The sequence below is a fragment of the Semicossyphus pulcher genome, unplaced genomic scaffold (genome assembly GCF_022749685.1).
Source record: "Semicossyphus pulcher isolate SPU_LCO1_2020_fin unplaced genomic scaffold, fSemPul1.0.p SCAF_8, whole genome shotgun sequence".
Taxonomy (NCBI): domain Eukaryota; kingdom Metazoa; phylum Chordata; class Actinopteri; order Labriformes; family Labridae; genus Semicossyphus; species Semicossyphus pulcher.
In genome coordinates this window covers 13,708,735-13,991,378 of record NW_027211759.1, presented here as the reverse complement: position 1 = coordinate 13,991,378, position 282,644 = coordinate 13,708,735, and the positions used below count along the sequence as shown (strand labels likewise).

The 282,644-nt window shown below is 41.3% G+C and overlaps 21 protein-coding genes across 35 annotated transcripts; 10 read left to right on the top strand and 11 right to left on the bottom strand.

Annotated features, from left to right (window-relative positions):
• The first annotated feature begins 545 nt into the window (after nt 1-545).
• Nucleotides 546-8,223, top strand: sigirr (single immunoglobulin and toll-interleukin 1 receptor (TIR) domain). The gene is made up of 10 exons (XM_069687262.1): nt 546-791; nt 2,570-2,848; nt 3,057-3,264; nt 3,351-3,478; nt 3,907-4,047; nt 4,143-4,286; nt 4,698-4,800; nt 4,949-5,099; nt 5,670-5,847; nt 7,557-8,223. Exons 1-10 carry the CDS (start codon nt 722-724, stop codon nt 7,724-7,726), a joined length of 1,572 nt encoding a protein of 523 aa, XP_069543363.1. The 5' UTR covers nt 546-721; the 3' UTR covers nt 7,727-8,223.
• Nucleotides 8,224-8,469: 246 nt separating this feature from the next.
• pkp3a (plakophilin 3a) lies at nt 8,470-28,083 on the bottom strand. 3 transcript variants are annotated; one of them, XM_069687246.1, is made up of 14 exons: nt 27,980-28,083; nt 24,656-24,833; nt 19,511-19,602; nt 18,175-18,932; nt 17,023-17,146; nt 15,850-16,054; nt 13,773-13,947; nt 13,201-13,318; nt 12,948-13,112; nt 12,668-12,850; nt 12,424-12,577; nt 11,824-12,019; nt 11,619-11,706; nt 8,470-9,698 (listed from the first exon to the last, which is right to left on the bottom strand). In XM_069687246.1, exons 1-14 carry the CDS (start codon nt 27,986-27,988, stop codon nt 9,657-9,659), a joined length of 2,487 nt encoding a protein of 828 aa, XP_069543347.1. In that variant the 5' UTR covers nt 27,989-28,083; the 3' UTR covers nt 8,470-9,656. The 3 variants fall into 3 exon arrangements, with proteins under 3 accessions (XP_069543347.1, XP_069543349.1, XP_069543346.1); XM_069687248.1 differs by having other exon boundaries at nt 27,986-28,083; XM_069687245.1 differs by lacking the exon at nt 27,980-28,083 and having other exon boundaries at nt 24,656-24,938.
• A 3,441-nt stretch (nt 28,084-31,524) lies between these two features.
• LOC138613562 (CD81 antigen-like) lies at nt 31,525-43,782 on the bottom strand. The gene is made up of 8 exons (XM_069687272.1): nt 43,603-43,782; nt 41,841-41,955; nt 35,198-35,295; nt 35,037-35,111; nt 34,782-34,895; nt 34,576-34,674; nt 32,367-32,450; nt 31,525-32,282 (listed from the first exon to the last, which is right to left on the bottom strand). The coding sequence occupies exons 1-8, from the start codon at nt 43,666-43,668 to the stop codon at nt 32,217-32,219; spliced, it is 717 nt and encodes a 238-aa protein (XP_069543373.1). The 5' UTR covers nt 43,669-43,782; the 3' UTR covers nt 31,525-32,216.
• Nucleotides 43,783-44,669: 887 nt separating this feature from the next.
• Nucleotides 44,670-60,502, top strand: kcnc1b (potassium voltage-gated channel, Shaw-related subfamily, member 1b). 5 transcript variants are annotated; one of them, XM_069687255.1, is made up of 5 exons: nt 44,670-46,189; nt 49,719-50,634; nt 51,213-51,386; nt 55,005-55,041; nt 58,893-60,502. In XM_069687255.1, the coding sequence occupies exons 1-5, from the start codon at nt 45,626-45,628 to the stop codon at nt 58,942-58,944; spliced, it is 1,743 nt and encodes a 580-aa protein (XP_069543356.1). In that variant the 5' UTR covers nt 44,670-45,625; the 3' UTR covers nt 58,945-60,502. The 5 variants fall into 5 exon arrangements, with proteins under 5 accessions (XP_069543356.1, XP_069543358.1, XP_069543355.1 ...); XM_069687257.1 differs by lacking the exon at nt 55,005-55,041; XM_069687254.1 differs by having other exon boundaries at nt 55,005-58,966.
• sergef (secretion regulating guanine nucleotide exchange factor) lies at nt 55,918-64,954 on the bottom strand. Its single transcript, XM_069687266.1, has 11 exons — nt 64,902-64,954; nt 64,473-64,611; nt 63,762-63,914; nt 63,097-63,191; nt 62,870-62,930; nt 62,683-62,796; nt 62,531-62,593; nt 61,997-62,149; nt 61,733-61,899; nt 60,319-60,355; nt 55,918-57,832 (listed from the first exon to the last, which is right to left on the bottom strand). Exons 1-11 carry the CDS (start codon nt 64,941-64,943, stop codon nt 57,639-57,641), a joined length of 1,218 nt encoding a protein of 405 aa, XP_069543367.1. The 5' UTR covers nt 64,944-64,954; the 3' UTR covers nt 55,918-57,638.
• Nucleotides 64,955-66,637: 1,683 nt separating this feature from the next.
• Nucleotides 66,638-71,050, bottom strand: tph1a (tryptophan hydroxylase 1 (tryptophan 5-monooxygenase) a). The gene is made up of 11 exons (XM_069687265.1): nt 70,961-71,050; nt 68,895-69,029; nt 68,576-68,759; nt 68,386-68,486; nt 68,216-68,283; nt 67,930-68,126; nt 67,707-67,842; nt 67,487-67,613; nt 67,280-67,375; nt 66,930-67,063; nt 66,638-66,812 (listed from the first exon to the last, which is right to left on the bottom strand). Exons 1-11 carry the CDS (start codon nt 71,048-71,050, stop codon nt 66,638-66,640), a joined length of 1,443 nt encoding a protein of 480 aa, XP_069543366.1.
• Nucleotides 71,051-80,427: 9,377 nt separating this feature from the next.
• Nucleotides 80,428-87,267, bottom strand: saal1 (serum amyloid A-like 1). 2 transcript variants are annotated; one of them, XM_069687263.1, is made up of 13 exons: nt 87,167-87,267; nt 86,556-86,755; nt 86,104-86,205; nt 85,368-85,451; nt 85,180-85,259; nt 85,032-85,091; nt 84,835-84,950; nt 83,661-83,826; nt 83,187-83,269; nt 82,894-83,079; nt 81,964-82,121; nt 81,747-81,839; nt 80,428-80,697 (listed from the first exon to the last, which is right to left on the bottom strand). In XM_069687263.1, the coding sequence occupies exons 1-13, from the start codon at nt 87,168-87,170 to the stop codon at nt 80,620-80,622; spliced, it is 1,410 nt and encodes a 469-aa protein (XP_069543364.1). In that variant the 5' UTR covers nt 87,171-87,267; the 3' UTR covers nt 80,428-80,619. The 2 variants fall into 2 exon arrangements, with proteins under 2 accessions (XP_069543364.1, XP_069543365.1); XM_069687264.1 differs by lacking the exons at nt 86,556-86,755; nt 87,167-87,267 and adding an exon at nt 86,333-86,439.
• Nucleotides 87,268-91,683: 4,416 nt separating this feature from the next.
• On the top strand, nt 91,684-111,866 carry LOC138612684 (mucin-2-like). Its single transcript, XM_069686064.1, has 51 exons — nt 91,684-91,759; nt 91,839-92,094; nt 92,186-92,300; nt 93,029-93,119; nt 93,204-93,337; nt 93,424-93,640; nt 93,896-94,021; nt 94,132-94,246; nt 94,333-94,471; nt 94,584-94,697; nt 94,779-94,848; nt 94,940-95,077; nt 96,140-96,304; nt 96,442-96,536; nt 96,622-96,748; nt 96,854-97,109; nt 97,428-97,494; nt 97,684-97,835; nt 97,954-98,092; nt 98,377-98,487; nt 98,611-98,790; nt 99,123-99,362; nt 99,467-99,623; nt 100,429-100,557; nt 100,770-100,885; nt 101,165-102,403; nt 102,701-104,191; nt 104,384-104,446; nt 104,726-105,226; nt 105,509-105,565; nt 106,298-106,810; nt 106,972-106,975; nt 107,067-107,180; nt 107,286-107,461; nt 107,614-107,788; nt 107,889-108,136; nt 108,297-108,480; nt 108,584-108,794; nt 108,906-109,081; nt 109,200-109,269; nt 109,504-109,604; nt 109,696-109,727; nt 109,819-109,996; nt 110,116-110,220; nt 110,311-110,351; nt 110,484-110,606; nt 110,736-110,834; nt 110,944-111,072; nt 111,161-111,200; nt 111,285-111,408; nt 111,530-111,866. Exons 1-51 carry the CDS (start codon nt 91,684-91,686, stop codon nt 111,738-111,740), a joined length of 9,930 nt encoding a protein of 3,309 aa, XP_069542165.1. The 3' UTR covers nt 111,741-111,866.
• Nucleotides 111,867-119,234: 7,368 nt separating this feature from the next.
• muc5.1 (mucin 5.1, oligomeric mucus/gel-forming) lies at nt 119,235-149,301 on the top strand. Its single transcript, XM_069686063.1, has 40 exons — nt 119,235-119,305; nt 119,479-119,517; nt 119,602-119,863; nt 119,939-120,053; nt 121,644-121,734; nt 121,816-121,922; nt 122,007-122,220; nt 122,345-122,470; nt 123,560-123,677; nt 123,758-123,896; nt 124,007-124,111; nt 124,667-124,736; nt 124,854-124,991; nt 125,094-125,258; nt 125,339-125,433; nt 125,554-125,680; nt 125,801-126,056; nt 126,673-126,722; nt 126,832-126,932; nt 127,029-127,180; nt 127,296-127,434; nt 127,512-127,613; nt 127,702-127,881; nt 127,959-128,198; nt 128,316-128,472; nt 128,611-128,739; nt 128,974-129,124; nt 129,904-129,947; nt 130,041-130,244; nt 130,359-143,096; nt 143,667-143,896; nt 144,462-144,627; nt 145,401-145,505; nt 145,607-145,647; nt 145,813-145,935; nt 146,455-146,556; nt 146,664-146,792; nt 147,717-147,756; nt 148,245-148,368; nt 148,518-149,301. Exons 1-40 carry the CDS (start codon nt 119,242-119,244, stop codon nt 148,690-148,692), a joined length of 17,853 nt encoding a protein of 5,950 aa, XP_069542164.1. The 5' UTR covers nt 119,235-119,241; the 3' UTR covers nt 148,693-149,301.
• Nucleotides 149,302-150,721: 1,420 nt separating this feature from the next.
• gtf2h1 (general transcription factor IIH, polypeptide 1) lies at nt 150,722-157,201 on the top strand. Its single transcript, XM_069687260.1, has 15 exons — nt 150,722-150,869; nt 151,346-151,514; nt 151,608-151,800; nt 152,706-152,871; nt 152,986-153,079; nt 153,373-153,522; nt 153,678-153,757; nt 153,882-154,015; nt 154,090-154,177; nt 154,272-154,360; nt 154,788-154,905; nt 155,339-155,429; nt 155,720-155,835; nt 156,344-156,436; nt 156,522-157,201. The coding sequence occupies exons 2-15, from the start codon at nt 151,361-151,363 to the stop codon at nt 156,606-156,608; spliced, it is 1,653 nt and encodes a 550-aa protein (XP_069543361.1). The 5' UTR covers nt 150,722-150,869; nt 151,346-151,360; the 3' UTR covers nt 156,609-157,201.
• A 271-nt stretch (nt 157,202-157,472) lies between these two features.
• hps5 (HPS5 biogenesis of lysosomal organelles complex 2 subunit 2) lies at nt 157,473-168,580 on the top strand. The gene is made up of 23 exons (XM_069687280.1): nt 157,473-157,619; nt 159,200-159,329; nt 159,516-159,626; nt 159,745-159,809; nt 159,944-160,136; nt 160,879-161,009; nt 161,298-161,516; nt 161,599-161,670; nt 161,836-161,924; nt 162,028-162,206; nt 162,577-162,735; nt 163,188-163,347; nt 164,464-164,581; nt 164,980-165,126; nt 165,210-165,278; nt 165,379-165,965; nt 166,345-166,465; nt 166,558-166,707; nt 166,797-166,916; nt 167,035-167,148; nt 167,225-167,331; nt 167,485-167,776; nt 168,220-168,580. The coding sequence occupies exons 2-23, from the start codon at nt 159,222-159,224 to the stop codon at nt 168,278-168,280; spliced, it is 3,372 nt and encodes a 1,123-aa protein (XP_069543381.1). The 5' UTR covers nt 157,473-157,619; nt 159,200-159,221; the 3' UTR covers nt 168,281-168,580.
• A 1,856-nt stretch (nt 168,581-170,436) lies between these two features.
• epx (eosinophil peroxidase) lies at nt 170,437-176,464 on the top strand. Its single transcript, XM_069686062.1, has 17 exons — nt 170,437-170,454; nt 170,545-170,644; nt 170,717-170,807; nt 170,894-171,069; nt 171,305-171,437; nt 171,653-171,782; nt 171,860-172,066; nt 172,197-172,563; nt 172,663-172,823; nt 172,900-173,158; nt 173,252-173,422; nt 174,767-175,004; nt 175,092-175,303; nt 175,381-175,545; nt 175,950-176,033; nt 176,133-176,229; nt 176,407-176,464. Exons 1-17 carry the CDS (start codon nt 170,437-170,439, stop codon nt 176,462-176,464), a joined length of 2,667 nt encoding a protein of 888 aa, XP_069542163.1.
• A 661-nt stretch (nt 176,465-177,125) lies between these two features.
• rab3il1 (RAB3A interacting protein (rabin3)-like 1) lies at nt 177,126-181,805 on the bottom strand. The gene is made up of 8 exons (XM_069686354.1): nt 181,724-181,805; nt 181,314-181,391; nt 180,937-181,173; nt 179,461-179,589; nt 179,261-179,373; nt 178,643-178,742; nt 178,480-178,546; nt 177,126-178,386 (listed from the first exon to the last, which is right to left on the bottom strand). The coding sequence occupies exons 2-8, from the start codon at nt 181,377-181,379 to the stop codon at nt 178,301-178,303; spliced, it is 798 nt and encodes a 265-aa protein (XP_069542455.1). The 5' UTR covers nt 181,380-181,391; nt 181,724-181,805; the 3' UTR covers nt 177,126-178,300.
• Nucleotides 181,806-187,034: 5,229 nt separating this feature from the next.
• Nucleotides 187,035-190,751, top strand: best1 (bestrophin 1). The gene is made up of 9 exons (XM_069686902.1): nt 187,035-187,186; nt 187,657-187,751; nt 187,899-188,132; nt 188,266-188,420; nt 188,532-188,609; nt 188,951-189,103; nt 189,214-189,294; nt 189,386-189,537; nt 189,615-190,751. Exons 1-9 carry the CDS (start codon nt 187,035-187,037, stop codon nt 190,690-190,692), a joined length of 2,178 nt encoding a protein of 725 aa, XP_069543003.1. The 3' UTR covers nt 190,693-190,751.
• A 1,487-nt stretch (nt 190,752-192,238) lies between these two features.
• On the bottom strand, nt 192,239-194,889 carry fth1b (ferritin, heavy polypeptide 1b). Its single transcript, XM_069686272.1, has 5 exons — nt 194,824-194,889; nt 193,755-193,858; nt 193,525-193,671; nt 193,173-193,298; nt 192,239-192,842 (listed from the first exon to the last, which is right to left on the bottom strand). Exons 2-5 carry the CDS (start codon nt 193,854-193,856, stop codon nt 192,684-192,686), a joined length of 534 nt encoding a protein of 177 aa, XP_069542373.1. The 5' UTR covers nt 193,857-193,858; nt 194,824-194,889; the 3' UTR covers nt 192,239-192,683.
• Nucleotides 194,890-196,766: 1,877 nt separating this feature from the next.
• incenp (inner centromere protein) lies at nt 196,767-206,325 on the bottom strand. Of its 4 annotated transcripts, none has more exons than XM_069686505.1 (21): nt 206,181-206,325; nt 204,796-204,944; nt 204,539-204,649; nt 203,799-204,418; nt 203,656-203,689; nt 203,475-203,535; nt 203,235-203,361; nt 203,068-203,107; nt 202,873-202,960; nt 202,594-202,734; nt 201,944-201,961; nt 200,220-200,329; nt 200,014-200,134; nt 199,809-199,922; nt 199,402-199,553; nt 199,153-199,267; nt 198,692-198,790; nt 198,378-198,407; nt 198,157-198,219; nt 197,892-198,042; nt 196,767-197,266 (listed from the first exon to the last, which is right to left on the bottom strand). In XM_069686505.1, the coding sequence occupies exons 2-21, from the start codon at nt 204,933-204,935 to the stop codon at nt 197,091-197,093; spliced, it is 2,511 nt and encodes an 836-aa protein (XP_069542606.1). In that variant the 5' UTR covers nt 204,936-204,944; nt 206,181-206,325; the 3' UTR covers nt 196,767-197,090. The 4 variants fall into 4 exon arrangements, with proteins under 4 accessions (XP_069542606.1, XP_069542608.1, XP_069542609.1 ...); XM_069686507.1 differs by having other exon boundaries at nt 199,809-199,919; XM_069686508.1 differs by lacking the exon at nt 201,944-201,961.
• Nucleotides 206,326-207,259: 934 nt separating this feature from the next.
• Nucleotides 207,260-212,919, bottom strand: pgghg (protein-glucosylgalactosylhydroxylysine glucosidase). The gene is made up of 14 exons (XM_069686661.1): nt 212,709-212,919; nt 211,899-212,195; nt 211,600-211,810; nt 211,092-211,527; nt 210,893-211,012; nt 209,807-209,938; nt 209,625-209,736; nt 209,269-209,341; nt 209,053-209,189; nt 208,830-208,963; nt 208,335-208,430; nt 208,144-208,241; nt 207,842-208,065; nt 207,260-207,457 (listed from the first exon to the last, which is right to left on the bottom strand). Exons 2-14 carry the CDS (start codon nt 212,140-212,142, stop codon nt 207,381-207,383), a joined length of 2,094 nt encoding a protein of 697 aa, XP_069542762.1. The 5' UTR covers nt 212,143-212,195; nt 212,709-212,919; the 3' UTR covers nt 207,260-207,380.
• Nucleotides 212,920-214,782: 1,863 nt separating this feature from the next.
• LOC138612592 (protein phosphatase 1 regulatory subunit 12A) lies at nt 214,783-231,233 on the bottom strand. Of its 5 annotated transcripts, none has more exons than XM_069685946.1 (26): nt 231,151-231,233; nt 230,033-230,520; nt 226,254-226,384; nt 225,939-226,057; nt 224,694-224,850; nt 224,397-224,541; nt 224,233-224,307; nt 224,049-224,128; nt 222,421-222,626; nt 222,210-222,319; nt 221,938-222,141; nt 221,727-221,809; nt 221,539-221,628; nt 221,290-221,391; nt 221,107-221,208; nt 220,934-221,024; nt 220,712-220,840; nt 220,526-220,628; nt 220,313-220,416; nt 220,158-220,217; nt 220,047-220,069; nt 219,889-219,952; nt 219,676-219,780; nt 218,271-218,321; nt 217,976-218,026; nt 214,783-217,216 (listed from the first exon to the last, which is right to left on the bottom strand). In XM_069685946.1, the coding sequence occupies exons 2-26, from the start codon at nt 230,306-230,308 to the stop codon at nt 217,130-217,132; spliced, it is 2,748 nt and encodes a 915-aa protein (XP_069542047.1). In that variant the 5' UTR covers nt 230,309-230,520; nt 231,151-231,233; the 3' UTR covers nt 214,783-217,129. The 5 variants fall into 5 exon arrangements, with proteins under 5 accessions (XP_069542047.1, XP_069542048.1, XP_069542049.1 ...); XM_069685947.1 differs by having other exon boundaries at nt 221,938-222,138; XM_069685948.1 differs by having other exon boundaries at nt 222,421-222,602.
• Nucleotides 231,234-232,279: 1,046 nt separating this feature from the next.
• pnpla2 (patatin-like phospholipase domain containing 2) lies at nt 232,280-238,969 on the bottom strand. The gene is made up of 9 exons (XM_069686524.1): nt 238,783-238,969; nt 237,663-237,895; nt 237,213-237,278; nt 236,148-236,357; nt 235,966-236,026; nt 235,399-235,596; nt 234,037-234,169; nt 233,691-233,813; nt 232,280-233,181 (listed from the first exon to the last, which is right to left on the bottom strand). The coding sequence occupies exons 1-9, from the start codon at nt 238,967-238,969 to the stop codon at nt 232,989-232,991; spliced, it is 1,404 nt and encodes a 467-aa protein (XP_069542625.1). The 3' UTR covers nt 232,280-232,988.
• A 2,488-nt stretch (nt 238,970-241,457) lies between these two features.
• On the top strand, nt 241,458-250,422 carry pidd1 (p53-induced death domain protein 1). The gene is made up of 15 exons (XM_069686488.1): nt 241,458-242,519; nt 242,645-243,058; nt 243,171-243,323; nt 243,457-243,508; nt 243,620-243,821; nt 244,633-244,782; nt 244,879-245,052; nt 245,136-245,283; nt 245,373-245,508; nt 245,586-245,736; nt 245,831-245,954; nt 246,074-246,189; nt 247,836-247,943; nt 248,155-248,351; nt 249,265-250,422. Exons 1-15 carry the CDS (start codon nt 241,856-241,858, stop codon nt 249,497-249,499), a joined length of 3,024 nt encoding a protein of 1,007 aa, XP_069542589.1. The 5' UTR covers nt 241,458-241,855; the 3' UTR covers nt 249,500-250,422.
• Nucleotides 250,423-250,765: 343 nt separating this feature from the next.
• Nucleotides 250,766-263,892, top strand: slc25a22a (solute carrier family 25 member 22a). Its single transcript, XM_069686495.1, has 11 exons — nt 250,766-250,912; nt 256,726-256,929; nt 257,030-257,155; nt 257,255-257,310; nt 257,634-257,724; nt 258,300-258,354; nt 259,065-259,125; nt 259,368-259,512; nt 259,596-259,750; nt 259,839-259,914; nt 260,086-263,892. The coding sequence occupies exons 2-11, from the start codon at nt 256,910-256,912 to the stop codon at nt 260,237-260,239; spliced, it is 939 nt and encodes a 312-aa protein (XP_069542596.1). The 5' UTR covers nt 250,766-250,912; nt 256,726-256,909; the 3' UTR covers nt 260,240-263,892.
• Nucleotides 263,893-282,644: the final 18,752 nt, after the last annotated feature.

Genomic DNA, 282,644 nt, shown 5'->3' with positions numbered 1-282,644 from the left:
CAGATTTAAGAGTAAAACATTTTCTGCACTTTATACTTTTTTGTGTCTTAACTACAGCAATATCTACAGCAATATACGGCTTCTAATAATCTAGGCAAAAAAAAGTTTATTAACAAATTACACCAGCTGAATTTATAATAAAAACGAATACAAATCATTAATTTATAATTAACATAAACACCTATAATGTGAAACACTAACTAGCCTGCTAATTGATTACGTTACATTTCTAAACGCTAATACTGTACCAAATGGAAAACGAAAATATACAGGATTTTTCCCAAACTGGCAACCCAAAGTTTGTAACTGATTTTCATTCAAAGATTAAGTTGATATGATCAATGCCAAACTTTAAAAAAAAAGTTTAGCCTACTTATGGGGCACACATACTGTATGTGTTGCAGCTGTATTTCATTGAGTAGCCTATCCCTACATCACCTCTTCGCTGGTTTCACTGTAACGCAGGTGAAAGCCTGTGCACGTCACGTGACCCCAGACAGCCAATAGCGAGACGTTTCAGGTCTCTCCAGGTGCTGTCGAGAAAACAGAAGGCTGACGTCTGCCTAGTCTCCTCCGCGGCTCTTCTTAGCGTTACTAAACTGTAGTAAACTAACACGCTAGCTTAAAGTTAGTAATGTCGTTTCGTAAAGAAATATAAACTACAACTATTCACTCGGTTCAATTCTCACCTGAGGAAGGGGGACGAGGAAGACCGCGGCTCATGGCTGTGATTTTAGTCGCTCTCATATTTGTGTGCACTGCTGGATGGAGCAAGACTTTCCACGCAGCCGGTAAGCTTGTTCAAATTAAACTTTATTGTACCTGGATTTACTCAGATATGATAGGTTTACATAATCTATTGTAAATACACTGAATAAGCTGGTAGTTGTACTTTCCTCCTTGTTGTTTGAAATGTTGTCCACTACACACAGACATTGAGTGATGGGTACATAACATGTGGTCAGTGCGTGCGGGGTCACGGTATCCGTCTTGCTGTCACATGCTGTTGCCGGGCAACATGAGAACCAGACCCGGACTTCGGACCCGGATGTGTGTCCCTGCTGTCTTTGAAAAATGAAACAAAAGGAAGTCAAGTAGGAACCAGAGAGAGCAGTTTTGCGGGTTGTGAGTGGTTTTGGTCACAGTCACAATGAGCTAATGCGCTGAATATCCTGAAGAACAGGTCCAGGTTCAACAGGGCACCTGTCATTCATTGTTTTAGATTTGTCCCGAAAGAGGATCGTTTAAGAGTAATATAGGTTTCATTGGGGCTCTGTTGTTTGCATTAAACATGTCCTAAACGGAAGGGTCAGAGTCAGCAAAACAGCACTGTGCTAAGTGCAAAAGAACAAACAAGTTCACCTTCATGCTCCATTAGACATTCAATGTTTGCCAAAAGCTACGCTAAAGCAGCACACAGTCTTCTGAAGCTGCATATGGAGTGTATGCAAACAGACTGCACACAGACCGTATGCAAAGTGTTTTCTCAATTGAAAGCAGAGCCATTGTACGGTACCATATTAGCTTACTGCTTTTATTCGATTACAAAAACTTAAAGTAGAGAATAGGGAGACATTTTCTTTTCATTTATTTTTTTTATAAAGCACATTTAAAAACAGCTGCAGCTGACCAAAGTGCTGTACAAAGCCAAAAACCTTACAGAAGAGTCAAAAACGTCAACACAGGGAATAAACAAAACGTAGAAAACACAAACAAGGTATAGATAACGCATGGTATAAATAGAAAATAGAAAAAACCTTAAAAGACATAAAAACAGTAATAAAGCAGCCTATTCGGAACAGGAAGGCTTGAATGCTAGTCTGTAAAAGTGTGTTTTGAGCTGAGACTGGAAGGAGTCGACAGAGGGGGCGGATTTGATTGAAAAGGGCAGGCTGTTTTACAGTCAGTGTGACTGTGAGAATAGAATGAGGGACGGCCAGGAGCCCCATGTTGGACAATCTGAGGGGCCTGGAGGTCATGTAAGGGCTTTAGAGGTCTGTGACAGACCAAATGATCAAAGTAAAATCACAATATTCAGGTTGCAAAAGCTGTATGTTTTATGCTGAATGTAACATATATGACAAAACAGCATTTGAATATTGTAGTGCTCCAGTCCTTTCCACACATTTTATATTATAGATCACAATTGAAATGATAAAAATTGGATTTCAGTAGAGATGTTCCCAAACCATTTTTCTCTTCACAATATTGATTCTGACACAGACTTATTGGTGTTAGATCGTTGCAGTGACCAATACCTCATTTTAGGCAGTATCGGAGGCTGATACTGATACTGGTATCAGAACAACTCTTATATATAATGAGAAGAGATGCACAACTCCTCTATGCCAGATTAGTACCGGCCTAGATAGACCCTTACTATGAAGACCAATCGTGGCAATCCATGGCCTCATTTGAGCTAACTTGCTCCATGCTAGCTTTTCAGAAGACGAGAGCCTTGGTATGGCATCTATACTTTGTGTCCCTCATTTAATTGAGCAGAGTCATTTGATTGTTGCATCTCTAACACGAAGAAGACTGTATAATCTCCCTCTGTCTCTATTTTTAGCCCAGACTTGTGTGGATGAGAGCAGGTTTAAGGAACAGGTGGTCTTTGTGGGACAGCAGGGGCCCCCTTATCAGCTAAACTGCCCACTGGAGCTTGTTACGACCCAGAACTCGTCCCAACTCAAGCTGAGCTGGCAGAAGGACTGTCAGCAGCTCCTCGCCCAGGAGGGGAAGGCCTACCTGCAGTTTGCCAGCCTCGGAGTGGAAGACCAGGGAAATTACACCTGCATGCAACAGGGCAACAGCACAGCCTCATACACTGTGCATTTAATAGTTAAAGGTAAGTCCCGTAGGTGTGTGTCTCTTGCAGGTATTATGTGTTGCTGCAGTGGAGCTTTAATAGAGGTTGAAGGAGATATTTGAACCCATTTGCTGCACCTGCAGGGAGGCATTTTGTTTCAGCGTGCCTTCCAGCAGCTCACATGAAGGCCTCTATTGTCCAGAGCTCCTGCAGTGAACACAGATAACAGTGGTATGTCTTTACACAGAGTCCCAGTGCTCCAAAGCCCCAGAATTCAAACCTAATGGGGGCCTGAGCAGACTCTGGGGGAATGTGGGATCCTCTGTGAAACTGAACTGCACCGCTCTCCTCCTCTGGGACCCACAAGAGGAGCAATGTGACACCACGCTGCAGTGGAGGAAAGACGGTCAACCCCTAACCAATCACACTATTCACAAGCAGAATACCTCCTCATGGTGATTTGAAGCTTTTGAAACACATGTTTCAATTTTTTTAATTGTGAAAGTGGAGGCAAGTTAGATTTTTCTGTCATATTTATCAGGTATCCTGTTCCTGGACAGCTGATGGTAACCAGTCTGCTGGAGATCACCCTCAGAGAGCTGGATGATTTTGGGCTCTACAGCTGCACAGTGAGGAACGCTTCCTCTGAATTCAGCCTGCAGGACTCAAGTAAGAGAGCTCAGATACCTACCAACACTATATACGCTTTATCTTGTGTTATATTTCTAGAAGGATTACGCACTCAGAGTTAAAAAAAAAAAAGATGCACAATGTATAGGAGTAGTATTTCTACTACTTTGGAGCGACAGTGCAGTGCTGCCGCTCCCCCACATGGGATCGCACACATGGGGGAGGGGCTACGCAGTCACTCCAAATACTGTCAGCCAATCGTGGCTAAGGTCTAACCTTTGGATGCCAAAACGGCTTGTTCATTTCAGGAGGAAGGAGGGGCTCTGAAAAATAATGAAACTGAAATATGTATACAATTTAAGCTAAAATATTCCATCCATATTCTGTAGTTTGCGAGGATCAGTTTGATTAAACTCTCAGTTGATTATTTCGTGCTTATTAAAATACATTTCCCTGTGTGTGTTCAGACAGCCCCAGCCACACAGCAGCCGTTATCGCCGCCATCTTCCTGCTCCTCTTCCTCGCCGTGGCTGCAGTCGTGTACATCAAATGTCACCTGGACATCAAACTCTGGTACAGGAACACCTACGGAGACTACGAACTGAATGGTGAGGCTTCTGTTGAAGTAATATGAGGTCGCTACACTCGTGTATAAGACTGTAGCTTTAACACCGCTGGTATGTTTGTGTGTGTGTTTCCTCAGATGGCAAACTGTACGATGCCTACATCTCCTATGTGAACAACGATTATGACAGGAAGTTTGTCAGCTTCATTCTCAAACCTCACCTAGAGAATAAAAATGCCTACAAGGTGCACCTCAATGAGAACGATATTCTACCAGGCTCAGGTAAGACAACTGTTATTTTCTAAAGGCTTTAGAGGAAGATTTGAATATATTGAATCTATTGTTTATACAGTTTTAGTTTTCTTCAATCCTCACATTCCAAGATTTTCCGATTCTGCCCTCACAGTCCTTATCTGTTATCCCGGTGCCTCAGGAGTTTATTTTTTATTAATTCTGAGAAGTTAAACTTGTGAAACAGCATATTGGAGAATCTTCCTTCAGAATAAGAGCCCTCTTTTGTAAATGTGTCCGAACAACAATGACAGAAGTTTTACATATATGCCGCCATTGCTTGCGACCTGTATGTAACAAGGTTTTGCTTGCAAGTTATGTTTGTAAAACAGGCCCAATGCTTATTAATTTAACATACAAATGTGGGTTCTAAACACTGCACAACTTGTCATGTGTCTCCAGATCCGTCTGCAGAGCTGCTGATGAACATGAGTCGCTCTCGGCGTCTCATCCTGTTGCTCTCTCATGCTTACCTCGAGCAGGACTGGTGCATCAACAACTTCAGGTCAGATGAATTTCAAGTAGACCCCGACGTCAAACAACACTTGGCAAAAGTGATTAAAATCATCATTATAATTCACCACTGGAGGTCAGTGTTGCTGCTGTGTCTAAAGTCTCGTATCATGACGCACCGTCACTGCGTGTGTTTTCAGACAGGGCCTTCTGCACCTGTTGGAGTTAAGTCCGCGGCCCATCCTCATCATGTTGGAGGGTCAGTCCAAACGCATGAGGCCTGAGATTAAGCAGCTGCTCAGTGATCACCAGCACTGCCTCACCATCCTCACCTGGAAGCACAACTCTGTGGTAAGACACACGACATCCTACAACAGCAGCATGGTTCTGTTTTGACAGTAGAGATAGTGTAAGTTAGTGTTACACAGTTTTTGTTACATTATATATTATTATCTGACAGGGTTTAACACTTAGAAACTCCTATTACTGAGTGGGTGTGGTTTGTCTACAAAGTGTGTCTATTATCAGATTTGGATTCAAATGTTGCTTAATCCTGATTGGTGCACAAAAGCATGTGACATCAGATTTCTCCAGCTGAACCCCGCCCACTTCAAACCAGTGAGAGGAGCTCAGAAAAGAAAAGCACAAACAGAAAAGACTTAAACAGAAAGTTTGAGTTCATGTACAATCACATCAGTAAGAGGCTGGTGTCTGTATATGAAACCTAAAACAACAAAAGTTATGCCGTGATAGATGTTACTGAGTGTAGATATGTATTTCAATAAAGCCATGGTAAAAAGATCTACTTTGCATGTCTGAAATGTACAGTGCACACTATATTACGATACATTAAGTAAGACTTCCACAGTCCAGTGCATTGCAGTGTAATGTCTTCAGTCCCTCTGTGTTTGATGTCCACAGACTCCCTCCTCAGTCTTTTGGAAGGAGCTGGCCTTAGTGATGCCCCGCAGGGTCACCTTCCACAGCGAGTCTGCAGGAGACCCTCAGACGATGCTGCAAGACGACAAAGACCCCATGCTGACCCTCAACCCCGACTACCTGGACTGCCGCTCGGACACCGACCCTGCTGGAGATCTGGGTAAGAACAACACGGACAACAGTGGGACGAGATTAAGCTAGGTTCACTCTTTGCATAAAGACAAATATGACATTTGCATGAATATAAAATTGCCATACAATGCAAATATAAAGTTATATTTATTGAAGCAACACTACCTTACAAAAATGAGTTAAGTTAGCGCACAGCAACTGGACTACTGTCTGTTTACATTGTACTCTTTCTCTGTTTTTTATGCTGTAAGCTTCTTGCACAAAATCAGTATCTGTGCATATCTAATAGTGTTTTTTTTTTTCATTTTTAATGTTTAGGAAAAGCTTTGTAGTTTTTTATTCTAATTTAATATTCGTTGTTTCGCACAACTTCCTTGTATGTTTAAACCTACTTGGTAATAAACCTGATTCTGAAAATTACTGTGCAGGGTGACTGCCAGACAACATACTAAGGCAAGCATGCTCTTGTTTAACAACCACCTTGTTCTGACTCTGATCCAGAGTTTTAAATGCTTGTTAACAATTTGACATTTGTTCTACTTTCTGCCACATGAGAAATGGAACATAAAAGTTATAACCTATATTCAAGTCTCAGCCTGATGGAGATTCATCCCTTTTTTAACAGAGTGCATTTCAAACCTGCCGGACTTGACCTACTTTGAATCAACAAACATGGATCCAAGTAGAGTTAATGTTTAGCTTCAGTGCCGGGAAACCGTATCACATGATGAGCTTGCACATATTTTATTATATCAGCTTGTCTGTGAGGTTTAGTGTCTAGACGTACCAAGTAGCCATCAGAGGCAAATGCTTTTATAGTAATAGAATAGTTCCGCAGTGTGCTACTCTGCAGAGGTTGAGATGAATAGATGAGTATGAGCTTGGCTTTGCACAGGCGAGCCCGGCGCTGTCTGAAGGTAACAACATCTGCCGACAAGCAACTCTAATGTTTATGTAATTAACCACAATGTCTCTAATTTGTTCAATCGGTTAAAAAACAAGTATACAGACTCCTGACGAATCCAGCAATTACCACCACATCCTGTCCCTGTTCGGCTTTGGTGGTGGGGGCTTTAAAAGGCTGGGAGAATAAGACAGATTCAGAATTTGGTTTACTGCAGAGTCAGTTTACACATAACACAAGGAATTTGTCATAAAGGCTTGATGCATTTACAAAGGTGAAAGAGTAAAAAATAATAGCAAGTAAACACCAGATCATACACTCCATGTAAAATATGACTTCAGGTTGATGTAACTAACAGTGAGGCAGGATGTGAGACTTGGTCACAGGGAAGGGGGAGCATACCAGATGAGTCGAGCTGAGGATGGACTCAACAATAGCCGTGTAGGAGTGTGCCATAATTGTTTTGCCGGGTTTGGATTTCCTCAGCCGCTGCAGGAAGCACATCCTCTGCTGCATTTTCAGTGACGGAGCAAACGTTTAGCTCCAACCTGAGGTCCTGGTTGATAAGTTTGGTTGTTTTTTGGACTGAGCCAGGCTAGCTGTTTCCCCCTGGTTCTAGTATTTACGCTAAGCTATGCTAACTGGTTTCTGGCTGTTAGTTTACAATGAAAGGACTGAAAGATACGAGAGCAAGAAAGACAATAAGTGTGTTACAAAATGCTAAACTACTCCTTTAATTAATTTAAAAAAAGATTGTATGGCCAAAAATAGAATTCAATTTCAAATGTATTTACATTTGTATCGATTAAGGATCCATTTTTTTGTTGTTGCAGGTCTTCGCCTCCCTGTGTACAAATCTCTGGCCTGTAGAGCCCCCGTCCTCCCGCCTGCTCCCACCAACCCCGCTGAGCCCAAACCCTCGGACATCGACGTGTCCGACCTCGGATCACGCAACTACGGAGCGCGCTCAGACTTCTACTGCCTGGTGACTGAGGAGATTTGATCCACACTCCCCTCACGTCTGCTGATCTCTGAAGATTCATGAGAGATACTTAATATTCATGTTTTGGGGTGTTTTTTGTACAGTGTGTTTTTAAAATCAAGTGTTTTCTCCTACCAAAGACTGATTTTTAATGTTTTGTATTTTTTTAGTGTTTTTATGAAATATTTTATGAGAAATTAAATTAAATGTTTGTGACAATTAGAGAGAGAAGTGCAAATAGAGACATTTTCTATGTCCAAGTCTCCAGCAGAGGGCAGAGTTTTGTCAGATAACATGAAGGAATTTCTCTTTTTAAGCAGTTTGTCTTATTTTGAAAGCTGACAGCTGACAGTTTTTGGAAAGATGAAGATATATCTGAGTCGTTAACATAATCATTCCCAGAATGCGGCTGTTTGTACACCAGCCAACTGAAGAAGGAGGACACCCGCCGTTCTTCACATTTCTGTACCCGTTGGGTTTTTCCTGTGTCTAATAACAACATGACAATCACAATAATAAAGCAGTTTGATGAAATATCTGGCTGTTGCTTTGATCTCTGTCCTCGTGGATCAAAGATTACCTGCCGAGAAATAAGAGGCTACATAAGGGCGCAGCAGGGAAGGTCTGTTGAAGGTATTGTTCCTGTCCGAGCAGGAGCAAATATGTAAACAGGGAGTGGCTGACATTTGCATGTAGTGTCAGTCCATGTCAGCACACACCCACACCCACACACACACACAAGAAAAGCTTTCAATGACATATCATTTCCAAATCTGTCTCTTTATTAGCTGAAATATATCCAGATGATACATCTGCCTGTTTACAACACAAAGCCACTATCAACAGTGTTTTCAAACACCCAAACGTTCCACAGAGCAGAAATATTTACAATTCAAAGAACTAAACTTTTTGTTTGAATACTTACAAGTTACACAAAAGTATCACACTATTATACCTGCAAATCTATGTTTGAATAAGGCCTCAATCTGAAGAGTGATACACTTTGCCATTGGTCCTTTATGAACACATAAAAAGACCTGAAGTACTAAACTAATATTAGGACTGTGTCCTTTCACCCCTGTGTTTTACACTCACACCATTTATTAAGATATACAAACAGCAGTGATAACGGCATGTGAAGAAAAATAATCAGATATAATGGCGGTCCAAGAATTCTGTTAGACAAAGGCATTACAAATATCACACTCAGCATTTTTCTATGACAGTATGGTGAGTTTGAAAAGCGAATACAAAGAGGCACAGTCATTATCCCCACATTACGAATCTAATTTATTAACACGTAGATTTCAGCTTTGTCTAAAAATCTCCTGCGGCTTACATTCAATTACAACTATGTTATAATTTGACTCTTTTATAAACATATATTTATCTTTTCTTTACTACAAATATAAAGTAATAATGCTACAGTAAAAAAAAACATAGAATTTCTGTGTAAAAGAGAAAGCAATATTTACAAAGATGCAGAGTTAGCACCACATTGTTAGCATTCATGCTGTAGATGAGGCGCAGCAAGTGAGAAGATAAGGCACAAGTATCCATCATGTTCATAAACAGCTGTGAACTGTTTTCAGTGAAAGTTGCTGTGACAGATTAGAAATCCCTGATTCCACACTAAAGCTTACAGTGTTCAAACAAAAAGAGTGAATGCTTAAGGTGCACACGCTAGTATCAGAGTCCATCAACCGTCCGCCTCACTGGATCCTCAACGTCCATCGAGTTTCAAAAATATACAGTCCTTTTTCCATCGCTCCGTCCTCCATCACTCGTACGTTCATGTTCTCATCTCAAAGTGTGGCAGATAAAATGTGAACCTACGTTATCTTTGAATAGTATAAAGAGTTCGTTTCATCCCAGACGTCTGAAAGGATTTCTTCCATGGGAGGGGGAGGGGCTGGTAGAGTGCAGGGCTGATCACTGTTGAGCCCTTGTTTTAGATGGTCGTGTCTGCAAAATCCTGTCTCGTAAACCCTTTCTGTAACACAAAGACACAAAGCAGGAAGCAATTTTAACACAAAAAATTATTATGTAAGTCCTATTAATGACATCGCAGTGTCTCCATATTGGAATTTGACCCGGCGTGACCTCAGAGCTCACAATACAATGTAAACTATTTCAGAGTTACGCAATCCAGAGCCTAAAAAGCCTTTTTTTCCACTTGTTTTGTTGCAACATCTACAAAGTGGCTTCAGTTGTCTGAGAATAAAAGATCAAACTGGTTGTAGAGCATGCATTAATGCATTTTTGGTCTGTTGGGACTTGTTCATGAGGAAATAAGCTGCACACCGCACCCTTGGGAGGGGCAAGTTGTGATTTACAAAAAGGCAGTAAAGCTACCTGGTCCTGCCGAAGACATCGGCCCACCTGAACCTGACTGGGTGTGTGTGCATGTGTGTGTGTGTGGAGGAGCAGCGTGATCAGTCAGAGATGTACTGTATGTGTTGTCAACATCTGCCGCCCAACTGACGGAGGACTTGTTGAGAGAGAGAGGAATGTACTCCGTCACACAGACACACACACACTTACACATATCTCTTACACTCTCACTCTTTTTCACACTAAGGCACACACACACAGACACACACACACACATACACACACACACACAGCAGATATCAGAATGAGGGTGGGGCCCCTTAAAGAGAAAGTTTCCACTGAGCTTTGACTTTTGTGTGCTTGTACTTGTTGTTTTAGCCTGTGTCTGTGGCCAGCTGACTCTAGGAAAAGTACATTTTTAAAGTGTTTTATACTCAGTCAGTGGCCTTAAACTCAGTCGGACATGTTTCACTTTGTTGTTTTTTTAATATCTTTTTATAAATGTGAATGAAACAGAACTTAAATGTTTGAGGAATGAGACAAACTAAGTTGGCAGAAGACCAAAAAGGGCTCTGTCTTCTGCCAGACAGAAACTGAAGTAGGTTGTTTCCTGATGAAAATGGAGAGTCTGTCCTTATGTGCTGTACAGCCATATTTTCATGAGTTTGTATGTTTAATGAGGCTTTTTTTTCTCTGTATTTTTACATCAGTGCAACTTGAACTTTCACAAAGTTTCAACGATTTTCAACGTACTTATTCATGTAAAAAAAAACAGCGTCTTTGCAACATTATAAGATGTGATTTTTTGAAAATACACAACGAGCTTTGGACATTCAAATGTTTCTTAAAATGCATCTAAATGGATGTTTTTAACATTTAAAGTAATAATCTTGAAGATTTTCATCTAAATAGATGTCTGTTAAGTCACTATCTATCACCGTACGAGGTAACACAATGGTGACTGAGCCTATGGCCCACTGATGAAAGCCTTTGCATTTACAGTAATACAGACTGCGTGTCGGTGGCGACTTTCACAGAAAAAATCACAAGCGCCGCCCAGTTAGTGACGTGTTTTCCATCAGCCAGCAGTGGTTGGTCTGCCAGAGAGGGTAGGCGGAGCTAAGCAGCTGCTTTTCTGGTCTCTGCAAGTGTTGCGAGTAAACAGTAATCTACTATGGCTGAACAAACAAAGAAAAGATCGATGACTACAGATACAACTTCAAAAATAAGTGAAAATCCAAAGAAAAGGAACAAATTCGACGCTCAGATGAAGGCAAACAGTCTAAAAAGGAAAGCGACCGTCAGCAAGGAAAATCAAGATTTACAACTGGAGCCAACCGTGGACGTCACACATGCAACACTGTCTGGATATTTGGGAAGTGTGCTCCTGCAATTACCGTTTATCAACATAGTTGCCGCCAAAGAGAGCGAAACTGAGATCTTCAGGATTACAACTTTAAAGGATACGCTGCTTTGACTCATAATGAACAGAAAAATACATTTTGTAAACTGAACAGTTTCTTTGATACATTTTTCAACTTCTCCATCATCACTCAGCTTTGCTTCTGCGGTCCCTTACCTGTTTGTATGTGCTGTGCAGTTTCTTGTACTGGAACATGTTGCTGAGGACTGTCGCTGCTGCTTTGGCTGCTTTGATCTTCCCAGTGCTGGAAAAAAAAAAGATGAATCCAAGGTTACAAATATAGTCTGTGAAACACTTGTGAAAATGTGCAGATGTCTGTTTCATGTAATGTGTTAAATAGAGCAGCTTCACAGAATCTCACCTGGAGTCATGTGTGTTCTTGATGGCGACCAGTTTGGCCAGGCCGTCGAAGAAGGCGATGTCTCTGGCAGCTAAAGAGCTGCTGGTCACCAGGTTGTTGAGAACACCGCATATGTTGACCACCACCTCGCTGGAGGGCGCCTTCTGGTTTCCGTCTTCAGGCAGCTTGGTCACCAGGTGTTTAACCACCGAAGTGGCTGGAGAAACCAAATAGTATTATTAGTATTAATATAACATGTTATTTTCACTATCAGATTTTTGCTATTAGCAATGGGATGCTGCTTAAAAGCACAATTTCTGCCAAAGTTTGTGAGAGTTTGATGGATTTTCTGTATTTTATTTGGTTTGATCTAATAACAGTCACAGGGTTGTTTGCTTCTCTTGCTTGTCTCAGTTGTCAGACCTCTTAGGCACAATCCAAGCTACGGTTTGAGTGTTAAATTCTTCATGATAATACCTCATAATGTTGCTCCACGTGAAATTTGGGTGGCAAAATTTTTCCAATCCAGGTTGAGAGCAATTACTAAGGTTTAGCTTCATTTACAGGATTCTCAGAGGCATTAAATCATTAATACCTGGGATTTAATAAACAAAGACTAACCCATGGCTTCCTTATTGGTGGAGTGACGGGACAGGTTTCTGAGGAAGCCTGTGAGAGATCGCAGCTCCTGGTCGCGCTCGGTACGCAGGCGGTCCATCACCACCGGCTGCACGCGGTCCTGCTCCAAAGCCACCCGGCTCAGCACTGACGGCCACTGCGGCACGAAGACGGAGAGACAATGGGACAAAGTTAGATCGTTGTATTTGAATGTATCTACAGGTAAACTGATGAGTAAGCTGCTCACTCTTTTGTCTCCAGCTGTGATGTTCTGCAGCGCTCCAGCAGCCGCCTCGCGGGTGGTGGAGTTGATCTCACAATCACGCAGCATGCGGACGTACAGCCCCACGATCTGCGGGTGCCACAGCCACTCCACACCTTTCGGCACCCGGGCCACCTCGCTGAAAGTGGACAGGCTCTGGTTCTTTTGCTGTCAGGGGGAGGAGGATACAAGAGGGCAGTGATGAGATGGATGGTCTGACGCGAGCACACAAAAAGCTGTTGTAGTTAATCTCACATGTGCTTACATTTTTGGCTTTCCTGCTCTGAGGTGTGAAGCAACCAATGGCTTCACCCTTTCCGGTGTCCTGATCTCTGGTTGGTCCTTCCAGGCGCATCATGGCAGACGGAGGCATCTCATTGTAGAGCTGGTAGGAGAGGTTCCTCAAAACACATGCTGAATTTTCCACGCCCTAGGAAAGCACAAAAAAAGACAAATCAATACTGAAGACTTTAACAGTAACGGCAGCTTCGATTCGGCTCCACGGCCGCCTGTCTCACCTTGTCATCTGTCTTGTTGTCATCGAGGGAGAGCTTGATGTAGCTCACCAAAGAGTCCACCAGGCCGTGTGTTTCTCTCATCTGCTGACGTGTCTTCTCGCTCACAGAGCTCAGATTCCTGAGCGCACACACAAGGAGCGAGAGGTCACAGAGTTATTTCATTTAAAATTTAGTCCGAAGGCATGCGTGTTATTACTCTGACCAGATGGTGCACATTAAGAGGAGAGTGGGATGGTGCTTCCACTCTGGACACAGTGCTGCAGAAATGCACCATTAAATGAATAATTTAGCAATGATTCAAAATACCCTGGGCAATCCAAATATACTCTACATAAGAATGAACTAAGAGATGAACCCCCCAGGGAGCATATAAACAGAGCTGAACCAAAGCAACTGGAGAGAACAGAAAAAAAGTGAGGGGCGTGGCTAAAGCTAAAGTGTTAAGAGTGTCCTGACAGAATAAGTTCTTAATATGCAAATGTGAAGAGAAAAAGCAGAGCCAGGTCTACTGGGAAGAAATACACAAACAAAGGAGCAGCTACAGAGGTGAGCCACAGATGGGCGAGGTATACCTGAGGCATCCTGTGGTGTTGAAGAAGATTTCAGACTCAGACTGGGAGTGATGGATGTATTCTGCGTCTCCGCCGCCTGACAGAGGGATGAGGATCTTATCAGTCAGCTCAGGGAGTGCCTCCCGGGCCAGTTTCTCCTTCAGGTTGTCTTTGGAGGAAAGGTTCCAGAAGATACCTGCACACAAACACATCAGGGGAGAGTCAGCAACACTGACATAAATGTCTTTGTTTTGCATAGTGCTGTAACTGATTTAATGTTTACTGTCTCAACAGGATATCAGGACTTCAATCTTTTCAATTGTCTTTAATTCTAAGAAATAGTTCAACGTTTCGGGAGTGGGCTATTTGCTTTCTTGCAAGAGATGGACGAGAATATTAATTCCTCTCTAATATCTGTCCATTCAGTTTGAAGCTACAACCAGCCGTTTAGCTTAGCTTAGCACACAGACAGGAAATATGAAATACAACTAGCCATAAAGTAATAATCTCAAAGAGTTTCTTTTAAATAAATGTCTGTTAAGTCAGTATCTATCGTTGAATGAGGTAACACAATGGTGATTGAGCCTTTGGCCCACTGATGAAAGCCTTTGCATTTGCATTTTTCCATCACCCAGTGGTTGGTCTGCCAGAGAGGGTAGGCGGAGCTAAGCGGCTGCGTTTCCGGTCTCTGCAAGTGTTGCGAGTAAACAGTAATCTACTATGTCTGAACAAACAAAGAAGAGATCGATGACTACAGATACAACTTCAACAATAAGTGAAAATCCAAAGAAACAAATGTGTTTGTCTAAAAAGGAAAGAGACCGTCAGAGAGGATCTGGGAAGTGTGCTCCCGCAATAACCGTTTATCACCAGAGGTGCCGCCATAGAGAACGAAACTGACGTCATCGAGATTACAACTTTAATATGTTGAAAGGAAGAAGAAAAAAAGAAACAAACAAACAACAGGGTTGGTGTCGTTTTTTGGACAGGACTATTTTTTGCAGTGACTTCACATAGTTTTATAGGTGCTGGGCGTGAGCTTTGGTACTGTTAGACAAAACCAGGCTAACTGTTTCCCCCTGTTTGCAGTCTTTGTGCTAAGTTGAGCTAAGCTAACCGGCAGCCGGCATTAGCTTCATATTTGGCGTACACACGAGAGTGGTATTAATCTTTTCATTAAACTCTCAACAAGAAAACTGTTAACTATTAGCCATTTCAGTTCCATGCCTGTTTGACAAACTTCTAATATCTTGTAAATATGAACTGCTGTAGACTCTGTGAGAGAAACTCAAACGTCAGCGAAGGTAAAAAAAATGAGCTGAAAAATATGACTCCTGTGTCACATTTTGGCAAATTACCCAGAAAAAAAGGCGCACAGGTAGATTTTCTCTGTTATCTTGCTGACACCAGTATTCAGCCATCCAACTGATACAAATCAAGGCGTAACAGCTCAAAGGAAACAGTGACAAGGCCTTCACTCATAAAAGGGAGCGGCATATATACTGTTTCTTTCACAGGCCCAGACAACTCCCAAACACTCCCTTTCCCCCTCTTCCCACACCCTATAGAAAAGTCCTCAGCTCCACCTCTTTACATACTCAGACATGCTAATCTCCACACTGTAACATACACTTGAATTTTCAGTCAGCGTGTATTTTATGAGAAAGTATGACTGCTGACGACAGACAGTTGTGAGCGGTGACAGCAGATGAAGTTATGAGGATGGAAGAGTGCTGCAGGGTGAGGAGGCCGAGTCAGCGGGAAATGAGTCAAATGATTCTCAGAATCTCTTTAATGAAACTTAAAAGTATGATTTTGTTACGGTCAACACTTATCAGCCGGATTCTTGTGAAAGACTTTAGTTACAGCTTGCCTCCGTCTTCCTGTTTGTTTGGTGAGGACTTATACCAAAGCTACTGATTGCACAATACATTTCAAGGACACAACTGCCAAGATCGTGTCGCATCCAAACATTGACAATGACTAATTTGTATCATATTTCCCATCGAGGCAGAAGTCCAAAAGAAGCAGCCTGAGATAAACTCAGCTTGTTGTGTCTTGTTGTTGCTTTAATGACTGCGATCTGGGATTTTCCTACCTGTGATGTTCTTGCGGAGCTCGTCGTCGTTCTCCTTCAGGGCCTCCACCAGCTGTGGGATGCCGCCCTCCTCGATCAGGACCACCTTGTTGTCCATGTTTTCATAGATGAGGTTGCGGGTGGCGCCGGTGGCAAAGCGCTGCACTTCCTGGTTGTCGGAGTTGAACAGCTTCACCAGCTCGCTGATTCCCTTCAGGCGACGCACCTGGAGAAGGATTTAAGACAGGACGAACGTCTGCTTAGGATTTGTTTATTATGTTTTTAATGTTTTGGTGACTCAATTTTCACTTATAGTAAAGTTAATTAAGGTTTTTTCAAGAGGTATTTCATAGATTAAAGCTACTATGAGCAGAATTTATGAGATTGTCACATCTTTTTATATTATCTTAACAAAGTTTTTGTTTGTCAATGTAGGCGCTGAATTCATCCCAAACATTTGAGTGTTTTTTTATTATCACTACAGGTATTCTGAAACATATTCTGCTTTAAAGGAGTAGTTCAACATTTTGGGATGTACACTTTTTCCTCATGACAAAGGATGGAATAGAAGTTTTAGTATCACTTTCATGTCTGTAGGATAAATATTTCTGACGTGCTGAGATCATTTTGTGACCTTTGGAAGGAGCAGGGCCAGCTGTTTCTGTTTCCCTTTATGCTAAGCTAATTATAACTGCTAGCTGTTCATATTTACCCTAGAAAAAGTGGCCTCAATGATTCATCTAAATCTCAGGAAGCAAGCGAAAGTGATAAACTTTTATTCGCAGATATTATTTCTGTACGTTTTCACATTTAATCATCTGGATCACTTTTCATTTAACACCCCTTCTAAAGCAGCTCACATGGCGCTGCATACTCAGAGCTGAAAATAACCTCAACACGCTCCCAGCACAGGGCCAAATCATGCGACTGAGCCTGCAGAAGATAAGAGTTTTAATCTCTACTGCATGTCTGCCATTCAACACCTCTTCAGGGCAGAGTCCACCTACGTTTACAGCGATGGTACATTGCGCAACATGTTGAACATCTGGAGCAGAAGAAAAACCGAAGCTACTTTCCGTCACCAGAAAGACGCCTTCAGTCGCATGAAAACAATTTTCACGAGTTTCTCAATCAGCGACTTCACAGGAGAGACCCAGAGGGATTCTAACCACCGGTTTCAGCTTCATGAAGTACCTCGTTTTTGGCATCGCTGTCATTGTAACACTCGTGCTGAATGTAGGCGGCACCCAGAACCTGCAGATCAGCTTCGGACTCGCTCAGGTGCTGCACTGCCGTTTGCATGTCCAAGGACTGGATCCTGCCGAAAGAGACAAACACGTTCAACCGCAGAATCTTAAACATTTAATTACATAATGAGCCTGCAGTTATGTATGGTAGCACAAATATGTCTGACTGAAACGCAACAGAGTCGCCACAGTCGTTATTCAAAGATGATTTGTGACCGGTCTGTAAAACTCAGCCGGTTGGATTTCTCCCCAATCACACAGTGGTCTACAAATCTGCTCTGCTAACCACACGCTGTGGGATGTGTGAAATGTGAGGCCTGAAACTGAGCTGCCACACCCAAAACCAGTCCTGCCACTATGGAGCCACCTCCCAATCCACAGTTCTGTTGAAAGACACTGCTCCCATTGCACCCAAACCTCCTGACATATGACAGGCTGGTGTATCACATCACTTCGACTAGCTGATAGTCAGGACAAATACAACAAACTGAGAACCAGAATAAGATCATTAAAAGGACTGGCATTGTTTCATATTTTTGTGTTTTTAACAAATCCCATGAAAAGATCAAAACCAACAATATGTCTCACGGCAATCCCATCCTAGACAAAAGCTTCTAACATGCTCACAAACATCATCAAACTGGAGTAAACACATTTGTTTAGGACTATTTTCAGCAGTGGATGAATACGCATTTGGTGGGCTACTGAATATTTACAGTAGCAGGAAAGTGTCTATGAGAGAGACTCAAAATTCACTCATTTGTTTTAAGTAGTTTTTGGACAATGGAGGCACTGAGGATTGTGTTACTGTTTATCAGGCTTTGCTTACGCACACAATACTTGTTTGTGGAATCAGTGAATTCTCAGGTTTGGTCTGTCTCAGGATTTATTGACAATAACATTGTTATTGAAGAACATCATCAATGTTTAGTCTCGTCAAATCATTCAGAGTCAACATGTTCTCGGGTTAGTTCTTGAAGTAAATAAAGTTAACGACTCGTGGTCAGTAATGAACTCAGAGAATAAAGTATACCTAGGGCTGTAAATAAAACGTTGTGAATTATTGTGAACATGAGCAGAAATAATGTGAGCTTCTCACCCGCTGAGGTTGCCCATGCTGGCTCCCATTTCCATCTGCCCGAAGATGTCCGCGCCTCTGCCCACACTCTGCATGCTTTTGACGGACATGGCGCGGGACAGGCTGCCCTGGCGCTGCATGAGGAGGCTCCCCTGGGAAGCAGAGGACAGTCCTTGTGCAATGAACCCTTGATCCACTCTGTCTCCACCATAGCTGCTCCCACCTACGGTCTGCATCGTCCCAGACATGGAGCCCATGCCTGCCCGGTTCCGGTTTGTAATCCTGTTGATGGTGCGGTGGGCGGGGCCTTTGAAGGACTGTTGCTGAACAATCTCCACTTCCCCTCCTGTCAACCCTCCGCCGCGGGAAAGAGTGCCACTAAGAGAGCGACGCATGGATGGCTGTGAGGTCATGGTGCCTCCTCCTTGCCTCATCTGGCCGCTGTAGCCGTTGAAGGCGCTCTGGGTGTACTGGCGGTTGTAGGTGGCATCCCTGTCGGATACCAAGCTGCCGGCATCGCTGCCGTCCATCATCCAGGGATTGACCTGTGCCGTGTGTGCCCGCACTGCGTGCATGGAGAGGGCCTCAGGTTCCATTCGGACGGGGGTCCTGGCACCGCCTTGGTAGCCTCCCAGGCGTACGTCTTCTCGGTAATAAGTGCTCCCACCTCCACCACTATACCCACCGCCTCCACCCCCGACACTGATCCTGTGTAACTGGGCCAGGTCAGGGCCTGCAGACTGGGCGCTGAAGCCCGACCTCGTGGACATACGTGGACCCTGAGGACGAAGAAAGGGCCGACTGTTATAATCAAATGTGTAATCAGAGTGACTTATTATTATGCTCTTATGATCTGTGTGTGTGGGGGGGGGATTGGCTTATGAATGACTGCACATTGACTTAATAGGCTCCTAATTTGATCTCAGGAATGTAACTACCACCTGGGAAACAAAGGCCTTTTTCATTTTCATTTCTCAAACAAAAATACAAATAATGAAGGAAAGGTACGCTTTAGAATCCTTCTAAATACATAACCAGACACATTGGGAAGCATTTAGGTCCCTCTTTAGCTCAGAGCTGAAACATCTGCGGCACAAAGCCAGTGGCTTCCTGATGAATCATTAAACAAAAGGAATCTAGAGGGAGGACTTGAAAACTCTGAGCTGATGACATCACAGCCTCCTGTGAAATACCACGCCTGCTGAGTCCAGGCTGACCCAGCGTGACACCAGCAGAGGGTCAGCGACGGTGTTTTCTTTTTTTAGAACTTCTACTTGAATGACACATTACATGATCGGCTGATTTCCACATAATGTGATAATACATGGTGAAAGAGTGAGGTAATGTATGTGCTCACCATGGTTCTGGAGCCCGAGTACATGTAGGAGGATTTGGAGGTGAAACCTGGGTTAAAGGTGTGGTATTTCATCGTGGAGGAACCTCCGTAGTCTGGAAGGAAACAGATAAACAATGTTAAGTTGTCTGACTCTCATTTTTTCAAAAGAAAACTCATATATGTTTTTGCTCAGGAAGGAATCGAGCGCTGCCTTGTGTGTGGGTGTCCCTTAATGAAATAGAGGAATGATTTCAGCAAATGTTTTTCAGCTCTATTTGGCTCCTGACAGAATTCAAAATATGTGAACCCATCCTTCAATTATTTTCGAAGCTGCCAGACCGACATTTTAAAACCCTGTCAAAATTGCGCAGCGACGCTTCAATGTACAAAACTGAATAGGGATAAACACCTCTGTCACTTCTTGAAAACTTAAAAATTTACCGAACTTTATGGGGATTTTTATCACTTAAAAAACTCATGACACAGTTCATGTGTTCAGTCATTCAGTCAGCTACATCGGTGAGTTACATGCTTCCGAACAGGTTCAGGCAGAAACAACACAAACACACTCTAAGCTCCTCTTGTTGAGTTTAAAACGTGTTGCCCATGTTATGTAAGAGCCGTTTCCTTAAGTCTTTTGTTTTGATTGATTTTAGAGTGTGGAAAAAAAATACTTCCACATCCCAATTGTCTTAAAGTAGACTCAGCTTGACCCGGCTGCTGACTGTGTTCCTGAGCAGACTAATGAAGGGGGCAGGAATGAACAGGAAATGTGACAGACGCCTCTTCCTGGAAAGTTATGAGGTCACTTATCCCCTATGACAAAAGAAGGGGCTTTCCTAACTTAAAGTTTTTAACATTCATTTTTTAATAGTGTTAGTTTTGTAAACTGATCAGCGAGCTCTGCCACATACATAAATAATGCAGCAACAATTCGACCCTGACCAATCACGGAAACAATGAAAATTTAATCCTGTTGACTTTCACAAGCTCATGTTTCCAAATTAAAACATCAGTTTAAGTTGCCTTTATGTCTCATATAAGTTCAGGTAAACATAAGACGTTTTTTGTCTTACAGATCTACTCTTAAATCAGACATATAAAGTAAAACAGATAAAAAAGAAAGAAAGAAAAAGTTCTGAAGAATAGTCTGTTAGAAGTGACACAGTGAAGGTGGATTTAATCTCAGTACGACAGCAATAACTAGGTGTCACACCTCTTTCATTTACAACAATGACCTGCATGAAACACACAAAGTGCTGTTTGAATAGCAGGCGTCACGTTGCACTGAGGACTGAATATTCAATAGCAAACAGCAGGTCCTGACCAGTCACCAGCCCTCAGGCTCTGGTTTCTCTTTAGTCGTAGAGCAGCAGCGCATCTAACACACAAAGACTCACTGGACGTCTCAGCACACACAGTGTGTGAATGTTTTGCTCTAAAAACCAGCAAACAGAGCGACCTCACATTACCGGGAATGTGATGGAAGCCATCAGGCAAAATGTTTACCGAGATTAAAATGTTTGGATCAAGTTATCTTTAGCAGCAATTAGAACGGACCGTTATCTACTTAACTTGTGATTGTTTATGATTTTTAACATATTCCAAAAGATTTTCTAAAGAATCATTGAACACCCTGTCATTTACATAAACAGAGCTGAAACAGTCTTTCAGATAATTATTTTCTTGCTCCGGGTGTGATACAATATCACCATGCTGATAGCTCTGTGAGGCTTAACTGTGCTAACAGCTTAAAGCTAAATGCTAACACGTCTTAGTTCACGCAGGAGACGATTGTCTTCAGCTCTTTCCTCCTTACCCAAGAGACAAATGTTTGTGTCCAGTGTGAAACCAGAAGTCAACACTGACAGTATTTTAGCCCAGCAATGATTCCTTTTCCTTCACCTAACCAAGAAGTTTTCTTGCCAAAACCCAACCAAAGTGCGATTATTTCACAATGAAAATTATGTGTTTGAAACTGTGCAAATCGTCACAGTTCAGTTCAATTAAAGCAACAGCAGTACTTAGTTTGGCTAAGTTTATCAACCTCTACCCGCTCCCTATATGAACTTTGTCTCTCTCTAGAATGGTTGCATAATGACTTACTGCCAGACATGGCCGAGGGCAAACTTCACCCATTAGCCGTCGTGTTCGTTTGTCAGCATGCTAACATTTGCTAACTCGCACTTAACTCAAACTGAAGTTTTGGGAGTTTTTCTTTGCTTACTTTCTTAAAATACATCCATGACACTCCCAATGACAATGCTAACATGCGGATGTTTATCTTATTAGGAGGGGACACCATCTAAATTTAGAGTGTTAGCATGCTAAAATGTGCTAACTGACACTAAACACAACAGGAGGCTAATGGGACTGTCACTAGTTACGGGTGTCACATTAAGGATTGGAGAAACTATAATGCTGATGTGATGATGGTACTTACTGAAAAGTAAAGTAATGACTATACAAATCCTCCTGAGGTGGACAAAGCAGTTAAAACATGTCAGTTAAAGTGGTGGCACTGCAGGAACGGTCAGGGAACCACCATAGTAAGATTAGTCTGGGGATGATTAACATCCGTCACCAAGATCAATTCAATAATTGTTGATATTTCAGTTTGGATAGAGTCAGAGACACTCCCATCAAAGCCACAAAGCACGACCACACAGGTAACCAGCAGTCTGTGTTGAAAGATCTGTAACGTCTTCAGCGCACCTTGAATGAACAGGCGGCTTGAGCCAGTGAACAGTACTGAACCCAGGACACACTGATCATATTTCTAAACTATCACTTTGCCTTGAGGGAGCCCAAACAATAAATGATGTCAGACTGAAACCAAACTTCCACTAAGTCTTAAAGTAAACTGATTGAATTATTTGAATAAACATGATCTAACCCCAGAGGTCTATTTGTACGATTGGGCTGTAACAGTCGCTCTGAATGTGGAGCATGAACAGAAGTAAGGGAGGGGAGTGTTGAACTTCCTCCACATTTCAATTCTATAGAGCACGCACACACACACAAAAACCAGTTGGTGAAGAGTGCCTGACGTGTCTCTTGGCCCGGCCCCGGCCCCACCCCGGCAACACCCAACACACCTTTGCAACACACACAACACACCCTAAAAACTCCTTCAGCGTTAAAGGAGAACATTTTTTTCTCCCTCTGTTGTCTTGTTAAAAAAATAACTGCGACCTTGAAGCCAAGACTTCCCACACAAACTTTTTTCCGCTCTCACTTTCTGCTGAGACTTGTCCACCTGTGAACACCAATAAACTCATCACTATGGAGGCACAGTCGTTTTTTGATACAGAGCAATGAGATACAGAGGAGGAGATAGCGTTCTTTGCAGTCCTCCGGGTGGTTTCCTGTAAACACTCAGCCGTCCATGATGAGCTTCTCTAAAGCCACTAACCACTGAAATGATAGCTGTTGTTTTGTTAGGAATTCTTCTCTCTATTGTGCAGGTTTCAGAAGAAGATGGACACAACGTGGCAACATTTTATGAGCATAAACATTTTCCTCCAGGCGCAGCCCAGGGCAAAGGACGCACAGAGATAACAAAACATCCCACTCAGCCAAGGGGTCATACAGTGTGGCCATGTTTGAAGTGGAGCAAGAATTTGACAAGTAAAATGAAGACCGACAGTCAACCATTTAGAGAAGATGTTTTATGTCCTTCAACATTCCAGTCAGTTAACTGGCACGGTATGTTTTTTTCTGTTCAGGCAGGTATTGTTGGCGCCTCAGGGAGACGCTTAAACTAGAAGAGTGAGAAATAGTTTCTTCTTCCTCTGCTACCACACAGCTCCGACTTCAGAGGTCAAAACAACAAGGGCCTAAAGTGGAGCTTTGGCCGCCTACACTCTGAAGTTTTGGGGGGAACACAATGAATTATGGGACGTGAAGGAATGTCCGCACGCATCATGCAGCCAGGTGCCCAGGTTTTAGTCATCAACCAAAAGAAAAGATGGAAGCTCTACATTTTAACAGCAATTCACACCTTCACTGCTTACATAATGATCACACCTTGACTGATTTTGTCTGAGACAGACATGTCTGACAACATGATATCGTTAAACAGACGACACAACAGCTGGTTCTCACGACGCTGTCATCTCCCAGGTATCTCCTGAACACCTCGCCTCTAAAAGCTGAGTAAGGGCTGAAACCCAACCCCACAGAGGGAGGCTTTCATGTCAGTCTGATATCAGTGAAGCTCATGAAAGCAGCGCTTGTTTGGGCCTGTTACACATTAACCCTTTCTCATGAGCAGGTACACAGGACTGTAGGAGAGCTGCTGCACGAGGATTCAGTACAGGTTCATCTGCTACGAATCTGCAGAGCAGCTGAACAGACAAAATACCAGATGAGCTGATGGGGATTCAGTCCAGAGGAATGCAGCGGGGATGAGCATGCATGCACACACACACACTTACTCACAAACAGAAGGAGTATTAATGCATTCACACTCTTTGTTATGAAAGTGAAAGCTGCTCCACTGCTTTGGGGTTCATTAAAAAAAAGAGAGAGAAAGTAACCTCTAAAGCTGAAAGGAACAAGTTGATTGAGAGAAAACTAATTATGCAAGTTAACATTGGGTTGGTCATTGAAGTCATTTCTTGCTCCAAAGTTGAAAAAAACAGGCCTCTTAAATTTTAATGGGCCTATTTTCTAGTTTCTGGTCATCTAATAACCTGATAACATTTAGGTTATAACTAATAAAACTAACAAGTTATTTCAAAGAATAAACAACAATAAACGTTACTATGTTGTATGTGTAGTTTAAAAAGGAAACACCTGCCTTGGCCGTTTCCATTTTTATACATATAAACAGGAACATAACAATGAAGCTGTAAGGAATGTCCAGTAGCCTATTTGATGTTCAAGTTCCTCACTGGAGCCCCATGAACAAACTTTATTTGGAGCACAGCCAAAGAAAACATGGTTACAGGACTGAGCGGTCAGATAAGGGTTTCAGTTTCACGCCTATAGGACAGATAGGAGGCTAGTTATAAAGCTGTCAACTCTGCAATATAGTTAGACTGTTAGTCACCTGTGTGAGGACTTCAGGTGGCTTTACTTTAAGTTTTAGCGCTTGTAACAAGTAAATACTCTCATGAAGTCCGTGTAGACCCGTGTGAAAGTGAACTTGTTGGCGTTTACCTGACATGGCGTGTGCTGAGGCTGATCCATTCTGACGCGGAAGTGTGGACTTCTCCGCCAGTCTCATCTGGACCTGCTGCTGCACGCGCCGCGCTCTGGACATCTCGTCGGACATGGTGCCCCCATTCCCGAGCTGGACGTCGGACGGGAGCACGTACGAGGTCACCGATGTGTTGGGCTGTAAAGCGGACAAAAACACGGTCTCTGAAGCCACGGTACTCATGTTGCAAGGAGAAGAAAAGAGACGCGAAGAGGGCGTCTGGACAGAGCAGTAGTGCAGACTGTTTGCGAGGCTGGAACTATCTGAGGGATTCAGGGAGGACTCGGAGCGAGCCCAGCTGCTCCACAGCAGGAGGAGGAGCCTCGCGAGCAAAGACTAAACTACCTGACCCCCAGGTGGTGCTTCTTCTTCCTCTTCTCAGAGGTCTTACGGTTTTTACTTTAACTTTAAAACCACTTTTTTTTTTAAAGTCAGGTAGCGGTCATAATAACAAACAGCTATTTACTGCCCTCTGTCTTCACTTTTAAATATACTTTTAAACCTGCCTCAGACGGCCCTGTTTTCTGACTCACACATTACGGTCTTTTTAAAGGTAAGAATCACTGAGCTTATAGTTTAGGCAGATTTCTATCAGCTAAATGTTTTAAAGAAACATTTTAGATTATGTTTAAGCTTACAACATGGGACTCAATTAGCCTACAAAATTATATAATAATATTGTATTGTCCTGTGAGAGATCAAACCCAACATTATATAAAGATGTTAAATATAGCTCAATATAGAGCTGTAAAATGGAACAGAAACGCAGTAATAATATTCCAAATATAACATTTAAATTAACACTGATTAAATTAACACCTACAACAGCTTTCCTGCATCCTTGCTACTTTATGATGCCTACAATTACAGTTACAATAAAATAATATATAATATAAAAATATATTTAATAAAGTTAGTTGAGTTTTTAAATTCAATGTTACATTTGTTTAATCCATCCGAGTTAAATAGTTAAAGTGAGAGTGTGGTGAGAGCAGGTTAAGCAGCTGTTAGTCATCGGCTGTGTGTAACAGCTCTGTTATTGCAGCCATAACAAATTAATAATGAGGTTAAATGTCACAGGAATAAACTTCCGGTCTTAGTCACCCACTCTAATTCATTAACACTATGATGTCACATGTCGTCCAGTGTAAGAACAGTGAGGTCACAGGAGTACATTTAGTGGTACTGCAATTTCAATTTTGAAGTACTTCTACTTGCTCTCAGTATTTTTTTTTATGGTACTTCAAACTTAAACTCCGCTACATTTTGCCTAAAAGTACAAGCGAATAATTTACTTTTTACCCAAATAAATCTATTGTTATTAGTTACTTTGCAGATTAGAGATTATTAATACAAATATGAATAATCAGCTAATAAAATATTATTATTATAAGTAAAGCCTTAGCGGTAAAAGTATTTAAAAATAAGCCTCAACTTTATCAGCTGCAACATTAAAGGGATGTACATGTTCATTCATCACTAATTATATAAAGTGATATATCTATTTATCATATATTTTCATATATTTACAATGTACCATTTTGGATGACTATTTTTACACTCTCTCATCGGTTCTTTTCCTTTAGTTAAACTTGTCAGTACTTTTTTCATCACTAGTTGTCTAGCTTTAAAAAAAAAAGGAGTTGTATTCATGAGTTTATTAATCATGAGCATACACATAGACATAGTTACATATAGGTACGCAATGCAGCACGTAATGTATTCTTGGCACGTAGCTGAAGCTAACATGCAGCCCCCATTCCTGTTTCTTACAGTGAGCTTTGTGAAACAGAGGCTTCGCATTAAAATACACTCAACTGAAATAAATCCAGTGAGGTGTTCATATTACTTTATTATTATAATCATTATAAGTAGTAGCAGTAGTAGGGCTATCACAATATATGACTTTTCATATCTTGATTACAATATTTATCATGATAGATCATGTTTTTATGGTAATTTAACAAATAATCAGTCTATATGAAATAACCACATGGTAAAGCCTATTTTTGGATAATCCTGATTGAATTAAATACTTGACAAATAAGAAGTACTGAGTTTCCGTTTTCACTTGGCCTGAGCCTTTTCTGCATGTTAATGTCCATGTTAATGAACAGCGCCTCCCTTTATGGTCTCACTCCAGGTTCACTCCCATGTGCAAGGCTTAGAATGTAAAGCGTTGTCAAAATGACATACAAATCGCCGTAAAGCAGTTCAGCCGCTGGTTTTGTGACATCAGGATAGAGACGTAGAAAAACCCAGGCACACGATAGACATTTTCTTATTGTTTTAATGATATATATTGTCACACTGCCCAGCCCTAGTAGTAAGTAGTAGTAGCTGTAGTAGCAGTAGCCTAAAAGTAGTAGGTTTAGTAGCTTTAGTAGTACTAGTAGTAGCTTTAGTACTAGTAGTAGTAGGTTGCCTTTTGTTTGCTGGGACACTGCTATCTGTCTAAATCTTTAACGCTGAGGTTAAAACATGTCGAAGCTTCCAGTGCTGTAATGCAGCAGTGAAGTCCTCTGAGCTCGGAGTTGTTACAGAGCTCTGTCCCTGAGGCTTCTACAAATTGGCATGAAATTAAGTCCAATTCCGCAAATGACGCTAAGCTTGAATGAACGGAGGACTGTTACAAGGTGTGGCACAACCGCACTCTATTATTACGTTTGAGCCGCACCTTAGTTTTATCTGCTCTGTTTATTTGAGCTTAGCAACTATGAGTCACTGCAGCAATACGAGAGCGATATGGGAGCAGTACATGCTATAGGTCTGTACCTGTCTGGTCGAAGGTTAAAACATTAACAGTTAGAGCAGAATAAACTTTTCCAGCTACTGGGTCTAATTATAAAAACGTCGCACTTCTAATTGCTTAAAAAAACAGATTTCTGCCTGACTGCCTTCCTTTGTTTGGACGCATTTGAGCAGAAACCATGAGACGAACTTCAGTCCGTCTAAAGGTCATTCCATCGGCCAATCAGGTCTCTTGAGGACAGCAGAGGTTTTTTTTTATTTCCCCGCAGGAGGTTTACAAAGAAGCTAATGGAGTATGAAATATTACCTCCACCTTCCTGTGCTTATGAATCCTGAGAAATCACCTTTTACTCTCTGACACCTTTCAAATCTACTCACACGGACTTTAACCTTCATCGTAACAGCAAATCAATCCCACACAGGTGCTCCATGTCGCCCAGTAAATGAAGCTAATGATCATCCAACCAATAAATATAATAAATTATATTAATCAGGTTTAAATGTCTAAGAAACAGTCATATATTTTGACTCACCATTACCATTGACTCTGGTTGGGTCGTAGATGTCGTATAAAGATCTCCTCTCCGATGTCCTGAACCTGCTCGTCCGTGCAGGTGTATCAGATCTTTGTGGGCTATTACTAAGTATCAAAGGTTATAGCTCCAGACACCGCCCTGAAAATGATGATTGCAGGTACACGCAAGGAACACACCAAACAAAGAGATGACTCAAAGAGAGAGAGTATGACACCACAGGGTGTGTTCAGCAGAGAGGGGCACAGTCTTCACACAAGAAGAGGCAGAAAAGGAGACATTTAGATGTTTAGTTTTCACTGAGGAGGAAAGAGTTCATGAATGAAAGGAGGTTTTATCAATTTACACAATAAAGTTAATGTAGCGTATATGATTCAACATTATTGGTGCTTTTTTTAGTGTATTGCAACATAGGTTTTGTGACTCACTTAGTCAGCAGATCACCAGAGCAGCTGTTTTCCCAGCCTGTTCTGAGATACAGAAGTTAGCCTGAAGGTTATTGACTCAGGGTAATGCGTGCGTGTGTGTGTGTGTGCGTGCATGTGCGTCAGAGAGAGTGACTGCCTGAGAGCGAGAGTGACAACCTTGTTCTGCCTGCTGTCTCATGCGTCAGGCTCCAACTGTCTGTCTGTCTGTCTGTCTGAAGCTACTGAAAATGGCCAAAAGTATGCAGATGCCCCGAAATGTAACAAAAACTTCAGAAGTTTAAGGAATTATTTTGGAAAACGTGACACCCAAAAGACACCTAAAATTTAAGAGGGAAAAAACCAGTCAGAATATGAGAAATTGAACTCGTACACTGGAGACGGAGGGAAGCGTCACACTGACACCTCCTCTGCACACTACACACACAATTGAATGTAACCATCAAATACAGCCGAGGCAGAATGATTGACATTGCATTGCTACTGCTGATGGTTAGTGTGGCCTCAGTATGCCTTGTGTCTGCAATATGAAGGAAAAATGATCCGTTATTAGATTGGATTTGGTTGGCAGAGACTCAGAAGCAAAAACATGTTAACAGGAAATCCTTTTGCCCCAGAGCTCAGTCCTGGTGGGCCTGTTCAGTCATTCGTCCATGAGAACAAAGATTAAATGCCAAAAGACTATTAATCACTCTTTTTAATATCACTACTATCGCTTGAGGGAATATCTTGATCTTCAAATGCTCCTCTATGTTTACCAGGTAGTCGCTAACTGTGTCCGTCTGCAGTTTGGTAATGGGCTGTTCAGCGTGCAGTGTGCCTGCAAATGAGCCAGAGAGCTAAGCAACGGGCTAAAACTCTCTGTAAATGTCTGTATAACAAATGGAAGGAGCAGATTTACTACCACGGGCCCCTTTTACATTGTTGTTTAATACATCTTTAGAGCAACAACATTGGTTACAGCTGCTTTAGGAAGGTTTGCATGTCGTCCTTGATCTCTGGACAGACGGGAGGCTTTGTTTACACGATGTGCAGCAGTGCGACATGAGGACAAAAACAAATCACACATTCAATTTAACATTTAAAAAACTTGAATTTAACGGGAGGAAAAACCCTTTTTTCTTAGATCAGTTATGAATATCTTGTTCAGATGAGGGATGCGTGCACACTGATTAAAAACACTTAACCCAACCAGCTGGTGGACAGAGAGGGAGCCACTTCAACAGGCTGAGGACCAATTTGCTCAAGTGTACAAGGTCACCACTTCTTATGTTTAAATATGCAGCAGAAAGAAAGTGTTTACTGTTCCTTGTGCTTTAAACTAGTTGTGCGCATTTGATGATGGACAACACAGAAATAAAGCTTTGTTATCACACCCAAGAAGCCTTATTTCATGTTTTATATATTATATGGAATACACACGTTTTCTTTTGTTTGCCAAAAGACAAATTGATGTACAGTACGTAAATATGCAAAGTTATATTCTGAGACATTTAGACTCCAGAGAGAAGTTCTGTCAACATCTATTGCATATTCAGAGCATGTACAAATCAGCTCTATTTAACCCAATTTTAAAGCTGCAAATGAAGCAATGCTTCACTTTCTGTAGCAACGTCCTGAAACATGTCATCAGTTTATAATGTAATTTACAACTTTCTTAACTTTCTTCATACAATCAAAAGTTGTCCATATAAAGCTAATGAAACAATGTTCTGTGTAAAGAGGTCTTGAGGACTCTACATGAAGGTAAGAGTAAACACCCAACTGAAGTGTTTCAGATTAGCTGGAGACAGGATGCCAATTGTAAATATGTGCAGTAATGGAAGCAGGTGCATGTGAGGCTTTCTCCAGCTCAGACACACACACATGATCCGAGTTTGGAGCTGTCAGACTCTTGATTTAGTAGTTTGCCAAACTTAAACGCTGAATCAGCCATAACTCCAAGATTTAGAGCCAATGTGTGAGTGATGACTGTTGATAACACCCATGTGTGATTTTTGAGCACCTTATTATAAGCACCGCTTCAGCCTCCATGCTTCTGCACAGGCTGACTGCAGGGCTTCAGTCTGCCACAGGAACTTCAAATGCTTGGCTCTCTGTGGGCGTCGAGTTTATGTCCGAGTGGTTGGATGGAGTTGAGCGGGAGTTTTGTGCAGGCCAGTGAAGCTCCTTCACACCGATCTGAAAGAAAACTACATTTCTATGCACCTGGCTGTGTGAATGGAGGAGGTAACATGTTGAAACAGGAGCGGGGATTCCCATAACTGTTACCACTATTTTGAAAATGAAACACTTTTGTTATGACGATGTAGCATTAAAAGGCAATATATATATGTATAGATAGATATATTTAGATTAACATTTACAACCAAATACGATGTATTCTACTAAGAAACTGGTTTCTTTTAAAGTTTAATGACACTTAGCTAAAACTGTTAAAACTACAAAACCTAGCTTAAACAGTCCTTCAGTAAATACTGGCTTCATGAAAGTTATAATGTTTACTTTTGTTGGAACTTAGATTTTTTGATACAACTCTATGGCCATTTTTTCAAGGCTCTAGACCAGGCTGATGATGACTGAGAAGTGAAAACAAAACGTCTCCTTTAATGTATAGAGTTACCTTTACTGTAATGTTTTGTCGTTTAATTCAACAAAGTTGTGTCCTCAAAACACCTTCCCTCCAATGATGCCTTATTAAAATGTGTTAGATGTCTCGGGGGCACCCTGGATTAAATGTAAACTCTCTCTGATTCAGGCATCACAACATCAGTGCCGAAGCCCTCACGACAGAGTTAAAGCTGTTGGCAAAACAAACACACTGTTTTCAGGGCGTGTCTGCTGCCTCACTACCTGAAATACAAGTCAGATGAGTTTTTTTCATGTATTTCACCGAGATGCAGTGGGAAAGATTGTGCTGACTGAGCAGAAAGGGGGCGTTGATAACACACCGCCCCCCTGTGGTGACACACGGTAAATGCTGTGGATGATCGGTTGGAGCGCTCAGGGGGAGGTGGAAGAGATTGTTGTAAGGATTTGGAAGTTTACTGTGAAAAGCAGATTTTATTTTTACTTGCAGGAGGATTTGGGTGGTGTTTATGGAATTTTTTGGGACTTTGATTCAGGAATGTGCCTTCTTTGATCACGCCTGGGTGCGGGGACTCCTACATGAGGTCACGGGATGATTGTAGGCCCTAGGTTCTAGGGCGTCATGAGATAACTGCAAGTAAAAAAAGATTGAACAACTTCTGAATGAGAAATTGCATCACCTTAAGGAGTAACACACAAAAAAATGAAGCGTTGTGAAACACTGTAGTATTTACTCCACCCAAATCACAAAGAAAGTGGAACATGAGTTATTAGCGTTATTAAAACAGGCTGAGCGAGCAGACGTAACTGTTTTTGTCAAGTTTATACAAAGAGCAAAGAACAGAGGACGGACACACACAGGCTAACTCGTCATGTAGATAATTATTATGGCGAGCGAGTACATTACCTTAAACCACTGACACCCTGCTGCTTAAGTTATATTATAACACTGTAACACTCATCAGGGCAACATGGACTCTCCTAAGTGTTATTAACTATATACACAATTTATACATCCATAGAAACAGCATCATGTTCGAGGACTTCAGAGAATATTTCACAACACAATGTATGTATAAAAGATTCAAAAGCTAGAGCTATGTGTATGAAAGTGTTGATAGATTAGCAATATTAAAAACAAACTTTTTCTACTCTAAAAATAAAGAGGTACATATCCCAAAAGGAAAAGGGGGTTTATGAATGAAAGCTTGTCGGCTGGCCTTCTAGTACACTCCAGGGCTGTTTCGGATCCCGCAGCAGAGCACCATGGTGAAGATCATCTCGAAGATCTAAACAGAGGAAGGACAGAGCAGCTTTCAACAACCTGCATCCTCATCAGTGTGCATTTCACGACTGCTCATTCTGACTCTCACCATGATGACAGCGACCACCAGAGCAGCCAGACCGATCACGTAGAGCTTCTCTGAGAACAGCTCGATCAGCTTGTCGTGGCAGCTCTGAGAGGAGACACAAGCAGAATACACACTGTGATCGTGTCACTGTGATAAAGGTTGTTTTTTTTCTTACAGCTCACACACTGAGGGATGACATGTAATGGAGAGCTGGGAGCGCTGTCCAAACAAGGTGCTGGATTTCAGCTGCTTCTGACTGCGATGATCTGAATAATTAATGATGTAGAATGTAATCAGTAAGTGATATAAATACCTGCGAGGATGATTAAAGTCTTTATATCTGGAATAAGTCATTTGAGTAAGTAAAGCAGAGACACAACACTTGGCTCCTGTTCAGATGAGCAGCCAAGAAAATGTGTTGTTTTGATCCAGTTAGGTTTTATTTCTGACCATTAACCAATGTAAACATAGTTGGCTTTTTGAATTGACATGTCGATATTCATTACAGATGTTTAATAACATTTGACAGTTTTTGGGTTAAATTGATTTTGTTGTGTCTTTAGTTTTAGTTATGGCTCCTGTGAGGAACTCTCAGTTTGTGTTGATTTTGGCGCCCCCTGTGGACAAAGCCGTACCTCTTATCTCTTTGCTGATTTTGTCCTGTACATGCTTAAGCGGTGGTTTCTAACAAAAAATCTCTGCTTTCTTTAACACTCATATGTATCACTCACTTTGAATTTTTGCCCTGGAAAATGTAAACAAAGGCAGTGTGCAGTTAATCGCTTCGTCTGACACCTACCCCCCCATCAGCCGTTTCAGGCATTAAAAATAACTATATAGAAATAATCAATCTTGCTGCTGATGGTCTGGTTTGCTTTTGTAGTTCATACAGAGTCATCAGAATTAATTTCAGTCTGTTTCATAACCAGCGAAAAACTCCTCACAGGAGCTTTAATAATCTCACATTCATCTATAAATAGCATCTCTCAAACTGGTGAAGTGCACAAAGCAATACTGGGCAAAGTGGACACATTTATCCAAACGAGATCATTTTTGAGTGAGGTTTGGTGTGAAGCAAAGTTCCTGGAAAATGAATTGAGAAGTGTAAAAATCAATCAGACAGTAATGTCTGTTTGTAATAAATCCAGTAAATCAAACATCTGATGTTTTGTATGTAAATCCTCACAGAGATCAATTTATGTAAAATAAATAAAAAATATAGTATTGACAAAAAGCAATCCTGGTTTATGATTTTAGACATTGTCTACAACACGCACATTAATGTGATAGTGATATTCATCACACTATAAATGGAAAACAAATGTATATTGTCTCACTGGTCATGAACACCTCTGCACTTAATGATATTGATGCTATTGATTAAGATGACATTGAGGATGTTATTGATGTTGATTGAGATATTCATGATGACGAGGACTATATTGATCTTGTTGATGCTGCTGCTGATTATTAAAAAGAAACGGCCTGTGCTCCGTCTGTCGGCACCAGTGTCTGGTCGCACTTGAAGCTGTTTGTTGCCACTTACTGACTTGTTCCCTCCTGTCTTGATCTTTGCTCGTGTTGTATTAACTCTTAGATGTACGTCGTTTGGACAAAAACGTCTGCTAAATGAAACTGTAACATTGTAACATTGTAACATATACTGTCATAACCTAAAATTAACGTGAAGGGAGGTGCCCACTTGATAACCCTGTTGATGATCTGGCTCTCGCTCCCCATCTAACTACAAGTTTGAGTTGTGGGGGCCACTAGAAGCCATGTGTTAGGGTAGGTAGAATCGGCGTTGACACTACCTGGAGCTCGTGTGATGGAGCCTGGGTCTGTTGAAGATGGCAAAGCTGCTTGGGTTGTGTTTGCTAAGGGTCATGTGGTAGGTTAACAATTATTGGGATGAGGGCACAAGGAGAGGGGTTTCTTCACTGAGTGCTTATCCTTCTCATTAGGGCACAAGTATCTTGTGTTTAATTCAAATTCAAATGTAAGTCTGTTAATGTCTAACTCAATGTAGAGACTGATGAGAGTTGCAATTTTATAAAACCTGAAATTTATGTTAATCCCTCTTTTTCAAAATACAAATCTTTAAGTCATCTTCAGTCTATTCTGCAGCCTCTGAAGGAGAATGAGACAAAGCCAAACATAACTTCTACACCAGGTATTGGACATATACACTATGTGCTTATTGTGTATTTTACTAAGGATTTGTGTGTACCTGAGATTTCAGAAAATCTTCTGGAGACTTCCTGGGACACAAGGTGCTGACGACTTGTTTGAAGAGAGCCGTGTCGTCTCCTTTACCGCAGCAGTCAAGCTGAAAAAAGACCAGCAGCAATAACAGGAGGTCACTCATTTAACAAAATACACGACCAGAATAGATTTATATCGATTAAAACATTACGATTTTTTTATGTGACTTACCGTAGTGTGGAAAACATCCAGCACCTTGATGGCCGAGTCTTTGCTGGCAGACCCTGAGACATCCACAGCCTTGATGTACGCAGAGTCGTAGAAGTTGATCAGTTCTTTGGAGATCTGTGGGAGGTCGGGGAAGATGTATTTAGAGACACAACAACAAACAGAGCTCGTCACCGGAGCAGAGGTGGAAAATCAATGCAAACATGAAACACTCAGAGCTGCGAAGGAATGAAGGCCTCTGTGTGTTTTTTTGCTTACTGTGTCCCTGTTCATGAAACCCCAGATGGCTGCAGCCACTTCACAGGCAAAGAGGATCACCAGAAAGAAGAAGAACTAAAGAAAAAAAGATTATCAGAACATTTAGGTTCTTTCTGATTAAAACTAGTGAATACATTTAAATGCAAAAGAGAGATACTCACCGTCCCCAAGAGGCACTGAGATTCCTGGATGGCACCGTAACATCCGAGGAAACCCACGAGCATCATCAGAGCCCCGACAGCTATCAGTATGTACACACCTGCAGACACAAGAGGAAGCCGAGTGTTATACTGAGTTTAAGAAGCGTAGTTCATCATGGCTCCACTAGAGGGCAGCATTGTCAGCGCAGTGTGTGCCTGCTGCTCATTCATTGATCTGCACATTGTTTGGTAATGGACTTCCTGGATGTTTCCCTTGCCTTCCCAGTAGGATGACATGACACTATTGACATCCTGGAGATAAACAGACCCCAGATCCTGAGAGAGGCGGAGCCAACTCTGTGCAGCTGCACGGCCAGGAAATGCCTTCCAGACAACCCCAACCCCCCACAAACTCCCTCTGCTGACCCCTGACCCCAGGCATTATCCTTCCCTAGGAAACAGGGGGTACCGTGTGAATACAAAGACACCCACCCACAGATATGTATATGTTTTATACAAACACATAGCTTTTACAAAATATTTTCCATGACTTTTCATCGCAGACAGGAGTGTGCAACAGGCTCCAGTGCAGGTAGGCCTGCTGCAGAAACAGGAGTCAATGAATAGCAATAAATCTCCCATTACAGCACAAGTCTGGCTTGTGTTTCATGCAGCCTAAAGGAAAATGGTCTGAAGACAGAGGCAGGGTGAGAAAAATCTATTGAACAAACTGTCCTGGTAATTAGGAGAACAAAAGCATTCATTAAAAGGTCATTAAATATATTGAAAGATTCTGCTGATCTGCTGCAGGCTCCTTTAAATGCATCTGCCCCCTGTGTCACTCCTAAACAGTTTAAAGTTGCTAAAGCTGAGGGAAATGTTCCCATAACACACAGTTGTAATAATAAGCAGGGGAAGAAGAAATATTCAGAGCATTCAAAGTAAAAGAAACAACAACAACAAACGATAAAAACACCCAAAAAGTCCAACATTCAAAGTTAATTTTAAATTGAAGTTTGAGAAATACTACAGAAAAAAATGATTTAAGTATTATTCATTTTATTATCAGGATGGCCCTTTTAAAATATCACAATACAGTTCATACTATTATAATATTGGTCAACTGTTGTGTGATTATGTATAAGCACTAGCAGCAATTTAACATTGTAATAAGTCAATATGAAGCTAGTTCACGTATTTGGCACCGCACTCCTATTACACTGTCAGATTCAAGATGGACGGTACAAAAAATGCCTACATTTCCCACAGTGCAACCCAACTGTCGACAGTTCAGTCAGATATTTAGATGCATTATGTTAGCAGTGGTTCATGTAGCCTTTAGCCGTTAGCTTCAAACAGAGATGAGGAGCTGTCCACAGAGGTCAGATGACCTCACGTCTTTCTAATTCCACATCCCGAGATTCTTTCATTTTCACTCTTGTAGTCTTCAGACCCAAACGACAATTTATACTAATTCCTTGTATGTGTAAATCTTCTTGGCAATAAACCCAATTGTGTTAAATTCATAGAGATGTTCTTTAATCTTCACACATATATCACATCTTGTAAGCTGAGCCATTGTTGTGTATTGATAACCTTTATATGCACAGTAACTATCGCTGTCAAATAAATGCACAGGGATAAAATGTACAATATTAATCTCTGCATTTTAATGGAGCCTAAGTAGAAAGTACTTTCTACTACTGAGTACTCTAAAGCACTTATGCTACTTTCTTATTCATCTTTAATTGACTTTAATTTAACCAAGACGGTCCCTTGAGATCAGGCTCTCTTTTTTGAGATATCCCCAATGGCGGCTAAATTGGAAGCACAATTATGTTAAACAAACCCGCAGTGAGTCAACAACAAGGCGGAGGAGTGTGGTAATGAGGGAGCACATAACAGGGAAGTTTAAGTCATTTACATAAGTAGATTCTCTCATGTAAACTCTTAGTTTGTGTGTGTTAATAATAAGCAGTCGCAAGTGAGAACAACTATTTATAGAAACTGACAAAAAAATCTCACTACGAGGTTTATTTGTAGCTGGAGTTTGCTCAGTTACATTTTCTCAAAGCACTTAAAAAACGTATTTGTGCTCATAAAATATGATTAAAGATGCAGAACAGCTACTAAATGGACTTTAAATTCAACTTCTGTCTGCTCTTGTTTTCAAGGTCAAGAATAAACTTTGACACAGAATTTTCAAGGCTGCTGTTTGAATATGAAACCAATGAAAGGAGACCAAAATACAAATTCATGCAGTTGAGCTGTTTTTGTTTTCATTGCAGTGGTTTGAGGTCGGGTGTCTCCACTTAATCAGGCCACAGTAAACATTAATGGCCTGCACAACTGAATAGCATGGAGGTGATAAAGTATACAAGAGGATGTAGTTTGTTTTAAAATAATAACTTCAATTTACCTCATAACCTTTACAGATCCACAGCAACTTTGACCTTAACAACTCCTAAAATCTAAACCTTCAGCCAGTGGTTCAGCAGAACTGTATTTTTAGGACCAACTTATGTGCGTACAAGAAATACAGATTGACATTAAATCAATTGACGCCAGTATCAGAGCAAATCAAGTATAGAGAGAAAGCAAGAGCGAGACATAATCACCCTGCAGCTGTGACCCTTTTCAAAACTCAACTGCAATATTTCTAATGCGAAATACAAAGCTGGCCAGGGCAACTTGTCTGACCTGAGGAAACACCTGGTCAAAAGCAAATACACCAGGTTTTACAGACAGAAAGTTATGTCCCATCTGCAGCTAATGTTAGCACACCGGCAGCTAGCCCTGAAGGAGTTGAATCCTCCGTGGACGACTTAACTTTAAGTGAGACACAGACAACTCGACATCAACATCTTATTAGTTAATCAACTACTTAGCTAATGAGATAAGTTGTTGTTGGAGATAACTCGGCCTTTTCACTGTCTTGGTTTATGTTAGCGTAACATTTTTACTAGCACCAACATGCATCTTTGGTACCACAGTATGTGAGCTCTCTTACTGGGTCTGAAACCTTTGAACCAATAGTGCAGGGATTGCATGTTTTATTGTTCTATTGTTCTATTGTTTGATTTGCAAGTTCTACCCCTAATTTAAAGGCACATGTATTTAGAGTATTATAAAAAAGATATTCCAAGATGCACTGACTTGTGATTCCCACCTACAATAAAGCTAGTCGGGGCCCCCTGTCATGTTTCAAATATCTTGAAATATTTCCCCGGAAACCCCCTCCCCCACAAAAACCACTATGATAAAAATCCTTACTGTATAAAAAGTAGTGCAGGGGTACTTTTAGTTCAGTGAAGTATGTGAATGACTTTCACACCACTGCGTTTAGTAAGATGGTCTGGGAGTTTCTGAGTTTTCTATTCTTACACACACGCAAACAAAGCTCACACAGCATCTAATGTAGTCTGACAGAGCGACTTAAAGGGGACGGACAGACTCAGTAAGAGAGTCTGATTCTGTTTCCTACCAAGGCCTCAAACGCCTCACACTGTACCTCACATATCACGCACAACTCTTCACCACACTTACACCTACATCTCTCTTTTTTTTCTCTCTCTGCCTGAGATCAACGCCCTCCTCCTTTATCCCCCGCTCTCGCTCTCTCTCTCTTTTTCTCTCTTTCAGGACTGGATGTTTGCAATGCGGCAAAGCAGGCATTATTTCCACTGCCTTCCATTACTATGACAACACCCTTTGAGGTCTGAAGGCCATTGAGACTTTAAGGGCGACAGGCAATTTTATACCACCGGGGAAGTTCATTTATTTTTTGTCTCCCCGTGTAATCTCCAGAGGGGGAGAAGGAGGAGGTGGGAGGGTGAACGCCAGATAAAAGCTCCACTTGGACTTCTCTCTCATCCAGTGTGTTTTAATAACAGAGCTTTTAAGATACGAGACAAACTAAATTACTGTTTGTCAGTGCATGAATTATGAAACGAGGATGAATAATTAAAAAGGCTCCATATAAACATTAACTTCTGATATCTTGTTAACAGAAATAGTTAGTTAAAAAAACAGACAGTGTTTTTTGCAACTGACAAGATAAATTTGCACCATTAGTTAGCTTGAAAGTAGCTTCAAATGTGGTGTTCACTGCCAATTGGTTTGTAAGCAGTGACTGCAGGTTAAAGGAACTGACCAATATTTCTTTGGAGTATGTTAATTGACATTCTTCCCGAAAGTTAGCTGAGAGGATTGATACCACTCTCATATCTGTACGCTAAATATGAAACTGGAGCCTGTAGCGTGTTAGCTTAGCGACATATTTAGAATGTAAAAAGGGAAACAGCTAGATTGGCTCTGTCTAAAAGAATCTACCTAGCAGCAGCTCCAAAGCTTAGTAGTTAACATGTTTTATTTTATCTTTTGATGAGTACAAAAGCAAAAGTGTGAAAACAACATACTGTGAGCACTGAGGGTGTTGGGAGGCAAATACTTTCAGACAGAGCGAGGCTAGCTTGTTCCACATATCCGGTACTTAATGCTAAGCTTAGCTAGATGGCTGATACTGCTGTCTTTTCTGTCTGTTTAATATAAGAATGGAGCCAGAAGCTAGTTAGCTTATCTTAGCATGGCCACTGTAAAGAAAGAAGCAGCTAGCTTGGCAATGTCCAAATGTATAGAGCCCACAACTTGTCATTTTTACACTGTGGATGAGCTCTTAAAGTGCTGGTTGTTTTTGTTAGCTTTGTAAACTTAGCCACACCACCTTTTCCCCTTTGTTTACAGTGTTCATGCTAAGCTAGTGTAAGCTAACTGTCTACTGGCTGTATCTTAATACGTTTAATAAAAAATTAGCACATTTCCAAAAATGTCAAACTGTTCTTTTAAATGTCAGTTAAAGTATTGAAAGTGCTGGTTAGAGGGTAGGTATAAGCAGAGGTTTAAGTACGGATGTAGCGATGACAACAGATAGAAGTGTTACATATATATGAAGTTGTCATTGAAAGCAGCCGTTTCTTGTAAGCACTGATAGAAACATGAGAAAGCAGACACAGAGAACCAGAGCTATGGGAGCCCCAGTGTAAGTCTTTGATTTGTACTAAAACAGTTTTATAACTAAAGCAAACAGAGTTCAAATGAATTTGACTTTAAAACTAAAAATATCTTTGTTTATTTCCATTTTATTTTTGGAGATGTTACACATATCCTGTTTATATAAAGTTTCAACAGAGTTTTAGTTGCTGTGAGGCTCCAGAGGATTCTTCTTTTTGTATTAAATTAAACATCCATAACGCCTTCCTTCACTGCCTATCTATAAACAATAATGTAACAATGTAACCATCGTGAAGAAGAAACTGAAAACATCTTTGGTAATGAATCCTATAACATACTGTATCTTGTACAGTATTGAAGAAGTAGCACTAGCCTGACCAGACGTTAACCAGACTGGATAACGATTTCAGGCTCTGTTTGAGAGGCAGCAGAATGTGTATTTTCAGCCTTACATAAATACCACTTTGGTGTGCCAGCAGGCTAAAAACATCCACTCAGAGCTCTAATTTGAGGGTTAATGTGCAGATGTACAACGTTATTTGAATTATGCAAGGGCGTATGTTCAAGGGAGGGGAGAAAAAAAAAAGAAACATCCCTTGATCTTGCTTGGGTGGGCCTCTCTTGCCGCCCTGCCTTTAAAATCACGAGTGTGCCTTTTTATACTATAAAAAGCATGGGTTTGTATTCGCTCTGTATACTTACTGAGGGGTAAGTATGGGAGAGCATGTAAATTAGTGGGCTCACGAGAGTTCACCACCACAACAAACCCAGAGGATGGACCTTTGAAATGTCATGTATTGCAGGTTGTAGGGCCAATCTGTGGATTGCTGCGGGCAGTGAATGAAACATGATGATGATTTGTGACTTTAGTTCATGCAGTGGACACAGCTCAGGGAACATAGTTTTTAAATTCTTTTTCAGATACTTTTAAGTGCGATCGACAGAAGGAACATGATGTCTGTATTTGTGCACCGTGCTCACGGATCGTTAGTTCCCTCGGAGCCCACTTGTCTCTCAACATCTGCCTGAAGCATCTGGCGTGCGTCTTGAAAGAACCTCCAGGCTGGGACTTTTTGAAATCACTGACATATACGTTTATCTGAGTTTGCTTCAAATCACCTACATTAGTGTCAGAATAACAGCTGAGTAAAAACAAGAGGTGGGGAGGCCGCCTGTGCCAATCTTAAGTAACATGCCGGATTTACGCAGGTCCTGTTTCCTGGTCTTTTCTTGGTGGTCACACCTCTACTACTATTTCAGGATGTTACTCAAATGGTGCCAGCTGAGTGATTGACAGGAATTTCTGTGAAGAAGTTCAGTCTCATCACTTTGTTAACAGGGAGCTTCCTGTCATGTGGAGAACGAGGAATGAGGATACACGGATCTAGAGAAGTGGGAGAGCTATGACGCGAAGGACATTTAGCGACCCGGCCCTGGATAAGCGGAAGATCATGGATGGATGGATTTCGAGCCTGATTGTTGTTTTATTGTGGTTTTTGTTTCATATTATAAGATGAATTATTTGTATGCCCGAAATGATTTTGCAAAAATGTCTAACAAATGTCTGACAAACTCCAAAATACAGATTTGCACCAGTCCTATGTGGGACGCTGGAGTTAAGCCCTTGAAGCCGTTGATGGTGCTTGTTACTCACTGATATAGAAGGTTCCGGGTGCCTGGTGGCCTTCGAACTGCAGTATGAGGAGGTTGCTGGTTTGACTGTCATGGCGGAGAAACAAGGCCACTCCTAAGATCACGCCTCCGGCCAGCTGTCCCAGGGAGAGAAGAAGCTTTCATTATTTTCTGTGTGGTTCAACTTTGGTGAAACCTTGAGGAGGATCAGAGCTGTTTCAAATGTCTGATATTGAAGAGAGATGTTGGCATGAATATTAAAAACAAACCTTTAATGTTTAAGACTTTTTAAAAAATACAAGGTGTTTTCTTAAGAGAGAGCCGACTCTGCTAGGATCTTGTGTCCAAATCTTTCTGCTGATGTTTCTGTGTGTCCAAAGGCTCTGAACTGTCCGCTGTCCTCTAACAGAGGCGTACAAAGGAAATCCTGACACCTCAGTGACCTACGGCACGGACCATGACCTCACATCATTGTTTCGAGAACTTGATTGTTCAACTTTATCTCCCTTGATCTCTCCTCCACTTTGTATCCTTAAAAAAAGAAATATCCTGCCTGATAATGCTGTTTTATAAAGAAGCCGATAAGACGTTACTACTGAAGGTCCACTACAGTCAAACTTAGTGTACACACGCTGACGCTCTTTTCTTTATGCCAGTGTTTATATAAAGATATCTGCACATTTAGTGTCATGACTGCACTCTATTGTTCTCCAAGAAACAGGAAACTGAATCCTCGACATGAAAAATAGCAAAACGAGGAAGAGAGGGCTAAGAGTTTTCACAATGACAGGCACAGCAGCAAAACCAACAGAGGAAACACTCCATCAAGAGTGGCGTGTCCAGGATACGGTGATGTTGTACTTATCTAAAAAAAGACGGCTGTTCCGTAAAGACAAACCAAATGGAAATTCAAAAACAAGTGACAAACTCTGACTGTGCGAGGCCGGGAGCGAACACGGAAAGTGGACAGCACATCTGCAGGAAGTCTGATGTGAGGTGATGAAGTGCGAAAGGCAAGAAGTGAAATAACATATTGGTGGGACAATATTTTTTATAGTTACATGAATTATTAACTCCATCATCAGACGAGGAGTTTCCTGAGGGTTCAAATTCATAAATGTGAGTCTGGTGACCAGGTAGGAACAAAGGAAATGTCAGAGGGGTAACAGCTCTCCCCTCCCCCCAAAACTCTATTAGCTTGTTCAGTCTCCCTCTTTTATGTGTGTTTAACTCAGGGAGGGCTAGACCAGAAATCCTCCAGGAACATGGAACTTGTCCAGTTTTCCATGCAAAACATCCTCAGAAATCCGACCTGGAGTATTCAATTAATGTCAACATGATCTTACTCAGTGTAAGAATGGATCTAAAATAGTAATTGTGAGACATGCAGGAGGGGGGGAAAAGTTCTCACCCTGAAGACTGAAGCCCACCCAGTGTGAAGTGCTCCTTCTCTTTCTGACACCTTGCACTTGTGCTCGCTCATGCAGAAAATAGCTGTTGATGAAGGCTAAGAGCATTTAAACTCCTGTCTGGCCCCGGCTCTGTGTGCTGTGCCTCCCCTCTATTGATGCTGAGCTCCTCTCAAAAGACAGAGCAGCATATTGAATTCGTACAACAGGGCGGGAAACATCTCCAGATTTATCGTAAACTTTAAGTCCTGTACAGAGATGTGTAAATGTGCCGCTTAAGTCAAACATTAAGAAAGGAAAGAGTTTTAAGAAAGTATTCAGCGGAAACATCAAAGGCGCAAAGTTCAAAAGCAAAGTAAAATACGTTCAACTCACCCAGAAAATAAAATTAAAGAAAAATAACATATATTTAATGCATTTCGTGCAGCCAGCCACAGCCATGTTGTCTCGTCCTTTTCGCCCCAAATCAAACACTTAGTGAGGATTGTTACTGTCCGGGATCTCTCAGTCTCTGCCAGAGGACTCAGTTTTAATCAGGCACGTTGTTCTGCAAACTCCTCCTTTATAATCAGGAGTGAAAACCGAGACGGGGAACTGCCCACCGACGGAGGAGGACATGAGGAGAAGAAGAAAGCTGAGGGAACAACAAGCTCCCCATCCGCAAGAGCGAGCAATTTGTGCCTCTCTGTGTAAGTTTGAAAATGTGGTCAGATGAAATGTTGGGGAAAAACGAGGAAAAGGGGGAAAAAAAGTCCTCCATCTTTTCAAAATAAAAGGCGCTTAGAATTTTTAAATTCGCATTAAAATAAAAAAATAAGACTAACTAAGACGACGAAATGATATAGATATGCAGCTTTTTAAATCTTTGTTAAATAAGTCACGTATTTTATGTGAAAAATGTGTAAAATAAACCATAAAAATGACAAATAATAATAAAAACGAACGACCTTCCGTTCCTAAAACGGAAGATTAGAGCTTTACGATGACAAATCTGACATTTTTTTTTAGGCTGAAAAGTTTGTTAAGATCTCACGTCATATAACAGACATAGAAACAACAGGAGACCCAAAATAACCTTATTTGTAGTGAGCAATGTCGCCCCCTGCTGGCACAATAAACACAGGTGGAGGCTAATTATCATACACATCAAGTGCAGCACAAAAGAGTGGCGCACAACATGTAATTATCTGAACCGTTTCTCTCCACAAATCTCCTCTGTCAGCGCAGTGACACACACAAGCAGACTGTAAACAAGACGAGCAGTCTGATCTATCACATCGCGTAAATCATGAAGCTGTGAGAATGATCAGACTCTTCCTGATGTTATGGGCGGATCTGCGCGTTCATGGCTCCAGGGTCACACCTTCTCCAGCCAGCTGTGCGTGAGGAAGATGAGCCCCTGCTGACCGACCAAAAACCCTCCGAGCGATCAGAGAGAGAGAGAGAGGGGGGAGACGAGAAATTGGGCGGCGATGACAAATTCAACAGTCGTAATTGGAGAACTTGACAGCGTGTTTTAACAAATGCAGGCTCCTCCACTGGGCATGCTCCATGTGATGCGAGAGCAGAGCTGGGCACGGTGTGAATAACAGGCAGTTTGGGCGTTTTTTTGGAGGAGGATTGTCGCCCTCTCATCATCATCTAATTTTGTTTGTTACCACGCAGCACAGACAACCAGCATCTCCCTCTCTGCAAATAGACTGGATGTTTTTTCTTCTTAGCAATGTGTGAATGACAGGGTAAAGTCCCTGAGGAGGAGATCATCATCTCTCCGCTGAGACAAAGACCTGCTGCAGCCTACAGCGTCGTTAAACGCAGAGCAGGAGCGGGGCTGCGCGTCGGTGTGAAGGAGGTGAGTCTGTAGGCAGCAACAAACAGAGGAGGCAGAGAAGGAAGCAGAGCCGAGTCTCCACAGGCGCTGTCCGCTCAGCACCACCGCAGTCACCTTGCTTTGAAAGTCACAAACCTGCTCAGGAACTGATCGGATCAATCACAGCAACTTGGGGAGTCCAGTGAGCTGGCTGAGGTGGATCAATGCCAGCTTTTGATCTCGACATCTTGGATGTAGCGATGATGTGACGTCCATTCTTGATGTGATGCCATTGGTTGCCATCCTTTTTGGATTTCGATTCTATACCCTCCAGTAAGTCCGGCAGCTATAAGCGTGTAGGATCCTCCAGTTGCATGGCAGGTGATTGTAGAAAATAGCAGGGTTTATTGGGAATGTAGCCTGATGCGCGTTAAGCTTTTCTTTCATACTTGGTGAGACACGACAGGTTGTTTTTACGCGCTGCTTTCTTTATATAATTGTTGCTCTCCGCTGTGCATGGGGACACGGTGCGCCTAGACTTACCTTTGCGATGAAGGGAACTTATTGGAGAAATGTTTAGGGGACGCAATGGGCCTGAGCGACGACAAGGATCGCATTGTGATAAACGTGGGAGGGATCAGACATCAGACATACCGCAGCACCCTGCGCACCCTACCTGGCACTCGCTTGTCCTGGCTGGCAGAGCCTGATGCTCCCAACCACTTTGACTATGACGCTAAGATCGAGGAGTTTTTCTTCGATCGCCACCCTGGCGTGTTTGCACACATTCTTAACTACTACAGGACAGGTAAGCTGCACTGCCCGGCTGATGTCTGCGGGCCTCTCTACGAGGAGGAGCTGGCCTTCTGGGGCATCGATGAGACAGACGTGGAGCCATGCTGCTGGATGACCTATCGCCAGCACCGGGAGGCTGAGGAGGCCCTTGATAGTTTCGGCGGGGGGGGCTTGTTAGACCTGGCGAACGAGGATCAGGAGCCAGAGCCGGAGCATGCTGAGGATGATGTGGATGAGATGACACGGAGGCTGGCGCAGGGAGACACACATGACGCCCGGAGTGGAAGCCTGTGGAGCCGCTGGCAGAAACATGTTTGGGCTCTGTTTGAGGACCCTTACTCCTCCAAATATGCAAGGGTGAGTTCATTTTAATGTTTTCATGGCTTTGTGAACTTTAGATCTGACACCTCATTAGGAGTTACATCCTGAGCTAGAAGAAAATACTGTAAAATGTTATGAATGAGTGAAAGCTGCATGGGCAGGAGTTTGGCTGTGAATGTGTCTGCCTTTGTCCCCCGAGAGAGAAGCAAAGATTGATGGACCTGGGAGGTTCAGATGGGCTTTTGATGACCTTGAAATTGCCCTCCTAGGGGTCTCCACAGCAGAGAGAATGATGGTGGAGTGGGGGTGGGGGCCGTCAGGCAAAGACCTCATCTTTCAAAATACTTCACACGCTAATCAACTCTCCTTGGGAGAAGATACAAAACCCCAATAGTGACTCTAACAGGTCTTTGGATTGATATTTCCAGCACACAGGAATCCCTGGGACGCCTGGCTCTTTGGTTAAATGGGTCAGCTACAAATTAGAAAACCAGATCTTTGGCACCACTAGAATTTCAGTGGCAGACCTCCAGACAAAAATGAGGTTGCTGTTTGAGTGGACATTTTTGGTCTTTATAATGGGCACTTTTCCATCTGGGCACAATGCCTCTCGTCGGTGAATATGAAATGACTTTACACCTTCAGATCCTTTGTTTTTTTTGACCGCTGCTCCCTACAAAGGCCGCTGTGCTGCCCGCTGCTTTAACAGCTGTAGCAGACTGATCGGTGTAATTACTGATCAGGCTCAGTCCAGCAAGTGTAAACTGTATTGACATGTTCTCACTCCTACAGGAAGCATTAGCGGAAGTCTTTTCACCAGCACATATTTTCAAATGTCACGTTCTGCATGCAGAGAAAACTTCCCGAAGCGGGAAAACTCCTCAGACGTGTCCTACATTTCACAGTGAGCGAGACAAAGCAGAGATAAAGGAGTGACAGCGCTCCACCAAGACTGGAAGGAAGATTAATTAGAAGTGAGCCTCAGAGTTAATCACAGCCTCTATTCACAGTGGATCCATCAGTGGAAAACCCTGTCACTGCATATCACTGCAGGCCTGTGGTTTGCCAGCAACAGTGAGAATTAGCCAATAAGGAGCAAAGAATCATCGCCTGTCACCCCCCGCCCCCCGTACATGCCACACTGTTTCTAACTGTCACAAAGACACAATTTACTGTAAGAGGCGGTCTGATATATGCAGCGTTTGTTTAACTGTTTGATGGGTGGGATGTTTGCAGAGCTGGTGTGTCAGGAGGCATCTGCGGTCGATATGAAAGTAGCTGATAAGAGGCTTTTTAAGTGTGCTGGTACAAGAAAAAGCCCATTATGACTTTCTAATGCCTCCGTTAACTTCCAGTCCAAAACCCAAGATTCAGTTAACGATCAGGAAACTAAGAAAACCGGCCATCATTTTCATTTTAGAGAGACACGCGTCCTCCTGTTCCTCAAACCAATTCACGACACATGTCAGCGCTTTTGACATCAACTTAAAATAAAGAATATCTGTACAGGGCCCTGTTAATTAACTGTGATGCGCACAGGCAACATAAGCTGCTTTGTTTGAGCTCATTTAGTCAAATCTATTCAGGAATATGCGTAATGTGAATTACAAACAGGTCGACGAGACGCTCAAATAAATATCTTCATTAATCAAATCAATATGTGGCTCTTATTGCCCCCCAGACCGTGCCTAGTTGGTTATCCAGCCTTCGCTGTTGATTCCAATCTGTTACTTTCTCAGGTTGTTTACTGTGTGATAGATTTGCTAGTATAATATTGTAGTGTGTACTTGTTATTTTGTACAGTACATACTGTAGAGGGGGTGGACAAAAACAACATTACGCAACCCTCAACACCTCATACACTGTACTAAAGCCTCAAGAATTGACACCAATTCTCTCTTAAGCTGCACAAACAAAAGCTGGAGACGATTGGCTTGGAAAGTAGTGTGTGTTTGATTGCATTAAAATGTCAATGCTCCTTTTGTCAACACTGTATTTATGTCTAAAACAAACAGCTGTAAACATACAATTTGAGTGGGGACACGAACCAGCTCATGAAGATGGAGAATCATTGCAATTAAAACAGCCTGTGAATGGTTCTGTGGGTTTTTAAATCCCTTCACATTTTGTTTGCGCTCAGTAAGATCATAATAATCTTCTTAATCTTCATGAAAACTGGTGATGTGTTCCCATTGTTCAGTCTGATTTGTCTCAATGAACAAAGAGGACAGACTTGCTGAAAGAACAGAAGTCAGCCTGTGTGCTGTAGTCTCTGCTAGCACACTGGTTCCCTCTGGACTACCACACGAGCATGGATTGGAAGCAGACATTCATAAACAGCAGCGATTTCCTCGGCACAATGCGATGAATTGCCAGTGATGAGATGATGAGATGAGGGCCTGTTTTCCATCATGGCTGCATGCTTGCCTTCGTGACACACTGCGAATGGACTTGACTGATTAAGACTCTGGGTTTCCTTTTGCTCGGTGGAATATATGTCAGACCTCACTCATGCCCAGACATGCCTCCCTCCTCCCTGATTCCATTCACTACTCCTCCCAGCTGCTTAACAATGCTGTGCATTACTTTGAGACGCACTACAGAGCATCACTCACTTTCTTAAAGACGTCTTCGTGCGCGAACAAGCTGCTATTGATCCAACTTTTGTGTTTCGTAGGATGATTAAGTAGCTATCTCCTCTTCCTGTCTGCCTCTCCAACAACCCTGATCTGCTGACTTCAGACTCCCATTGAAGATGCAGCTGTTTACTCCAAGCTACAGTAAAGTGCATGAGCGGTGACACACACTGTACACCAGTGCAGTACGATCGGAGAAAGATAACATGAGCTCGGGGTTGTAATCAATACCCAGGAGAGCATGCTGTATCTGTTACATCAATGTAGTATGCATCAGAATAATCAGCGCCCAAATGTGATGAAATGTGATCATCTAATCAATACATAACGAAGGCTAAAGTACACTTTTGCCATTAAGGGAAATATGTTTCTCATAAAAGTCTCGGCAAGCCTCTCAGCTCAATGAGATTCCCAAGAGTTGATCATCTGGACGGTATGACCTTGTGTAGGGAAGGCCTACTGTGGTGGCGGTGATGAAGGGAAGAGCCTCGGCTAAATTTAGTCATGGGGGTTTGCACTAATGTCCTGTCTCCTGCTGCTGCTGGTGGTGGCTCTTTGTAATTCTGCATGGAGCATACCCTTGAAGTGCCATGACCTTGAGATGCAGCTGAGGGAGGAGATGCAAGATCGGTGTGCTTGCATTGATTGTCCCTTTTACAATGACACTTCTGAATCAACACATGTAGAGAGCGGAGAGGGAGAGCAGGGGGGAGTGAGAGAGGGAGTGAATGCCCCCGTCACTGTCAAACCAGAAGCCACTGTCTCAGAGCTTAGATTGGATTGCATTGTGTCTTGCTAAGAATTGCCATTGGGTCGTTGAGCTTGATTACACTGCATGAATTACTGTGCCCTTTCTCCTCTCTGTCCTTCTCCCTCCTCCCCATCTTCCCCTGTCCCCTTCCTGGATCCTCCATGTACTCCCTGCTCAGTGGGTGGCTCTGGCTTCGCTCTTCTTCATTCTGGTGTCCATCACTACCTTCTGCCTGGAGACCCACGAGGCCTTCAACCCCATCATCAACCGCACTGAGCTTGAGTTCGTGGACAACGTCACAGTGGAGCACACCTACCAGGAGACTGAGACTGCGGCCTACCTCACCTACATCGAAGGCGTTTGTGTGGTGTGGTTCACTTTTGAATTTCTAATGCGAATAACTTTCTGTCCAAATAAGTTTGACTTCATACGGAATGCCCTAAACATCATCGACTTCGTGGCCATCCTGCCCTTCTACCTGGAGGTCGGCCTCAGCGGACTCTCGTCCAAGGCAGCTAAGGACGTGCTGGGTTTCCTGAGAGTCGTCCGCTTTGTGCGAATCCTGCGTATCTTCAAGCTGACCCGTCACTTTGTTGGGCTGAGGGTGCTGGGCCACACGCTGAGGGCCAGCACCAACGAGTTCCTTCTCCTGATCATTTTCCTTGCTCTCGGTGTCCTCATCTTTGCTACTATGATCTACTACGCTGAACGGATTGGAGCTAACCCTAACGACCCTCGAGCCAGCGACCACACACACTTCAAGAACATCCCGATCGGATTCTGGTGGGCTGTGGTGACCATGACCACCCTCGGCTATGGAGACATGTACCCTCAGACGACCTCCGGCATGCTGGTCGGAGCTCTGTGCGCCCTGGCAGGTGTGCTGACCATCGCCATGCCTGTCCCTGTGATTGTCAACAACTTTGGAATGTATTACTCGCTGGCCATGGCAAAACAGAAACTACCAAAGAAAAAAAATAGGCATATCCCTCGGGCACCCCAACCAGGTTCTCCAAACTTCTGTAAGTCAAGCATCAGCTCCCAGCCTCAGAGCCCCATCGCACATGACGACGTTTTCGAGATAAAGTTTCAAGGTAAGAAACAAAGACGACAAGTCCTCTGATGTATCGTTGTCTCATCATGTATCGCTGTTCGGCTCTTTCATTGTTTGTTCATTCCCACGATTCAATTGGCTGATGATTCAGACATTTTCCACCAAAAACGATCAATAAAATATGAGATGAAAAGCATATTTTTTTGGATAGGAGAATAGAAGGATTGAGACAGACCGTGAGTAATCTGGTTATTGATTTTGTAAGTCTTAATGCAGTGATTCAGTCTCTTAAGACCAACAGAGAGTTTGTGATTATACAATTAAGGAAATGTAAGCAGAAGCCAGAGTTACTTGACTTCGTCTTGAAATCCTCTGGTGCTAATGATGCCAAGACATATTGACCTTTGATGCAGTTTGTTCTCAAGAAATAGAGTACACAACAAACAGGACAGAAGCTATACAGTAAATATGGTATTATTGTATCGAGTTAATCCCTGTGGCCATTCAAGTAGAATAACGTGAAAACTGAAGATGTATTGAAGAATTTCAGAAAAAAGCTGGTATGTGAAACCAGATTTTTTTCGTTTGTTTTTCTTTTCTTTATGATTTTCTTATAAGATTCCAAGCTGAACGGTGAGGCAGCTAACGCAGCTCTGGCCAACGAAGATTGCCCTCATATAGACCAGGCCATATCGCCGGAGGAAATCTTCAGCCCCAGCGAGAGAGAGCGGCCCTGCTTCCTGGTCACCACTGCTGAACGCCCCAACCACACAGGGGGCAGAGTGAGGAGGGGTACGTACAGTAACAGCCAATCACAGGCCCCTGTAAGACACTGACACCCTGTAGACCGTAGACAGGATATGTGTTTTTTCTCTCTTTGCTGAGTGTTACACCTCAGTCTTTCAAAGGCACACACGCACACACACACACACACACACACACACACACACAAACGCACACAAATACACAACTGCAAACCTCTTTTTACAACCTTCACACACTCACAGCAACTGCTTCTCCTCAATCATCCCTTTGGGAAATGTATATATACCAAGTCACAATAGCATCTGTTCAGGCCAAGCACAATCACCACAAATGTCAATATTTGTCCACATCTACATAATATATTTTTTGATACCATGCATAATGTAATATCACTATCTATTTAAGAGTAAGAAAGCTATTTTCGAGATTTCTATGATCTAGAACGTGTTGTCTTACATGCCTAAGAAAGTGTTTTATGTGCTATGTGTGTACCATGTATGTATATGTGTTTAATGATAAATACCATGCAGGATCCGGACTTATGAGTACATTGCTCTTGACCATAACGATGCATGAAGTGTCTTGCTGATGGGTGCTATCAGTATGGTGAAGGAGCACAACACAAATGGAGGAAGGCTAATTTCAAATATACCGATTTGTACACTTTAATACCAGATTTTAATCCTTTTTATTTGTTTTATCTCTTTATAAAATCTATAAAACATTCCTCTTAGTCTCCAGCTGTGTGTGCAGCCAGCACAACAGTATAAATTCTACCTGTAGCTGAGAACACATCCCCTGCCTGAGAGTGCCTACCTTTTCAAGTATTTTATAGTGTTATACTCCAAACCATTCCAGTACCACCCGGTGCATGCTGTTGTACTCCTGATGCACTCAATGCATGGAGAATAATAATCTGTTTCAAGTCTGTGTTGACCTGTTTCTTTGGAGACAAAAACAAGAAAGCAACAGGTGTAGTATAACCAGTGAGGAACACCAAAACTAGGTTTGTCGTGGATTCAGTGCTGCAGTGTACTCAGAACGTTCTCTGTTTTTCAACTGAAGGTTATGAAAAGCCTTGGAGCCTTAACAGCATGTCTGGCATGAGCGGGGATGCCTCTGGAGTGTCCTCAGTGTCCGCCCTGCCCTGCAGCCCACCCTGTCTAATGCAGCACTCACATTCTCCCATCCCATCCATTATGTAGCATGGTTGAGTAGCAGACACAATGCCATTGGAAGGCCAGTCCACACTCCTCCTTCTTATCCTTCCTGTCAGATTTTTGCTTTTACACTTCGCTCCTGCTTTTCTCATTTTTATTTCTTTATTTTTCTGGAAAACTGTATCTCAACTGTGCTGATACTCAAGCTTCCCAAGTGTTCTCCTTGGGTGTGTCATCATATCCTAGACTAGAAAACATCGGCACATGCCACTCTGCATGGGTCACCTCAGTTGCCCACAAAGCACTGTTCTACTTCTACCACAGGCTAACCCCCCTCTTTTCCTGTGTTTACATCATTGCCTGTTGCTCTGTTGCTTTTGATCTCGCACACTCTTCTGCCAATAACTTCTATCTCATCTGCTTTTTACAATTTTGTGAAAGAAATTTTCATAAGATGTAACCCCTGCGAACAAATGCTGGACATTAACAACACATGGCTTTTAAACATATCCAAAAGGTATCATTGCCAGCTGTTAAGGGAACTCCTATTAAGTGCTTTGTACGTTGCAAAGTAGAGACGTTATCATTCTGAAAGTGCAATCAGACCAGGCTCAATGTTACCCGAGTGGCCATCGAAAAATTATTGAACCTGATGTTCATGATGTCCAATGTAATAGGGAGATGATGACAATTCCTATGATACTAATAATGGATACATCTAATGTCGACAAATCTAAAACTGTTTGTTTATTTGCATGAAGTGCATGAGAAATTATGTTCAACAAGAAGCTAACTGTAACGCAGTACCTGTAAGAAAAAAAAGAAAACATTTTTTCTTTCAAAAGCTTCTAAAGCTTTGTCATGTTTTATGCATTTTGAGAGAGCTTTACAAGAGACTCAGTCATAGCAGAGATTTTTATGTAGCTGCCATTCTTTGCCTTTCCCCAAAATTCATTATTTTCTTGTACTTATTTGACTGGGGCCTCCGACTAAAATAGCGTGATTTAACTTGAACAATTTGTTATAAAGCCAACTAATGCTGTTATGAGCATAAATAGTTTTATACAAATATATTTACAAGTAGTGACGAGTTTTTAAACAGTATCAAAAGCCTGCAGCGACGTATAAGTGCTGTGATGCCTAAAGTAAGGCCATAAGTGTAAAACAACGGTGCCTTCATACCTGGTGAGGCAAAGTTAGTGAGAAACAAATTAACATGATTTTACATAAGTTCTCCTAGTGTAGCATCTACACACTTTATACCATGCTCATAACAGTGTGACGAAAGCTTTATTTTGTAGGGTGCATCTTATACTTATTGCACCACCCTCGTAACCTTAATGACAGTAAAAATACCCATTTGGTTATTAACACACTATCCAACACATACATTTAACCTGTAGGAGGATACATAGCTCCAAACCAGCTAAGAACAGACTTTATAGTATAAATATGATAAAGCACAAAATCCTATTAAAGGGGACCAGGCAACTCTACAGAGCCAAAACAAATGAAGCTACGATCAGCCAGAGACGTCACGATGACTCCTGCTGTATGAATGTCTTTTATTTTTAACACATCAATACTGTTACTGGTACATGTATTGATACTGTCCCAATAATTATGCACAATTCTTTCAGGGCACTTTAACAAATTCTATGTTGACCAATCAGAAAATGTTAACTTCTAGAAGAAGATATAAGTATAGCAAGTCATCAGAGTTTTGTTTTTATTCTGAAAGAGCAGATTTTCACATTTCGAGTCATGTCTCTTGTGGTAATTGATGGACGTTATATATTAAAAAAAAAAAAAACCTTGTGATAATTTGATGTGAACAGATGCAGGTGAATTATATGCTCATGCAATTCAAGTGAAAAAAAAAAATCATTACGACACAGTTTGGGATGTGGGGTTACTTGGGGAAAGGTAAATGCATGTATTTTACATTTATGCAACAGAAAAGTATTCAAATAAAATATGTAAATATAAGTCCTTGCATGAAATAAATTTTATACTCAATGAGCATTTAGACTCCGTTTTTATTCAACTGCACATGCATACATACAACTTCCCTTCTTCCTACTGCTGTTTGACCCTCGACCTGTGCCGGGTCAAAGAGAGCATAAAAAAAACGAGGTGACTGTGAGAGCATGACGCAGAGTATACAAACGCATGACAATGACTGACTACTGTACATCAACGTGTAAAAACGCAGCATGATCGGGCATGTTTATTAACCGACTCAGAGTCCAACCTCTGCACACAGACAGTACATCGTTGTCTGATGCCTTGGCTAAGCATGGGATATACATGGTAAACTATGGGTTTACCATGAGGAACTAACGGAGCACATTTTCTTTACTCTCCAAGCTAGTGTCATGTCCCACCTCTCCCTGCACCTCAGAGGTGTCCATCATCGCCATCATCTCCACCAGTATACATAATTTGTGTAGTAATTTATTTGTTGTTTTTTATATGTTTATAGAGACCCAGCGACAGCACCGGAGCAGACCACCAACAGAGTCAGTTTGTGTTATGAACCATGGTGTACCAACCACTATGTGTATGACCCATAACGGCCCATCACCCACCTGATAGCGCTGTAGCATTGTTGTGTGTATTACTTAGTATTTTTAAATGGGTGTGACAGTGACAACCTGTGCATCACAAACTCAGCATAGATGTAGCACTGAGGAAGTTTTGTTGTCAAGCCTTATGTAGCTCAGTATCTGTGACTGGTTACTGTGTTGTAATTTGTGTGCCTATTTTTGGTGTGTGCCAGTGCTGTAAATACGCTTTTTTGTGTGCTGAAGTTGTGTGTACCAATGTTTTTTGAGTGATCATCAAATATCTGTGTGCTTCTTCTGTTGAAAGAAAAAAAAAATGTTGCTCCGATCTTAATCACCAACGCCCCCCTTCCCCCCCCTCCCCCCGCCCCGCCCGGCTCCTCAAGCAAAAACCTGTCACTTGTCATGTCAGCCAGACGAAACAGTTAAAAAAAAAAAAAAAAAAAGTACTTGTTAACTTTGCACTGTCATGGTCACATCTTTGTAGACTTTTACACTGTTTTGCACCGGTGAACTTTTTACATTCCTTTGATATGTTTTCAGGCATCAAAGAGATAACATCCACAAAAAAGAAAAGGTCATACTTAAATAAAAAACACCACCTCTACCTTGTATTGATGAGGCATTAAAACGGTGTGCAGTTAGGAATTAGCTAACAATGTAAATGGTTTAGCAAATCTTATTTAAGGGTTATTTATAAAGGAACAATGAACACTAATTGAATGTTTACATATATTCATATGTAGCCAAACTTTGATTCACATTAACAGCTTATATATTAAATACACAAACTCATGTAACATTTACATTTTTATTGACAATCATGTAGATTCTTTTTTGCACACATGCTTATTTATATATTATTGTATAATAATTACCAATGCCAAATCATTGCACTCATTATACTGGACAAGTGCCTCAGTTATGCAAATTGTTCTCACCATTCATCATGTTAGTATAGCTACACAGACATGATGAATGAATGTATGCTTATTTAAATGAGTCATCAGTCACCAGCATAAGTTCAGTTTTCAGAAAGCACACAGATACAAAAAGGACCCCCATACGCTCCTACGGGCGAGCAATGAGCGAACCTACTTAAATACAAACAGGAGAGCCATTGAGTGCAGAGTACATCTTCACTGTTTGTGTAGAAAAGTTTGTGAAAAGGGACCAACTTTTTTACCAAACAACTGCAAACACACTGCCAACAGCCCACTGAGATCTGTGTGCAGTCAGGAACAGCAGGTCTGACTCTGCCAACAGAGCTGAGCACAAATGGGGGGGGGACAGTGTGCTGGTCATTGTCCGACACACACACACACACACACACACACACACAGATATTATCATTGAACAATTCAATTACACAACAAAAAGGCAACTACTGTGTGCCGTTTAGTGAGACTTCAGAGTGTGTGTTTTGAACACTGTATTTTGTGGTTAGTTATCTCAATAAGGTGTTCGGTGATCGTTTTGATTGGTTTGTTGTTTAGGGATTTTTTTGTGTCTTTTTTGACGAGAACAGTTCAGGCTTGTACAATAAATAGTGATAAATAAAAAAAACACAGAAATTATCATTTTTCAACGAGTGTTGATTTATTTTTTCAAAGTAATCCAGGTAAAAGCACATTAATCAAACGTCCATTATTGCATTACTTCAGATGATTTATATTGAATTTGCATAAATAAAACGTTTTAAATAAAAAAGTGAAATAAATTGCATAAATACCACCCATGAGCCGCTCTTGGTCTTGCCATTACCCTTGACCACAGCAATGACTTCAGACCTGCAGTTGGTCCCCGTTTGCTGCAGTGCGGGCGCCCACAGCTTATAAATATGTAAGTTGGGTCAAACGCAGCGGACGAACTTCCCCCAAGAGGGATTAACGTCGTATACAGTGTGAAAGTGGTGCAAATGAGAGCAACAGGACGTCAAAGAATATGACACAGACTGACAAGAACACAAACAAGTGATGGACAGTGGCCAGGAATAAAAATACAGTGTTAGTGGTAAATCATACGATTGCAGAGAGATTTTCAGTATGAAGCGCAGAGATTGACGGCCTCCCGACACTCAGGATCACAGCAATAAAACCGCTGACACAGGGAAGATGGAGCTATAGCACCGGTCTAGCCCATTCCTCACATGATCCATAACGGCCTCAGTCAGGAGGACGCACATGGCAGGTGGACCAGGAGCCATAGGCATTGGCCATGTCCTGCAAAGCCATCGGCCCCGATCATGTCCATCAAAGTGACGGGCTGGTCAGAGAAATGATGGCCTCCGTCCTCCTGTGATATAACTCAGCCTGTGTCCAACCACACGGCTACATTTACGACTGCAGTTTGAAGTCTGACCCTTTCAAGGAGCTCAGGTAGCCCATTAGAAGATGAAAGTAACTGTATAATCAAAGGCACTTAATGTAACTGTATGCAGACTTTGCCACCGAACAGGCACAAATCAAGTACATAAATAAGTACATTCTCAAATTCATTGTTTCTCATGTATCAGAGTGCAACATGCTGAATTTAATAGTCCTGCTTTAATGTTACTGAAGTGGAATTGTTGCAGAGTTTTGTCTTGAGTCAGTCGTCTCAGCACACACGGCCATAGAGTGTCCAGCTCCGCAGCCAATGAGAAAAGGTCTGAGCCCAGAAACGAGCTGTGGCTGAAGGACGTCGGTCTGTGAACCGTCTCCACACATCCCGTGTTCGTTCCAGCCCCAGGAGAGGAGGCTCCCCCCTGAAAAGGAGAGGGGTCGGGGGTCAGTGCAGCTGACAGGAGAGAGACTGGGCTGTAGCACCGTACCATGCAGGCTAAAATTAGCAGCATGGAGAGAAAAAAAAAAGTCTGGGAGCAAAAAACAAAAAAAACAAAAGGCATGCAAGCACACACACACACACACATACACGCACGCACACACACACACGCGCAGCCTCTCTTTTCCCAACGCTGACACGCAGCCAGTAATAAAGACTCCCTGCTCTTCACAGCTGGTGAGGTGTTGGTGGGTGTGGTCAGGTCTGCATCACCGCGGAGACACGTGCCATGGCAACACAGTTACCTAATAGGCTCCATTGCCATGGCAACAGAAGCGAGCTTGCTTTCTCAAGGGTAACACATCCTCAAGCTTTCCCCGTCCTGCAGTTGTGTGTGTGTCTCTCGTGCTTTTGTTTCATGTGTTTCACATCGTGGGGCTTCTTTTGTCTGTGTTCGTGACTGGCTCGTCTCGGTGACATCAAAAGATTCGGATTTGTCGTGTGACACATATGCTTTCGTCGGTTAATGACAAAGATATCACCCAGCAGATTATGTCAGTGTGAGATTCTGCAGGATATGGCTTAAGCATTAAAAACACACATAGCCAGATTTTTAACACACTGCATGTTTTTATAACTCTGTCTTTGATTAAGTAAACATCCTGGTTACATCATTTAATGTGTTGAATCGTTCTGTTCTTTGGGTGAAAAAGCCTTATTTTGAGCTTAATTCATGGACTCACTGACTGGAGTACAGCACATCAGTGTTTCCATGGCAACAAAGTGCCTGCAGAATATTCTGCACAAAAAACGGCTAAAAAATCAAGACACCCAAAGCCATTTCTTGGTGAACAAATTGTTACAATTTTGACACTTGAAAATGTAAAATCTCACACTACATTAACAACACCACAGTGATGCAGTCTGCAGCAGGCGTCTTTTTGTTCCAGCATGACTCACATCTCAATACGACTTAAAGCAGCATCTTATCTTTACAAGCCTGTAGAGTTTAAAATGTTCACATTAACAAAATCTTTCCTCAGATTGGATGAGCTGTGCCCACAGCGTCTTTGGCCCCACCTTGACCACCGATGATGAATTTCATACTTGAGGAGAACTCCTCAAGTGCAAATGGGCAAAAGCTGAGCAGGCAACAGATATCATGAGTAGCAGCATGCAATGCTCTCCGTTCCTTTCTGCCTGACCTACTTCAGCACCAGAAATAGCAGCACTCAGGTCTCTGCTTCCAATCCTGTTTTGCTATTTCATTGCTCCTGCCACTGTGCTCCAGACAGGAGGAGGAAAAGAGGAGAGCATGGCACAGGAGGGAGGTGCACCAGGTTCAACTGAGCTCTCCCTTTACTGGTTATGCTTTCTCATCATATAACTGAACTTTTGAAAGCACAGAGCAGGGCTCTGTGAGAGTCATTATGATGGACAGCCTGCATTAACAATTTCCTAATTATAATGGCATATCCAGTTAACTGTAAATTGGTCAGAACATTCAAAGTTGAAGGCCATTTGCATGTAGAAATACCAGCGATGTCAAGCGTTTCCTGTCTAATGGAGCCGCTGAGCTCGTGTTTCAATGTTCATGTGCGGTATTTTTATTCATGCTGCTGTAAAAAACTGGGCCAGTGTTCAAAATTTAATGCAAAAGATTTTACTTCCAAAATGTTTTAAAGTGCAAGCGGGTCACTACGGGAAAGCAGGAGACTGCTGGCAAGCCTGCAAAGAATCTAAGCAAATGTAATATCTTCGTTCTTCTGACGAGGAAATTACAAACACTCAGATATTTTTTTGTTTGTTAAGTTTTCTTTAGGGATGTTACTGTGATGTCTTTGTTTTGTTCTTATGTGCACAAAGAGAGACTCCAAACACACTGCAACTGGAGAAACATGAATGTGAATGTGTGTGTGCTTAATTCAGCTCTTTTACAGGCTTGTTCAAGTAATTGCTTCTGTCAGTGATACCCATCTAACTGTGCTGTAATTACTTCCTGATGCAAAGGCCACAGAGCAGTGAGCTGACCTCAGAAATCCTCTGCAGCATTACCAGAAGGATTAATATTTCACACTGATGTTTAACTGTAATGTATTAGACCGCTGCCTCACTAACTCTTTAGTACAGGGAGGAGGATAACTTGAAACAGTTGAGCTGTGCCTCTGTGTATTCCCTTCTTTTATGCAGTTAGTGCCACGTTCATGCCAGGTCAAAAGTTGAGTCTCTTGTTTCAGATGCTTGCACGCACTTAAACCAATAAGTTCAGACTATTTTTGCTTAATTTGCTCAGAAACCTCTTTTCCTCGTTGTGCATTTCCAGTGCTTTGTGTAAAACCTTCCAAATCTATGCTTACCTATTTTCCTGCATCATTACATTTTCTGATATTGGCATATTATTAATAGTTTTTGAGCATGAGAAGAAAAGCGTAAGAAAATATAAGGAGACTTTTGAGAGAATACACTCACCTACAATGGCGAGGTTATGTTCTGATCCACAGGCGATCTGTCGAGAAAAGGATTTAAAAAGTGTTTAAAATGCATGTTTAGAGCAGACGGACAATTTTAAGAATGTCATATCCAAGAATTGTTATGCCAACATGGATACTGAGATATTTTGTAACCGAAGCTGCTCTGAAATAAAATGCCATGTGTCAAGATGTAGTCATCTAACTTTTATTCAAAACTGCATGCAACATGAGTGCACCAAAAGCAAAAACATTAGGGGTGATCTTTTTTTTCTGTAAATACATGAGATGCTGTAACACCCTCGCTCCATGGTGCATCACCAGGAAGCAGAGAACTGAAGGGAAGTGTTCATAAAAGCTAGAACACACTGCTGTGCTGTCCTGAGCAGTTAGTGCAACTGTCTCAGGAGTGCCTGCTTTTGCTGACTCAAATCCTTTTACAAATTAATGGCCTTTTTTCTGCAGTATCGCCCCTTAAAACCTGCGACAGGAGCTGAGGGGACAATTTAAGTTCTGATCCTGATGTCTGCAAAGATCAGAGTGCTCTCTAAATGCTAGATTAGCTTGTTAGCGCTTCATCAGTTTTAGTCCGATAAAAGTTATTGAAATGTAAATAAATCCTTGATAATACAGTTTGAACTGCTCTGATAAAACAACATTTTTAAATAAAGTATACAGCTGTGGCAAACCATGAACACAAACACAGCGACTGAACCACAAACAGGTCATAATTTATCACACTGTTAATGTTCATTGGCCTCATAAAAATGTGACAGTTTACTAAATATTGACTCTGTGGGTGTAAATGTACTCTGTGAGGAGGTGTAACGTGGTAGGGTTGGCTGGGAGATTCATAGTCCACTCAGCTAATCCATCTTGCCTCTAGCTTTACACACACAAGATGACTACGCCTTGACATACGCCAGCGCTGCTGCAATGATCTGTGCTCAGCGGAGGAGTGATCCAGAGCTTGCCCTTGCCCGTCCCTGACATCTACTTTATTGGCAACGATCTCCGACCATACCGCTGCCATTTAGACTCCAGGTTAACTGCTGCAATCACGTCATGCTCACACGTAATTGCCCTTATGGGAGAAGAGACGTCCGCCTTCACTGAACGTAAGTGGACCTCTGGGAGTGTGTGTGTGTGTGTGTGTGTGTGTGTGTGTGTGTGTGTGTGTGCTGTACGCGCAAGCTCTAGTGATTCTAATCCTTGAGAACCTTCTCTTAGTGGGCCTGCTGCTCACTCAGTGGCAGTGTCTCATCTCATACAACACAACCCTCAGCTGTTGGTTTTATTATTGTAAGTGGTTATCTGCTGCCCCCTGCTGGACTAACAAACATTGCACCTGCTAAAACATGATGACGACGGCAACAATGACAACACTTCCTGTAAAACACAATATTTAGTCTTACCTGTGTTGCTCCGTAAAGTGCTTTAACCTCTGCAGGTGGGCAAGCCCTCTGGCTTCCATCTTGTGCTGAAGGACCTGCTGACTTCCGCTCCGGGTTCTGACTAGTTGATGGTAGTCTGCCTAGCTGTCCATAATCTCCTCTGCCCCATGTGAACACTCTCCCAGACTCTGAAAAATGACTATATTTAGATACTGCAACTGCCTTTTAAGTCATTTTACAACTGGTAAACATTACAGACAAAATATGTGTTTTTAAGTTTTTCACCTGTTCGAGCAACAATGTGTGTCCAGCCGCTCCACACACGGACAACTTTCTCTCCACCGAGACGCTTCACAAGCATGGGAGAGGACAGGAAAGGCTCTGCAGTGGTCAGCTGGCCATGCTTGTTGCTTCCCCACAGAAACAAATCTCCGTCTCCTGCACACAACAAGAGTGACACTACTATTTATCCAGCAAAGGCAACAACAGATAGGTAGAGCAGTAACTAGTAGGTGTCACTTATTAAAAAAGGTTAATTAAAAGGTGTCACTATTGTTTGTCTTCTATTTCTTTAACCTTTAAGTGTAGCATAAATAAAACTGTTAAGAGATTAAAAAGGGACTGAAGCTCAGCACTTTTTAAAGGCTGATCTGTTTGCACTATTCTAGGAAGTAAATCAGATACATTTAACATTATCAAAAACAATGAATGAAGTGCTGCCTTGTTTGTTGCCTGTGTCAACGACATTCTTTATATTTATCCCCCCCAAAAAACTGCATGAACACAGCACACTGGTTGTCAAATATGCCAGTGTCATACCTGTGAGGCACACACAGTGCACTGAGCCTGCAGTTACCATGTGTGAGGTCTTCTGATCTAGACCTGCAACATAGGCACAAAAATGTGGTCACATTTATCAGTCATTAGAGGCATTGTAAATCAGGTAAGGCCCAACAGCTTTGTGGTCTGACCTGGTACCAGACAGGGCACTGTGGAGTTGAGGTGTGATGGAACAGCTTGCTGACCGACTGCTCTCTTAGCGTGACTGAAAAGACCCCGTCCCCACTGATATACACAGCCTGAGTCTGAAGGCAGAACAGGGATAGGAATTTATGGTTTGACAGGTTAATGAAAATACAGTTTTTGTTGCATACTCACCAGAAGCAGCCAGCGAATGTCTGAGACCTGCTGCTACACTCACCACTGGCTCCTTCAGACTCTGAGGATAAACAGCAAAGTTACATCTGCTTCAATGAAAGTGAGGAGAAGTTGGATTGTAGCAGCTTTGATCAGTAAGGATTAATTAAAAAAAAGGAACACCAATGTAAAAGTAGCTATTTTGTATTCCTTAAAGTAAGTAAAATACAACCCACTCATGTGCTCACCTCAACAACAAGTGGATCTGAAGAATGTGTGACTTTCTGTCCAACACCCAGTTGTCCAAATGCATTAGAGCCAAATGCCAGTACTCGACCACAATCTGTAAGTGAGAAAGAAAGAAAAAAGAAACGTCTCTATAAATAAAAGACACTAAAATATTTGGATGGGGGAAGGTAGTTTAAATCTTCCTCTGTCATTTACTTTTTTAACATTAGCAAGTTCTGCAGAAGGCCCTCAAGTCTGCAAGATTACAGAATAAAAGGAGGGTGTTTCCTCAGGGAGAAATTGTCTGCATGAGCGCCCTCCAGCTGTTGCTGAATTGAGGACAACCCTGACCATCTGGTTTGTGAGTCTAATGCTGCATTGACGTCATGTATGCAGATATTGGAAAGGTTTTCATGTTATCACAAGCAGGCATTTGTTTTATCAGACAACTAAACTCAGTTGTATCAATGCAGGGTTGAATGTATCAAAGTAAGAAAAAAAACACAATGTATTGACCATACAGCCTTAGAGTTACTGCCTTCTGTACTGCCTAAAAAAAGTAAATAGTATCAGCAAGTAAGCGTGGTGCTAGAAGAGAGTATACTGTTAGTTTAAGGTAGCAAAATGTCAACAATCAATGATATTTATATATTCTAAATCCCACTAGTATTTGAGGGGTACCCACCAGTGAGGAGAAGAGTAAAATCCCAACCACAGGCTACTTTTGCGACCCTTTGGTTCAGGCTGTGGCAGAGCTGAAAAGTTGGAATGTCTGCATTGTGTCCGAGTCCCAGCTGGCCTCTGTCATTTTGTCCGCACACAAACACCTCTGCATTCTCTGTCCAGCACAACATACACCACACACATTTGGAAACAAAGACATTTATGTTAGTATGCATTTAAAAAAAACCACAAGAAAAATAGATGTTTTCAACAGTGACATTACAATGAAAAAGTAGCTTGGAGTCAGAAGGAGATGAGGAAGTTTTGCCTTCATGCTGTGTGCAACTGATTATACCCTTCTAAGATGAGAAAATCGGTATTTTATGAGGAAAGAAATAAGTACATTCAGTTTCTATCTTTTACTATTTGCGGCACAATTTATAATACATTTGAAATAAAGTCTTAAAACACCATTAATGTGTTGTATGTTTCTTTCGGCTGTATATGTTTGTTTGTTTTTTAGAAAAACACATTTTTCTTGCTTCTTGACACATAAGTGTAATAGTCAGCATCATCAACAATAAGCCTATTTAGCCATGAGGGGGCGCCACATGATCTGTTTTGGTCAGACTTGACTCACATTGCTGAAAACATGTAATAAGGCGAACAGGGGCTTATGTATGTGTGTGAATTTCGGACGAAACGTGCATTGTAGAAACAAATAGTATCTTACCGGAGATAACCACGGTGTGACCTCCGCCACCGCAGACAGCCCGTACCGCCTGGTTTTGTAAAGGAGTAATGTCAGAGAGCCGGGGACATGACTGGTCCTCCACATGTCCCTGTCCGAGCTGCCCGTAGCTGTTAGCTCCCTGACGGACATGATAGCAGTCTCAGTTACAAAGCTTTCCTGAACACACTAAACCATGCTGACTTTGCCGTTAAATGTTACACAAATCTCAACGGCTGTTTTTGGTTCGCTGCACTTGTAGCTTGTATGTTAGCTAGAGTTTGCTAGCAGTTAAGCTAACGTTATCAAAAGTGCTACGTTAGCAGTCCGCACTCTGCTGTCACTCTGCAGGTGGTGAGTATTAGAGATAATTAAAGTACACGGCCATACATACACAAGTTACACATTAAACGGTGAAGATAATAAACTTACCCAAGAGTGTACACAAAACTCAATCTGCGTGCTAGTTTCCATGGAGTACTCTGAGTGGAATACAACTTGATTTGCGACACTGTCGTAAAACACTACTCATTTTATAACTAATACATTAATACGTTTTGTATTACGTTTTGTGAGGATAATGGTTACATTAATGGAATAAGGTTCCAAAAAGCAAAAAAATGAAGATGTAATACGGCTCTCGTGTATGCATTTATAGCCTGTTGTGAGAACTTCTTTTCGTTTTTCAGACAGACAGTTGCCAAATTTGCTTGCCAAATGTTTTTATAGGCCTACTTTGTGTACTCTCAATTTTAAGAGTAGCATGTACAACATGTAAGCGTAATCTCCTCATTATAACGAAACACAGGTGAAAAACATTACAAACTCCCAAATTGCCATAATGTTGAGTTAGTAGAATTTGGACCTGCATATTTGGACTTTAAAGACTGCATTCATTTTAGTTGTAGCTAGTAGCTAGTTGTAACAATTACCTATAAACAGGCAACTTGGGGTATAATAAGTTGAAGTTATATCAGTCACACACAATCCTATATGCTACCTGTTTTAATGTGTTGTGACATTCATAAGTTTCTATTTCAGGTTCCTTTATATTCCAAATAACATCTTTACACGCCTATAAAACCAATCTTTGATTAAGTGTTCAAGGAATAAACTTTAAAAATGTAATTAATGCTCTGATTTCCATCTTGGATAAACACTTGCTCATGTCTGTTGTATTAAATTATGGATTTTTTTTTACTTTGATGTGATGTGGCAGACGGATCAAAAGGATAATTATTCTTGTAACACTTCACAACTTGAACAAAATTATAATCATCTCTTTCAGGGTCCTTGTTGTTATCATTGATGGGCATCTTCTTCTGCGTTCAGTATCCACCACCAAATCACCATGACGCCATCAAAAGCTAACAGGTAATACACCATTTGACACACTGTGTAGACACAATAAACATTTTATTTTTATTTTTAAATATTTTGATACATGGCCTACACATGATGTCTATATTTCTTTACAGTAGAAAAATAATGTTTTGATTTCAGGAGTACTACAATTATAAGTAGGTAATCAAAATCATCACTGAAAAATAAAATAGTTCAGGGTACATGGGCCAAATCTGTCGTAGTCAGCCATCAAAACATTCTTATAACACCAGTTCATACTTTCATAATTTCCCTCAACAGCACACAAAAAGGAACATGATACACACACCAAAAGAATACAAACAAGATACATTTTATACATATCACTGAAGTGAGGAAGAATAAATGTGAAAGATAGGAATAAGATGAAATACAAAAGAATTCACATGATAATATAAAACAGCAGTGTTAACAATACAATGATGAAACCACATCTGTGTTTGTTATAGCTGGGGATGACTTAAAAGGGTTTTAAAGTAAGCGCACTGACTGTTTGCAATAAAGACACCAATTGTGCTAAGTACCACTGAGGCTAAACAGTGAGTCAGGTAAAGCAGCTCTTTGGGTTTGTGCAATTTACTGATTTCAGAGTCTAATGCGCCTCTGTACATTTTATAAGACATTTACCATGCAGTGGAAACAACAGAGCGTTTAACCAAAAGCAGTGCACATTCATTGTACTGACGAAGGGCCACACACGGGCAATTTCTCTACAGCGGTGCATCAGGGTGAATGACAAGCGTTGACGGACAGTAGGTAGATATCTTTTCCTGCAGCGTGGGCAGTCAGACGCCCAGCTGCTTGTTCAGTCGGCTGAGGGCGTCGCCGACGATGTCGAGCTCGTGTCGGAGCTCCTCCACCACGCTGTTGATGCTGGGAGTGTCTTTTAGCACGTCCACGCTCTGGGTGTAAGGGTTGTATCGGACTGTGAAGGGACGCTTGATGGTCTTGGCAAACTCCCTGAAATGCACATTATGTTATCATTAGAATAATATGTTTTAGATCTTTAATTGAATATGAAAAACAGTGTAGTTTGCTGATCATTTTTTATTTGATGTTATGAGTGTCCGTGCTCACCTCATCTTGACTTTGGCTTCCTCAAAGCTGTCTGACACAAAGTAGACATCCTGAAAAGTTGTGATGATGCATTCTTGCTTGGATGTAACTTTGGGGTCGAAAGGCATTATCCTTGCATTGCCAGAGAGTGCATGCTGTAAGGGAGAAACATAGTACACAGATGTTGCAACCATTGTATGAAACAATAGCACACATTCAGGTCATTTCAGGTGTCAGTGCACAACCCTCTTTAAGGGACTACTTTTCCATTTGCGTAATACAATATTTTAAAGGGTTTGTCTGGTTTGAAAGTGGATTTATAGGTGATATAATGCTCTTCAGCCACTCTAGGTCCTGTTAAAATCTTTTACCTTCAGCTCACTGATAGACGACAACAGTCCCGCTCCGTACGCTCGCAGCTGCCCTTCTTGTTTGCATAGGCCAAACTCCACCGTGAAGAAATAGCACTGGAAAAAAGGAAACAGACCCAATGAAGAAAAAGCATTCAAGATTTTACTTTTGTGATTATCTTTATTGAATGTGATCTGATTAAATGTGCCTGTATAAGTGCAACTCACTGTGGCCAGTTTCTGAACGGCGTCGTCTGAGGCTCCAAGGGAAGCAAGTCCGATCTCCTGAGAGAACTGGGCGAAGCTGGGCTCTGCCAGCAGCGGGACGTGACCCAGCAGCTCATGGCATGTGTCCCTAGATAACAAATGATAATAGAATATAAGAACAAAAAAGCTCTGTTTCAATGTTGACATCCCTTTTGTGAATAGAGTACTGTATGTTACTCACGGCTCTGGGGTGTATAAGGGGTCGGAGCTGTGCCGCACGTACTGGGTACAGTGGAAAACACGGAAGGCCAAACCGGCAAGGAAGTCCCGCGGGGACAGGTAACCAGCCACGGGCCGGATTGTAAATCCTGTGCGTTCTGAGAAGATTAAAAACATTTTTCATGATTAAAATAAATTGCGTTTCCTATTTTTTATTTAAAGATTTTATTGAAATGAAAACCTACCCCTGAGGAAGCGCGAGACATCTTCCAGCTGAGGGATGTTGTCCTCCCGAAATTCACAGTATTTGGACAGCAGAGGCAGGTTCTTCAAGTATTCCCGGCAGGCGTGGGTGGGGTACAACTTGTTGAGCTCCCTGTACACAACTCCCCAAGTCTTCACTTCCTCCTCTGTGAACTCAATTCGAGGAATGGGATCCCCACTGCAACAATGCAAAATAATTCTCTTAATATCACATTAAAACTTTACTGATTTCAAAACAAACCATCTAAATATATAAGAAAAACTCACTGTTTGTATGACATGGCAATATCAGCAAAGTACTTTCGCCTTTTCCGGTAAACATTGTCCTTGAAACCCTGATGAAGAGCAAGACAGAAGGCCATAAGAGAACTTCAAATTGAAGAAGTTTGCAGTATTTTTTATGAACTCAACCAATGGGCTGATTGGAGCCAACATACCGGATGATCTGCATCCAAGTCGGAGCCGTACATGAGGACACGGTTTGCACACTTGTCCAAGTCTGAGATCTTCTTTGGGAACCAAGGGACGTTATACATATCTGCGAGGAGAGAAAAAAGATGTGTTCTTTTCTATTGTATGGTCCAATATAAAATATTTGTACTATAGTATCAGCAGGATTTAACTTACCTTCCTCTTGTAGACACGAGTTATCTGGCGGCTCCATATCCACCACGCTCACATGCTTCCGAAGCAGCTGGATGATTTCATTCAGTTGTTCGTGGTCGCTGTCGCAGTCCACAAATATTTCAAACTCAGAGTTGCGTCTCTTGGATTTTCTGGACTCTATGTGGATGAGGTTGACGTGGTTTTCCTGCAAGAAACGTAGAGAGTTAGTGTTAAGTTGCACACATTGGTTTTTATCATCAGTTTGATAATAGATTGTAAAGGTGATATCCAAATTGAAACTGAAATACATGAAGCATAAGTATAATAACGTTGTCCTTACTTGGAAGAGTTTGAGTGCCTTCACTAGTCCTCCCACTTCATTCTTGAGGGAAAAGATGATTGTCGCTCTCTCTTTCTCTGATGTATTCTTCTTTTCTGAGTTTTCTTCGATTTTTGTGAAGGTTGATTTGTTTATCTGAGAACAGTAATGAAAAAAAGGTTAGATTTTAATCCAACAGTTTCAACATCGACTAACCAACTGTGGCTTGTCCTGATGGTAAATGTGAGGAGATATTTAACTATTATCAACTTTCTTGGAATAAAATTTATGATCATTTCACAGCAGAACTTTACACTTTTGTACATTATCGTTGAATGTAAAACCAGAAAGTAAAGAACTAATTTCAAAACAAGATGTAAAATTATTTGAAAATGTGCCACCAATAATTATAGTTATGTGAAAACAGCACCTCCTAGCCCTGCACTACACAGTCTCAGTACCCTTCACCTAAATGCAGTGTTAAAGCTACATATATGTATATACCTGATTTGAATTAGACCCAACTTCAAGTCAAGCTCACAAAATGCATTTCCTTTGTGACTGAACCACAGCACAGCAAATACATCAGGCTACATGAAAGCTATCGACAACCGGGTTAACTTCCCACCCAAAACTGTCTACCAATACTGCTTCTGTAGCTAATATTCCCGTCACCCTGGAGAGGAAACGTGGCCTGTTTCTTCACTTTCATACAGATAAAAGAAGGAATATTAATGCAGAAACACATGTGGAAGCGAACCAGCCCTGCTTTCCATTCAGCACCCTGGACAGCGCTCTCACATGCGCGCTGCACACGCGAGGGGGAAATTCATGTAATCCGGCATCAGATTGTAGAAGTAAGACTACAACGTGCTAACAGCACAGAAACACTAATCTGCTGAGATTGACTGCGGCGTTTTCTCGTTCTCTTTAGTTTTACAGACATCTGATTGAGACGCTTTATGTTATCAATGTCATCGCGATTTAAAAACAACGTTTAACGTGTCGTTCTACATTTTAGAAGAGTGGTAAAAAGGTCACAAAAATCAGTTAAATTCTGTTCAGTTGTTGCCTACCATATTTCGCCCATCGAGCACTGCGTAGACAGCGCGGCACACCAGTTTTCGGTGGAGCCTGCTCAGTAGTATCCCTGAAAGCATGAGTGTATGGAGACTGGATCAGGACGCTCACCGGGGTCAACTCTTTGCGTCTCGGTTTAACGAAGATGAACTTGTCTCTGTCTCAAAGAATCGCCTTACTCTAATCTCATTTAGATAGACGGGAAGCCTATTATTAGCTCCTCGCATGCTGAGATCTTAGGCAGCGTTTAATCACTAAGCACGTTTTACGATGATTTTACGCACAGCTTCTACTCATTTAAGTTTCCTTTAAGCTTTACATTTATTTTCAATACATGCATTGCATAATTAATTTGATAATTTAAAAGATATAATGTATTATATTCGATAATTTAGTATTGATTTTGGCTTACATTTGTGCTTCTGATAAATTACGCAAAGCAGCGCGTGTCGAGGTGCCAAAGTAGTTTCAATTCGAGGTAATAGAAACATAATCGGAACGCCTGCAGAAGCTCCAAAATGGAGTCACAACTTAAACATTTTTTTGTCTTTGATTTATTTAATAACTTTTTGGTGCAGACTTTCTCTTGACGCGGATTTGGCACGCGTCGTACGCTGCATTGATTAACTTATCTATTTGTCCTTTGCATGTGCCCACAGGAGACATCACACACACTGGTCGCTTTACCTTTTATCTTTTCTCTTTTTACGATGGAAATCAGCGAAGGATGCGCAGACTGGGCAATAATGAGTCTTTTATGACATGAAATTGAAAGGTATCCAACTTTAAACCTATTAACCCTTTGACGTAAATTACTCTATAACAATACGGCTTAAATTAATCTGCGCTGACGACAACGTGAAGGCTTATTCATTAAGACGAGCCGGACCGATCTCCTCAGCAACACGGTCTTCAAATATCACATACAAGAAAACACCTTCTTGGGTTGTAACCTCGCTTAAGCTCTTATTACAGAGCACTTAAAAAAACAAAAGTGCTTATCTTACCTCATTGTTGAGCAGTTTTTCTTCAAAGCCAATGTTCATGGAGTCAAAAGATCGTCCTCTACGTGGTCCTTCGTTTTTGTTTGAGTACATGTTAAAGTGCAGTTGGGTTATTCGCCTTTTTATGTAGTTCTTCCAGGTGGATTATCTAAATAGCCTCCGCTATGTTAAGTGGATTGTCTACCCCGAGAAGCAGCGCGCCTCGCTATTTAACAACAGGGTGAAAGAGGAGGGGGCAATAATCTCACCCACAGCAGCAAATGGAAAAAGAGCAGCTCTGCTGGCGTCATAGGGGAACGAAAGGGGGATCTTTTATTTCAGCTAAAGGCCTGAAACAGCTTCAATGAGATCAATCACAATGTCTGAGAGAATGAAATACCAGATTAAACTGCTTTCTATGAAATATTTAGCTTTTACTTTGAATGTACCTGCAGCTTCTGTCATAAAAAGATATAAAACAGGACATTAATTATTGTTAGGTTTAGTTATGACTAAACGACTAAAACCAAACATGAAAAATGTGCCACAGATTGAACACATGTAGTTTGGATTCAGGCCTTGCAGTGTTGATACAAGCAGTTAATTCTTCTTGTTTGTTGACACCTTGAGACTAAGAAGAGGTCAAGGTTTAAGAGGATTCAAGCGTAGCCCACCTGCCTTCATTGTGCAGTGATCCAAACATGCCCCCTTTTTCAAATCCAGCCCTCTGCACTGTAAGCACCGCCGGCTTCTCGTGCACATAACACAAATAATCTGCGTGTTTTCTTGCCTTTAACACTGTGAGCCTTTTAATACGATCCAGACAATCAGCGGAGAAAGCCTCAGGGGGCACTGAACTTTAAGACACCTCATTACTTACAACAGATAACACCACTGTTCTCTAAGCTGTAGTCACCTCACAATTAGGCCAGGTGAGACGTCTTCGTCTGTGAGGCTGTGTGATACATGTGGCTGATGCACATGCTTCTTGTCTCAGGTGGTCCCGGCCTGTGTCACTCGTGACATGGACGGATGCTTTACACAACACAGGAGCCATTGAAGGGAACTTCCTCTTTGTCAGATCTGCTCTCAGATCAGATCAAATCGGAGCCATTTAAAGGTACAATTCACCACTTTGTAATGTGAGGGTATCGTGTCTGTTCTGGTGCTCAGTGTAGTCCATTAATATTAACACCATTCATATTAACATAGGAATGAAAGAGCCCCTCCAAAAGTAACTGCATGTTCCAGTGTGCATTGCACAAAGTTTGCAGCAACAGAACCTTCCCATAAGATCAGCAAGGCATGAGTGAACATGTTTGCCTGACTGTTTGCTTAAGCTCCTTATCAACACCACCTACATAAAGCAAGCGGTTCTGCATCAGTGTGCAAACAGTATATACACTAGCTGAGCCGCAACACACAACAAATGAACAAATTTCACCTGTTGAAAGCTCCGCTGAAACACATTACGTCTCCATTTTACCCCTGCTTAGAGTAAGCAGTGTTAATAACTTTAAGCAATAATACCAGAGCAAACAGACGATATATAATCTATATTATCATATAGGGAGACATATACTGTGTATGGGAAAAGTCAGCTTCTTTTTTGTTTCTGTGCACATGGTAGAAATGTGTACATAGTTTGATAGTCCTCAATTTGCCTTGTAAGAATTAATTAAACTTCACACTTGATTCATCGCTTGATTTTAGGTTGTTGGTCAAACAAATCAAGCAACTTGAAAACATCACCACTGAGAAATTGAAATGTTAATGTTTTTTTTAACTTTTCTGACGTGTAGACTAAATGTTTGAAATAAAAAAAAAATTGATTTGATTCGATGGAAAGGGTTCTTTCTTGGGCATGTAGTAATAATGACAATATTTAAACTGTATTTGTTCAGCTCATTTGAAGCGCTACAGAAAAAAAAAGCATAATATCATAATATTAATTGTACAAATGTATAATTAGTAAACTTGGAATGGTATAAAACTGTAGAATCATTTTTTCTAAATAAAGCTCACTTGCATCCACCAGCTGGTCCAAAATGCTCTGGTTGTGGTGCTACCTGCATGCTGATTCTCTTTGTCACAATTTCTCTGCAAAGGTTGAAACAAATCTCCAAAATGTAGTTTATACCACAGACCAAAATCGTTTCAGTCTTTTGTTAGTGTTTTTATGTTGTAATGATCTTTACTTTAAAAAAAAAAACACAGCCTTATTATAAGAATGTGATGAAAGAACACGCATGACATTTTGCTAGCTCTGGCTAACATAACTCCATGAGCTCTGGCAATGCACTTTTGTTTGCTATCGTCAAATGATAAATGACCTGGAATCAATTCTTATGTTGCGATACGTCACGTTGCGGTGCGTTACGTTGCGGTGCTTTACGTTGCGGTACGTCACCTTGTGGTACGTTGCGATATGTTGCGATATGTTGCGGTACGTTACGTTACGATGCGATACGATACGATACGTTGCGATACGTTGCGATACGTTGCAATATGTTGCCATATGTTGCCAAATGTTGCGATATGTTGCGATATGTTGCAATATGTTGCCATATGTTGCGATATGTTGCAATATGTTGCCATATGTTGCGATATGTTGCGATATGTTGCGATATGTTGCGGTACGTTACGTTACGATGCGATACGATACGCTACGCTACGTTACATCACGATACGATACAATATACTAATAATACATAATAGTATTGGATTAGTGCATTGACTTGCATACTTGAGAATACCCAGTATGCTATTTCAGGCAGTATCAGAGGCATATCTGACACTGGTTTCTCTATTAAAATAACTGTAAGTTGTCCCCCTGTAGTCCAGCGCCTGTTCATTAATATCAGAATACATCAGGGACATCACATGTAATTCACGAAACTGTTGCAGCCTGACAGGCATTGTAGACCTTATAGTCTATCATAGATTATAAACATATGACTAATACATGGAAAAAGGTTGAAGTCCTGTCCCTAGAATAGCTATTGTGGCTTCCTTATTCATCAAGAGGAGAGAAAGGCAAGGACACACAAAGCCTACTGAATGGTACGTCCGTGTTACTGTTCATGATTCAGTAATGAACTATTCCTTTCATGAAGCCCCAAACGCTGACGTGAGCACTTTGTGAGCACGTAAGCAAATCTCGTTATTAAAACGTTTTAACAGACAAGAACACTTTTATGCTGCAGATGCTCTGCTGAGGTGTTTGATCTCCGCATGTCTTGACAGCTCCTGGATCAGATCTCCGTAATTTAATCTCAGCGCTCAAAGCTGAATCCAGTTTATAAATCACACTTTTTTCTTCAGTAAACATGACTACACTGCTTTTATAACCGGCCCTTAATAAAATTAAGTTGTAATATTAATATTAAGGTATGTTTTAACACATAGTTCTGACTGGTTTTAATAATGTGATTCTGTGCGTGCAGTCTCCGCTCTGCCATTCAGAGGGTAATTGACACAGGTGCTTTGAGATGCTTTAAGCCTACAAGTACTTTGACAAGGGTCAGAGAGGGTAGCATGAATAGGATGGGTCATTGTGGTTTGCTGTTGTGGTGACCTCCACATAAGGTTATGTGGAGAGTTGTCTCTGGGTAATTAGCCTCAAGGATAACATAATGTCACTCAGTAATTCAGCCATTAATACACAGTTTGCAAGGTAAAGATTTAACTCTCACCACCAGCAATCCTTCTACTCTGTAACATGAATACTATTTCACATTGTGTACATTGTATTTTTGCTTTAAATTCTATGTATATATATTAAATAAAATGTGCATGTGCTCTTCCCTAGTTATAGCTTATGAACTGATTCACCTTTACTCACTATTGATTTATGTGTCTCATGATGGAGCTCTTCATGCACCACTGCTGTCAGATAATGAAGAGTGCTCAATACATTCGCACGTCTCCTCCATGACGACTTTTGAAGGAGCCGGCCATGGAAAGACTGCTGAACAACTGCTGGTTATCTCTGCAACCAAAGTGTGTTCACTGCTCAAAGGATTTTGCAGGTATATGTGAAACGTGTTCATATGTTTATTTTGCAAAAACGATTGCAGCAGCCCTTAATTCTGATCCCTCTGGAGGTTATTGAAGGGGAGATGCCATGTTGTCTGAGCGTGTGAGAGCTGCACCCCGGCCAGTCTGTCCCAGTTCTGTTCACTTCAATCAGAGGGATTTACTGGCAGTGTCTGAGCGTCAAGCTGCAAGACACCTCTCTGGCTAATCTCACCCCTGGTACAAATGCCCAACAGGAGCATTAGACTGTATTAGAACATAAGCCATACATCTTACTGGGCAGTTGGAAAATAAATCATTACAAAATATGACAAAATATCTTCTATGCTTGTTGCATTGTCCACGAGGATGTCAGAGGTCCCAGTGTTTTTTAATGGGGTTCACTGTCAAAGAAGGGTGATGCCAGGTTGATGCAGATGCCACCTGCCTTGCAGTTTTCTAACTGGTCACAATTATACTTGTTACTTAGCAACATAGTTTTATTTACCTTATACATAAGTTACACATCCCTCTGGAGTAAACTAGCAGCAGTACAGGAAACACACCAAAGAAATTGAGTGTAATACAGATTATTAACCCATTAAAACACACTGAAAGTATAAGTTTATTATTAGCTACTATCTCCTTTTTTTACAGGAATACTTTATTTAATAAGACTAAATAGAGAAATTGATTTGATAAATATGAAATATGCACAAAGACTGAGTTGGCTGCTTTTCCATTAGGATAATTCAAATGAGCCAAAACTAAACTAATAAAGTAGCAACACACAAATTTATATTGTCTTTTTAAATATGTTGCAAAGCAAGTGTCGTAATTTAAATTGTTAGCTTGATTAAACAAAAAACATAATTTGCTGGTTAATAATTGAAGTAATTGTTTCGACTTATAACAGTTCTCTTTTTTTCAGTTTAACCTAAATATATAAATATGTAAAATGTACTTGTTACAACAGCTCAAAGTAAAGGACAGGGTAAAACAAGTGATAGATAAAAAATGCAAGGACAAAAGACAATAATAATATTAATACTAAATATATACACTATATACACCTTTGACTTAATGTGGATGGTTAAGTTTTTGTGCAAAAAAAAAAGCACAAAGCCAAAACACACACGGTGTGTGTCATGTCACGTTAAGTGAAATATTGCATAATAAATAATATTGCATGAATTCATCTCTCTAATGCTGTAGGGTAAAGATTTTACAGAGCTGGAAATCAAAGTAAAAACAAAGGAATGATAGTAATTTTGACGACCTCTGTCCGGTTGAGGTGTTTTGTGACTGATGTTCTTGCAATAGGAGTTTAAAAGTCTTTCAAAGACAAAATGTATATCCTTCTGTAAGGATGTTTTCTAAAATATTGTATTTGTACTTAACTTTTGTAAGTTTATGTTCAGTCTCTTTCCACTCCTCACTGTAACACTGGTGTTATTTGAATTTCCAGGGAATTCAAGGTCTCCTAATAGCACTTCATCAATAGCATTCCAGCCTTTCACCTGATCTCGAGCTTTGTTTGAACAACTAACTAATCAGAACAGTGAATGGCCTGCTTACGCACACTTCCTGTGGCAGGACTACACCTCTTTAATTAGCTCCAATTCTTTCAATGCAGAGCAAACAGCGGCATATGCCGGTTGGTGACAGGCGTCAGCGCTCACAAGGACAGGACAGGACGGAGTTGCACCCGTAAACACCTGCCGCCTTTAAAATAGGTAAGGCAAAATAAGGATAGCAATTAAAGAAAGGGTCACTTGAAGTATCATGCAATTGATCACGATGTGTTTATATTTTATTTGGAAATGTTATTTCCTTATACAAATTTATTTGATCAAAATATGATTTAAAAATTAAGGCAGTTATTTTACATATAAGTTCTATTTAAGAAAGAAAAAAATATTATTCATTAAGATTATTATTACATTTTATATTCTATTTTCATTTAACTTAAAATCCCTCTTTATATATAACATATTCATTTTACATATAACGTCCATTGACACTCATTAAAGCACACTGTATAGAAATTAATTAACTGTTCCTTTTCATTATTTATATATAGTCACAAATAAAATGTCCTTTTCATACGTCTGCTTGCCATTTATCGGAGACAATGTCAGATAAATATTGGACTGCCGTTGCAAAGGCTGTTAAATTGTTCACATCCCTGCTGTCTAGTTACTCAACACAATATCCTACCAGATAAGCTAGTTTAGGAAGCAGAACAGGCAGTTAAGGCAAAAGCAAACATCAACGTCACAGCATCACTTCTTTGCAAGCAGGAAACGTCAGAGTCTTTGATATTCAGGGATCACCAAGGGGGAAAGTTTCATTGTGAGGCTGTTGACAAGAGATAGAAAGCCAGGGAACTCAGGAAATGAGCTGAAGGGGGCTTTGATTGCACCCAATGGCATCGTGTGTCTTTATTAACACGCCTTGAACAGGTGGTTGTGAATAGGCTGGGCCTTGGAATCAAAGGAGAGGGAACGTGACACTGTACATGCATTCTTCATCCCTTCATTATCCCTCCTCCGTGCCCAGCAACGGGTACGACACCAGCGTCAGCCGTTTTACACACTCAAGACGGCTTATTTAGAAGATCTTGCCTTTAGTAAATTATATATTTTCCATAAATGTGTTGTTTTTTATCAGCCTTGTGGTGTATGTCCACATCTGGGTGTTCTCGGAAATACTTTCACTGGAATATCCACAGAAAATTCCCATTTTTCCCACTTAATCACAGCATTATGCCTTTTTTTAAACCGATATTTATCACCCCCAAATCATTTGATGACAATGAAAAATTACTAAATCATTTATTTTTCATATTCATGTGTATATTGTCTGAAAAATAGTGTTGCATTCTTTCCAAGTTACATAAGGACAGATGTGAATTTTCCCACATATTCGAGACAAAAATAGAAAAACATTTCACTGTAAGGCAAAATGTCAGGTCATCTAAAAGAACAGCGAGTTGTGTGGGCCGAGGTAAACAGAAAAAGAAGTAGCTGACATCCAGCATCAGCATCAGGCAGGCCTGACATGCCTGAGCGTCACTGACGTGTATGAAGCACCAGGCACACGAGGCGCGGCCGGCCGTGCCGTGTGCATGGAGTCAGATCATATCAAGCCGCTGTGAAAACTGGCAGACTGACAATGAGGTTTGGCAGGGCAGCAGGAACCGTGTGGGCTCCATCCTGATCTCTGTGACATGACATGCCTGGGAGCGAGGCCTGAAGACGCAGCGCCCAGCAAGTCACTGGCCACAAGCAATCTTGAAAGGCCAAGCATGATTATGTCGACATCATTCTAGCCATTTACAACACAAACAGGACATGACTCGCAGATCAAGGCGCCAGCCACCTATGTGCATCACGCGTCTAGTCAAGGTTCACGTGTGTCTCACAGAAAGCAGGGTTAAAAAGAGAGTGTTTTTTTCCCATAGGGTGATCTCTGTCTTGCATTCACTCGGACCATCTCGGGATTTCCATTAGAAAGAGTGTTCTACATATCAATCCAAGCTTTAATTAAAAAGCTGCTATATTCACAGAGCCTCCGTAAGCTCACTGGAAATGCGCAGGTTGTCCTCCTCTTCTCCATGAGTGGGCGAAATGGTGCATTTGGAAACCAAATGAGATCATTGTTGCCAGGCTCGAGCCTTTCATCTAATTTCATTGTCGTTACCGAGTGACTGTCACCCTCTGGTAAACACTTGATGTTGTCATCAGCATTAGTACCATTACTCATATGCTTGGAGGTAACTCAATACACACTCAATAAATCTTTCATTTAAAAAAAGAACAAATAGTAATTATTGTAAAATGTAATCATTAAAAGATGATTAAAGCAGTATATGTTTAATAAGATAAAACACACATTACCACAGAGGTGGAAAGAGTACTAAAATATTCTACTCAAGTTAAAGTACTATTACGTTGATTAAATTTTACTTACGTACAAGTAAAATTAACAGTCAAGTAAAAGTTACTTTTTTAACAGCAGGAGGGGGGTCTCTCCTGTGTAGTGCAAAAAGGACAAGGGGATATAAATCTCAAACTAGTTGTTAGGTATTGAAGGAAAATCTTTACAAATTAGAAGGTGGCTGAAATTGTCCATCCTTCTTTTCTTCACCAATAAACACCAAACAGTCAAACTGCAAATCTATTAATCAAAACGGGTCAAGGTCAGAAGTGTATCTAATATCAAGTATCAGAATTCAACATTTCACCTTCAGCCGGGTCTGCACCACTGTGGTCTGACTTGTCCGTCTCCATCTTCCTTGTGATATAGCGGCAGTTTGTTCTCCTGCCCATCATTCACTGCAGTTGTTTACGGGCAGTGATTTTTTCCCCTTTCGCTTTTTATTTAGGCCTACATTTTTTTTACTCTGTAACAGATGTGATTTAAAATGTTGTGAAGTACAATACTTCAAATAAAACCTACTTAAGTAAAGTAAAATTACAGATTTTAAAAACAACTTAAAGTACAAGTGCACAAACAAACTACTCGATTACAGTAACGCGAGTAAATGTAATGAGTTACTTTCCACCTCTGCAGAACTGCGTTGAGGAATGTTTTATTTCTACCAGTGTTTTATAATTAGGTTTTTAATTAGGAAAAAATGGCTACATCAAAATAATTTTTAGACACCAACCTGCCGCCTTCATACATATTCCTTTAAAAATGTAGTGAGTGAAATCCCACGTTTATCTATGCTAACATCCAGGGTCAAAACATTCCTACTGCACAGTTTGGTTTTTACGCCGATGACACTGTCATTAACTGCAGCAGCGCTATCTCTGCTAAAAAGTATTTGTATTCTGTCTTTAGGATTGTTCAGTCACTGTTGTTTGAACTGAAACTTGTGTAAATGTGTTAAAGAGATTGACTTTTCTTACGAACATTGTCACCCTGAGGGGTTGCCAGGTTTAATTGGTGTCACAGTTTAAATATTTATCTCTTACTAACCCTCCCCAAGGTTCACATTGTTTCACAAACAGGCCTTCTAGTAATACAATGCACTAAGCTAATTGTTTAATTCATTGCACTTCAAATTTCTTAATATGTATTTTAATTTATATTGCATTTGTAATATTTGGGAATACCTAACTATGACTGTTGTCATGTTCATCTATGTCTGGGTCATATGTTTCCTGCAAGGATCCCTATTTTATTTTGAAGGGTTTGATTACAGTGCAGAGTGCTTAATTAAGAAATAGTTCCAGATGTAAAAGACTTGGTGGATGTAGGAGTAGAGAGGTTGTCCGTTTACATTTCAAGCATTGCCAAGATTCAGGTGACTGACACTTCCTCTCATGTTATTGTGGACTGAATCTCTCACTTTTTTTTTTTTCCTTTAAATTTCCCTGAAAGTCTCTAAGCATAAATAATCGGACGAAATAAACAGTTTATTAAAAGTCTAATTATTTAATACAAAAATAAAATTACCATGATAAAGAAAAAAATAAGACAGTCTTTGTCAAACCATCCGCAGCTCGTGACAGTGTGGCATCCTTGTCAAGTCTTTCCAATGGAAATCCAAACAGAGCGACTTGAAGCAGGATCTTTGGAGAGGAAATAGAGGCGACTATAAAAAGCAGAGGTGAGGCTCTGGATGAGACCTCGACACTGATCCGCCGAGCATCTCACACAGGAAACTGTTCCCTCACCATGTCTGCCAGTCGGGGATCAGTCTCTGACAGCATGGACTGCAGGTGCTGAAACTGAACAAGGGGAAGAAAGGCAGGATGGAAATACAATGTTTATTTTCCACAGGAGATTGTGGTGTGTGGCAGCAGTTGCGTCTTCAACATGACACAGGCGCTAAAATTAATCCTGAACACTTAAGTGACTGCACACATGAGGATTAGGCGTTCAGGAAATATGTCGACTTGAATCAATAAATGCATTTGTGATCGAGTCTATAAAATGTGACACTTTAAGGTGCTTATTTTATCCAACATGTTTTTAAATGTGCAGAAGTTGAGAAGCCGTAACCGACCATTTGATATCAATACCTAATACAGAACTTTAACTGTAGTCATACCAGTTTAATTAATTAATTTAATCGCGATATATAATTAGTTACTATTTCATACGTGTTAAATTGTAAAGTGGGACCTCTAAATCTTCAAACTGTCATCAGAGTTTGGTTGCATCACATTTCATACTGACCCAAATATAACACAGATATAAAGATATAACACTTCTAGACTTGTGCTGTTGGAAATGTTCCTCCACATACTATCAGAGTCGTCACTCATGAAGCCTTTTCTATCCATCAGTCAGCACGCGTGTCGGGATGACATGTGATTTGATCCCCTATTCATCTCTGTAGTTATGGCGACAACAGATGCTTTGGACCATCAAAAGCTCCCGTAGTTAAAACTGGGCCTCCTACAAACTGGACCCTTGCAATGTGTGAAAGCCCTCCCTATAATATATATGTATATATATATATATATATATATATATATATATATATATATTTTTTTTTTTTTCAAAGACAAACACAGAATCACCTGACCTAAAACAGCATACACTTTATTTTATATTCCTCACTAATTTGCCCCAGGCCTAATATGTTCTGTTCCAATCACAGTAGATGTGCCTTAGCAGCGCAGTACTGCTCACTGAAAAGAAAAAGATCATCTGTCTGATCAGGGCGTGAAGCCTCACTCCTCATGCTTATGTAAAAAAATATCTTTAATTCTAGCAACTCCATGATTGAATGTAATAGATATCTTGTTATTTTATCAGAACCAGCACTTACTGAAGTCTTATAGTTGTGAGCTAAACTGCCCGCAGCCGTGAGAGAAGTCTTCTCTGTAAGATAACCTTCCTTTATCAAATCTGCCACAGTTTCCTAAAAACACAAAACAGGCATTTCAGTTCAAGAAGAAAGCTCCTGTTTCATTTTTCTTTATTTAAATAAGTCGCATTTAAGAAACTCTGTAAACAATCTGATCCTAAAGTAGGCCACCAAATACCTTGGGAATCTGAGAGCAGATGTCAGCTAGAAACTCAGCTGTGATCTCTGTTAGAGTCTGGAGCTGCTCGTCTTTTGTGTCGTCCTTTCTGGTTTCAGCATTTTTGCGATCACTGTTGTACTGAAGAACTCGCAAAACTGTTCCAATAAGGGGAAGACCTGAGGGCAAAAGACAAGGGATGGGCCAAAATGAGGTTATTAATAAGAAATTGTCAGATTTAATTTATGTACGGGATATCCTAATAAGTCTGAGCTCAAACTCTACGGCAGACTTCAGAATCTAGTCTCTACTCCTGTTGGTCTCTTTTCTGCTGCGTCACCGTCTGACGTCACAAACGTGCCGGAGACAGGGTTAGATGTTACTGTGGTTAGGTCTATATTGTATTGTATTACTCATTCAGTTTATTTATCAAACTCGGCGCTGACAAATTTGGAACAATGTTCGAGCGCTGCTTGGATGGAGATAGCATCGTGCTAGAAAGAGGGCAGAGATTAGCGTGTCGACTCGGGTTTTGTGTTTCCATTATTGCCGGTCGGAGCAGAGGCGATACCTACCTGGGTATACTGCTGAGTCTTTTGACCCGGGTCTGAATGCCAATTTTAACCTTTCCCACTAAGCTAAAAAAAGCCAGGTGTTAGCGGGTGTAAGTGGGTGTTTTGACCGGTGGGAAAGGGGCTTTAGACCCTCTGGCTTTAAGTCACTTGCAACCGTGCACATGAGTAAATTGTTCCAAAATGTAACTACTTTGATTTCAGAGATGCTGTGCATTGGGATTTAACTGATAACAGGTGTGACCTGACAACACAAGGGGTGACAAAAAATGATTTGTAAAGTAATAAGGTTTAATACATCAATTTTCAATTGTGACCACAGCTCAATCTGTGGTAAATTGTTCAACTAAATAACAATAGAAGCTGTTACAAAACTTACTTGCATCACTTCTGTAGCGCCACTGATCCTGGCATCTGTAAAGCGCCTGCAGCACAGCAAACGCCTGAACCAAACTGCTCTTCTGCTCCTGCACGACGACTGGAAGATCGTCTGACTGGCAGAGGTCCTCACATACTACGTCACAGACAAAGTCCCACACTGCTCTGCCGGGTCCATCAGGGGCAGCTAGAAGAAAACAATTACACAACATCCTATTTGTTGTGGAGCACTTCAGTGTTGTGTTGAATTTAATGTCAACAACTGAACTCAATAAATGTGTCGACGGTTCTTACCAAAAGTCTGAATGCCCTCATCTATGGTGGTGAGGAGTTGGAAGGCATGAAGGTAAACCTCTAAGCCATTCGGACTCTCTGATCTGTGGAAACAGTTCAATAATAATCGTATACGTTCAGTACTTGCAGGTTTCTGGTCTCTTATTCTACATGATGGTGCCTTTTAAGCCTGTTCTGGGCTTTTATTTATCTATGCATGACAAATCAAAATCAAATCAATCAAGTTCAGGCAGAAAATACACATTTACTGTGTTAAAGCCTGTGAAATGCATCAGAGAACTTCTCATGTCTTCAGTATGTAAACATAAAAACAAATAACTCCCAGTTTATAATCTATATCTTTATGTGGAAACTGATTACACAAATTAACCAACAACTGAAGGTGCTTTCTATCCATAACATTTTTCTTCTCATCAAAATTGAATCATTTCTTGGAAATGCTACAAAAACTCAACAAACTTTTCAGATTCCTACCTAAGCTGCTTGGCTGCTTCGAGAAGACATGACGCCACGTCCTGACAGCTTTTACCATCCTCCTCCTCCCCGTCACTTGGCTGATCTCTGATCCAACTCTTCATCAGCTCTTCATCGAGATCAAAGAGTTTGTCAACCAGCTCTCCAACCTTCTCAAGCAGGTCAGCTGTGAAACACACAGGGTATTACTTACAATAACCACTTCAGAGAGCAGACCATGGTTAGAAACCATGAAACAAACAGAAGTTATGTTTAAATTCAGTTGTGTGTACTCTTGTGGTGTAGCATTTGCATACTAAACGATCCTTTTCAAAGCATATTGTTTTAGTTTATTAGTGCAAGTATTGAAATCCATCATTGTTTAAATCAATGTATAATTGCTAGCAGACTTCTTCTTCCCTGTCTCTGTTGCAGCATTGCAGCTTAGCTTGCTCTGTTACTGGAATAGTAAGAAACTATAGGCAGGGCTGACGGTGAATGTAAATGGGGACACTCACAAAACAAAAAGGACTGAAGCGCTACAAGAGAGTCAAAACCTGTAAGCAGGGTTCCTACGAACTTTCCATTTCAAAATTCCATACTTTTCCAGACTCAAATTTCCATACTTCTCGGGATAATTTTTCAGACCATATTTGTGGTCAGAGTGCAAATACCTACATATTTATGTAAATAAAGGGTTTTTAAATCGATCTGTTAACATGTATGTTACATTCTGACTATGTATGCTATTATGCTGCCAAATAATTGCCAGTGGATTGTTCCTGTAGCTCATACAAATTATACATATGGGATTATCAAGCCAGTATTAGGAAAACTTGCAATTCCCCATAGCGGCCGTTCAGTCCACCGAGTAGTGCCTTCCTTTAGACATTAAGCTCGCTCTGGCCCATGCTCTCCCACACAGTACACATTTTGGTTGCGCTTGCTGTCTGCTCCAAACGCAATGCGTGTATGATTGATTCATATTTAGAATTTCTCAATTTTATATTATAAAACAGAATAGGGTTAATGGCAGTTAATAGTTCTTTCATAATTATCCAGACCTGGAAATGACTAAAATAAAATTCCACTTCCATTTTTTCCTCTTCCTATGTCTATCAGTTATTATTTGTATATAAAAGTAACATTTTTTTGCTTATTATAGTGGAAGGAAGTAAAAAAAAAAGCACAGTACTGTTGGTGGAACTGCACATGATGAAACAGAGGTTGGAGAGCACAGATGTCTGCAGTCGTATTCGTTGCAGCCACAGGGAACAGACATCTTTCTGAGACACACAGGTCAGCAGCAATCTGCAAACAACATCAGAAAGGATGAAGACTACCATCTCCGTCTCTCTCGGTCTCACATGTCTACTGAAAAGCAATTTTCACCTGCTTGTTTCCAGAAGGGTAGGCGGATCTGTATCTCCAAGAAGAAGCAACAGTACAGCACTGTGGACACACGGGGAGTAGCATTAGGAATAATTAATCACAGCACGGGCCAAAAACTGCTCCAGGGAAATTGTAGATGATGACTTACCCTAAGTCTTCATTTTGGCTAAGAGTCAGACAAGTTTCAGGGAAGCAAGCAATGTTCCCAAGAATTCCTACACAGATTTCCTTAAGAGGCAAGAGAAAAATCTGTCTGTAATTCTCAAAGCCCAGAAATACAGCACAAAACATAGGAGTTTATTTTGACACATAATGAATGAACTTGATTTTACTCACTGTGAGACGTGGACAGCGAGATTTGGCTATCACCCCAAGAAGGATGTCGGTTGCTTTGAATTCCTGCAGAAAACCAGCCACGTCCTGCAAAAATGTTGGCAAACCTTTACACAATTCAATGGTAACTGCAGCACACGCTGAACTGCCAGTGTCATAGGTACATCTAGCTATAAATAATAACAGTCCTGCAATAAATGTTACTTTCATGAGGGTTATACTGTTCTTTTCTAATTGATTATTTTACAGAGATATTGATTTACACTTAATGATCATTTTGGAGAATATGGTTTGAATTTCATTGCATTGAAAATTGCTTAAACAAAACCATTATAGACCATTATAACCTTCAAGAGAGTACAATTTATTGCAGGGCTCTTGTGTTATAAAGCATCAGCTTCAATAGCTTCACCAAATAAAGTGGTAAATGAGAGTATGGTTTAATATTTGTATTAGTGCTGTATCTATCAGACACAAAGACATCATGATAATATTTCATTTTGTGGTTCAATATCCTGAATCCTAGTACCAATTTAGTTTCCATAATCATGTTTAATATTGTATTGTAAAGACTCAACAATAAATATACAACAAAACAGGACATTATTCACTGTTTAAACATTTTGTTTTAGTAATCATCCATTTTACTACCCAGTACCAATCCAAATTAGGATATTTTGCTGCCAAATAAAATCCTGTTTTTCTAGGAAAGGGAGCCTGTTAGAAACACATACTCTACCTTATCCATAGCCATATCCCAGACTCTACATAAGTCTTCCTCATCCTCATAAGGGAGCTGCATCTGACCCTCAGAGTCCACCTCCAAATGCTCTGTGACCATCTAGAATACATGATCATTTCACAAATATTAATTAATGCCTGCTGGGTAAAAGACCATCATTAAACAGTCGGCATCAGGAAAAATAATGCATGCAAATTGTGTTGACAGTGTCTCATCTCCAGTTCACCTGTGTCTATTTCACTGTATCAAAGCTGGATGGATCCACAAGTTACACTGGCAAAAATGTTGTCCCTTTTTGGAATTTGTACACTCCATCAACTTTGTGAAACTACTTCAGATTATACTTTGTTGCTTTTTTCAACTGAAAAACACAAGCTATCTACTTTAATATCCAAGCTTCTTATGAAACTTTATGCCCCAAACTAAGTTAGCAATTACAGTGTGCCTACATTAATGAGCCGAGTCAGGGTGCTGAAAAGCCAGTGCTTGCTATAAACAGTGTCTCCAATGGCATCCAAATCTTCCTCCTCCTCTCCATCAGCTGTGTCTCGGGGTGGTGATGGGTTACGGTCCATTACAGGAGACTGTATTCCGTTTGGAGATGGGGATCGCTCCGTTTCCACCTCTGCAGCACCATCAACACCACTGTCTGGCAAAGGAAAAGAAAAAACATTGGATTGCAGCTGAGTGATAAGAGTACCCCCTGTAGCAATTATAGAGATTTTCTCATGTTGATTCTACAAAGGTAGTATTGTGGGTAGGACATGGCATAGCTTGATTTAGGCGTTAGGTATGTAAATTCCGTCCAGTTAATTTAACTTAAATAAAGGTCAACCAAATATATGAAATATAGTAACACTTTAAGCTAGGTGTACCTATGAAATGGCAACTCGGTGTATGTCGCAAAGAGACAAACTTTATGCACATTTGTTGTCGATATGCTAGTTGTTTTAACGTTTAACAGATTAGCAATTTAGCTAGCAGGGTATTAAAGGTTGGTTGCTATCTATGCTAGCTGTCATGCTCACATTAAACAGTACTTATACCTTACTTAACTCACCCATTGTGACCGCTCTCTTTAACGTATCTAGTTGGTAAATATGGAATGCAATATCATTGCATGTTTTCAGCTTGTCTCAGTCATGGATGTATTATATACACTTCGTACACTTAGTGTATTTTACTATAATCTCGATGCGCATGCGTTAACAGGGTACGTAAGGCGTACTCTTCCTCTTGTGGTCGACCACTTCATCTTAAAGTGAATACCGCCATCTGCAGTGCGCAGAGGGAAGAACAGGCTGTTCAGGCGCTCCTGTTGAGATGACGGAGCAGCAAATGTATAACCGGTGAATGTACCGGTTTTTACTTGCAATAGTGCATGGCAAGAAGTGATGTGACTGATCGAGGAAAACTTCAAAGTAAGGCGTTTATAAAGTAACAAAAGAGAGCACTTTATTCCAGTTGAGTGCGACTAGTTTGCGTTAAAGGCTTCACCGAAATAACTCACCCACAAGTGCACTGGAAACCTCTAGAAAAAGACAACATTTTAGAAATTGTTTAAAATGTCCTTTTTAAGTTTTAAAAAAATATTTTATGTTTATAGTAAGGTTGTACATATTAGCTCATTTTTAACATGTAATGTTTAAGTGTACAAAAAGAGAATAGTTAAACCGTAGTTAAATACCTTGTTCATACCTGGTGTTTTTTGGTCGATGGCAATCAAAAAAATGTTGGTTCACTCTCTCTCTCTGGTGAGCTATTTTCAACTTCCGACCGTTAAAGAAATCAAGAAGCACAAAACACCTAAAAAGAGCATTTACAGATAAAGTTGTTACCATTATATCAAACAAGATAGCGTGTGAGCTTCCCACCTATGACAGTAATCTTCTCCAGTTAGCTTTTCTAGCTAGCTTTTCCTCCTTTTAAAAATTTAACTGTAAAAATATTCACATTTTGTCATAGACTAATCCTCACCTAACGTATTGTACAGGTTTGATCTGCTTTTTACCTGTTACTTAAATTCAAAATATGACGAATATTAACATGTCTGTTTTGGATTCTGGCACACTGCCTTGTTTAGAGTGACAGTGTACAGTTCACTATCAGTCAATATCAGTTTGTTTTAAAGGGAAATGATGACAAGGAAATGAAAAGGTATAATGTCAACATGGATTACAATATCTACCTGTAATCAAAACTATCTTGAAGTAATTTGTTGAGTGTATCGTCCTCCCTTAATCAACACAGTTAAACCTGTCAGACAGGAACAACCATACACCTTCCCCATCATACAGCTGTCCCCCTGTGGGAGTAGTCCAAAGCCTTGTTTGCACTTACAGGAGCAGCTAGGAGTGGCTGTATGAAAACGTGTGACATAACATTTTATTTGTTTCCAAGATACGTCCACACACAGACCACAAAATTAACTTTTTTGTCCATATTACTGTTGTTTTTTGCTTGGTCAGAAAGCAAGCAAATCTACCAGCCTTTGTGCATATTATAACATATGGCTGGTGGCTGGTGCTTATATTGCGCCCTGACTACACATTAAATAACCAAACAGCTTTTGTAAGTCTGAATGTATGTGATGGGATGTTAAATGTCAACCAGCCAGCTGAAGTAAGCTGGTTTGCACAAGTACCTCTGTCCAAGCATTAGTGACCATTATCACCGGGGTCATTTTGGTGTTAAATTAACTGCTCTTGAACTTGGAAAAATATTTTGACATCAAAGTTTTCTCTGTCCCTAACAGAGTTTTTAACTATCAAAAGGGGTTTAAACGCGGCTACTGTAGCTACACCACAAAACTATTGTCATATCAGGTCTGAGGGTTGGAAAGTTTGCAGCTTGATATGACTCCAAGTCTTTTGTGTACTGACTAAACACTGCAGGTAGAGTTTGATCATAATCAAGGATGTAGCACAGTCATTTCGGTACAACATCCTGTGCTATTCAAAATCCAGATGCAATTAAGATAATAATGTTGTCTTACCACCTAAATCAAATATTAACTCAAGGTTATAAAGATATGGATATGTTTTTAAGCTTCATCACTGGCCAATTATTATTAACTGTACAGCATTTTTATAGATGAATCAATTTTTCTAAATTTTAGTTCCCTAGTACACAACTATCAATCAATGAATGTAATCTTACATTTAACAAGCTCTTTTCACTGTTTTATGTTAAATTTACTCCAAATTGTTTGTTAAATCCAACATCACTACTTCTTAAAGTAACACATTTCTACAAGAGCCTTGAAACGCTATACCAGTTAATATTATGGTCAAAAAGTACAAAACAGATGAGATGCCTTTTTGATAGATTATGTAAAGTATGGTTTAACTAGGCAGCCAAGCAAAGGATACGATTATTAGAAGGAGGCCTTGTGTATACATTCTGTTATTGCAGATTATATTTTCTGTATATTTGAAGTTTAACTAAAATATATAATGCAATATCTCTCCCATGAACATTTTTTGAGGAGGAAAGTGTTTGCTCGTTGGCAGTCTTCTTTTTTGCTGTTGCGTGTTTTTTTGGAAGTATTGTGTAAATACATGTGTGCATACATGTGCCTTACATGAATTACAAACAAAGGAGGCTCTTCTCAAAAGACATAGCTCCAAAGTCCTACTAGAGGTCACAGGTAATCTTTAATACGATTAAGAGAAGCAAAATACAAAAACGGTAAACCAGTACTGTGATCTTTCTGAGAAATGTGGCTTAAATTACATCTGGATACCTCATGTTAAGTGGGTTAAGACTGGAATAGTAGAACTAGTGTCCATAAGTGTACAGGTCTGTCAGTCAAGTCCCTCATATCTCTCCTGTTAACATTAGGTCAATCATTTTTCTTTTCTTTTTTTTAAAGATTATTTTTTTGGCCTTTGGCTTTATTTATTTGACAGCTGAAGATAGACAGGAAATGATGGGAGTAGAGAGTGGGGGATGACATGCACCAAATGATCGGCAGATCGGGAGTCAAACTTGCGATTAGTGCGACGAGGACTGTAGCCTCTGTACATGGGGCGCCTGCTCTACCGACTGAGCTAAACAGCGCCCAAGTCAATCATTTTTCTTATGGACCCTGCAGCATTACAGAATCTGACAAGTCACAGATTTCGATTAACACCAGGGGCCAGTTTTACAACTATAGACTTTGACTATGGCTTAGATATAACAAATAATCAGACGTGAGATTGACATCTAAATTCATCCGTCTCATAAAGCAGTTTAGTACTTGACTATCTTAAACGGGACTATGGTGCACTGAATTCTGGGTAAATTAAGACTTTTTTTCAAAACAAAAAAATTGGACGACCGAGTAATCGCATCAAACCGCTCAAATCCGTTTACTCCAGCAGAATATTTTTGTCTATTGGACGAATTTAACAGTTATTAAGGGCATTTTACTTGGAAAATTCAGCGACGACTGTAACAAAAACAAAAAAACTTGCAAATTGCAGCAACCAACCGCTGAAAGGACCATCAGACGTTCAAATTTTGGTTCTACTGGTCAGCAGGTGTCACTGATTGTTACCATGGTAACATGGGACTTAGAGCTGAGTTAGTCTGGGGGTAAGGTGTCTAATTTTTTGTGTCTTTATTTTTGGGTAACATTCTAACTTGCATTAGACTAATGAGCTAAATTAAGACTGGCCTAACTCTATAGACCAGTCTAAAACTTCTTTGTGAAACCAGCCCCAGAGATCAACAGGTTTAACATTGTAGGATGTTTAGGTTTTGTTAATCATCTACCTGCCAATCAGATGTGAAGCAGATGGCAGGTAGGATGACGCAGGCTCGCTGTAAAACATACTTCTAGCATGCAGAGTCAAGGTTTGAGGTCACTGTAGGTTGACGCCCAGTCATACTCACTCGAGAGATCCCTACTTTATTTACAATTTTGTTACCGTGACAGTGCTCCTAGTTCATTATTTTATTCATTTATGTTCATTAAAATGTCACATTTCTGGTAGAGCAGGTGCTCCATATACAGAGGCTACAGCCCTCGACGCACAGATCGCAGGTTCGACTTGGTGCATGTCATCCCTGCATATCCTGTCTCTCTTCAGCTGTCCTATCTAATAAAGCCAAAATAAATAATACAATTTCACATAATCTGGATTTTATTTTATGTTCTTTCTTTTTTACATTATTTTTTAGTTGTTACATCCGCTGCAGTGTAAAATACAATTGTGTAATTTTAATTAATGGATGTTCAAACTTAGAGAAAACTTTAAAAGACAATATTTAAAACAGGAGCACACTTTCAGCAAACAGTTTTATTGATGCTAATTCCTCAGAAAAAGAACTCTTACGTGAAGAGCAAACATGTTTGTTCAATCAAAGGATAAGGAGTAAGTAGGAACATTTATATTGGACTTGATTCAATATAATCCAAGTCCATCACGCGTCTGCACATGTGATTGACATGTGTTTCCCATCCATTGTCAGTTCCCACTTGAAGAAAGTGGGAGGGAGCAAAATGAATGTGCGATCTCAATATAAAGGGCTGTCAAGTCCAGTCTGACTATTACCTGCTTCGGTGACCATAAGACCACAGCGGCAACCATGAGGGGGAGCTGTGTGTGGTTGTGTTTCCTTGCTTTGTCTGTCTCCAGTGTCATCGATGTCCAAGCCAGACAGGGTAAGACACAGGTTGTTTTGGAAATTTTTCAGGGCTGTTTTAACTCAACGTGTTTTCTAAACTTTCAAATCTTCCCCAGTTCACAACCATGTCAGCAGCATCTGCAGCACATGGGGCAGAGAGCACTTCAAGACGTTTGATGGGGACATGTTCCAGTTCCCTGGTATGTGTGAATACAACCTGGCCTCTGACTGCCACTCCTCCTACCAGGAGTTCTCAGTCCACATGAAGAGAAGAGAGCATGATGGAAACCCTACAGTCAGCTATGTGGTGGTCTCCATCAATGACCTGTCATTCCACCTCAGTAAGCACCTGGTCACTGTCAACGGCCTTCCGTAAGTGAAGAATCCTTGTACCTGTGAAAGCAGCTGTGCTTTTCTCTTCTATGATATTTGTGGTATTATGGTTAAATGCTCTTTTTCACAGTGTCCACCTGCCGTACCACAATGGAGGGGTTCAAGTGGAAAAAAACGCTATTTACATCAAGCTCCAATCCAAAGTTGGCCTCGTTGTGATGTGGAATGGTGATGATGCAGTCATGGTAAAAACTTCACATTTTTAGTTTCTAGAGCACTCATGTTATGATTCATGTATCAATGAAAAGACTAGTAATGAGAACGTTTTGATTCTGCCTGGGTCTTCATCAGGCCAGAAGGTCCAAATAGAATCAAAACGTCATTATTAAAAATATCCTCTGATAGCCTTGCACCTACAGTAAGTGATGCGCATGTAACTACCTTCTTACAACATGATACACCAGACAGAATCATATCTACAAAACCTTTCCTATACTATTTTTTATGAGTTGGACAATGGACTTTAAGGTGTGCGTTGTAATACATAACAATTTAGTTGAGACTCCTTTATGATGACTTGTTTTTGAGTCTGAAATAGCAGCAAATTTTTAACACGGTCAGACCAACCCCATAAAGATAGTCATGTTTTATTCTTTTGTGGATGCTATTTGAACACTTTCTTACATTTTCTTAGAAGAGATAAATTACACTGACCGCCTTTTAATCAATTACCTGATTTGAATATGTGGTATAGTGGACTAAGACCAGAAAAACAGTTGTGTTACTTTAGCTAAAACTATGATAGAAATCATATCACAATCCAGATAGTTATTCCGTTAATGTCAGTTTATAAGTTTACTGCAATTCACTGATAATTTGTTTGCTTTTCACCTTTTTAAAAATACAATATGAGGAATAAAACAGTTTAAAAAATGTGTTATAACCCCTGTATAACCCCCCTGCTGTGTTGTAGGTGGAACTGGATCGTAGTTATGCTAATCGTACTTGTGGACTTTGTGGAGACTTCAATGGTGTTCCTGTCTATGATGAGTTCATTCATAATGGTAGATATGATTATGATACTTAATGTATTTTAACAAGAATCCACTGTATCTTTTAACATTTGACATAATTACCATTATACGCAGGTCGTAAAATAAGCCCCATTGAGTTTGGCAACAATCAGAGAGTCCATCGTCCAAACGATGAATGTGAGGACCCCTATGAAGAGGAAGATGAATCACAGGAGGCTGTGACTGTGCCGGACTCATGCAAAGAGTTTGTGAGTTTATTCTCCATTAGGTAGTAGAAATATTGTTTTTTAGTGATATATACGCCATTTGCAACTTTTCTTTCTTTCCCATTTAGCAAACTGAATGTGACAGGATGCTGCGTTTAGAGTCCTGGAGCTCCTGCACCAACCAGATTAACCCTGAACCTTACATCCAGGCCTGTGTGCAGGACATGTGTGGCTGCAACAACCAATCAAAAGACTTCTGTGTCTGCAGCACACTGTCCGAGTTCTCTCGTCAGTGTTCCCATGCTGGAGGGCAGCCCCCCAAGTGGAGGACACCTCAGTTCTGTGGTAATATTTACTCTTCATGTTTTATTATCATATTCATATTCTATAATATGGGGATGGAAATCAGCTCAGTGGAAAGCAGCTAATTTTACTTGCTCTTTGGATAAAAGGTACAAAGTTTCTGTCTAAACATGATAACATTTCCCCATGCGGCTCTATGATAAGAGGGATATTATATTCATTAAGAAATAGATCATTTTGCCACTGATAAACGATTGGATAACTCACATTTACTTCATTTGTACCATACCCTCACAGCTAAACAGTGCCCATTCAACATGGTTTATGAAGAGAGTGGCTCCCCTTGCATGGATACATGCACACATCAAGACACCAGCTCACTGTGTGAGGACCACAAGATGGACGGCTGCTTCTGTCCTCCTGGTTAGTGCTGCTAATATATGCACGCTAAAGTTATAATGTCCCATTTTACTTTTTAAACTCTTCTTCCTACTTGGTGAATGTTCATGTTTATATGAAATGTTTCTCTTCAGGAACTGTGCTTGATAATTTGTCCATGAGAGGGTGTATTGCTCAATCTGAATGTCAGTGCAAACACGACAGAATCTATAACTCCAGCGAGGTTTACCGACAGGAAAGAGAGGAATGGTATGTCAAATGTTTCATAATGTTAACATGGTTCTTCATTGTGTTTTCAAATTGTTTTATTAACGTTAATTACTGGGTTATTACAGTACATGTTTTGAGGGTAGATGGGCTTGTAGGAGCCTTCAGGCACCTTCTACGTGTGCAATTGAAGAGGGTTCATACGTAACTTCCTTTGATGGGCAAACCTACACCTTCCACGGAGACTGTTACTACACCCTAGCCAAGGTGGACAGAAAGGTGAATGAGTCATACTTCTGCATAATCAAATAATATTATGAGCTGCTGTAAAGAAGATAATTTGTTTAATTTTACTCACAAACTTTTTTTTTTTTTCCAGGATGATTCAAGTCCAAAGTTTACCATCCTGGTCCAGTTGGTCCCATGTGCAAATCAGAAGTTGGACACTTGTCTCAAGACTCTTAAAATCCTGCTGAACAATGACAAAAACAATGTAAGTTACAGGCGCCTGTCAGCGAAGACGATTCACATTAATATCTACAGCATTCAAATAATTAATTGTGTTTTTATTTAGGTTTTAATGTTCACTTCCGATGGCACAGTAAAGCAGAACATGCAGACTGTCAGTTTACCGTACAACTCAGGTGCGTCAAACACTCAGAAACTCTGGATGAAACTTTTGTTTAATTTGATGTGACTGTAATGTGACTGTTTTTGTTTTTTATTTACTCAAAGGTGACATCAACATATTCCGCGCTTCATCCTTTCACATCTTGCTCCAGACCAGTTTTGGGTTGCAAATTCAAGTCCAGCATGTGCCTCTCATGCAAGTCTACATCAGCCTGGATCAGAGCTACAGAGCAAAGACACGTGGCAAGTTTGACATTTCTCTTCACTTCAAGAATTGGCATTATCAAGACATACACCAAGAAGAGCACTAGGATTAGTGTGAAACCAGTAATGTTCTATCTACCTACTGGTGTGTTATGAAAAAAGGGTTGTCAAACTTAGTTGTTATAGATGTAACAAAACAACAGGTTCAAAGATTCTTAAATTTAGTTGTTTGTGACAAAACTGTCCTTTACATTTAACAACGAAACACCCAAACGCTTGCTGGGCATGCAGTGCTGAATTGGTTGACACAAATAGGCATGGTAGTATTTGGCATTTACTCTATACCCTATGTATGTATATGTATACCCATTTGCTTCCACTTATGTGTGGTTGAGTCACAATAGCAGCAGGCTAAGCATGATAGTTTAGTTTCCAGCTCCGCCTATAGGGCTTTATGAGGTGTTCCCATGGCACGACGTGATACATTATCCCTCCAGCAAGCTCTGGGTCCCACCTCTGTAAGAATTTCTCTTGCATCTCTGTGGAGACAGACTTAAACACTTCGCCCCAGTGGGCCATACTCAAAGCCTGTCTTGGTGTCAGCCTAGGAATCTGTTGATGGATGGTTGTGGGAGGCTTTGCAGAAGGACTTTTGGTTGACCTCTAAGGTAGTTATGGCAACCTGTTAGATGACTCAGAAGAGGAAAGGAGGGCTTGGCTTAACTCGCTCTCAGCTGGGGAGGAGAACTGCTGACCAGGACAGGGTATACCATCGTTGATAGGAAGGAAACTTTGAGGGCTTCAGGAACCGAAGCTATTCGTCCTCAGATAGGTGTTCAAAGGTCCAGGGGAAGCCTCACCTATATCCTTTGCAGAGGGTTGCTGAGGTAGTCAAGGACTTTTCAGTTGCAAGACACCAGATTTATGTGTTATGCTCTGAGATGCTGAAGGTTCTAAACAATAATTGGCTGTATGAGCGGACACGGTTTCTCAGTGTCACATGGCGGTCAAGCACATTTGGTTGATATGTAAGCTTTTTGATGATACCTGTGCTAAAGGGCTGATGAAATTGTTTAATTCAGAAATATTGTGTTTGCTCAGGTTTATGTGGAAACTACAACATGGTCCTGGCTGATGACATGAAGACTCCTCAGGGGATCGTTGAGGGAACAGCAGCCACTTTTATTAACTCCTGGAAGGCTAACCTCATGTGTCGAGACAGAGAAGAAAGACTCGATGACCCCTGTTCCCTCAGTGTTGAAAATGGTATAAACAACTGGTTGTTTATTCTTCTGTTTCTTTATTTATTTGTAGTCTGCAAGTATGTTATGTTGAAGGCAAGTAGACAGCTCAACAGATTTGTAGACATGCAAATAAAAAGGTTATTATTTTTCAATTCTTAGAGAATTATGCCAAACACTGGTGCGCCTTGCTTCAAAGTCCAAGTAGTGCCTTTGCTCAGTGCCATTCAGCGGTGGATGCTGAGATGTTCTATAAGGTACAGCAAAAACTTTATTTGTTTCTCATTTCATTTCCTTTTTATGGTACGGCAATCCTCTAAAAGTGTTTGCTGTCTTCTGCAGCGATGTATTTATGCTGGTTGCAACTGTGAGAAGAGTGAGGACTGCCTGTGTGCCGTCTTCTCCTCCTATGCACGAGCTTGTGCATCAAAGGGAGTGTTTATGAAAGACTGGAGAGAGAACGTGTGTGGTAAGGATTTCTTTCATTGTGGGAGTTTTATAAAAATCTTCTCTTTAATTTGTGAGTCATTAACTTAAGTGGTAAGTAACTATCCTAACACTGTGCAAAAAACAGATAAATACACAAGGAACTGCCCCGCATCTCAGACCTTCTCTTACAAGCACCAGAGATGCCAGTTGACTTGCAGATCACTGGGCTCGACACAGCAGAGCTGCACCTCTGATTTCTTGCCTGTTGATGGCTGCTCCTGCTCTGATGGTCTCTACCTTAATGATAATGGCATTTGCGTTCCCATGGAAAAGTGTCCCTGCTACCATAATGAAGTGTACATCAAGCCAGGAAAGTCCATCAGCATCAAAGACGAGCACTGGTGAGTCTGCTGTTTGTCATTTGGTGACACTGGTCTTCGAATACATTACAACTGCAGAACAAAATGTACAGAAATCCGTGTGTGATACCTTTTTGTTGTATATTGTATCTTTGGTGTCTCTTTGTAGTGTTTGTACCAATGGAGTGCTTCATTGCCATTCTTGGAGAGCCCATTCATCTGGTAAGTTTTTGTGTTATTTGCTTTGCAAGACAAGCATCCGATAGAAGAATATAAATTAAATGATAGGATGTAAATTAAATCTGCATCTACATCTGTTACAGCGTGCCCTTTTCCAAAAATATTCTTCAACTGCTCTAGTGCGGTCACAGGAGAGCTGGGAATGCAGTGTGCTCGGACTTGTTTAAATCTCGACAGCGATGATTGTGTAAGTTTTATTTCTGCTTTTTCCAAATGACAACTGGATTGGATTTTTCTTTTACTAAATTTCATGGTGGACAGCCATTAAGGATGTCATACACTGTATAGTTTTACAACTTAAGAAAGCACTTACTTTAGAAAGTGGAGACAGTAATGTTTACTGTTTTCGTTCACTGTGACCCTTCAATCTTTCCAGGACTCCACAGAATGTGAATCTGGCTGTCAGTGTCCAGCTGGTCTTCTTGAAGATGGCAAAGGTTCCTGTGTGAAAGAAAAAGAATGTCCATGTCAGCATAGTGGCCGTTTCTTTGTCCCTGGAACAACTATTCCTAACCAGTGCAACACATGGTATGTTGGTATTATTAAACATACAATATAGCATGGTGAGCCAATATCATCTTGTTTGTCTGATTGTAACACCATATTGCCGTATTTAAAAGACTGTTACTGTTTCTGACATGTCTAGTACCTGCAAAAGTGGAAACTGGGAGTGCACAAACAATAAATGTCCAGGAACTTGCATTATTTATGGGAGTGGCCACTTCAATACATTTGATCAGCGGACCTATGGCTTTCAAGGACATTGTGCCTATGTTGCTGTTAAGGTAAACAGAGCATGTCAACATCATCTTAATGACAGGATGTGTCCAAATGTCTCCACTGTTGCTTATTCACTTTCCCCCATGGACACCAAATAATGAGCAGAGAAATTACATTTTGGTTAATAACTTTTCTGCATCATTTTGGGTCATCAGTGACAAAGAATTATTTTTGTGCAAATGTAATTTTTCTATCTAGTAATGGCCAAGCTGAAAGTTTATTTGATTAGGGATCTCTGTCAACTATGAGGCAAGCAGGTCAAATGTTTAACAAATCTCTCTCTTTTAAGAACAAATGTGGAAATAAAAATGTCCAGGACAGCTTTGGAGTTATCACAGAAAATGTACCATGTGGATCTACCGGCACCACATGCTCCAAAACTGTCAGAATCCAACTAGGGGTAAGACCACATACAAAGACCTGGAAATTTGTTTTGTGCCATAGATATTGAACACATTTTAAAAGCAAATAAAATGAATGACACATGAAGATGAGAGCAACAGAAATCTCCTTCACATTACAGCGTATGGAAGTCAAACTGTCAAATGGTAAATATGAAGAGGTGGACCTGGGAAATGGCACCAAGATTCAGTACAAAATCAGGACGGTTGGAATGTATTTGGTCGTAGAATCTGCCATAGGTCTGACAGTAATATGGGATCGCAAAACCACTGTTCGCACCCTCCTGGACCCAAAGCACAGCGTGAGTAACAGATGTCTTAGTGGTTATGACCGAAATCTATTACATTAAAAGTTTAGTGTTAAAGATTTGACATGTTGTTTCTCATCTGTAGTTATTGCTGATTTTTTTTTTAATATCTTTTAGATCTTTGGGACAAAAATGTTATTGATAAATATACAATATTACATATTTATTATACTTTTTTTTGATTGTGTACAACATTAATAACATGGTTCACGAATATTAATGCCTGGGATATTCTTGTTTCTTGTAATGCCAGAGGCTATTGATGTTGAACATTGTCATCATGTAAAAGTAAGTAAGTAATTGATTCTGTTTGTGTGGCTGTACAGGGAGAAGTGTGTGGCCTGTGTGGAGATTTTGACGGTGATGGACAGAATGACTTTACCACCCAGGGTCAGCTCACAGTGAGCAATGTGTTAGAATTTGCAAACAGCTGGAAAGTGTCAAGCAGCTGCCCAGACATAGATACAAGTGTTGATGCTTGCGGAGCAAGACCAAATCGACACCACTGGGCAAAAATGATGTGCAGCATTATAACTGGAGAAACATTCAAAAACTGCCACAAGAAGGTAATGACAGATTTGTTTCTACATTATAACTATTTCAAGTTCCATGGTTGAAAACAAGGAATTCATTTTTTTTTAAATCGATCATATTTTGCATCACTGAACAGGTAGCTCCCCTTCCATTTTATGAAAACTGTGTGAAAGACTCATGTGCTTGTGACTCTGGAGGAGACTGTGAGTGCTTCTGCACAGCAGTTGCAGCTTATGCTCAGGCTTGTAATGAGGCTGATGTTTGTGTTGCATGGAGAACTCCAGAAATCTGTCGTAAGCAAACAATATTTTTTACACTCAGATTAAATAAGGGGCCTAAGGTTGTTTTTTTCCCTTTAAATCAAAACAATCTGTCTAAATCATGAAATAAAAATGTAGAGATTTATTAAAATGTGTTGGATCTGTATAGAGCAGGGTTGGCCAACCCTGCTCCTGGGGAGCTACCTTCCTGCATGTTTTAGGTTTCTCCATACTCTAACACACCTGAATTATCTGCTTGTTATCAACCAACTGAAGCTTCTCAGGGGATTGATAATGAACAAAACATTCAAATCAGGTGTGTCAGAGTATGGAGAAACCTAAAACATGCAGGAAGGTAACTCTCCAGGAGCAGGGTTGGCCACCCCTGGTATAGAGAATAGTTTGCTGTTGCCTTTCTGTGTAAACATAAAAGCTAATGTCATTTCTTGTTTGTTTTTTAGCTTTTTAAAATAAAACCCACATGTAATTAAAATGACTACTCCAAAGCTGACACCCACCTAATGGGAATATTTGGTGCATGCTTAAACTAGTATAAAGTATATTTTTAAAGACATTTTCTGCACATCTTTAAATCAATATTTACACAAACTAGTCATAATTTAGTCAAACAAAGTGTTATTTTTTTCATTGTCAAGCTTTAATTGGCTTGAAGCCTGTTGTCATTTGGTGTGGGTAATAAACTCATGAGTTTACCAAAACAAATTGCGATCCTTAGGCTTTTAAATATAAAATCTTTAAATGAGATTCCTTTCACTGACTGTAACATGAACTTTTTCTATCTTTAAAACACAACGTATTATGTATCTGTTGTTCCCAGCTGTCTTTTGTGATTACTACAACAGCCCTGAGGAATGCAAGTGGCACTACAACCCTTGTCACACACCATGCTACAAGACATGTTTGAATCCACAAGGACATTGTAGCAACCCTATACCCAACCTGGAAGGTAAGGGCTTACACTGTCTCAACTTCTCTGTGATTATTGTGCATGGTAATATCTTATATATTGAATTGATTTAATCTGTGTTACATTTTGTTAGAAATGAAAAAAGAGATTCCCAGACAACCTCTCTCTCCTCATTGTCAAGGACATAAAAACAATCTTAATAACATCTATTGACTTACAGAAAATTATATTTTTTATTGTCATTTTTCCAGGCTGTTACCCTGTGTGCCCCGAAGATAAGCCTATATTTGACGAGGAGACCCAGATGTGTGTTGAAGACTGTCCGACGTTTTGTTTTTACAATGGGACTAGATATGAGGAGGAGGAAGTTATTTACAATGTCACCGACAATTTGGGAATGTGCTACTATGCAATATGCAGGAATTCAACAGTTATATATGGAAATGAAACCTGCTCTACTACAACTACAACTTCTCCAGCACCACCAACTACACCTTTGACCCCTACTCCAACTGCAATACAAACCACAACAACAAAATCTCCAACCCCACCCCCTGAAACAACTACAACTGTAGAGCCAACCACAACCACAAAAGCTACAACTACACCAACTGAACCAACAACTACAACTGTAGAGCCAACCACAACCACAAAAGCTACAACTACACCAACTGAACCAACAACTACAACTGTAGAGCCAACCACAACCACAAAAGCTACAACTACACCAACTGAACCAACAACTACAACTGTAGAGCCAACCACAAAAGCTACAACTACACCAACTGAACCAACAACTACAACTGTAGAGCCAACCACAACCACAAAAGCTACAACCACACCAACTGAACCAACAACTACAACTGTAGAGCCAACCACAACCACAAAAGCTACAACTACACCAACTGAACCAACAACTACAACTGTAGAGCCAACCACAACCACAAAAGCTACAACTACACCAACTGAACCAACAACTACAACTGTAGAGCCAACCACAAAAGCTACAACTACACCAACTGAACCAACAACTACAACTGTAGAGCCAACCACAACCACAAAAGCTACAACCACACCAACTGAACCAACAACTACAACTGTAGAGCCAACCACAACCACAAAAGCTACAACTACACCAACTGAACCAACAACTACTCCGTGTATTCCAACTTGTGAGTGGTCTGAGTGGTATGATGTGCATAACCCACTAGTAGACAAAAGTGACTGGGAAACATATGAGAACATAATGAATAGTGGTAAAGACATTTGCAAAAATCCCCAAGAAATTGATTGTAGAGCAACAGATTATCCTGACACAGACTTTAATGACTTTGTGACTCAAACTGGCCAAGTTGTTACTTGTGATGTGGCATCTGGTTTAACATGTAGAGGAGAGGACCAGTTAAGACCTCCACGAAAGTGCTTCAATTATAAGATCAGAGTATGTTGTAGGGTATGTGGAACTACAACCCCGTCAACTACACTGTCCACTACAACTAAGGAGCCAACCACACCTACAGAAACTCCCTTTACAACTTCAAGGCCAACCACAGTATCTACAACTACACCAACTGAAACTCCCACTACAACGTCAAGGCCAACCACAGAATCTACAACTACACCAACTGAACCAACAACTACAACTGTAGAGCCAACCACAACCACAAAAGCTACAACCACACCAACTGAACCACCAACTACAACTGTAGAGCCAACCACAACCACAAAAGCTACAACTACACCAACTGAACCAACAACTACAACTGTAGAGCCAACCACAACCACAAAAGCTACAACTACACCAACTGAACCAACAACTACAACTGTAGAGCCAACCACAACCACAAAAGCTACAACCACACCAACTGAACCACCAACTACAACTGTAGAGCCAACCACAACCACAAAAGCTACAACTACACCAACTGAACCAACAACTACAACTGTAGAGCCAACCACAACCACAAAAGCTACAACTACACCAACTGAACCAACAACTACAACTGTAGAGCCAACCACAACCACAAAAGCTACAACTACACCAACTGAACCAACAACTACAACTGTAGAGCCAACCACAACTACAAAAGCTACAACTACACCAACTGAACCAACAACTACAACTGTAGAGCCAACCACAACCACAAAAGCTACAACCACACCAACTGAACCAACGACTACAACTGTAGAGCCAACCACAACCACAAAAGCTACAACTACACCAACTGAACCAACAACTACAACTGTAGAGCCAACCACAACCACAAAAGCTACAACTACACCAACTGAACCAACAACTACAACTGTAGAGCCAACCACAAAAGCTACAACTACACCAACTGAACCAACAACTACAACTGTAGAGCCAACCACAACCACAAAAGCTACAACTACACCAACTGAACCAACAACTACAACTGTAGAGCCAACCACAACCACAAAAGCTACAACTACACCAACTGAAACAACAACTACAACTGTAGAGCCAACCACAACCACAAAAGCTACAACTACACCAACTGAAACAACAACTACAACTGTAGAGCCAACCACAACGACAAAAGCTACAACTACACCAACTGAACCAACAACTACAACTGTAGAGCCAACCACAACCACAAAAGCTACAACTACACCAACTGAACCAACAACTACAACTGTAGAGCCAACCACAAAAGCTACAACTACACCAACTGAACCAACAACTACAACTGTAGAGCCAACCACAACCACAAAAGCTACAACTACACCAACTGAACCAACAACTACAACTGTAGAGCCAACCACAAAAGCTACAACTACACCAACTGAACCAACAACTACAACTGTAGAGCCAACCACAACCACAAAAGCTACAACTACACCAACTGAACCAACAACTACAACTGTAGAGCCAACCACAAAAGCTACAACTACACCAACTGAACCAACAACTACAACTGTAGAGCCAACCACAACCACAAAAGCTACAACCACACCAACTGAACCAACAACTACAACTGTAGAGCCAACCACAACCACAAAAGCTACAACTACACCAACTGAACCAACAACTACTCCGTGTATTCCAACTTGTGAGTGGTCTGAGTGGTATGATGTGCATAACCCACTAGTAGACAAAAGTGACTGGGAAACATATGAGAACATAATGAATAGTGGTAAAGACATTTGCAAAAATCCCCAAGAAATTGATTGTAGAGCAACAGATTATCCTGACACAGACTTTAATGACTTTGTGACTCAAACTGGCCAAGTTGTTACTTGTGATGTGGCATCTGGTTTAACATGTAGAGGAGAGGACCAGTTAAGACCTCCACGAAAGTGCTTCAATTATAAGATCAGAGTATGTTGTAGGGTAGTGATATGTGGAACTACAACCCCGTCAACTACACTGTCCACTACAACTAAGGAGCCAACCACACCTACAGAAACTCCCTTTACAACTTCAAGGCCAACCACAGTATCTACAACTACACCAACTGAAACTCCCACTACAACGTCAAGGCCAACCACAGAATCTACAACTACACCAACTGAACCAACAACTACAACTGTAGAGCCAACCACAACCACAAAAGCTACAACCACACCAACTGAACCACCAACTACAACTGTAGAGCCAACCACAACCACAAAAGCTACAACTACACCAACTGAACCAACAACTACAACTGTAGAGCCAACCACAACCACAAAAGCAACAACTACACCAACTGAACCAACAACTACAACTGTAGAGCCAACCACAACCACAAAAGCTACAACCACACCAACTGAACCACCAACTACAACTGTAGAGCCAACCACAACCACAAAAGCTACAACTACACCAACTGAACCAACAACTACAACTGTAGAGCCAACCACAACCACAAAAGCTACAACTACACCAACTGAACCAACAACTACAACTGTAGAGCCAACCACAACTACAAAAGCTACAACTACACCAACTGAACCAACAACTACAACTGTAGAGCCAACCACAACCACAAAAGCTACAACTACACCAACTGAACCAACAACTACAACTGTAGAGCCAACCACAACCACAAAAGCTACAACTACACCAACTGAACCAACAACTACAACTGTAGAGCCAACCACAACCACAAAAGCTACAACTACACCAACTGAACCAACAACTACAACTGTAGAGCCAACCACAACCACAAAAGCTACAACTACACCAACTGAACCAACAACTACAACTGTAGAGCCAACCACAACCACAAAAGCTACAACTACACCAACTGAACCAACGACTACAACTGTAGAGCCAACCACAACCACAAAAGCTACAACTACACCAACTGAACCAACAACTACAACTGTAGAGCCAACCACAACTACAAAAGCTACAACTACACCAACTGAACCAACGACTACAACTGCAGAGCCAACCACAACCACAAAAGCTACAACTACACCAACTGAACCAACGACTACAACTGTAGAGCCAACCACAACCACAAAAGCTACAACTACACCAACTGAACCAACAACTACAACTGTAGAGCCAACCACAACCACAAAATCTACAACTACACCAACTGAACCAACAACTACAACTGTAGAGCCAACCACAACCACAAAAGCTACAACTACACCAACTGAACCAACAACTACAACTGTAGAGCCAACCACAACCACAAAAGCTACAACTACACCAACTGAACCAACGACTACAACTGTAGAGCCAACCACAACCACAAAAGCTACAACTACACCAACTGAACCAACGACTACAACTGTAGAGCCAACCACAACCACAAAAGCTACAACTACACCAACTGAACCAACAACTACAACTGTAGAGCCAACCACAACCACAAAAGCTACAACTACACCAACTGAACCAACAACTACAACTGTAGAGCCAACCACAACTACAAAAGCTACAACTACACCAACTGAACCAACAACTACAACTGTAGAGCCAACCACAACCACAAAAGCTACAACTACACCAACTGAACCAACGACTACAACTGTAGAGCCAACCACAACCACAAAAGCTACAACTACACCAACTGAACCAACAACTACAACTGTAGAGCCAACCACAACCACAAAAGCTACAACTACACCAACTGAACCAACAACTACAACTGTAGAGCCAACCACAACTACAAAAGCTACAACTACACCAACTGAACCAACGACTACAACTGTAGAGCCAACCACAACCACAAAAGCTACAACTACACCAACTGAACCAACGACTACAACTGTAGAGCCAACCACAACCACAAAAGCTACAACTACACCAACTGAACCAACAACTACAACTGTAGAGCCAACCACAACCACAAAAGCTACAACTACACCAACTGAACCAACAACTACAACTGTAGAGCCAACCACAACCACAAAAGCTACAACTACACCAACTGAACCAACGACTACAACTGTAGAGCCAACCACAACTACAAAAGCTACAACTACACCAACTGAACCAACGACTACAACTGTAGAGCCAACCACAACCACAAAAGCTACAACTACACCAACTGAACCAACGACTACAACTGTAGAGCCAACCACAACCACAAAAGCTACAACTACACCAACTGAACCAACAACTACAACTGTAGAGCCAACCACAACCACAAAAGCTACAACTACACCAACTGAACCAACAACTACAACTGTAGAGCCAACCACAACCACAAAAGCTACAACTACACCAACTGAACCAACAACTACAACTGTAGAGCCAACCACAACCACAAAAGCTACAACTACACCAACTGAACCAACAACTACAACTGTAGAGCCAACCACAACCACAAAAGCTACAACCACACCAACTGAACCAACAACTACAACTGTAGAGCCAACCACAACCACAAAAGCTACAACTACACCAACTGAACCAACAACTACAACTGTAGAGCCAACCACAAAAGCTACAACTACACCAGCTGAACCAACAACTACTACTGTAGAGCCAACCACAACCACAAAAGCTACAACTATACCAACTAAACCAACAACTACAACTGTAGAGCCAACCACAAAAGCTACAACCACACCAACTGAACCAACAACTACAACTGTAGAGCCAACCACAACCACAAAAGCTACAACCACTTCAACTGAACCAACAACTACAACTGTAGAGCCAACCACAACCACAAAAGCTACAACTACACCAACTGAACCAACAACTACAACTGCAGAGCCAACCACAAAAGCTACAACTACACCAACTGAACCAACAACTACAACTGTAGAGCCAACCACAACCACAAAAGCTACAACTACACCAACTGAACCAACAACTACAACTGTAGAGCCAACCACAACCACAAAAGCTACAACTACACCAACTGAACCAACAACTACAACTGTAGAGCCAACCACAAAAGCCACAACTACACCAACTAAACCAACAACTACAGCTGCAGAGCCAACCACAACCACAGCCATCAGTCCTGTCACTAATAGATCAGCAACAACAATAAGGCCATCAACTGCCCCCCAATTCCAAAATACAACCCTGACATCTACAACCACATCAACTGAACCTCCTACAACTACAGCTGAACATACAGCACCTCCCACTACAACTCAGGAGCCAACCCCAACTTCTACGCAATCAACAACAACCACAACTGTATGCTTCTGTATAGTAAATGGCAAACATTATATGCCAGGTAAGAATATAAATAAATAACAGAGACAATTTATACAAGTTCTAAGGTTTTTATGGGCCGCCAGTATTTTATCTACTGTTTTTGTATTTTTTTTCCTATCTATAGGCGATGTCATATTCGACATGGTGCACATTGGATCAGGAGTGTGTCTCACAATGATATGTTCTGATATTTGTGAGATTCACAATAAGACAGATATTTGTACAACCACGTCAATACCTACAACAACATACCATACAACAAAACCTCCTGGGCCTTTCTGCCCTGAATGGGATGTAGCAGTAAGAATCTTTTACATAATTCTGTTTTACCTTAATTGCATATAAATGTTTAGAGCATGTTTAATAACACCGCTCATTTTCAGATGAAACTACATTTTCTTCCATTTTTCTGTAAAACAATAATTGTTTACAATTTTTCTCTTTACCATCAGCAAAATGAGACGTTCTTATTGTGCAACTGCACAATGGCTAGATGCATTGAGAACAACACAATTGAAATAATTCCATATGAATGCCCACCCCTTAAGAATATCACTTGTACCAATGGAAAGAAACCAGTTCTTGTGTACGATGAGTACCACTGCTGCCAGCATTATGCTTGTGACTGTAAGTCATTCTCCTGTCAACAGGATAAATGATATTTTGTGAGTCATGTTTCCCTTAGATACACTTCAGCATTTTTTTAAATTCTTTTTTTGTTTCTCAGGCGTATGTGAAGGCTGGGGAGATCCTCATTACATCACATTTGATGGATTCTACTACAGTTATCAAGGAAACTGTACCTATGTCTTGATGGAAGAGATTCTACCAAGACATAACTTAAAGATTTATATTGACAATGTTTTTTGTGATCCAACTGAAGATGTTTCTTGTCCACGATCGATAATTGTATCATATGGAACACAAGTGATCACACTCATGAATCATAACCTTATTGGAGCAGCACAGTTAGAGGTATACATGGTCTTATGAAACCACGGTTGAACATTCTGAAAAGACAAATTAAAGCAGAATTTTACTGTAGTTTAAAATGTAATATAAGTGATGGCTCATTTTTTTCACTGCATAATTATGTAATTTCTTCATGAAATGTGTTTATCTTTTTTCCTTGTAGGCACTCAAAGATAATGTAGTGTTAAAACTACCTTATTCACAACTAGGTGTTAAGGTCCTGAATTCTGGTATTAACTTGATTTTGGAGATCCCTCGTCTAGATGTTGTCTTGACATTTGGAATAACTGGCTTTAGTGTCACCCTTCCATTTAAATACTTTGGCAGTAACACACAGGGACATTGTGGTAAGGACATCTTTCTTCATCTTTCTAGTGGCCATATAGGGAAATAATTTATTTTTGATTAATTGTAAAATCAACTGTTTTTCCTCTTTAATTCCGTTGTCAGGAACATGCAATAACAACCAGGGTGATGACTGTATGTTGCCTGGAGGCCAGCTGGTTGAAAGTTGTGCAGTGATGGCTGACTATTGGCCTGCAAAACACATTTACCAACCCAACTGCCATATACCATCTGTACTGCCTACCAATATACCCGAACCTCCCCCAACATTAACTCCATGCCACCCAGACTCCATATGTGAGCTGATTAAGAGCAGGTAGACATGATCTAATCCATTGTAGTTGTTCATGTTAATCCTAACTACCTTGACATTGTGCAGTTAAAACTACTTTTTAATCTGTTTTTTATTTGTGGTTTACTTTCACAGTCTCTTTGCAGAGTGCCATCGCTTTGTCTCTCCTGACAATTTCTACCAAGGTTGTGTTTTTGATAGCTGCCATGTTTCCAACCCAGCAGTGGAATGCACAAGTTTGCAGACTTATGCTGCTGCCTGTGCTCAGGCTGGAGTTTGCCTACACTGGAGAAACCACACTAAACTGTGTGGTGAGTAACCCCTCATTTTTTTTACCCAAAACGTTTGGATTAGTGCAATGCACAGCCACCTGTTTAGTCTTATTGAAAACTTATGATAAGTATATTCATGTCTTTTCTTTACTTACAGCCAGTGACTGCCCATCAGACAAAGTTTACAAGCCATGTGGTCCTGCAGAACAGCCAACCTGTGAAGACAAGTAAGTGTAAACAAAAACAGAGTGTAATCACTTTAGCCATGTATTGTTTATTGTGCTTTCTTAAGACTAGGATCGTAATGGTTAGAGGCAAAAAATATAAAAAAAATTATTTAAAAAAATACTAGAATTAATTAGATTAGAACAAAGTTATTACATTCGCAGTGTTTGAAAAAAGAAAAATAAAGAAATAAAACCATAAACTATGTATTCTTTCTTGATGATTGAATATTACAGTCCTAATGAATCCACCATGAACTACACAACTGAGGGTTGCTTTTGTCCTGATGGAATGAAACTCTTCAACAAAGAGTCTGGCATATGTGTCGATAAGTGTGGTAAGTGTAGCATATATATTCAAGTCTTTTCATTGAGCTTAATGTATCATTTCAATCATCAAGTTCAACAGGAATTCTCATTTTCCAACAGGATGCCTTGATCCTGAGGGTATTCCTCGTGAGGTGAGTAAAGTCTTCTATTCATTTTGAGTTTAAACCAGTGCCGTTTTCAAGCAAGCTACAATTATGTGACTAATGTGGTTCATTTTTCCAGTTCAATGAGAAATTTGAGTACAATTGCCAAAACTGCATCTGTGACGAGTCCACAAAGACTGTGATATGCAAGCCTAAGGTGTGCCCACCACCACCTATTAAAAACTGCACCCTCCCCGGGTTTGTCCTTGTTAACCAAACTAATCCGTCAGACCGCTGCTGCTCAGCCTTCGTCTGTGGTAAGCCATTTTGCATCAGTGCCCACATATGTGTTTTGTTGTTTTCATAATGCCGGACTGATAACATCAACAAAGGATGTTTGTTTACTATCTACCATAACTCTTTATGATCTCAACAGAATGTCGCAGCAACACTTGCCCAGTCAGCAACAGGAACTGTCCAATTGGATACATACCAATTGTCAATGTTCCTGAAGGAAAATGCTGTCCAGAACATACGTGTGGTGAGCTCATAAATGTATAGTTTGAATGTATATAAAACAAAATGATGGCTTGGACTTCCTTGTAACTTCCATTGTCTTTCTCCTTTTTAGAGCCAAAAAGAGTTTGTGTCCACAAAGAAGCTGAATACCAGGTAATTAAGAAATGGCAATGTGAGGATCATTTGACACACAATTTTTCAATAAATAACTTTTTTATTTGGTGTTGCTACTGTTTTGTATGTCTTATCATCCAGGTATTGATTAATTTCTTCTTTATTTACCAGCCTGGTTCCTCAGTTCCTGCGCCCTTATGTCAGGAATGTACCTGTACGAATGAGGTTGACCCCAAATCTGGTCTATTCAAGATATCCTGTCAGTTTCAGCAATGTCAAAAGAACTGTGGCGTGGTAAGAGAAGTTACACATATTACACACAATATATAGAATCCAACCCTTTTCCTCTTTAATATGTTTACAATACGGGTGAACTTGAACAAGTGGATTTAGCAACTTAATCTTCCTCCCCCTTTCTCTCAGGGATATCAATATGTTGAAACTGATTCAGATGAATGCTGTGGGAAATGTGTACAGACACATTGTATCCTAAATCTTAACGGTACCAAGAAGCTCTTGGAGGTAAGTTGGATAATCTTTTTGGGCTAAATAGACTGAAGTACCTCAGTTTTCTACCTCAGAACCTCAGGGTGTAAATATATTTATTTTTACATACCTCCCTGATCTCCAGCAAGGACAAACCTGGTCACAACCTGAGGATAAGTGCGAGCATTATACCTGTGTAAGGAGCGATGAGGGTTTAACAACAATCAGCTCACACATTGTCTGTCCACCATTCCAGCAGAGCAACTGCCAACCTGTAAGTAACACTTGTAACGATTGAGTCTTGATAAACTGTATTTGTGAGAACATAAGTTAGTGTTGAGGCTCTGTGTTTTTCTTCTCAGGACACAATTCAGACCACAGCAAATGGCTGTTGTAAAATATGTGAGTATGCCATTATCTTTACTTTTGGGTAGAAGGTGCTGAAATGAAATGAAAACAAACTAAATATGAGTCTCTTTTGAAAAGGTGTGGAAAAGGAGAAGGCCTGCAAGATTGGATCTATTAAAACACATATTATGCATAAGGGCTGTCAGTCTTACCAGGAGGTAGATATCCCATTCTGTGAAGGATCCTGCAACACATTCACAAAGTAAGGATGAAACTTTTCATAGCTCTCATTTCATTAAAAAGTCACAGACTCATTACAATTTTGAATTTTTTAAATGTGTACTCCTAGAATAATGAATAAATCCCGCCTCTTCTTTCATCAGATACTCTGAGGCAGCAGCTGCTATGCTGCATTCTTGCTCCTGCTGTAAAGAGACACGCTCCAGCAATCGCACCGTTGACTTGCACTGCCTGAATGGAGAAGTGGTTCCTTACTCCTACATGCACGTGGAGGAGTGTGGCTGCAGTTTCACGGACTGCACCAGAGCTGCTGGACAACATGGTCGCCGGAAGCGAAGCTTCACACTGGTGTAATAAACAGACATCAACTCAAATTCATTGATCTGGGATGAAAGAATTTCTACCCATCTTGTGTAATCAAATATTATGTCACTTACAAAGTCATAACCATTGTAGAGAAATATTAATCATAGCATGAAATAAAAAAAGCATCTCTATTTACATCTCATCTCTTCTATGCAGTTGATTTATACGACTTTATTTGTTTCCATATTGTTTTAATTTGAGAATGAGGATTTGACATCATTATTATCAATTAAAGTTATATAAAAAAAAAAGGTTTTAAACAGAGCCCAAAAATGTATCTTCTTTGGTCCTTCACAATAAACAGAAAGTTTACTACCGTTTTGTATCAAATAAAACATAGCCTACATTCATAACCTGACATAAGGCGTAACATACCATGGATAATAGAACATAATACAGCAGGGTCATGCATGTTGACTGATTTTGGGGGAGTAGATTTGAACACAGGCAAAGTGAGACTGGTGGAGTTTTTGAAAGAGAACACCTGGCCTGCACTGCCCTTGTGTCAACATGAGAGCTGTCCATGGTGCTGAAATTTGAATGGGTTACCTTTTGCAACAGCAATGTAAACCCACTGTACCTGTGCGTGTTTGCTGCAGTTACATTAACATTACATACGTTTTTATGTGTAAGAATACTGCTTCTAGCAGAATTTAAAAAGTAATAGGAAGAACCAATCCCCGCTCATAGACAGATAAATGAACACTAATATTTACTTGAAAAACTTAAAATCCAAATACATTTCACTTATGAGAAAATTAGGGTGATCGGGGGGGCAACGGAAGCAAAAAGTGATGGTTTGAGCTATCAGCAGTCATCATGAGAAGTGTCAGGTGAGCTTGAAGATGATTGGATGTTGGAAGTGTCTGATTTATGTAGCCTGATTAGCAAAACAGCACATAGATGACCAGCATACAATCAGAAACCGGAGTGGTGGTTACAACCAACACAGAATACTTCAGAGGATTATACATTTTACTAAAAAAAGGAAGGCAATTTATATCGGCTCTAAATCCTTCTGCGCCTCACACTTGTCAGACAGCAAGTTTTACTCAATTTGTTAGGATTTTTTATGTAGGAAAATTTATTTTAGAATAACAGTAGCCTACATTTTCAGTGTTGTTTTCACTGAAGTTATAAATGAAGTAAATACTCTTAATATTTATTCACACTAACAGTTTTGGTATCTTTGGAAACTTTAGGATTTTCATTGGAATGTTAAATGAGGTTCTTTGGACCTGCTCAATATTTTGCTGCATGGCCTTAGTTTTTATTGGCTAATCAGCGAGTTAACTTAAAAATTCGAAAAGTGTACATATTTTAGTATGACAACTGATGTGATATAGGCTTTTCTTTTGGGGGTTGAGTAACCGACTACTGCCCAAGCAAATGTAACCAAATTAGGAAAACAGGAAGAGCGGCCTTGAGTAGTAGCCCAAGAAACACATGCTTCCCTCTGTCAGCTTAATAAAGCTTTGAAGTAGACTTTATACGCTGTTTGTCCGTAGGTCCAACATAGCTTCATAATTTTTAATTTATCTGTTTTCTGTGTGTATATATTTTTTCTTCTCTGTATCATATTTTCTAATAGATTTTTGTGCTGCTGTAATGCTAATTACTCCTCTGGTGGATAATAGTTTTGTTTTGTCCATCTTATTTTACTAAACATTACAATTTCCTGTAAGAAATAGAAAAAGGTCAGAAAATACAGAAAATTGGGTCAACATTATCTGCTTTTGCAGTGCCGCCTGTCTTACCCACATTTGACAGAAGGGGGTGGGATTTTTCCCTGAACAGGAACTACCGGAAGCTTAATTCACACTCGCAGCATGATGGTGAGTAAACTTGATGAGTAATGTTTTTATAGGTAGATTGGAAATAATTCAACAAACTATCCCCGAAGGCCTACCCCCACTTTGTAAATGGCATGTTTTATCACCATTCAGTTTGGTTTTCTAAAATATAAATTCTTGGCGATCTTTCAGGGTAATTTGCACACGGATATTGCTAGCTGTGAACGTTCACACAATGTAAACTAGCAACTCTCGCAGCCGGAAGTGACGCCTCTGTTTTCTTGCTGCGTAAGAACTAACTACTAAATTAAAGAAGGTATATTAACATACATCTATATATATTATTGATCTTTTCCCGTTATTATATTGTAATGGATTTTATACTTAATAGGTTGCTTTTAATTTTGTACAAAATAAACAAGGAGATATGTCACCTCTGGCTGTGTATGTGTACATGTAGTTCCAGCTTGTGGAATGATCATATGGCTTATTCCTTTTCCAGCATGTAAAGCTTTATAAAAGCAGTTTGCTGTAGTCTTAGTTTTATCTGAGGTTCTTTGAAAGCAGCATATAATTTTATTTTGCATGTACTCAAACAGTTAATCATAGAGTGAGCTCCACCAAGGGCAAACATGGCTTTGGACCACTCCTACAGGTGGACAGCAGCATGTCGATGTATATGTCCGTGACAGCAAACATTGTGTTGATTCAAGCAGGACAGTCAATTAACCAAATTATACTTAACCAGTTTTGATTGGAGATAGAAGCTGTTCAACATGTTGTAATAACTATTGACATAATACTATTTAACTTCCCACACTTGTAATGACACCACAAACAGACTTGAGTCACAATGTCACCAGGGCAGGTAAAACAAGGAAGGGTGTCAAATGCACAGGCTTTAACTGAGAAATGTTAAGGCCTGTAAATATGTAAAATACCCGATAACAGAAATGTTGCAAATTTAATTTAATTAAGTACAAGCCCCATAAAAGATTTCACACTCAATTGTTAAACAAATGATGAAATAATCTCACGAAGACATAAAATAAGTCATTTTATTTCCATATGCACTTCAATAAGCATTATTTAATATAAAGTAGCTTGCATTGACTGGCTGAATGTTTTGTAGTACATGTTTTACTGTTTCCATGATAGACTCATTAGGCTTAATTGCTTTAATTTTGTAAGTAAAACAAACTGAAAACTGAAATAACATTTCAAAATTCAAGACAGAGTTTATAACATACAGTATAGGATATGAGGTCACAGACAGCCTGACATGATGTTATCTTACCACAGGACCAGTTAGCACAACATACTTTCAAATGTGTTAGGGACGTTGTTCATGTTTTATCTCTATTCATTAACACTTTTTTCCATCTCAACTCAGTTGTTGCCTTTTTTTGAAACTCATTTGTAATTGTTCAAACTCAAAAATTAACTGAATGCCAGAGGAATACACTTTGAAATGTTTTTGGTTTCTCCGTAGACCGCCTCCTTCGAAGGCTGCAGCCCCTGGATTAGGACACCTCTGTACTCTACACATTGCACCTAACAGGGAAGGGCTAGAAGTCTGAGAGCGGCAGCCATTGGTGTCCATCTTTCCTAGAGTACTAATCCACCTGGCAAATTAAATAAATATCAGCATAATATATATTTTATTTAATGTATTATTTATTATTATTAATTATTTAATTTTGCAACAGTGATGTTTTGTTGTATAGTTTGATGATGATTATAACAATATTAATTTTACCAGCCAACTACAAACCCTGTATTGATTTACTCATAAGCCTAATAAGGAACATTCAACCAGCATGACACCCTCATTCTTAGACCCTCGATCAACAAACAGGACAAACTCGGCCACATGAATCGTAAAAATGTAAGAATCCTCAACCCCAAGAAATAGTGACCAAATAAACTCAGAGGGAAAACACTCCCCATGAGGAAATGTTAATGTAGGCGTTGCCTGGGATTTAATTAACTGTCATTTCTGAGTATATGGGTGATTTTTACAGGTTTTCTTTGCCTGTGCTCTGTATGGCGTAGGTGGTTGAGCGGGTCAACCTCCAGCACCTTACGTAACAGCTATGTGTTCACCAGTTCTTGTGTGGCTGTATGAGTGAATGAGAGGCATTGTGAACTGCTTTGTTCCGCAAGAAAAGCTACTATTTGAACACTTGTCCCCATAAGCGTAGCACAAACAGTTGTGTCATTATCATGTAAGTCTGTCAATATGAGTCTTTCTCTCATATATTTAACTTGACACTGCAGGCAGAGGATGACGGTCATCAAGGATGCAGTGTTTCTACATCCTGTGCTACTCGTAGTCCAGTTACAGGTAAAACCATGAAGCATGTTATCTCTCCACATTTATGCCAACAGAAACTTGAAAGACAACATAATATAATTCCTCATAAGATGTATTGATATCATTGATTGCATGAGATACTATGGGTTATAGCGTGTTATTTAACCCCAAACTTTAATACTGCAAAACAACAGTATTGCTTTTAATACCATTAATATTAATAACATTAAAAAATAAAATGTTAAAAAATATGACTCAACAAATTTACTTGACCAAAACATTTAAGTATTTGAATTATTTAGAATAATGTGGCAGCAGATATGGCTTGTTTGAGTGGTAATCTCAAAGATCTCAGTTTCGTTCTCTTTGGCGGCACCTACAGTGAGAAACGGTAATTGCAGGAGCACACTTCCACAGATATCCAGGCGGTGTTGCATGAGTGACGTCCACGCCATAGTAGATTACTGTTTACTCGCAACACTTGCAGAGACCGGAAAAGCAGCCGCTTAGCTCCGCCTACCCTCTCTGGCAGACCAACCACTGCTGGCTGATGGAGAACACGTCACTAACTGGGCGCCGATTGTGATTTTTCCACCACAGACACCCAGTCCATAATACTTTGCAGGGGGTCATAGGCTCAATAACTCAATGTGTTACCTCATTGGGCGATATATAGTGACTTAATAGACGTTTATTTACATGAAAATCTTTGAGATTATTACTTTATATTACTTGAGATGTGTTGCTTGGCCACATCCACAATCTGAATACAGCGGGACTGGTCAAGCTCAGCCTGTTCATCTTCATTGTCCTGTCTAGTACAGAAATACAGAAAATCTTGCATGTGACTGTTCCAAAACAGGATCCTGCAACACTTTCAGCAAGTAAGGAATAAAACAATTAATACCTCCTTTTCCTGTGGAAAGTCAGACTTTTGATTTGTATTTGTAAAGGGACCGTGTCCAACAATATGTTGCCATTTGATGCATTGTACCAGAGTCCCCATTAAAATAGTACACAATAAAACAGCACTGAGCTAACTAGACTACAACACAAGACACAGAGTCACACAGAGCAGTACTTTACAAACACACAGACACACACATCAACAACAGAAATATGTTAGTCAAGTTAAAAGCAGGGACATCAAATCAGTGGTTAAAGAGTGAAGTCGTTTTTTTATGTATGTTTTGTGTTGACGTTGAGTTCTAATCAAGGTTTCAATCAATCTCACCTCTGCTTTCATCAGATACTCTGAAGCAGCAGCTGCTGCTCCTGCTGACAAGAGACACGCTTCAGCAATCACACTGTTGACTTGCACAGCCTGAATGGAGACGTGGTCCCCTACTCATACATGCATGTGGAGGAGTGTGGCTGCAGTCACACAGACTGCTCCAGAGCTGCTGGACAACATGCTCGCAGGAAGCTTCACACTGCTGCAATAAAACAGACACCAAGACATTAGCAAGTGTGGGAGGAAACAGGTTTCCCAAGTATTGTCTAAACTATCATTTCCTCTAAAATAACTCCAGATGTAAAGAAAGTTTAATCAGTAATGAAATAAAAATATTTTTGTCTCATCTCTTGTAGTGTCTCGTATTTGCCACTTTATTATGTATTGTGGTGTTTGTTGGTTTTTGTATTACCGTCTTTATTCATAGTTATGGTTGTGAATTGTAAAACAACATATATATCGATTAATATTTTAATAACGTCTGTTATTTCATATTCTAAATAGCCTTTACTAAGGCGTTGCCATGTTGCACTTTTGAAGCCAGAGTTTGTGCAGTAGAGATCGGCTGGTTGAGCTGTGACATTGACGTCCCGCTAGCTCTGCTTCCCTGAACACACATTTAACTTACAGAGAAAACGGCAAAAATCTGTTAGGTCAGCACAACCAGCAGCAGAACGGCTTCTTGCGTTTGTATGGAGATATGAAGATATTCACGGTTATGGAAAGTTCAATAACTGTAGTGTTAGTGTCAGTCACGTCTCCTCTCACCGTTCCTCCTCCACTCTGCTAATCCAGAACAGATCGTCTGCAGGAGTCGTATTTGTCAACAGAGCTGTCAATCATCCTTTTGACAGCATCAAATAACTAATTAAAACTAAACTTGTCAGCAAAATGGACATAAATCAGCATGATGTGTGTATTTTGATTTTATAGTTTGACTCATGTCCTATCTATTAACATGGAGGAGGCAGGCTTTATGACCTATACTGCAGCCAGTACTCAACACCTCATCCATCTCACAGTCTATGGTCACAACCCAAAGCTCATGACCACAGGTTTCAGTAGGAACGTATATCGAGTATTAAATGAAAAGCTTTTCCTTCTGGCTTCACTCCCTCTTTGCCAAGACCGTTGTGTGAGTCTAGTATGGTACATTTTTGCCCTACTTGTGAACTTGTGATCTCCGTAGGTTAGGCAGCACCTTACTGAAAACAAGGAGGGCAATCTACCTTTTTAATGGCAGAGAACGCTGGACTCCTGGTTGCTTCAAAGCTAGCTGAAAACTCCCCTTGTGTGCTAAAAGTCACAGTTTGATGAAGCCAACAGAATGACATCATCTGGAAAAACAGATGCACATTTGTGAGGTCCCCTACCTGGACACTCCATCCACTGGCTGCGCCTGAAGTTCTGTCCATGAATAGAACAAGAAAAATGGAGGGTGAACTTAAATAAAGACCCAAAGACCAGTTTTGTCAGTCTAAAATTATGTTTGATGATCAGTAAACATCTGTCAGAACATGGTTTCTGCAAGCTTTTGACAAATGTTTAGTCAATGTATAGTCCAGTGATATATGGATTAACTTTAAGATTTTACTTCATCGTAGTCATCTATGTCCTCTCTAAATATGTCGGCAAAATCCACAGCTTACAACGCTCTGGATCGTTGGCAAAAGTACACAGTTCTTGTGTACTTACAATAAATATACACTCATTTACCTGTCATAACAACCAGAACCAGAATAAAAGCGTTCCTTTATTAAAGCACGCTGAACTGCTCTGTAATAAAAGCAAACTGAACTTTATAGTAAGATATCTCATCCTAAATAGGGTATATATATATATATATATATATATTTTTTTTTTACCAAAGATGAACCTAAAAAGAGTCTGAGAGTGATTAACAGGATGCTTCTTGACGCAGAGAGATGGAGTGCGAGGGATCGTTTTCATAAGCCGCATCTTAATGGGTGTGATGCTAATACAGTCAGAAACCGCAAGGGTTGACACCCAATATGTCCTTTGTGCTCCTCCTAATCTGCAAACACCTAATGCGCTATAATACAAGACATAAGTTGTGTCTGGACCATTTGGTTCAACCGACCCTGTCAGAGCAGCATTTACTCAGGGATCATGAGAGCTACCAACATGCTACTTGAATGGGTGATACCGTGGTTCGGCCTGTGCCTGGGACTGACTGCAGCAGGCGGTGGTATGTACACTCAATGGGATACAACGAGTAATGTATCAAGTATAATGAACCAGATCCTAGGATATTTTTTTAATACTATGAATGTATTTTTGATGTGCATACTGGATAAAAGTCTGCTTTGTCTAACTTTATTAAAAATGTGCATTGACTGTATGAATGTCTTTATCTTTAAGAGGTGGACCAGGTGATGAAGAGGACACCAGTTATCAAAGGTAATTTTTTTGAAGGGTAAAAAATATCAAACAATTATCATGTAGAATTTTGAATTAATGTGTTTTTTTTCCTCCACAAACTAGAAGTAAAAACCATCCACACCGACCAATTCTGCAGCACATGGGGAAACTACCACTACAAGACTTTCGATGGAGATTTCTTCCACCTTCACTCCTCGTGCAACTACGTCCTGGTTTCTGATTGCAAGAGCGACTATGAGAGCTTCAACATTCAGGTCCAACGACAGGAGGGCAACAACGTCACCTCCATTAAAAAGGTCACAATGAGACTGGACGGGGTCGTCGTGGAGTTGGACAACACTGGTATCAAAGTCAGCGATAAAGTGTGAGTCTTTTTTCTAGAATGACTTATCTTTTGTACTAATTACAGTGAAGAATAATGCCTTTTTGTGCCTTGTAGTGTCACTCTACCGTACAGCCAGCACGGCATTTATATCGGAAAATCTATGTCTTATGTCAAAATCGAGGCAAAGCTGGGTTTGGAGGTCATATGGAACGAAGAGGACTCCATCTGGGTATGTATATTCATTGTGCTGCTTCGTCATCTAGTTGTGTCAACATACATCATGTTTAATATTCATTTAAATGTTATTTGAGTACAGACACAGAGCTCAGTAAATATACACACTACATTTAGTTTAACCACTGTTTGAGAGGGTAAAGGATTGACTCAGGTGGCATGACGATGAAACCTTATTAAATAAAAGGAAACAAACTGTGAGGGTTCAGTTTCCCAGTAAAAAAAAAAGAACTTTAAACTTAATCTTGGATAAAAAACTAAAACAGCCTCCCATTTAAGTCGTACCCTTGATGCTTTTCATGCATGGAAAAAGATCACCGACTCTAAACAAGAACAGAAAAACAACAAACAATGGCCAACTTTTTCATCACTTAATGAATCATGAATTCACAAACAAGTCATTATTATTTCATAATTTCTTGAAACTGAAAAGAAGAAATTACTTCAGTATATGACTTTCAATCTCTGTGTCTTCATTTCCACCTCAGTAACTTGTATTTGTAGCAGTAAATAGGTTTTATCTTGTACTTTATCCATTAATTATAATGGATACACGTCATTTTTGATACTGCGCGCTTTGATGTAGAGGTGTTTTCATTTCAAATGTCCCACTGTAACCAAAGACATTCAGGCAGCGATATTAATTAATATATATTAAGGCTGCTGTGAGGAACTTTAAGTTTGTGTTGATTTTGGCGCCCCCTGTGGACAAAGCCCTACCCCTGTCTCTTTGCTGACTTTGTCCTGTACATGCTTAAGTGGTGCTTTTTAACAAAAAATCTCATCCTGCATATGTCACTCATCACTCACTTTAAATGTAAAACTTTTGCCCTGGAAAATGTAAACAAAGGCAGCGTGCAGTTAATCTCTTTGTCTGACACTTACCCCACCGGCCGGCAGTTTCAGTCATTAAAAATAACTATATAGAAATAATCAATGTTGTCGCTGATGGTCTGGTTTGCTCTTGTAGGTCATATAGAGTCATCAGAATTAATTTCAGTCTGTTTCATAGCCAGTGAAAAACTCCTCACAGGAGCTTTAATAAATATTAGTACGTATAATAGAGAGGAGGACAGAGGCGGCGAAGTGGTAATTTGAGCATGAGATGTTCCGCTGTATAAATTTCAGTTTAGTGAAGTGTATGAACTGTAGACTGGAGTCCTTGTTTACAGTGACAGACAGAAAGCAACAGCTACGTGTATCATTTATAAATTATGGGGACAATAGGAACAGTTCATTTATTTCTGCATATTGGTACGCTACCATCCCTACCCAATTCTACGCCCTTGCTTACAGAGACAATATTCAAGTAACAAATGCAACCAGCAAGGAAGGAGGGTAACTCCTGCAAACAGGAGCACAAACATCAGGATCAGGGATCACATTTTAATTATTTCAACTTTCAGCACAATCTCTACATAAGTCTACCCTCTCATGGTGGAATCATCCTACTTCTTAAAAAGTCCTCACCATTAGACAACCTGCAAAACTGTCATGGGAAGAATTTCACATCTTTATTTTTAGTTAAGAGCTTTCCTCTTCATTTCTACATGTCAATCAATTCTACTTTTCACCTGGTTTTAAGGTTGAGCTGGATTCAAAACACCAGAATCAGACCTGTGGCCTGTGTGGTGATTTCAACGGCGTCCAGATTTATGATGAGTTTATCAAAGCAGGTAAGTACTAAATAATAAAGCTCCACACAATCCTCACAAAATATGCATATTTGCTAAATAGACTTTCTCGTCGGGAAACAGGGTCGTCTGTAGATCTTGAAGAATTTGGGGAGACCTGGAAAGTCAACAATCCTGATGAAAGCTGTGATGAAATCTCTGATACTGAAGGTCAAACCTGTGAAAAGCAGGTATGTGATAAAAGATTTCCCTCAAATAATTCCACATACAACATCAAGATGCGATTTAAATAGATTATGTTCAATGACCCGCAGAAAGACCTCTGTGAGAACTTGCTGTCAGGACCTGCTTTCGTCAGCTGTCAGGACCTGATTGATACCGACTCCTTCATCAAAGCCTGTGTGAAGGACCTGTGCCACTGCAACAGCAACAGCACCTCGTGCTTGTGTTCGACTGTGTCCGAGTTCTCCCGTCAGTGCGCTCATGCAGGCGGGAAACCACAGAAATGGAAGACCACACAGCTGTGTTGTAAGAGCAGCTATCAAATCATCTACATGTTTCAGCTTGGATGTTTTCACTGTATCATCAAATCATATCAAAATGACTGTTTCTAAATCTTGTGCGTGCGTGCTTGTGTGTGTGTGTTAAATAGCAAAAACATGCCCTTTCAACATGGAGTATCAGGAGTGTGGCAGTCCCTGCACTGACACCTGCAGGAACCCCCAGAGAAGCCAAGTGTGTGATGATCATTGTGTCGATGGATGCTTCTGTCCTTCTGGTAAGTCTCCAGATTTTTGTACACAGACTTTAGTGCGTTTCCCCCCCCCCAATTTAAATAAGTGATTATTTAATTAATTGTTTGTTTTTTCATCATTAATTTCTGCTCATGTCTTTGGCGACTAATGTGCAGAATTAGCAGGCCTACTTCATGCTGTTAAATTACTTTGAAGTTGGTGTAAAAACAGAAGCTGACAGTGTGGCTTTAGCGGCAGGCCAACACCTGTGTTTGGTTTTACTTGCTGCCTGCAAATACTGTACTAATGTTGACATGTGAAGATTGTTAGGTTAGCACATTCATTACATTAGCCCTTGTTCTTTAAACACTCTCCTACAATGATGATGCTACATTGGACGTAACTTCAGCTAACGTCAGTGTATCAATGTGCTTCAACCCGACCGTGCAGGCTGAACTGCAAATTAAAGTGACATATGTCAGGCCATTAACAGTCAAATCTAAATAAGGTGCTTGGATGTATCACAGTTTTTGGATGAAGATATGTGGATAGACTTAATTTAGACCTTCCTTACAAGAGTAAAATAACAAAAAACTGTTGTTGTTTTTTTACATTGGCAGTACATATATATATTTATGATTAGGGATGTTCATAATTGACTGTTCAATTGATAACCGACAAAACAAATAGACTACACTTTAGTGGGACGCCCAGGTACAGTTTGTTGGGAGAAGGGGGCAAATGAAGCGTAGCAAGGTGAGCACATATTTGTCGTTTGTGAATCAAAAACTAAAGTAAGGGTTAGCACAGTTAGAATGATGAAATACTGTATTGACTTTTATAATTGTTGTGCCTCGATTGTACATGTAAAAATACAGAAAAACATTTATAACATAATTAATTAAAGGGGTCACAGACATAAACTCATTATAAAAAGTAAGTTTGTAGTCTAACTGTCAGATGTACGTCTCTTCGGACAAAAGCGTCTGCTAAATGAAACTGTAACATTGTAACACTCTCAAATCTTACCATCCCTATTTAGGACCCTTACTGGGTTTGCGTTGTGTAGAGCAGATTATTTTTGAGTTACTTTAGTTCATTTTAACCACTCATATCATTCTGTTTCTCCAAAGGGACTGTCTTCGATGACATCACACAGAGCGGGTGTGTTGCTGTTGGCCAGTGCTCCTGCTTACACAATGGCAAGCCGTACAAACCAGGAGAATCATACTCAACGGCATGTAAAAAATGGTAATCCCTTTACTTTCTTCACTGTAATGTTTACATGATGTGTACTTAAGCCGTCAGAACTGACTGAACTCTGTTGGCAGCACCTGTACCCAGGGTCAGTGGAGCTGTAAGGATGAGGATTGTCCTGGTACCTGCTCCGTGCTGGCTGGCTCCCACATCTCCACCTACGATGATAAAACATACACTTTCCATGGAGACTGCTCTTATGTTCTCACAAAGGTGAGGCATGCAAACTTAGATTATTTCATCCTTTAATTCACAAACAAAACCAGAATACCTGCTGGTAAGCAAACAGTGATTAAGTGTATTTTTTATCTTCTTAACTTTAGGAAACTAAAGGGACTTTTAGCGTCCTTGGTGACCTGGCCGGATGTGACAAATCTCCTAAATCAACCTGCCTGACTGCAGTCACTCTTCTACTGCCCGACCAAGTGGTAAGATTACAGTGATAATGGTTCTTTCCTAATAAATTGTAATTTACTTATAGGAATTTCTTCTTTTTATATCTGCCTTAGATGTATATATTTAGCACCACATTATTATATCATATTTTATATATATTATATGTCTTATACATTCATTTTTCACCCTTTTTAAATGGAGCCCCATCGCAAAATAATTTGACACAATTGTACTTATATAACTGGAGCAATGTTAATTTGGTTAACAACAATAATAATGTTCGTAAACGAGACGTTGACGAGCTAAAAATAGATCGTTGATGATAAAAACTCTATTTTCTCAAGAGAGAAAACATTTTGACTAAAATGCAAAGACATTTTATTGACTAAAACTGAACTAAAATATTTTGAGTTTTCGTCGACTAAAACTATGTGATGTGATAAATACGTATTTTCGTCTGAAGACTAAGACCATGACTAAAGCTAAAATAGCTGCCAAAATTAACACTGAACCGGACTGACAATAAACATCTTGAATCTTGAATCTGAGTGTTTAACACTGATATTGTCATTTCCTCCCCGCTGCAGATGGTTGTAGTTGAAGCCAGCGGACAGGTTTTTTATAACAAACAGACCTCTAAACTGCCGTTTGTCAGGGGTGAGCAGTTTGACCTTTAAAGTTTTTCTTCCTCTTTAAAATCACATCATAGAACTGCGTTTGCTCAAGGGAAGAAGTCTCTTTTTTAAGTGTGAAAACATTGTTTTGCCCCTGCAGATGACGTAACCATCTTCAGCCCATCAACATTCTTCATCGTAATCAGCACCTCCTATGGGCTTCTTCTTGAGGTTCAGCTAACACCCATTATGCAGGTCTACATCAAAGCCAGTTTGTCCAATAAAGGAAAACTCAAGGGTGTGTTGTACTTCTTGAACGCTCTAGACTGTTACATCAAATATCTTCCTTTTAAGTCAATATTTTATTAGGTATTAATTCAAAGTCATTTTCTTCATCCAGGCCTTTGTGGAGATTTTAATGATGTGGAAGCTGATGACTTTAAAACGACAAACGGATTGATCGAAGGAACGGCTGGGATGTTTGCCAACTCATGGAAGACCAAAACAAGCTGCCCTGATGTGACAAATAGACTCAGTGATCCATGTACTTCAAGTGTAACCAAGGGTAGGTGAAAGACATCCTGCTCTATATCGTGTCATTCTTCACAACAGCCTGCCATTTAACATGTCGTTCTGTTTCTGTAGAGAAATATGCCAAACACTGGTGCTCCATGCTGTCAGACCCGAACGGGATTTTCTCTAAGTGCCATTCTGAAATAAACCCAGACGACTATGAAGCTGTAAGCAGTGATTCATTTTTATGTGCAGTAGAATGTGTGTAAAATATGTGTAATGTCTGTGTGTTTATTTACCTGCACATTTCAACTATTAATATAACCAATGGCTGCTTTTCTCTACAGTCTTGTATTTATGACACTTGCGCCTGTGAGAACAGTGAGGAGTGCATGTGTGCTGCTTTATCCTCCTATGTCCATGCATGTGCCGCTGTGGGTGTCTTACTGAGCGGATGGAGGGACACCACATGCAGTAAGTTAAAGCCAAACCATCTAATGTGAAGTGAATGAAAGTGAACAGATATCTGTTTATAATTTATAACCCTAACACGTTTATAACACTAAATGAACTTTTTTTTTTTTTATCCGAAAGAGAAATACACGACTAGATGCCCCTCTAACCTTGTGTATGGCTACCAAATGGAAAGCTGTGGACGCACCTGTCGCTCTCTAAGTCAGTCAGACTTAACATGTGGGGTTGAATTCACCCCTCTTGATGGCTGCGGCTGTGCTAAAGGAACTTACCTAAACGAGAAGGGAGAGTGTGTGCCAGCCTCAAAATGCCCCTGTTATATGGAAGACAAATTGGTACGGCCCGGCCATGTCACGAGGGTCCAAGGACGAACCTGGTGAGGATTTAAACATTTCCATTGACACTGACATTTTCTTTAAATAGATCATTTTGAGTATATCTCATGCTTTTATTTCTCAGCTGCGGCCAGCATTGAGAGGTGAGAAGGCAGGAGAATAACTTGGCCTGTTGAGATTCACGTTCGGTTCTTAAACACCCAAGAAATCAGGGTCTACCATGGCTTTTATTTTTAGAGCAGAAATCATCGTAGATTAGTCAGAATCACAGTTCCAGGTGCAAATGTATGGGTCCATTTGGTTAACTTTTGAGATAAATATCCAGCACAGTGTATTATTTTTCCTAACATATGTAGGATTTGGTTTCCCATTGTGAAATAAACAGCAGAATTAAGGTTCTAAGCTGTACAAAACTGTTCAATGGCAGTAGCCTCCATTACTGCTCATAAACAAGCAAGGACAGTTGTGCTGCACTTTCATGTACTTTGCTACGGATGTAACATGGGGCCCAATAACTTAATGACTTTACCAGTTGGTAACCACAGTTGTAGATTGTTTTTGCTTGATTAATACATGTAGAAAAAAAACGAGCAAGACATAATGAGAAAATGTATTTCTCCTCTTGTTTCATCTTTCCTGTCTTTCGATGCATTTCAGCTCATGTCATAGTGGAAAACTAAGCTGTACAGGAAGCAGCATCAGTGAATGTAAGTACAAAGCATTCAGATGTCATAGTAACCCTTCATATCGAAGCAAAGTGTGAGCATAACCATAAATACAGTGGTGTCCTTTGTAACACATTATAATTTTCATCAGCATGCACCAGTCCAATGTTTTTCTTCAACTGCTCAAGCGCAAAGCCAGGTTCAAAGGGATCCGAGTGTCAACAAAGCTGCCAGACGCTGGAAACAGAATGTGTAAGATAAAAACCCTGGTTCATGACTGTTGTTGAATTCATACAAAAGTAAACTAAATAAGCAGAATCTTTAATATGTTGAATTTATGCTGTATAGGTCAGCAAACTGTGTATCTCAGGCTGTGTATGTCCTGCTGGCCTGCTGTCAGATGGTAAAGGAGGCTGTATTGCAGAGGAGAACTGTCCCTGCACATATCATGGAGAATCCTATAAATCTGGACAGACTGTCACTGTGGACTGCAATACTTGGTGAGCTCTTGAATGGTTTCCACACAAATATATAGCATTTCCAGTTTACTGTTGTGTTTTGTTTTTTAATTGGACAAATATATGTTCACATTACCCCATGTGTTTAAAATCACAGCACTTGCAAAAGCAGAAAATGGAAATGTACTGAGCGTCAGTGTGATGGAACCTGTACCATATACGGAGAGGGGCATTACATCACTTTCGATGAAAAGAAATTCTCTTTCAATGGGGACTGTGGCTACGTTTTCACTCAGGTACAGAACAAACTCATGTTCAGGCTTTGATATTTGTCAAAAGTCAGTTTTGTGAAGCTGACATCAATGTCTTGCAGGATCACTGTGGGGACGATGGCACCTTCAGGGTCCTTACTGAGAGTATCCCGTGTGGAACAACTGAGAGCATCTGCTCCACTGCTATCAAGCTCTACTTAGGGGTACATAAAACTATTACAAGCATTTTAAATCATTTTGAAGGACTGAAAATGTGTGCAGTTACAAATGAGCATGTTTTGTTTCTTTTAGAACAATGAAATTGTTCTTTCAGAGGAAGATGTCAAAGTTATGAAGCAAAGCAAAGGGGAGGACATACCCTATCAAGTCCACACTATCGGTATATATCTTGTCATTGAGGCAAAGAATGGCCTTGTTCTCATTTGGAATAAGAAGACGACACTCATGATCAAACTCAGCTCTACATTCAAGGTTGGTGAACAAATATACAGGCATTTAGCTAAATATTAATAAGTTTAAACCATTAACTAGATGCTCTTCTATTCCAGGGAAAAGTCTGCGGTCTGTGTGGGAATTACGATGGAAATATCAAGAATGATTTCACCACCAGAAACAAAGAAGTTGTGGTTGAAGCCCATGAGTTCGGAAACAGCTGGAAAGTGTCACCTACCTGCCCTGATGCAAACGCACTAAAAAATCCATGCATTCTGTACTCACACAGGCAGGCATGGGCATTAAAACACTGCAGCATTATCAGCAGTAAAGTATTTGCTGCTTGCCATTCAAAGGTATAAATAAAACCACTGTAATTACAAATTCATTATGATCAGTTTAGTGTTTACACAATGACTTTCTGTATAATTGGCCAGCAGAACATTGCATTAACAACAATTTATTTCATAAAGGTGGATCCACACAACTATTATGAGGCCTGTGTGAGAGACACATGTGCCTGCAATACAGGAGGAGATTGTGAGTGTTTCTGCTCAGCTGTTGCAGCCTATGCAGCAGCCTGTAATAAGGCGGGGGCCTGTGTGAAATGGAGAACTCCCACTATCTGCCGTGAGTGTTTGTTGTTGTGTCAATTTTATAATTACATTTGTCACTTTTATTGAAACCAGAGTATAATTTATAAGACATTAATCATGATTAAGTAATCATTTCTTGTATCTAATAAATGGCTTTCTTTTGTTTCTTTAGCTCTTTTCTGTGATTTCTACAACCCTGATGGAGAGTGTGAATGGCACTATGAACCATGTGGAAAACCATGCATGAAGACTTGCAAGAATCCATCTGGAAAGTGTTACAATCAGATTCCTGCATTAGAAGGTACAAATGACATAAAAGTGGTAGTGTACGTAATCCATGGGCTATAATTATTTAGGAAGTTGATGTGCAAGGCATGGTCTTTTGTAGTAAAGCCCATCAGTTAAGGGTTATTGAGCTCACTGTCCTGAAATTGAAGTCTCATTCATTTTTACTGGCTGGTTTACTGGTTTGGACAAGACTTCCTGTACCTATGTGTGAGTTTTGCACTTAACTGTACCATTAAACTTCTTTAAGGCTGTTATCCAAGTTGCCCACCTGAACGGTCCTATTTGGAAGAAGTTACAATGAAATGTGTGCAGAAAGAGGAATGTGGCTGCTATGATAACGACGGCAAGCATTATAAAGAAGGAGAGCTCCTGCCTCCAAATGAAAACTGTTACAAATGGTAGGAAACTTTTCAATTACATACTGCTGCTGTTGGTGTAAAAGTGAATGAAGACTTTTATATTGTTTTTGTAAAAGCTGACATAATGAAACAAGCTTATCAGATTAAATAAGTCTGTGAATTAACACTTAATAATAATGTAAAGAATAGAATACAGTTAAAATGGAGAAGTAAGAAATAACTTCAAACATGGTGATTCATAATTAGTAAGTCATGTAATGCAATTCTTACAAAACAAATATTGATATCTATATGATTAATTTCAGGTAGGTAGGTAGGTAGATAGGTATGTGGGTGGATGGATAGATTGATGGTCAAAATGGTATTGTAATTAAAAAAGTTGAGGACCAGGCAGTATTTTGTGCAGACACCACAACAATTATTTATAAGCACAGAGAGAGGTTTAAATTGATAGAAAGAAAACAGTCTATCAGCCATGAATAACTGTCTCTTGACTGTGTGCAGTGTTATATTTAGATTATACAGATTGATCACATGTCAGCTCTTTGGAGATTGTAGAATTATAGTGGAAAATTTTGCAAAACAAAGGGGGTTTATCTCAGTTAACGTGCTCTGGGCTGGCAAGCAGCTGACCACACAAAAGACAAAAGACACTTATTCTCTCCACCAAAATAAGGCACACCACACCCATTAATATGCCACAGGAAAAAAATTGCTTGCTGCTTGGATACTATATTCATTGCCTTGCGCCAACAACAAAATACTAACCCAAATGTTCATAAATTGTTAAAACTATGCTTCTTCCATTTACATTTCAGTTATTGTTCTTCAACAAAGGCAGAGTGTGACTATGATGTCCAAGGTGAGCATAGTTATGACTATTCTGTTATTTATCATACCACACAAATTAGTTAAAAAAGACAGTACTAAGAATCTATATATTTCTTGTTTTCAGCGTGCACTTGCTCATACAAAGGACATATATATGAATATGGAGATACAGTATATAACACACATGATGGAGATGGCAGCTGTATCACTGCTGTTTGTGCAGAAAATGGAAATATAAACAAAACCATTGAGACTTGCTCTACAACTGCATCCACAACCCCCCTTCGACCAACAACACCACACTTTGTTTTTGACACTACAACTACTGGTAAGAATGAAAGGTTAACAATTAGCATCCAAGATTTGGAACATTTCTTATGAGTGGATTTTGATTCTTTTAAGACTAGATGACTTAACCAGCTTTGTTTTTTAAAAATCACAGAAAAGTCAACTACATCAACGAGCCACATTTCCACAACCCCTTTCCCTCCTCCAAGTACCACAGAACAACCCACCACAACCACTACAATCACAGAAAAGCCAAGCACAACAACCAGAGAAAAGCCCACCACAACAACAGCAACAACCACAGAAAGTCCCACCACCATAGCCACGGAGAGGCCCAGCACCACTGCTGGCCCAACTGCAACAACGACAGCGGTCACAGAAAAATCAACCACAACACCAACTGAAAAGCCCAGTACCCCAACAGAACAGTCCACCACCACAACTACACCAAAATCCACCACTGCCACAGAACAGCCCACCACAACAACAACAACCACAGTGAAGTCCAGCACTAGTGCCGGCCCAATTATAACAACTACAGCGGTCACAGAAAAATCAACCACAACACCAACTGAAAAGCCCAGTCCCCCAACAGAACAGTCCACCACCACAACTACACCAAAATCCACCATTGCCACAGAACAGCCCACCACAACCACTACAGTCACAGGAAAACTAACCACAACAACCAGAGAAAAGCCCGTCACAACAACAGCAACAACCACAGAAAGTCCCACCACCATAGCCACGGAGAGGCCCAGCACCACTGCTGGCCCAACTGCAACAACTACAGCGGTCACAGAGAAATCAACCACAACACCAACTGAAAAGCCCAGTCCCCCAACAGAACAGTCCACCACCACAACTACACCAAAATCCACCACTGCCACAGAACAGCCCACCACAACCACTACAGTCACAGAAAAACCAACCACAACAATTAAAGGCTGCTTTGTTTGTACGTGGTCGTCTTGGAACAACAATGATTACCCTGGATTTGATGGAGATGATGGAGATTATGAACCTATTGAAAAAATTACTAATATAGATCTGAGCGTTTGCAGTAAACCTCTAGAAATAGAGTGTAGAGCAAAAGAATTTAAATCAACGCCTTTGAATGAACTTAATCAAAAAGTAACATGCAATTCAACAGTTGGACTACGCTGTAATAACAAAGATCAAGTGCTGCCTCCCATTTGTCATGACTATGAAATACGGGTCAAATGTTGCATCAACACTTGTGGGACTTCAACCGCAGAGACACCCTCTACAACACCAAGCAAAGAAACAATCGCCCCAACCACTACAAAATCAGTGACAACCACAGAAAAGATCGGCACTACCTCAGCTGCAGTTACAGAAAAACCCTCCACAACCACAGTCACAGAAAAACCCACCACAACAACAACCACAGAGAAGGCCAGCACTAGTGCCGGCCCAATTATAACAACTACAGCTGTCACAGAAAAATCAACCACAACACCAACTGAAAAGCCCAGTCCCCCAACAGAACAGCCCACGACCACAACAGTACAGCCCTCCACCACAACTACATCAAAATCCACCACTGCCACAGAACAGCCCACCACAACAACTACAGTCACAGAAAAACCCACCACAACAACAACCACAGAGAAGGCCAGCACTAGTGCCGGCCCAATTATAACAACTACAGCTGTCACAGAAAAATCAACCACAACACCAACTGAAAAGCCCAGTCCCCCAACAGAACAGTCCACCACCACAACTACACCAAAATCCACCATTGCCACAGAACAGCCCACCACAACCACTACAGTCACAGAAAAACCAACCACAACAACCAGAGAAAAGCCCACCACAACAACAGCAACAACCACAGAAAGTCCCACCACCATAGCCACGGAGAGTCCCAGCACCACTGCTGGTCCAACTGCAACAACTACAGCGGTCACAGAGAAATCAACCACAACACCAACTGAAAAGCCCAGTACCCCAACAGAACAGTCCACCACCACAACTACACCAAAATCCACCACTGCCACAGAACAGCCCACCACAACCACTACAGTCACAGAAAAACCAACCACAACAACCAGAGAAAAGCCCACCACAACAACAGCAACAACCACAGAAAGTCCCACCACCATAGCCACGGAGAGTCCCAGCACCACTGCTGGCCCAACTGCAACAACTACAGCGGTCACAGAGAAATCAACCACAACACCAACTGAAAAGCCCAGTACCCCAACAGAACAGTCCACCACCACAACTACACCAAAATCCACCACTGCCACAGAACAGCCCACCACAACAACAACAACCACAGGAAAACCAACCACAACAACCAGAGAAAAGCCCACCACAACAACAGCAACAACCACAGAAAGTCCCACCACCATAGCCACGGAGAGGCCCAGCACCACTGCTGGCCCAACTGCAACAACTACAGCGGTCACAGAGAAATCAACCACAACACCGACTGAAAAGCCCAGTACCCCAACAGAACAGTCCACCACCACAACTACACCAAAATCCACCACTGCCACAGAACAGCCCACCACAACAACAACCACAGAGAAGGCCAGCACCAGTGCCGGCCCAACTATAACAACTACAGCTGTCACAGAAAAATCAACAACAACACCAACTGAAAAGCCCAGTCCCCCAACAGAACAGTCCACCACCACAACTACACCAAAATCCACCATTGCCACAGAACAGCCCACCACAACCACTACAGTCACAGGAAAACTAACCACAACAACCAGAGAAAAGCCCACCACAACAACAGCAACAACCACAGAAAGTCCCACCACCATAGCCACGGAGAGGCCCAGCACCACTGCTGGCCCAACTGCAACAACTACAGCGGTCACAGAGAAATCAACCACAACACCGACTGAAAAGCCCAGTACCCCAACAGAACAGTCCACCACCACAACTACACCAAAATCCACCACTGCCACAGAACAGCCCACCACAACAACAACCACAGAGAAGGCCAGCACCAGTGCCGGCCCAACTATAACAACTACAGCTGTCACAGAAAAATCAACAACAACACCAACTGAAAAGCCCAGTCCCCCAACAGAACAGCCCACGACCACAACAGTACAGCCCTCCACCACAACTACATCAAAATCCACCACTGCCACAGAACAGCCCACCACAACAACTACAGTCACAGAAAAACCCACCACAACAACAACCACAGAGAAGGCCAGCACTAGTGCTGGCCCAATTATAACAACTACAGCTGTCACAGAAAAATCAACCACAACACCAACTGAAAAGCCCAGTCCCCCAACAGAACAGTCCACCACCACAACTACACCAAAATCCACCATTGCCACAGAACAGCCCACCACAACCACTACAGTCACAGAAAAACCAACCACAACAACCAGAGAAAAGCCCACCACAACAACAGCAACAACCACAGAAAGTCCCACCACCATAGCCACGGAGAGTCCCAGCACCACTGCTGGCCCAACTGCAACAACTACAGCGGTCACAGAAAAATCAACCACAACACCAACTGAAAAGCCCAGTCCCCCAACAGAACAGTCCACCACCACAACTACACCAAAATCCACCATTGCCACAGAACAGCCCACCACAACCACTACAGTCACAGGAAAACTAACCACAACAACCAGAGAAAAGCCCGTCACAACAACAGCAACAACCACAGAAAGTCCCACCACCATAGCCACGGAGAGGCCCAGCACCACTGCTGGCCCAACTGCAACAACTACAGCGGTCACAGAGAAATCAACCACAACACCAACTGAAAAGCCCAGTCCCCCAACAGAACAGTCCACCACCACAACTAAGCCAAAATCCACCACTGCCACAGAACAGCCCACCACAACCACTACAGTCACAGAAAAACCAACCACAACAATTAAAGGCTGCTTTGTTTGTACGTGGTCGTCTTGGAACAACAATGATTACCCTGGATTTGATGGAGATGATGGAGATTATGAACCTATTGAAAAAATTACTAATATAGATCTGAGCGTTTGCAGTAAACCTCTAGAAATAGAGTGTAGAGCAAAAGAATTTAAATCAACGCCTTTGAATGAACTTAATCAAAAAGTAACATGCAATTCAACAGTTGGACTACGCTGTAATAACAAAGATCAAGTGCTGCCTCCCATTTGTCATGACTATGAAATACGGGTCAAATGTTGCGTCAACACTTGTGGGACTTCAACCGCAGAGACACCCTCTACAACACCAAGCAAAGAAACAATCGCCCCAACCACTACAAAATCAGTGACAACCACAGAAAAGATCGGCACTACCTCAGCTGCAGTTACAGAAAAACCCTCCACAACCACAGTCACAGAAAAACCCACCACAACAACAACCACAGAGAAGGCCCGCACTAGTGCCGGCCCAATTATAACAGAGAAATCAACCACAACACCGACTGAAAAGCCCAGTACCCCAACAGAACAGTCCACCACCACAACTACACCAAAATCCACCACTGCCACAGAACAGTCCACCACAACAACAACAACCACAGGAAAACCAACCACAACAACCAGAGAAAAGCCCACCACAACAACAGCAACAACCACAGAAAGTCCCACCACCATAGCCACGGAGAGGCCCAGCACCACTGCTGGCCCAACTGCAACAACTACAGCGGTCACAGAGAAATCAACCACAACACCGACTGAAAAGCCCAGTACCCCAACAGAACAGTCCACCACCACAACTACACCAAAATCCACCACTGCCACAGAACAGCCCACCACAACCACTACAGTCACAGAAAAACCCACCACAACAACAACCACAGAAAAGGCCAGCACTAGTGCCGGCCCAATTATAACAACTACAGCGGTCACAGAAAAATCAACCACAACACCAACTAAAAAGCCCAGTACCCCAACAGAACAGTCCACCACCACAACTACACCAAAATCCACCACTGCCACAGAACAGCCCACCACAACAACAACAACCACAGGAAAACCAACCACAACAACCAGAGAAAAGCCCACCACAACAACAGCAACAACCACAGAAAGTCCCACCACCATAGCCACGGAGAGGCCCAGCACCACTGCTGGCTCAACTGCAACAACTACAGCGGTCACAGAGAAATCAACCACAACACCGACTGAAAAGCCCAGTACCCCAACAGAACAGTCCACCACCACAACTACACCAAAATCCACCACTGCCACAGAACAGCCCACCACAACCACTACAGTCACAGAAAAACCCACCACAACAACAACCACAGAAAAGGCCAGCACTAGTGCTGGCCCAATTATAACAACTACAGCTGTCACAGAAAAATCAACAACAACACCAACTGAAAAGCCCAGTCCCCCAACAGAACAGTCCACCACTACAACTACACCAAAATCCACCATTGCCACAGAACAGCCCACCACAACCACTACAGTCACAGGAAAACTAACCACAACAACCAGAGAAAAGCCCACCACAACAACAGCAACAACCACAGAAAGTCCACCCACCATAGCCACGGAGAGGCCCAGCACTAGTTCCGGCCCAATTATAACAACTACAGCTGTCACAGAAAAATCAACCACAACACCAACTGAAAAGCCCAGTACCCCAACAGAACAGTCCACCACCACAACTACACCAAAATCCACCACTGCCACAGAACAGCCCACCACAACAACAACAACCACAGGAAAACCAACCACAACAACCAGAGAAAAGCCCACCACAACAACAGCAACAACCACAGAAAGTCCCATCACCATAGCCACGGAGAGGCCCAGCACCACTGCTGGCCCAACTGCAACAACTACAGCTGTCACAGAGAAATCAACCACAACACCGACTGAAAAGCCCAGTACCCCAACAGAACAGTCCACCACCACAACTACACCAAAATCCACCACTGCCACAGAACAGCCCACCACAACAACAACCACAGAGAAGGCCAGCACTAGTGCCGGCCCAATTATAACAACTACAGCTGTCACAGAAAAATCAACCACAACACCAACTGAAAAGCCCAGTCCCCCAACAGAACAGTCCACCACCACAACTACACCAAAATCCACCATTGCCACAGAACAGCCCACCACAACCACTACAGTCACAGAAAAACCAACCACAACAACCAGAGAAAAGCCCACCACAACAACAGCAACAACCACAGAAAGTCCCACCACCATAGCCACGGAGAGTCCCAGCACCACTGCTGGTCCAACTGCAACAACTACAGCGGTCACAGAGAAATCAACCACAACACCAACTGAAAAGCCCAGTCCCACAACAGAACAGCCCTCCACCACAACTACATCAAAATCCACCACTTCCACAGAACAGCCCACCATAACAACAACAACCACAGAAAAGCCCACCACAACAGCCACAGAAAAGCCCACCACAACAACAGCAACAACCACAGAAAATCCTACCACCATAGCCACAGAGAGTCTAAGCACTAGTGCAGCCCCAAGAACAGGACAACAGAAAGGGACAGAAAACCCCACAACAACAACAACAACCACAGAAAGTCCAACCACAACAGCCACAGAGAGGCCCAGCAGTACTGCTGGCCCAACTGCAACAACTACAGCGGTCACAGAGAAATCAACCACAACACCAACTGAAAAGCCCAGTACCCCAACAGAACAGTCCACCACCACAACTACACCAAAATCCACCACTGCCACAGAACAGCCCACCACAACCACGACAGTCACAGGAAAACCAACCACAACAACAACCACAGTGAAGGCCAGCACTAGTGCCGGCCCAATTATAACAACTACAGCGGTCACAGAAAAATCAACCACAACACCAACTGAAAAGCCCAGTCCCCCAACAGAACAGTCCACCACCACAACTACACCAAAATCCACCATTGCCACAGAACAGCCCACCACAACCACTACAGTCACAGGAAAACTAACCACAACAACCAGAGAAAAGCCCACCACAACAACAGCAACAACCACAGAAAGTCCCACCACCATAGCCACGGAGAGGCCCAGCACCACTGCTGGCCCAACTGCAACAACTACAGCGGTCACAGAGAAATCAACCACAACACCAACTGAAAAGCCCAGTACCCCAACAGAACAGTCCACCACCACAACTACACCAAAATCCACCATTGCCACAGAACAGCCCACCACAACCACTACAGTCACAGGAATACTAACCACAACAACCAGAGGAAAGCCCACCACAACAACAGCAACAACCACAGAAAGTCCCACCACCATAGCCACGGAGAGGCCCAGCACCACTGCTGGCCCAACTGCAACAACTACAGCGGTCACAGAGAAATCAACCACAACACCGACTGAAAAGCCCAGTACCCCAACAGAACAGTCCACCACCACAACTACACCAAAATCCACCACTGCCACAGAACAGCCCACCACAACAACAACCACAGAGAAGGCCAGCACCAGTGCCGGCCCAACTATAACAACTACAGCTGTCACAGAAAAATCAACAACAACACCAACTGAAAAGCCCAGTCCCCCAACAGAACAGCCCACGACCACAACAGTACAGCCCTCCACCACAACTACATCAAAATCCACCACTGCCACAGAACAGCCCACCACAACAACTACAGTCACAGAAAAACCCACCACAACAACAACCACAGAGAAGGCCAGCACTAGTGCCGGCCCAATTATAACAACTACAGCTGTCACAGAAAAATCAACCACAACACCAACTGAAAAGCCCAGTCCCCCAACAGAACAGTCCACCACCACAACTACACCAAAATCCACCATTGCCACAGAACAGCCCACCACAACCACTACAGTCACAGAAAAACCAACCACAACAACCAGAGGAAAGCCCACCACAACAACAGCAACAACCACAGAAAGTCCCACCACCATAGCCACGGAGAGTCCCAGCACCACTGCTGGCCCAACTGCAACAACTACAGCGGTCACAGAGAAATCAACCACAACACCAACTGAAAAGCCCAGTACCCCAACAGAACAGTCCACCACCACAACTACACCAAAATCCACCACTGCCACAGAACAGCCCACCACAACAACAACAACCACAGGAAAACCAACCACAACAACCAGAGAAAAGCCCACCACAACAACAGCAACAACCACAGAAAGTCCCACCACCATAGCCACGGAGAGGCCCAGCACCACTGCTGGCCCAACTGCAACAACTACAGCGGTCACAGAGAAATCAACCACAACACCGACTGAAAAGCCCAGTACCCCAACAGAACAGTCCACCACCACAACTACACCAAAATCCACCACTGCCACAGAACAGCCCACCACAACAACAACCACAGAGAAGGCCAGCACCAGTGCCGGCCCAACTATAACAACTACAGCTGTCACAGAAAAATCAACAACAACACCAACTGAAAAGCCCAGTACCCCAACAGAACAGTCCACCACCACAACTACACCAAAATCCACCACTGCCACAGAACAGTCCACCACAACAACAACAACCACAGGAAAACCAACCACAACAACCAGAGAAAAGCCCACCACAACAACAGCAACAACCACAGAAAGTCCCACCACCATAGCCACGGAGAGGCCCAGCACCACTGCTGGCCCAACTGCAACAACTACAGCGGTCACAGAGAAATCAACCACAACACCAACTGAAAAGCCCAGTACCCCAACAGAACAGTCCACCACCACAACTACACCAAAATCCACCACTGCCACAGAACAGCCCACCACAACAACAACAACCACAGGAAAACCAACCACAACAACCAGAGAAAAGCCCACCACAACAACAGCAACAACCACAGAAAGTCCCACCACCATAGCCACGGAGAGGCCCAGCACCACTGCTGGCCCAACTGCAACAACTACAGCGGTCACAGAGAAATCAACCACAACACCGACTGAAAAGCCCAGTACCCCAACAGAACAGTCCACCACCACAACTACACCAAAATCCACCACTGCCACAGAACAGCCCACCAAAACCACTACAGTCACAGAAAAACCCACCACAACAACAACCACAGAAAAGGCCAGCACTAGTGCCGGCCCAATTATAACAACTACAGCGGTCACAGAAAAATCAACCACAACACCAACTAAAAAGCCCAGTACCCCAACAGAACAGTCCACCACCACAACTACACCAAAATCCACCACTGCCACAGAACAGCCCACCACAACAACAACAACCACAGGAAAACCAACCACAACAACCAGAGAAAAGCCCACCACAACAACAGCAACAACCACAGAAAGTCCCACCACCATAGCCACGGAGAGGCCCAGCACCACTGCTGGCTCAACTGCAACAACTACAGCGGTCACAGAGAAATCAACCACAACACCGACTGAAAAGCCCAGTACCCCAACAGAACAGTCCACCACCACAACTACACCAAAATCCACCACTGCCACAGAACAGCCCACCACAACCACTACAGTCACAGAAAAACCCACCACAACAACAACCACAGAAAAGGCCAGCACTAGTGCCGGCCCAATTATAACAACTACAGCTGTCACAGAAAAATCAACAACAACACCAACTGAAAAGCCCAGTCCCCCAACAGAACAGTCCACCACTACAACTACACCAAAATCCACCATTGCCACAGAACAGCCCACCACAACCACTACAGTCACAGGAAAACCAACCACAACAACCAGAGAAAAGCCCACCACAACAACAGCAACAACCACAGAAAGTCCACCCACCATAGCCACGGAGAGGCCCAGCACTAGTGCCGGCCCAATTATAACAACTACAGCTGTCACAGAAAAATCAACCACAACACCAACTGAAAAGCCCAGTACCCCAACAGAACAGTCCACCACCACAACTACACCAAAATCCACCACTGCCACAGAACAGCCCACCACAACAACAACAACCACAGGAAAACCAACCACAACAACCAGAGAAAAGCCCACCACAACAACAGCAACAACCACAGAAAGTCCCATCACCATAGCCACGGAGAGGCCCAGCACCACTGCTGGCCCAACTGCAACAACTACAGCGGTCACAGAGAAATCAACCACAACACCGACTGAAAAGCCCAGTACCCCAACAGAACAGTCCACCACCACAACTACACCAAAATCCACCACTGCCACAGAACAGCCCACCACAACAACAACCACAGAGAAGGCCAGCACTAGTGCCGGCCCAATTATAACAACTACAGCTGTCACAGAAAAATCAACCACAACACCAACTGAAAAGCCCAGTCCCCCAACAGAACAGTCCACCACCACAACTACACCAAAATCCACCATTGCCACAGAACAGCCCACCACAACCACTACAGTCACAGAAAAACCAACGACAACAACCAGAGAAAAGCCCACCACAACAACAGCAACAACCACAGAAAGTCCCACCACCATAGCCACGGAGAGTCCCAGCACCACTGCTGGTCCAACTGCAACAACTACAGCGGTCACAGAGAAATCAACCACAACACCAACTGAAAAGCCCAGTCCCCCAACAGAACAGTCCACCACCACAACTACACCAAAATCCACCATTGCCACAGAACAGCCCACCACAACCACTACAGTCACAGGAAAACTAACCACAACAACCAGAGGAAAGCCCACCACAACAACAGCAACAACCACAGAAAGTCCCACCACCATAGCCACGGAGAGGCCCAGCACCACTGCTGGCCCAACTGCAACAACTACAGCTGTCACAGAGAAATCAACCACAACACCGACTGAAAAGCCCAGTACCCCAACAGAACAGTCCACCACCACAACTACACCAAAATCCACCACTGCCACAGAACAGCCCACCACAACCACTACAGTCACAGAAAAACCCACCACAACAACAACCACAGAAAAGGCCAGCACTAGTGCCGGCACAATTATAACAACTACAGCGGTCACAGAAAAATCAACCACAACACCAACTAAAAAGCCCAGTACCCCAACAGAACAGTCCACCACCACAACTACACCAAAATCCACCACTGCCACAGAACAGCCCACCACAACAACAACAACCACAGGAAAACCAACCACAACAACCAGAGAAAAGCCCACCACAACAACAGCAACAACCACAGAAAGTCCCACCACCATAGCCACGGAGAGGCCCAGCACCACTGCTGGCTCAACTGCAACAACTACAGCGGTCACAGAGAAATCAACCACAACACCGACTGAAAAGCCCAGTACCCCAACAGAACAGTCCACCACCACAACTACACCAAAATCCACCACTGCCACAGAACAGCCCACCACAACCACGACAGTCACAGAAAAACCCACCACAACAACAACCACAGAAAAGGCCAGCACTAGTGCCGGCCCAATTATAACAACTACAGCGGTCACAGAAAAATCAACCACAACACCAACTAAAAAGCCCAGTACCCCAACAGAACAGTCCACCACCACAACTACACCAAAATCCACCACTGCCACAGAACAGCCCACCACAACAACAACAACCACAGGAAAACCAACCACAACAACCAGAGAAAAGCCCACCACAACAACAGCAACAACCACAGAAAGTCCCACCACCATAGCCACGGAGAGGCCCAGCACCACTGCTGGCTCAACTGCAACAACTACAGCGGTCACAGAGAAATCAACCACAACACCGACTGAAAAGCCCAGTACCCCAACAGAACAGTCCACCACCACAACTACACCAAAATCCACCACTGCCACAGAACAGCCCACCACAACCACTACAGTCACAGAAAAACCCACCACAACAACAACCACAGAAAAGGCCAGCACTAGTGCCGGCCCAATTATAACAACTACAGCTGTCACAGAAAAATCAACAACAACACCAACTGAAAAGCCCAGTCCCCCAACAGAACAGTCCACCACTACAACTACACCAAAATCCACCATTGCCACAGAACAGCCCACCACAACCACTACAGTCACAGGAAAACTAACCACAACAACCAGAGAAAAGCCCACCACAACAACAGCAACAACCACAGAAAGTCCCACCACCATAGCCACGGAGAGGCCCAGCACCACTGCTGGCCCAACTGCAACAACTACAGCGGTCACAGAGAAATCAACCACAACACCAACTGAAAAGCCCAGTACCCCAACAGAACAGTCCACCACCACAACTACACCAAAATCCACCACTGCCACAGAACAGCCCACCACAACAACAACCACAGAGAAGGCCAGCACCAGTGCCGGCCCAACTATAACAACTACAGCTGTCACAGAAAAATCAACCACAACACCAACTGAAAAGCCCAGTCCCCCAACAGAACAGTCCACCACCACAACTACACCAAAATCCACCACTGCCACAGAACAGCCCACCACAACCACTACAGTCACAGAAAAACCAACCACAACAGTTAAAGGCTGCTTTGTTTGTACGTGGTCGTCTTGGAACAACAATGATTACCCTGGATTTGATGGAGATGATGGAGATTATGAACCTATTGAAAAAATTACTAATATAGATCTGAGCGTTTGCAGTAAACCTCTAGAAATAGAGTGTAGAGCAAAAGAATTTAAATCAACGCCTTTGAATGAACTTAATCAAAAAGTAACATGCAATTCAACAGTTGGACTACGCTGTAATAACAAAGATCAAGTGCTGCCTCCCATTTGTCATGACTATGAAATACGGGTCAAATGTTGCGTCAACACTTGTGGGACTTCAACCGCAGAGACACCCTCTACAACACCAAGCAAAGAAACAATCGCCCCAACCACTACAAAATCAGTGACAACCACAGAAAAGATCGGCACTACCTCAGCTGCAGTTACAGAAAAATCAACCACAACACCAACTGGAAAGCCCAGTACCCCAACAGGACTATCTAGTACCACAATTTCCCCCTCAACTTCCCAGCCTCCCCTACCAGGCAGAACAACCTTATGTTTCTGCACGTACAGGGATCAAGTTTTCTCACCTGGTAAGCAGTGGACTATTGTCATAAAGTATTGTTCTAATCATTATAATCATTTTTTTGTCAAATCAACACCCGTCTTAACAACGTAGCCTAGCAAGCCTGATCACAACAGGTCACCTCTAATCGAAGTTGTTTATGCTCTGAGATCAATTGAATGTCTGACTGAATTTTGCAACCTTAATCAGAATCTACAATTTGAGTAGGCCCTCATTCTTTTTGGATCATGGACTTAACTCTTTTTTAACAACAAAACTGATGTGCATATCAGTAGTAATATGTCGTCCAAGAAAGCTTTATTCTCTTCTCAACAAAGCCAAGTTAACAGATAAGATACCTAAACTGGTTTAGTTTAGTAAGTTTAGTTACTATTTCCCAAACACTGTCGGTATTGGAAACAAAGTCATCCAAGAACTGTGTGATTATAAAGTTAATTTAGTTCTTGTCACAGATTTTGACAAAGACTTTAATTTAAATGTCAGTTTGATGTAAAAATGTGTGGGCAGACTTGTTTTAATGTTTTTGTCACATCTTTAATCATTGTGATCTAACTGGCCTGTTTTTGTTTTGATAAAGGAAGCTTAATCTACAATAAGACTGATGGCGAAGGCTGGTGTTTCACTGCATATTGCAATAAGTCATGCAATGTTGAGAAGCTTTCTGTACCATGTCACGCTACTACTCCTCCAAGTCCTACCACCACCACGAGCTCTGGCACTACAACAACAAGTGGCTCAACAGCAACCAGTACAATAACCACAGTGAAACCTTTAACAAACTGTTCACATCTCAAGCCTCCTAGACAGGTATTTGAATTAAGTCACACTAACATGTCTGATAAAGCAACACATCCTACTCAAAAATACTGCTGTTTTATACTGAACCTTAAATCAGTTCAGACTGCTCAAGTTATATCTTGACTGGCTTAGTGTCCAGGGACTCTATTATAACCTATTACAATATTCCTGGAACAAGGAATTTGAGTTGCCATGTAACATAAAAGAAAAGTGCCATAACCCTTGATAAATTCAACATGCAATAACAGATTCCTTTAAAATGCCTCCAGTACATCCAGATTTTTATGGGTACTTGTTTGTTGATATATATGTACCTTAGTATACCTTATTTCTTCTCTGAAGAAGACTAGAGTAGTGCAGGGAGCAAAATAAATCTCCTATATGAAGGATGGCCAACCCTGCTCCTGGAGAGCTACCTTCCTGCATGTTTTAGGTTTCTCCTTAATCTAACACACCTGATTTGAATGATTTGCTTGTTTTCAACCAACTAAAGTTTCTCAGGGGATTGATAATGAGCAAAACATTCAAATCAGGTGTGTGTATTTACATTTACATTGTTCTATCATTTACACAGATTGGTGAGACTTGGCAGAGTGACTGTGAGCAGTGTGTTTGTAATGCTGACGCAAGTGTTCAGTGTCAGCCAGTCACCTGTCCCACAGAGGAACCAGTTCACTGTACCGAAGAAGGTGGGGTGTTGGTGTATCGCATAGTGGACTGCTGTCGGAGACAGATTTGTGGTGAGTGATTCAAAGTATCACTGCAATTCATGACATAATGTTTTAACAGAGATATTTATGATCATTTCCACCATTTCCACACAAATCAGTTAACCTCTTGGGGAGTATTAGTCAGTCAGCTTTTTAAAACAGATGTATTACACTCTCTTGCTTTCCCTTATCATAGTTTTTAGAGCTAGAGAACAAACTTTTCAGTTTATGAGGTGCATGAAGCTTAAACTAATGCTCTATGATGAAACTGCAATAAATTCATTAATCTTTGATTATTCAGTTTTTAATGGAAACTGCTGTTAAATTGCAAAGCATCATACAGACAGGCATCTCTGTTATTATGCACACTGGCAGTGTTTTATATAGGATGGATATAACAAAATATGATTATACAGCACCAAGCAAGCAAGCGAGCAAAGTTGATCAATATAGCACCATTCACACTTAAATGCTTTACATTACATCACATAAAATCAAAAGGAATTAGATAAAATATACAAATCTATACAAAACTCGGAATACAAGCACTAACCTTTAACAAGGTAAGGTTTATTGCAGGACTGTTGTACTATACTTTGTGAAATGCTTTAAGTGATTTTAAAATATCGTGTATGATTATAGAAGTGTTGTGTCTTCTCTGAAAAATGTGTCTCTTCAGTTTTCACAATAAACTAACCCTTCTTTCCAGGAGTACTTATATCAAATTATTATTTTTTTAAACTTGGTGTCATTTTTATGTAAATCTCACAAACACGGGAAACATCTTACATTTCAATCCGCAGAATGTGATAAGAGCCGCTGCACATTGTCAGCACAGAAATGCAAACTGGGATTTGAGTTGAAGATCGAAATGTCAAACAACAGTTGCTGCCCCTCTTACGAGTGTGGTAAGCTTTCCAAATAACTAACAGTATTAATGTCTGAAAGACTTTAAACTAATCTAAGAATAAGGCTTTAATGTCATCTTAATTGTTGTTTTTTTATCTAGTTCCTAAAGGTGTCTGTGTCCACAATAATACTGAGTACAGGGTAAGAAATTACATAATGTACATGTTAAAATATGCTGAGGGTGTATGTGCTGGTTAAAGTGTTACTTTAACCCTGCAATCATTAAATTGACAATACTATGAGTGATATTAAGACACATATTTGGATTTAATTTAAATATAGCTCACTTTTCTTCTGCATTTTCAGCCCGGGAAGGAATTCTCCACAAACTCTTGTGACTCCTGCACCTGTACTGACAAACAGGATCAGAACACCATGCTGAACTCCATCGAGTGTTACATGAAGTCTTGTATAACGAACTGTTCAGTGGTACTTGGCAAATATTTCTGTGTACATGATGAAGTTGGGAATGCAGTCTTAAATGAGGGTGTTAACTCCTGACACCAAGACATGAAAATATTTTTGTTTTATTTGCTCAGGTGTGAGACATCTTTCTCTGAGATTAACGCCTTCATATACAATACAGCTGAATGGAACATATTTGCTGTATTTCTAATGAAGTAATGTAAATTACCCAGAGTAACAAGGACCGCGTCTCCAGAAATCAGTGTAGCTGCTGAATCTTTTTAACAAATACTTTAATTGTTTAAAGCACCAAAAACTGAACACAATTCACCAAACGTTGTCCGGCAGCAGAAATCTCAGAGATAGTTATCTTAAACCTTTGCACATCAGAATGGTTTTTAACACTTGAGCTGGAGGTGACAATCTTTTAGTAATTAAGATAAATATATCCTAAGGGGTGAAAATATTCTGTAAATTATAATCATTTTAATTTCTCTTCATGTTTGAACTTGTTTTGACATCTTGATTTTTGCATTTTTTCAGGGGCATGAGCTGGAAAAGATACCCGGGCAGTGTTGTCCATCATGCAAAAAGACACACTGTGTATTGAAGATCCCAGGCGTCCCCTCTCCCATACTTATTGAAGTAAGTACAGTGTAGTGAAAACACCTTCATATTCAGTGTCTGTAACCTTTAATCGTGGTATTTAAATGTTTTTCTTCATGTACTGACCAATTTTACACTTTTGACAGCCTTCTAAGTCTTGGTCTCCACCAAAAGACAACTGCACCAAGTACGATTGCCAAAAGGTGGAGGATGAATTTGTAACCTCAGTAAACCACACCGAATGTCCTCTATTTGATCCAGAGAACTGCATACCTGTGAGTATCATGCCATCTCGAAATGGTACTTGTGATGCTGGCTTATCTTACAGTCTACTTTGCATCCAAAATGTTAAAAGACTCAAAATGCAAATGGACTGTACTTATATAGCGATTTTCTAGTCTTTGCAGCTACTCAGAGCTGCTTTTACACTACATGTCACATTCATCCATTCATACACACATTCCCACACTGATGGCAGAGGCTACTACCTACTAACTGTCAATCAGTCAACAAATTCATACCTGTTGGCTATGGGCTATGGGTTCAGTGTCTTGCCCAGGTACACTTTGACATGTAGACTTGGGGAACTGGGTATCGAACCTCTGACCTTCCGATTGAAAGACGACCGACTCTACCACTGAGCCACAGCCGCCCCTGTCATGTGTTAATTACAAGGATATGGGGCTAGTTAAGCTATTCATGCTGATGTAATGTGTAAACATTTGGTTTTAAATATACTGACATTGTACAGAAGGCGGCATTCATATGAATATATGACTGAAGGTAAAGAAATATGACATATGGCATAAATACAAGGGGTTAAGATAACAAAAAAATGCAAAAAAGTTGTATTTCAGACCTCAAATAATGCAAATAAAACAAGTTAATGTTCAACAGAATATTAATGTTTTAACTTAGGAAGAGTTCACAAATCAGTATTTTGTGGAATGATTTTTAATTATAGCATTCATGCATCTTGGAAGACTTTCACATTGCTGTTGGGTGTTGGGCAGCGTTCAGATCTGGATTGGGCTGGCGTTGACATGTAGACAGAGATGCTGATTTAAGGAACATTTGGAGTGGTCTCTAAATTTTCTTTCCAGTTGTATATTTCCTTGTGCAGAAGCAGCGCATGTGTGACTTCCTATCTGTCAGTGGTGTCTCTGCATATTTCACAATCCATATTGTCCATATTACAGGGTACTGAAACAACTGACATGAACGGCTGTTGCAAAACTTGTAAGTATGAGTTGTTATGATAAGTTACACGCCAGAACATAAAATAATGTATATTTATTTCAATGTCAAAAAAAAGTAGTAAAAAGTCACAGATTATGTCTTCATATTCTACCAATAAATCCAGAAGTATTCTTTTAAATTGACATAAAACACAGACAGGAAGCAGATCCACACATTTGAGAAGCTGGTGCCAGTAAATGTTTGGCATTTTTGTTAGAAATTATGACTGATAATAGTTGATTATTATTTTTCTGTCAACAAACCAATCAAAAGCTTAACCAATTGATTCTATACTAAATCATTTTGAGTTAAAAGTTTTCTGAGTTAATACTAATGGACTCGTTTTGCAAACTTCTGCGGCCCATGAAAAACAATAGCCTGAACAGAACACATTTGTAACTATTCAAAAGGCTAAAATTCCACATTTAGATGCTATATTTTATACTGCCTGAGTATGTGTGTTTAAAGGTGTTATGTGTCTTTCACAGGTACCCCTCGTCACGAATGTAAAATGCAGACGAACACCACCTACCTGCAGACAAAGGACTGCAAGTCTGTTGAGCCAGTGAAAATTGCAGCCTGTCGCGGAACCTGTGGAGCGTCCTCATCAATGTGAGTATCTGAGGCATACACAGTACAAACTTCTCATTCTCATTCATGCTTAAACCGCTTGTTCAGTTTTCAAGTGGAGTATTATATTTTACAAAATAATTTTACATCAAACAGCTGGGCATCCTTTCTGAAACTGTCTCTCTTCACAGGTACTCTGCGGAGAGCAACAGTATGGTTCACTCATGCTCATGCTGTCGAGAGCTGGCCACCAGTAAGAAGGAAGTGGAGATGATCTGCTCCGATGGCAGCAAGAAGAAGCACTCCTATATTGTAGTAGACAAGTGCGGTTGCAAGGCTGCTGAATGTCTGGACACCAAAGGCTAATACAAACATTTAAGGCTAAGCTAAACTGAAGGGAAACTGACTAATATTCTTCTTAAACTGTAACATTTCCTCTCCAAAAACTATCTGAGAATGAACAGACACGTCTGTGTATCCAGCAAAATAAATATTGAAAAAATATAAATATCTTACAGCTTTTAAAAGGCAGAGATGTTGTGGTCTGAATTTTCCTACACACCTGGAAATTGGCTCTTTGTACCCTGACAACACTGTCATCACTTTCTCATTTATTGTCAGGGGGGCAGATCTGCATAAAGCCCCGTGATGACAGCACACATTTGTGTCATGGTGTCTCTGTTAGGTTTTGAAGAGGATTTATCTGTATTCTAACTGTATAATGCAGTGTTCTCAATCTTGGAGGGTGTTTCATTCTTTTACTATAAATAACTTAAGAGCTAAAAGACACATGTACGGCTTCAGATAGACAGCATGATGTAGAAATTGTACAACATAAATCAAAATAAATGACCTCACAATAGATCAGATATATTAATAAAGGAGTGCAAAGATTATCCAAACTACCGTTGTCGAACATCTGATGTGTGAAAGTTCTGCATTTCTGAATGTCTCAGTGTCATTAAAAACTCACAGTTTTTCTGATAATCTTGTGTCCCTGTTTTTATTACATTTTAATGTGCAATGTGTTTTTAGTGCAGAATGTTTATTAAATTCACCAATAATAATATTTATTTTGCTTGTAGCAGGGCACCATCATGTTTATTTAGATAAATTTATATTTATATATATACATTTATATATAGATCATACTTAATTTTATTTGTGATTATTTCTAAAGTAGACACACAATTAATCAGCTATAAGTGCATACATTGTCTAATTCCACAATAGTCCAAAAAAAATGAGTGATATCTTTTCTAAACATTTGTACTAGTAAGTATAAAATATAAAGAGAAATGAAAAAAGTACTGCAAGTCAAGAATGAAGTTCTGCAAGTCAAGACTGAGTATAAAATAAAAAACGGATAAAATCTGAAAACATCAAAAACAAATATTTAGGTAAAATACAGTATATTTAAATTAAGGGGTTTTTATTCTTTATTTTAGAAGATGTGCTATTAAAGCTCCTGTGAGGAGGTTAAGAAACAGACTGAAATTAAATCTGAAGACTCTATATGACCTACAAAAACAAAACAAACCATCAGCGACAAGATTGATTATTTCTATATAGTTATTTTGAATGCCTGAAACTGTTGGGGGGGGTGTCAGATGAAGCAATTAACTGCATGCTGCCTTTGTTTACATTTTCCAGGGCAATTGTTTAAAGTGTGTGATGTGACTGTTAAAGAAAGCACGATGAGATTTTTTTCTTAAAAAACATCACTTAAACATGTACAGGACAAACTCAGCTGAGATAAGAGGTACGGCTTTGTCCACAGGGGCGCCAAAATCAACACAAACCGAAAGTTCCTCACAGGAGCTTTAAATTGATATTGAAATTATTTGAATCTGAGAATGTTTATTTTACAGGGACCATGCAATATGACCTAGGTTGAAATATAAGAAATTAGACTGATGTGCTGCATAGATAGTACAAAATAATAATACACCTGGGAGTTTAGCATCATGAAATGAATTATAATAATTAGAACAATAATGTTAACAACTTTGTTTGTACAGCATCTCCTTTAAACAAAGTTTACAAAGTGCTTTCCATAACACAACAATAAAAGAAAATAAACAAATTAAAGAAATGATGGGTGCTTCACACAGTTAATAACAGAGCATTAAAACAATTAAAAGTAATGTGACACAAAGCAAAAAATAGATACAAAAACCAAAATATATTAAAATATTATAATGAATAATAATATTGAATAATATTTGGATCAGTAAAATGGATTTAGAGTGGGTTTACACTTTCCTTTTATTATTATCCTGAATCTTCGCAATATAAAAAAAAAAATCCGCGGGCTCCATAGCCTGGAACCATTTTTCTTTTCGCATTATCCGACCGGAACGTTTTTAGTGTAACACAACTTGGCAGTCATGTCGGCGCTGAAGTCAGAGCACTCACTGTTAGACTAGTCAAATTTCTACCTGAAATAACTAGTTACTTAATTTTGTATTCAATAATAAATAAGTTAGAGACTATGTGTTAAATGAAAGCGGGGGGTTTGTTTCAGTATCGATTTTTCGAAGGTAAAGTAAGTTTATTACCGACTTCTCCCTCAGGCTTTTCTCTTCTTGACTGTTAACGTTAGCTAACGTAACACAGGCTAGCTAAGTTGATATCATCAAAAGCGTCAACACAATAGTCGCTTCCTTGTGTGTAGGTCGTATTACCAAACAAAGAATAAGTGCGTTGTAGGGCGCATGCCATTTATTGAGGAAGTTGTAGCTCAAACAGCTGACATAGTTAATGCTTGTATGTCACACAGAGAGCTTAACATCTTAGTGTTACTCGCTTCTCGCTCTGGTCTTGCTTCCGTTAATGTCGGTTATGTTAATTGAGCAGCAGATCAAGTAACGACTATTGGTTTAAGTCACATCGTTAAATTGATGTTTATGTGGTCAACACATTCATTTCTAATGTTGTGTCTATTATTTTATCTGTCAGATCGTATCAATACTGCTGTGAGTCGTTGTCAATGATGCCATCCTATATGCTTTCCCAGTTTTTTGTTTGAGCCATGGCATCACTCTCAGAGGAGGTGCTGCTGGTGGTGAAAAAGGTTCGCCAGAGGAAGCAGGATGGCACACTGTATCTGATGGCTGAACGTATAGCCTGGGGCCCAGAGGGCAAAGACCGTTTCACAGTCAGCCACTTGTATGCAGATATTCGCTGTGAGTACTCAACATCGTCAAATTACAAGTAGTGCTGTAAGAATCATGTGTTAGTGGTGTTCACAAGCTATTCCTAATTTGGTTTCTGAATAGGTCAGAAGATAAGCCCAGATGGTAAAGCCAAAATTCAGCTCCAGCTGGTCCTTCACACCGGCGATAGTACCACATTCCACTTTGCCAATGAGAGCACTGCACTGAAAGACAGAGAGGCTGCTAAGGAGCTGCTGCAGCAGCTACTGCCCAAGTTCAAGAAAAAAGCCAACAAAGAACTTGAGGAGAAAAACAGGCGAGTCTCCAGCTGTTATTGCACGGTTTTTCTTAAAGATGAACCCTTCTATGCTAAGCTTATTCACATTCAAAACATACTTTTCTCCTGTTTGAGTAATGTAAATCATGAAAAATCTATTTTTAAAAGTAAGTTTTATTTGTTGTTTTTATTAAGTTTTTGAAGGATTGAGATTGAGACCATCTTTATATTAATTAAACCAAGACCAGTTTGACTAATATTCCCTGAAGTGCACACACACACTAACAGGATTTAGGAAGATAAATAAAGATAGATATCTGCTTTTTGCACCTGAACCATTGGAACCCATTTGAATAGATTCTCTGTATAAATAAATTGCTTTTTAACTTGAGCATGAAAGTTCACGCATGATTTAAATACTTGAAATAAAAGATCCACAGCACCAGAAATATAACTTCATGATCTCACAAATTATTTTTAAATTTCTCGAAAACAATTTCAACAAAAACTTACTAGTAAATATTGTATGACAGGACTATTCGATTGCAATAGTTTTAAGACAGCTGTACTTAAGAGACTTGGTCTATGTGGACGTAATATAATTTTTATTAGAGCTGCAACCACTGCTTAATTAGTTTAGCTATTTAATTAATCACCGATGGTCGTATGAGTATTTTTTAAGAACAAAAAGTCCAAATTGTCTTGTTGCAGCTTCTCAAACATGAATATATTCTGGTTTCTTTACTCCTCTATGACAGTAAACTGAATATCTGATGGTTATTGACAAAACAAGACATTTGAGGATGTTGTTTTGGATTTTGGAAAAATAAATCAAACATTTTTGTAGTTGACTAATAAGAAAGTAATTGAAAATTTATATAATAGTGAGTTGCAGCACGACTGATAATGTCATTCTTAAAATGTTGTTTCATTTCTTCTTGTAGGATGCTTCAAGAAGATCCAGTGCTTTTTCAGTTATATAAAGATCTCGTCGTGAGCCAAGTGATCAGTGCTGATGAATTCTGGGCCAACCGATTAGGAGACATAAACAACACAGACCCCGCACTATACAACAACAAACAGGAAGTCGGTATATCTGGAGCCTTTCTGGTGAGTACAAGCATGACACAGTTAGATGTTTTTTTTAAAACAAGCTAGCATTGACAACTTGAGCATTAACAGCATCTGTAAAACGTGAACAGACTTTTTTTTCATGCTTTACAGGCAGACATTAGACCTCAGACAGATGGCTGCAATGGCTTGAGATATAATCTGACAGCAGACATTATTGAATCCATCTTCAGAACGTACCCTGCAGGTAATCACTTCCATCTCAAGTTTGACGTTAGCTTATCAGTTGCAACAGTGATGACAGACCAGAACAAGCCTTCTGCAAGCTCAGATTTTCAATTCAACAAAAGACTACAACTGTGATTTTACTGATCCTCACACTGTCAGCCACAGAGGAAGAACTGCTTTATGAAATCAGCTTGACAGTGTGCATTCCTGCTCACCTCTGTGACAGATATTAAATGTGCAGCTGGTGTTTCTCATCGTTTACAAAAAAGCTATGACTTAATATATTTATACCAACTAACGTTGTACTTGCAGTCAAGCAGAAGTACAGTGAAAATGTGCCTCATGAGCTGACGGAGAAGGAATTCTGGACAAGATTTTTCCAGTCCCATTATTTCCACAGAGACCGCATCAACACAGGGACGCAGGATATCTTCTCAGAGTGTGCCAAGCAGGATGAAAAGGGTAGGGCTTTTAAAACATTTTCCAGCTTTATACATCACAAATAAATGCAAGGATTTTCACATCATGTATTATATCAACATTCATTTCATCATTGCATACGAGCAAAACCTCAAATGTGCTACCCTATTCAAAGCTAAAAAATCTGTCTCATGCAGGGTTAAAGTCTATGGTGGTTCAAGGGGTAAAGAATCCTTTGGTTGACCTCCTCTCCTTAGAGGATAAAACATTGGATGAGGTGAGATGTAATGGCTTCATCGTCCAATCAGTTTCACATTTTACCACTCAAAACACAATTACTTGTATAGCTTTCATTCCTCTCTCCGTCCTTTGACCTCAAGATTTGTTGTTTTATATCACAGGGTTACGGCATTGCCATAGCACCTGCCTCAACTTCTAACATGAACAGGACAGTAAAGGAGAGCAGCAACGCTGCCATCATAAAACGGTTCAACCATCACAGTGCCATGGTGCTGGCAGCAGGCTCACGCAAGGGGTAACTACTTTCTGAATGAAATATCACTTGGTCAGTGTTTTTAAGTTTTTGCTAACTGAATCTTATTTTTAAAGGGAAACACCAACTGACCAAGCAAGTGAGACGAGCAGTACAGATGGAAACTCGAGAGATTCTGACTTCTTTCAGCCTCCAGTGAAGAAGGTGTGGTGGCCCTGTAGCTTTCTTAGTTTAGATTTTCTGATATATAGTTGTTGTTCTGTAACTGACTGAGTCAACTTTTCTGCCACTTTTTTAGGTTAAATTACAAGAAGCCATTGAATATGAAGATCTGCAAAGGGAAAACAGACCAAAAACAGTTGCGTTAAACCTCAAGAAGTCTGACAGGTACACTAAGTCTGCATTTTTAACATTCCAATTTTTAAAAAACTTTTTTGTTCGTAACGGGTCCCCCAGCCCCTAATGTAGATATTAGGATGGCAAAGTCTATCTCTTCATTTAAATTTCGAGTTCTCCAGTTAATCCTCCTTATAGTAGAAAGTATCCTTTCTACTGTTTGGTAAAGTATTTTGTATTTCATTTTATGTCTAATTCATTGCTTTTACTGTGTAAAGTTCCAGCCCCTGGTCATAATCAGAATGTCACTTCAGAATGTAAATGTATCATTGTATGAAAACATGGGTAAAGGGGGAATGATGCTTTTCTATTTGCTTCCAAGAATGAAATATTTCATGTTTTGTTGATGTATTCTGGTTTGAATTCATAGTAACATGGTGTAATATAATGCTACCCAAACTTTATCTTTATTCATTAGGTATGCTCACGGCCCCGTGCCCCTTCAGTCCCAACAGTATTCAACAAGCCAGGATATTATCAACTCCGTCAACTACATCCAGCACGAGATGGTCAATTACAAGCCCAACCTCACTCAGGTTCGATCATACACTACATTACTCTTTCTTCGTCATGTATGATGAAAACCAATGCCAGATCTTGACCAGGTGCACACATACTCAGCAGTTTCTAAACGGGTTGGCTACTAATGAACTCAAAGCTCAGAAGTCAGATAACAGCACATTCTAAGATTTAGATGATGACACTAGATAATTCAATAACTGAATAATTTATTCTTTGGTCAGGTGAAACATTTTAAGATTGAGAAATTAGAATCTGCTGATTCTCACTCCAGTCTTTGACAAATATATTCAAGTATAATGAACATGTGATTTATGATCACGTACACCTGGTTGTAATGTTGAAATATTTTCACGTTACACAAGAAATAATAGTTTTCCTGACACATCATGGATATTTAATTGCCTTAAATATGAATGATGCCTTTAAAGTGTTAAATACTCTGTGCAGGTGTTGTCCAGCACTACAGCTACTTCTGCCATTGCAGCACTTTCTCCAGGTGGTGTCCTAATGCTGGCAGGAGCGCAGCAAGCCATAAGTCGTAAGTGTGTTGCACAATCACTGAATGGCTTTGATATGACTTGTTGTGAACGTTTGTTGCCTAAAGCATATCTGTAGAGAGGAGGGAGGGATGACCTATATATGTGGAAAAAATCCTTTCTGGTTTGTTCAGTCATAACCCACAGTTTCACTCGTGCTTGAACCTGAATCCAACATGAACTTGAAATGCAAAGGTCAATGGTCACGTCTTTTATGAAATGCATCACTGATAGTGGCATTGTGTCATCCATTTAAAGTGGCAGCACTTGACTATCTTTGTTTTTCTTTCAGAGATGGTACCTACTGACGTTCAAGGAGAGTTGAAGCATCTTTATGCAGCAGCTGGAGAGTTGTTGAGACATTTCTGGTCCTGTTTTCCTGTAAACACACCATTTTTAGAGGAGAAGGTGACTAACATTCACTGCAACGAAAGAAGGACAAATTATTTTTGTCACACAGTAACATATTTCCTGTCTTGACACAAATTATTTTGGCAGCAAAATAGGGGCCAGTTTGCATTTCTGATATGTGTCTAACAGTACATAAACAAACAATCAGCATTTCTAGTGTGGTTTGAAAAAACAAATGCCACTCTTGTACATAACAGTAAAGAACAGGATATCCCAGCATTTTGTAAAATCTTGACTCTGATTTATTTGTAGATAATCTTTCTCACTAGGATATTAACATGTTTTCATTTAGATTAATGCAATAAACCCTTATTACATCTACTTAAAAAAAACTTAAATTGGCTGTCCATATTTCAGAAACCTTTCCCATCAGTGTATGCCATTAAAAAGTTAACATTTAGCATATAGCATAGCTTAATCTCTATCAATAACAACACCATGTTTTCATTTTTCCTTATGATTTTTTTTGTTATCGTGTTAAATATTATCATATTTTTTCATTTAGGTGACGAAGATGAAGTCAAACCTTGAAAGATTTCAGATGACCAAGCTTCGTCCTTTTCAGGAGAAGATTCAGCGTCAGTACTTAAGTACAAATGTAAGTCTCTAAGCTGTTAATAATGACACAGTGGCTTATACCAAGTGGCACTGACTGGTACTAAACCTCTTTGACATTCCCACAGCTCACAGGGCATTTGGAGGAGATGCTGCAGACAGCTTATAACAAGTTCCACATCTGGCAGACACGACGCATGTTGAGGAAAACTTGAGGTCTGAAGCTTTGTCATAGAGAGGACAAGGAAGACATTTAAGTATACGGACAAACAGCCTGTGAAGGCTCTCCAGACTGCTGTGAAAGACAGCAGATCACAGCCTGATGAGACGTGGTTTACACGGGGGCTCAACAGGGATATCAATGGATGCTGCTACATCCCCAACTGTTAAACAGAGACTTAACTGCATCTGAGTCACAAATAACTGTAATTAGTTTCTTTTTCATTTCTTTTCTCAATGGTTGAGAGATCGCTGCCGTAAAATGGGACTTTTAAAGTGTTGTAATATGACCAAAATTCAGATGGAAGATCAGAAAAAACACTCAGGACAAGAGGCTGGGATGCAAGCAGAGAGCTGCCAACACATGTTTAATGGTTGCACAGAGCACAGGAAGAGAGCTTGGACATACAAGAAGCCCCCTCTGAGCACTGGGTCCATTTGTGGAACAAAGGCGAAGTGAATATAGCAATACTGTAAAGACATTTCACATTCGAGTGCATTAGTGTGTGTGGCTCTAATCACACTGTCACTGGTTTGTAATGTCTGTACCCTCTGTCTGCACTGAAGACAAATGTTATTCTGACTTAAAGTGAGGAATAAAGCTTTTGTTCATGTCTAATGAAACTGCAGTATTTCATGAAGTCAATTTAGCTCAACTAACCCGCGATTATCCATTTTAATGCCGCAATTCTAACACAGCATCGCGTAGAGCTGTAGAAGTTTGCTGCCTCTCTGAATAGCTTAGTAGCTGCTTAGGATAATATAGTTTCACTTTTTCTAATGGCATCCAGGGAAGCGGCTGTTTGGGGAAACTGTCACGCTGCCTCCAGGAAGTGTCCTCACATCAGCTGAGTGAAGCGGTGACAAGACGGCTGGTTGCCCAAGCTTTGGTGTGACATACCGCTGACTTTCTCTCCCGTTAAACAGTGCAAAACATCACCGATGTAAGACAGCGGGTTGGAGTAGATTTGTAAGCGGTGACACTGGAGAGTCAGTCGGACAATTTGGTGAGTGTAACTGACAAACGGATCACTGAATGGCAACATCACTGTCTTGCTAGCTAGCATGCTTGCTAACTTGTTATTGCAAATACGCCGACTCTAAAGCGAGTGGGCACTCTGAACAGAGTCCCCAGATTTATCATAATTTCAGTTAGCCGGCGTACATGTCAAACAAAGCCATAGGGAACTTGTATTTTAATTTTTAAAGCTTGTCGGCATTTAATAAGTTCGTTTTGATAGAAACGTTAGCATCAGTGTCAGGAGACGGGTCTCGTGATACAGAGTGCCACAGCGGTCGATCGGCTCGACCCTCTTAGTTGAATGTAGGGCAGTGACTTATTAATTATTAAGCACTTAACTGCGTATAATAAATGAAAACCTTAACCCACACTAAAAGTTTAGTTGTTTAAGCTGGTCCATTGACTGAGTCACAGTAATTGACATACTGGTAAGTAAAAAAAATAAATAAAAAAAAGCACGAAAGCTTGAAATGTCTGTGTTTGTTGACTTTAACGTGTGACCGTTACTGTTAACGTTTGGACTGTTAACGTTCCACTGCCCTGTTTAGCTGGTAAGTTTACACAAGCACTGTACTTCTGTGAGCTAGCTACCAGTTAGATACTTCTCTTGGGTATTTCCATTTCATGCCACTTTACTTCTGCCTCATTATAATTCCTGAAGAGATACTATTGTTCATTATAACCCACCTCATGTAATTTGACACCTCATGTGGCTTAAACGCTTCAAAGCAAAACATTAGCTTTAACAATTTGATGCATTGTCATGTTTAAATTTTCCAATATGATGTAGTTAGTAATAATTGTGTCACATTGACCAGCGGTTGTTTTAATATCATTGCGCCTCTAGTTATAATCTTTTAATGTAATATAAAAGTTTAAATCTCACAGAGGTAAAATTCCACCGAATACTGACTTCACTGCACAAAGCAGACATCCAAATATAATAATATTCTGTAAAAAATAACCTGCTAATACGTCCATGCTGTCTGTAACATGCGAGCCAAATCATTTGCAGGAGGGGCCTCATAAATGCATCTGGATTGTCAGAAGTGTTGCTTCTGCTTTCAACTAAAACCACAAGTTATGAAAGTGAAACTACAGTTTGATGTGTTGCATTTTGTGCTAAATGGTATCCTCAAGTCCTGTAAAAACAGCCTTTTGGGCCTCAAACTGCATTTAAATTATTCTTATAATAGCATTGTTTTCTTTCCCCAGAATCCCTAGCCATAAACTGAATTTTAGTACAGAAAATTCCAACCATTTACATGACGTTTCGTTTTAACTCATGTCCAAATAGCTTCTTCCTCATGTTTATTACTACAAAAGTTCAATAAAACTGTCTTAAAGTAGAAAATATCCTATAAGTGGAGCTTGTGGAGTGTGTTACAAGAGTAACACTCTGAACACTCTAATAAGAGTTTTTACCAGGCTGGAAATTGATTAAGTGGAGTCATGAATGGTCAATTTGCGAGGGCACTGAAAAAATGCAAAGAAGCAGAGTAGTGACTTTGAAAGTCCCTTGCCTTTTTTCTTTTATGCTGTGCTGAATGTCTCACTCACTGCCAGTTTTAGAGGATCACCAGTGAAGATGCCTGTGGTACCCGTGGTGCCAGAGAACTACAGTCATGTACTGGCAGAGTTTGACTGCCTCGATCCACTTCTGTCTGCTCTCCGGTTAGACTCTGGTCGACTGAAGGTAGGTTTCACAATGTGTCAGTTAATTTTCTTATAAAATCACCAATTAACTGTTTATTGTATATTATTATTATTAAAATAGTATATAGTAAAACATGTGCTTGCTATACCTTATTGGGCATGTACCTCATATACTTTGTAATAACCAAACTACAGTTTAAAACCTTAAAAATGTCTTGTGTTACAGTGTACCTGTTTGGCAGTTTCACGGAAGTGGCTCGCATTAGGAACATCAGCAGGAGGGTTGCACCTGATTCAAAGGGAGGGCTGGAAGCAAAGACTGATCCTTACTCACAAGGTAATATCTTATTTAATATCTATGTGCAAAAACAGCCTGCACTATAGTCGTGGTGTGCAGGTCTGTGATAATTTCCATTAAGGTTTTTGAGAGTCTAACCTGTCTTTGCTTGTTTCAGGAGGGATGGATCACTCAGGTAGCATGTTGCCCTCATGATGAAGACTTTATCGCTGTTGCAACAAGGTAGGAGTCTCTGTATAAAATATATAAATATTTCATACTCATCTACGCTCAAACAGAATGCAACCCTTGTTATCTAGTGCCACATTCCTCGGTTGTGTTTTGTGTATTGTTTATTCTGTTTGTCTCTGCTCTAGTCAGGGTCTGGTGGTGGTGTGGGAGCTGCAGCTGGAGCGAAGGGGTCCTCCAGAGAGGGTCAGTGTGTCCTGGGAGCACAGAGGTCAGGCCGTCACTGCGCTCTGCTGGGACACCAACGCGCTTAGAGTTTTTGTGGGGGACGCAGGAGGCAAGGTGTCCTTTCTCCGTGCAGGATCCTCCAAGCTGGGAAAGGTAGTGACTGCTGACATGGAAATCAATGATAATGTAACTTTCTATTCAATATCCTGGTGGTTTTTTAAGCTCTCTGTTCATAATCGCATCAGCAGGCCTTAATTCAAGCCTGGTGATGATCTGATGAATTCTCTGACTCATCACTTGTCTTTGGGTGTTGTGCATACAGTCCACAATCACAGAGACACTCAAGCTGACCAGGTTACTAATAATAACAACAGCTTACTTTTACTTGGCCAGTTAAACAAAGTAAGGTCGTCCTCTTAAGAGTCCCAAGTCTTAAATACAAAATGTACACTGATGAACCAATTATGCTGTGATTTCTGACTAATAGTTTATCCAAACATTGGAACATCATGCCAATTTGGTACTTGTCTCTGTTTGAAATTGATTTTAATCTTAAACTGACCTAATTGTTTGCTTTGGAAAATTTCATAAAGCAATGTAAACATGAACAGGTTGTAGTAAATATGGGAAAATGTGCACACCACTAGCACAATAAATTTGGTGATTTTTTAACTTTTAGTGACATAGATGTGACATATATGTCTTGGATATAGACATATATGAACAATTACATGTGAATAAGGGACAGATATTATTTTTGAAGGATAATCCCTGTGATAACTATTTTTGTTCCTAAAATTAAATGTATCTTGCTTATTTTTCACATCCTCATTTATATCCATGCCATCAATGATTATGTTTGATTATGTTTTGATATGATTTTATATGTGTGAAGGGGTCGGCATTCGTCATCTTCCCTGTTCAGACCGTCACCACAGTTGACTCCAGAGTGGTTCAGCTAGGGTACCAAGATGGCCGCCTGACCGTGTCTTCCCTGAGCCGTTGTTACCTCTGTGACACAGAGAGGTGAGAACCAGCAAGGCTCTGACAGATTGTTTGTAGGGAGATATATCGACCCATATGTCGATAAATATTTTCCCTTATTCAGTGTCTTTTAGGAAGATGATGAAGCTATATTTCAGTAACTGTTGTAAAAACTGATCTTGGCATTTGGTCTGTCTCTTTTTGGATTTTGCCCTGTACAGTATAAGCAGATAATAAAAGAAGATGAAAGAAGAATAGTTTATTTTCTTTTTCAACCATTTTTTGTGTTGTGATAAATAAATAAATCTGTCCGTCTTTATCTGTCCTCAGGGAGAAGTTCTGGCGTGTTGGAAACAAGGAGCGTGATGGGGAGTATGGAGCTTGTTTTTTCCCTCAGAACAGGGGCTTGTTGGTCGGTCAGCCCCCCCTGCTGTACTGTGCTCGGCCGGGATCTCGAGTATGGGAGGCCAATTTTAATGGCGATGTTCAGAGCACCCACCAGTTCAAACAGCTGCTGGCCTGTCCTCCTCTGCCTCTCATCACTTACAGGTGCTGATTGTTCCTGTTTTTAAGTTGACTTCTTTTAACGACCAAACTCCTCATTTGTCCTCTGTTTCTCTTTTACCTTCAGAAATGAGCCACAATACAACCCCCTGCAGAAGACCCCCCAGTCCATCGCCTTCCCTAAACTGCTGTATTTGGGGTAATGTTATTTTAATTTATATATTTTATTATCAGAGTTTTTAGGTCCCTACTTGTGTCAAATGCACAGTTCTGAAAACATGGAAAATATTTAATTACAAAACACAACTTCCGTCAATAGTCATTGTATCATTGTGAAATATTAACACTTTATTTATTTGTGTAGAGACCAAAACTTGCTGACTTGGACTGATTCAGCTATTTATGTCTTCACACCTCAGAATGGACAAGTGCTTCTGTGGACTGAAGCCAAAGGTGCTGCTTTCTGCTTTCCAAAAATCCTTCATCTAGTCCTTTAGTTTTGTTCTAATTTAATGTAAATTGATTGCAACCTATTCCCTGTTTTTTTTTTTTTTAGACTTGGTTGATATCGCAGTCTACCGCAATGAGCTCTTCTGTCTCCACGGTAGCGGACGTCTCTCCCACCTCTCCCTGTTATCTGCTGAACGATGTGTTGAGCGTCTGCTACGGAGGGAGTCCTGGCCTCTAGCTGCTGTAGTCTGCTGTATGTTCCAGCACACAATCACCACCGGCAGGGTAAGATGGCTGCTTCCCATGTGATAAGTCTGTGTTCAGTGCTAAGATTCCAGTTTTATCTGGACTTTCTTTGTTCCTTAGATTAAGATTCAGAATATACCTCAGGTGTTGCTCCTTGAATGCCTGAGCATAAAAACACATAAATATGCAGGTGTTGGATATGGCTCCTGCTATTGCTAAGAAATATGTAGGTAACTTTAAAGCACAAAGTAGTTATTCAAAATATAAGAAACATATTACAAATAGTTCATCTTGTTTTGTGCACATGGTTAAACCAAACATTACATTTTCAGTCTACAGGTTAAAGTTTGTATAGCACTGTTAGTAAAGTATTAATGAAAGTATTTGACATCATTCATGTTTGATTCAGGCCAGGAAATCCATCCCCATCGACCGCCTTGAACATCTCAGGTCCCAGCTCAGTTCCAGCACACACCAGGAGCTGATTGGCCAGCTGGAGGAAGTCATCTCTAAACTAGAGCCTCTGGACTCCGCCTCCAGCAGCCGCAGAAGCAGCATCTCCTCACATGTAAATAACTTAAACTTTATTTAGATGATTTCTCTGTATAAACATTTTAGCAGGTTTTAACATTAGAACTAAACTTGTTTGTGTGAAGTCAGCAAACATTTTTGTTAACTTCTTTCGTAACTGTCGTTAACATAGAAGCACAGCACTGCTCAATCAGTCAATCAGTTTTATTTATAAAGTGGCAAATCATAGCCATGGTTATCTCAGGACACTTTACAGAAAGAGCATGTCTAGACCATACTCTGTTATATTGTTTAGAGAGAAAGCCAACATGAATCCACCATGAGCAGCACATAGCAACATTTGGCAACAGTGGCAATGAAAAAAGTCCTTTTAACAGGCAGAAACTTTGAGCAGAACCAGGCTCATGTTGAACAGCCATCTCTATTGGATGGACCAAAGAGTGAACACCAACGTCCCTAAAATACATTTTCTAACACTCCATTATGCAGGAGAGCTTCAATGTCCTGGACTGTGGAATCTATCGTGTGATCAGCCGCAGAGGAAGCCAGTCAGATGAGGAGACGAGCTCCCTCATCAATCCGTCCACGTCAGAGGAGGAGCGGCTCAAAGAGTTCAGTTTTGTGCAGGAGGACGATCAGGCGGATCATGGTAAGAGATCACCGGCTGCCAAGTAAACATCAGTAAAAACAACTGCTGTGTCAATACCGCCTCCTTAGGATGGACTGATTTCAATATTATAAAGAGGTAGTTTTTAAATGTTAACAAACTAACTACTAACAATTACTATTATTACTGCTATAAATTAACAGATATAATTAAGTTGAACAGAAGGATAATTGTCTATTTGTTCATTAATTTATAAAGAAATCATACAAAAAGAACAATTTGTAATAATATAGTTTGAATACGGGCTAATTTAAAATAACTATTTAATACTAATAATAATCAACACTTCCTTTCTACTATCTTTTTAAAACCTCTTTTTTATATACTAACTCAGAAACACTGGGCAGGCTAACGCTAATACAACCACAGGAAACCAGAAACCTACAAAGTATTAATACAAAAGTATTCATACACACTTTTGTCTCTTGCATCGCTCTTTCTTTTTCTTTATTTCTGACTGTGTGTGTGTGTGTGTGTGTGTGTGTGTGTGTGTGTGTGTGTGTGTGTGTGTGTAGCAGTACCAAAATCCTTTTCTGACTTTACTGATTTCAATGTGAAAAGAGAGTGAAATTATTTGTTCTAGTCTTGTAACAAACCAAAATAATAAATAAAACATGAAGGAAAAATGCCCATTTACACATTTGTATTTTGAGCCCTTCAGAAGTTTTCAAAATAAACAAGTAATAATAATTTTACTCTTTGACTTCATCTCCAACTCTTATAATCATATCTTTACATGTTTTTACTGCCCTCTCATGTTTGCCACATAAATAAACGTGTTTCTGATGTTACTTGAATCAAAGTGTTGCTGCGCCTGGATTTGCTATGAGATACACATTGATGGCTGACATGCTTAGCAAATGTAATCAAACTTTTAATATCCAGTTTCCTGTCTGTTCCATTGCACATGTATCACACATGTTTCACCATTTTGTTAATTTTTTGCATTGTGCAGTGTTTAATTTACATTCTCTCTATAGTGGTGTCTGGCACCTTTGCACCATCTGCTTGCACTTTGTCCTCTGCCTTTCATCATTCGCCCTCAGTGCTCCATCCATCTGTGTTTTTCCTCTGGCTCTTGCCTCCATCTTTACCCAGATCCACAGAGCAGTGAGCGTTTGGAGGCTGAGCGATCTGAGCAAGGCCTGCCGTTCCACCTCCCCCTCTCATTCCGCCCCAAACCCCCTCGCATCGCGCTGCAGGCTGTCAAAGACAGGTGAACATCCAGAGAAATAACGAACAGACATGCTAACAGCTTTTAAATAGAAGAATGAGCTGTGAAGCTTTAGATTTAAGACTTATCAAAAGATGTGGATTGTACTTCTTTAACTTCTTTTTCTCATGAGGATGGAAACTCCTATTAATAACCAATCAATCAAGCGCAGCTGTGCCTTTTCACAGCTCACTTCCCCTTTACACCGAAGACCCATCTTATTTTTAAGATTTACAGTCATTTGTGCAGACGCATGTGGCAGGTTTCATTTCCAAACATCACATTGTCCACTGTTTGAAGTTCTGTCTGCCTCCCTGGTTGTCAGATAGTAAACCTATCTGATGTGATCTCACCGCTGAGAGTGATTAGTTTCAATATTGTTTTGATTTTCTTTTTCTCAGCGTTTCTAGTTTTGTTAAGAAGACAACAGAGAAGATCAACACCCTCCAGATGAACTCTGAGCTCTGGCAAAGACCTGATTTCAGAGAGGGCGGACAGGCTGAAATGTCAGCTACCACAGCTCCGTACTCAGAGGAAATAGACAATGAGTGAGTACAGACCTATGTAAAAACAATTCTACAGAGTGCATATGTGTTTATGTGTTGGTAAAGTATTGAATTTATTGATGCAGATCTTATGATGAAATGCCAAATACAGAAGCCGACATGCAGGAACTTCGAGCTGCAACAGAGCGAGCTATGTAAGTTCTGCGCCTGATATTTTAGGTTTTCTGACTGCTATATTTCAAAACATTTTGGAAACTAAAATCACATTTACATATCACATTTTTCCAACCTCAGCTCTCAAATCCAGGATCCTTGGGTGCTGCTGGATCCAGTCTGCCTGGGAGAAACTCTGCTGGAGTGGCTGCCAGTGTTGGAGCGAATACTCGGACCTGTGGAGTTCGGGTTAGCTGCTGTGGGTGACTCAATCGTGGATGAACCGGGTGAGGAGAGGTGGGAGAGGGATTATCTGAACTTCAGCTCTGAGCAACAAGAGGAGGCGTCCTGCCCATCAGAAGCACCAACAGAGAGCACAAAAGAGGAGAAGGAGGAGGAGTCTCCTGAGCTGGGAGAAAGAGAGGACCAGTGTGACTCCGCTGAGAAGGAGCCTGAGGTTTTAAACGGGAACATTCTTCCAGAGCCTTTGCGAGTGGTGGCTCCCGAGCCTTTACCGTCAGATCTCCTGGCTAATCTCACACAGCTGGCAACGCTGTACACAGAGCTCAGCTGCTTTAGAAAACACGAGAACCAACAAGGGTTAAGATGCACGACTTTTCTGCGGCGCTACTTCTTTCTGCTGGACGACGAGCGAGTGAGGAGAATGTGTTTGCTGTGTTACCAGGAGCAGCCGGAGGTGCACAGCTCCTTCACTGAGGCCATGCTAGGTCAGAAGCGTCTCCTTTAGTCTCTCTTCAGACTTACTGTGGTTAAATTATTTTTATTCTACATGTTCCAGAATAGAAAGAGAAAAATATGCCTAATTACAAAAAGAAACACTATTTCCTGTTTTAAAATTAAATCGGTGCTTTTCAATTACTTTACATCTTTTAACCATTTTTAAAACAGAAAATCAGATAATTTCCAGTCTAGGAGTCGATATATTTTTACTGAAACCATGCCCATCATTAATGTTTAATCTCCACATCTGTAATCCAATCCTTCATTTCAGACCTCATCTAGTACCTTCGAGGTCCATGCATCTCTGATATTCAAGTAGTTTAATCTCAGACACTTTAAAAATGACCTTTTTGTCTTTCTCTGTAGATCTCACTCAGTCCAGTAAGGTGGTTGAGGTTATTCAGAGAGGTGATTTGCTGAGGTCACTGCGCAGTCTGAGAGAGCTGCAGCCCTGGAGTGCACCACCTCTCCTCGCTCACTTACACAGGTCAGTACATTTACTTCTCTCTAACACGGTCAGCTCGACCACAGTTCTAATTGACCTCGTGAAGTAAATTTGCTCTAATCTTGGTTATCTAGGCTCTATGAGAAGCATGGGGAGGCGGCCGTGCGCTCCTTTTCCCAGTTCTATCCTACAATAACTCCTGCTGACGTGATGACCATGGCTCAGCAAAGCCACTTCCTGGCATATCTGGATAACCTGGTCCAATCTCGAACTGAGGAGCACAGGTACATCTTCAAGTTCATATTTTTTTTATCAAAGATAAAAAAGATATCAAACTCTCCTTGATCAGTTTTACTTACATTTCTTCCTCTAGGTTGTCATTTTTGCAGTCCCTCCTTGAACCAGAATCACTGAGACAGGATTGGCTGGAGCTGGCACTCACTCATGATGCCCCTCAACACTGTGACACCATGACTCCTGATGGACAGCCCAGGTCTGGTTCTGTTGGTGTTAACAAATGCAAAATAACTTAAATGTTCTGTATCGATCGCTCATTTAAAAGCACAATACGTTTTCGGTCAAATGTAAATATTTGTGTGACTCTGCTGCAGGTGGCGTTCTCATTGTTTCAGTTGGGGTTATGGACGCCTCCTGTCTCTTCTCATCCGTCTCCCTGCTGACGTGGCCTCCAAGCAGAAGATGGCAGAGACTTGCCGCACTCACGGGTACTTCTAATTTTGTTCACTCAACAGGAATTGTAAGTTTACATCATATTTAAACCATTATATGATTTGTGTGCAGATACTGGATGGGCTACCTGTACCTCTGCCGTGAGCTGCAGCGTCGCACAGAAGCTTTCTCCACTATCTGTCAGCTGGATGACATCAGCCTGCTGGAGGGACCCGAAGGTAAAACTTCACACAGAAGCAGAATTATAATCTGTAACAGGCTGAGAGGAGAGGAGACACTCTATGTCTAAAGCGCACTGGCTCACAAAATATTTACAAAAAGAGGAAAAAACACCATCATAGTCTAATGTCTCTATCTCTGTCATCTTCCAGGTGTTGAGCCCCAGACTTTGGAGGAGTGGAAGCTCCTGATCCAGTTATGTCAGCAGTGCAGCACTGCGGCCGACTCAGAGCAGCAGGCGGGTGTGAATGGGAGCAGCTGGTCCAACGGCTCCGCAGACTGTGGTGGGAAGATCAGCCCAGAGAGCCTGACCCTGATGCTGGCTCAGGCAGCCGGGCCCGACCGCGCCATGGCCGTCCTGGAGGAGTGTGGAGTGCCGCTGGTCCTCTCGCCGCACTCCAAACTGGTCTGTGAGCTGCTGAGAGTCGCTGAGAAAAGGCAGAGGTGGGTCAGAGTGTCAAACTATTAAACTTTTATGAGTTCAAGAACAGGAAGCAGTTCTGGCACTATTTTCTAACGTCAAAAAGAAGCCGTGTAATTTCAATAGACCCATTTGACCATGGTTCATACAAAGCTGTGAACGGCTTTCTGCATTTTTCTGTCCCTAGAATGCATGTGCCATTTGACCTTTGACCTTGTTAATTTCTAATTCCTCATCAGCTAATAAAGAACAGTTGTTTTTTTTTATTGATTTAGCAGCATATCAGGCTGTCGTTCTAAAGACCACTTTATGGCTAACAGAAGATATAAAGAATAGCTTCAGAGATGAGACGCAGGATTAGGTACCCTGAAAGTGCTTGAATTTTACTTTTAAAGTGAGTATGAACCTCTTTTGTGATAAGTATAACAGTAATTTATATATACTATACTTTTGCTTCCTGTTTCAGAGCGATGATCCAGACGATGCTTGAGCGCTGCGATCGCTTCCTGTGGTCTCAGCATGCCTGACTAAAGATCTCTGCTGTGTGTGAAGCCTCTTTACGCCAAACTAACACTGTATGTACGTCTCCTACTGCTGCTGAAACTGTGACCTAATTTATGGACTGTAACCTTTATCGAAGCTTCCAAAGGGAGGCTCTTATCGCCACAGTGAAAACTTTGGTTTTGCACAAATGTCTCCTTATTTTTCCCTCATTCCATTTATTTGCCAATTTGATTAATATTCAGGTGAAGTTTTTTTTATTGATTCAGCTTCAAAGTTTAAGTCTAAAAATGTTAAATCTTAATCATAACATTGGACTGTCCTTGCCAGGTATTATCATGTGAATAAAAGCTTTCTGTAATTAAAAGGTTTGTTTGTTTATTTTTAAGAGCAAAAACTCGCAGTCATCATACAGAAAGTCACGCCTGGGGAACGCGTCTTTGTTCCCTATGTTTGCATGTTATTAACATTGGTCAGTATAAAGAGCAGAACACAAATACAAGAGTGGCTCTTATCCAACCTGCTGTTGTTTTTATCTGGGGACCTTAAAGATATAATCTCGAAGATTTTCATGGAAATAAATGTCTGTTAAGTCACTATCAAGCGCTGAATGAGGTAACAAAATGGTGATTGAGCCTATGGCTCACTGATGAAAGCCTTTACATTTGCAGGATATAGTATTATTATGGACTGGGTGTCTGTGGCGACATTCATGGAAAAAATCCCAAGCGGTGGCCAGTTAGTGACATGTTTTCCATCACCCAGCAGTGGTTGGTCTGCCAGAGAGGGTAGGCGGAGCTAAGCGGCTGCGTTTCCAGTCTCTGCAAGTGTTGCGAGTAAACAGTAATCTACTATGGCTGAACAAACAAAGAAAAGATCGATGACTACAGATACAACTTCAAAAATAAGTGAAAATCCAAAGAAAAAGAAACACATTCGCCGCTCAGATGAAGGCAAACAGTCTGAAAAGGAAAGCGACCGTCAGCGAGGAAAATCAAGAGTTACAACCGTGCACGTCTGGTTATCTGGATGTGCCCGTAATTGCCTTTTATCGCCATTAGGTGCCGCCAAATAGAACGAAACTGAGAACTACTAAAATAAAAATCATCAAAACATGAAGTCTTTTTCTTTTCTTAAAGCGTATTTATCTAAAATATGAATAAAATCCACTTATCCCTGGACTTCAGCCCTATTAGATAGTTGTTATGAAATGAGGTCAAACCATGTAATAAGAGACCTTTATGGACGACTGACCCACCATGTACCAGTAAATCCAGCAAATGCTCGTATATTCTTCAGCTTAACATTTTTGAGAACAAAAGATTTCTACATTTGGGCTCTTGAGCATCAGCAGCTCGTACAGTCGGCGATGTGTAATGTGGGACAACAGAGATAATATTAATAACAACGTAGTGAAATGGGACTGAAGACTCACTTGATGCTATCACACACCTGGAGCATCAAAGGGAATGAGCGGGCAGGGGGAATTTTAAAGGCTTATGCTGGACACGACCCCGCTTTATGAGTCACATCACAAACGTCACAGTGATTTAATTGAGACCTTTTTCTCGGATCCTGTCCTATTTTCATCATTTCCCAGAATCCTCTATGCCTCACCTGTCTGTTTCACTGGCACAGGGACGATCAGATTAAAGATGTAGCATCTTCTAATGAAGATGATCCACATAAAACAAACTGTAGACATTATTGTGAAATCTGTCTTGGCTGCTAAATGTTTACAAATCAACGTTTTCTATCTGCTACTAAAGTTTCTAAAGCTTTGATGTACGCTCTCTGCTCTCTGCAGGGATGGGTAGAATAGTTTAATTGAAATGATCCAAATATGACAGCCGGTTTTCATCACGGGTGAGAGCACAGAATTAAATTTGATTTGAAAGGTTATTAGGTCGAGGCCATGAGTCCAGTGTTTGATGTCTCGCTCTGTCACCAGCAGGACAGATAAGGGGATTCTGCACATACCTGTTGGCCCTGCTGCCACTGTATAAATGGCAAACTCACCGCTCTGAGCCGAACACACATCGATGCAAACACACACACATGCGCAGGTTGGGTCTCAAGATGAGTCGGGTTCAGCACAGCGGTAAGATGCCACGAGCGTGATTCTTCTTCTGAACTTGGAGTGAATCCTTTCTGCGCGGATTGAACAGTCTTAGTGTTCTCGATGGACACAGCACTCATGGTGAGTTTTCTCTCTTTAATTCTTAATCAGTGTGATTGACAGAAGGACCACATTTCTTGAGATATTCATTCAGATGTGTTCCGGTCTCAGGTGTTCGTCTCTCTGCTTAGACTGGCTCTCGTCCTACTCTCCTTCCCTGAGCATGCTTCACTTCACAGAGTATTTGACAACACCTCAGGTAGGACTTCTTGTTTATCAATGACTGATTAGACCAGGTACTGAGGAGACTTTCTAATTCTGTTTTCCTTTGTGGTTATTTCAGGTGCTGTGTATCCAGGATCTGTGTTTGTGAAGGAGGCTCTTCAGAGGGCGATCAAGCTGACTGATGCTGCTTATGCGCGCACAACTGAAAGGTACAAATGACCTATGTGCAATGGAATATTTAAGACAAGATTAAGTCATAATCTTAAGAAAAAGATAAAGCTATTGCTGTTTCCAGGGTGAAGAAGTCTCTGTCCGAAGGTGCTCTGAGACCCAGTGACCTGCTGGCTCAGTTCAAACAGACTGAAGCCAGAACCAGGACTCAGATCTGGGCTGCAGAACTGCTGGACAACACAGTGGAGCTGATCAGAGAGATGGTCTACACTCACACTATGGTGCAGCCCAGCCCTCATGGTACTGAACGGCAGCACACAACACATAGAGATGCTTCTCTCTCTGTATGTTTCAGGCCACAGATTAACATTGTTACACTCTTTTATTGATCCAATTTGAACTAAACAAAACCAAAGGTTTTATGAAGGTTGAGGCTCTGAACTACTTTTAACAACATGGACTCACTTATATATCCAGAGGAGCCACAAAACACATCCAAACTCCACTTTCTTTTTCTTATATACAAATACTGAAGAGCTTCTGAGCGAAGGAGATGTGGAGAATCTGCTGCAGGCGACGGGCTGCTCCACCGAGCTGCAAAGACCCAGCTGTGACTCTGACTGCCTGTCTGAGCGCTACAGATCCATCACAGGAGAGTGCAACAACAGGTTGGTGCCAAACACACACACATGCAAGGATTGTTACATGTAGACAGGATGTAGACTGACTTTAAATCCTCCTATATCACACTGGTATCATTTTTATTTATATTTTTGAAAAAGTTTCAACAAAGTTTAAGGACAAAAAACACACAAAAAGCACGTCTTTACAAAGAAGTGTAAGTGACGTAATTGTGTGTCTTTTCTTTTCTTGTCATGTTCAGACGGCATCCCAGATGGGGGGCTGCAAACATCCCATACTCCCGCTGGCTGCCTCCAGAGTACGAGGATGCTTGGGGAATGCCCAGAGGCTGGGATCCAGAGCACACCTACAATAACACCACTCTGCCTCCAGTAAGAGTCCTGCAGCAGCACTCGGTCCTCCTCTGTCCTCAGCTGCTGTAACTCCAACACGTTTGTTTGCTGTCCAGGTGCGGCTGGTGTCTCAGGAGGTGCTGTTCACTCACAATGACAACATCTCTCTGGACTCGACTCTGTCCCACCTGCTGGTGGAGTGGGGTCAGTGGATAGACCACGACATGGTGCTGACGCCTCAGAGCCCCAGCACAGCTGCCTTCAGGACCGGAGCTGACTGTACGCGCACCTGCAGCCGGGACACGCCCTGCTTCCCCATACAGGTGCGCATTATCACCAGCTGCTTGTAGAAACATACTTCGAAAATGTGTCCACGTATTTTTTTAATAGGAGAGTTATTATAAGTAGTTAGAAACCCACTTCCACTCATCATCGACTCCCTTCTGTTCCCAGATCCCTCTGTCTGATCCTCGTAATGGCCTCCAGAGCTGTATGCCTTTCTTCCGCTCTGCTCCCAGCTGTGTCTCTGGAGTCTTGTCTCACCGCCAGCGAGAGCAGCTCAACGCCATCACCTCGTTTGTAGATGCCAGCATGGTGTACGGCAGCTCCACCAGCCTGGCCTCGGCTCTGAGAAACCACTCCTCCCCTCTGGGTGAGATGGCCCTCAACTCCCATAATTCGGACCAGGAGCTGGCCTACATGCCATTCCTGCCACGCCTGCAGCCTCATCTGGACCCCTGCGGCCCTCGAAACTCCACCGCCTCAGGGGCGTGGGACAGATCCATGCGGCAGAGGAACATCACATCCTGCTTTCACGCTGGTGAGCGAGTAAACAAAGTGTTCTCTGTCTGTTCTCGGTCAGTCTGTTCTCTGTAAGCGTCACTGGAGTCAGCTGTGGTTCATGATTAATGTTCCACAGGTGATTCAAGAGCTAATGAGCATCTGGGAATGATCGCCCTGCACACGCTGTTTCTGAGAGAGCACAACCGGATGGTCAAAGAGCTGCACCTGCTTAACCCTCACTGGAGCCCTGACACGCTCTATCAGGAGGCTCGCAAGATCATGGGAGCCATTCATCAGGTACCAACAGCAGCCTCAGCTGGTCATTCATATCTACCTATGAGAGCATTCCCACCTGATTCCTTTATCATTCCAGATCCTAACATGGGAGCATTACCTGCCGCGGGTCCTTGGTGATAGCACCACGTCTCGTCTGATGCCTCCCTACGAGGGTTACGACCCTGAGGTGGATCCCAGCATCGCTAACACCTTTGCAGCGGCTGCGTTTCGTTTTGCCCACGTCACAGTGCAGCCTGTGGTGACCAGGCTGGGAACAGGATACACCACTGACTCCCAGCATCCGCCGCTGCCTCTGCACCACTCACTGTTTGCCTCTTGGAGGATTGTTCAGGAAGGTAAAGACTGATGCTGTCATGCACTAAACTAAATTTGCCTATGAATAACTCATCTTTTCTTATTCTGTGGCTCTTCTTCTCCTGGTGTTTTAGGTGGAATCGACCCTGTGCTGCGCGGCCTGTTGCTGTCTCCTGCCAAGCTGCAGACTCCAGGTCAGATGATGGTGGAGGAGCTGACGGAGAGGCTGTTTCAGGCACAGGGTGGGATGCCTCTTGATCTCGGGGCCCTTAACCTCCAGAGGGGCCGGGATCACGGCCTGCCAGGTACCAACTTCTTACCTTTGATACAGTAACGTTTTACAGTGACACTTTACACTGAAGATCTTCTGCTGTCAACAAGACAGATTACATTTATTTCCTCATTTAATCATATGATGAAGATAATCTCTAATATCTCAGTTTTGTTCTATTTGGCGGCACCTTATGGCGATAAACAGCATTTACAGGAAAACCCTTCCCAGATAACCAGACGTGCACGGTTGGCTCCCTTTGTTACAGTTGTTACTCTTGATTTTCCTCGCTGATGGTCGCTTTCCTTGTTAGACTGTTTGCCTTCATCTGAGCGTCAAATTTGTTTCTTTTTCTTTGGATTTTCACTTATTTTTGAAGTTGTATCTGTAGTCATCGATCTTTGTTTGTTCAGCCATAGTAGATTACTGTTTACTCGCAACACTTGCAGAGATCGGAAAAGCAGCCGCTTAGCTCCGCCTACCCTCTCTGGCAGACCAACCACTGCTGGCTGATGGAAAACGCGTCACTAACTGGGCGCTGCTTGTGATTTTTTCCACGAATGTCGCCACAGACACCCAGTCTGTAATAATACTATATACTGCAAATGCAGGGCCTTTCATGAGTGGGCCATGGGCTCAATCACCATTGTGTTACCTAATTTGGGGATAGATAGTAACTTAACTTGAAAATCTTAAAGATTATTACTTTTAAATGACTAATAAATATGCTTAACATTATCTTTTTGCATCTAAAAGAAATTACTAAGACCCTGGTACATAAAACTTATCAATAAAAGTAAAGGGTAAATTTATCTTAAAATGCACTATATTCATCTTGTGAATGGGTAACTGCATGGGTGGAAAAATGAGCTTAATCAATGTGTTAAATGCAGTTGTCCAAAAAGCAATCCAAGGAACTCCGTAGCATTTGTGTAGAATACATCAGCAAAACAGCAAAACCAGAAGACCTAAGGTACATTTTTCCATGTGAAATTAAGGCTTTTTAAACTCTTCTACTCCTTTATCTAACAAGGTACTATATATACAATGTAAGAGAAAAATAATAAAGGTTATAAGGGTTATAAAATAGAAAAGTTAGGCTTTATCAAAAGTAGATTTAAGTTACTTTTTAAGTTGATTTAAGTTACCTGTTCTTGTTTTTGGCCTTGAAACAGAGGAGAGAAATCCTGATATAGAACGTTTTAAGGGAGACAGGTGTATGCTGTAATCCATCAAAGATCCTAAACAAGATATCAGCGTGGTGCACAAAATGATTTGTTGCAAAAGTAACTGGAACTTCGTATTGAATGCCCTCCCTTCAGTACCTCGCTTAATTCACCTTTAACCTGTATGCATCTCTCCAATCTCATCCCAACAGGATACGGCTCGTGGAGAAAGTTTTGCAGCCTCTCTGTTCCCAACACGACATCTGAACTGGCCGAAATTTTGAGTAATTTCACTTTAGCTCACAAACTCCAGCTCCTGTACAGGACACCGCACAACATCGATGTGTGGGTGGGGGCTATCTCTGAGCCCGCTCTGCCGGGAGGTCGAGTCGGACCGCTCCTGTCCTGCCTGCTGGCGAGACAATTCAGAGCGCTGAGAGACGGGGACAGGTAACTAAATCCTCTGTGAGACTGCTGGTGTAAAAATGTGACGATTATGATGCAGGTAGAGAAATTTAAATCTGTCTGTCTCTGGAGGTTTTGGTGGGAGAGAGAAGGAGTGTTCACCATCGCCCAGAGGAGACATCTCCACACCGTGTCTCTGTCCCGCATCATTTGTGACAACAGCCACATCACTCGCGTCCCCGCTAACCCGTTCTCACGCACCGAGAGGCCGGAGGACATGCTGGATTGTTCACACCCGCTCATCTCCCACCTGGACCTCGGCCCGTGGAAAGAACCCGACACAGGTGAGGAGCTGGAAAATAAGACACCTGTGATTTTTTGGTTGTGCGTCACGTCACCCTTCCTGTCCTCTCTCTTCCAGATCCGAGATGTGGGCCGATACCCAGGATTCAATCCGGCTACTCGCAGCTCTGTGACTCTGTGGTTTTGTATCACTGTCACGCTGGCTTCAAGCTGCTGGGATCTTCATCTGTCAAGTGTGATCCGAACAGCCAGCAGTGGAGCCCCGCACCCCCAACATGTCAAGGTAGGGAGGCTGAACTAGGGCCTGGTGACATGGGTGGAATACATGTATGATATTTCTTTTGCGAGACTCTTGAGATTTAAGCCAAGCTTTTCTTGTTTTGATAGAGAGCTGCTGTTTTAGAATTAACATCCTGAATATTTAGAGTCCAAATGAGATTTTTAAAACGGCACATAAAAAATACGAATGTGAACTTCTACTTTTGACAAGCGGGAAATCTGATGCAACCAAAAAATCAGGGACATCTGCAGAATTAATTTGCTGTCAACAAGTTTTTCTCAGCGATAGCAAAAAAGTTTTTCACCGATAAGATCCATTCATAATTCACAATTCTAAAATATCTTTATATCTTGATTATTTTGAAACTTCTGAATCTCAGTGATGCCTGTTTTGACCTATTGTCGCAGATATTAATGAATGTGAAGAACAAAGTTCTCTCTGCCCACAAAACCTGGAGTGCCTCAACATCCCAGGCTCCTTTGTTTGCTCAGGTTGGTTCACATCATTTCTGGTCTGTTGTTTATGATTCAGTTTGTTGAGAAGCTCTTTTGTTTTAAAAAGTTTCTTTACATTTCTGTGCACTTCTCCAGAACCCTCCTCGCTGTCAGCCGTGTCTGTGGTCACTGCAGTGATAGTAGTGATCGGTGGTGTGGCCGTGCTGCTGATGATCATGCTCTGTTATCGAAGGTGAGCCACTGAAGAAGGAAATTAATTTGATGGATGCCGTTAGGTTAGAGAATCAACGATTACCAAAGCTGTAAATATGTAGAAAATTCCCAAGTAAATTAAAGGTATTTATCTGTTTTTTAACAAAAAAAAAAAGTTTTAAAATGATGCCTGAATAACAAAATTTCTCTTTTTCAGATATTTCCCCAAGAAAGAAGAGTTAATAAATGCAGCATGCTGCCCGGGGAAAAGTTAAAGAGTTTTGTACACTTTTGTATGAAAATGATCTCACTGTCTTCAGTTTATTTGCCACCTAAAGTGATTATATGTGCACCTGTTTTTGAATGTCTGTATTGGTAGGATATTTTGTCTTGTTAATTTATAATAGGCCAAAGACATCAATGTTTTCCAGCATTGTAACACAGCACAACATTTGTCCTCTGACTTCACATTGTGTCACTGACCACTCAGAAACAGCTCATTCATCAAGTCAAACTGTATAACACGGTGGTAATCTGTATGATGAGGCCATTAAAACAGAATAACAAGCTTACATAAGTCTTTTCTATCCGGAAACTAAACTCTTACTGGAATGTCTGAACCAAAAACAGATTTTCATACCATAAAGCCCCTCTGAGCAGGATATGATCTCAGTGTTCCTCAGTGCCACCCTGCCTGATTCCTGCTAACAAACCTGTGAGGCAGCTGTGAGTGAGTGTGGGTTTTGTGTTGGGGTAGCCAGTCACTTCCTGCTGATTACCTTAAATAATCTTAAGCCAACTCAGTATTTTCCCTGAGAAAAGTAGGTCTCTGTGTCATTGCACAGGGTTAAAATCGACTACACTTATGAGTCATGGTTTGTGAATGCCAGGCTGAACTTTACAAAAAGACACAAAGATCCGACAACAAAGTGAAACCAGGGGATCATTTTATCTCCCATCAGATATGGACCAATAAATCACACACAGAACAAAGGTGACACAGTCGTGCTACACTGCCTTGTCTTTAATGGAGCGAGAAAGGTAATTACTGGTACACTGAGGTCAGGAACCCCGACGCCCTCAGAGGGCTAAGAAGCAGATATTATTGCACTTTCTGAAACAATATTCTTCTTTTTTACCTTCAAGAGACGTTTTCTGTAAAAATTGTCCAATAATAACTCCATACTATTAGGTACAATCAAAATACATTGCATAATTATGGCTATTTACTGCATTCATGCAAAGTCATGTATGGCTTTTACTGTATGTACATACTGTTCTGCAGACGTGCAAAACTACAGTGACAACAGTTGTGCATATTGCAATATGTGCTTATTGTATTAAAGCTTGTTCACTTTCTGACTCTACTGTAAGACTGTCACTATGTTGAGCGTGGAGGTGTCATGACTTATTCATTAACAATACATCTGATTAAGTATGGACCAGGCCACAGTCTAAAGCGGTTTCATTGGTGTGTTTATAGGAGGCATCTAGAACAGTGCATAGACAAAGTTAAGGCCATGCTGTCAACAAATTACTACGTAATGCTCGGGAGCATTGATGTAAAAATAAAAGAAAACAACCAAATAATTGTCTGTGTAAAGAACATGGATATTGGCAATCTTGCAGAACTACTGCATTATATAGTTACATAAGTACGTAATACTTGAGGTAAGAAACTCTAGACTGCTTCAATGTGCTCATCTTTTTTCAACAGACTAATGCCTGACACATGATACTTACAATCTATTGTTTTTAACCATAACAAGTTGTGGGAACTCCTCCAGGGAGGTTCAGAGTTCACAAAACAGAAACAATTCTCCTCTCATTACCCGAGAATTACTGAAGGCCTGCACTATAATGGAAAAATACATTTCCAAATCAGTGGATAACACTCCCACTTTGAAGTCAGGTTTTTTATCCGTCTGTGCTGGTTTAATTCTTTGACTAATTGCATGAAAGGGTGCACCAACATTTTCTGCTTCCCTTGTTGGTTGGTCTCTGCTGCAGCACTGGTCCCGCACAGAAACTCCTCCAAGACCTGCCTGTTACCACACTTTCACCCTGACTCATGCAGTCGTGCCTGGTGTGTCAGTGGACGGTCAGGTGCTCTAGCCCTGGTCTGTGGGGTAGAAACCTAACTTGGCCACAGTCATCTCTCTGCGGAGACGCATCACCTCCCAGAACATCTGCTCCGCTGCACAAGAACAAGAAACAACGCATCGGTGGTAAAACAGACCAACGCTAAGAGAAATGTAAAAGCATTTCAAATATTTCAGTGTTAACTTACCGTTGTGTCTCACCAGGCCCTGCTGGATGTAGCGGATATAAGTAAAGAAATTGCAAACAGCTGTGATCTAGAAAGTAGAAATAAGGACAAGGTCGCATGAAGCAACACTACAGAGCAGCTGAAGCAGTGTATCTAATGAAGGTTAAAGAGATAAAGTGGTTACCCGCGCTCGACTGGAAGGAGAAATGTAATAGTAGCTCCCCTTGTCTCCAAGTTTAATGCGATGTCGGCAGAGGCGCGACATGCCGCTTAACGCACATTTTCTACAAATAAGAGAAAAGATTGGCTGTCAGACAAAACATCTGCAAGACACTCATTGATTTACTGCATTAAAAATCAGGTATCAACAATGAAACGTAGGTATCCAGACGTGAACAAAGACTACGTGAGAACACACACAAAGGGGAGTGAACGATCAGAGAATGTTAGTCACTGGAAAACGAGGAAAGGTTTCATTCAAATTCACCCAGACACATGCAGAGCCCAGTCTGGATCATTCATTTAAAGATTGTTTACAGACGCCTGGATAGGCAGACGTCATTTCATGCCTTAGTCATTTGTGTTAGTGAAAAGCTCAGCAGGTGATCAGTTCCAGAAAGGACTTACGTCTCTATTGCTGCCCTAAAGCCACTGGAAGAAAAATATTTTGAAATCAGACAGTGATTAGAAATGTGCCCACTGATTGAACCCCTCTCAGATTTGTGGTAAGACAGTGAAAAAAAAAACTTAGCTAGTGAGAGAGAAACAGGATCAAAGTTAATATGTAGACGTGATAACTCACTTGGGGCCTCCACACTCTACAGCCGAGGCTTTCACCATCGGTAACGCTGACATGGCTACCGGCTCGATTGTCAAAGAGTTGTTTTCCACTGCACTCTGCACCAGCTGAGACAGCTGTGAACAACGATAATCGGTCATGTTAACGCAGCTTCAAACTGTGTAATATAAACACATGATGCAGGGGTGAAGCGAGATCCTGACCTCAGATCTGGTGAAGGAGAGGCAGGGCGCGATGTCTTCTCTGTAGATGCGACTCAGGAAGGCAGAGGAGCGGTCTACACTTGGCTTTTCCTTCCACATTAAAAACTCAGCATACAGAATGGAGTCCATCTGTGAACAAGAAAATAGCTTATTTATAAACCTTTAAGCATCAGCTGACAGTTTTAACTTTGTCTGTTATCACTCAGGCTTCAACAAACAATGTATTCTTTAAAAACAAAAACAGCTAAATTCAAGTAAAGACGTCAAGTAAACACTCGAGAACCTCCTGCCATGCTAGCAGCTCTGTGGGGCCAAACAAGGCTAAGTGACATCATCTGCAATCTAGCCATACAAACTGATGCCTGTATAATGTACCAAATGTACTTTTCATTAATATGTGCTAATTAGCAATTCACACAAGGTACGCCTCCGACTGATGGGAATGTCTTTAGTTATATAGGTAAGTGTAACATATCAAAGCTTTGACCTGATGGTGGTTCCAAAGGAAATATTAGGAGGATGTCTACATTATTTTTATGGGACATTTATGTCTAGACCAAATGTATGGGGGGAAAAAAGATGGTAAAATATATATTACAGGTCAAGTACAAACTTTTACCTGTTGGTGGTATTTTGAAGTATCTATTACAAAAACTGGAAATGGTTAAATTCCACAAAACTGCCTTTGCAAAAAAGAGTTTTTGTGCTAAATGGGATAAGGAAACACTTTCCTTTTCACACATCAAACATTTAACTTACTTAGCTGATCAGCTGTTTTCCTGATCCACACACTGGGCCATTAAACAATAACACAAGAAGAAGAAGCTGTTTTTGAGACTTATTTCTAGTTCACAAGCTCAACTTCTTCTACTCTATAAATTGGTGATTAAAGCTATGCATAAAGCGTAGCATATACCGCTACCTGCTGAATAACTACGCTTTACCACAAGCCTGGTTTATTCATTCCACACCATTAGATGACACAAACCTTCTTCACATTTCTTTTCTGTGACATTTCAAATGTTTGGTTAAATTTAGTTTGACAATTGAACGGTGACAGTTAACTCAGGAAGGAAAACTTGTTCTATGTCCTATTTAAGCTCAAAGCAACAGAAAACAGGAAAGACATGTCATGCCAGGCTGAAGGGATGCAGTTACCTGGCGGCGGTCAGTACCTAGCCCCTCTCCCTGCTGCTCCCAGTAAGGGTCAAAGGTCACATTGACAGATTGGCCAGGAACCAGGCAGAGTATCAGAGAGAGAAGAGCAGGAACAGCAGGCTGATAGATGAAGAGACATCAGGGACAGAGAGGAGGAACAAGTCAGGTAGAAGTTAGTACTGAGGGGAAAGAAAATGCAAAGAGTCAAGACTGGAAACAGGAATGAAAAGTAGAAACAGAAGAAATGCACAAGTCCAAAGTGGCTGAAACGTACTTTAAGGAGAAGAGAGGCACGAGTACAAGCTTCATTCAAGTTACCTCCCGGTCCTCTTTGGTCGCAGGCTGAATGGAAACTGAGGAAGGTTCAGGTTTTCCATGCGAAGGTGGAAAGGCGCCGCTCGCGCTCTTGTTACGGATGTGGCCCCCGACATGTTTGTGCGCTCCCCTGGTTCCTGGAGACTGCAGCTGTGGGTGCAGCTGGCGGTTTGGTGAAGAAGGCGTTGATGTCAACACCAAAGTCTTGAGCGCCGTCACCTCTGCTTGTAGAACATCGATCTGGAAGCCAAACACAGAAAGAGTACAGAGGAAATAAAGAGAAGATCAAATCAAGGCTTTTTATTTTAATGGGAGAAAGGGTCATTCAAATCTCTGAGCTAAAGTGGAATACAGAAAAAGAGAAACAAATTCACACACACCTTTCCCTGAGCCTCCTTCAGTTGCTTCTCTGCCACTGCTTGTTTGACGTTAGCTTCATTCACCATCTTGTGAGCTTCCTGTGTGATGAAGATTGAAAAGTTAATACATTTTTAGACAATCAAAATTGAAGATATTCCTTTTTTAAGGGGAATCTAAAACCTCTGATCAGATGTTGTTCTTGATAAATATTGTGCATATTGATTTGCATAGATTTATACAAGTTAGGCTGCAAGTTTTGTTCTGAATAAGCTAAAATATTGTAGTGTTTAGCTTGCAGTAATTGTTTCCACTGCGCTGTGTAAACTGAGTGAAAAGTCTTGTAATGAATCACAGCATTCCCTCACCATCAGGGCTTCAGGCATGTGTCAAAATTACAGAGCATCATCAGAAAGCAATGATTACTGCTTACCTCAAACAGACTGGCTGTGAGCTCCTCCAGCTCCTGCTCCAGCTGATTCCTGACCTGAGACAGACGCTCGCACTCTTTGTCCTTCAGTTTCAGTTCCTGAAATGTTTAGGAGACAATGTCACAATCACTTTTACCAAGGAAGGACTATTGCTTTGTCAACTCTATTTTTCAGAACACACATTTCTTTGTCAGCATAAAGGAGGTTACAACACCTTTTTTGCAGCGTCCAGCTGTTCCCTCAGGATCTCTGAGCCCTTTTCTCTGATTTCTTTCTCTTTGATCTCCAGCGAGGAGCTACGGAGCCGGGAGAGGCTGCCATGGTCTCTGCCTGAGGTGGGCCTCGGTTGGCCTCCTCCCTCCACCCTGGGTTTTGGCTCTGGATCCAGATCTACCAAACTTCACACAAGCATAAAATACAATCAGTGCTCATTAGGTTGCTATGAAGACAGTTTAATATATATAATTGAAGTAATGATAATGACAGACCTCACAATTTACACAATCCTGTTTGCTATACTTTGTCTTTCTGTGTGTGTCTTAACAGTGCTGCAGAAGTAAATATGCTTTAAGAATAACTCTGATGCAAATCCTAAATTATTATATAACCACATTTAGGTTTTACATGTTGAGGAATCAGGAAGTCACTTAATGAGGAGCATGCAACCAGTAAGTCATCATTTTCATGTGAACTGGGTGATTTCTATAAAATAGATGCGATTATCTTAGGTCCATTTAGAAGTTGGACTATTAAATCCTACAAACAATGACTTCATATTGTTAATTTTATATTTATACTGTTTTAGAGAGGCTGTAGGTCTGTGTAAAATGTTTTGGATTCATTATATTTTTTTAACCCTATTCATAGTCAGTGTATCAACAAAAACTAATATCTGCAATAAGATGTTGTTCAGTAGCCCAGACAATTCATTGGTCAAGAAAGTAAGATTTACAGCTGGACTGTTGAGACAGCATACATGTCAGCCTGCTAACTTTATACCAAATACACAGGAACTTCATGTACAAGGATATGGCAAGGATAAGGGTGCATAATATAATATTGTATTATTTTTTGTTTCCCACCTCACTTTCCAAACAATATTCGCTTATCATCCATTTGTGCTACATAAAAGGAAGAAATAGTCCTTCACAGCTCTTTCATATTCGTACATCTAAGTTACACATAGTTAAAATAGTTGACAATTTATCATCGTATAAGCAACATTAAATGAATATTTAATGCTGCGACTTTTTCCCACAGCGGTATGAAGTTCAGCCTCACTCTAGACACAAACAATAATAAACACTTTCCGCTAACATAGCTAGCTTGTTGTCGTTAGCTAATAGTTATAACTTTTTAATACGAGGAGGTTTCCTCCCCACAGTAACCGCCCTTACCCTGTCAGTGTCCAGGACAGCAGATAAACCTCTCTCCCTGTAGGTGTCTGTCAGCTTTTCACCTCCAGTGTCCTTCAGTTGTTGTTTTTAAATTAGTAAATGTTGTACTAACTGAGCTAACGTTAGCTCGTTTCTGTTAACTAATCTCAGCCGTTTTAAATCACAGCGGAGGAATGCGGACGCTGACGTAGGCAACCTACAACAGCAGCAGCAGCAGCAACGGCTGTGTCAATAGTGACAAAACACGATGAAGTTTAAAATGAACGACGATCGTTTTAGTACTTATCCAGCAATGTCCTTCAACTTTTTTTCTTCTAAACCCGGTATTTTATATTCAGTCCAAGAAAACGAGTGTGTCTGCTCTCATTCTGCCTCCTTCTCACCGGTCACATGACAGCACATCCACACCCACCCAACGCCCTGACCGAGACACGCTGTCCGGAGCCGAACGACACATTTAAGCAAATATCCACCAACAGGGTCATATTTTTATTCACTGACGTTGCCACTTCCCTGGGTAAACTGTTATCAATGAGTGGGTGTATGTGAGGCTCTATACACCTAATTTTAAGCCCTATCATTATTGTCGGAACTAAAAATAGTTATACCAACAGATCATCCTGGCCGGATTGGAGGCAACAAATTAAGCACTGAGAACTTACTTCTCCCCAAATTTACTTGGGGGTTGTTTTATCAAACACATTAAGAATTATGATTTGTACTAAAAAGCAAATTATCAAAATTACATTGTATTTTAAAACTGAATTTAACCACTATGGAAATCTCATCAAGATCAAAAATCTTTTTCCTAGCGAGTTTCCGGAGTGTCCTGGCAAGCACAATTACAGTTTCAGACTTAAAGCATATAAGATAACATATGACAATGCAAAACATAATCCCTGAACATATTATTATAATCTGCAGGCAGATGTACTTGCATCCAGCCTTAAAACGGCATCTTACAGACGCAAAACAGGACGAAAACAAGCACATTTCCTCCACAGTGGTCAATAAAATAGGGGAGCCAGGGAATGGTTGTAACAGTTACAGCACCACTTTCAATTATAAGGGGTGATTTAAGGGTCATGTGACCTGTTTCATGTATGACCACTGTCTTCCTGACCATTCATTTAAAAATGTCATCGCTGTGTGAAAAAGAATGCAGCCTTTACTGCAAATAAATTTGACTAATTTTCAGTTAAGAAAACTAAAACTGTAACCAAAACAACACATATTTCTTTCGTGTTTTTTTAGCGTACCATACAGTGGGAGAGGTTGGGCGGGTGTGGTTGTAACAATAGAACTCATATTCCAGTATCAGTCAGGCTCATGTAACCACCCTCTAGCTAAACAAATAATATTAATTGCCATAAAAAAGCACATCTGTGAGCCCCATTGGAAAGGCACACGTGTTGCACATCTTTCCTTGTCTCTTTCTTTTCCCTAATTTTCTCTAAGCTCTCTAACTTAGTCTTAAAAAACTCTGAGCCTGCAGTTGGCCCACAGACTGAAAACATGCCTGTTCCTGTCTTTTAATAGATGAACATGACTAAGATAACTCAATGCAGTTTACCCAGTGGGTGTTTGTTGGCCAGTTTACAACGTGACCCCCTGGCTGTGAGCATGACCATCACAGATGAAAACAATATCCCCAAGGGAACATGATTTTGTTGTCCATGCACATGCCAAATCAGGCCCTCAGTTTGCTCCCTTAATAAAAAAATAATTTTAAATATGAAAACAGAATTTGATAATAATATATATTTATAAAAAATATATTTTTGGGATGTTACCTTTCATGCTGTTAATGCAGAATGAGAGGCAAAGCAAACGTCAGTGTATTCATCCGAATATTGTTTGATGATTAGAAGATCATTATTTTATTAGTTGGCTACTTAGTCCATTCATTAATTCTGTCTGTTGTTAAGCATAGACTTACATATTCTATTTAAAAGATAAACTAATTTTGTTGAAGCAAAGGGACATAAGAGTCAAACTGAATAAAAAAAGTTGTTGAGTGCAATAATGTGTTAATTGAAACAACAATCTACTCTCATTTCACTTCCTAGCTTTTCAGGTCTGACAGGATTTAAATAATCCGGCACCTTGGCACTGCATTGTTTTTCTAATCTGGCCCTTGTAAACAAGTAATTAAATAGGCCAGCTATGGGGACTCCTTGAGCAAGGGAAGTCTAAACTGAAACTAAACTTTGGGAGAAAGCTTAAAGATAAACTTTTTAACATATAAAAAACATACAAAGAACTCATCTTTTGTGCCCCAGGTGCTTCAGGTTTTGACTCTTACCGTCCAACAACACAGCCTTCAGTCTCCCTGCTGGACTTTTGTCTGGCGGCATGCTTTCCATGGACCTCAGGTGTACCATAAAAGACTGCAGAGGAATAAACTGCTATTCCAGATCTCCCCGCTCTGAGGACTTCATAACCTGGGCTGACTTTTGCTGAAGACGGAGGAGAAGAGGAAATCTGGACGCTGTGAATTCCTTCAAAAGCATCCATGAGCCTCTCATCTGAAACAGCTCCGATGTCTCCTCTGAAGTCAGTTTGTTAAATGTTTTTATATGTCTACGACGATCCTGGTGCCCTATGGGTGCAGAGAAGAAGGAGTTACAACTTAAAATCATATAAAAACTAAAGGGCTCATTAAAGTTTAACCAAAAAAAAAAAGAGTCAGTCTTCCAGTAGTTAGCGGACGTCCACAGAGTTTAAACTATAACTTACACTCTTCTTCTTCCCTCTCTGAAAGCTGCAGAGCTGGAGGAGGTCACACTCATGCTAAAGGAATTTGCTTCTTTGAGATATACAGTGTCAACATAACTTAATCATGCAAGTATAACACACACATGTAAAGTGAACATGTAAAAAAATGCACAGAACATACTCACCAAAGTGGTAAAGACTAATCCATGGTTGTGTCTGGTGCATCAAAATGATTAAAAGCAGCAGAAATCGTGCTTTGATAGTGTGAAGCAGGTTGTCAGCACTTTGCACTGTTGGTCTCCTGGTTAGACAGGAAGGGTTAATCGCTAACCCCTACTGGCCAGTTAGAGCCAAGCTGTGCACATATCTTCCAGCAGAGGGGGTGTCGCACAGTCTCACCTGATCAAGAGTTTTTCATGACTGAACACTCAGTGATCCTTCAAAGGGCAAATAAACAGTTTTCCCTCTTGAAGTTGACTGAAATGAGAATAGGTTTAAAGGTGTGTGTTTGTGAAGTTTTGGTTGCATAAGAGTCCAAAAATCTGATCACAATACTCAGCACTTAACAAACTATTTGTGGCTGTGTGGGCGCTCTGCTGTCCTCAGATTTGTTCAGATTAACAGGACCCGGCCTCACAATGCAGCTTTGTTACAGAAACAGATTAACACATCAAGTGACCGGAGGTGTAGGACTCCCTTGCTCTCTCTCTCTCTCTTTTACTTCCCTGCTTCCCCCGTTTCTCCAACATTTTCCACACATCTCCAGGCGCAGCGACGACGATGCCACGATAGTTCACAATGTGAGGTAAGTGACCACAACCGCAGCCTTGTGTTGGAGTCAGTAAAATTGACCGTTCGGGAGCCTCAGATATTGTTTTTGCTTGCTTTCATCAGGTGTGGTGGAGACATTTAAGACCATAAATTGTATACAGTGTATAAAAAGAATCTGTTTTCGTTGATTCATGGGATAATTCAACAAAGATTACATAATGTACAGGAAGTAGAGAACACATAAGAACTGACTAACCCTGTTGCTTTGTTTTGCTTTGTTATTTTAGATCTGTGACCACATTGGCCTTATGAAATCCACATTGAATGCTGACTTTGACTTTAGGAGAAGCACAGAGAAAAGAAAACACCACTTTGCTCTCCTTCATGTCACGCCACAGTCAGTCAGCAAGTCGGCCAGCAAGCAGCAATGACCGTAACGTACTCCCGCAGGGTCGCCGATGCAGGTCTGGGGACCTTCTTTCATCTGCTTCTGCGATGGAAGGGCAGCATCTATAAACTTCTCTACAGAGAGCTCATCATCTTCACACTTCTCTACTACTTCTTCAGTGTTGTTTACAGGTGCTTTCTCAGGGAAAACAATATGAATCCCTCAGCTATCTTTTATGTCCTCCAGTCTGCAGATAGAGTGAATACAGCCTGATACATCCTGGATTTTTAAGGCTGATTGACACATTTGAGAGTTAAATCTGTTTATGATGTTTTCTGATGTCCTGTTCTGACATGAATCACTTACATTTGGTTGAATTGAATCTTGAAAGATTGTGACAAGATGTATACTTAGTGAGACATTTAAAGCTGGAGACAATATTTTACGTATAAATTAAAGTATGTTACACCCAAGCCCTTGCCAAATGAGTTCACACAAAGCTGATTAACCTCATCATTGCCGGGTAAAGCTCTTTTTATTTCAATTTTCCGGAAACAGTTTAGCGGCAACATCCCCACGCTGGCACACTGGATGCGTTTTACATCATCTAGCAAGCTATTTTTAAAATTGTAATTGACTCAATGGAAGTTTTCTTCACCAGGTTTGTGTTAAATGATGAGCAGAGGAGGCTGTTTGAGAAGCTGTCTATATACTGTGACCGCTACGCAGAGCTCATCCCTGTGTCGTTTGTGCTGGGTGAGCATTGGCAACTTTTACACTTCATGACTTATCCAAATATTGACAATAAATGTCTAATAATTTATCTCAAATCTCAGACCATGTTCCTGGAATCCATTCCAGGAGGAAGGCATCCAATTTCTTTACTTGCTGATTGTTTGCCAGGTTTCTATGTCACCTTGGTCGTTTCTCGGTGGTGGGGACAGTTTGAGAACGTCCCCTGGCCGGACCGGTTGGCGGCGTTAGTGGGCGGTCATGTTCGTGGAGCTGACGAGCCCTCCAGGCTGACCCGACGGACGCTGATGCGATACGCCAACCTCTCCGGTGTGCTTATCTACCGCTCCGTCAGCACCGCCGTCTACAAGAGGTTTCCCACCATGGAGCATCTGGTGCAGGCAGGTAAGATGTAGTCAGTGGAGTCTCGTTTGCAGTATTTAAAAGTATCTTGGTGTGCTTGGTGCTCTTGGACACAACTGCCATCTCTCTTTGAGGTTTCCTGCTTCCCTTTCCATGCTGTGTTTGTGCCTCTCAGGTTTGATGACCTCAGAGGAGCTGAGGAACCTGGAGGACCTGCCTTCTCCTCACAACAAGTTCTGGGTTCCTTGCATGTGGTTTGTCAGTCTGGCTATGAGAGCTCGGACGGAGGGTCGCATCAACAACGACGTGGCACTCACAGCCATTCTCACAGTAGGTCTAATGAGCAAGAGTCTGAACGTCTCTGTCACTTTGTGGCCATATAAGCTCTCAAACATTGTTCTAAATTGGTTGTCCCTGTCCTGCTTTTTTTTCTCTGTTCAGGAGTTGAATAGTTTACGAGCAAAGTGTATGAAGCTGTACGGTTATGACTGGATCAGCCTGCCTCTTGTCTATACTCAGGTTTTGTTGATATACTGTGCTGGATATAAAGTTGATTACTTGTCGGTAGAAGAAAAAGATTCAGTAGATAGAGTCATAAATATGTAATAACTTGGAGTCAACATAAAGGAATTAACACTACTAATTTCAAATGCAGAGCTAATATAAGATTACCAGTTGGCTAACAATAAATGTGATTTTGTGTGGTACAACAATAATCATGTACCTGAAATGATCAACTCCTCAAATTAGCCATCTGATCTTGTTGAGTAAGTAACTCGCAAATCAAACACTGGACAAGAGATTTTCCACTCAGAGGTAGTCTTGAAACATTTCAGACTTGACTTTTCTTCCTCAAGTAGGTGGTGACAGTGGCGGTCTACAGCTTCTTCCTGGCCTGTCTGATTGGTCGCCAGTTCTTGGATCCAGCTCAGGGTTACCCTGGTCATGATGTGGACTTCTACCTGCCGGTTTTCACCCTGTTGCAGTTCTTCTTTTACGTCGGTTGGTTGAAGGTGAGGAATGGACGGTTCATTTTCAGATCAAGGTACACTGATGCTGCACAACAAATGGTAATCATTTGTTGATTTCTGAGCTCGATCATCTTTTGTGTTCACGGCCTCAGGTAGCTGAGCAGCTTATAAATCCTTTTGGTGAAGATGATGACGATTTTGAAACCAACTGGCTCGTCGATCGCAATCTACAGGTTTGGATTTGTGCCGAACTTTTCTGCCACTTTTTCAGAAAATGTAGGCAGAAGCCGTATCGTACTTTTTGTTGGTTCTGTTGTTTTCCAGGTGTCTTTGCTGTCAGTGGATGAGATGTACGACACACTGCCGTTGGTTGAGAGAGATATGTACTGGAACGAGGCTGAACCTCAGCCTCCTTACACAGCTGCCAGCGCAGAACACCGCAAACCCTCCTTCATGGGCTCAGCCCTGGATATCAGGTTCAGTAATGCTTTTGTTTTCTAGCACACAGTTCTTTAATACTTCTTTACATAATCATCTATTTGATCCGAACTAGTGTTCCTAAGGAGGAGATGGAGTTTCAGTCCAATCTGGAGCAAATCAAAGAAAACGAGGAAGCAAACTACTCCACCCCGCTGCTTGGAGGGCTGGGTCGTCTTCTCGGTGTCCAGTCCCCTAACTTTCCTCGCTCCTCCCGGGTCTCTCTGCTGCGCCGCCGCCCTGGAGCTCCGCTTAGCCGCTTCCCTCTGTTCCTGCACCCAGAAGCGACATCAACTCAGAGTCAAGCCCGCCAGCCTTCAAACCAAGAGCGAGATCAGGACTATGCCTTCTCTACCATTCCACTGTATGAGAGACCGGGTTTCTACAGCTGCCCACAAACACCCATCCATTGTGTCCCCCCTACAGTGCCCCGCCCTCGACCTGCCCGCCGACCTCAGAATGAGTGGGACCGCAGCTGCACCTCCCTCGCTCATCCAATGGTAGCCTCACAGATGCTGCCTCCCAACAGCCCAAACAACCTCCCTCCACCTCCATCCTCTGCTTTCCCCTGGCTGAGTGAGGATAGCGGGGTGCCATGTGCCCCCACCTTCTCCTTCCCTGACCCCCCACCTCAACTCTGCCCGATATCTAAACTCAGACCTGGACACGGCCTGCTTTCTCGCCGTCCCCCACCTCCCCGCCTCACTCTGGACCCCCTCCCCTCAGCTGACAGCCAGCCTGGACCCCTGAGTGCTCGAACAACAGGAAGCGGAGGAGAAAGGGTGTTCTCATTCACTCCTCCATCTCGCACAGCAGCAGCAAATCCCAGTAATCCCAACAGCAGCTCTAGCAGCATTAATGCAACAAGCACCAACAGCGCTGGCACAACAGGAAGTCTCTGCAACAGTTCAAGTCATGGTAATTTTAGTAACCATGGGAACTTCAGCTCCAACATGAGGGCAAGCAACGGGGGCAACAACGGCGGCCTGAGCAATAACATGAACACAGTTTCCACTGCAGCATCATCCCAACAAGAAACCAATCAGCAACATTCGCCCAATGACTCAGGAATCTCATTGGCCGAAGGAGACCTTCTGGGTGTCTTGGTGGACGGTGCAGTGAACAAGGCGGCAGGAGAGAGGGAGCAGGACTGAGTAAAGAAGCTGTCGTGGTGTTTGTGTGTCACATGTGGAATTCAGAATATTTCACACTAACTGGGACAATCAGAAATGCATTACAGTTATTTGTAGCCCTACACATACCTTAAAAGTATTTGTAGCAAACACCAAGTTAATCTCTACTTCCTGTTAAGCTCTTACAGAACATTTAACCTACTTTTGATTCAAAAGGAGCCAAGTGAGATTTAACCGTCAACATGTGAAGGAGAAAAATAAGAAAAGCTCTCCAGTTTCCTCTGAAACTCAGGGGCAAGAAGCAAAAATGTTTTTTCTGAAACAATCTCCTCTTCTTAGCATTGTTTCGATTTCCTTTTTAATAAAATTAAAGCACCGTGTTGTTTCTTTTTTTGTCTTTTTGTGGCAGTTTTTCAATAAAAATGAAAAGTTTAAAGTAATTGTTTGTAACCATTGTAATTTATTATACAATGAAACTGCATATGCACCATAAATACACAACTACAAATATTCATAGATCATATTATATGAAGTATTTGTAGAGAGAAGCAATGTGTGCAACTAAGTAATAATTGAGGACACATTTTCAGCGGTTTTCACCACAATAATGTTTTAATATTTCCTCAGCAGTTGTCATGGATTAGTACTAGGGATGCACGATATTATCAGCACGTTATCGGTATCGGCCAACACGCCGATATACGCTGATATAATTAACTGATAAAATAATGGGCTGCTGCATACTTGATTAAATGCCCGAACTCGGCACAATGTCCCCGGCGCGAAGAAGACCTGCGTGGCGCAGCGTGATGACGTCACGTGTGTCTACCTGCAGCATGAGAGAGTTAGAAGCCAAAATGTCCGGCAAATAAATAGACAGCAAAACTGCTATTTGCAATGACTGCTCATCTTCGGTGATGCGAGGAGGAGCCAAGGCAAAGTCTTTCAACACTACAAACTTGATTAACCATCTCAAGACCCGTCACCCTGACCGTTGTAACATATGTGATAAGAGTATCATCATTACACTGTACGCTTCCAATAGAGAGTTGGTGATCTCTGCAATTAGGTGTGCGGGAAAAAAATATTGGTATCGGTATCGGTAATCGGCTAAATGAGTTGTAAAATATTGGCATATCGGATATCAGCAAAAAATCCAATATTGTGCATCCCTAATTAGTACAAATTTGTTGCAAAGTTTAAATGTAAGTATTGTATATCAAAATGAGGTATCAAATAATTTAAGCCTAAAACAAAGACACATTTTGAAAATTATAAACAAGGAGACAAATGTTGATTATATCCTAAAGATGTGGAATGCAGTATCATGAGACTCATAGTGAGGGTTGCAGGGGTAAATCCTCTCATGGTATGAAAACTGATGGCTTTCACACCATGTAGGCTACATTTGCTTATCTAAAGACAGTACAGTATTGAATCATACCATATTAGTATCCCACTACCAAAACAAAAAGGTTTTGACAGTATTGAGACATATTTTTTGATTATATATTTTTTAATTTATATCTTGAAAATAAAGATACAAAAAAAACTACAGTAACAGGAACATTGGGAAAGTTTGATACAAAGTATAATGTTTTATAATTTTAAAATATTTTTTTAAATAACCACACTATATAAAGACTTTAAAAACTGAATCATTACTTTCCATGTCATTGTGCATGTTTCCATGTCACTTATTGCTCATAGAGAAGTATTTTGACTACTTTTAATACACTGAAACAGTTAATATCAAGTTATATAAACACATATACGGCATTAATTAAAGTTCAGTCTTTAATTCTACAAAAAATCCCCCTGATTGTAATCGGGAATGTAAAGTGAAGTTGGTGTAAAGAGATATCTATGTCTATTGCAACTGCTGCAGTTATATGACAGCTAGCAAACACATATTAAGCAGTGTTATCTGTATTATAAGCAGTACATGTCAGGGACAGAGACAAGCTGACATGCAGCAGAGACCAGGATGATCATCAGCATCACAGCTTAGTTTAACTGCCCTCTTCAGCCACAGTGTGTTTGTCAAAGAGGTACTCAGCCATGCCGCTCTGAGGGGCTCCCATGCAGCGCAGGTTGGATATCCAGTCAGCGAGCTGTTTGATAGATTTGACCTGCTCATCCAGAAAATGTGATTCTATGAAGTCACACAACTGCAGATAAAAAAAGAGAGAATGAAGAAATAATTAGTCTCTTATGACAAATGCACACAGACTCTGTGGCTCAGCCAAGGCTTCATTGCAATGAAGAGTTTCTGATCTTAAGCTGCCATTTTTCTCCATAGCTTGTAGAGTTTTCTAGTAGCCATTTGTTTTTCTTCTTTTACAAGCATAAATTGATAACGCATAATTTGAATGAAATTTCAAGATACAGTAAATGCAAATAAAAACAGTCATTCAGTTACGATGTCAGCGGATCGTCTCATGATCATGAAGAAGAATCAGGCAGATGCTCTATGTACTGGCCCTTCGTCTGCTGCTTACATGAGGATCATTGTGTTCAGTTGCCATTTTCTGCAGGTCCAGCAGGGATTGGTTTACACTTTTCTCAAGCTGCAAGGCACACTCCAGAGCCTCCAGGCCGCTGCCCCACTCATCTCGATCAGGTTTCTAAGATGGGCATTAATGATTCATGGAAATATAATACATATGTTATACTGATTTTACAAAAATAACCAACACGTGTATTAATGACTGCTTCATAAAATGGCACTTGCACGCCAACTGGCTAAACTAAATAGGTTCACCAAAATAACTTCTGTCTAGTTTGTGAATCAACATAGGCACAGTAAACGACTGAAAGTGTTACTTGAGTAGAAAAAGCATCATTACATACTTTGATGTCCTGCAGAAAAATTCTGCCTCCTCGCTTGTTCTGCAGACTCATCAGCTTCTCTGCATGCTCGCGCTCCTCTTTAGACTGTGCTTGAAAGAACTTTGAGAAATGTGGTAGAGATTTGTCCTCCCTATCAAAATAGTATGCCTAAAACAAAAATAAAGATTTTTATGTCAAATAGTACTGAGCTACGACCATTTGAAGAAAAGACGCACGTTCCATTTTCTTACCATAGAGAGATAAACATAAGACGCATAGAGCTCCAGGTTTATCTGTCTGTTTATGGCAGCCTCGCAGTCCTGGTGGAAGTTTTGTCGGATTTGAGAAGTCATTTCTGTATTCATTAAAACAAAGAATTAACTAATTTAAATGACACTGTTTTGCAGGTAAAATATAAGGCAGAATAACAGTGGATAGGCACGTTTTGCAGGCATAACAAGGAAAGGTTGAATTGAGCTAATACAGATTTGTGTCTGTGACTTCTGTTTCACGAAATGCAAGGATTTTAAGGACAGCGCTTTAAAGCAAACAGAACAATTAGGATGTGTAATATTTACCCCACATTAACTCAGGTTTTTGATTTCTTTTTTTATATTGCACAATATTTGACTTACTTTATTTGAGTAAAAGCTTGGATGTAGGGCTTACACTTATACAAAGTATTCTTACAGTGTGGTAATGCTACGTCTACTCAAGTAAAGATTATAATACTTCTTTCACCACTGCTGCCAGGCGTAGTGTCACTCTAAGCACATAACTGCATTCATATGGATCCAGACAAATGACCTTCATGCCACAATAACAAACTGTAACTGTAATCAAATTAACCACTGCCACCAAATTAAATACTTTAAACTTTGTCGTCCATTTTCTTGCTTACTACTAATACACGTTTAAATACACAGCCATCATTATAGTTAAATAAACTAAGTTGTGTTTTAACACTGACATTACTATAGCCATGACTGCAAAGACACAGTTTACCTGCGTGTGAAAAGAAACGTTACGTCGAGGTGGGCTGGCATGCTAGCATTGTGGCTGAACATTTACTTAAAGGGAAAATAAGCCTTATCTGGAGTTGTTACCGTCTGATTTAAGAAACGTGTGATGATAGCTACCGTTAGCATTAACTAACTAACTAGCTAACATGTAAACGTTACATTTCACAAGAGCCCTTATGTTGCTAGGCACCGGCAGAGATCAAATCTCCATCACTTCATCACAGGCACTAAGACAGTAGCAGGTGACAATTTACAAGGTAGCTAGGAGAAGACGTAGAAAGCTGTTTAGTAAGCCTACCTTGTTTTTTGACCGAGGACTTTCCTCTAAAAACAATTGTTCATCAATTCGATAGAAGACTGCCAGCGTCACTTACAGCAGTGAAGTTAGTTTTAAGTTGGATATTCGACAGATAATTACTCGGGAGCCAGCGACGCTTTCTCACTCTGCTTAGCCCAGGACGGTTATCTGAACTCCAAGCCCTCGCGCTTATCAGGCAGAGCCTGGCTTAGGGACCGTCATAAAATTCAATGGACTTAACTGACGTTTTTTATAAGGGTCTATGACTTGCCCATATAAAAATTAGGATTAAAAAATACAACTACATGGGTACATGTTGCCCAATTTTTACATTACTATCTATCTGAGATTGATTTGAGGACTTCTGAGTCACATGCATAGACTGTATAAAAAGATGGAACACATGACAGCTCCCTAAAAGTGAAGCCAAAACATTTCGAGCGACCCCTGCTGACTGGCTGCAGTATAGGTCATAAAGCCCGCCTCCTGCATGTTAACAGATGGGACATGAGTCAAACCATAAAATCAAAATACATGCCACATTAATTTTTCTCAAACATGGTTTCTGTAATTATAGTTTGTTATTATCATGCTGATTATGTCCAAGTGTTCATTTTTCTGACAAGTTTATTTTTAAGTAGTTATTTGATGCTGTAAAAATTATGATTTACAGCTCTGGACAAATGGGACATGCATCATTATATTAGATTCTATTGCTGCAATTTTTTTATATTAATACTTTATGGAAAAATTTATGTTTTTTTATTTAAATTAAAATTTAATGAGGTGTGTCTTATTTGTACAAGTGAGCATTAACATCTGACAGGACACTGGGTCACGTGACATGGAAGCAACACAACATTTCCATTTTCATTAAAAATGTCATAATAAAATATTAGCAGCAATATAATCCAATATAATGAGGTGTGTCTTTTTTGTACAAGTGAATATTGACATTTGACATTGATTTAAGGACACTAGATTACATGACATTGACACTATTCGCAAAAAAGCCCTTATTCTTCATAAAAAAAACAAATGTGAAATAAATGAATAACACTTAACCATTTTAAATGAGAGGGTAACATGAAGCCAGTTTAGTTGTACCATTTAATCAGGATTTTTTATAAGGGCACATCATGGATGTATTATAAAAAACATCAGTTTTGTGTCCATTTAACAGTAATTTATTGATAGTTCCCAAGTCAGGCTTTGCCTCTTAAGTGCGATGGCTCGGAATTCAGGTAACTGTCCTCCCTCTACCAACTCTGGGGGAAGCAGTGAGAAAGCGTCGCTGGCTCCCGAGTGAATGTCTGTCGAATATCCAACATAAAACTAACTTCAGACGCGGTGCGTCTCTTGCTACTGCCACCGCCCGAGTACCGATCCTTACCTGGAAGCGATGTGACACGTTAGGTCACTGCCTCCGAAAATAACGTTGACTGTTAAAGTGGCGGGATGGTTTCATAATAATCATTACTATTAAATGGTCATGTGCACGCTGGACGTCAGAAGCTTTCAGTGGTGAGCGCGTGTACTTTATTATACTGACATCATAGCTCATCAAGAGTGAAAGGGGCTTTAACTTTACAATTATAAACTTACTTTTGTTCCAGTTTTTTGGTGTGAGACATTTCCTGCTATGGCATCTCAAAAAACACAAGGGTAAATGAAATTAGAAATGTTGTTAGGTGTTGAGGATTTAAATGGGACTGAAAAAAATGACATATCAGCAATGCTTTTGGTTCCATCGAGTTCCCACCTGATGGCTGGGACCTTGTCTATACATACAGTCATTGGCTGGGACAAGTTATACTTTTTTTGTTATCAGTGCATGGAGTGCAGTGACTTAATCCCCATAATTACACCAAACTTGAGCAGAGGTGTAATCAGGCAAAACTAAGCTGAAAACTACACAATATTTTGGCATATTCAACCACTTTAATAAATCCCATGGGAAACATGGGAATTCTATCATTTACAGTCAGTACATACATTATACAAAGCAAAGACTTTTCATCCCACTGGGTTATAATACACACCCATTTTCAAGTACAAGTACAAAAATGAAGCATCAATTTCTTTGCTTGCGTATCACTAAAACCCATTTACATACAAGTAACATTTCTAAAAAGCCTAAGACCTAAACACAGACTAAACATTTAAAAAACCAGAGGGGAAAAAAGTGGGAACTTTATTCAGCACAGATTTTAAAACCAAACATAAAAATTTGTACAGCAATGTATATCTCTATCAGTGTACAGACATTACTTGGTTCCAACTGGAGGTGAGTGCCACACAGCAGAGCTGGTACGCTTAAAGTATCGTGGCTTGCTCTTGTAAAAGATGTTTTCCAGTTTTGGTGGTTCAATAGTTCCGAAGAAAGAGTCCAAATCAGGAGGGTTGAAGTACTGCTTCATAATAATCTGCTGCAGGTTTTGACCTAGAAGGAAAAATTATTTAAATGTTATGTTTTCATTTAAGACTTTACAACATGAGACCGATATACTGAGATGCTGATGCCTGATCGGATCATTTTCATTTAGTTACTATATTAAAGCCTGTCGGGCTTTCTGTTCTGCACAGTAAATAATGTAATCGACAACTGGCAGATTTAACAGTCAGTTCTTAATAATTTTCAAAACACTAGGTCCTTGATTTCAGAACCAGGCAGATAAAAGCTTCTTGTTTGTTGTTTAAAACTGCTGTTTGCCGATTTTATCAGCTAGCAATATCATCCTCACTAGGTAGTATTTCTCCCCAGTTAATTGCAAGATGAAACTGGCTTTCAGTATAAAGGCTAACATGAGTTTGCCTGACATTCTTACAAAGGCAGCTTACACTGAGAGATAAGCAAAATGTTTCATTCCTGCCTTACACCTTTTTCCACTGTGGAGAAATAAAAATCTGGACATACTCGTGCTTAAATTAAATTACAGAGGAGTCATTTTCAACCTTATGTAGTAACACATTAAACTGAATTTGACTCATAAACACTACAGTAGTGCAAGCACAGCGAAAAGACAACTTCATGTTACTAAATTATATTTCTAGTAACTCATGTCTACCTTCTGCCCAGGATGGAATAGGTTTCTTTGGAGCAGACTCGTCATCAGTAGAGTCGTCACTGTTTTGGTCCATCCCATAATCTTCTGCACTTTTGGACATAAAAGGTTTGTTGCCCCCTTTTGGAGTGAGAGCGTAGGACTGTGGTGATTGCTGCAGGAGGGGAAAAAAACTTAATGAGGCTTCAGTCTGATGATTTTTCTAGAATGTTTTTAAGATTGAAGTAGATAACATACATGCGTCAAAAATGGACTATTAAAATTTTACCTCAATATCCACTGTCACATTAAGGCCACCAGCTTTTCCTACAGGAGTGCTCATCACAGAGCGCTGCAAAGACAACGAGAGGTAAAGACAACTGTCAATACTGCTTAGGAAACTGCATGTGAAATGACATTTATGTTTACATTTAAAGGTTATTCAACTATTAAACTACCAAAAGTAAAAAATAAAATAAACAACAACATTTTGACTGCTCTGATTCTTACCTCGATATCCACAGTGACATTCAGGGCAGCCTTCATAACAGAGGAGGACAAAGAGGGAAAGGGGACATTTAGATTTAAAAAATGCTACATTATGCACTTAAAAGAGCCAATTCACCTAAATAACTTAATCCACAGCGAGGGGACTAATTCAAACATTTTTCAAGAGCACAGTGTCAATTATAAAGCTTAATAAACAAAAACCCCATCTGGTTGCGTGGCTTGATGATCTTTAATGGAGAATAATGTCAACCTTTGCTTATGTAAAACTACGCATGTGTATGTAAACAAAGTGTCATTTCCCCCTGCTGGTTTACCTGTGCCTCAGCAGCCTTTTTAGCAGCAGCTTCTCTCTGCTTAGCAGCTTCTCTCTCTTTAGCAGCCTTCTCTTCTGCTGCTTTCCTCTGCTGCTCTTCCTAAAAGCACACGAACAACCAGACAACAGAGAGAGTTGGGTTGCGGAGGTCAACATGGACATTGGGTTTACAGTAATATCCCAAAATGTGAGTCGTCTCCAGGTACTTTCACTGATGATTGCAATTGCCGACTTTTAGGGTATATGAAATTTGGATCAACTCAGCACTTATCCATTATGAAGCAATTGGATTCTAGCTATTGTACAAGCAACAGTTAAGGTAATTTGTGCAGGTCTGACAATTGAACACATATACAACAATATTCTACAACCAACATTACTAAAGTGACATGTGTCTTATGCTCATCAACTTCTTGCGATCACTGTTCAGGTATGTGTAACCTTCTGATCCACATTTCTTACCAGTTTTCTTTTTTCCTCCAGCGCCTTCCTCTTCTCCTCCAGTTCTCTCCTCTCTTTCTCTCTTGCTGCTCTCTCCACTTCCCGAAGCACAGCCTTTTCTTTTTCCACTCGCTCCCTGAGAGACAGACATCAAGTCAGAAACAAGCTTTTTCCAACTGTCTTCATCAATGCATATTTCAGTTAAATGTACTGTGGCCATGTTCAAAATATGATTAGGCTACTTGGTTTTAAACGTTGGCTATAACTGACCTTTCCGCAGCAACTAGTCGTTCTCTCTCCAGCTCTCTCTCTTGCTCTCTCTTCAGCTCCAGCGCTCTGCGAGCTTCAGCCAGCTTACGAGCTTGCAGTTCCTCCTCTGCCTTCTTCTTTGCCAGTAACTCCAGCTGCCGCTTCTCCTCCTCCTTAAGTTATAAAAGAAGACACACAACAAAATAGAAGCCTGATCAGCAAAGATAATAATGTCACAATATTACTCAAATAAAAGCCAGGGCGCCGTTAACACAGACGTATAAAGGTCTGTCGCAGATACAGGCTGGGGGTGAATAGATTTCAGGTGTCCCCAAAACTGTTTGGCACCTATAGATATTCAGTATGTGATGCACCTTAAGCCTGGCTACAGTAATGACAACATTACTAATTAAAGAGCATCGTCTCACTGCTTGCTGAAGCTTCTTCTTTCTAGCCTCCTCTTCCAACTTCTTCTTCTGCTCCATCTCCTCCTGACGTTTAATGGCCACCTTCTTCTTGGCTTTCTCCTCCGCCAGACGCTGCTTAAAAAACAAAATAACATCAAGAATAAAACAAAGGGCTTGAACCTGTTTGTGAACATACAGATTCAGAGACGCCAGATTTGATGCTTACCTTGTCATTTTTCTCATCAATCTGAGCCATTTTTTGCTCAATCTTCTTTTTCTTTTCTTCCTCCCTCTGTTCTTCTTTTACTTTAGCCTCAAACACACGTCTCAGCCTCTCATCCCTCTTCCTGGAACACAAATTTTAACGATTAAGACAAGGAGAAACGATGAAACTGTCCATTCAGAGTTTAATAAAGGAGGTGTAATGTTAACCTTTTGAGTTCGTCCTGTTTCCTTTTCTTCTCCTCCTCCATTTTCTTCATTCTTTCCTCCTCTTGCTCCTGCTTCTTCTTAAGTGCTTCCAGCTTGTGGCGCTCTTTGGTCTGAGAAAAAAAATTAGATGATTAAACAATTAAGTAGTCAGAAATCAGTAGCCCTTTTTACACTGCAGTTCTGTCTCAGCGCCTTAACGAAGCTCCACCGACACACAGCCTTTGCCATTCTACATTGGACCTAGCAACACCAGTGTAAAGCTGCCCTAGTGTGTGTTTTACATAGCATTCTTGTATTGTGGAAGAAAAAAGGTGTGCGAGGTGTAAACAAACAGTGCGTGCTTCAAATACACACACACGGCACTGTTCCACCCTGCTGGCTCCGCTGTTTACACAGACGTTTTTATGCCTCTGTTACTACCTCCGATGCCGGCTCAGAGGCAGAACGACTTCGCCCCACTATTCCGCCTCCGTGCATTTTACAAAGACGAAATGTAACGGATGTGTGACAATCCCACCATGAACTGGCAGTGTATAAGGGGCTAGTGCATTGTAAAAAAAACAAAAAAAACTGTAATAGGTTGACAATGTGAAAAGAATTAAAGTAGCAGGTGGGGTGCATTCACGTGCAAACAGATCACCATGTCATTGCAGCAGACGGATGAAGCAAAATCCACCCTGGTTTTTTTGTAATTTCCACCAAGCTTGTGCTCATGTGCAGAGTTTTTCTTGTACACTGACCTATGACCTTTGGTCTCCAAACTACTCTACAACTATAATTTCAAGTCACTGCTAGATACCAAAACGTTAAAACAATCTTACAACCTGCTTTCATGCCTACACCTAAGAAAGATAAATAAGATAACACTTGTATGTCTTTAAACAAGCCTCCTCAGCCCACAAAAGTGGCTTCTGTCACATGTATGGTTTATCCATTACAAAGCAGAAAAACAGAGACAAGGGCCTGTCCATCACGACTAGTGTCCAAGCGGGTTAGCTGGTAATATAAAGCCCCTTTCCCACTGGTCAAAAAACCTACCGACACCCGCTGACTGACTGACACCCGGCTTTTCATCGGCAATGGGCCAGACAATCAGCATTTAGTAGCATTTTACACTGACACAAAGTGACTACTTATATGAACAGGCTAAAAAGTGACATGGTTTCTGGTTAAGATGGATTTCTACTTCAATTTCTACCACTGATTGAATTGTGTTACAAAGTAAACAAACAGTGAGGTTATCAAAGCCAGCTCAAGCCGTTTTAAGGATAGTCGTATTAAAAGACTGCAAACAATAAGCATTAGTGACCCGTGGGATGAGAGACACCACATTTAACAAGTGCAGTAATACAGGCGCCCCTTTCACTAATGCAGCCTGCAGAATGGCAGGGCTCAATCATCATGATCAATTATCAGTTACATGTTAAAAAAAAAAATAGCCCTGAGTCTGGTTCATTCCTTTTTGAGTGATTTACTTGGGGAAGTTGCAGCTTCTGTTCCTAGTAGAGAAAAAAATTTAAAAGGTATTTTTTCCTAAAGCCATCAAGCTGTCAGAGCTGCAATCGAACCATTACCTAATCATCAACATCTAAATGTTACTGTGTGAAAGGGGCATATGTAAGGTATGTGGGAAATGAGGAGACATTAAATCACAGTGCACGGCGGGATATTAGACGCCACCAAATGCCCACAAACACCACAAGGCGCTTCAACATTACACTTACCACAGTACCAAAGCTCAACTGGGGAGGGGAGGGGGAAAAAAGATCCAAAGCCAGTGTTTAGTTGTTAAATTCAATTTAGACATTTTCGTTTGTGGATTTGTGTCAGTGTCATTTCATCTAAAAAAAGATGCTGGTTCCAGGGATGCACACAAGATATCTGATGAGCAGTAATTCTCACAGATACATTATTAATTACTTTCAATTCACTGCGACACCTCAATTAGTCTGTTCTGTTTTTTCGAACTAGAAGTGACCATATTGGGCGACAGGGTTGTGACACATTGTTGTTAGTTCTTTATCCTGATTGACAGGTCGCTTTGGTGGCGACATGTCAAAGAGCCACGCCCTAAAGAATAAAGAATACCCTGCTAAGTGGACCGGTGAAGTCACCCTCGAATGCAACTCTGTGGCACTTCTGCATTGGCTTCCAATTTGAAACCAGAGGCTATGTCCACGTAATATAAACAGTGCATGGATTGCAGTAAAAGTACAGAAGTCCTCAGCTGATCAGAATCAGTTAAAAAGAAAATACGATCCTTTCTTTATGTTACTCTTCCTCTGTTTAGATCTATTATAGAACACTGCTCTCCCTCACCGCAGTCGGGCTGCATAATGTCGTTGCTATGCACCGAGTTAAGTGTTTAACATACCTTATAATCGGCCTTCAGAGGAGTGGTGTGTTTGATGAAGGATTTGATAACACCAGTCCGGCCGAGGGAGTTTGGAGTCATCATGAGCATCTGGTTCTTCTGTACAGTCTGGAGGAAAGACCTCATGTTGGGTCTAATTGCCTGTTTATTCATAACAAAGGAGAAGAAGTTTCAAACATTAATATTTGATTAAGAAGTCCGTTCATTACTTTTTATACATGTAAATATGCCTTTATTGCATTCTAGACCTTAATAGTCAGCAATATTTTTGCATCTTACACTTTGACTTTTCTTTGGAGGAGAGAACCTCTTTGTGGGACTTTCTTCTACAGTATCTGGTGCTTTGCGTTTGGTACTCAGGCGTGACCTACAGATACAGAAATAGAGTTTTTTCAGTCTCAACATGTTTATTTGTCCTTTAATTTTATTGCAGACATGTGTCATGAAGGGGAAACACAGATAAAGAACACTCACCTACGACCTGCCTTGGAAAGCTGTTGCTTTTCACCGACAACTGAAACACAGACACAAACACATATTCAGCACATAATACATTTTGTTCAAAACTGATTAAACTGGAACTATCAACAAAAAACTTAATATAGACATTAACTAATAAATATAATGGACAGTACTCATACCCGTTTTCCTGGTGGGAGTGCTCACTGTTAGCTCAGCTGTGTACAATGACGGAGGCGCCAGTGTGGGAGAGTTTGCAGCCACCGATCGAGTCACACGTCCAACAGATGGATGCACACGCTGCTTCATCTGTGTGTACATTTGTTTGATACACAAAGAAAAACAAAAACATCGGCTGATTAGTAATCAATGACTTCAATTTTAGTCACACACTTTTGATACGTGAAGACATAAATGCATACCTCTGGAGATTCCTCTGGTGTCGCATTGTCCTCTGTGTCTGCAGGAGCAGCTTCTGACATCCTGAAGCAGTGAAAATAACAATGTAAGTAAGAAACACTTACAGAAAAACTTTTTTCTAGCTCCATAACAAATCTATATACTTATAAATACATGCAAAGAAGGATTTTAAGCATTACTTACGCCTCCCTATCATCTTCCTCCATGCTAGAGTCAGCTACAAACAGAAAAAAATAGCCATTAACAATAAAACAGACTCAAATCAAAGTGGTAATTTGCTACTTTTTTAAAAATCTTAGGTAAGCCAAACACAGCTCATTTCTCACCATCAACGTTGCTGTTACAGGAGGAGTTCTCCATGCGAGCAGCCCTGTTCTTAAGCATGGAACGGCGTGAGGCGCGCCGAATAGACTCCTGAGTCATGCTGTGTCGTAGACCAGCCAGCGAGTGACGTAGCTTAAGAGAGCACCTCACAGAGCTCCGCCGTGAGCTTTGAGCTGCACCAGCTATTGCGATCTTAGCAGCTGTTCGTCCAGGAGAAAGCTCCGGCTTTTTGGCGAGCTCAGCAGACAGACGGTCAGCTGAAGAGATACTGACGACAAGCTCAGGTGAGGGTATCTTAGGTGGAGATAGAGCAAGGCTACATGTGTTGTCTGGCTCCACTTCTGCATTGTTTGACTTGTTAATTTTGTCCACCTCTTCATCCTCTACCAGCTCTGGCTTCTTGTTCTCCACCTCCTCCGTGTTACAGCTGCCAGGAGGTGACTGGCTCACATCCTCGACCACCTCAGACTTTGTTTGTTTGTTTCTGCGGGTGGTGCGTTTAGGCTGTGCGGTGGTGTTAGCTTCAGAGGTTGAAGCTTCAGGAATGGCCTGTTCTTCGGCAATGAAGTTCAGTGATTTAACAGAGGAGCGACGGAGATTACTACGCTTTCCCTTTGAAAACCTTGACATGAAAAGTACATTAAAATAGTGTTAAAAACAATGTGCACATGTTTAAATTTGCTCAGAATTGAAATAATTTGAATTTTAACCAAAACTAAAACCAGTAATGAAAGCAACTAACCTTCGCTTAGCTTGATTGTCTTCCTGACGCCCCAGAGACACCCGCTTCCTGCGACTATTCTTTTTCTGTGATGGTGTTTTAGGCATTAATTCTGGTTCAGCATTAAAATCTCTGAAATAAAAAAAGAAACAGCTTTATTAGCAAAAGAGAGAAAAACAGCACAAAATAACATATTCATTCAGATGAAAAACTCAAGAAAGAAGCAAGGACCCCAAACAATATTTAAGTGTTTTTTTATTGCTTTACTTCAAGCTTACCTTGAGAACATCCGGTTGGCTTCTTGTTGGATCTCCTCAAGCCAAACCATGTCGACATTATCAATGTCACTGATGAATTCCTTTGCTTTGCCATCGAACATCTGCATGAGCGATCGTACAGATGATAGTACGGAGTTCATGTTGACGGCCTGTGGGGAAGATCACACTGTTAGGACAGGCTGACACAGACTTGAGATAGCAAGTAAAAACGTAATAATTAAAGCACTTCCATAGACTGGTTGTTCATGTTTGGTTCACACAATCTTTATTTTTCTTTCAATATATTTTCAACCAACTTTAAAGTCCCTGGAACAGTTTGCTAAAATATCTTGTCTACACAAGCTACTTAAACTTTAGGATGCATCAATAACTACTCACAAAATTACATTAAAGCAGGCAGAGTCAACAAGTGACACTGCAACCACATAACGCATAACACTGACGGCTAAGGGAATTGTTGACTGAATTTATTTTTGAACTGTAAAATGAGCTCAATTAACTCAAAATATAAATTGACAAAGAGACAATGTCTTCTATTATTGTTTTACATAAAGATTGCACATTACATTAAAGCTACACTGTAAATAGGGACCGTGTGTGTGTGTTATATTTCAGGGCAACTTTTTCCACATGTAAACAGAGACAAAGACAAACTTGCCATCTTTAACATCACTCACACAATCAGGCAACCTTATGTTTCCAAACAATCAGATCTAACAGATCTTCTACTAACAACAAATGACTAAAATATTGCCTGCAATTTTTAAACTAATATTTTAAATGTTCCAAAGATGTGTTGTGAAATCACAGTTTTGACAGGCCAATTCTTTATTTACAAAACAGCAACAAAGCTCACGTTGAAAATTATGACAAATTGCACATTTGGTGCAGTAATTTGCGCAAATCAATTATTACAGTCCACATATTTATCGTTTGTTTTTTGTTCGCGTCTTTGTCTTATTTGGGTCTAACATTGCCAGATACATTTTGCATTCACATGTTTTTGCAGTTACCGCGATATATTCTACGCGAACGGATTAGTATGGGCTGTCCAGTAGCCATTAAATAATCATCGTATGTGGTCGACAACAACTTATCGTAAATTGTTATGCACAGAAACGGCTAGTGATCCCCAGGTTAGCCTACATGTTAGCTTAGCTAACATCGACTATTCAAATAAAAAAAGAAACACGCAGTACTAAATATTCAAAGGGCTACAATCAGGGTGACAATAAGTTAATTTACCTGGTTTAGAGACATCCTTTATGATTAAAACAGCCAAGCCTTATCCAGACCTTAGAGTGCTAACGATGTTAGTCCGCTAGCATTAAAGTTAAACTAGCTAACGCTAACAGTGTTTTTGAAGACAAAATAATTATAGTTACCTTTGATATCCGAGTTTCTTAAATGGAAATCCGATGCTCGTTGCTCCGCTTATCTTTAAAGCTAAATTAATCGCATACTGACGTGAAAAAACGTGTGCTAGAATGGATGTATTCCAAATGTCCTTTACAGCTCATGTGTAAACTCTCCACAATCTGAATTTCCCGGACGGTAACTGAAATCCTCCCCGCTGAAACCGTTAGGCTTGTTCAAAACTTCAACGGCCAATCCCAATGCTTAGCTCCATGACGTTCAGGAGGGGCTGTTTGATTTGTTGTTAGTAAGTGTCCGAATGGGCGGATCCCAGCTTTTCGAAGAAGGAAACAATGACGCTAACTGCGTCGAACCGTCGACAAGTGAAGACAAATAGAGCAAACCCAACGAAAGTTCAGGGCGGAGTTACAGCGCTGCTCAGGTTTAAATGATCCAATTGATGTGTGGTAGGTAAGAGTGCTTCTCTCCGCCCACGACACTCGCACACGCGCATGTTTGTTTGGCAGTTGCTTTGTCTTTCCTTTCAGTAATAGTGTCATAAAACACACAGAAAAGTATTTTAAAGTGCTCAGATGTTGAGCCGATTTGGGAGCGACGAACTATTTTTATTTCGTTAGTGAGCTCTTACTGTCTTTCTTTAATCCTCCCCTGCACAATGTAGGACTGTAGCAGCCCCCCCCCTAGGAAACAAAGCTACAAGATATTAGAAGCCATCAATCACACAACAAAGGCTGGGGTTGTCCGGCTCAGGTAAGGTAAGGTGACCGCTTTATAACTGTATTGTTTACAACAAGTCTACATCCAGTTCACAAGAGATAAAGGGAGAAATTACATTTGTGCTTTGCACAAAATGTAAGGTGTTTCATTTGAAAACAAACTATTTGAAGTATGATGTAATTTATTGTTTTGTAACCTTAAAATAAATGATTTTATAAGACATGCTGTAAAATGAAAATAGGAGCAGGCTTTCGATGATAAGCCTTTCTGTAAAATATGTAGTCCTCTATGGTGGCCAGAAGCAAGCCTATTAGGTAAAAAAATGAATATATGTAGGACAAGCACATACAAATTATTCGTTTGCATTTTTCTTTTAATCAAATCAATACAAACAGCCAACTTAAATTTTGCAAATCATGTTATGCTTATTTCTGGTCCATGTTGAATGATTCTGGGTAATTGGGAAAAGGGGGGGGGTCATGGATGCTGTTTCAGAAAGGCCAACAGGAAGACATTGAAGCTTCTTTACAAACACAACCTGGCTCTCGAGGAAAAGTTACTGGCTGCCCTGAAAAACAAATAAATAAAATTATAATCCGTCAATCAATATCACTTTGAAATATGATATATAATCAAATAACGACGGAAGGAAAATATTCACACACCTTAATGGAATGTCATCATGTAGCATGTTAGATTGAGAAATTACACTGTCTTAATGAATATATGCATGTTGTCGAGACTGAAGCTTATGAATTTGGTTATTTCGTCTCTCAAATGCCGTGCTCTAAATATGTGGTGCTGTTATTTATTTTTTCCATAAAATGTAAATGTAAATATGATGGTGAACTTCTATTATTATTAATGTACACATGTTTAAATTCAATGCACAAATAACTTAAGAAAAACAGACATGAGCTGCTCTAGCTGCATGTCTCAGATTGTGTGTTACCTGACGTGAGTGGGATTTTAGTTCCTGATGCCTTCAGGACAACCTGTAGATCACAGGACTTTGCATTGACAGCGCCGCTTGCCTGTTCCCTCAGTATGATACAAATGTCGTCTTTCCTCACCAGCCAGTCCATCTGACGGCCCAGGTAGTTCACACCGCGGACACAGAGCTCAGAAATGTCGTTGGGAAGAAGTGGGGCAAAGGCCAGGCAATCCTTCTGAACTCTAGAAAAAAATATCTTTATATCACTACATGATGTATTCGTATTAATGTTTTTCAATTTTATTTTTTTTTAATCTAACCTGAAGCCTGTGTAACCAAACAGCACAGCTTGCAGGAATCCTCCCATACCAGTGAGAAAGTTAACAGCGCCAGACCCATCCGATGATTCACTCCATACCTAAACAGGAGAGGTAATCTCACACTCACTGGACACTCAGTTAATAGGCATGTTTAAAGTAGGCCATTTTATGCGTGTGAGTCAGACGGATACCTGAAACGGTCCCTGGATGTTGCTGAAGCACTTCTCAAGTAAACCATGAGCTTTCTCAGCTTCCCCCAGCTCCAGCCAACCAATAGCAAACATACCCTTTTAATGGAGAGTAAAAACATTTGTGTCATCAATCCTACAAGGACATCAACAACAGGTTTTTACAGTAAGTGTAAGGAGACATTGTAAGACATGTGTACTACAAGCAAGTCACTAATAAAGGACGGATATTAATCTGACATGTTTTGACTCTGAACACTTTCACAGATTAAGATTTAAAAGCTGCATTCATGGCTTTTTTGGCAACATAGGGCCACTGCAACAAGCTGGAAATTACACTGACATCATTTTATACAGTTATGGATTTGAAGATATGTCAAACAGGACAGGACAACATTAGCATTCATGATAATGGATGTTAGTTCAGTATTCACAGTCTTACAGCTCTGTTTTTGGTTTAACTCCTACCATTAATCCTGACAACATGCTGTGTCTTACCCATGTCATGGCCGGGCCATTAGGGTCTGTTACTGGCTCATACGCTTCAAGGTCATTTTTCCTGACCTCTTTGGACATTGGCAATCCAAGAGGATAGCCCAGCATCACTGCGTCTGCCTGCTTCACTGGATGACCTGAGAGAGGTCAAAAAGACGTTCTGACACCATGACAGACTGTTCTAATTTCTCATCTCCAGGGCAGTTATTAAGGTATAATAATCAACCTTTACTGTAGCCGTCGTACTCAGGATGGTACTGGGATTCTTCGTCAAAAGGTATTTTAAGGTTTTCGGCCACTTCCTGCCACTCCTTTGGTGCAGGATATTGGAGGAGGGCAGCCAGGTCTACAGCGAACTGGAGGCTGACAAACGAGAAAATGTTCCTATTATTGGTAGTCATAAGTTAATATGCACTGAAAATAAATATTCAAATGCTAGTACCTCAGTTTGGCCACTGTATTTGTGTACACTGAGTTGCTGACATTGTAGTAGTACTCATCAGGTGGCATGACACCTACATGGCACAATGGAGAAATGTTTCATAATATATTACAGACATGTATGCTTACAAGTTTGCCAAGAAATTAAAAAAAAAAAAAGATTTTCTTTAAATAAATGTATAAATAAAAACAGCACAATAGAAATGTTAAAAAGGTCTCCACTTAAAACTGATGACATTAAGAGAAGCTGATATGTGAGTTTTTTCAGTGGTAGTTAAGTCAGATGTGTTTAAAAAGATTTACCCTGACAACCATGTTAATGCTGTATCATTCCCGTCTTTCTAATAATGATCTTACCTAAGAGGTGGTATTTCTGGTCCTCTGAGTTCCATGTGACTCTAGAAACCCAGTAATCTGCAACGCCAAATATCACCTCACTGCCACTGCCCTCTGTGAACATGGACAGATCCTGCAACAAAGAGTTAAAACTATCAATAATTAAAAACAATATGATGATAAGTGTGGATGAAACAGCGTACCTCAGTGAGGTAGAGATAGTGTTGGAAGGCCAGGGTGACATCGCCATTGATGTGAATCTCTTGTTGTCCATAGATGTCCTCTGGACACACCTCCCTGCCTGACACAGCGCTCTCCCACGGGAACTTTAGCCCCTGTAAAGATAGAATCTTTTCTTCAGAAGACTCAGACACAGTTTCATTGTTATTGTTAAAATGCAGAACAGGAGTACACACACAAACACTAGCTCTGCCACCAGCTGTTGGTTTCAGGTGACCTCTCTGTTGCTTGGCCACAGTCCTACAGCAGTTTAACTTCCCGTCATTTGTCAGGTCTATAATATAATATCAGTTTTCTTTGGGCACTTTGCTTAAACTATTTTGTGACTGTTTGTAATTTGGGATGTTGAACTAGTTTTCTGTGATTAGATGAGTGCTAACCAAGCTAGTCCTTATGCTAGCTAATACAACTTTCTAGATTAAAGTACTATTGGGCTAACTGTGTCCCTGCTAAACTAAATGCTTAACTTATTTGCAGGCAAATCTAATGTTAACAATCATAGCTATTTTGTCAAAGATTTGCTATTTGCTTTTTTATCTGATCTGTAGATCAACACCACTGCCGTGTGTTTGCTAAACATGGAGATAAAGCAAGAAGACAATAGATTAGCTTAGCATAATGATTTGATGCTGTGGCAAAAAGCTAGCCTAGCTCCATTCGTATTTACATTTCTGACTGTGTGACAGTTGTATAAAGGTGTATTTTTTTTTAACTCTGAAGAGAGATTTTTTTTAATGCTTTCAGTCTTTACATTTAGCATGATAAGCTAATCTCCTCCTTTTCTGATACGAGTATGGTATCTTCTCATTTTGTTGTGTCTTTACTTACTAATAGTTACAAAACCTTTGGTCTAACGTTTCCTTACAGTGTCTATATTTTTGTCACCCCTGTTATTTATTCTGTTGTGTTTGAAATTCTTTCAGCTTCACCATTGTTTCAATAAAAAACTACAGAGACCATCTCGTCTCTTGACCCTTCGTGGGAGGAGTGAAGCTACATGCGTGAAGTGGAATGACGGTGACACCTGAGTTTTCCACAGGCAACTATACCTTGTAGCCCTGCTTTTGGGCGTTGTCTTTTGCACCTTCTATAGTCCCCACCCTGTACTCCAGCACAGCTCGGGCTAGCTTTGGATAGAAAAGGGCTATGCCAGGATACATCCAAATGTCCTGTGACAGGAAAGCAGGGTCATTGTGTGATACATCATAAAACCAAACTACTGTAGCCATCAACGCCTACTGGCCTTACCTGGTCCCAGAAAACATGGCCCCAGTAGTCCTGACCATCCCCACCATTTGACAACCCGCCTGGACTGACTCCACCAAAAGATCTGGAGGTGTCGTGTATGGAGGGGAAGGCGCTGAGGAGGTAGAACAAGCAGCCAATCAGAGCCTTACAGAGGCTCTCTGACCCCATGACCTCCGCCTTGCTCTGCAGCCACAGCTCCTTCCAGGCCTTCTCGTGAGAAGGACGCAGGTTACCAGTGGCCATCAGATTTAGGCCCTCATCAAAACTGGCCGTGGCAATGTCCAAACTGTTGGCCACAATCAGGATGAAGCCCCAGCGAGCCTGGCTCTGCTCTGGATTCAGGGTCAGAGAGGATGGTATGGGTGTCCAGATCAGGTGCACTTCGGGACAGGACCCTCCTGGGACCTCAGCACTGGTTGTCTTTCCTAGAATGTGGCTGAGGGGGAAAGTAATGTAGGCTGCCACTGATGTCAAAAATGTCAATTTACTTCTGATTTTGTTCACCTACCTTCCGCCTTTGTAATCAGGTCCAGATTCAAAAACAATGTCTTTGCTCTGAGGTGTGAAAGAAGTGCCCAGTTGAACGGTGATCGGCTCCTCTGACGTCACCTGACGCACAAGCAGAACCTCCATCACCATCAGGTTGGGGTAGTATCGGTGTGAATACAAAGACTGTGAGACAGTTACACTTGCTGAGCTCAGTGTGTGGGTAAAAATGCCTGAATCAGAAGATGAAATCATTAGCAACGTGAAATGAGATCAACAATAACACAAGTTCTGACAACCAGACTGTTAAAAAAAATCTACCTGTGTGGGTGTCCAGGCTGTAAGTGTGCTGGGCAGGCTCTTCCATCTCAACCTTCACAGCCAGAGGACAGGGGACATCTGCTCTGTGACAACGCCCACCCTCCCCGTTATACACACCACCCATGTGCATGATGTTGTTGTACACCCTCCATCCCAGCAGCCCATTGGCTAGTGGTGGAAGGAAGCGGAGGTCAGTAGGTAAGGTGTCAGTGGAGAAGATGTATGGGTCTGATTCACCGGACATGGCAGGAGTGCTCTGATCCCAAATGCAGTCAGGGTTTGTTGTGAGGGTCCCAGCTTTTGAACAATGACAGATTTTTGCACTTACAACAAATTGGTATTGGTTAAAAACATCTTTATTTTGAACTCAGTTCTCTTTTTACGCTTTCAAAGTCCCTCAATTGCATTATAGCGGTTTTATACTGAATCTGCATGCATGAGTTAAAGACATCATGTGATTTCTGGAAATTTTTTACAGTGGAAACACACACACACTTTTCACAGTTCCCTGGCAGTAAAGGCTATTTGCAGATCATGTACTTTGACACTTTTGTGTCACATGAATGTACTTCGAGGACAACATCATGAAAATAGGGGAACAGACATTTAACATTTTTGAGACTAAACTAACTAAAGCTAAATAGTTTTTCCTCATTCACAGACAAGTCTGAAATTAATTGATAATTACTTTGAAGTTAACATATAATCTCAGGGAAGTTACTCCTGAACATTAGCAGGAGTCGTTGCAGTCTACAGCCGGCATAAACCTCCTTCAGACACTTTACAACAGTGGGAATGTTTTACTCTCACTTGAACAGGAAGCAGCATCTGTTTCTGCAGCAACAAAGAGGAATGCAGGGGGAAAAAGCAAAATGAAGGTAGAAGTTCCCAATCCTCTCGTTCTTAGCACTTTAACTAACTAAAAAACAGTTTATGTGCTGCGATTCCTTTTACAGTTTATATCCAGTGAAAACAAAGAACTCAGATGTTGTTGATTAAGTGGAGCCAAGTTAGTAGTGTCCGTGTCACTAATGTAGGAGGGGGCCATGCAGCTCTGCGCGCTGCACAGAAAACCTGGACCTGGTTCCGAGTCTGCTGGAAAACATGGTGTGGATTTAATGTAGAGGATGAGGCGATGAGACCATGGCTGCTGTTGAATAGTCTGTTGTGAACAGGAGGGTTTCTACTATATATGAGCGATATGACGATACTTCCTGTCTTGTTTCCTTTAGCGTAGGATATAGTGGATCATCACATATGAAAGGGAGGGGCATAAAACAATCAACTGTACTCAGAACTCATTGAAATAATGATTCCACCACCGAAAGTGTGATGAAACGCTCATTTAGGTCGAAAGTAGTTGTAGCTAGGGCAAGATCTTAAACACACCTGAGGTAACAACAATATGGCAGTATCCTATGCCTAATGTCAACTTCAGAGACTTAATTTTTACTTTGCTGCAAGTATTATCACAAGGCAGCCATTTTCCATCTACATTATGATCACGGTTAATGTCCTACTAGTGAATTCCAGGAAGCTGACAAAATGTTATCATTTCACACAATCTTGATTGATCAGCAACTGAAAAGATGTTGGAAAAATAAAATTAGAGGGGACTTCTGGTCATATTTCAAGGTAAAACAACATATTTGATGACCCATTAGCTAGTTGCACAACAGCTAACGTTCCTAGCTAACAACGAGCTAACATCACCATTTGTTGCTGTCATATGATGGCTAGGAATTAGTTGAATTCCTAGCTGGCTGACTATTGTGTTTTTAAACAATTCCTAGCTAACATTACTGTTAACAAGCTACATTAGGATGTTGCACCTCTCCTGTTGTTAAGTATGATACTACCAACAGTGATGTTTGCTAGGAGGTGCCTGAATGCTAACGTCAGCTGTTGTCTCCCTGTAGCTAATGGACCATCAAATTATCTTTTTAAGGTTAAAATATGGCCCTCCATTTTTAATATTTATGGTCATTTTTCAGTGAAATAATATCAATTTGTTTACGTCCCTACATTTATACCATTCTTTTAAACCTGGACCACAGTAGTAGCGTCAGAGGAAAATGGCCACTGTGTAAATATGGCGGGTAGCAGCATGAGATGTGCTTTTGGTTGACCATCTTGGGAACATTGTAGTTTCATTGTCAATAACACTGTCGCCTAATCATGAAGCCTCATGTACTCTAAGTTCCTTGGCCCTAATGAACTCTCCTTCACACATGTTTCCTTGACCTCATGATCCTTAACATTGAGACCAAATATAAGGGCTCAGGAAAGGGCAGAGGACCTAATTTTTTTTTTACTATTAGACCTCAGCCTCATTACCTTTAGCGTAATCACTGTATATGATGTCAACTCCTATCTTAATGGAAAAGGCCTAAAGTTTGTACAGGCTGTAATGGCTGTCACCTTATGCGTACATATTGACAATTAAAACACCAAGAACGTTTGGCTGAGACTGTAAAAATACTCTGCAGGTCACAGTGAGAGTGTTTACATATTCATCCTATCTTTTACAAGAAGCACTGCGTCAGTCTCTCCAAACTAAATCATGTCATCTCTACTCTGCTTACAAGTCTAATTCCCTTTTACCTTTTTGCTGTTAGTTGACTCATAACCACAAACAATAGTTGGGGTCCCAGAGCCTCTGAAACAACCTTCATGAGGAAATAAGGTATGACAAGTCAATCATCTATTCTAGATCTATTTTTTTTAAAATAAACATGTATGGCAAATGTTAGTCCAGGTAAGTTAGGTTTACAAAAAAGGCTCTATATATTTGCATTCTGGGAAATGTAGGATTTTATACAGAACTAAAAGTAAAAATATTTCCACCTCTGAAGATTTAATTCTTTCTTTAATCTGTGTTTTATTTGAGTTCCCCAATTGATGGCAACATGTTACAAAATTACTTGAGTGCTTCTTAAAAGGCAATGCACAGTGTAAGCATAAAATCGGCTGAAATTGTATACATTTTGACGCACACATTTTTTGCTGTGCGGTTGAGCATATTACAAAAACTTGTTTCCAATAGGTAAAATTACAAAAAAAAGTATTTACAACACAAACATCCTGGAGCCGTCTTGGGCAGAGTCTTGCCTGTTTGTTTTGGTGTTCGTAAAGGCAGATTATTTCTAACATATTCAAACAAGCTATTAAAAAAGAAAAACAAAAAAAACTTGACACGATACATTTTTTCAGCCAAACTTTCATCTCAACTTCAGCAATGAATTCCCTTATCCACTTGGTGGCACTGAGGAGCTGTTTGTGCAGCATCTGGCATCATGCCGGGGGTCAGAGCCACAAACCCTGGGAAAAGCAGTGCTTTGTCCATATAAGGCTGCAATCCATCCGCTTCCCTCTTCCTCCCCAGCTCCCTTCCCCAGTCTTTCTCAGACCTGAGGGATATTTACAGAGAGAGAGCCTCGGCCAGCCTGCCCTTCCTTATTAGGAGCTCAGCCTGTTGTCAGTACTTCTCCCCTGCAGAACAGTGGTCCATCTCTGTGCTCTCAGATGAGACAAACAGATGGATGTCTGCTGTTAACTACACGGTCGAGCTCAGACGACAACAGGGCTCTCGCAGCTTTAACCAGACAACCACTGAGCAGAAGTAATGACACTTGTGTCGTGTCAGTAAAGTCGCTCGTTATGTACTGTCCACCTGGGAGCAGCAGATTAATGTAACAGTCCAGACATACTGGAAATACATCTGTGTTGTCTTGTTTCCTCTATTAAACTTGCTGTGTGTGAATGTCGTAGTGTTGCAGCTGTCCTGCTCCTCTTTTTTTCCCCCCTCCTGAGTGATGTAGGACATCTGGCTACCAGAAAACTGAACAACTGTATGCAAGGGATGATAGGAGAGTAGTGTGAGTGAGGCAGCAAAAAGCATACACATTAAAAAGTGAGCAATTTGATGGTACAAAAAAAGTAACATTCAGAGCTTTGTTTGGATACGACGTCAAAGGCTAATGTTACTTAAATCAAAGTGATGTCACTACATAAAAACCAGGCAGCCACTACAAACACACTTTTTTTTATTAGGGTGCAGACATCCATTCAATATATTAGAAAACCAACATGTGAAGAAAGGCTACATGGAATTTTACTTCAAAAAAGGGTATTTTTCAAGGCTAATATTTATACACATATAATATACATGATCCATGCTCCCTTGAAAGAGAGGAATTGACAATGACAAACTATGAAAATAATATCTTTATCAATGGTAATTATTAAAACCATCCATAGCATGATAGGCTTCGACAGAACAGCAATTTCTAGATTCGTGCAATGACCTTTGACCTTCAGCTGTGGGTAACTTCTCCCTCCTTTTACTGAGGGAGAAATAAGTTTGTCTGGAGGACGGACAAAGCCTCGCAGGTCTTTTATTGCTTTGCAAAGAGTAAAGTGCTGCGGTCGACTGACCTGGTTCTGCGGTCATGTTTTTTTTTTTAAGAGCATGGAGTGTGTCTGTGGTCACAAAAATAAAAAAAAGTATGAGGGGAGGTGCATAGGTGGAGAGGTAGGTGGGTTCAAACACTTGCATGTGGAAACAAAACAACCCAACAGAGCTTCATGGACTTCCCTCTGTGGTCAGGACGTTGCTGAATGTAAAGACAGCCTCTAATGTGTTCAGGGCTTTCAGGGCTTGTTTCTACAACAAAACCTGCTTGACGACACGTAGATTTGAATTGTGCACGGGGTTAAATTTGTGAATAATGTGACGTGAGTGTGTTCACATAAAATAAATACGATATAAAGTGGGAGCTTTAAGGCCCAAGCTGCCTTGTGCGCTCGTGGAATGTGCATCGAGGAAGTGTGTGATGCACGCATGGGAATGTGTGTGCATGTAAGTGTCCCCCTGATGCACAGTCGTGGTACGTAGATGTCGTGTTGTGTGTGCTGCACCAGCCGTGGGCATTCTGGCTGTTGTCAAGTCTCATGTTGCTGCTGTGGGAGCCTCGGACCAAACGCCAAAGGTCTTCCTGTGACAAAAAGAGCATTAAGGCACACAAAAGCTGCTCCAGCTGTTCACAGAGAGGCGTCACAATCCAAGTCAAGCTGTGGTGCTCATGTTCGTGAGGGACATTCTGCTGCTTCTCTTTCCCTCTCTCGCTCTTTGGCACTGGGAGGAATGTGTGGAGGGAGGGATGGATGGATGTACGGAGGGAGGGAGGGGAGGGGGGGGTTCCCTGCTCTTCGTGTCTCACTCTCTTCGTCTATTTGGAGAGTTTGCTGATGACACGGATCAGTGCTCCATTTTCATCTTTAAGACGCTGGTTGTCTGTTCTCAGGTCAACCAGAACCTGGTAGGAACATTACAACAAAAACTCGCATTAAAACAAATACAAAACAATGACATGGTTTTATTGTTTTTAAATTACTAGTTTATGAGGTACTGGAAATTTGTCTGCCACAAAAATGAAGAAGGACACATAATATCTTGTGTTGAATACAGCTGAGGGGAACACAGCACAGGGAACACAGCACAGCACGAAACTTTAGAGAAGGGAGCTAAAACTGTCTGCTGTGCAGGGCTTAGTCTTAAGGCTAAATCTTTATTTATCCAAATATGATATTTTTTGCATCCTGTATGTAGGTAGAGAAGATTAATTCCACTTTTATTTTTGCACACTAAAAAATTACACTAGCTAGCTTAGCTTAGCATAAAGTCTGGGGCAACAGCAAGACATTATCATTATTTTCTCTTTTTCAAGAGATTGGTTGCTTGAAAATGTTTCCATTTCAAGTTTTAAAGAATATATTGTCGCACAGTGTTAAAGTATAAACAAAAACACATGAAAACCAGGGTAAAAATCAGAAAGTATTGATGTTACATCTGCATAATTCCCATTCAAGGTAGTTATTAGGTCGCCAAAAAGGAAACCTCCGTCAATGCAAAAAAACCCCAAAGTAATGATCTCATATAAGAGGAGTAAGAACTCGCACTTCCTGAAAACACTGTGCTGTATAAAAGAACTCTACAGCACGCCTCCAAACCACCGCTGGCCAGCACAAGACAAAGCCGAGCTAAACAAGCAGAAGCATGCAAAGTGTCTCCTTACCTTCAACTCCTCCTCCAGCTCTGACATCCGCCTCTCCAACATCCTCCGGTCCTGACGCCAGGGAAACGTGTGGGGGAGCAGGGAAAGGGGGGGGCGGAAGAGAGAAAGTGGTGTAGAGAAAACGAAGGGCCACGAAGGTCGAGTGAAACAGGTGAGAAAGTGGTTCAAGTGGGGAGAAGAGAGGAGAGAGCGTCAACAGACAGCAGAGGTGGCAGAGGTGAGGCAGTTGAAGCCACAAAAACCACAACAATAACAACAACAACAACAGGTTGCATCATCAGCAGGGATGCATTACCTTTCTCTCCAGCTCCAACAAGGCTGAGCAGTCAGTGAAGCGCTCCTGTCTCTGTTGGATACAACAAATCAACAACATCACTACAACAGTTTGTTAAAATGATCACTAGATAAAGACGTGTGCGCACAACTTAAAGCAACAAGCAATTAAACAAGAACCATCTGATAACATAAGCTAGCATTAGCTACTGCTTGTACCAGACCAATTCAGATTTTAAAGGTGATACATTTTGGCTATGCAATCAGTTTTCTATTATTCTGTTTTTGAATCTTGTTGGTAAAGTTTGTTTCATTTCAAAAATTTTATACGTATTTTAATTTAATTATTTTTCAGAGCCTCTCCTTCCTCCTGAAACGAACAAGCTGTTTTGGCATTCAAAGGTTAGACCTTAGCCACGATTGGCTGACAGTATTTGGAGTGACCGCGTAGCCCCTCCCCCATGTGTGCGATCCCGCGTCACTCCGAACTTATATGTACGAGCCAGAATCGCCAGGAGGTATCAGAGCGGTAAGTTGAAATCTTGACAACGACTTGTGCTACTCGCAGGACACAGACTGATGCTAACGCTGTTAGGGGGGTTTGACTAACTTGACTACAAGTTAGTGCAAGGAGGCAGCCTGAGGTGAATGACGGTGAATGATGATTGGTCGTTTTCAGCCAAAGCAAGGTTCTATGTAGAAACCTGCAGCTGTTCTGAACGGCCCATGTCAGAGGCTACCTTTTTAAAAATGTCATTCTGGAAAAACTTGGAATTATGCAGTTATACGTTTTTCACTGTGAACAGTAAACACACAAAAACCCCATGAGAATATCCATTCAAAAGATATGGCCCCTTTAAACACAGCACTGAATTGAAGACATGTTTTCAGCTTCGTATCTATATGTATATATTGTGTGGTAATTAAGGGCATTAATAGGGAATTAAAGTACTCCTTGTTGTATTTCTGCTATAAAACCCCTCAAATGTTTATGCGACTTGCTGAAATGCGGCTTAACAGGAGCACACATACTGACGAGTCATTAACTCGGTGACCTGACTCATGTCAGCTTCACAGCAATATCTCACTAACATTAGATAACTTAAGCTCCCCATAAGCTGCTGGTCATACCAGACCATGTAAGGCTTCAGAGGTAAAACCCTCTGAGTGCATCGATGAGAGCTAGGGTTCATTGTATTGCTTATAAATTAAACTTTTTATTAAATTACATTAATTACATTACATTTACATTAATGTCGCACAATATACATTAAACCCAGATCCAGAGAGGTTTGTTTGGACAGCATGACATGTGATAGCTAGATAGTATGACAGGTCATATTTATAGAACCAGTACATTACCGGTTCATTAAGAGGCTTTTTTTTGTCTGCATGGGAAAGGTTTAAATAAAGTTTGTGTTTGTCACCTGTGTGGCCTTTTCCAGGTCCAACCTGGTCTGACTGACAATCCTCTGTGTGTCCTGCAGCTGAGACTGGAGCTGACTGTTTTCTCTGGAGACTTCCTCGAACAACTGAAACACACAAACACACACAGACACACACAGACAGAACAGTAAACAACTGGGGGGAAATAAACAAACTGATTTCTGACCTCTATAATATCATCGTTGTCTGCTGACCTTCTTAAAGTCCTTGCTGTTAGAGCTCCCTCCCTGGGTGCAGTCGTTACAAGATGTGTCCAACCTGTGCAAACGAGCAGAGCAAAGGTTAAAGGTGAGTGATAATGATCGTAAAAATTGTGCTGACATAATGAAGGAAGAGGGCGAATCAAACCTACCTGGAACTCAAGTGTTGGTTTGTCTGTAGACAAAAAAGACAAGCAAACAAGTTATGGCTGGTGTCTGAGGTTAAAGTCCACTGACACAAACAAAAACACACAAACACACACCTGATGATCCAGCCCACTGCCTGAGAACTCTTCCTCTCCACTGGGGTCATTGTCATCACTCTGCAGATGATACAGACAGCACATTATCTTGTTATATACTGGTGAATAAGTCTCTTGTTCCTAGCATGCCATAAATCCTGTTCGCAGCGATGTACCTCCCCGGTCCTTTGTGCCTTTCTTATGGCCCGAGCTTGCCTCCTCTCCTTGTGCTCCCTGGCCCATCGCTCCGTCTCGCTCTCCCCCGTGCTGGCCTCAACATCTGGAACAAAGCCAGACAACAGCAGTTGTTCAAGAGCGAAATGTTTCAACTAGATACCACACTGTAAAGCTGTATGTTCGCATTACAGAAGTGAAGCGGTGGTGCGTACCTCTCCTGTCAGACGTCTGAGGCCGTGCAGTGCCAGTGGGCTGCGTGAGGCCCAGCAGGTCCGACTTCTGCAGGCTGGCGATACGAGACCTCCAGCTCACTTCCTGTAAACACAGTATCCCCTGCTATGTGATGTCACGTGACATAATATAAGAGCATGCCTATAACTCTGAAATACAGCTCTCACCCCCTCCTCTCCCCTCTTCGGTTTTGCCTCCTTCTCTTTCTCTTTCTCTTCCTCCTCCTTCTTCTCTCTCACTTTGTTGTCCGTCTTCATCGTCTTCTCGGCCTCCTGCAGATCTGTCAGCGTCACCCCCTCGATATGACAAAGAGATAGCGCTTTCTCGTTAACCTTTCTGACACAGTGATTCTGAAGTTAAAAAGTAAGAGCAGCTGGTGAGGTCTGTACCTGGGTTGAGCGGCGGGACTGCCGTGCATGTCGGGAGCGAGCCTTCCTCTGTGCCTCTGCCTCCTCATCCCGCACTGGAGTCAGATATGACCTGCAGAAGTCAGACACACAGCACCGTGAGACCCACAATTCAGCCCTTTGCCATTCACGCACACACAAAAGCCTCGACTTACTTGCGCCTCTGCTTGGTCTCCTGATCGCCTGTGGTCGAGCTCCTCGAGTTGGAAGTGGTTATGGCAGACTGATCCCTCTTCTCCGTCTGTTCCTGAGGAAGTCTAAGGGAAGGAGATAAGAGGTGGCTTTCAGATCGTTCAGATAAGCGAGGAAAATAAACTGAAAGTATAAAAGTGAAATACCTCTGGGCCAAGACGCTGTTAAGGCGGCTGAGTCCAGTAGAGCTTGTTCCTGTGCTGGCTGAGGTCATGGTGGGATCATCCAGTCTTCTTCCATAAGATGAGCTAAGACAAATCCCATTGGAAACACAAAGGCATCTTTCACAGCCACACACCCATTAGTAATCACTGCTGGGGGGACACGACAACAACAATCCCACACAAACAGAAAAGCGAACATTTACAAGACGGGCAGGGAGCAGCATGACTGACCTGTGAAGCAAAGAGGGGGTGGAACTAGTGAGATCATTCCCTGACTGACTGTGAAGGCGCCGGGTGTAAGAGGAGCTACGGCTCAGCCAGCTGAGAGACACACAGGGTGACAAGGGCACATATGCAGTGACTCAGAAAAACAGATTCTGGTTTCACAAGCAAAGGAGCACATGAGAGCACAGGCCCACCTGTTGGAGTTGTCAGGGCTGCTGTCGGGAATACTGAAGAGCCTCCTTGTCGGGATGGGCGGTACCCGAGCGAGCCTGGGCTCCTGAGGACGAGAGGATCGTCAGTGTTATTTTACATGAAGCAGCGAGAGAAGCTTTTATTTGGCCTGTCACTTTAAATTTATACATTAATAAGTGTTTTTAAGAGTGTATAAATCCTGGAGGTGCAGACCTTGTTGTCGGCCTCAGAGCTGAGGCGGGGGCTGGAGGCGGAGCGGGTCATGCCCAGGCTGGTGTCTGCAGGTCTGCCGGGGTCCTGGGTAGAGTCGGACAGCCCAGCTGAGCCAAGAGTCACTGAGCTGCCTGCTTTCCTCAGGGATGTTCTCCAGGAGCCCGGAGCGGGGGCCTCGGTGGCTGGGGGCTTGTTCGGGTCCTGCTACAAAGCCGGAAAATAAGCATCATTCTTATATTTCACTATGGCTGTCGTGTTTATTTATCCATTACCTTTTTCACTTGGCTTGCAGCAGTACTCGTTGACATGGAGGTAGGAAGCAGGCTGGTGGCATTGCGTTTGTTGTTCAAGTTGTTTATGATCTCTCTGTTTTTTGCTTTCTCTGCAAACGTCAGCAGAAATAAATCACAAGTTAAACTATTAAAAAAGTCATTAAACATGATATATTATTGGTAAAGTACAGACAGCAGCAGCTCCTCCTACCAGACTCTGCGTCGCTCTCCGATTCGCTCTCCTCCTCCGAGCTGGAGCTGCTGGAGGCCTTCCCCTGGCTCTGAGTCTGGCTCTGTCCCGTCTGGCCGTCCTCCTCCTCGTCCTCGGCCGGGCTGCTCGGCAGGGCGGGAGACGGGTGCTTCTCCCGCTCGTGGAGGCAGATCTTCTCCTTACTGCTCATACGAGAGATAGAAGTCCTGCAGGGGCGGGGCCAAGGTGGGGTGGAAGGACAGGTGGCATGCAGGGAGCTGATCAGTGAGGGTAATCATTCCACGTGCAGCCGATTAGAGGGAGCATGCGCCAATCAACACTTATGGTGGGTGGGACAGGGGGTCACTTTCTGTGGTGCTATGTGTAGCGTTGTTGTTCTATCACTAGATCAGCATTTAGCCATGTGTCACTTCAACCTTCATCGCTTATTTGTCACCTATCCCCAATATGTAATTATGCAAATCCTTAAGAGCCTCCACATATTTGACATTGTGAGCCCCAACAACATATTTTCATCTATTAATTTAATTCTCAGTACTGATTACATAGTAAACTATTTTGGATTTCAGTATGCAAAAAGTTGCTTCTTCTGTTAAAGGAGCAATTGGCCCCTGGAAAAAGCCACTGTGTGACTTAGAAGCAATATTATTTGGAATTGGCACCATAGCTGTGGAGAAAGTTGTGCAAACAGCTTGTGGTTTCACCCATTCTACATTCCTACAACACCCAGCATGCATTGCGCCCCTCCTTCTTAAAGGAAAAGCCCAGCGAGAGACGCTGGAGTGATGTCGCGTTTTACGTAGTCTGGTGGAGGTTTTCCAAGGCCCATTGAAGAAGCGGATAGCGTCCTCCAAACGCACAGAGCGAAATTGCATTTTCTTCCTACCATAATGACATTAGCTCCCCATGATAGCATGATAGGACTGAGGTTGAAAATTGGGGAACTGGCCCTTTAAGGCTTTGAACTTTGCATACAGTCACATATAAGTCACAGAGTTAAGCATGTTTTAACTCTCAGTAAATCATCTCTTCTCTGTTGTAGCCATGACAATGTTATTAAGTGAGCAGTGTGTATAAGTATCTTTTACAGCTTTTCACTGCATAATGATTTATACCAATGCAGTTGTTTAAAATTACATGGATGTAATGGAGGATTTGTGATATTGTATTATTATTATTATTTTCAGTAAAAGCGTTATATTACTTTTTTTCCTTTTATGATTCTTCTCTGTGATGGCAGATATTTTTAAGTATGCAATTTATGATAACTTCTCTCTCCCTCTCCCTTTGGACAAAAGAGTGTTTATGAAAGCAATGTTGAACTTTAACCTGTATTTCTGCGTTTTAGACTTCACTACATTTCTTGGTTTCTCCAACATGAACACGAACTATAAGCAGTTACAGTGTGAACCTGGGACTCTAGCCGATTGCTACATTTATCTAGTGTCATGTCAGCACGTCAAGGTAATATAGCTCAAGGAATGCTGGGACTGTTAACATCGTATCTGCATGCAAACTACTGGTACTGGGACTACTGGGGTTCAGCTGAGGAAGGCGTAGCATGTGCCCACACACGCACACACACACACACACACACACAAACCCATGCCCAACACACTGGCACTGACCTGCGTGTGCGAACTGGTACCATGGAGATTTGCGGGCTGGTCTCAATAAAAGGAGTCTGTTTCTCTTTCTCGCTGCGTAACTGAAGAGGAATATAAACACTCATAAACACAGAGAACATTCGGCGCTGTAATGCCATCAATCATATCAGGTTTATCTAACGCAGTGAGATAGTCGTGGACTCACAGCGTTCTGTTTCTTCTGCAGCTCCTCCAGAGAGTCCACGAGGTTCTCATCTGCAACATCAAGAGGGGTTTGGCCCTACAAGGACATCCGCAGAGCATCATCAGTCACGGTGCAAGATACAATTCAATCACAAAGTTTATTAAAGGTTGTTTGTTCGCGCTCACCACGTTGTTGACGGCACCCATGTCGCACATGTTGTCAGCAAGCAGGGAGCACACCTCCTCCTGCCCCCAGTGAGCCGCCGCGTGCAGGGGCGTCCACCCGTCGACGTCCCTGCTGTCCACATCTACCGGACACTGCAGCAGCACCCTGAGCAAGGCGAGGACAAGGGGAGGGAGGAGGGAGGGTAACGAAGGAGAGGGGGAGAAGATGAGGAACATTAAGGAGGGGAAGAGAAGGTAATGAATTAAAGCTGTTTGACTCAGTGTGTTACCCAAATAAGACAAAAGCTGAGAACTCACTTCAGGACTTCTATGTAGCCTTTGGCAGCAGCAACGTGCAGAGCGGTTGCCTTGGTGTTTGGGTGAGGTGTGAGAGTGCCGCCTCCTGCCAGCACTGCCTCAGCGTCCTGGAGCATGATCCTCTCCTCCTCTTTCCTGGCCTGGTCCACGTCTATCACTGAGATGAAGAACAAACAGCACCGTTTGAAAACAGAAAATCCTGTCTTAGCTTATTCTCAAAAACTTAATGTAAATATTTACTTTTATATTAATTTATATTAAATTTAAATCTCTGAGTTAAGTCATGATGGATCTCAACAATGTGTGTATTTGAGAGGGATAAAGATTAAAGCCTGGAGCCTCAGTGTGCAACAGAACTATGAAGGTCACAGAAGATTTGGTACACAGTGGCTCTGCCCTCATTTCTTTTCCCTTTTCTGTCGACTCTGAGCGCTTTAAATGTGACCGCTTGTTAAAACGGGACAAAAAACCCATAAAAGTACCAAACACTCTAGTCTGTGCTCAGATTGCTACAAATGTTAGCAGCCTCTTTAAGATTTAATTTGCAGGTAGGTTTTGTTTAAGACTTCTAAGAAGGAATAATTACATAATGTCCTGAAACTGTTGTTTCGCCATAAAACAGTTTAAATCACTGGCAACATTTAAACATGCTGTTGCTGAGAGTTGTTAAAATGTCTGTATTAAAAATAGAATCACTAATAACAGAGACTTTTTCACCATGTCTACACTGCAAATGTCATGTCAGTTTCTGGCTCGTTCATTTAATTGATGCTTTTTGTGCGTCACGGACGGTGCCAGCTGAGAGATAAAACAGAAGAAGAGCACTCGCTCTGTTGCTACTACAGTGTGGAGATAAATGTAAACACTGATATATATACACATTTATTCAGTGCCTTTTTATTGGGCATCAATCTAACAGTCACTGGTGTACTGTCGAAAAAAAGACTTTAAAAAGGTAAATAAATAATTCAGGTTTTACAGTTACGCCTGTGAGAAGCAGACGTTAGCCTGCACAGAGAATGAGCACACAGCCGCATAGATTAAGATTACAGTGTATATTTTGCATGAGGTGTGCAGGAAGCAGGAAAGATCTGTTGAAAAAGTGGGTGATATCGAGCAACTTCTCACACTAGCGTTGATTATGATGAGAACATAAACGACTCACGCGCTGTAGTAGTCATGTAAGATGCACGTGTCTCAACAGGATTGAAAAGATGCAACATTTGGAGATGTTAATTTTCTTACCTTGTTTTTTGATTTCAGCTTTGAGAAGTCTCTCCATGGCGTCCTCTGTGGCCACGTCCAGAGGAAGCTCTCCTTCACTGTTCACCGCCCCGACATGCGCGCCGTGCTCTATCAGGTACCTACAAAAACACAATCAACCATCAGTGACAGGTAAACTAGAGTAAAAGCATAATATATATTAATTTAATGTGTATTGCTTGATATTGAGTCTACCTCTAAACTACCTTAAATTCAGTGCAGGCAGACTGTTTCTAAACACTCAGGACTATATAAATCCTGATGGCAGCCACGTGTCAGTGCAGTGTCAACACTCACTTAGCGATCTGGATGAACCCGCAGGAGGCTGCAGCGTGCAGAGGAGTCCAGCCCTCGTTGTCCCCTCTGTTTACGTCACTCCCGCTCTCCACCAGAAACTGCACCATCTCAGCATTTTCATCAATGCAGGCCTGCCAGAGGACACACAGCCACATGATGGATTATTATACAAGTCTTTATTGTTTGTTGTTTACTGTTAGAATCCCCACTACGCACTTTAAAAAATAGAAAGCAGACAGCAGCCGTCTATCAGAGTCCAGTTAGAGTACAGTGAGGAAGGTCTTTGACCCACTTTGTTTTGGTTTGTTGTGAAAAACTGCAGTCACTTCCAGAATCTATTAAACTCAGTTAAAGCACTGGGGCTGAAACAATGACTACTGTGTCTGCATGTTGCAATGACTTTCTGTTAAGTGGGCTGCTAAAAGCCCTCAAGTACTTTCCAAATAAGTCATTTTGTGGCAGGACGAGCGAAAACAGCGGATCTATTTAGCTGCTTTTCCTGAGGCGAGGTCCAGCTGAGATCCCGATGTGAGCCAACACAAGTCCCAAGATGAATCCCATGAGGAGCTCATGGTATTATGTGGTGATATGTTGCTTTTATTTCAGCTAATATTTATGAGAAAGGTTGGTGCAGGATCAGTGTATGCTCCAGTTTTTATACTACAAAAAAAAGCTCTGGTTATTGAGTCTTGAATGAAAAAACTGTATGCATGTCCAATTTTATTTTCTAAAAAAAAAAAAAAAAAAGATTTTTCAAAAATAGATTTTTCCTGAAGCTGGAAACAGAGAACATGATGTAGATTTGCTTTATAAAAGACTTCAATTATGCAACAATTAATGGATTAAAAAAAAACTGTTGTTTATAAATTGATCACCAACTTCTTAACTGTAAGAAAATAACAGTTCTAAGACATAAACATGACTTAGCGTCTACAAGGCATGCTAGCAGCTCTGTAAGGCCGACTGAGACATAGTGGTGCTATTAGCTAAATGCTAATGCTAGCATGAAAGGCTGCTCACATTGGAAAAGCTAATATGCTAATATTAAGTAGATATAATGTTTAGCATGTTAACCTACTTTGCTTAGCCTACTTACATTTACTAATTAGCATAAAAGACAAAGTAAAGCTGATAAATGTGGTTGTTATTAGTTATGCAAGTATTTGGTCATAAACCAAAGTGCACTAACTGAAATTTGGACCTGTTGCTGGCACTAGATTAAAAGTGTCGGTATCAGCACAGTTATTTCAATTCATCCTGAGGGCCGACATAAATATCTGTGGTCAATTTCACGACAATCAAGGCGCTGATTTTGCTAACTCCGTAGAGCAGGCGCCACATTACAGAGGCTACAGTCCTCAACGCAGCGGCCACAGGTTCGACTCCCGCCCCCGACCCTTTGCTGCATGTCATCCCCCCACTCCCTGACTCTCTTCAGCTGTCCTATCTTATAAAGGCAAAATGGCCGAAAAAAGAGAAAAAAATGCAAAACAATCCACCCAATAGCTTTTAAGACATTTAACTCGAACCACAAATGTCAACCTCATGTTGGCACTGAAAGTCAAGGGATCACCACAGTCAGCAGGATTCATCATTGTAGAGTTATGTACGTCTGTAAAAAAAGAACTTCATGGCAACCCACCAAATGGTTGAGAGTAAATAACTAAAAATGAGTTATTCTCTACTGATACACAAGTTAAAATGAATCTGTACGCTTGTAAAAGTAAATAACTTACTATTTTTATTGGGGGAAAAAAACAAATCCAACCTTATTTTCCTCTTTGCTTCGTTCTTACATACATGTCTTAACAAGGTCCCACTTTTATGTTGGATTTCCTCAATAGCAGCTGATAAATGTCATCCACTCAGGACCAGAATGTCCTCTATAACGTGCCGGTGTTTCCAGCCTTTTATTAGCATGACAGTAACTCTGCAGGACGTCAAAGCAGCAGGTATCTTCAGCCGCACAGAACCGTGTCCATCAAGCCGTCTTAAGCCACCTCCTCTAAGAGGCTTTGCTTTTGGTCTAAATCAACTAATCACAAAGCTTCGACAAGTCTTCAGCCTCCTTCATAATATAACATAATTAGTGGTAGTACGGTAGGTAATTTTAAGACCCCGAGATGAGGCTCGTAGCACGAAAGCAGAGCAAAGTCAAAAGCAGCGTTCGCTGGCAGCAGAAGGGGGGGTAGCCCTTTGAGCAAGTGGGTGCTCCAAGCTGGATGAATGAACAGAGGGTACTTCTGGCACCCTTTGCGTTATGAGGGTGCACACACACAGCCTCCCAGCAGACTCCTTCACTGGGTCATCAAGTGACTCATTGTGGAAGTCGCCTTTGACAACAGCGGCTTGTGCTGTTTGAGGAATGTTTTCCATGTCTTCATCCGAAATCCCTGAAGTCCCCACCATGGGGAATTGGCAAAGGGGAAGCAGAAAGAGACGGAGAGAGAAGGAGGAGGAGGAGGACAAAGGAGAGAGAAGCATAGTGGAGAAGACAGAAAGGCTTTGGATGGAGAGGATGGAAAGTTTGGAGTGTGGGCCTATATTTAATTCTGGTTGCCAGACGACCGATGAGCAACAGGGGGAGGAAGCGATGGAGGGCAGGAGAGGGACCACACTGGGTGACGGTCCCACATGGGGATCAGGCAGAGGACCAAACATCCAGGCAGGAAACATGCTCTCTTACTGCCCTGAAGTGGTCATGAGAAGGCATCTTCATCAAATACATATAATTAGGGGGGAAAACACCAATCATCTCTGAGCATGACATCATTGGGAGCACCCAGGCAAGCTGAACTACAAATTCAGCTCCAGTGGGCAGGAAAATTAAAAGCACATCATCTTTTTATGTTGAGTAATGCGCTTAGATATCAAAGCTAAACCCATGTGACTGTGAGTTGACCATATATGAAGAGACAACAAGGTGTTTATGGCACCAGGTATTATAAAGACAGAGGAAATACTGCAACACCGAGGGCCTATGTGACAGTGATGTAGTCCAGACTGCTCCTGTGTGTTATGACTGAAGTCAAGGGGAGGGAGGGTCCATAAAGGCCTGAGCTGCATTTTAACTGGGACATGCTCAGAAGAAGTGCAGCCTATTTGGGACATGCAAAAGCAACAATGCTTAAACTGTTAGGTCAGATCCTCCTCTTTGATTCTGCCTGTTAGCATTGGTAACCCTATGGTATGGGTTCTCTTTGATTTCTTCCTTAAAAACAATTTTAAAGACCTGTTGATCAGATGATGAAAACTTCCCAGAATTCAATGACCCACTATTTTACTGAGACTCCGCCAGGGACTTTCTCACACAAGCCTGCTAGTCAGTGTCTATTCATGTCTAAAAATTATCCCACAGGCTCTGGGGAGTCTGCTAGTCACTGCTATCCCCATGACTCTGTATTGTATGCTAGTAAAAGAAGCCTATAACTAACTGAACACAACAAAGCGGATGGCCAAGCCTACCAACAGCCTGAACAACTATCTCCATATAAAAGCCACAAATACCTCTGCTAGTACTTAAAAATAAACATGCCTAGAGATGGTAAAGTTTAAGCTAACTTGGAGTTACCGTCTGCTAACTTAGGTTACGTTTAACTTATTTAAACTGCACTTTTTTAACCTCTAACTCAACGACAAAAAGTTAGTTCTTCTTCGCTGGGAGGATAACCAACAGATAACCATTGAACTGTCGTTGCCGTTATTAGAGCGACAGTTAGCGTTCTAATGTAAGCCGTTAACTCATTAACATTTACATAAAGGAGCAGCGTTAATCCTACCTGATGAAGCGCTGTCAGTCCGTCTATGTTGGCGTGGTTGATGTCAGCTCCCTGCCGGAGCAGCACTGCAACCTCCTCCCGGTCTCCGGCAGAGCAGGCGGCCATAAACACAGCTCCTTGGGCGAACCGGACTTTCGCCCTCCGCGTACCGGAACCGCCTAAAGTTTCCCGGGCCTCCGATCCCGTCTGATCCGTCTCCGAGCCCAGCCATCGCTGTAGCTGATCCTGCCGTCGCTGTTTGGCAGCTTCGGACCGGGAATGGTCAGTGGCCGCCATCTTCCCTGGTCTGTCCCGGACAGATTCAGCTCATGGTACGAGCAGAAGCGGAGTGGATGGTTTGGATTGAGCCTCCCTGGGCTGTGCCCCCTGGTGGACACACTCTGGAAACCAAGCCGTGAACTTCAGAGCGAACTTCTGACTGAGTGGCAGTCCTATGCTGCCTTCAAGTGCAGCTCGTATTTTTCACAGGGAGGGACAGTGTATTGTACCTACACAAAAGCCGTAAACAAATACAAAAATAACAATTACATGTTCCACTTTCTCGCATGACATATTAGGGAATCATGAAAAACATCTGGCTAATAACACTATACGTACATACATTAAATTTATGTACGTATATTTAGCGTTTGTTGTTTTATATTTATAAAAAATGTATATGCGGTTTTATATATTTGATTATTTGTGAAACACTTTAAAAAATCTAGTATGCATTTATGATTTAGTACACAATATCTATTGATTATAATTTGTTACATATATCTTTTATGATACATTATTTAAGATGACATTATATTATATTGTTCATGTGCCTTAGTGTGAATCACAACCAAGCTGTTCTCTTGAGTATCCTAATGGTTAACAATTGAGTTGTATTTAAAGCAAGCACACATTAATACATATGTTTGACAATAAGCAGCCACATCATTACATGCTTTTCAACCTTAAACTTTAGAGGCGGACCATTATATAGATAAAATACTACTGAGCCAACTTTGTAATGAGGGTTTTCCATTGTTCCGATTACACTTGAAGGCATTGTCAGATATAAACGCAGAAATTATGTACGAGACGTAAATGAAGACCTTTTTTAAAAAAGAAAAGAACAAAAAAACAACCTTAGGGAACCTTTGACGTCCATTCCCGAAGGTTTCCTGTTTGCTGGGTGAGTTTATTGAAGATTCCCGGCAAAACAGGTTTCACAACAGCTGATAAGGCTGTGTTATGACTTTTGTTATGATCTGTGAGCTACAGGATGACTTCACTGCTCAGGGGACTCCTCATGTGCGCCTCTAGTGTTAACAGTGCGGTATGTTGACCAAGGAGTGCCTGGTCCTACATTCTTTTTCTTATAATGCCTTATCTATTTAGATCCATTGAGTTAAGTTAATAGATGTTTGTTTCAGAAAAGAAGACAAATATGACTCACATGTTAAGGGGGTGGAGGAGGTTAACATAAAGCAAAGCTTTGGTAAAAAGAAAAAATAGTAACAAAGAAAGTTTAAAGATTTTGTAGCTTTTTTAATAAGCATCTTATTACGTAGTTTATTTTAGAGTCATGGTTATTTGTAAATGAGCTTTAAATACACTGATCAGCGACATTAAGTTACCACTTCAAGTTTTGTTAAATTGTACCTTACAATACCTGCATTATTTCTGTGGTTCACAAACACAAGTCAATAATAAACTGTGATTATTTGTCAGCTTGCTTTCTCATGTGGACGGCCCTTACTAAGAAGCTGTTTAGGTATGTGGTGTGTTGTTTGGTTACGGTTACTGATGTGTACTGTTCCCTGGTCTGTGTGCACTTTTCACTGTGACTCATGACTTTTCTGGGTAATGTGAGGATCACTGTTCAGCTGATCTGAACTGAGTATTCACGGAAACAAAGAAGCACTCGTTAGCTGCAGTTTATTTTAAACAATACAATTTAATAATCACATACATATTATTCCCTGCATCATTTTGACAATATATTAAATTCACCTTCCAGTTAATTCAGTGAAATTTAAGGCACAACTTGTGGCTCAATCACACAGGTAGATTTTTTTTTTTGTAATACAAAGTGCAAGCTTGATTTTTAAACAGGTTATTTGGTGTCTTACAATTACATCAAATAAGAAAGTGCAATTCAGATTAAATGCTTCTTTGATTCATTATAAAAAATCTTATTGAAGTACCTTTGTAATGTAACATAAAATTAATTGTTTTATGATTTTTAAAGTCAATACAATGTTGTCAAATTAAATCATCTGTGAGAAACAAATCAAGATGTGAGAAACAAGTTTCTACAGTTGCTTTTCATATAAATAATTGTAAAGACATAAAACATTCATACAAACATGAAAACATAAAGACAATGTATTTTTTTCTTCGATAGTGCATCGACCCTTTCTCCAAAACGATTGGAGGAACTACCTGTAACATACAGATCTGTCTTTCCCCTCCCCCTGCAGGAACACTAACCACAGGTCTGATCGCATTCCACTTCAAACTTAAACACTATTTTCACCATGCTACTGCAAGTGTGCATTTTTGTTGCTAATGTCTTGTCATTCAAGTTTGAACACAACTGTTAGAGCAAATGTGCCAAGTTCATATGCATATAGACATACTACTGTAATTCCACAGGCTTGGATGATTAAACTGTAACCTAAGAGTAATTTCAGTGTCATGCATTAATCAAAAACTTGCTACTTTTTTTAAAACCACTTAAAAGGTGCTTAGTTTAGCTTAAAATATATATTTTATTATTTAAATATCCTGGTGCAAACTGATATAAATTCCTATAAAAGTTTCCTGGCTCTATAATAAGTATGAAACTCAGCGATGCAGCAGAGACCTGTCAAAGCTTTAGCAGCTGCTGACGACTTCTCCAGAGTCGGCAGCAGGTAAAACATTGAGACAACCTCTCTGGAGCGTGAGGCCTTCAGGGGTAGGACGGAGGGACCATTTCCTATGACATCTGTCCAGCTTGGAAGGAGCCTTGCAGGTCCATGTTGATGCACAGTACTCCAGACAGCAGCTGCCTCTTGTACTGGTCCAGACGCATGAAGACATGGAGGACAGAAGAGCCGGGAAACAGGCTGGTGGAGCTGATCTGGGACTGGAGGGACTGGTAGTGGTGCAGCTCCAGCTGCCAGGAAAACCTAGAGGAAGCATAAGCAGCATGTAGAAGTGAGGAAGAGACCGCTGTATGCTCAAAGACACAGTTAGCAACCAGATGATGAACGTATTGGAGCATATAGCAGCTAAAGAGTTTCTCTCAGGAGTTGGTAAAGACCTGAAACAGAGCTATAAGAGGATAAATATTGGACTTGCATATATTGGGTGGCCAGAAATATGACTCCATATAGAAGCTTACTTTGCTCCCTGTCTGGAAGTTGGCGTGATCAACACTTTCATTAACATAAATGATGATATTTTAATATTCACAGCTTGTTTCTGCTGCCACCAAGTGGTATAAAAAAACATTTAATTGCAGTTTAAACAAGGTTAAGATCCTGCCACGTTCACAAGACAGCAGTTAGATGTGATGTTTAATGTATTCTAGCACAATTTAATGTTAAAGAATATAAGTTTAAATAGTGTTTGTCAATATATGGTAATGAATGACTCACTTAACTGTAAGTTGTTTGTCTGTGTAACAGTCACCTACCTGGCGGTCACATGTTGAGAAATGCTTTTGGAAGCCTGGCGAAGAACATGCAGAAGGATTTTTAATATCTGCTCTCTAATCCACCCCACGTCTTCCTGCACATCTGGCAGCCACTCCAGGAGTCTATACACAGGGTAAGCTGCCATTAGTCCACAGTGTTACTGTTGCTGTCAGTTGAACTCATCAATAAAAAATGCCTTGAATTTTTAATAAAAAATAGCCAAAGACTTTCACTGCACATTTAAGAACAAAGAAGACATGCAGATGAATCGTGCTGAAGTACTGTTCTGGCTGCATATCCAATAAGGAGGGAATCGGGACCAGATGTAATTAAGTCCTACAGTACCTGAGAGTCAAGGACAAGGCAGACTCCACAGGGAGGGTGTAGGGCAGCATCAACACTGAGGCCATCCTGACAGGAAGCATGTTGCCTAGCGACTGCACCAGGCTCTTCCTCTCCATGCAGGCTTCGATCAGAGCTGCAGAAAGGATCACAATAGTAACCTCAAATATTTATTAAATTGACCTGCTTCACTTTCATAATTATGACACAGTTTACAATACAGTGAACATCTCTCTCTTTGATAAACAGAAGTTTTGCGCTATTCTTATCCATGTTTGGGACAGAAACAGTGTCTGATGGAAAGTGGGTCAAAGTTTGGAGTGATACTGCTGTTCCAAAACAAACTTGTGTGCTTAAGAAGTGACTGTTTATTCACCCAGAATAACTCACCTTTTATCTAATTTCCGATGAGTTTTTGTTTGTTAAACATGATGTTGCTCTAGTTCAGAAATCCATCACATTAATGCATGTAAATATTGTTATCAAGTAATGCTTTCTTTGCATTGTAATACATGTAATATGGTGTAATGCAGTGGCAACTTCTCAAATCAATCATGCAGTCGATGGTGTGATAGTATACAGGTCTTGTAAGTCATAGTAAAAGGGTCGCTGTGTCTGCACTGTGTACCTCTTTTTTATTGACAGAAGACAGCGGATAGTGTCAGAAACAGGGGAAGAGAGGGTGCTGCAACGAGGACTGTGGCCTCTTTATATAGGACACGCTAACTTAACCCCTGAGCTAAACTGGCGCTCCACAAATTTGCATTTCAATACTTGAAATTACTCAACTTTGAAATCCGACGCAGACCATGATCACACCTGGTATCAACGTGGTTTAATGGATCGGATCACAAGTGGACAGCTCTAAGCCCAGCTGTTCACACCTAGCATTAACGAACCCCTGATCGGACCTGGGTGTGTTCAGACCTGTAGTTAAGGCTGTCCACTTGTAAACCAAAACCAAATGTTGATACCAGGTCTGACAGTGTGATAGAGTTGAGCAGTTGGGACTTATCTTTGTAATGAAATCATATGAAAAAGAACGTTGAAGCCCACATATCAATCAAACACTAACTGTTCATTGTGAGTTGATATAATAATCCTACTAATTAAAGGAAAGATAGTCGATTTAGTCATAGTAGTAGTATTTGTTAAAATTGTTTTTACACCCAGTCGAGAGTGTTTAAAAGAGGCTTTGATGTTCATGTGGTTGAATGTTTTCAAAATCCATCTAATTTTGTTTTCAAAAATGCCTCCCCAGCTTTAAGAAAAAGTCCCAACACAAATCCATTAAAAAAAATCTAAAAATAAACCGTCCACAAAGCTAAAGCCGGGCTGTGACAACAGGCTGTTATGTTCTGTTACCTTTGTGCAGGGTTGGCGGGAGGTGCTCCATGATATGCCCCTCTAGAGAGGAGCTTGATTCATCTATCAATGCTACAAGCGGCTTGTCCTCCTCTTCATCACTTCTACTGTCCTCCCCGTCGTCATTATAATCCTCATATTCTTTACCATCAGCCAGCAGGAGTCTGTCTCTGTGCGGTCCATTGAAATTAAGCAACCCTGAAAACAGCAGAAAATACAACAGTGTTTATTCTCTCTTACCTTTAATCAATGGTGAGAAATTACTTTACACTAATCAAAACACTTGTAGATGATTATTTTGTAACACTGTGTTGTTTATGTGCTTACAAACCGCATAAAAAACAAAGTCCACGCACAAGCAAAGCAGCTTATTGATTCTGTGACGTGTTGAAAGGAAGCACAAGTTCTGATAGCATATCAGAAAGAAACTGTCTCTTAGTACCAATTTGTTCTGGCCACAGAGAAAGAGATCGATTCGGCTTGCTATTTCTGACCCAATTCTTCGGAAAACAGAGCATGACAGGATTTGAAAAACGTTAGGAAACAAAGAAAACTACTGTTTCTTACCGTTCCTCTTTAAAAAGTGCAGAGCATCTTTATATCCCTGCTTACACATGGCCTTCATTACCTGCACTCAAAACAAACACAAACATTCATCCATCAGAGAAGTCAACCGAGTTCATCTGGTTCATCCAAGGGGATCAGTTTTTATCTGTGCATGTTTGTGAAGGCTGTTATCAAAAGCCTACCATTGGATCCGGAGGGAAAAGTGCCCTGGAGACCCTGTAGAGGTTGGGGAGGGTGAACTGGATGCTGGTGTTGGTGAATCGCAGCTCGTGTATGTTGGTGGAGGTGTCTCGAGGGCAGATGTCGCTCTCTCCGGAGAACGGGGACACGGTGATGGTATTTTTCAGCTCGTACTGAGGCAGGTTGTCTGAGATCCCGCCGTCAACATATCGCTGAATTAAAAAGCAAGATAAACATCAAGATGAGGACAAACAGGATACAAATCACTCTTTGTAAATCCTCTAAGGATATTGGAGGATATTAGAACACAGAGCGAGCATTACACAGGAAATGATGACACTGACATCAAATCCTGAGTTTTATTAATGTTTGTTTTTGGTCAAGCTGGAGAACTTTTAGGGCCAAGGGGCACGCTGAGTGTGCCAATGGATAGGCGCGACAGCAGTTTTTGAATCTGGGCCACGGAGAGTTGGAAAGGACAGAACAACCTTAAAGCCTGTGCCAACATGGTCACATCTGGCTCTGCAACTCTCACAGTTTGGTCACAGGCCCGGCACACACACACACACACACACACACACGCACACACACACAGGCACATGTGAGCTCTTATAAAACCCCAAAAGGGCCACAGAGGGAGGGCGGGAGCACTGGTGCTGCACAATAACATTTCCCAGAAAGAAGAAGAACAAAGAAGAACAAAACAAAATAAAATAAATACAAGTTCTGCTTTTCCCTTTAATGTGAGATCTCTGAGAAACACCAACTCCTGAGGAATTATATAATCATTGTTTCTGCACATTCAGAACAAACACATTCTTTAGGAAGGGAGGGCTCTGATGGGGGGCAATTACAACTAAAGTGCCAAGTAGCGACAACAACACACAATGAGAGGAAACACAGTTTAGGCAAAGCAGTGTTAGAAAGGGTCATCACTCCTCTCCATCAACACTACCTAATGTGAAGCTCTTGATTTAACATCCACAGGTATTATGGAGGTAATTGTTTTTCAATTACAGGATACCTGCAACAGAATGCACACACGCAGACTGAACACACATACTCACCACGCCTTGCAGTGTCGGAGGAATGAGGCCACAGTACACGGGGATGTAAGCACTGCAGACACACGCCTGGTTTGCAAATGAGATGAGAAACGTGTTATAAAAAAAAATAATGCAACAATTACACGTTTTAATATTATATTTGGATGACATACTGATTATATTGTTATTATTATTATCATTATTACAACAACGTAAAACACAGACAAAGCAGCAACTCTTCACATTAAAGAGGCTGAAATCAAATAAACTTCTGTGGATAATTGACTTAACTGATCAATTGCCTTATATGTTTTAAACAGAATCTGAAGCATCTATACATTCCCCCACAATCCAGTCACATCATCAGTATTGGAGTATGAAATCCCCCTCTATCCTGACAGCTGACTTCATCACTTTAAACCAACTCCTCTGTAAAGTATTGAGAAAAATACACTCAGACTCAGTGCCCACCTGCACCAGCTCCTCCTTGTTGTCAAAGTGAGACACCAGGACATTTTCTCCGTCCGTCACTCGGGTTAGAGAGATTCCTAACCTCCCGCTGGCCTGATTGTGACAATCAGCAGGCAGAGTGCGCCGCAGCATGTGACGCACTATCTTCACCAGGTTAAAGGAAGGATGCATCGGTCCCAGGAAACGCTTCCTCGCTTCTTTGGCAACATCGATGATGCTTGCACCAGCCTCTCCTGTGAAGACATTAAGACACTGTAACTGTGAATGATTAGATACAGAGAAGATAGAACCTCATTCAACCCCGAATGATGGGATCAATTAAGCTCTTTATGCAGCTACACCTTGAGAACAAAATAAAACAAGCAATCGCAGAGTACATGCTGTAATCAGATGTGCTTGGAAAAGCGAGAAATCGCCTTTAGGGTTTCTGTTATGAAACAATCATTATAAGGGTTTCTGCTTCCCTGAAGCCTTTTCGTTTTTGTAGCACAATCTCTAAAATTGCTCTTTTATGAATCATATCACTTTGCTTAATGAGAAATTTTATATTAAGGGTAACATATTAATTTCAAAATGGTTATGATCAGGATGCCATATTGGTCCTTTGATCTTGATTTTTGTAACTACAAATGGTGGAAAGTGAATAAGTTTTGAGGTGCTTCACTTGATTATTTACATCTCATGCCTGTTTTATTTTACTCAACAACCATCCACATGGATATATTGTTATTTTACTCCACTTATCATTATTATTATTATTATTATTATTATTATCATTATTATTACCATCATTATTTTGACTGATCTCCACTTCTTTAAGTTCCAAGTTATAAATGCTGCTTATATGATAGTACAACCATTATAAATTAGAAGTATAGTACCACTGTAAAGTGGGTTAGAGTTTTACATCTTGATGGTTAAACAATTTTACCTAAATGTTAAAATGTGAATGTATTTTTTTCGTTTACAGTTTTCTTTTCAGTGCAGTGTGAGTGTTTATCCAACCAATGTCAAGTACACATAGATGTCTCTATTTGTTATTTTACTTACTATCTTCATAGCTGAAAGTAAGAGGCAAAAACCATCATTTAAACATCTTAATGTTTAAAAATATGCTTACCAAGACATACTCCAGTGACCAGAGCAGTGGCAGTGAGAGCTCCGGCTGAAGCCCCATAAACGTGCCGGGCGTTTTGCACCAGAAAAGGAGCCTGCTCCACCAGGCAGCTGGCCACACCGACGTGGTAGATGCCGAGGAAGCCACAACCTGCAAACGAGATGTTCCACGGCGAGTCTAACGGGAACATACCGGTGACCGCGACCGCGCCAAGCGGGGCTAAGGTCAATAAGACAAAGTTCACACACAGAAACTAAATTACCTAAATTTCTGTTATTAACCTCAAATACAGTTCATATAACGTTAATAGTGCCTCTTTCCATTCCGTCTTTAGAATAACGGACTTTGTAAGCTAACTTAGAAGCTAGCTTTCTTGCCAATTAAAAGTATCTTCGTCGAAGCACGAAATGTCGCTAAACTGTCATTATTCAAAAACCTTATATTCTCTGAAGCTGGAGGTGAACCTCGTAAGTAAATGATCTCATTCAAATCAGCCCTAAGCTAGTTAAGTAACTACGTGGTGAACCCACGGGGAGTTGTTGTTATTTTCCCATGCTTGGTTGGTGTGTACTAGGAGGAGGGCGCAGAGTGAACCAGCCAATCACAATCGACTACAGAAATAAATTTGACCAATCACAAATGAGAAAAAAAAATGCACGCCGCTTTGACAGCTGTCAAATGTTTTCTCTCAAGCTGAGTTTTGTCCTTTCTTTTTCATAATTATCAGTTTTGTTTACGTTTTCTATTTTCCAATAAATCACTAAAGGAGACTATATTGGAACTTTTATCGCAATAGCTGTTATCATTAGGAAGACTGTTCATTGATTCCCGAGTATGCAATTTTGCCTAACCCAGTGTTTGCCGATAAAAACCTGCCATAGTGAGCACAAAAAGTTGACTGCTCTTGTTATTTGTTGTGGTGATTTGAACGATCAACACTTTCTTTGTGTTTAAATGTCTGAGCACCATCATAAGTCTGAGATACTTTGTTTAGCAAGAAAAAAATAGAATCTGTCCTTAACAATAATGATGATAAGGATACAGAAATCTGGCTTATTATCAGCAACCTCTGTACAAAATAGTAAATGGTAGTAGGGTTTCACAAGAAATTGTACTGAAATCACAAATCTGAAACACATTCAACATGAACACACTGTTTTTCTGGAGCGTTTCCTAGAATCAAATATTCACAGAATAATGTCTATTTTTGCGCTGATCCGGGTTCTGTTCAGGACATGAGTCCTTAGAGAATATGTCCCATTGTGTAACAATCAGTGAGAGTTCATTGAAGGTATATGCCTGCTCTATCAAGTGTACTGACTTGTGACTGTCTGTAATTTGATGGATAAAGAAACATTCTGTAAAGCCTCATCTATCTTATCGCAAGCTGTGGAAGAAGTACGGAGATCTTTTAAAGTCAAGATAGTAATAATTATGATTAGAATAATAACTATGACTAAATATATACAGGGAAACAACGTCTCAAAGAGGGGCATGTGGCTGTCCATAGCCAACTGGTCTCACAGAATCTAGTTTTCTCAAAGAGGCTATAGAAGCTGCAGTGAGCCCTCGGTGTTTTGACAGAGGCTTAAATTATGTTTCAGCAGTTTAACCTCACGTTTAACCCTTGACCCAGGGCCACAAAAATCCCTAATTAAATATTTATCATACACATTGTACATAATTGTAAACACAGTTCCACAAACAAGCTAAAGGATTTAAATTGTGGTTTTTCTAAACAATGACTCCCTTGAATGCTTCAGAAGAGAGTGACTCATGAGACGGTATGTTTAAGAACAGATGATGACAGCTGCACTGGGAGGTTTTCTGAGGAGAATTTTGTTATTGTACACAAGAAGCTTCTTGACCCACGGTTGGCCTTTGGTACCTTATAACTGGATACAAAGAAATCTTCTCTATTTTAAGCGAATAGTTTCCACAGCAGAGATGAACTTTGTACACAATTTCAGTGCAAACAAGCAGTGAAGTTTTCACTGATGTATCAAAAATGGATTATGAGATAATGAGATAAACAGGGTGTATAACCCTTTTGAAGAAGAACAATATTTAACAGTAGGTAACTCACTTGAGTACAATTTGCAAAGTTAAATATGTAAAAATAATGTATATCTCCTCAATTTTTAGAATTTTAATAAATCTTTAAAAGGCTTTAAAATAAAAATATATTTGTTGTATGAAATTCACTGATTCACTGTCTATGACTTCAGGAAAAAAAACATAATTTATTTTTTACCATTTTTGCGTTACTTTATATTCGACAGTTAGACATGCTACAGCAAAGACGCCATAACAAACACTATAACAACTACAAGGTTTTCGTTTGATAAAATCTGAATTGTTTGTGACGTGCAAATAATGCACAGAACAGATTAAACAGCGCCGCCTGCTGGCCGAGCAGGATATGACAGTGGGAGCACACACGTTGACACAACTGTCCCGCCCTGAATTGAAACTTTGGCGGCGTTATCTTCGAGGCGCTCGGTGTAAGACACAGCAACTACCGGAAAGGCGGGGCTGTCTGATTTTTAACTGAGACAAAGGATGAGACTCCGCCCATATCCCGTCGGCGAACGATGTTCAAAAAAACGAACGAGTCCTGCGATGGGAAGCCTTTTCTTTCAAAACATTGTCGTACATAAGGAAGTAAGTCAGCAGAGTGGAGGAACATGTCAACGTAGGGACCAATGTTACACATTATTTAGTAAATAACATATTTTTTATACATTAACTAGTATGTAACGTTAGAAACGGACCATAAAAGGTCCCAACGTAGCCCCAGAGACAATGTGAAATGGTTAGCTAACATTCATATAAATATGGTAAGGATAGCTGTGGCTAGCTAACTGCTAACATTATTCAAACTGTCAGCAAACATGCCTGGTAAAACATTCGTCGTCGTCACTTTTAGTAGCAGTATTTCAACTCTGGCTTTTGTTACTGACCGCGTCAATATCATGTCAAGTGTAACGTTACCGACTCACAATGCAGGACGTAAACCTCGGACCGGTGCTGGACTGGTAGGGAATCTTAACTAGCTGACTTAACAGTGGCTTCAATGGAAGGGGCTGCTCCTGAAGAAGAAGATGGAGACCAGGCGGCCGGTCTGATTAAAGACATAGGCAGGTCGGAGGCTGAGGAAGTTGAAGGAACACCTGCATGTAACCCATTAAGAACTACATCAAAAGGAGTACCAGACCCTCTTACGGACCTTTTGGTTCCGGGGCTCTGGAGAGGACTCTTTAACCAGCACCAGGATAAATCAGAGAGGGAGACTGAACCAACGATATTAAGTGGTGTGATGTGTGAAAGTCAAGCACAAGTTGTTGAGCCAGAGAGGGACGCTCCCTCTGTGTCTCCCTCCAGTCTCATGGACACCTACGGTCCTTCAATTTCAAGCCTCTCCTCCTCTTCTTACTCCTCCACACATCATCATCATAAAGCCAATTTGTCTTCATCCTCATCTTCCTCTTCATCTGCCGTGTGTCTGACTCCACCTTTGCCTCCCTCTGTGGAGCTCCCAGCTGTGTTGACTGATACAAGGCTGACCCTGGATGTGTACCAGGGTGGAGCAGCTGCACTGCCGCTGCTCTGGGAGTCCATCCCAGGGCAGGTGAGGGGAATCCAGTACCTGAGACTGGGCTCTGAGGATAAACCAGGTCTGGATGGCGCCCTGGATGTCCTACCCCATCTGACTGATCTGCGATCACTGGCTATTCGTGGTACTTTTTAGAAGAATTTCTTATAGTATCAACTGCTTGTTAGCATTGATGGTTTCATTACTTAATGCACATTGTAGGTGTAATAAATACATTATAATCTGGGTGTCATTCTCCCTTTTTTCTAGGACACTGTTTTTATGACTCGCAAGGTGACCCGCTGCCTGGCCTCCTCACCACTTTACCCACATCTGTGTCCTCCCTTTCTCACCTGGTGCACCTGGATCTCTCCTTCAACCAGCTCACCTCTCTGCCCTCCTGCCTACTCAGCCTGCCTGTGCTGTCCTTGTTGCTCCTCAGTCACAACCACCTCTCAGCTTTGCCTCCTGATGTAGGTCAACTGTCCTCCCTTACGTACCTCTCTCTCCTGGGGAACGAGCTGGTCTCTCTTCCCCCGAGCCTGGGTCAACTGAAAGCACTACAGACGCTGGATATTTCACATAACCTCCTTCAGGAGCTACCTGATGAAATCGGTTCTCTGGAGGAGCTGGTTAGGCTGGAATTGTCTCACAACAAGCTGAAGCAGCTACCAGAGAGCATGGGTAAGGATGCAAGGGAGAGTGGATGTGTGAAAGACTGTTAAAGCATGAATTCTCTTCCTGATTTGTTAAATTCACCAATGCTGCAGTAAACTTTGTCTTCTTTGTTGCCCAGGCGCTCTCCTCTCCCTCAGGGAGCTTGTCATCTACAGCAATGACCTCCGCCTGATCCCACATTGTGTAAACAAACTGCCTCTGCTGCAAATAGATGTGCGCGACAATCCTTTGGGAAAACCCCCGACACCTCCTCCTCTCCCTCCTACACCTGGTGAGCAGGGAGAAGAAGGGTCTCTAATTGATTAGTGCTTAAATCATTTTGATTGTTTTGACATTGGATAAAGTGTTCAAAATTTCTGCCAGCATATTCACTCAGGTCTTTTGCATCACTGTTTATTTACCAGATCAAGCAGAAACAAACATTCCTGAGTTGCACCTGGGATTTAATCAGCACAGGTAGAGTGTCTCTCTCAACATGGACAATGAAAGCTCTCAATCTCTGCAGGTATATAATCAATCATGGTGTTTAGACTAGATTAAAGACGTCATGCTCCTTTTGCTCCTTAGTTTCTGTGTTTCGTCTGCTGGGTGTCATGTGTTTCTCCCAGGGGGGGCTGAGCTGCTGTTCCCCCCGTGTTGCCTGGAGACAACCACAAGACTGGAGTGGCTGGAGAAACGACCAGAAAAGAAGTGGGTGTGGCTGGAAGAGCACGACATCTTACTGAGTCGTCCGCTGGAACTTCGCCCTCATGGAATTACATTCCTAAAGGTATCAAATAAAGGTTTCTTTATTTGCCGCATTTTATGTAGGAGCATCAAATATTTTGTACATGTGAAAAGAATTGTATAACTATTTGTCAGTTTTAGAGAGACTTTGACAGATCTTAAAAAATAACTATTTAAAGTTATGGTGATTTGATCACGGGTTTAGAGAGAAGTCTGTGACAGTGTCTGCATCGCTTACTGAAAGTCTGGATCCAAAAGTGAGCCTATAACCATCCCTTCCCATATTTAAATGCCCAACTTTATAGCCGAAATAAACAAGTTTACAGCCTATTGGTCTCTGGAGCTCATTCACCCATTCATGCCAACTGTATAGGGTGCAACTGCTAGTTGTCCACTAGGTGTCACATCAGCTAATCTGAGCCACTGAACGTGAGCTCTACTCTTTGGTATGCATCGTTTCTCCAAAATAAGGTTACTGGTTAAAAACAACAAATGCCAACGTTAGTCCACAAACAAATAGGCCACAACAGAAGTGGTTACGTGAGCTTCATTCATGGTGTGGGAGTTTGGGGTCTATGTGAGACACGTGGGGATCTAGTAGGCAGAGAGGATCTAATGGGAAATGCTTTTAAGTTACATTTTGGGGAATGTAGGCTCTTGTGGTTGACTTGATTATTTGATTGACTTGAATTTTATGGAAGTCGAACACATAATTTTTAAACTACCTCTTTAAATCTTGTGAAGAATATTGTGAAAATATACAGAATCTTTGACTTCTTGAGTGCTGGTCCAAACAGTTTATCCATGTTCCACCCTGTGACTGTGTCTTTTGATGAACTCTTAAATCCTTGCAGCCCGTGGAGGTGTGTGTGCCATATCATCGGACAAAAAGAAGACAGGTGTTGGTGCAGAAGTTTGACGGACAGTCCTGGAGCATCCTGCCCACTGTTCTGAGGAGAGGAAGCGAGAGCCATAGCAGTCACCCCGGTGGACGTCCAGCCAAGGTAGAGTATTAAACCTCCCACTGTGAAATCAAGTTGTATATTAGTTTTGTTTTCTTGGAAGTACTAATTGTATAAAATGACCTTGTTGTTGTTTAGCTGGCCTGCTGCACAGTGAGCCAGTTCTCCTGGTTTATGGCGGTGTCTCGTCCAGTGAAGGACAGTTGCTCTCTGACACCGGCTGGAGCTCTGCTGGTGTCCAGCTCTGACCCTGGAATAAAGCTCCACTTCGCTCCAGACTCCACCGTGCAGCCTCGCACTATCACTTTACAGGTAACACTACAGTATGTGGATGTTTTTATCCGTTTGTCCTTGTGGTATCTGCAGTTTGTCAGTCTGTCTCTTTCTGTTCGTAGGTGCTGCAGGTGTCTGTGTCAGAGGTGCAGGCACTGTGTGGGGATCCTCAGGCCAGCGTTAGCCCTCTCCTCTGCCTCTCCCAGACTCCCAGCATGCCTTTCCTGCATCCTATCAAAGTTCAGGTCCCTCTACCATCCGGAGTCACAGGTACAGTATGACTTATACCTTACTTTACCTTAATTCTCTTACATGTTTATGTTAGAATGTATCAGCAACATTGTCTGGTGCTTCTTCAGGCCACACAGTCGATACGTCCTGCCTTCATCTGCTACACGGAGACCCCACTGCTCAAACCTGGACTGACATTACATCGCAGGTGTCTCTCTATGTCACCCATCTATATGCTATTTTCTACATCACACATTTCTCCTGGTAAGTAAATATTATCTATTAAGTAATGTTTGATTAATGTACATGGTACATATACAGCTTTGTGTGCACCCTTACAGGTACTGGCTATGGTACACAACACAGCGCTGTGTTAGCGGGGTGGTCAGGAAGGTCTATCAAAGGCTAAAGCAGTTTAAAGTCCAGTTCCTCGTCCTCCAGCGGAAGACTGATCCTTCACAAGTTATGCTGCAGTGTTTACCTTCCAACAAGGTTTGTAATTCTCCTCTCTGCGCTCTGACTGTGCAGTTTAAGTTAGCTGTTTCTGCATAAATGAATGACAGTGATTGTGATGCTTCCTGCACAGGTGGACTGCAGAGTGCGGTCTTTGTCCGAGCAATATGACGGCCCTCAGCCTTCAGACCTGTGTGACCTGCTGGAAGGGGAGCAGTTCTTCGCCGGCTTCGAGAGGGGCTTAGACATCAGCACAGGTCTAAAGTCCTCTCTGAGGCTCTTTGTTACATAAACATAGTTTTTGCTGCTTCCTTTCCTTTCAAGATGATATGATATGCTGTGGTGACTCAAGATTATATTTTCCTGTATTCCTCAGAGAGACCAGACTGTGTGGAGGGAAGACTGTGTTTTGTTTTTTACTCCAGCCTGAAGAATCTGAAGGAAGTGTACATCTGTGCAGCTCAGGGTCAGAAGGGGCCAACGAGAGGACAAGTAAGTCAGGATGAAGTACCATATTCTGGAAATAAAGACTTCTGCAGTGTCTTGTTACATATCCACATAATATACTGCGCAAGGACTGCATGACCTGATTGTTTTTATAGCATAACAAACAAGAAAAGAAATTAATATGAAAAATATGTAAGATTGTTCATATCTACATACAGAAAAATCACACGAAAGCACTATTCGGACAGGTTTCGACATTTCAGGGGGGAGGAGGGGAATAAAATATCCACTGTCCTCAACTCATAGTTCAGGACAGCGTTTCATATGAAAGGAAATTACTGGATGTGGTCTTTATTAGATGTGGACAAGAGGACTAAGCCAAAAGCCTCCACAGGGGGGCAAAAATAGCCCATGAGTTAAGTGAGTGTCAAAAATGATATTCCTCTCCTCGGTCACGACTCAGTCAAATCTAAACACACAGATATAAAACATATATTGATTTTATTAACAGCGACTTGCACGTCTGGTAGACTACATTATCTCTGATGTCCATAGTTAATAATCAATCAGATTCTAAATGAAAGGATAGAAAAACAACTCTTAAGGACTTCCCCTACAATAATAACCTTTTTTGAAAAGGAGAAAACAGAAAGATGACGGGCAGTTAATGGCTCAGGCTTGAATCACACCCAGGCTGCTTACATAAGAAATCTAGTAGTATATATCTATGTATAGTATTTGTTCTACCAGGTGAGTTACCTGGGTGTTTTCTTCTGTATCAGTATATTTGTCTGTACAACTATTTATTAGAAACAGGAAGTGCCAACAGCTGTCTCTGTATATTTTTCATGGTGCATTATTTGCCTAAATGTGAACAAATACTGGGCTCAAAAGAGAATACAAGTATCTGCTCGAGCCTTTATAGGCCTTTTTCACAGCGGACATTTTTACATCCAACAGTGTTTATAGTTGCATTAATGATGGCTGTATTCCATTTAGCTGCTTCAATTTCATGCTCCTGGTTGTGTGCATGCTGATTGCCTATCATGGCTTTCTCAGACACCTGAATAGAACAGGACCATTGTTAAAGTTAGTATTAACACCTGTGCTTTTCCTCCCGTTGGATGTAAAAATGTCCGCTGTGAAAAAAGCCCATGAGGTCTGGTTCTCCAGATAGATAACTGATGCCTTTTGTAGCAGGTTCAATCAGATTGGCACAAACATTTTTGACGTTATACATTCATGCACAAAAGTCATCAGTCAGCATTTACAAACGAGGAGGACCACAGCTATTTTAAATGAAATGTATATTATTTTATAATTCAAGGATGGTGCTTTGTATTGGATTGAAATTAAAGAAGAACCAGCGAGTTTGCTGAAAAACAGAAGGTAACTTCAGCTGTAATTATTAAAGGGGGGGAATATTATCAACTTATGTGCTCTGTAGAAGAAAAACCTTTTCAACATAAAACATCAAACTGAAAAGTAGAGCCTCACAATGTGCCATAGGATTAAGTCATCATGCAAACCACCGAAGTGTTGGCCTCAAAAGAAACAAAGATAAGCTAAACATATACTGGGCAATAATTATTTACTAGGATGTATTGTTGTGCCAGTTAGAGATGCTATTTTCCACCATGAATCAGTCTCTAAGCATAGTTTGGATAACCTTTATTTTACCTTTGTTCCAGGTGTCTTTCTACAGAGGGGAGATTCCGAACAATCTGCCAGAGGAAGTGGCGAGAAAAAGGAAAGGACACGACAGCCAGTGGCTTGCAACTTTACCACTAAGACTTCCTGTCAGTTGGACTCTTTTGTCATATAATAACGTTTGCATTTCTGTATAGTATATGAATTAATATGAACCTGTGGTATTTTGACTTACAATATTGGATGTTCTCTTTGTCCTATAGTGCATATAGTGGTTAGAAATAGAAATGAGACGCAGTAAGTACAGGATTCCAAAACAATGCACGTACTTGAGTATCTCCTCTCTGCTTTTTGTCACAGGCTCTAAACTCGGAAAATCATTTCATGATGGAAGAGCTCCAGTATCCTCCTCTGAACCTGGGTGACCCCGAGAGCGGCTACCTGACAGAAGCCAACCTGCTGTCCATCTCTCTTCAGATTGGACAGGACTGGCGTGGTATTGGAATCAATCTTGGCTTAAGCTACCAGGAGCTTGACCGCATCCAGTACAAGTACAGGTAGGGATTACTAAGTGTGTCACATTCGGGTAAAATTCCTCAAATGAACTCAACAATATAGATGAATCTTGTGCCTGTGCCACTGTGCCAAATATGCTGAAATATAAAGCTACAAATTTAGCCTGACATATTTGGTGTCATTAAAGCAACGTGGGTGTTCAAAACTGTTGCTTTGCCTGTGAAACATGCATTTTTACAGTGTTTTAAGAGGTTAGGTACACATTCACCGGAGAGTAGAGGTATTATAGAATTCTACTTTATCCTCCACCTGACCCGTGTGATATCTAAAGATAGAGTTTAATGTAGAAACCAGTGAGAGAGCTTTGCATTTAAATGTCCGTTTTCTGTTTGAAGCACCTTAGTGTGAGCGAATGTTGAGTTTTACCACAGCTAAAGCCCCTGAGGGAATAAGATAGAGTGAGATGTAACGTGACTGAAGGAGGGAAATGGTAGAGAATTTGATTGTTTTAATCTGCACTGTCAGCCATCACTAAGCCATCTGGGACACTGCAGGAGATTACACACAGACTGATGCTCATCTGTCCCTCCCCCCTACTCATCATGCTCACGAAACCTCCCATGACGCATCCTGGAGGTGGAGGAAAACTGCATTATGTAAAATCATACATACATGCTGTGTAGGAGGTTCTGTTATTTATATAGGAATTAATGTACGCTGAAGGAAGTCTCTCCTCAGTTGCTGCATGGCATGAATACGACACCTGAAAAGGCTGTGTTAGTACATTTGATTTTGTATCATGGTGCAGTATGCACATCCTACCAAGACGAAAGTATTGTGATAACGACACATCCTCAGACCTCTGTTGATTCCAACACATACTATCCTTTCATGCTTCTGCAGGTCACTGAAGCCATGTAAAATGTCTCATGTATGTTCTGCCCTCCTCACCAGGGACAATCTGGGAGCCTTGGTGCTGGACATGCTCTTCCTCTGGGCACGGGGTCAGGGGACCGCAGGACCAGGTGCAGCTACGAGACTGGTGGCCGCCATGATAGAGAGCGGCAGGAGGGACCTGGCGGATGAGATCGAGGACATTGTCAGTATAGGAAGGAGAAAGTACTCGGAGTCACTGAGGAGAGTGGGTCTGGAAGCAGAGAGCTCCTCTCTCGGTGAAACGCAGCAGTAGATAAACTCACGCTGGGTGCAGATGGCTGACTTACACTTGAGTAACCTGTTTGTTTACAACGTGCCCCCATCATGTTTATCGCTGCTGTCCAAACAACTGTCCTGGAATTCACAAAAATCTCTCCTTTTCACAATCATGAGAGCAGCAACCAGCTGGGGGCATCTTTTACCTACAGAACACTGTGGAAATGGGTGAACTGCATTAGCATGAGGGCCTGCAGGTTTTCTTCCAAACTTTATAAAGACACTCTCAGTATGCAGGACATGACTGTGGAAGAAAGAAATGGATGAAAAGTTATATTTGATTAAACAATATACTCATGGTAAGTCAAGATTAGAAAACATTAGAAGACACACAAAACATTTACTAGTCCAGCTTTTTCAATCATGTTTGGATTTGTTGCTTTTCTTTGTCATTTATGCGGGTAAATGAAGAGTCAGTGGACAGTTGGACAAAAGTGCTCTGTGAAGAAAGTTTGTCAAATTTTATAGACCACTTGATTGAATACCGTAATTATTTAAACAATAGTCAGATTACAATAATCACAACATGTAGCCTTGATTTTAAGCTACTATCTTAACATTTTGGCAAAGACATAAAGGTTTTAACCCTAATGTGTCAATCTTTAACTTACCATGAATATTATTTTAAATCAACTTTTCATGTTTTACATTATATTTGTGGTAGAATGAACCTTCCAGAAAGATCTCTTTCACCTCTTCAGGGGTAGAGCAAACACTGGGAGCTGATGGACTGTAAAGACTTGTATCACTTACAGAAAGAGCAAAGGGAGCCTTTTTCTGGTTGATTAAATTTCTTCCTTGTGTGCCTTTGGTCACCTAGAAACCAGCCCTTACCTGCAGCACAATCTCAGTTACATATCAGGACATTTTATGAATTTAACTGTTTAAATTTCTAGTAAAACTGTGATAGAAAGAATTGTGTCAGCTGTTTTTATAACTGTGCTGAGTGTCCTTTCGTGCGTCATCCTCAATATTTCAACAAGAGACATTTTTTTCTATTTTTTGTTCAAGGTCATCGGGTTGAGATGAATCGTCACGATGACGCTGCCCCATCATCCCCCATCCCTACACCTATACTGCAAATACAAAATATGTCTGTACTTCTACTATATACCACTAGAGGACCCGTTTAAATCCCCTTTCTGTTTTTTTTATTCGTCTCCTCACTACTACATCGCCAGCTACGCTCTCGCTCCCCCTCCCTCCCTCCTTCTCCGCCTGCCTGCCTGCTTCCACTCCCACCTTCTCTACCTCTCCCGCTGGACTCTCAAATGCTAGTAACACCGGTAGGTTAGCTATTGTCGCTCTGTCAGCCAAAGATACACAGTGTAAAGGCTTTGATTTCACACCACAACCTCACCGGGAGAGATAACGGAAACGGCTCCATGTGGTATGTAGATAACGGGATGCAGTTAAAGTCTTGTTATGAATAAGACGGGTGTGTTATCCTGAAAATGCGTCTATTACCGTTATAATATTTACCTGTCTGTACCTTGAAGGCGACATTTTGAGCTAAATATCCTTTTTTATATTTTGTACATTGTCACGACATGAAAAGCAAGCTAGTATTTCGGACGGGATGTATGAGGCGGTTTGCAGCTTCGTTGTGAAAGGCAGCAGCAAATCATTTTCCGTTATCTGGCAAGCCGAGTATTTTCAACATATGCTGGGTTATAAAGATGTAGCTGCTCGTGTATAATGTACAATTAAGAGCTACAACGCTGTCGGCGTGACCGTTATGAATCACGAATCAATAACGGTTACACTATGGCCGTTAATATGCCGGTTAATAATATGCCTGGTCATATTTTAACCCTTTAAACCGACGTGCCGTTGGACTCAGGTGTTTGAACCGTTATTTAACCAACGTTTTATAACTGTGGTTTGTACGTACATTGTTACCTCGCTCAATTTTGGACGTTACCACAGAGTAACGGGACTAGATACCGAATTTCTCCCGGACCTGTGAAGGGACCACTGCGGCCGCCCTCTGCCGGCTTCCGCTCAGTAGTGACGGTGTAATTATTATCATGTGGGCCGGGATGTTGGGAGTGGAGGGTAAAACCACTTAAACTGTACCCACCTCCCTTTTTCATTGGTAGAGCGGAATGCTCACCTCTGACAGGCTGGATAATCATTAACATACTGTAACTTCTTTGTGCAGGATGAAAAGAAGGCAAGATGGAGTATTTAATAGTCCCTAAAAATGCTGAATGTTTATCATACTTGGTTGAAAGCCATTCCCATTTTTACTAGTCTCTGGGGAGGCTCAAATTCCTTTCAGTAAGAAATGTACTGTAAGTTTTCAAGAGGACATGCAAACTAACAGCAATGCATAAAAGTTCCCAGTGTATTGGTGAGGTTATGCAGAGGCCAAGCAGTGTTATAAAGCTTTCCTGCAGCCTTGAAATAATTGATGAGCAGAGCCATTCTTGGTGTAAGGTGACATCCCGAGCACTGCTGTACCTTTTTTCTCTATACTGCTTATTTACATTCATTCAATAGAAACCAGCAACAATGTGTGAAATATGAATTTAATCTGCATGCACGACTACATCCATATAGCATTCCCTGAAAGTGTGCTAAATCCCAGAGGCAAGGACTACCAAATGTCACGGATGTATGTGCACTGAATGGCAATGATGTAGAGTCGTGCTGGTGGGAAGATGATGTGATGCTTTGTGAAAGTTACCCTGCGTTTGGCCATTCAGGCCTTGCTGTAATCCGCAAATTGTAATCAGATGCTTCAATGCTGCATTCGGCTTCCTATCTAATGCACAGTGGTTTTGTTGTTTTCCTATCAATGCTCTAAGAAAGCTGAGAGGAGGGAAAACAGGAGATACGAGAGAGAAAGCCCCAGGTGACTTCAGAAACTGGGGCACCATCAATAGCTGCGGTGTCAGTGGACTAAACACTACACCACCGCTCCGCACTGAAGGGGCATTTTGGCTGCCTGAAAGTTGAACTCGGCTTGTTATTTCTGATCTACAGCAGGTGATTAATACAACAATGTGTTACTGTGCAGGCATTAATGGCTGTAACGCGAACTCAGTGTGCAGGACCTGTAGTGGAAATGCATCGCTGTGCACTGATCATAACTCTCACGCCACTGGTTGTAAATGGAGATGGAGAGAGAGCTTTCATAAGTAGGTATTAGGTTTATAATCCCGATGCTGTTGGGAAGAGGAAATAGTAATCAGATTTATCTGTGACACCATAAATTTCATCCCTTGTTTCCGCAGTGCTCTAGATGTCCAAAAATAGCGCGCATCTTATAAACCAGCATTTGGGAAAAAAGCAGGATAACCCCACCAGAGCGGCTGTCAGTGCAGACAACTATTTAAAACCTGATCCTTTTAGAAGATTGGTCTGACGAATATACACTCTGACGATATGCCGGGAGTCCTTTTTACAAGCTCCTACTAGCTTTGCTTTAAAACGAAACATTACCCACAAATTATTACTTTAAATTAACGCTAAGAAACAGTAGCTCCGGGAGGCATGCAAAAAGGGACAGATTGCTTGTCTACTGGATCCGGCCCTTGTGCCCTTGCAGCTCAGAGGAGCACTCGACATCTGATAGAGGATTGCAGGAACACACTTGTGTTCTGAATCAGTCCTCTGCGGATGGCTTAGAGCTCGCTGTGAATCGAACCAGCTCATGTGAGACAGATGGACGGGTAATAACAGCCTGCTCATGCTAATGAGAAAGGGCCTGTGACTTTTTTCACTCCTTCACTGTCTTTCTTTTCCATGCGCCACAGTCACGTGAGTGGAGTGCTGCTGACTACCACAGTGCTTTGTCTCCACTGTAGCCACCCACTTCCTCCTGTCAATCACTAAACTTGCTGTCATTTAGTCAGCAGGACCTTTAGCCTGTTTGGCAGTCGAGGACAGAGAGGTACACAGGAGCCGGGATGGATGAGGTATATTTCCCTCTGCTTGATTTGAATGAAAGGAATATAGCTTGCATGAGATTTGCATAGGAAATTTACTGCGTTGGATTTGTTTCTAGAACTATCTGCAGGGTTATATGTGTCTTTTTCTGATTGAGGCAGACTTAGAGCAGATTAGTTGAAGAGGCGAGCCACATGTTTGCTTTGCACTCACATATTTTCAGATTTATACAGGCGCTGATCCAGAACTCCGCTTTAATTGCATCTCTGACATACTTCTGGTTTTGGTAAGCTCCTTATCATACATGCCTCTGTTATGTTTCTTATTTAATTAGTCTTGAAAGGGTTGAAAATGTTGATTTTAAATATGTGGAAAAAGTTTCCATGAAATGCTTCTGTTACCAACCAGATGTTTTCAGCTATTATAATTTTCCAAAAACGCACATGAAATGGTTGATAGTATTAAGATTTAAGAGCGCAGGTTTTACACAATTATTAACTGACTAAACAGGTGAAAAAATAAGTATTATATTTATAATATTTTCCCTGTGTAGTAGGCCCTACGTTATTTCATTACATCACTGCCCCACATATAATGTGTGTTGTGTCATTCATAAATTGTATGCAAGAGTCTATGGTGCTTCCCTTCTCTGCCTTACCTTTGTGGGTTAACATCCCAGTTACATTTTAACTTTGCTCCATGAACTTGTAATAATGTGCCTTAAAAACGTTCAAAAAAGGATTTTATGTCCTTTTGCTAAAGCTTGCAGCTTTACGGTTCAGGGTCCTTGTCAGTAAAGCAGCGTTTATTGGCCTCATTGTTCAAGGCTGAATGATGAACAAGGGTCGAGAACAGAGCTGTTATCTGTCGGTGCGTGGACTCTTTAATCAGCGGTTGCTTTAGGAGGATTGGTTAAAGTAGTTAAAGGTTCTGCGCGGCAGCCAAGTTTCACAATCACTTTGTCTATTGTTTACTCATCAGTGCTTATCTGCTCCTGAGCTACACACTCAAAATATGACCTCTGGCTGAATGTGTGTAAGAGAGACGTGTGTAGTTTTTAGCCACTTTAAATCTTTTGTTTTTGCAACATCAGAAGCAGCTTCTAATAGTTAAGTGATGTATGCGGATGTCTCCTTGTGCTGTGTGACTGAAGGACTATCTTGGAGATTTGGGTGATGAGTGATGCCTCTGTGCTGTGGACACTGCACACTGAAGCCATTTGTATCCACACAGACTCCAATTGTCATGACAAGACAGCAGACAGGCAGGCAGTGACTGCGGGTCAAGTAAGTGTCCTGGTGCACACACAGTTTTGTGGTGGACGACTAATGCTGCAAGCAACGGTCAAGAATGCTCAGTTTGATGGGGACTCATGTAAGACTGCTGTGCCCTTTACAAGCCGTATATTTTCTCCTCAGACTGAAGATATAGTCTTGTAAAGTGGTAACATAGGCAGGAGGAAGTCAGTGACAGGAAATGGGGAAGAAAATGCTGTAAAGTGAGGAGGTGTGCTCCTTCACACTGCTGCTGGGTGAGAAAATGTTCAGGAACAGTCAGAGGCAACGCGAGCAACCGAGGAGGCCTGTGAAGTCGTCTGTTTGAAGCTCCGGGGAGGAGAAAGGAGACCAGAGAGGTCCTCTCCTCCTCCCTCCTCCACCTCTGGAGCAGCCAGCGGGTGCCTCGAGTCCTCATCCAAACCAAACACACCAGACCGCAGCTGCATTCATCGGAAAACCAAACATCCCCGCTCACACTGTGCGGTCTCTCTCTGAGCCTGCGTGTGAGGAGTTTGGGTTGTACAAGTGTTGCAGATGCACTTCACAAAGAAAAACCCTGAAGTCAGCAAAGATGTGAGACGGAAAAGCTGCGTTTGAGAGTCGTGACTCGTGACTGAGGGAAATGATGGGGGAGGGCTGGTGTGGAGGAGAGAGGAGGAGGCGGGCTGCACGGGCTGAGGCGGCCTGTGATTGGTGGAGGGAGGGGGTGGAGAGAGTGAAAAGGGGAAATGGGAAGCGTCTTTTTCTCACTGAGGGCATTCTGAACCAAAAATAAGGAGCATCTTAACCCCATCAGACATATTTCATCTGTTTGCACAGAAATGACCGTTGAACACACTGGGGATTGAGCTTCCCCCTATATGTTATACAGTTTGCGACTGCAGTTAGATGATGAAAGAGCTCCTGCATAAAACATGAGTGTTCAAGGACACAAATGACGCACAGATGTGCTGGTGATAGTGGATTTGTTTTAACAGAGTAATCTCCACTGTGATAGCCACAGCTCTGCTTTTAAACACAGTGGTTGTGTATCTCGTGCCATTGTCCTGATTTAGCCTCGGTAAGAGACATTAAATGGTGAGTGATTTGCATTTGGAAATAAACTTTAGGTCTAATTCAATTACAAACAATTTCCTTTTTTTAAAGGAAAAATGCTCAACATTTTCTCTTTTTACAGAACCATTTGTGAGTATTTCCTTTTTCTCTTCACTTTTCTTCTCTAACGTGATCTGAATATCCAGGTTTTAGTGTGTTTGTCTTTGAATTCACAGTGTTGACATGCCACCTGCTTTAACTGAGGACTGCATTCGGTCTGAGCCGCAGCACACCTGGGTGTTTTTTTAGCAGATTTCTCTTTTACTAGACAACTTCATTCCTTCGTCCCGATTTCCCATCGTAGCGCAGTGCTGTGAGCATTTTGTCGGGGTCTTGTTAGTCAGTCATGCCAGGCTACTGTTGACTTTGCCACCCCACTTGAAACGGACTGTTCTGTTTGGTTTGAGCCACAGCGCACCTGTGAGGAAAGTCAGAAAGGTCTTCTTTCAGCCGTACAGCCCCAGACCCTCGCTTGTATAATCATCTTGCAAAACCTCCTCTGTTAATACCAAGCGAGTGTTATAGGACTAATCCACTGTTGTGTTTTAAGCGAGAAAAATGCAGTTTTTTGGGTCACACAGTTGAGGAATAAACTCCCCACTGAAGTCATTCATAAACACTTCTGATAATGCAGCTGTTTATTGAGGAGGGTTGAACTTTAAATGTTTGATTAATTCTAGCTCTTATTCCTTTGGACAGAAGTGTCAGAGACGACGTAATGTAACAAGACAAGCACTTCAATGATCACACCACCTTGGGCTTTCGTAAACTGTGATGGACATTTGTAAACCTGACAATTCAGCTGGTTGCGGCTCTAACCTACTGACCGATTTAAAGTATTATTTTCTACTCTGCTTGCTCTACTTTGTTGGAACGTGTCAGCCACTTTCTGCAAGTCTTTAATGTGAACACATCCTTTCCTCTTTCCTTACAGGTATCCTCTAACTGGAACTAACAACAACTGCACGGAGACGAGTGGACAAAGCATAATCAGACTACAGTAATCCCACTGTGAGAGCAACACACACTATTGTAACACACAACAAAAGCCAGCGACGACCACCGAGTGACTAGCTTACAGACGTATTGACTCTTTGACCAGCCAGGGCTTAACATAAATGGCTGACAAGCAGATCAGGTGAGGTTGGATACAGCAGCACAGAGGCTCATTTCTTTATCTATTGATCTTTTACAATATCATCTTCATGTCTCTTCCTCTCTGGTCGCCTTTCCTACAGTTTGCCTGCCAAATTGATCAATGGGGGGATCGCTGGCCTGATCGGAGTGACCTGTGTGTTTCCCATTGACCTGGCCAAGACTCGCTTGCAAAACCAGCAGAATGGATCTCGCCTTTACACCAGCATGTATGAAACATCTCTATTTCACTTATACGTATAAAGAGTCTCTGAGGAACTTGGCAGCACTTTGATTAACACATCTCGAATGTTGTTATTGTGTTTCAGGTCAGATTGCCTTATTAAGACCATCCGGTCAGAGGGGTACTTTGGGATGTACCGAGGTGAGTTTTGTTTTTGATGTTACAGGAACTTTGGTTTGGATCCCACTGTTGTGCTTGTCTAAAAAAGAGCGAAACATGTTTCTTTTACTCAGATTTTATACATATGATGGTATTTAGAATAACAGTGTCGTTCTTACAGTATTACAAAACACATATTGAATCATAACCCCACTATTGTGATACATATCGTGTCGCCAAAGTCTTTCCAATGCACAGTCATTAAATACTTAGATCCCTCAGACTCATTGTCTCTCTTCCTTCTCTGTTTCTTCTCTTCTTTATGCCTCCCTCTTTCTTCCTCTTTGTCCTTTTCTTCCCTTCAGGAGCGGCGGTGAACTTAACACTAGTCACACCAGAGAAAGCCATCAAATTGGCCGCCAATGACTTCTTCAGGCATCACCTCTCCAAGGATGGGTGAGGCATGGCAGTGCTGACAGACTGCCTGACACACACTCTTCCTCATTCACACCGTGATTAACTGGCATGTTTACTAACATGTAACCTGACACATTAGCTGTCTGCGTTCTCACCGAGCCTCTAGTTAATCCTCCACCGTTCTGTCGCCTCCTCCCCGGCGTTTCACGGCAGTTTGTTAGCCGCCAGGTTTAAAAATACAGAAGTGCTTGTGTGCATGTGAGCAGAAGTCCTGCGTGAAATCACGTTAGCAGCTGCTGAAATCCATCACCCATTATTGTCCCCCCATGAGCAATGTCTGCACAGATAAAGCTGAAAGTTTCTGGGGCATCTATCTCCATCTCTATGGTGACAAACACGAAGGCTGATGAATGATTGACTTGTCTTGCCCAGCCGCTCACCTTGTGAATTATTAATCTGCCCTTGTGCCTGACATGTTGATATGGAAGAAAGAGATTAGCATCACCAGCCCAGGTGGTGACAACTCCTTTTTTGACTGTAGAAATAAAGATGTCTACCTCTAACACTTTCAGTTTATCACATGTTTTCATCTGATTTTGCTTTTTCATCTTCAGAAAACTCACTCTGGTCAAAGAGATGCTGGCGGGATGCGGGGCCGGTACTTGCCAGGTGAGTGAGTGAGTGAGATGTTGCCTTAATTGCATCCTCCTGTTCTCCATCTGGAGCTGCTGCCATTAGCGCTGCCTGTGTCAGCTCACGCACGAACACCAGGGCCCCGAACTTTGCCTCATTTGTCACTGCCTGCAGCCGGAATTAGAGCCGCAGACAGGTTTGAATGAGAGGTTATATTTGCAGAAACATGCTTGCAACTTGACTCTGCAGATCATCCCCATTAACCGTGATCTAAACACGGCGCCTTCCATTTCATGAGTGATTTTTAATCTTAAATGTTGGCCTGTTAGCAGGCAATAGAAACACTAGCGGCTCGATTTGAGCGATCAGATAAGACGCTGTGAGAGTGCCGGGCCATGTGCGCTGAGTGAGTGAGTCAGAGTGAAAGGCCTCTCGTCAATGGGGGCAAAGGCTTCAAGCCCAAAGGAACGTGATTAGATTAAGTGTAGCAGACCTTGGATTAAGATTGTGGTTGAGCACACGGCCATCTCGCCTTTAATCCTGTTAACTAGTTACTACTGCGTGGATCACAGAGGCAAACAAGAGGTGACAGTTAGCTACTGGATGCCAGTAGATTTACAATGGACACACTTTTTGCCTGACAAGTTCAGCACTCATCAATCCTAAAGTCTTACATTTGCATGTATTTGCATTTGTTAGCAGTATGCTGACACTGTACCTGACACCTGTTTTTTGCTTTGTTGTAGGTTATTGTCACAACTCCTATGGAGATGTTGAAAATCCAGCTCCAAGATGCTGGACGAATTGGTAAGAGGAAATGAAATCCAGATGGTGTTTCAGAAAAGAATGAAGGGGAGTGGGGGGATGTAAGAGATAAAGTGGAGCAACAGTGACCTCATGTGGCCATGCCTGAGATTACAACAGCTTTATTTGGCTTTTTAAACACTGTTAAGGATTCAAAATGTCTGCACACATGCCTGTTCCTAGCATTGTTTAGTTCTTGTAGCTTCATCTTGCCATTTTAATGCTGTGTTTCTTATGCTCCACAGCTGCTCAGAGGAAGTTAATGCCAGAGACGGTGGCGGCAGGCACTGTGGAGACAAAGTCCCCGACAGCCATCCAGCTAACCAGAGAGTTACTGCGGGAGAAGGGCATTGCTGGGCTGTATAAAGGCCTCGGTGCCACATTGCTCAGGTACAACAGATCTGGCAAATAGGTGGTTGTTTTTACAACAATCTGTAATGAGCTTTACGTGACTTACCTTTGTTTTCTTGCAGGGATGTTCCTTTCTCCATCATCTATTTCCCTCTTTTTGCCAACCTGAATAACCTGGGCAAAAGAGGCATGGATGGACCCGCTCCTTTCTACGTGTCCTTTTTATCAGGCTGCGCCGCGGGGAGCACAGCAGCTGTGGCCGTCAACCCTGTCGATGGTGAGCAACGTGGGAGTGTGAAGTTTTTACGGCCATGATTTCATCGTTAGTGGATGTTTTAGACTCACCTGAGCTCTGTGTGTTTCAGTGATAAAGACTAGACTGCAGTCTCTGAACCGAGGGAGCACAGAAGACACGTACAGTGGAGTGACTGACTGTATCAGGTGACCTCATTTACTTTACTGCTGCAGCACGTGTGATGCTCTGAGTGTGTAGTCAAGTCAAAATGCAGAACTCACAAAATATACAATGAGTTATTATGATGAAACAGCTCTGAGTTAAGTAGTGTTTCTGTATGATTCATCTTTTTTAACAAGCTTTTATTTGCTCTGCAGGAAAATCTTGCGTAACGAGGGTCCATCCGCCTTCCTGAAGGGAGCCTACTGTCGAGCCTTGGTCATCGCACCTCTGTTCGGCATCGCCCAGGTGGTCTACTTCCTCGGCGTGGGTGAATTCATTCTCAGCTTCTTGCCTAAAAAAGACAACTAAGAAGCACCTCCTCTCTGCCTTTCCCTCCCATAATGCATCACAACAACTGCGTGAGGATTCATCTCATTTCGAAATTGTCGACGGGTCAGAGCACGACTCAATCCGTAAAACATTGTGTTTTAAATTTGTTGTGTTGAATGTTGAAATAGTAGTTTAGGACGGAGCCTTTGTTTTGCCAAGCTGCCTACAGTGGCACACACAATTCCAGTAGGCATGCTCAGCTAGCACTCTGGAAAAGAAGCCACAAATATCAGATGAAGTTTTAAATGAATATTGCTTTATGATTATTTTGCAATTTTTGAATATGATTGTTGAATTATTGAAGTAGGTGTACTGCCCTTGGTTGCTGCAGCTCGGCAAGCCCTACAGTACCTAATATCACAACATTAGCCTCTGGAACACCTTAGCTAACTGGCTAAATAAGATGCACATACTTCACTTAGAAAGGTATTTTAGGGAATTACATGTAGTAGAATATTCACTAAAACTACTTAGAGAACTTCCCCCTGTCTTAAAACATAGATACTTAGAATTGAGCAAAGCATATATGCCTGTTTCAGACGTGGGAATGTGTTGATCTGCTCCCAGCACTCCTCTTAGATCTGTCCTGAGAAACCACATCCCTTCCTGTAAGTGGTTGTAATGAACTTTAATGGCCTTGGCTTTTAAGGTAGATCAGGTTCCATCTGATATTTCGTGCTACCACAATGATCGACTGTTTCGCCTCTGAAAGATATATTGTGTTTCCAAATTACACACACGGGTGAAGAGATGGTGCAGCACATTTTGGCATCATACACTAAAGTACTACATGTGTGAATTGTTCATCTCAACGCACAATCACAAAAACACACTGCTGGTTGAAACAGTCAAGAGTGCTGTGCTTGTGGCTCCGCCCCAGATAGTGATGTCACAACAGGGGTTTGGCCTTTCTAGCTAACTTTAGCTGATTGAAAACACCTACTGTGACAGCGCTGATTGGATTGCGGACAAAAGTGGAGAGGTTTTTATCATTTTGGTCCAAACACACAGCAGTGCAGCCGCAGATTTCTGAAAGCATCAGCTGTGAACGCTAAATTGAATTAAATTTAATAGTATGCCAGATAATTAGTAGATACTCAGTGACTCAGCTGACAATCACTCAGTCTGATGAGTACAGCCGACCATTGTGGAGCCAGTAAGACCTAAACTGGAGTAGTTCGCACCCCTTAGATCCAGACATGATTGTTTACAGATGAATTCACGCTCACTTTAAATTCCTTTAACGAACTTGAATCCAGTGGCACGACCCCAAAGAGCTAATGACAAACTTTTCTTTATCAGAAAATTAAACCAGTGTGGTTTCAGTGTTCTATGAGTTTTACCAAACATCTCTTGCCTGTTTGCTTTACAAGGTTTTGTTTGCTTTAAGCTGCCGCGGGAAAAAAAAGCAGCCCCTGTCGTATCTTGTTTGCGCATCACGACACTGAAGCCCTGCCATTGGTTTATCTCGCCGGAGATCAAGGTGACTTTGACGTGTGTTGTCCAATCACATTCCTTCCTCGCTCCCACTGTTTAAGCAGCTCGTCAATTGTACTGTTGCACTGTAGATGCGCGATGCAACTTTCCAATGTGTTATCATTCGTGGGAGTGAGGTCTATTTATCAAGATTCCTTTCTAGAGGCGGTATAGCACTATATATTTGTATGTCGTTTTTTTCTGTGTCAAAGTGTCCACCTTATCTATATATTGTACATATGCAGATGATATGAACTTTTATGTTGTAGGTTTTATGGTTTGTTTTGTACATGATGGCTTATTTGCACACCTACCTCTCCAGCTCCCCCCTCAATCCATGTTGTAGTGATTTTATGTTATGATGATGTAGACATATCAAATGAAGGAACATGTTTTAATGCAACAAGCATCATTTGAACTTAAATGCAGCATATCGATGAGGGTTTTTTACTGTATGCAAAGGGGAACAGTAGAGTAGATCTAGGCTGTTTTTTCTTCTCCGAGTTAAGCTGGGTCGGCCAGTGGTCCTGTTTGCTACAGTTTCATCAACTAGGACCGCCTGAGGCGTCATAATCATCATAAAAAACATAGTGAACGACGTGTGGCACCACTTAAACATCTCTGGAAATGAAATACACCCTGGAGAAGGCCAGTAGGGACCTGCTGACATCAGCCTGTAAATCATCAGTCTTTTTGAATGGTGCTTCTTTCATGAGGTAGCTGCAATAAGACGACGGCGGCGCTAACGACCAAGGCTGCGCCGTCTGAATCACATGCTTGTCAATCTCTCAGCGTTATCAAAGTCTTAACTGAAAGCCATAGGTCAGGGAGCGACATCAGAGCTGCCAGACATCGACTGGCACCTCCAGCCATGTTGGCGGATGACAGCTGAGCCACAGGAAAAAAACGGCAAAAAAAAACCCACCTGTGCGCTCCTCTCGATATATCACTGTCGTAGTTTTCAACATTCCTATTGCCAGTTCATCTCATATAAGATGTTATTGTGATCATAATGCCTATTTTTGTGTTCTTGAGATTATTGATGGGATCTTTGAACCACCCCCCAGCCCCTCTCCTCCTCCTTGTGTTCAGATTTATCGTCTGTTTTTGGTTGATTCTTGAAAATGTTGTGCAAGTCATTTTGTTTTACTCACAGCTGTGAATTTGCATTGACCTTGTGCATTTGGTTTTTGTATGTGTATGTGTGTGTGCGTGTGTGTCTGGCTGTGTAGTGCTGTAGTTGATGTGTAGTTGTTAGTGTGACACTGCGGTATTTTTCTCTTTGATTGTCAGACCAATGCTCTCTCCCCTCTTTCCTTCTATCTGTCACCTCCTCTGCCTCCTCCTCCTCTCTCCTCACAGCCGGGGAGTGCAGGTGTATGCAGAGGAGCTCTGAAACACCAAATGTATGACTTAGAGTGTATACAATCAAAGAAAGCACAAAGGATTATTAGGCACAAGAGGCACAATCTACTCAGACAAAGTCCAGGAAACAGACGTGGATTGAGGTCTGATTTATGTCAGTGGAGATGTTGATGAGATTAACTTTTTCAGTTCATCTGTCTGTAAAACTTGACTCATAGGGCTGAGACGACAGGATGAGGGTGTCCGCTGTGTTATCCACAAAATGTATATCGCCTACATATTCTAACTGAATCAGATATAAGAATGTAACTTAGATATTATAAGATGTATTATAATTATAGTGAAGAGTTTATTACATTTTAATCTAAAGATTTGTGCTTTACACATTCACGGAAAAATACACGAACCAGCTCACCGATATGCAATAAGTAGAAGTCACACACAGACACACACGGTAGACAAAGGAGAAAAACAAATGACGTCACAAGCTGTCAATCACACAATGTATGATGCAACCGGGGACCTCGGAGGCCCTCTGGGGTCTGAGCGCTCTTCACGGCCTCTGTTGTCTTCCTCCAAGAGGAACTGTGCATTACAGCACTTTAAAAACAAGGACCCCCACCCCACTGTCCATCCACAAAGTCTCTCTGCGACCGAGAGGGTGTTTATGAATATGTGTGGTGAATGACACAGTTGTCCTAGACATTATTTACAATGCAATGGAGAAAAAAAAAATGAAATATTGTGTTCCCTGTCACAATTTGCTGTTCAATAAACTGACTGTCCTCAGACGTGTCTCCTGTGCTGCAGGTTTTTTTTTTAACACTCATCAGTGTATCTGCGTCAAGGTCCAGCGATCAAGCTGTTTTTTTTCTGTCTGTAAAAGTGCTGTGAAAACCAAACAGCCGTGTTGCTTTGAAGAGCGCGAGGATGACATTGTGGCTCCTCGGGGCACCACGGGGAACAGCTGAGGCTGTTGTGTTGGGAGGATTTTCTGCCTCGTGGAGCCACCAGGTGTCAGTGTGGGGTCGCAGGAGAGCTGCATACCCTGCCTGTGCTGGGTAGTGGGAACACTGTGGCGCTACATACTACAGGTGTATGCTAAACTTGGGTGGCGTGTGGCGGTAAATCACGCGCTCTGATCTCACTGTTTTGCTATCCTATTCCCGGTAATGCTACTTTTAATCTCTTGCAGCTTGTACACAGATGTTGCTGTCTCACCTGTGATCTGTGTGGTTAACAAGGTGTTTATAAGTTGTACGATAAGAACATGGAAATGTGTGGATTGCACTGACAGTTCTAGCTTTATAAATCCCCTTATGAGTCCTGCACGTTTCAGCTGAACTGATGCTATGACAGGGGTTTATTCATTATTAATCCCCCACTGTTTGCTGTGTGTTTAACATGATAGCATTAGTTTGCAGCATAATTTCATCATAGCACCTTCCTGTAAACCTGCACACACACACACACAGACACACACAGAGACAGACTGCTGTCTTTCTGTATGTTTGTGTGTTTGTATGCAGGTCGTCTTTCAGCCAGAGTCAGATTTCATATTGAATTTTTGCGCCTCTTAGAGAGACTCCTTTCATCAGACTATCTACTCCAGTGTTTACACACACAACAGATTAGCCAACGGCTCAGTTTACCACAATGACAAGACTTTGAAATACAGAAATGAGCAGCAGCCACTGTTCTTCTGCTCGTTCAAATCCCTTTCATGTCATGACTTAAGCTGCCACCGTGAACTATTATTAGTCTCTCACGCTTTATAGCCCGAGGAGGAGGTGGAGAAGGTGCAGGGAAAGGTAGTCTAAGTTGAGCTTAAAGGCAGAGAGTGATGGAGGGAAAAGGAGGAGGAGGGAGGGGTGGTGAGGAGGTGGAGACAGTAGAGGACCATCGATAGAAGGAGCAGAGAGCCAGGGGAAGGAAGGGGATGGTGTTGATGCGTATATAGGTCACTAAATCAATGGGAATCAGGTTTTTGAAGGGGAGAGAAGGGGGTATTTATAGATACCAGTGGAGACAGATGCATCAGTGACAGGCACAATGATGCTGGGAGCACAGGATAGAGGGGGTGAGGAGGGGGGGATCTGCGAATAGACTGTGGTCAAATGAGTCTGCAGAGAATACTCCTCTAACAAATGGCAAAAGATTCTCAATAGTGAACAAATAGCATGGCGCGCGCTGCAAAACAAAATATAATCAAATGGAAATCAGTGCAGGATGCTTTGAGCAAATGACCTTCCCAGCTCTATTGACAAACACAGGCAAACTGTTAGTCGCGATATTGCGAATGCTCACAGCATTTGCATCTACAGTACGGCTCTGCTCATATCCTATTGAAGTGTAATCTGCGATATCAGAGGGCCTCATGATTGAATGGAATATTAGCTTTCTATTTCGCAGGCTTGTAAAGAGAACCTGCATATTTATTACTGAGAGCCGCTGAAAGGCTGTGACGGTACAATGCAAACATTACAGCCTGCACCGTAAAGATTTCAGCTCAGAGGTTAGCGCCGGATTCACTGCGAGGAGATTAAGCTCCTGTTTTAACCGTTTCCACCAGAAGAAGTTGCTTTCTGCTGTACTTTTAATAACTGTCGTGACTTACCCCATTTATTTGATGATGTCCCACGCTTCATGTGACAAGAAGTCCCAGCACAAATTGGAAAATTTGCTCGGAGAACAAAAAGGAAAAATAATTGAAGAAATTGTTTTAAATTGCTTCTGAGTGGATTTTTTTTTCTGGGACTAAGTCAAGGTCATGGACAAATTGTTCCATCAGCACTTACTCAGAGGGGCGGCCTACGTGCGATGTAAGACAGCCTGAACACTGAGGGTTATCTACATCTCATTTATGCATCTAATTTGGAGACTATTTGCATAGCAGTCACATCACCTTGCATCAAAAACTGGCAGAGGACGCACACAATTATACCTTAAGAGCTCTTAATCTGTGGCCTGCGCCTGATAATGTGCTCCATAAACTCGCACAGGACGGTGTGCTGAAAAGAGACCATCTGACCACCATTTGTGGAAGAGATACGGATGTGCAGCAGGTGCAGCATGGTTGAAGTCACAGGGCCAGATGGGTTCTTCTTTTTTCTCCCCTTACATCAGTGTTTACTGACACCAAAGCAGATTTTCAGATGGTTTTGCTGCTCTAATAACTCATGTGTCATTGCAGTGGAAATGAACTGTATTGAAGTATTGCACTCAACTGGTTGTAAGCTACTTGCACTTGAATGAGTATGTCCCTTTAATCCACTTAAGTGTAATATTTAAGTGGGAAATATTGTATTTTATTCTTCACAATTATTCTTTGCTTCAAATAATGATCAGTATCATTCTCACTTAATCTTATGGATCATCTTTTCACTGATTGGTTTGATCCATTAGTTTGCATGTTGTCGCACATAAGCTGCTCATCATTATTGCACAGGTGGTTTATTCAAATGTATTGTCAATAATAAAAACCCCAAACATTTTATAATTATGTTAAATCAGAGAAAATCAACAAATCAGCACATGCTGGAAGCTGGAAGTAGTACATTTTTTCTTCATTACATACTTAAATGATGAATCAATAATCAAAGTAGTTTGTGTTTTCCATTCAAAAGGCCAAACATATGATCTTCTTATAATATATAATATGTTTAAAGGTTCCCAGCACTATACCAGGCAGATAAAATTAGATGTAAATTGACCAGAACCATTAATGAATCAGCAATAACAAAACAAAACTATATAACAGGTTGTTTTGTGGCATTATGCAAATTATATTGTTTAATTGTAAGTTATGTTGTGTGACATCTCAGGACCATGTTGAATATAAATTAGACATATTAACTATATATTATAATATTCTGAAAGGGCACATTCTGCATAATGAGCAGGCTACTTTTGGTAGATTATTGTCTTAATACTTAGTGATATTTTGAAAGCAGGACTTTTTCTTCCTAATAAATGACTTTAAATTTCTTATCAGTGTGGTAGCTATTTCTACTTTTTCCTCCACTAATGAGATTCCCAATTAACCTGTGCAACTCCGGTGCAAGCCCCGTCTAAATCCCCTGGGTGGGCTGTGACTGCACTCCTGATTACATGTTGCACTGCAAAGCAGTGTTCTAAAACTGATAAATGGATGCACGAGCCGAATCAAACATCGCACGTGGCAGCAGCAGAGCAAACAGGCGGCGAGGAGGACTTGTTAACACGGCAGCGAAAAGTCACTTTTTCCCATTTTGTCCTCTGAGCCGCACAGTGAACCTGTGGTTATAACAGAGAGAGAGAGGGAGAGAGAGAGAGAGAGAGCAGAGGAGAGAGGGAGGGAGATAGTGAGAGTCTCAAACTGGTTAGCCTACCTATCCGCTAGGAGGAGAGGAGAGGCTGTTGAGGAGCAACAAAACAATAAACAGCTACTACTACGAAGCACATCGGCGGAGTTCACGATACACGCCAGCCTGAGGAGTACCCACAAATAATTGAGACAACGCCATCGCATTAGCCTCGGAGTGAAGTCACAGCCATGTATCTGAACAGGGAAGAGGACAATAGCAAAGGTAAGATCCTGTCAAGAAATGACACTCTTTGCGGAGATCATCCTGACAGTTTCAAGGTGTTTCATCTCTGACCCGCTGTTTCTCTCTCTGCCTGGCATGGAAGAGGTGGGGAGGTGCTGTTACACATGCACCGTTAACGTTTATTATTTTAATCCTTTAACCGGTGATGTTAGTGAAAAGTGTGGGCTGTCATTATGTAATATTAGTGCAGTTAATTGCCTCCTAGGAGGATGCTTATCATTAGCCCAATCCTGCCTTTATTCCAATGCATTGTGAACGATTAATTGTGAACCTGTTGTTGACAGAGCTATTTAACATTTGCATTATTTTGCCGGGTTTGTATTTCCTTGTTTTGGAGATGTACAATAGCTACTTAAGGGCAAAATAACACAAGGTCAAAGCCTTTAGCTGCAATGAAACCTAAGTGTATATAGGTTATTAATGGTGCTCTACAGCTTCCGACATCCTGCACAAATACTAAGGGTATATGGGGTGCAGCTTACTGCTTAACGGGGAGAGATAACCGTGCAGCAGCGCGAGGGGTAAAGAGGGTACAAAGGAGGCATATTTGAGTAATCTCTCCCACGTGTTTTTGAGGCGTGATTTCTCTCTCATCGGGCTCCCAGAAACACTCCCGATTCATGTCCCCTGCTGTTACCACCAAGCATAAATGACTCTCTGGGGCTAAGAGGTAATGCTAATTACCACCCAAATCTTCAGGTTATACTAGAATAACACCTGCTGCTACCGAGGAGGGGAGGGAGGGAGTGAGGGGAGGAGGGAGGGTGTAAAAGAGCAAAAGGCAGAGTGGGAGGAGCCATTTTTGTTCATTTCCCTATGATGTGAGATAATGTGATCTCACCACACATGCAGGCAACAACACGATACTGTACGGGGGGATGTGTGCGACCAGCAGCAGCAGCATCCGTGTGTAGGAGAGGACATGGGAGTAACCCATGTATGTGTTGTGTCAGAAATACAGAAACACACAGGAAGCCCGCTAAAAACATTTGAGCAATAATTCTTAAATAGTAAAGCCATACACTGTATTATATTCAGAGAAGTTCATTGAATGGGTTTTGTCCTATTTAGCAAGAAGGTCACATAAACTGACTTCCACAAAAGTCCCAAAACAAAAACTAAAGTAAAGGGTAGGCTTAGAACGTCACTAGTTAGTTATAAAGTTATCTATCATTAGAGGTTTGCTCCACTGTGGCTACAAGATGGCATGACCTTGTTGGTTGGCATGGTAACCTCTACCCACTTTTAGCGGTTGTTGTCAAGAGCTAGCTTAAGCCGAGCGTCTTTATGTGCCACTACTCAAGTTTCAGACAGGATATGCCAGTGACACTTCAAAATTTTGCCAGTTTTCAACCTAAAAAAAAATACAAATCAAACTGAATTTGAATAATTATAAACCGCAATATTCCTTGCAAGTTACTAACATTAAGCTAATTAACAGTAGCTAACCTTGTTGCGTTCTTATGCTAGCTAGTTGTTGAGTTTACTCAAAGCCAGACTATTAGCTTGGCTCTAGTGATGGCAGTATCAGCCTTGGTCCAGACAATTACTAGATGTATTGCAAATATATTTGTGTAAAAAAATCAGTTTGTCTCTCAACATTGAACAGGATAACATGTGGGCCTCATTATTTCTGAGCTTTTAGTGTTAATTTAGCGACATCATCTGGTCAACGTTATTCATTCCTGACCAAAAACCACCTGAAAACTATTGACATCACTATCAGCCTCAACTCTGATGTATGACATGGTTTGCATGGTTGATATTATTCACTACACATCAACGTCTTTGTGAACATGTTAGCGTGCTGACAGTAACTTTAAAGCACCTTTGTGCCTTTGTACAGCCTCACAGAGCTGCTAACGTTAGCTCTTTAGTTGTTGAAGGTCAAAGAGGGAAGCAAATGTTTGGAGGATAACAGACTGGTACTGTGTATGGTTACATCATGATCCAGGAGGATATGTTGGTTAGAAGCAGGTGGGGAAGATGTAAGCATTTGTGTGAGACACTGAAGTAATTAAAGCCAAGATGTTGCTAATTGAGTGTATGAATTTGCCTTTAACCTGTTGTTAGGCTTGTTCAGCCCAGGCTAAAACTAAAGGCTGTTTCCAGGCATTAATGGACAGCAGGTAAAGTAGTAAAGTTATTAGTAGGACGACTACTAATCTGTTTGGGCTACTCTTTTAAGTAAGGAAGTCAATACTTGATCGACACACCTAATTGATTTATGTGAGCGGGTGTTCCTTTCTGGAAGGTGTTTCCCTCGCCGCACTGCTGTGGACTTTAAATTCACACCGCGTCTCAAGGTGGAGTGGCAGAGAGCGAGAGAAAGGTCTACCAGGGACATATTGATTATGGCCTGAGAGGATTAAAGGGGGGTGAGGACGAACAGGTTGATCATATGTGAGCCCGACAATCACAGAAACTGCCGGCCACAGTCACAGAAACATCTGAAATAAGACTGCATGTGGGCTACGATCAATACTAAACTTAAGAATGAAGTAAAGTGCAGGAAGTATAAGGGGTGGATGCAGGGGATAAATGGCTGCCTGTCATTATCTTGATAGTTAAATGGTTTGTAATTTATACCATTTAAGACTACTTACTGTTTAAGAAGCAGCAGTGTTGGCTCCTGCAGGGTTTAGGCCATTAACAGACAACTTAGGGATGTTTGCAGCCAACTTTTATTAATCATGGGGAAAATAATACTTATACATATTTAATTCTTAATTAGTTTAAGAACACAATCTGGTTATGTGCACAACATTTGTTGTCACAAAGCTAAAAATAACAATCCTGTTTGTGATGGGTTTGGCATTCATCTTTATAATTTTGAGACGAAATACTTGAGGGCACAGGAGTTATAAACAGTGTTTCAAGGTATCATGATGCAGAACCAGTGCCTATTTAAACGCAGGACAATGCATGCATGGTGACACGTAGTTCTGAAGTAAAGGTTAACAGATACTGAGAGGTCAAAGTTCTTGGTTTTAATGTAGTTTTGGTTTCATATTCATATCTGTAAGCTAACACTGATGATTATTCCAATTATAAATTATTCAGCAGACTATTTTGTGTCCAATCAATTGATAGTTATCCAAACGTTAGTATCCAAACGTTTTCAAACTTTTTGTCTGACCAACAGTCCAAAACCCAAAGTCATTAAGCCTCATAATTAATTCATACTTAGAGAAGTTGGAACAGAAAATATTTTGCTTTTTTTTTCTTGAAAAATTGCAGAAATTATTAATAAATTATACAAAAGCTGCAGATCCATTTTCTGTTGATGATTTAATTCACTAATTGTCCTATTTCCACATGTTTGTAAGCACATTACAATCTTAAGTCGCTTTTTAAGTAAGAGTGTCATCAGTTCCTACTGTATCTTAATTAATGATAATTACACCAACTGACAAGTTTTATCTCACTTAATTGAACTGTTAATTGTGAAGTTGCAACATAATTGTATTAACCAGTGGATTGGGTTTGTATGTGGCTTCAACATGATGATAGTGTGTGTTTCTCCTTTTTAGAATCATCACCAGCAAGTGTGAAAAATCTGTCAGGCAGGCGGCATCATCACCTCGTGCACACAACCGTCCCTACGTGTGAAATGTCTGTGCTGCACAGAGCGGAGAGAATCACTTCTATATTCCCACTTCAGCAGGAATTTAAAGCTGAAGCCAGAAACCGAAACACTGTGCAGTTTTCAGCCTGTCAAAAAGCAGACGACCAGTAAATGAAGAGCTTTCCATCCTCGTCTGTGGATGACTGTTTTGATGAACTGACTGTAATAGATTTGTTGGACGGGAGCTGATGTCTTTTATTGATCAGTTCCTCTGAGGCAGGATGATTCAGGTACAGGTCAGGATTTGGGAGGCATGTCCTGAGAGGGGACCTGGAGTTGACTGACTTCATGCATTATGCATGTAATTACCCTGATCCCTATAACTGAAACAAGTGGTGGATCAGCAGTACAGCTTTATGGCCTCTGCAGGTGGAGCAATGACCCCTTAGGACATATTCCCCTCCTGGATTATTGCACAGTTCAGCTCAGTCTAGTGCAGGATCACAGTCAGCACAGTTAAAATAATAATAAATATCCGAAAAAGATGAAGAAATCAGAGGACAGCTTCACTTGTTTGCTCAGCAGCATAAAGAATGATCCTTCTGTGTCGACGTTTTGTTATCTCCCTCCTTTCTTTGGTGCTAAGTCTGGAGACAGAGTTTGTGCATCAGGGACAAATTGCCCTAAATTTATTTGATGTGTGGTCCTGTTCCCTGTCTGGCTCCCCACACTATCTACCACTTGTATATGATGTATAGTAATACTGTCAGGTTCACTATTGATTTAGGATGATGCCGGCCTTGGGTTTGGGCCGCAGTTCAAATCTCCGGCCGGAGCTACAAATCTAATGACTTAAGTTTGGCAGGCCCAACCTGCACTTAAAGAACTACTCAGGTAGAGTTTATATTTTTGGCATCTTTGCTGATAAATGTTCAACCTAAAGAGGTTTGATGTGATTAAAGGAGAAGGAATACCATCATTGTTTAAAAAAAAGATAGAATATGTACTGACATTTACCTATTTTTTAAGACTGAGTGACCTCCTTCTGGACTCTTGAAAGACAAATGCTCTTTTTATCCTTGCTAAAGGTGTGGCTATAGAGAGGGTAATATTGGTATTGATATCTGCTCTAATTGTATGGAATTGATGCCAAAATAGCCCGTGATAGGCGCTGCCATCTTGCAATGGTGACGTCATTTGGAGCCAGAGTCTGCGGGCGGAGCCCCCGTAGCCACTTCCGCTAACCAAAACACACTTAACTTAAAAAAACCCAGCAAGGATCCCGCATGTGGGCGTGTTTAATTGCAGAACAGATTTTTGGGTTGGTCTGAGGTTAACTTTCACAGATATTGAAACTTAAATGTGCAGTGATTGTTTTAGTTACCTCTACTTTGCAAATCCGGAACTGATAGGCTGCAGGAGCCGTATTTGTCAACAGAGCTGTCAATCATCCTTTCGACAGCCTCAAATTACTAATTAAAACTAAGCTTGTCAGAATAATTAACACCTGGACATAAATCAGCATGATAAGAACTAACTATAATGACAGAAACCATGTTTGAGAAAAATGTATGTGGCGTGTATTTTGATTTTATAGTTTGACTCATGTCCCATCTGTTAACACACAGGAGGCAGGCTTTATGACCTATACTGCAGCCAGTCAGCAGGGGGCGATAGAGAGGGTTTGGCTTCACTTTTAGGGAGCTGTCATGTCGTCTATCTTTTTATACAGTCTATGGTCCAGACTGAATTAGCTCAACAACTATCATTTGGAATACCATAAAATTTTGCAACAACATTCATGGTCCCCTGAGGATGAATTGTAGAAATTTTGGTAATCCCATAAAGCTTTAGTTAAGTCCCATTGTCAGGTTAACATTGAACTTGTCTTGTAGCTTGGTTTATGACTACATACCTGCAAAGGTAATGACATTCTTATCAGTCTCATATGCACATTTTCTTTATTGCTAATTAACAAATGTTAAATTTTAATAACTAAACTAGTGAAAACACAATATTTGCTAAACATTAGCATATTAGAACAGTGGGAAAGTAGGGAAATGTTAGCATGCTGTTTAGCACCACTGTAAGTATAGCCGCACGACTCCTTACATTGCTGCAGACGAGGCTCAGATCTGGCAATTCGGACAACTGCCAGGTGGGCCAGTCAGCCTAGTGGGCTTCAGCTCAACCACCAGCAATCTGGGGAAAAAGAGGGTTTGGAGCAAAGATGACAATGACAGATGTTGATGTTGAAACAGCCCATGTGACTGGAGGCAGGCTACCTGTACTCTAAAGCAGGTGCAGTGAGTAGGTCACCTTCTAAGGTGGAACCGTCCATGTAATGTCAGAGGTCAGGCAGAAATAATCAAATTAAATCAAGACAGTAAGAGTGGAATTGGGACTTTAATATGAATGAAATTGATAAGGGACTGGAAAAGTTAAAAAGTGCATCGGAAAAGGTCAAAGAGAAAATAAAAAAAGAACAGAGGAAATTGCCAGGGTCAAATTTGACTCCCAGACCAGACCTGCTGTATTTTCTGCAGGATTTCTGTGGGCCCTCTGCAGCTGTGGGCAGACATTATTTCTACCTTTCAGACCACAGGAAATAGCTCCACATATGCTGTTCTGTGTGTGTACAGGTTCTGTCTCACTGTCACTTACCTCTGGAAGAAAAGCCTTAATTATGCTGCAGGTTTAGACAGTTCTTGGTACACCTGGTCGGTGGTGTATGACAATCCCTGGTATGCATCAAAGGATTTTAACTGCTCAGGAAATGAAATGGAAAATGGGGGAATTTGTGCAGAGTTTTTAACATGGTGTGAAGTGTAGGTGTCAGCAGAATACTGCGCGTTCCTCACCTCTTTGTTATTATTGCCCTGGAGAAATTGATGATGTCCCACTACTTCATGGCTGTTTTACTAATGTGAGATGGGAAATTATTTGGGGGTATTGCGGTGGCAGTCTTGTATTGTCCATGCCTCTTAGCAAGGTGAATTGAAAAATAGCTGGGAGAAAAACTGTGGGCTTAGTTAGCAGCTGAATTCTATAAATCTTTATTCCTTTGATCAAACTTAAACAAAGATTACAGGAGATATTCATTCAGGATGCTCTTTATTTTCCCTCTTAATATTGTTTAAAGCTTAAAGCCGCCGCAAGCTGCTCTGTTGTCCCGTCGGCTTTCTGTTTTGATATCAGATGTAGAGTGGATGGAAATGTCATACTTTAAAGCACAGCCTGAGTTTAATGCATTGGATTCAGTCTGTGAGCATCAGATTGGTGCACACAATAACAGACCTTTTGGATATGTAAGGTACATAAACTGGCAGAGGAATAATGTAATTGTCGGGAGCGCTTAATCAGCCCGTTTGACATTTAATAGATCTCTCAATCACTTGAGCTTCGGTTTATTTAGCTCTGAATGGATAGTCAAATGGTTAACAGCTCCAATTTATTATACAGATGGATGTTGTGTGCTAAGCCATTGGGAAAATGTGAAGGATCAGTAGAGTCAGAGGAACAGGCTACAATGCGGCGACGCAGCAGCAATTAGCTGCTTTTGTAGGAACACCTGCAATGAAACAGGGATTTGGACCTGCTGCTTCACTGTTGCTCTAAGAGAGCTCAGCATCCTCCCCGGTGAAACAGGAAGCCGTATCAGCTGATTAGAGCAAAGTCTAATCACACTTCGCAATATGCGCTGCAAAGGAATATAATCACATTTGCGGAGAACAAAAAATTTACTTTTTATTGATTATTCTGCAGCCTGGTTGAAAAATCACACTTACATAATATAGAAAAAGTCTTATGTAATGTAAGGTAAAGCTTGAAAGGAGAAGATTTATAAATCACACAAACACAATTATGTATTGGGATTATTACACTTATTTGATCTCATATTAAATAACTGCTTTTTAATTATTGTTAAAAAATAAGACACGCTCCACATATCAGACTTGTTGATACAGTCCTGTAGAGCTGGAGTTATTTTTACGTTGGACTCTCTCAGCTGACTAGATTGTGGAGGAGGGGGAGCTCTTCCACTTCTCCTTTCTCTGCCATCTTCTGTCCCTTTCTCCTCTGTGTCTTGGGCAGGAGGAAAAAAAATCAGCCGGTTAACATCAGCCGGCCTGGGGAAGAGTGATAGAAAGCAAGAGGTAGAGAGGCAGACAATAGAGTGGAGGGGAGAGTGAAAAGATGGAGAGAGCAGGAGAGACAGAGGGAGAGGGAGAAGCAAAGAACAAGCCCTGGAGTGCTAGCCAGTCAAGGTCACGCAGAGGAGAGGAGGCCCTGCGTGTATATGTCTATGTGTGTGTGTTTAAAAGGGGAAAAACAGCAGGGATGGGAGGCCTACATAGTAAAGAATGAAGAGTTGGTGACAGCAGATTGGTTTAGTCTGGGATGGGGGACTTTATGGGGGAGGGATAAAGAGAGAAGGCTGGGGAGGGAAAAGACCTTGTAATATGGCTCTTTTTATACTTCAAATTCTCTTCAATCCTGTATTTATGACATGAATGACTTTATAAAAAGGAAACTGGTAATATGTTTGATTTGAACTCAGAGGCATTGAAGGCACACTTATAGTGTTTATGAATATACTGTATCTGTATGTGTGTAAAACAGGGAGGGGGGGTAGCAGGGTCTTGTGAATGTGATTGCTTTATGCAATAAAAGCTGTAATAAATACAGTGTAAACATGGTCTAGCTTATATGCATTTATATCTAAAATATAAATACAGTAGACAAAATATAATAAAAACATGTATTAATTCATGTCTTTAATTTACGTAATGACGTTTCAGTGACGCGAGTCATGATAAAACCGTTGAACTTGTTGCGCAGTTCAATTTGTTGGTTCGCATTGTTGCAAGTGTGGTAGAACGTGTGGGACAACAGAAACATGTCTTACTCATAGTTTTTAGTCTAGGAGTTACTAAAAGTTATAAAACGTTTAGGTCAAACACAATACGTACTTGCTAACCAGCTGAATATGGGCCGAGTTAGCTTTGTTATTGAAACAGGAGAGAGAGGGAACGAAGTCGGTCGCATGATAACAGAGGGCTAATTCTAGAAATGAGGATGCTAACGTGGTGGAGAGACATCGTGTTGCCATAAATGGAGGATAATGGCGAGGATGAGGAGGACGGCGAAGAAGAGGACGGTCTGCACGAGCTGTATTAATACTGTAAGTTAGCGTTAAAGTAAGCTACTGCTGTCATGTGCTTTGTGCGGGCTAACGTTAGCTTCAGGTAGCAGGTGTTTCGGTTTAACGAGTGGCCATGTTAAAAAACGTGTTGTTTTCAACAGCTGCTGTAACTACGACAACCACAGACGCATTCGGCTGAAAGTCACCAGTTAACATAGCCACTAGTTAAACTGTAACACTGGGAACCGCTAGCTAGCTGGAGTTGTGTGTTGCTGTTTCCTTCGTGATGTTAGATTAATGTGCTTTACGATATTTAAATGAAGCGAGTGATAATGTCGTTTTTACTCGCAGCTGAAGTAGGATGGAAATCCACAGGTGCGTTTTGTGGTGAGGTTTGATCGTTATTGTTTCGGTTTTTGACGATATATTTTGGATGCATTTGTTTTGCTGCATAGAAATGTACGGAATTAATTGTGCTTGCGTTTTACATTTAGTAACTTTCAATTTCAATTAGATACCCGGCATAATTAAATGTCCTTTTCTGTATTAATATTATTTGTTATTGTTTTTTCTCAATCATATTTCCTGGCACCACTACTGTGTGTGTTTAGTGTGTGTGTACTAAACATTTCACATTTCATATTTCATGAATGGTGTTGCGTAACACCAGTCCCGTCGCGCTGATCCATGTTCTCTTTGCAGTCTTCTCTCTTCCCCCCCACACCACTCGATGACCTCTGCTGTGTCGTTGCAGCTCCCACTTTCACTAGAAGCCATGATGTGTTCTGTAAGGAGCATGTGTTTTGAAGATTAAACACAACAGCTCTGCAGGTACATCCTACTACCTTTCTGTGAGAGCAAGAAACTGTTAATCCCATCCAGAGAACTTCCTCTACTTTCGATTAGTAAAAATGAAAAAAAGGGAGTCTATTGCATAATGGATAGCTAGGTGCTTGTCATCTTAGGATCAAGTGTTTGGAGAGCGGGATTGTGGTTTTGCTGAGAACATTTTTTACTCAGTTATCCTGGCGGGATGCAAGGAGTCACTTGGAAACGTGATCACTGCTGTCTCTTCAAACATGTAAGCCCTGTTTGCATCTCTCACCCTGGAGAGATTACGTGCGAGCAGTTGCCATAGTGTTTAGGAGCACAGAGGAGCCTGATGTGAAAGATCTGAGCTGGCTGGGGCGCTCTGTGACATTATCTCTGCGGAGCAATGGTGTGTGGACTCGTGATAACGTATGATGACTTTGTTTGTGGGAGGTCAAGAGCTCACCCTGTGGGTGGCCCCCTGAGGTCACTGCACTCTCTTACTGTTATTCTTTCAGACAGTCTCTGTCTTAATGTATTCACACTCCATTGATGTCATTTTATTTCACTTTTTAGAAAAAATGTCCGTTTTCCGCTCAGTCATCCTTGAACGCAATCAGCACCACTAATCCTCACATTAAACCTCCAGTGGTCACACAATCGCATTCAGTTAAAGACTTCCAGCAAATTCTTGGCAAATTATCCTGTTGACAGACATCATTACCATTCCTAAAGAGTCATTAATCTTTCCACACCATGATTTTACACAGATGAAGAGTAATGGCTTCTGTAATAATAGATTCAAAGCATTCTGTCAGCTAAAGACAGTAATTTCACTCATCTTAAATGGACCCTGTGGAGCTGACCTGCACTATATGCTACTGTACAAACGGCCCGGTGGTTTTATTATGTTGGGCAGCTGATTGAATAGAGACAGATACTAAACTAGGGGAGAGAGAGAAAAACACATGTCATATAGCTGTAAAGGTCAACTGTGTAGGCAGCTTATAGAACCCATGTTTATGTTTTTAGTGAGGCTGAAGGTATCGTAATTATGACAGGAGCAAATGTGGAAGTCAGGTGCTGTAACATAAAGAGTGAGAAAGTAGGAATGTGGAGGATGTCCCTGTGGATGAGCCAAACAAACACAAGACTCAAGAAGCCAGTTACATCACACACATACATTTAGGGATATCATTCAGATGTTTTATTCATGGTTAATTATCTACTCTTCTTGATAGTAAGGAAAAATAAATTATAATTATGACTGTGTGGATCAGTGTTCTCACTTTGTATCGATGATATTGAATTTCAGTTATTTGAATCAATATATTGTTCTACGTCAATGAATCCTTGGACTTCTAGTAACATTTTTTAGGTCACACAAGTATCATAACTTAAGTTAAATAACTAACGTACTTATTTTGATGCTGGTATTTGTAATGATGATATATGTATTTTTGGCAATGTAAATCAGCCTATTCTGCCATTTAGGTACAAGGATGTTTTAGTGTGTGTTTGTGTGGATGGGAGTCCTGTGCTTGACCATTTCTTTAACTTTCCAAAATCCTTCGATCACCACACCTACTTCATGTCGAAATCAATCAGCTGTGTGAACGTGAGAAAGAAGCCAGGATTTGAACTTCTATTTCTCGCTTCTTTCTTCAGTCAAATATAAGGCTACAGCCAGAAATTGGCAATGTGCTGTTTTACAGAGGGTCATGTGCTGATCTATTTCTTGGCTGAGACAAGAGGTGAATTTCTTTAGGGTGGCCCCCTGTTCTAATCTTTATTCTAAGCTAAACTAAGCAGTTGCTGGCTGTAGCTGCATATTTACCACACATTTAACTATTGTTGTAACGGAAATCCATTTAGCCAGTTAACCAGTGAGCTAATTTACACAAAAAAAGTTAAAATATGTGGTGAATTAAGAAAGATATGTATAGTGTCCCACACACGGCTAACACGCAAGGTAAATAAGCAGAAAAATCTCCAAAGTGTGCACGAGCAGATTTCTGTTAAAAATAAGAGCAAAACTTAAAAGCGCAGGTATTTCCGTACAATGGGAATGTTTATTCAGGAGATGCATCACGCTGTTTGCTTGAGTACAGCCTGTTCCACAAGTTGGTGTGTGTGCTCTCGCATTCATCTCTGTGTTTGTGTGTTGAGCCGCACTGTCTCTTGGTATTTAGCAAAAAAAAAAAAAAAGTGTGTGATTTTGTGTGAGCCACCCTGTATCTGGCAAGGTAGTCAGACTGACAGATTGGGCTGTACCAGTGCCATCTCCTTGGCTTGGCTGCCTGAGCGTTTCTCCCTTGTTCCTGCTTCCTCTGTCCTTCCTCCCTCTGTCTCATCTCCCTGTTTCCCTGCTTCAGTAGGGACCATTGGGGCAAGGGAAAATATTTCCTTCATTTGCCTTATCATGCTGGCTGTATAGGTAGGCCCTCTGCCTGGATTAAGTCCACGCACTGTTCCATAACTGTGGCTACAGTACCTAACAGATCAGCTGCCCAGGTCTGTCTTCCCCCTGCACTCAGACAAGTAGGTAGTCCTTGGCAGGGTGAGGTTAAAATGTGTGTGTCCTTGCATTACTCTCCCCCATTAGAGCTGTTCACGTCACGGCTGCATCCTGACTTCGTAGGAAATCCACTGAAACTGTAGATGAGGAAGAAGAGAGCTATTGTTCTGAAGAACTGAACAGCGGGGGGCTGGGTCATGAATAGGATTCAATTTGACTAATTGTGTGTGTATTTGTGTGTGTGTGTGTGTGAGAGAGAGACAGAGAGTTTTCACAAACTGTTTTCACACTCATGCTCTTACTAGAGCTACAGTGACAATAATAGAAAGATAGATTTTCGGCAGAAGCTATCAGTATGTCCTCATTTTGCTGAATTGAAAAAGACGAAATTTCAGAGGACATGTTTACACAGTTATTGTTTTTCACATCTGCACCCAGCCATTTGGGCAAATAAGGCATTTAAAAGCTGGCATCTTTTGTGATTGTGGCACTTCACCAGAACTCCTTGTGGAGAACGAGGTGGAGGGAGGAGGAGGAGCAGGAGGAGGAGCAGGCAGAGATGGGAGTAATGAGCCTAGGCAGGGGGGGGATGGATAATGTGGGAAAACCTGACAAGAAGAAATAACACCCCACATCTCGAAACCCAAAAATGGATCCACACGAGGGGACCGGCAGATTAAGGGGGGGCTAAGATTCACCAGTTGAACATTTGGCTCAAGAAAAGCAATCCCGTCCGCGGTAAACTGAGTACCTGTCATACACACAAAGAGATGAAATTACTGATACAACAGCTGGGAGAGTCTTGTTATTGTTCTCTCTCACTCCCACTCCATCTCCAAAAAAATGATCAGGATTACTATTTGTCATCGCTCCTTTTTTGATTCCCCTCCAGTCGTCTAACTTTTTGCAGCTTATTGTCCTGCGTTTGCCTTGGCAGCGGTGTGAACTGATGCAGCTGGAGGAGCACAATGAATTGGATGCAAAGCAATTGTGCATGCACGGGAGTGAGCTGAGAGAGCTCAGCCGCAGACTCAGTAGAGCTGAGACGCAGCAGATTGGGCTGAGCTCGTCCATGCAGTACGTCTCTGATTGGTCTGAGCTACAGAGCTGAAATGTGCCTTTTGTGTCACTGGCCCACAAATCTGTCTTGCCGTAGAAATATCCCCCTCTCTTTTTTCTCTCACGCTAATGATCGGCACTGCTTTTCTACGTCCACAGATCATTTGTCACGGACGCAACGTTCATTGATTAATAAAACCACCCCGAGAACCTTCCTTGTGATCATGGCTCTCAGGCCTGGGAGGGGCCTCTGATACTCTTAATGAGTCATAAAAGACAAAGAATTATACACTCCAGCAGTCTTGACATTGGGTGATATTTCAATATTTGGTCACTCTCTCTCGGAGTCTATTTGCCCACAGAGTTGGCACGCGCTCAAAAGCCCTCAGACGCACATTTGCACAAGTAAACAGAGAAATCTTGACTTTGCAGTCCCCATGCTGCGTTGCATGCGCTCAGGATATTTGGGTACAGGCAGGATCCCGCCGCACAGCCCGGAAAAACAAACATGCAGGTCAAACAGAGAGCTCCCAGAATGCACTGTGATTCAGCTGAGCTCACTCGCCACCAAAATAAGCATGTTGATTACATAATCAAAACAAGGCGGCTGCATGCCAAAACCCACTATATGGTAATTGTCATGCTATCGTGCTGACTCTACTGTGCATCATGCCCCTGGTGATATCGCTGCCTAAGTGGAAATGCTTACAAGCCGCTATATGAGAATGATTGTGCTAAATTATGTTGTCTTATATGTGATTATCCACTTGCTAAGGACAGAATTGTTGCCCACCGGTGACGGTCAGCACACTCTCCCCGAGATGATGGAAGTCTTCACTTGCTAATTGAGCTATCATAAAGGGATAATGCATGCGCAGGATGTCATAGTGTCTGCCTCTCACACCATCTTTCCCTGGGGTGTATCTGTTCCTCCCTTGTCTCAGAGTCCATTGCCCTCTAAAACACACGGCTTAATTACAGAGCAACAGAAGGAGGAGGTGAGGACAAAGTGGGAGCAAGAGCCAGAAATGAAGAAGAAGAGGCTTTGAGGATGTGGCTGGAGGAGGTGAAATGGAAAGCGGCTGTGAGAAACTGATGCCGGATCGGGACAATGCTCGTAATTAGGATTGATTTAGAAGAAGCATTCCTTTAAGATTACAGTTAATATTTCAGAATGGCTGCAGTCTGAGATCCCCCCCCCCCCGCTGCACAGGGCTCTGACTCTGAGGCAAACGCACAATGACTGCACATCAGACATGGCAGAGGATTGACAGGCATGTGGCTCCCAGCTTCGTCCGACAATCTCCCCGCTTCTTAAAGCGCCTGACAAACCTCATTAAGGACTGTTCACGCGGGCTCTATTGACATGAGACATACCAAGAAAGGGTCATGTATAAAACATGAATCGCCCAAGGTTATACGGCAGCCCTTATGCACGGATCTATAGTGCTAAACATAGTTGCATGTGTGGTATTTACTCGTGTTACTTTTGGTGTCTCTGTGGGGTGATGGGCTCTGTTTTAATAACACTGGGCATATCTGTGCAGCAGAGACTTTGCATACACCTCTGTTTCAGTCCAAATCCCAGAGCCACGTTCACCCCTCTCCTTTACTCCGCTGAAATATTAATATAATGTAATGGGCTATTTGTATTTAATATTTAATTCTCTGTCGCATTTGCATCTCATAATCTGTTGGTCAGTCAGTATTAGTTCAGATTACCTCTGAAATTTTAAAACCTGTAGGACTGGAGTGGAATAAGAATAAAAGAGGAGCTGAGGCTGGAGTGTGTACAGCGAGCCGAGTAATCGCTTCAGGAAGTTCAGTGAAAATACTTCTCGTGTCCTTTCGGC

Bases quoted from the DNA above. Each gene is read 5' to 3' on its own strand.
- pnpla2 (XM_069686524.1), bottom strand. From the start codon at position 238,969: ATGTTCCCGTTAGACTCGCCGTGGAACATCTCGTTTGCAGGTTGTGGC. The intron at 234,170-235,398 runs GTAACAGAACAT...TCCTTTCTGCAG, and splicing joins CCCGCCAACCCTGCACAAAG to CTCTGATCGAAGCCTGCATG. The intron at 233,814-234,036 runs GTACTGTAGGAC...CCCTGTGTATAG, and splicing joins GCCTTGTCCTTGACTCTCAG to ACTCCTGGAGTGGCTGCCAG.
- epx (XM_069686062.1), top strand. The intron at 170,645-170,716 runs GTTTATCAATGA...TGGTTATTTCAG, and splicing joins CACCTCAGGTAGGACTTCTT to GTGCTGTGTATCCAGGATCT. The intron at 171,438-171,652 runs GTTGGTGCCAAA...TGTCATGTTCAG, and splicing joins ACAGGAGAGTGCAACAACAG to ACGGCATCCCAGATGGGGGG.
- rab3il1 (XM_069686354.1), bottom strand. From the start codon at position 181,379: ATGGTGAATGAAGCTAACGTCAAACAAGCAGTGGCAGAGAAGCAACTG. The intron at 178,743-179,260 runs GTGAGTTATCAC...TCTTATTTGTAG, and splicing joins GTAGAGTGTGGAGGCCCCAA to AAAATGTGCGTTAAGCGGCA. The intron at 178,387-178,479 runs GTAAGTTAACAC...GTTCTTGTGCAG, and splicing joins GGGCCTGGTGAGACACAACG to CGGAGCAGATGTTCTGGGAG.
- kcnc1b (XM_069687253.1), top strand. From the start codon at position 45,626: ATGGGCCTGAGCGACGACAAGGATCGCATTGTGATAAACGTGGGAGGG. The intron at 50,635-51,212 runs GTAAGAAACAAA...TTTTCTTATAAG, and splicing joins TTTCGAGATAAAGTTTCAAG to ATTCCAAGCTGAACGGTGAG. The intron at 51,387-52,424 runs GTACGTACAGTA...TTTCAACTGAAG, and splicing joins AGGGGGCAGAGTGAGGAGGG to GTTATGAAAAGCCTTGGAGC.
- incenp (XM_069686505.1), bottom strand. From the start codon at position 204,935: ATGAACTCCGTACTATCATCTGTACGATCGCTCATGCAGATGTTCGAT. The intron at 199,268-199,401 runs GTCAGTTATAGC...TCTGTCTCTCAG, and splicing joins CGACTAGTTGCTGCGGAAAG to GGAGCGAGTGGAAAAAGAAA. The intron at 198,791-199,152 runs GTAAGAAATGTG...GTGTGCTTTTAG, and splicing joins TGGAGGAAAAAAGAAAACTG to GAAGAGCAGCAGAGGAAAGC.
- LOC138613562 (XM_069687272.1), bottom strand. From the start codon at position 43,668: ATGGCTGTGGCTGGCTGCACGAAATGCATTAAATATATGTTATTTTTC. The intron at 35,296-41,840 runs GTGAGTAACAAG...TTGTGTCTGCAG, and splicing joins ACCCGGAACCTTCTATATCA to GTGTGTACATACTGATAGCT. The intron at 32,451-34,575 runs GTACACACAAAT...GTCTCCTCTCAG, and splicing joins AAGATTTTCTGAAATCTCAG to AGCTGCCACGACAAGCTGAT.
- saal1 (XM_069687263.1), bottom strand. The intron at 85,092-85,179 runs GTAAGTCATCAT...GTGTGTCCACAG, and splicing joins AGCCAAAATGAAGACTTAGG to TGCTGTACTGTTGCTTCTTC. The intron at 84,951-85,031 runs GTGAAAATTGCT...TGTTGTTTGCAG, and splicing joins ACCCTTCTGGAAACAAGCAG to ATTGCTGCTGACCTGTGTGT.
- sigirr (XM_069687262.1), top strand. From the start codon at position 722: ATGGCTGTGATTTTAGTCGCTCTCATATTTGTGTGCACTGCTGGATGG. The intron at 4,287-4,697 runs GTAAGACAACTG...ATGTGTCTCCAG, and splicing joins CGATATTCTACCAGGCTCAG to ATCCGTCTGCAGAGCTGCTG. The intron at 5,100-5,669 runs GTAAGACACACG...TGATGTCCACAG, and splicing joins CCTGGAAGCACAACTCTGTG to ACTCCCTCCTCAGTCTTTTG.
- best1 (XM_069686902.1), top strand. From the start codon at position 187,035: ATGACCGTAACGTACTCCCGCAGGGTCGCCGATGCAGGTCTGGGGACC. The intron at 189,104-189,213 runs GTGAGGAATGGA...TCACGGCCTCAG, and splicing joins TTTACGTCGGTTGGTTGAAG to GTAGCTGAGCAGCTTATAAA. The intron at 189,295-189,385 runs GTTTGGATTTGT...GTTGTTTTCCAG, and splicing joins TCGTCGATCGCAATCTACAG to GTGTCTTTGCTGTCAGTGGA.
- gtf2h1 (XM_069687260.1), top strand. From the start codon at position 151,361: ATGGCATCACTCTCAGAGGAGGTGCTGCTGGTGGTGAAAAAGGTTCGC. The intron at 155,430-155,719 runs GTAAGTGTGTTG...TTTTTCTTTCAG, and splicing joins AGCGCAGCAAGCCATAAGTC to AGATGGTACCTACTGACGTT. The intron at 156,437-156,521 runs GTAAGTCTCTAA...ACATTCCCACAG, and splicing joins GTCAGTACTTAAGTACAAAT to CTCACAGGGCATTTGGAGGA.
- tph1a (XM_069687265.1), bottom strand. From the start codon at position 71,050: ATGTACTCAAACAAAAACGAAGGACCACGTAGAGGACGATCTTTTGAC. The intron at 68,487-68,575 runs GTAAGTTAAATC...CTCTCCTCGCAG, and splicing joins CTCGTGTCTACAAGAGGAAG to ATATGTATAACGTCCCTTGG. The intron at 67,376-67,486 runs GTGAGTTGCACT...CCTTTTTTCCAG, and splicing joins CCGTTCAGAAACTGGCCACA to TGCTATTTCTTCACGGTGGA.
- pkp3a (XM_069687245.1), bottom strand. From the start codon at position 24,878: ATGAGTACCGTGGCTTCAGAGACCGTGTTTTTGTCCGCTTTACAGCCC. The intron at 17,147-18,174 runs GTGAGAAGCTCA...CTCTTTCGGCAG, and splicing joins AGCATGGGCAACCTCAGCGG to GATCCAGTCCTTGGACATGC. The intron at 12,851-12,947 runs GTAAGCACATGT...TCCCCCTGACAG, and splicing joins AGAGCAGGAAAGCCAAAAAT to CAAAAGAACCAGAGCCTGTC.
- pgghg (XM_069686661.1), bottom strand. From the start codon at position 212,142: ATGTCCGGTGAATCAGACCCATACATCTTCTCCACTGACACCTTACCT. The intron at 211,811-211,898 runs GTAGATTTTTTT...CTTCTGATTCAG, and splicing joins CAGCCTGGACACCCACACAG to GCATTTTTACCCACACACTG. The intron at 208,431-208,829 runs GTAAGACACAGC...CTCCATTAAAAG, and splicing joins ATGGCCCGGCCATGACATGG to GGTATGTTTGCTATTGGTTG.
- slc25a22a (XM_069686495.1), top strand. From the start codon at position 256,910: ATGGCTGACAAGCAGATCAG. The intron at 257,725-258,299 runs GTGAGGCATGGC...TTTCATCTTCAG, and splicing joins CATCACCTCTCCAAGGATGG to AAAACTCACTCTGGTCAAAG. The intron at 259,513-259,595 runs GTACAACAGATC...GTTTTCTTGCAG, and splicing joins CTCGGTGCCACATTGCTCAG to GGATGTTCCTTTCTCCATCA.
- LOC138612684 (XM_069686064.1), top strand. From the start codon at position 91,684: ATGAGGGGGAGCTGTGTGTGGTTGTGTTTCCTTGCTTTGTCTGTCTCC. The intron at 96,537-96,621 runs GTACAGCAAAAA...TGTCTTCTGCAG, and splicing joins ATGCTGAGATGTTCTATAAG to CGATGTATTTATGCTGGTTG. The intron at 109,997-110,115 runs GTAAGCCATTTT...TGATCTCAACAG, and splicing joins CTGCTCAGCCTTCGTCTGTG to AATGTCGCAGCAACACTTGC.
- pidd1 (XM_069686488.1), top strand. From the start codon at position 241,856: ATGGAAGGGGCTGCTCCTGAAGAAGAAGATGGAGACCAGGCGGCCGGT. The intron at 242,520-242,644 runs GTACTTTTTAGA...CCTTTTTTCTAG, and splicing joins GCGATCACTGGCTATTCGTG to GACACTGTTTTTATGACTCG. The intron at 245,284-245,372 runs GTACAGTATGAC...GTGCTTCTTCAG, and splicing joins TCTACCATCCGGAGTCACAG to GCCACACAGTCGATACGTCC.
- hps5 (XM_069687280.1), top strand. From the start codon at position 159,222: ATGCCTGTGGTACCCGTGGTGCCAGAGAACTACAGTCATGTACTGGCA. The intron at 161,671-161,835 runs GTAATGTTATTT...TTATTTGTGTAG, and splicing joins CCTAAACTGCTGTATTTGGG to AGACCAAAACTTGCTGACTT. The intron at 162,207-162,576 runs GTAAGATGGCTG...TGTTTGATTCAG, and splicing joins ACACAATCACCACCGGCAGG to GCCAGGAAATCCATCCCCAT.
- sergef (XM_069687266.1), bottom strand. From the start codon at position 64,943: ATGGAAACTAGCACGCAGATTGAGTTTTGTGTACACTCTTGG. The intron at 64,612-64,901 runs GTAAGTTTATTA...CATGTCCGTCAG, and splicing joins AGTTTTGTGTACACTCTTGG to GGAGCTAACAGCTACGGGCA. The intron at 63,915-64,472 runs GTAAGATACTAT...TGTGCTGGACAG, and splicing joins TCACACCGTGGTTATCTCCG to AGAATGCAGAGGTGTTTGTG.
- fth1b (XM_069686272.1), bottom strand. From the start codon at position 193,856: ATGACTTCTCAAATCCGACAAAACTTCCACCAGGACTGCGAGGCTGCC. The intron at 193,672-193,754 runs GTAAGAAAATGG...TTTTTGTTTTAG, and splicing joins CTTATGTTTATCTCTCTATG to GCATACTATTTTGATAGGGA. The intron at 192,843-193,172 runs GTAAGCAGCAGA...TTTTATCTGCAG, and splicing joins CTGAACACAATGATCCTCAT to TTGTGTGACTTCATAGAATC.
- LOC138612592 (XM_069685946.1), bottom strand. From the start codon at position 230,308: ATGGCGGCCACTGACCATTCCCGGTCCGAAGCTGCCAAACAGCGACGG. The intron at 220,417-220,525 runs GTACGCACCACC...GCTTTGTTCCAG, and splicing joins TCAGACGTCTGACAGGAGAG to ATGTTGAGGCCAGCACGGGG. The intron at 217,217-217,975 runs GTAAGGAGACAC...TGTTCCTACCAG, and splicing joins AGCTGGAGGAGGAGTTGAAG to GTTCTGGTTGACCTGAGAAC.
- muc5.1 (XM_069686063.1), top strand. From the start codon at position 119,242: ATGCTACTTGAATGGGTGATACCGTGGTTCGGCCTGTGCCTGGGACTG. The intron at 122,471-123,559 runs GTAAGTCTCCAG...GTTTCTCCAAAG, and splicing joins TGGATGCTTCTGTCCTTCTG to GGACTGTCTTCGATGACATC. The intron at 125,681-125,800 runs GTAAGTTAAAGC...TTTATCCGAAAG, and splicing joins ATGGAGGGACACCACATGCA to AGAAATACACGACTAGATGC.